General features: G+C 39.5%; 18 protein-coding genes and 1 long non-coding RNA gene across 33 annotated transcripts; 9 read left to right on the top strand and 10 right to left on the bottom strand.

Annotated features, from left to right (window-relative positions):
• Positions 1–2015: 2015 nt before the first annotated feature.
• On the top strand, positions 2016–3536 carry LOC135937495 (uncharacterized; the record flags this gene model as incomplete). Its single annotated transcript, XM_065480647.1, is given in 3 exon segments — positions 2016–2191; positions 2193–2214; positions 2638–3536. Coding segments are annotated over 3 exon segments (711 nt in total), but the record flags the coding sequence as incomplete, so codon positions are not given.
• Positions 3537–5458: 1922 nt separating this feature from the next.
• Positions 5459–27803, bottom strand: Chsy (Chondroitin sulfate synthase). The gene is made up of 11 exons (XM_065480992.1): positions 27647–27803; positions 23430–23825; positions 20671–21255; positions 9550–9690; positions 8772–8898; positions 8487–8644; positions 8180–8431; positions 7033–7221; positions 6783–6971; positions 6142–6483; positions 5459–6063 (listed from the first exon to the last, which is right to left on the bottom strand). The coding sequence occupies exons 2-11, from the start codon at positions 23697–23699 to the stop codon at positions 5854–5856; spliced, it is 2463 nt and encodes an 820-aa protein (XP_065337064.1). The 5' UTR covers positions 23700–23825; positions 27647–27803; the 3' UTR covers positions 5459–5853.
• A 298-nt stretch (positions 27804–28101) lies between these two features.
• Positions 28102–37622, top strand: LOC135937769 (heterogeneous nuclear ribonucleoprotein 27C-like). Of its 5 annotated transcripts, none has more exons than XM_065481000.1 (12): positions 28102–28282; positions 28856–28921; positions 29440–29480; positions 29550–29716; positions 31017–31203; positions 31611–31693; positions 32362–32463; positions 33975–34113; positions 34325–34366; positions 34464–34598; positions 36072–36214; positions 36328–37622. In XM_065481000.1, exons 1-12 carry the CDS (start codon positions 28245–28247, stop codon positions 36451–36453), a joined length of 1269 nt encoding a protein of 422 aa, XP_065337072.1. In that variant the 5' UTR covers positions 28102–28244; the 3' UTR covers positions 36454–37622. The 5 variants fall into 5 exon arrangements, with proteins under 5 accessions (XP_065337072.1, XP_065337071.1, XP_065337075.1 ...); XM_065480999.1 differs by having other exon boundaries at positions 28104–28282; positions 36072–36223; XM_065481003.1 differs by lacking the exon at positions 28856–28921 and having other exon boundaries at positions 28105–28282; positions 36072–36223.
• Positions 37623–41136: 3514 nt separating this feature from the next.
• On the bottom strand, positions 41137–105314 carry LOC135937768 (ankyrin repeat and death domain-containing protein 1A-like). 5 transcript variants are annotated; one of them, XM_065480996.1, is made up of 13 exons: positions 105162–105314; positions 69052–69278; positions 61190–61293; positions 56388–56585; positions 50113–50316; positions 49203–49403; positions 49034–49132; positions 48364–48462; positions 47102–47200; positions 46779–46871; positions 45387–45521; positions 44116–44344; positions 41137–43448 (listed from the first exon to the last, which is right to left on the bottom strand). In XM_065480996.1, the coding sequence occupies exons 2-13, from the start codon at positions 69170–69172 to the stop codon at positions 43351–43353; spliced, it is 1680 nt and encodes a 559-aa protein (XP_065337068.1). In that variant the 5' UTR covers positions 69173–69278; positions 105162–105314; the 3' UTR covers positions 41137–43350. The 5 variants fall into 5 exon arrangements, with proteins under 5 accessions (XP_065337068.1, XP_065337065.1, XP_065337066.1 ...); XM_065480993.1 differs by having other exon boundaries at positions 46644–46871; XM_065480994.1 differs by lacking the exon at positions 105162–105314 and adding an exon at positions 74853–74951 and having other exon boundaries at positions 46644–46871.
• A 1958-nt stretch (positions 105315–107272) lies between these two features.
• LOC135937770 (neuroendocrine convertase 1-like) lies at positions 107273–130896 on the bottom strand. The gene is made up of 13 exons (XM_065481005.1): positions 130637–130896; positions 119334–119438; positions 118748–118885; positions 118539–118685; positions 115494–115659; positions 115249–115430; positions 114392–114601; positions 112965–113065; positions 112310–112522; positions 111727–111869; positions 110385–110518; positions 109225–109400; positions 107273–108692 (listed from the first exon to the last, which is right to left on the bottom strand). Exons 1-13 carry the CDS (start codon positions 130781–130783, stop codon positions 108623–108625), a joined length of 1932 nt encoding a protein of 643 aa, XP_065337077.1. The 5' UTR covers positions 130784–130896; the 3' UTR covers positions 107273–108622.
• Positions 130897–131558: 662 nt separating this feature from the next.
• Atg2 (Autophagy-related 2) lies at positions 131559–145159 on the bottom strand. Its single transcript, XM_065477438.1, has 30 exons — positions 144916–145159; positions 143962–144130; positions 143772–143909; positions 143615–143717; positions 143498–143564; positions 142035–142488; positions 141682–141841; positions 141377–141512; positions 141129–141328; positions 140658–140906; positions 140382–140603; positions 139856–140039; positions 139510–139795; positions 139294–139453; positions 139112–139239; positions 138734–138900; positions 138535–138685; positions 138317–138483; positions 137384–137812; positions 136762–136911; positions 136467–136709; positions 136174–136409; positions 135785–135968; positions 135564–135731; positions 134410–134723; positions 133445–133597; positions 133273–133394; positions 133056–133210; positions 132832–132990; positions 131559–131980 (listed from the first exon to the last, which is right to left on the bottom strand). The coding sequence occupies exons 1-30, from the start codon at positions 145081–145083 to the stop codon at positions 131750–131752; spliced, it is 5853 nt and encodes a 1950-aa protein (XP_065333510.1). The 5' UTR covers positions 145084–145159; the 3' UTR covers positions 131559–131749.
• A 1619-nt stretch (positions 145160–146778) lies between these two features.
• On the bottom strand, positions 146779–151368 carry LOC135937153 (WD repeat-containing protein 76-like). Its single transcript, XM_065480240.1, has 4 exons — positions 151183–151368; positions 149746–150514; positions 148535–148929; positions 146779–147703 (listed from the first exon to the last, which is right to left on the bottom strand). The coding sequence occupies exons 2-4, from the start codon at positions 150481–150483 to the stop codon at positions 147190–147192; spliced, it is 1647 nt and encodes a 548-aa protein (XP_065336312.1). The 5' UTR covers positions 150484–150514; positions 151183–151368; the 3' UTR covers positions 146779–147189.
• Positions 151369–153210: 1842 nt separating this feature from the next.
• LOC135937233 (vitamin K-dependent protein C-like) lies at positions 153211–154864 on the top strand. Its single transcript, XM_065480341.1, has 6 exons — positions 153211–153327; positions 153399–153571; positions 153848–154029; positions 154084–154179; positions 154238–154362; positions 154415–154864. Exons 1-6 carry the CDS (start codon positions 153289–153291, stop codon positions 154730–154732), a joined length of 933 nt encoding a protein of 310 aa, XP_065336413.1. The 5' UTR covers positions 153211–153288; the 3' UTR covers positions 154733–154864.
• Positions 154865–155464: 600 nt separating this feature from the next.
• LOC135936351 (uncharacterized) lies at positions 155465–159282 on the top strand. Its single transcript, XM_065479127.1, has 8 exons — positions 155465–155692; positions 155747–155894; positions 155948–156066; positions 156120–156309; positions 156363–156462; positions 157491–157592; positions 157653–157832; positions 157898–159282. Exons 1-8 carry the CDS (start codon positions 155530–155532, stop codon positions 157946–157948), a joined length of 1053 nt encoding a protein of 350 aa, XP_065335199.1. The 5' UTR covers positions 155465–155529; the 3' UTR covers positions 157949–159282.
• Positions 159283–159455: 173 nt separating this feature from the next.
• LOC135937496 (uncharacterized) lies at positions 159456–167038 on the bottom strand. The gene is made up of 16 exons (XM_065480648.1): positions 166845–167038; positions 166643–166788; positions 165020–165441; positions 164435–164555; positions 163934–164114; positions 163756–163882; positions 163554–163695; positions 163312–163499; positions 162915–163186; positions 162707–162858; positions 161721–162139; positions 161180–161294; positions 160950–161130; positions 160553–160679; positions 160355–160496; positions 159456–160298 (listed from the first exon to the last, which is right to left on the bottom strand). Exons 1-16 carry the CDS (start codon positions 167021–167023, stop codon positions 160108–160110), a joined length of 3105 nt encoding a protein of 1034 aa, XP_065336720.1. The 5' UTR covers positions 167024–167038; the 3' UTR covers positions 159456–160107.
• Positions 167039–167176: 138 nt separating this feature from the next.
• Hacd1 (3-hydroxyacyl-CoA dehydratase 1) lies at positions 167177–168707 on the bottom strand. 2 transcript variants are annotated; one of them, XM_065479128.1, is made up of 5 exons: positions 168508–168707; positions 168320–168440; positions 168028–168257; positions 167571–167749; positions 167177–167515 (listed from the first exon to the last, which is right to left on the bottom strand). In XM_065479128.1, exons 1-5 carry the CDS (start codon positions 168597–168599, stop codon positions 167436–167438), a joined length of 702 nt encoding a protein of 233 aa, XP_065335200.1. In that variant the 5' UTR covers positions 168600–168707; the 3' UTR covers positions 167177–167435. The 2 variants fall into 2 exon arrangements, with proteins under 2 accessions (XP_065335200.1, XP_065335202.1); XM_065479130.1 differs by having other exon boundaries at positions 168320–168457; positions 168508–168659.
• Positions 168708–171367: 2660 nt separating this feature from the next.
• Positions 171368–178386, bottom strand: Ythdf (YTH domain-containing family protein). 2 transcript variants are annotated; one of them, XM_065481402.1, is made up of 8 exons: positions 178041–178386; positions 177836–177909; positions 177533–177776; positions 176807–177075; positions 175177–175528; positions 174394–174598; positions 173039–173516; positions 171368–171509 (listed from the first exon to the last, which is right to left on the bottom strand). In XM_065481402.1, the coding sequence occupies exons 1-8, from the start codon at positions 178075–178077 to the stop codon at positions 171453–171455; spliced, it is 1716 nt and encodes a 571-aa protein (XP_065337474.1). In that variant the 5' UTR covers positions 178078–178386; the 3' UTR covers positions 171368–171452. The 2 variants fall into 2 exon arrangements, with proteins under 2 accessions (XP_065337474.1, XP_065337473.1); XM_065481401.1 differs by having other exon boundaries at positions 177533–177779.
• Positions 178387–178555: 169 nt separating this feature from the next.
• Positions 178556–179592, top strand: RpL30 (ribosomal protein L30). The gene is made up of 3 exons (XM_065481405.1): positions 178556–178716; positions 178908–179053; positions 179373–179592. Exons 1-3 carry the CDS (start codon positions 178696–178698, stop codon positions 179554–179556), a joined length of 351 nt encoding a protein of 116 aa, XP_065337477.1. The 5' UTR covers positions 178556–178695; the 3' UTR covers positions 179557–179592.
• A 588-nt stretch (positions 179593–180180) lies between these two features.
• On the bottom strand, positions 180181–181807 carry Rbm13 (RNA-binding motif protein 13). 2 transcript variants are annotated; one of them, XM_065481404.1, is made up of 9 exons: positions 181660–181807; positions 181557–181603; positions 181277–181420; positions 181031–181213; positions 180848–180977; positions 180672–180794; positions 180529–180606; positions 180410–180472; positions 180181–180356 (listed from the first exon to the last, which is right to left on the bottom strand). In XM_065481404.1, the coding sequence occupies exons 1-9, from the start codon at positions 181675–181677 to the stop codon at positions 180249–180251; spliced, it is 894 nt and encodes a 297-aa protein (XP_065337476.1). In that variant the 5' UTR covers positions 181678–181807; the 3' UTR covers positions 180181–180248. The 2 variants fall into 2 exon arrangements, with proteins under 2 accessions (XP_065337476.1, XP_065337475.1); XM_065481403.1 differs by having other exon boundaries at positions 180529–180609; positions 180669–180794.
• An 88-nt stretch (positions 181808–181895) lies between these two features.
• IntS4 (integrator complex subunit 4) lies at positions 181896–188625 on the top strand. The gene is made up of 14 exons (XM_065481399.1): positions 181896–182059; positions 182535–183008; positions 183066–183239; positions 183747–183886; positions 183944–184145; positions 184203–184377; positions 184980–185185; positions 185240–185362; positions 185420–185555; positions 186055–186434; positions 186550–186650; positions 186813–186977; positions 187035–187191; positions 187492–188625. Exons 1-14 carry the CDS (start codon positions 182003–182005, stop codon positions 187945–187947), a joined length of 2946 nt encoding a protein of 981 aa, XP_065337471.1. The 5' UTR covers positions 181896–182002; the 3' UTR covers positions 187948–188625.
• An 8079-nt stretch (positions 188626–196704) lies between these two features.
• Positions 196705–212543, bottom strand: LOC135937658 (DNA-dependent protein kinase catalytic subunit-like). The gene is made up of 48 exons (XM_065480839.1): positions 212376–212543; positions 212002–212277; positions 211770–211942; positions 211540–211717; positions 211377–211489; positions 211117–211327; positions 210632–210843; positions 210401–210582; positions 210094–210350; positions 209873–210037; positions 209695–209810; positions 209371–209643; positions 209129–209314; positions 208923–209073; positions 208575–208871; positions 208411–208521; positions 208144–208352; positions 207901–208087; positions 207642–207850; positions 207408–207561; positions 206571–207352; positions 206352–206522; positions 206005–206294; positions 205688–205951; positions 205401–205631; positions 204910–205347; positions 202629–204853; positions 202337–202572; positions 202043–202271; positions 201837–201987; positions 201571–201781; positions 201419–201519; positions 201225–201360; positions 200985–201164; positions 200796–200932; positions 200568–200742; positions 200382–200511; positions 200149–200329; positions 199929–200098; positions 199704–199849; positions 199453–199655; positions 198362–199091; positions 198202–198308; positions 197990–198145; positions 197658–197938; positions 197293–197487; positions 196953–197200; positions 196705–196895 (listed from the first exon to the last, which is right to left on the bottom strand). The coding sequence occupies exons 2-48, from the start codon at positions 212216–212218 to the stop codon at positions 196818–196820; spliced, it is 12183 nt and encodes a 4060-aa protein (XP_065336911.1). The 5' UTR covers positions 212219–212277; positions 212376–212543; the 3' UTR covers positions 196705–196817.
• Positions 212544–212770: 227 nt separating this feature from the next.
• On the top strand, positions 212771–222839 carry Ac13E (Adenylyl cyclase 13E). 4 transcript variants are annotated; one of them, XM_065480840.1, is made up of 9 exons: positions 212771–213927; positions 215328–215967; positions 216490–216714; positions 216776–216849; positions 216907–217059; positions 217154–217253; positions 217459–218006; positions 219228–219614; positions 220719–222839. In XM_065480840.1, exons 1-9 carry the CDS (start codon positions 213055–213057, stop codon positions 221376–221378), a joined length of 3660 nt encoding a protein of 1219 aa, XP_065336912.1. In that variant the 5' UTR covers positions 212771–213054; the 3' UTR covers positions 221379–222839. The 4 variants fall into 4 exon arrangements, with proteins under 4 accessions (XP_065336912.1, XP_065336914.1, XP_065336915.1 ...); XM_065480842.1 differs by having other exon boundaries at positions 217181–217253; XM_065480843.1 differs by having other exon boundaries at positions 217181–217253; positions 217474–218006.
• A 5458-nt stretch (positions 222840–228297) lies between these two features.
• On the top strand, positions 228298–229121 carry LOC135938194 (uncharacterized). Its single transcript, XR_010574617.1, has 3 exons — positions 228298–228377; positions 228433–228526; positions 228584–229121. It is a non-coding gene; the product is annotated as an uncharacterized LOC135938194 (long non-coding RNA).
• Positions 229122–233828: 4707 nt separating this feature from the next.
• LOC135936272 (uncharacterized) lies at positions 233829–235861 on the top strand. Its single transcript, XM_065479031.1, has 4 exons — positions 233829–233926; positions 234515–234666; positions 234740–234941; positions 234998–235861. Exons 1-4 carry the CDS (start codon positions 233864–233866, stop codon positions 235859–235861), a joined length of 1281 nt encoding a protein of 426 aa, XP_065335103.1. The 5' UTR covers positions 233829–233863.
• Positions 235862–236344: the final 483 nt, after the last annotated feature.

Below are 236344 nucleotides of genomic sequence, written 5' to 3' on the forward strand. Positions count from 1 at the left end.
CGCTAGACTATTATCAACCTCCCCTAGATAGCTGAAGCAGTCTAAGGGTGCTAACCCTTCAATCCCTTTTTTGCACTGCACTCTACAAGACGGCTTAATATTTTACATTTTTTTAGTGTTTGCACCTCACTGCGCAACGCAATTTAGTGCTTATCACTCTTAAACCCCTTCAGTTCATCATGGGACGTAAAGACGAATAAAATGGTGTGCGACTCTTCTAAATAGGACAATTAGAACCCGTGTTTTGATTTAAACACATTTTTACTACGACCGCGCCTAACGCGCCTCTGAAAAAAAAAACGTTTTCCCTAAATCTCGGTTTCAAAGCGTCATATATTTACAACACATCGTTAAACTCATGACGACCTCACCTGGATAGCCAAAGTATATACCAACCCCTTCAATACCTATTCCACCCCATCTAAAATGGTAAAAGGCATTGAAGCAATTAACGTGACTAAATGACCGTGTAAACTAGTCAAGAATCACTCAAAATCAATTTAAAAAATGATTCACACCCTTTTCTTCTCACCCTTTGAATAAAAGTGCCAGACCATATATAAACATATTAAGTTCTAATTATAAAATCAATATTTTTCAGCGTGACCAGTTGGTTTAAGATTATTTCAATACTGTTTTAAAACCCCTAAAACCATTATATATTACGGATCTGCATAAAAGTGAAAATGGGTGGCCTACACAATACAAAATATTTTAATTATCTTTTTATCTCCAGTAATTTTACAAACAATTAGTTGATGGTTTGATGCCAACGAGACATTTTTCACTTTGAATAATTACATACCACTTGATATCATAACAAGTTTCCGGCTGCTCAGTTATGAAATAAAACAAAGGAGGTGCGACTCGAATTACTTAATTTGCATCTCAGCACAAAGACTTTTGTTAACATTTTGTAAATTTGCCTAATAACGCTGAAAAGAAAATTTCCTCTTTTAATTTAAATAATACTACTTTCATTTCCTAGCAAAAAAACACGCACCTCATAATGTTACTCATTTGCTATTCAAGCACGAGAAATATAGCAAACATCGTCGCATATACGCACAAAAAGTAAACCATTCTCGCTCGAGTGCCGCGATGCATGGGAAGCGGCGGCTGATTGATGGCGCTTTTTTGTTTTAATAATTAAATTAGCCGGTTTCTCACGCGCAGCGCTTCCACTGCATTGTCTACCGGCTGACTAGATGCACAAGATTGTTCGGAAATTCTGGCACGATTATTTAAATGCATGAGTCGCGCATCTGCGGAGAGGAAAAGTAAAGTAGCATGCAGGTTGCACAAAGCGTCGAGAGTTGGCCTAAGGAAACTTTTCTTTAATTGTGTACCGACGAGTGAAGGTGTGTAGGTGCTCGCATCGCGGCAGCTGAGCAAAAAAATGCCGCGTGCACGCAATCGTGGCCTCCTGACCTCGACAAAAAAGGCCAGCAGAAGTAAACTGGAAAAATAAAATAGTCGAGGGACATTAGCCATAAAAAATTATAAAATGGAATATAATTTTTTTACGCTTCCAACTATCAAAAAGCACGAATCATGCAAATTAGGGCTATTCAAACCACGCTCAAAATAATTTATAACAGTAAAGCTCCTTCCGTAAGTGTCTTAAAACAGTTTGACTGTGCTGAGAGAAAAATTTGAAAATTTGTTTGATCTTATTTTCCAGTCAGAAAATTATTCAATTTTATTTATACAAATTTTTTCAACGTTCCTATTTGATAGAGACAAAAAAATACATTTTTTTAAAATTAAATTTAAAATCTCTAAAATTATATTTATTCCTGTCTAAAATTAACAAATTGAAAATGACATAAATACATTTAATTTGTTCAATTTTATTTTACCAGTGTCGATTGTCGATTTTAGAGACGTGTAGCGTAAAGAGATCTCCCATACAAAATAATTTGAGAGTCGTCGTTTCGTCGAGGCGCAGCACAGTTTGCAGCAACCCTTTTCCTTTCCCACAGCCCGGCGCGAAGCAGTTTAGGCGTCGCTGATCCCTTCCACCGTCGCGCCGAGAAGCGAGAAGAGAGGATGCTGCTGGATTTCGGTCTGCAGGGCTGCAAGTACTCTCTCTGCGAGTGACGTCAGACCGTGCGCCAGGTATAAAGGGCCCTGAGCGGGAGGGCAAAGACACAGTTCGACTCGTGGTGTCTTCACTGTACCATCACTCGCGACATGAAAGCCTTCACTGTGGTACGATTTGGATTACTCTTGCTTTTGTGGATACGCTTTCATTTAATTTAGTTTCGAAAAATTTACTCCTAAGCGGATATTGCACAATCAGGGGAAATTTTCAGGGTTTTTACTAGCAAGAAAGATGCACTTTCACTCATCTTCTTATTTTTTGCCATTTACGTGTTTATTTTTCAATTTTAAAACTACTTAGTGCATATATTGTTGGAGTAGGGAAAATTTTCAGGGTTTCGAATATTGCTAAAAAAAAAGGGGAAAGTTTTCAGGGTGCACAAACAGAAATGACTGCTTTTCTGCTAAAGAAACAATTTTTCTCCTTTTTGCATGTTTCTTTTATTAGCTGAAGATTATTGAATAAGGGGAAATTTATCAGGGTATTGACGAGAACTTTCAATTAATTTTTGTCCTCTTTGCCTGTTGCAGTGCCTTTTTGCTGGCCTGGCCGCTCTGGCCTGCGCCGAACCCCCTTCGGGATACAACTACCAAAGGCCTAGTGGAGGTTCTTTCAGCCATGGGGGCTCCTTCAGCTCGGGTGGCTCTTTCAGCTCGGGCGGCTCCTTCGGCGGAGGCTCCTTCGGCGGTGGCTCCCTCACCCCGGTGAGCGACTTCGGCGGCTCGACCAACGAGGGCCAGAGCATCGACCCTCAGATCCTGGAGCAGGTGCGCCAGATCATCCTGCGCTCCGAGGCTAGCGGCGGACACGGCGGCATCACCTCGTCCTACGGCGTGCCCGGCCTCAGGGTCGTCGACATCTCCCTCGAGGGCATCCGCCAGGCCATCCAGGTTGCTCAGTTCCAGCAGACCCACCAGGGCGCCCCCATCCCCATCGCCCCCGTGCCCGGATACGCCCGCGGCCCCCAGACCAGCTACAGGGCCCCCTCCAGCTCGTACGGAGCCCCCTCCGCCCCCTCCAACTCCTACGGAGCCCCCTTCTAAATTTCTACCCCCCAACCCCGATCGCCCTCCCCCCTTGAAAAGCCTTTTGTCGTTAAAGTTTTTGTTTAATATTTAGGCTTGTCATCAACCCCCCCTCTAAATTGTAATGAGTTATTAAGTTTCCCCGCCCCCCGCCCCCCAAGTAACGTCCCCCTCAAGCTTTGAAACTTTAAGAACAAGAGTAAACACCAAACGGGTCATTTTTATTTATTCACCACCAACCTCCCCTGTCAACTTGGAGGTAAAATCGAGTCAACTTAGGTTTAATTTTTGTGAAATAACGTGTAATTATTACATTCTCATGCTGTTGTGATGTATATTTGTGTGGAACCAATGCTGCTGCTGTGTATAATTGACTTTTGTAATAAAAAAATACTGTAAAATTATATATTTTCCTTTTCTTCCTCTTGAATTTCCCCACTTCCCCCTATTCAAATGCTTTGGTTATATAGATATTTTATTAAATCATATGCAATACATCACAGATTATTGTGACTCAATATTTAGTCAAATTTTCAATGACTTTTTGACATTCTATATAATGAAGGAACGACTTCACTTGTTGCTCATATACATTAAAAAAACTAGAACACGTTTAAAAAATAGTAATAAAAATATAATTGCACAACTTAAATAAATATTTATAGAAACATACAAATTTTAGCTTTTTAAATCTTTGTTTATCCAAAACATATATCAAATTAAAGTATTTAAAAGTTTTGTTAATTTCAATGTATTTTAGTTTATATTATGAAAAAAATTTGTTGAATTTCCATTTTTTGTTTAATTAAATTTAAATTATTTAATAATATATAAACCTGTGCTTGTCACATTGTATTTAAGAGCCACAACCGCATTAAGTAGCTGTCAGTAATTTACTGTCCTTGTTAAATTGAATCATTATAATTTTAATCTTACATACTATGATTTATAGAGAAAAGTAAATAAATATGTTATAATATTGCTAATATGCGCCGTCATTTTGCAGCATGCTTTACAACACCCAACTCTTTTCGATTCTCCTGATATGTATTAAAAAAAGGAAATAAGGAAATCGGATAAATAAATCAGATTCTTACAATTTTGATTAAAAACACCAAGTAATTCTATTTAAAAATTCGCAATGTGGAAAACTTAATAAACTCTTTTGTTCATGAACTCATCTGTGCGATACTTTCTAAAAAAATTAATTATAACATCGCACTTTATTGACTTTTGGCGAGGTCATACACATTAGACATGATTACATTCCAATAATATGCCCCAATTGCAATGCACACAAAAAACATGCAGAATTCATATTTTTTTTTAATAAAAAAATTGGGAAGAATCGTAAGACTTTTTGAGGTAGAAATTATTTCAAAGCACTATAAACGAATATCTCATATCGCGGCTCAAACCGCAACGAAACTGGCAAAGTTGCAATGTTGCTCATCACTTGAAATCGGGTTCTGCCGAGATATCATCAATTTCTGGGGCGCAAAATGTATCGCAATAAGGCGTGCAACGCGTGCTGTGCCCATGCACGTCCCTGGTTTTTTTTAAGTAGGCGGGGTATTTTTTTAACAATTAAATAACAATTTTTCGACATTTAGACAAAAAGCCGAAGAAAATTCAAAAATATTTATTCCTTTTACTTGAAAACCCCGTCCAAATTGGCTAGGAATCAGTTTAAAACCGAAAATATTGCACTAAAATAGCCTAAAATGTTTTGCAGTGAGAGCAACCATTTATGCCTACAGCACGCGCACCGACCTTTACAACCAATTTTCTCGAAAATGAAGAAAGGTACGACGTGTTTTATTCCAAAATTTTCAGGCTGGTTAAACATGCCAGTTAATGAGCACCATTTTTTGTACAAGACCAAATATGGTACGAGGGGGCCCAAGTTTGGTACATATTATTTAATTGAAAATTTGACCTTCGGAAATACTTTATCCAGGTAAATTGTTATGCGTAAAATGATATGAAGAATGGCGCAAATTTCATTCCGATATCTTAGCTGCCGACCTAGATTTCCTGCTTTTCGAGTTTTTCAAAAACCCTCTATTAATAAGACCCCGGAAAAACTCTACAATTTTTGACACCTCCTAGGCTTTAAATCAAAGCCTTATTAGCAATAATTATAAAATGTTAAAAAATGTAAAAACCTCTGAAGTATCACCAGTTATAAATACAGTGTTAATAATTATACCACAATATATTTATTAATTATAAGGAATAAATAAAAATATGCCACATTCTATGAAAGAATTGTAGAGGTGAAATATTATGGGGAAATTTTGAGAAAATAAAAGTCATTGAAAAATTGATAGGAATTAGCAAAGTGAACTTATATTTATTTTAGGAAGGCACAGCAGATTAGAATATCTCGGTGTCACACATTTCTCCTTCTCTCGCCTCTGCTTCAACAAATGGCAAGGATGCGTTTTTCTTGTATGTTTTTTTTTTTTTATTTTTTACTCTGATTGCAAGTTCCAATTATTCAATACCTATACGTCTTCTCATCCCTGGTCACAGCCATATAGATAAATAACAAGATATATAGATTCTCACAATTTCGACGCGCAAAATAAATTAAAACCTTCCTTTTCTACGTAAAATGCACTCATCAGTCTTAATTCATGTACACATAGTAAAAATGAATCCCGAAAAATTACTCTGATAAGTACTTTTGCAAGTTTCCAAAATTTAAAACACGATTCACGAAGCTGTTGGCTCTCTGGATTTGCTGGCCATTTGAAGAATCTCCGGGTGTGCGTCCAGTATTCTTGAGAGTTGGAAGTTGCCACCGTAGGTATTGGCCCGTGTGCCCTGGCACATGGCAAACTGCGGCGGATCGAGACTCGTGTCACACTCGACCATGTGGAACACGTGCACCAATCCAGGGTCGGCCGCCCTGAACACAGATATCTACAAAAATATGGGACAAATTTAATTGGAAATAAATTTACAGTGGAAATTAAAAAACTGTTTGACCCATTCTCTCACTTTGCTTTTGACGAATTTGTCGAAGAGGTCGACGTCCTCCTTTCCCCAGCCTTTGATGGCCGTGTTGAAGCCGCCGACCAGGTTCAGGTCGGAAGGGTAGGCGCTGGCGATGCCGAAGCCGTAGTTGCGCCAGTAGCCAGTGTTTTCGTTGATCAAAAAGTGGTTCCTCGACCGGCTTTCGGTGGTGTTTCCGTGCACGATGTTCGGATCAAATTCACTGAACACGATGGGGAAGTAGACGCTCTTGCCCTTAATCGTATTCAGACGAATCCTCTGCAGGGATGCTGCCGTGAAGACGATGTCCACGTCCACGAAGAATAAAATTGTGTCTTCGTTGTGCGTCTGAATTAAACACAAAATTAAATTCAGCGAATAACAGCCCAATAAAATTTAAATTATCAAAAACGTGGAAGCATGTTTGTCATAATTTCCTGAACCTTCATAATTCAGCTTAGGAAACTAATTAATATTTAATTGAATATTATTTTTTAAATTATTTTTAAATAATTTTCCACAAAAAAACTAAGATAATTTTCTAACAGTTAAACAGAAAAAATATTTGTTAATCTTTTTAAAAAGCCATAAGTGTTATAATTGAATAGGTTACCAGTTTTTCTTTTTTAATTTTCAAAATAATATACCTGAACGTGTGCTGCTCCAAGTTGGAGTGCCATTCCTCTAGCGAACGGCACAAAAACGGGCAGGATGGAAATAGCTGCGCTTGGATGTCTCCTCTGGATCGACCTGACCAAGGCGACAGTCTCTTTGACCTCGTCACTCGGGAAGAGCACCAGCACCAAGGCAGTGGCCTGTCTGCCCAAGATACAAATCTACACAAAGTTGAATTAATCAGAGGGTGAAAATAATAAAAATAAAAGCAAGCTGGCTCACCTCCTCGTACAACGAAATAAATCTGTGGAACGTTTTTAGTCGACCAGACAAAGGAACCAAAAATGTGATCAGCTTGTCTCGAGCTGGGTTCGGGGTCATGTGCTGCTCCGGCTGATGCATCAGTGCGTATGCCGGGCCCAAAACGCCGCCAGCAATTGAATTGAAGTCACCACTGTTTGTCTCAACTTCCTAAAATTGAATTTTAAATATTTATTTAGAATTTTAGTCAATAAACCAAAGGTTTGCGATTTATTTTTTTCTTAAAAATAAATAGCAATATAAAATAATTATCATTTGAAAACAAAATGCTAAATTATGGGGAGAAAACCACCCTGAGAGGTGGATAATGATTTTAAACCCCCAAAACAGCCATTAGTAATAATTTGAAATCGTTACAGAGTCATGTCTGCGCTCTAAATCAGGTCGTTAAGTCGTAAATTCAAAATTTGGAAATTACACATTCAAAAATGTTAAAATAATCATGCGTAACTACCCTCTAACTGTGGTTAAAACAAGAGTGCCAAAATTTTAAATTATATATATACATAATAAAAGAACAAAATATCGAGGAAGGTTTAAATATTTACTTTTCGACTCGGGGGATGAAATATTTACCAATAGGGATTAGGGGTGAGCACCTAAAAACTATTTAGCTCACCAGGGGAGGTCAATCCAAGTCAATCGGTGTGCTGTTTTTGCATTTCTGACCCTTAGAACCCGAGATTTGGCGCTCGCAACTTTTGCAAAGATTGATAAATACGTGTTTTCCAAATTCAAAGTTGAGAATTTCACGAAACCTACCTTGAAATTTCCTCGCAAGTTAACACGCACCCTGAGACCAAATTTGAGAGGCGTTTTAGATTTTTAGAGTATGACGCTACTTTTCAAAATTCCCAAAAAACCATGAAATTTTCGAAAATGACCCTTGGTTGGCTTGGTGACCTTTGGCCTTGATTGATGACCCCAAAAATTGTGTCCATTCGATCGGGCTTGTTGGAAAGAGTTGAACGCACACCTTAACTTTAAACATGAGATATGCATTCTCAAAATTTGCCAGATATGTCCGTAAAACCCGCTAAATTTAAAATTTTGGTTGCTCTTTGAATTAAGACTGATCGATGGTGTTTGGTGACCCGTGAAATCTTACTTTAACGACCGGCGGGTCTTTTCCGTCGACCGTCTCTCGGACAGCAATGCCAGTGAAGGCCCTTTGGAGGTACGTGTGTCTCCTCACTGGAATCGTCATTTTTCTTCCTCTGTATTTACGGTAGACAAGCTGCATGTCCAGCACCAGCTCCTGTCCAGCGATGGGATTCACGTGGTGGTAGCCGTACAACACCTCTTTAAAGTCGAGGATTCGGCCCCGCTGTCTGGAGAACGCGTTGGTCATCTCCATCACCTGAATTAAAAATTTTAGCAATTACATAAGTAATATAAACTTTGTATAAACGCACCTCTCTGACGACGTCGTCCAAGCCTTCTCGCAGCGGCAGCTCCATCCTCCTCCTGGGATTTGAATTTTTGTCGGAATATAGAGCGTTAGTGAAAAACTCCCATGGAATGACGTCAGTCACATTTTTAGGCTTGTACTTCATCAAGCTTGGAGCCAGGCCTGCGAAAAAAAATAAACAGGCATAAAGATAACCAGCTAATTAATTGTTGGCGTGCGTTTTGGGGCCAATTAAGCAGGTATTAAAAGGCCCCGTGGCGACACACGCAGGTAAATAAAAAGAACTCACTCATGACGTTCGCAGGGCTGAACTTTTCGCTTTCGCTTGGCGCAGTTTCCCCCAGCAATGCCGACATGTGACCTATGTCGCGCAGCAGGCTCAAAGACCGCTGCTGCAGATCGCCAATTTTTAAGGACTGAAACATCGGAAATCGGAATAAATTCAAATTGAAATAGTTGATCAAATTTTTGAGAAACAATAAGTTATATTCCAGAATGCACCATTTGCAGCAGCCCTTAGTATTCGATGCCGCCGATTTTAGATTCAAATCCGCTGCTGCTGTGCATTTAGCCCTTAAAATTATTAATTGCTGAAATTGATGTGCTGCAAACCAAATTGGTTCAGCCAATTGCCGTCAACAAAGATGTTTATGATAAAAATTTCAAAAAATGTTTTTACGTTTCTCCGGCGATTAGCTGAGCCTATTTTGGTTTTGAGAAAGTCAACAGAAATTATTTTAATGGTTTAATGTACACCTTAAATCGCAGCGGAACAAAATTTCGCAAATGGGGAATTTTACAAATTTCTCGGAAAGTTTGTTTCTGGCTTGATTTTAATTCCTTTCCTCGCGATCTATCTATCCAACATTGTGCGAATTATGAGCTAATTTTTCCTCGTCGCTTGATTAGCATGTTAACTTTGAGCCGATTTTCTCATAATTTTAAGGAAAACTCTAGCTCGTTCCCAATTTCGAAGAGAGTATTTAAGGTGAAGGTAACCATTGTTTTGCAGGTCATATCTACTTTAATAATTAACTAGCAGAATTATTTGTTCTGCTTGGGCGTACCCTCATGTAGTTGTGTACTCTGTAAAGATGTTTGTGCTGCTTGACAGGGTGTAAAGTTATGGCCCGGTGCACCTCCTTGTACTTGAGGCGGCCGGTGAACGCCTGGCTTCCACTCGAGTTGTGGTACAGAATCGTCTGCATCTGAAATTAAAATGAGAACAGTACGTGAATTTCAAACAATGATCATATGATTCAAAGCAGAGGCGTGACAAAATTATTCTTTGCCACAGAGCTAGCATAACTTATATCTTTTGATTAGAAATTCAAATTAAGGTATCGATGAGGCCTGGCCAATTGCATTATTTTAGCATAAATATACTGCAAATTATTTCTTTTTTGTGAAAGTCCGTTGCACATTTTGACCTTAAATAAATTACCCATTCATCATCAGTTTTCCGCATAAATTGTCTTGTGAATACCGAGAAGCTAAAGAGAGTGTGACACTTTGTAAGAAATTCGCAGAAGAGACTAACTAAGCCGACTTCCTTTCTGCTTCGACCCTGGCGTCGAGAAGAAAAATCTCGTTATTCACCTCTCGAGATTATCTGTGGGTTCAAGGAATTGAAACGAATTTGTATGCATCTGGCAGGATGTCACAAACACACATGCCTCCATTCAGCACAGGCCATCGGGATGCGACACTACTCAATTGGAATGCAATCATTCAAAGCGGAACGGAAGTTGGATTAGACACTGCTCGGCGTTCATTATAATTATGGAAATTATTTTTATTGCGCCGATTTGCAAGCTTCGTAAGTGTTCGCGCGGCCAGGCCAGATGCCGCGCGCTTTCGCGCTTTTTGCCCGCCCAGCTGCCAGTAAAAACGCATTCGTATGGCCCGATTCCCAGCAGCAGACGCCAAATCGCGAGCATGGACGTGCGACACGAATCGAATTTATTGCGTGTGATCAGAGAGTACTTGTTAATTGTTTCCGTGCTGAACACTCCACTCAGTTAATAGCAGCTAGTGCCGCCCTATTGTGGGAGAGACGCAAACGATTCTTCAAAGAATACCAATCTCTCATTTAGAATTGAATTAAGTTTGCACATTTTTGCAATTAAATTGATAATAATAATCTAAACTATGTAGGCACTTCGATGGCAATTGGGACTCGGATTTTGATTAAATTTGTTGCTCATACCTGAAAATTTCAGGTCAAAATTCCAAAATTTGCCTAATTTTTAATTTTATCTTTGGGTGGCATGAAAACTATTGCTTAGATAGAGGGAAATTTAAAAATTTGGTAGTTAAATAATCACACCCGAAAAGGTAGTTAAATTGTCACTAAAATATAGTCAAAATTATCGAAAAATCCGCGCGTGTTGAAATTTGAGATGGACAATTTAATGGAGAGCAACATTATCCAAAAATTGGTGACACGGGTTTTCCTTGGTTTCTAGCAAACTCCCCCCGAACACGAAGAAAGGTGGATTTTGCACCCTATTATTAATCACACCGAATTTGTGAAGTCTCCAGCCAGATTTGGTGTTAAATGTGATTGCCGTTTAAATAGGACTGATACTGATAAATTTCGGTCGTTGCCCATTATCAATCCACTTTTACTAATTCTGAGCTTGAAAATACGCCTCCCCTCGGGGGTGAAAAAAAATATAAAAAATTTCACCGTTTTTATAGGTATCCATTCCCGAGTTTTTGACCCCGCTGAACTCAAATTTGAAGTCAATTTTGCATTTAAATCTTCTAAATATAAAGGTTGAATTCAAATTTTAACCTTCTGAAGCTCGTTCAACATAAATAAAAAAATTTGCATTCGTGACTAGTTTTAAATTTTAAATAATTAAATATTTTGTTTTACACGCCCTTTATTTCCCTACCTTTTGATATAGTGTTGGACAATTTGCAAAAGGATTTTTTAATGGTTCGCTGGATTCAAGTCTCTCATCCGTGTATAATTTAATATCAATTTTCCATCTCGACGGGCTGCAGCATTCCTTCCTTGCCATTATTTCCATTCGAGGCGGAGAGGCAGCCATGAAAATATGCATGCGGGAGCGCGTACACATGTGTGCGCGTCCGTTTATATAATCCGCGCTCGCGAGAGAGAGAGAGAGAGAGAGAGAGAGAGAGAGAGAGAGAGAGAGAGAGAGAGAGAGAGAGAGAGAGAGCGTAGATGCAGTGGTCATTACAATTACAATCTGATTGTCTGATTGCCTGGCCGGGGGCATCGGACTTATATACACAAATATATATTGTATATGCCTTCAACACTTGCACTCGTGTGCTAAATTACATTATGCCGATGCGTGTAACAATCAACAGGCATTATTTGCGCTGAGTGCATGACCCAATATATTCAATGGCTTAATGGCTGCAGTAAATAAGCCCCAATGACCTTGTCATCTTCTGCAACAAGCTGCCAATCGAAATTAAAGCATAAACAAAGGATTGTGTGTCGCAGTCGGCACAGATGGACTGGAGAGACGGGAAAGAAAAATGCAGCTCGTCTGAACAGTGTTGGTTCATTTGCAATAGAACACTTTCAATAAGTGACTGATTTGCTCATTTTACAAAGCAGGTTATTATTTTTGTGCAATTTGAAAGCATATTATCTTGATTTATTTAATAATTCAATTGAAAGAATTCGCTAAAAATCTTTATCGTCCTATATTTATATTGCCAATAAGTGCCATCAGTTAAATGACCGCTTATAACGATAAGACAACAAATAATGTCTGTTTGAAATAAAACACTTCCACCGAATTCTCTATGAAAAAGCGATCACTGGAATAGGGCATGACTCGCGGGAATTTTGAAAATAGGGCGAGATTTCCCTGAATATTAAAAAAAGGTGTCGTTTTAAGTATTGCAGAGCGCTGGAAATTTGTAAAATCTAACAACGTTGTTACTGAGAAAATACGAAAATTTCAAAATGAGTGCGTTTTGCTTTTCGGAAAATTAAAAGGGTGCAAAAGTGTCTTAATAAGCGCGGGAAAATCGTAAAATAGGACTTTTTCTTAGATTTTGTGTAAAAAATCTTGATTAAATGCTCCATTTTTTGGTTTTGCAGAAAAAATACTTTTTTTAGCCTCTATATTTTTTGTGTGTGTTTATATGGCCCTCGTTTCTCATGATTACTTGCAACTCTATAGAGCAAGGAGTGCCGCTACTTGGAAATAATCTGCTTTACGCTCTCGCAGTTTCAAATGGGCCTACACACTACACACCGCACTCACTTATCTATCTCCACTTTGAGCGGGGTGTCTGATTCCCATCAGAGCACCCGGCGGCGGACATTAATTACCCAAGCAGAGCATAAGCAGAATTTCGCCGCTGGTTTGATATTGTTTCACGAGTTCGGACGCACGCGGGCCTCCAAAGAGCGGTGTGGGTGGAGCTGAGCCGAATTTTAAATTTATGACGCGCTGAGACGCACATTATTTATAAATTCGAGATGCATATGTGTTCCGTGCTCACGGCTGTAGGGGAGTTCATGCCGTCAGAATTATTATTGAAACCAGAAGATGCGGTGAGATGTTTTAAAAATAAAAAAGGAGTACAACAAATTGAAAAGAATAAGCAATAAATAAAATGGTACAGGTGGACATGACATATAAACTTAAATTAAAATGCAAAACCAGTAAATCGATAGTTTCCATCGGTAAAAACGTCAAATTCCGCGCTTTGTAATACGTGTCACGCGTCCTTTTTATGAAATCCCTCGAGTGTTCTAACTGTAGATACATAACTTTTTTCCAAAAATTCAGCATTTTTTCAACGGTTAACTAGCGGAAATATTTTATTATTCATTTTAAAGTGGTTCGATACAAGTTGACAGTTGAAAATTATTTGAATTTTTGGATGCAATAAGCAATTGATCGATAAACAATTTGTTCTACAAGTTGCGCTAGTCAAAACAGGACCTTGATATACAGTAACATTTTTTAAATTGTCTCCAAAATTTCCAGCGCTTGACCACATTTTCTTGGCACATTTCGAATCCTCTCGTCGAGATCTGTACAACAGTGTATGAATCCTTTTAATGAAAATCTTTGTTCTGAAATAAAATAAGACATCAAGTAGGGAGATAGTCCTTAACGTTTGAAAAGCATGATAACTTTGCAGCCACTTTTCACATAAATTTACTCTGCTAATTTTGGCCAATTTTGGCTTCAGCTGAATCCTAAGGGAACTGTTCATGCATTGGCAGACAGCATTTTCCAAAAATTTTCAGCATCAATCCTATTTAAGTGAAAATGAAACAAGCGGTGTTTTCACTTTAAGGCTTACTTGCCTTACTCTGGGATTAAAAGGAATCGAAATAAAAATTTACCGAATAAATGCTATCACTTCACTGGAAGGAAAAGAAAAATGAGATAAATTGACAAAAGATAAAAAATTATCTAATTTTTCTAAGCTGTAAAAACTGTCTCGTTCTATCATAACCTAGGATAAGGAAATACAAATAACCGGGGGTAAATGAGTCAACAAGAGGGTATCCTTGTATCGCACCATTCCACGAATGATCATCATTTCCTCTTTTTTGTCTCTGAGTTTTTTCTCAAAGCCCCAAAGTGATATGAAACTGGATCTGCCTCGGTTGGACGACAAAAAGCGCTCTTCTATGGTGTTCAGCAGCGACCACAAAAACTACCTCGCTCCATTCACGAAAGTTATGCCTTTTATAGTGGAAGTTATCGTACACAAAAAAGAGCAGCATTAGCGCGCGGGCGTCGCCGAAAAGGTCTATTCAGCCCCAACCCGTCCGCAGGCTCACTTTGTTGTCATAACCCGTTTGCATGGAGTGAAACGGAGCCGCACTTGGTAATAAATAATCACACACATCCTTTGAAAATTTATATCTGCTATAGCTGCATTTTGATGCCGTGCAGGAGGAAATCGGATCCATCCAGCTTTAGTTCAGGTTAGACTTTCAGCTTGAAAATATACTCCATGTCATCAGGTAGCATTACAACCTGCTTCTCGTCTGACGTGAAAAATGTGTAGTTTAAGCGTTCCGGTTGCTTGCAAACGAATTTCAGAAAGAATTTATCTGTGGGAAAACAGCACGGAAATCTGATTCAATTTAATTTGTTTGGAATACAAAAATGGTTCTAGCAAAAAAATATTTAAAATTATAAAAGGAGAAGGTATTTAACAATATTTTCCAGTTAATGAAAAAAAATGAAGCTAATTTAGATTCGCTCATTCTTATTTTTAACACAAAAATACATCAATTATCTTGAGCTATTCGTGACTTCCTAGATAAAATCTTCTATTTACGGGCTTGTCTGGGAAGTTGAAAATTAAAAAAGATGGAGGCTCTAATGTTTTTATTGCAGAGTTAAAATTAAAAAAATCAAGTTTTTCTGAAATTTTTCCAATAAATTAGAATAATTTTCTTAAATTACTTCCACCAATAATTTGTTGGAATTCTATTCAAGGTTCCGAGAATTTCAAATTTCAGAAAGAAAATCCTAAGCCAATATTTACGTCATTTTAGTGCGTAAGCTCTGAGAGTGAAGTGTGTAATTCACAGCAAAATTTACATTCAGGCGCAGCATAAATTTTTATGATTTCCCAGGAGTCGTAAAGGCTGTACGCAATCCAATCAGCGGCAGTAAAAAAGCGATTTCAGGCCGAAAAACGCGTGCGCAATAAAACCATTTGGACAAAGAAAAAAGTAGTGTAGCAGCTAGACGCGGGAAGGACCGAAAATAGCGGCGTAAACAAAGTGCTGATGGCTGACACGGTGCACTCACTCTCACTTTTCACTCATCATCGGCTGGCTACACGCGCGCACCGGCTACAAAGAGAGAGTAATTATTATTAAGCAAGCGTGGCCTAAAGATAGAGAGGCTGCTCCAGGATAAATCGATCCGGTCGTCTGCCAGCGATTTAGCACGTGGGATCAGAAAAAAATAACAAGACGTGTCGTGTCAGCTTGCCAACAAATTTAATTTGTTTGTAAAAACGCATGGTGGACAACTAACAGATGTTGCAGCTTTGCTATATTTCCATATACAACATCAATAAAATTACCAAAATTTCCATATTTAACACAAAAAAAATTTAAAGCTATATAAGGCAAAAAGTTAATATAAAAAATGTAAGAGATTGTGATTTTTAATCATGAAAATTTAAAATCTAAGCTGATACACCTATACTTTAAGTAGTAAATGAAAAATTCAAGGGACGGGGAAATGGCTATAGGGATGAGAAAAACCAACTGTAGGCTATTTTTCCTGCAGCCGCTATGATGTTTGGACCATCAAAAAAACACGGATAATGAATTGTTCAGCATTTTGACTTTGCGCCAACGCATTACACATAACATAAATTTATTGTTTCAGCAATAGATAATTTAATCATTACTTTAGCTGAAAATCTGATCAACGCGTGAAATTTCAAAATTTTCCTGCAATTTGCGGTATTTCTCTTTTCATTTTCTGGGAAACCGCACATCCATTTAAAATGTTTGCGAGTTACGCCCTCGTCTAATGGTCGCTGTTCTCGAAGAATCCGGTAGACGTGGTTTCGAGTTCAAAAATTGCAAAAATGATCAAAAATTCAGTAATTTTCCAATGGTTAGCTCGTGGAAATCGATTTTTGTTCGTGTTAATTGCAAAATTATGGTATGTATACTTATTGGCAAAATAAGTGAAATTAAACATCAAAATCCACATTTTTTCACTTCCCTACCGATTTTCTGTCCTTTAACAAAACGCGTAGATAATTAAAACGGAAACACTGCATCTCCATTTGCGCGGAATTAAGTGGAATGAATGAATAAATTAGCCTTCTGCGAGTGAAGTAGCGATTATGTTTTATTATGAAGTAGAAGGCGCGCGCATCCTGCCGCTACTATGCGTTTTACGCGTACAACTTGGCCGGACGACTTGCAATAGAGAAGAGGACCCTCGATTAATTTAAAGAGGACGACCCTTCTTCTCTGTGTGTCGCTAACAAATAAATTCGTTTTAATTTTCGGTGCCACCAAATTACTGTTGGTCTGATTTCCAGACAAAGCAGAGGATCGTAATTAAATGAAACGTGCGTCTGCTGCATGTTTAATGCTCAAAGATTTTCCAGGAACAAAGCGAGTTGGTTAGTCGGGAAAAGAGGCTCTTTAAGAATATGGGCTACCGAGAGTGAACCTTTTTCAGAAAATTGGGGCTATAAAAGCGTAAGCGGGTCGGAGAGACCACTGAGCTACACCTAATTGTGTTTAGAAAAAGGGCACTAAACCAACAGCAGGTACACACAAACATTTTATGGCACTGATTTGGGTCGTAAAAAGAAACCCTCCCGGTACAGATCGTGACAACGAGGAATATATCTCATTTTCCACCGTCTTAAAACGCGTTTTTCCACTTTTAAGAGGAGGAATACCGTGTCGCAATTAAAGCAGAACGAGATGAACAGGTATTTGTTACATTCACGTTTTGTTTCCAAGCTGCTCTCGAGGAACAATGCCTTGGAAATCCAAGCCAAACAGCGCATCAGGCTTCTTTATCAGCACTCAAGAAGAGTTTATCTTCTCGTAGCAGACAAAACCGCAAAGGATGCGAGTAAAAATGCGAAAATCCAATCTCAGGGCCACTTTTTGCAGTGCACATGCTGAGGATTGTGTTTGTGAATGTGCGATTTTCTTAATGCCGCGCGGCAGCTGGTATCCTTGAGCTCGTGCAAACATGCAAACAAAGATTGGGAAGGCCCAAATGCATGCACGCCATAATTCTGGTGTCACGGAGTATTATGCCTCGGAAAAAATAAAAAACGTTTAAATAAATTCAAATGTGTAAAATGACTATATCAGCCAACAGGAAAAATACCTTCATATTTTCAACGATTTTACAAGATTGTTATGGTAACATACTAAAAAAAATAAATTAAAAATGATCTCATATGCGCCAGTGGAATGAGAAAAATATTAAAAATGCATCACTTCAAATTGTAACACGTGTGTGTGACAAATTCAGAAGGCGCGGTGAATAATGGAGCGTGTTGAATCATCCCAGACGGGACAGACTGCGAATAAAAAAGGGGAGTAGGTTTTTCGTGCGAATTGATCGTTCTTGCACGCCAGACATTCGATAAAACCGCTTTGCATCGTCGGTTGGGGCTGCGGCTGACTCGAAATGCATGAGCAGGCGACGTATAAATGTTTGTGTTTAATGGAGAGAGAGGCGGCTGACGTAACTAAACCAAATAATCGGCGCACATCACACGCACGGCATTATAATGGCATAAACAGAGACAGGCACCAAATTATATTTGGCGGACAAATGCGCACACCACTCGAAAATTGGCTCTGATGGGTGGATCGCATTATTTTATTGTTCTCTTTGAGACCATGACGGGATTAAGAGAAAGGAAAATTGTGCAGCGGCGGGCGAGGTCGTAAATTCAGCCGAATCTTTCAATCACCACGTAATTTATCTCCGGCGAGAGAAGCTTTTTCTGGAACGGTCTCCGCGGCTGCAGTCTGTGCTGCTGATCTAAAAGTGGTAATTACAGAGCCTTTTCAAGCCTAGCGTGCCGAGATAAATCATCCGTAGGCTTCCCCCACTAAGAAGAAATTCAATGAATTTTCTTTTCTAACCTTTCCCAGAAGAATTTTCACACTAACATTAAAAAAAGGATATTCGATTTTTAAATCGTTGTACCAAGACTGGAAGCAGAAAACTGAAAAATAATAAATGCCTTCTCTACCTTGATTTTTGCAACACTATTTTCAGGGTTTAGCATGTTCGAGCATCAATAATTAGAAAAACTCTAAGCTAATTATCAGCAGCACATGCACTCCTGGCCGGCTGACCGTGTTTAAACGAGAGTCAAGTGGATTCTCCACAATAATTGATGGGCTGATTGACGTGCGTGCTAATGAAATACAAAGGGCAGCCTTTGTGCAGCTCCAGTTTTCTCCGCAAACTCGTTTTCGCTTGGGAAAATTCTCCATAGTGCGGCAAGACCCCCGTGAGAGAGTTGCGTCTGCTCAGTCTCAGCTTGGCGATCCGGGAATAAATTCGCTAATTTCGTGTTAATAAATAAATCTCTCGTCCCTGCGCTGCTCGGAAGGGAAGCAGGCACTCATCTGTTTAGATTATGTTGGCTCGGCTGCTGCCACGACGCTTCCAACAACTTTCCTACTGTCCTGCTAGGAAAAAGGCGCGTTCCTCAAATTCGAGTCGCATTTCATACAAAGAGCTATAATTCAGCGGATATAAAGACCACGTGGCAGCAAGACCGAGCTCATATGCATAAAAAAATCGTGAATGGCACTTTATTGTATTTGTTTTCAGTTTTAAACGTGTCAAAAAAGCCCCCACACAGACAGCCAAAATCAATTTGCATTTAAATGGGCGTTTTGATTCGTCATATTACGGAGGAGAGCGAGAAATGAGACCATAAATACTTATCCATATGTGTGTGTGGTCGGGTGTTTCGGGATCAGCCGAAATTGCATGTCAGTGTGAGGCACCACCTTCTATTTTTGAACCAAAGCTTTTTGAATATGAAAAAACGGGGGGAAAGGCCGATATGGAGCAGACAATAATGTGCAGAGAGAGCAAGGGAGTGTGAACAAATTTATTCTTTCACCCACTACAAAAGCTTAAGTGCTCTTCGTTCCACTTCCATAGACAATAGCAGGGTCCCCATGCAGTGCATTTTTACGTCTCCAATAACAATCGAAACGTTGGAGATTGACTGCAAACGTTGAAGCATTTTAAAAGCGTTAATAGCGCAAATAGCAATAATTGCCGAATTCATGAGGGTCGAATTGGGACAGACAACCTGATAACCCTCGGCTAAAAGTCAAAACGACACGCCGAAAATCGGTGGAAACATAGAAGATCATTACTTAAACGATTTAGAGAACCAATCGCTTTTTCTTCTGCCACTTTTCGCTGGGTTCAGACGCCAAAGTCCATAACTGTTTTTATGTTCCCACTGGCAAATCTCAAACCTAATTCGACTGGCGCAGATTAACTCGATTTGCAATGTCAAAAAATGAAATTCCAGCCTGAAAAAACTACTCTGGGTTTCAGTGAAATTTCACATTAACGGTAAATTTAAACAACTTATCTTGAAAAAAATTACTGCATTTATTTGCGTTCTAGAAGCTTTTAGCCGTCTCGATTTACCACTTTGCTGATGCTCTTCAATGCCGCAGCTGCCCCGGCAGTCCCGTCACAAAGCACATTACAGCAATTAGCCTTAATTTCAGGCAGTTCAATTGTGATGCCAAGTCACAGTCGTTGAAGTTTATATTTAGAAAATCTCGGTCGATATAATAAAGGAAGAATCTAACACCGGGCTACGGCCTAATGGGGCTTACGGTAAGCTGACCAAAATAATGCAGAAACAAAAAAGGCGGCATCTCTCGCGACGAGCCGCCGAGAATTTTACGTAACCGAACCGTTATATTTATCCGCACATAAGATGAAACGAAACGAACGGCGCTCTCTTCTTCTTCTCTCGCACCCGCTCGTTCGTTTTTATTCGAGGAATTTTTTAACTGCCGCGCTGACTCCGCGCACACGTGAGTTCGTTTGACGAAATAATGAACAAGTGCATTTCCTCTCAGACTGCGCCTCCTCGCGATCGCACTTTCGGGATTTGAAGCAGCTGTTTTGGTAACAATCGCTCAGCGCAGACGGACGGGCAAGATGCCACACAGAGTTAATTCCGACAATAGCCGCTCAAAAGCAAAAGAAGGAATCGCGTTTGAAAACGAGCCGTGAGAGATGTGTACCAAATTGAGCACGCGAAGACAAATATAAGAGAGGGGCCATAAAACACACGCACACATTGACTGATCCGTATTATATATTTTTTTACCCCGACTTGTGAGCAACTGACGCCCATAAATTAAAGCCGCGCCGGCTCTCTCAAGTGGAAAAGCAGCGTGCATCATAAGAATGCCGGTCGGCGGTCGACCTTCGCGTGAGAAAATCAATTAATCGCGGGGTGGAGAAATTTCATTCCACGCTACTAAGTGAAATTTAATTCATTCTACGACAGCCCCCGGCATTTTAATCGCTCCGAGTTGTTTGTGTTTCTTATCACGAGAAGGTCAGAGCCCGGTCATTAACTCTGTTCATTATTTAGCAAAGCACCAATTCTATTAAAATAATAATAAAAAAAATTGTGCTCACCTCGTAGGACCAGGTGCAGGGGATGCCGGCGAACTTCTGCACGCAGCGGCCCAACTCGACGTCCTCATGGGTGGTGTAGAGGTTTCTGAGGCAGTAGGAGACGTGCGGCGCCACCTTTGCCAGGGTGGCCCTGCTCATGAGCACGCCGGGGCCGCCCATGCAGAAGTTCTCGTCGAACTCGAGGCTGAGCAGGCCGAACTCCTCTTGCGAGCCGCGGCCCGCCTGCCCGATGAACTGCGGTTTGCGGCTGTCGATCGACCTGAGGAAGGTCTCGAGCCGATCGGGCCGCACGTAGACGTCGTCGTCGGCCCGCAGGAACCACTCGAAATGCTCGCCGAAGTGCTCGTGCATATACTTGAGCATGAGGAAGGACTTCTTCTGCGGAGGGTAGCTGTCGTCCACGCCCGGCAGCGCCACCAACGGGATGCTCAGGTTCGTCTCCGAGGTGCCTGACGAGAAGAAGGCCATCCGACCTGGCAGCTCGCGGCCCCACGTATCGTAAACGGCCTTGGCACGCGTGTCTAGGTACTTCTGCGCCGTCATCACGCCCACGAACAGCAGGCTTTTGCTCGAGTTGTGCAGACCCTGTGACAGTGCAAGTTGGAAAACATCAACACGCTGTCCTCTCCAAAATTCTCGAAAGCTATACTAAAATGAGTGATATTTTGTCGCAAATTAAATTAACACCAGTGTAAATTCAGGACATGATTAGGTGTATACAAAATGTCATCATAAATAAGAGAGTGATAATTTATTAAAATACCCGCAAGCTATTAATCCGATAATTAAATTTTAAAAAAAATCACTAGTCGTCTGAACACAACTTTTTATTTTTGAAGCTGCATTAAAATTTATTGAGTGCATCTGCCTTCATTGGCATCTATCAAAAATGATTTATTTTTGTAAAATGTATGACGAAGTATCAACAACAAATTTTCATTTTTAAAAATTGCAATTTTCGATTAAATCTTCGATTAATAATTTCCTGCGATTCTCATCTTGCTTTAAATTTTGGTCAGAAATTTAAAAATCGCAAGCATCTTTGGCTATCCTGACGCACTGAAGTATTTCAAACGAGCCTAACTTACTCTTTCTAACTTAATTCCAACAATAATTCAGTTCAGGGATGAATCCTAAGGGGAATCGAGATGGTTTTACAAACAGTAAACAATTAAACACAAACGCAGGATAATTGTAGTATTATTTATTTTCAAATTTCTATCCTGGTTTAATTTACGCAGAGATGAGAGAGCCAGCATTCTAGAAATTTTAATTGTAAACGATTTTCAATTTTTAAAAAGGGGCTTTACACTTCAGTTTTCAGGAGTTGGTTTATCCAAAATTGCCTTGAAATTTATATTGCTGACACACTTCGGCCATTCCGACTTTATATCAAAGTTTTATAATTTGGAAATCGCTAAGAAAATTTCCTAAAACTCGTTAATGCCCATTTTTATACTTATATCACGCCATTTTTTCATTTATTTATGAATAAAATATTAGCTCGTTTTTCGAGTTTCAGCCAAAATAAAATAGCGCAAAATACGCCTGAAGTTCCTTCTTTTCTGCTTTTAATGACCCCTCTCATCTTTTATATATAGACTTAATAGTCTTAATACCTGCTTAGGGTTGCCAGGGTCCGGGTGTTTTAGATAAAGCCCAACCCACTGGGTTTTAATGAGTGTTTTTTTTAGGGATTGTTCTATATTCGCATATTTCCACAATATTCATCAAGGTTAAGCCGGATTATTCTGACGGGGTCTGGTATTTTTTCTATAAAACAATCCGTGATGTGGTGTAATGTTGATATCCAATATGTTCAAGTTTTCTCTTTTGCTCTTTTCGAAATATTATATTTTAGAAAATCAGTGATAACTTCAGTTCTAAAATGTTTAGCAGAGTTTGACACAAGGACGGATTGACACATACAGTTTCTGTCTAATGTTTTTTCTTTTGAAAGCAACCGCGTCCTACAGTTATTTTTAACACGCATGAAAACTTATTTTAAATAGTTGAAAATTTTTCCGTCAAGAAAAAACTAGCGAAATAAACCCTTTCAATTAGCATCATCCCGTGATGCCGTCACACGAAAACGACGAAAATTTAATATGAGGCAAATTTTATAAAATCCGTTCCATATACACGCTATATAAAACTGATGTTTCGTTTTACTTTGCAGTTAATTTTTTTTATAACCGATTCAACGTTGGTACATAGTAGCGTGCTGCATATAAATTGTTTTTTAGCTTTCCGGCTCAAGATTTTATTTTTTTCTTCTTATTGGTGCGCAAATTAAAATTTCTTTTACAAGGGTCATTGTCATTACACATTTTTATTGGCATTTAAGAGTAATTTTCATGTCTGCAGAAAAGGGATCAAAACTTTACAATACACTTTTGAGAGAGTTGTCATGGATTTCAGCAAAAATTACAAACCGGACATTTGTTGCAGTTTTTGTTTCTTTCTTTTATCGGATAAAGACGGCATTGGAATAAACCGAGTTGCGCAAATATTATGTGATAAAATTATAGGAAAAATAGCAATTTTCAAATGCATCCTGGATTTTTGAGATTTTTGCATCTTTGCAAAAATATTTGGAGCAAACTTGAATAATATATCCGCGGATCGTGCGCCTTGCGGACTTGCGCCCAACGTGCCATGCACAATATAATTTTTGGGCAGCCTTCAATGCTATTTTTAAGAACAACCTGGAGTCCAAACAAGCTAATCACAATTTTTAAGGGAACCAAGGAAAATACCTGAAGGTTTGCGTGGATGAGTTCTTCAGGCGGCAGGGTAGCGTTGTCCGCGCGAAGGGCGTCGGCGTGGGGGCAGAGCTGTTGCTGCGATGTGGAGGTGGTGATTAGCGCGGCCACGAAGTAGCCGGTCACGGTTCCGAGCAGCAGGGAGGCGGCCGCCCTGAGGCAGCGCCTCTCTCCGGCTGACGGCCTGCGCGAAGCCATCCGCAGGGCGCCCCTCGGCTTCAGGTCGGCAGCGTGGTTGTAGAGCATCGGCTCAGGATCCTCCATCTCCGGCCGGCACTGTCCTCGCCGTGACTGATGAGCCCCTGAGCGCCCTCATCGCTCCCCCTGCTCACCCTCCGAGGGACTGCTCTTCAGCCCGGCGACGCACACACTCGCTCAAGCGCCGCCCACCTGTTGAAAAGTCAATTCGACACTTGTTTATACACATACACGCTGCCAGCCGCGGAGGATGCGGCGCTGAGAAGCGAGTGGAAGTGGTGCAAGTTTATTTTTTGTTGTTTTACGTGCGTGGGAGACGCAGATGATAAAGCGGGCAGTGGTAAAATTTCGCCATGATAAATAATAGAGCTTGTTTTTCCGCAAAATAGTCAAATAATTAAAGATCGTTTTGTTGTTTAGTAGCCTGGCGCAAATGTTAGCCAAATTTACACTTTTTTCCATTTAAAATGGCACTTTACTGGAAAATCTTTATTCGTTATTGTCACAATTGAACCGAATTATTGAAATAAATAAGGCTTTCCAAAATAAAAATGTGACATTTGATTTTTTTTATTCCAAACTGCAAAAGTGAAAAATCGTTTGAGAGGCATAAAATTTAATATTTTAATTTCCAGATTTTTTCATAGTAAAAATTGAAAAAAAAACTTTCGCATGTAACTTAAATTAATTTTACTTGATAAATAATAAAAAAGAATCGAGGGCTAAAATCAAAATCGTAGTAGATTTACAAGTAGAGCTTTACAACAATTAAGAACATTTTGCCAGTAGTTCATTGTTTGTGAAATTTATCAACAGTTGATATCTACCATATGAAATAATGAAATCAGGACCGAGGAACAGAACAGTTATATTTCAGATTTTGACCAAATTTCTCGAAAACAATTAATGATTTTTCGCTTAATTTCGATTCATCTCGTCGCGATCTATCCATTGGGTGGGCGATTTTAGAGGAATAATTACACCGCAGGGAGACAGTGCTTGGTTATAGTATGCTAAATTTTCAGCAGATTTTCTCAAAAACGGCGACCCGGAATATTTATAGCTTTTGTTATCATTTTTAAATAGTATTTCAAGTAAAGATATAGAGCATTTTTTTCACAAATGTACCGTAAAAATTTAGTTTAAATTGCTTAAAACTGCATCATCCTTAAACAATTGGGAGGCCAGAAAAAAGTCTCCCGTCCAAAATTCTTATTTAAAATTATATTGAAATCGAATTTTAGCCCAAAGCTGGGTTGAATAATTTTGGAAGGAAATACTGAAAAAAAGAAAACCGTTGCGGAACATTAATTATTAATTAAATTAATAATACGTATTAAAGGTCGAGTTAAACATTATTGATCCCCTAATTGTAGAAATAAATAAATGCACAACTTTCGTTGAATAAAGTGAAGTTCCAGAAACAGTTTTCACTATTTCAGAAAAATCTCGTGTTTTGATCCAAGTAAAAAGCGTAGCCTTAGCCTTCTATCCAAATGGGAAAGTTCTCAGTTTTCAGTTCATTTCCTTCCTTGTTAAAATGTCCTTTTTATGGTATTAGATTTTTTTTAGATATATGTGCATGAGCATTTAAAAAAAATATATTTCACGTACGAAGAAGCATTTTTCACAGAGAAGTGAGAACTTGATATTTTGTAAAACTAACTGATTTCGAGACATTATCAAGTTTGCTTTAAAGGTTATATTAGAAATGTTGTACTCAAAATAAAAAAAACGACGTTTGAGAGGCAATTGACGCAAATAAGAATGCGTTTAAAAGGAGGCTATTCCATTGAGTTACACACATTGCATTCGTGTGTTTAGTCACGACGTAAAGTTGTATCAACACACACCACCATAAAAATTAAACTACGGTTCTGTAAGCGAGATATGAGGAGCATTAAAAAAAAAATTAGGATTTAAGAGGAAACTGCATTTCAAAAACATGCACTCGAGTAACTATTAAATTTCGATATTGGCCAAATATCTCGAAAAATCGCTTCGATTTGGAGCTAAGTAAATGGCTCGCCACTTAATTAGCACGCCGATTTTCTTTTAAATTTAAATGGGTATCCTGTGGAAATTTTTGTCTTCTCATCCCAATTTTCAGAGCAATAAAAATAATTTCAGGATTTTGCAGAACATATATATCCACTTTAAATTTTGATGTGCTTTGTGCACTTGACTTGTTTCATCCCCCTAGAAGTTTTTTTTGGTGTTTATGAGACCAAAAGATGATTTGTGTGTGCGAAGCTGTCACATAGATTCCTGCCTCCTATTGAATTGTTGCGAGGGGGGAAAGAAAGCTGGCCTGCTGACGGCGATGAGTATCTTTTGTTGCATGCCCGAAAAGGGCAGGTAGATAAATATTAGTTTGTTGCCTCAGATGGGGGGCGAACAGCAATTTTTTCCATTAGCCGCACGCATCTGACAATGCGTTAAATCTAGCGTGATTGCATCAATGCGATGTGGGATTATTATTTAGCCTCTCTATGGATTCGACGTGACGACGCTGCTTTGACTTTCGAGGAGAGAAATTTAGTGATACCGATGATAACTCTTGCTTTGAAGTTATTTTATATTGATCAAATGACTCCAATTTTTATAGAGAAAAAAAAACAAATTTTTGTTTTGTTTTAGTGGAAAGCAGTTTTACTATATATAGTAAAAATATTTTATGATTCTTGCAATGAATTATTTACTAAAATTTAATTATTGAAATTTCAGCATATATTCAGAGTGACCTTTCTCTGGCTCAGCTTCAATTTTTCCTCAAAGGATATGCTGAGTGAGCAGAGGTGTGTCGAGCAAAAGGGCAGCGATTGGAAGAAAAAATTTCAAAGACACGCTGATTTGGCCCCTTTTGCAATTTGTCGAGTTTGCTAATAATAAAAAAAATCAGCAGCCGTTTTACTGTTTCACGCAGTCAGCAATTCAGTAAAAATGCGTGAACTTGTCATTTGAGCTGGATTAATACCTGGAAAATCCTGGTTGCCTAAATGCATATGAACTAGGATTCAGTTGAAGCCAAAATTGACCAAAGTAGCAATGTAAATTTTTGAGAAAAGTGACTGCAAAGTTCGCAAGCTTTTCTAATGGTATGGACTGTCTCCTTATTTGAAATCTTATTTTATTTCACAACAATGAGTTTCCCTAAAAGGCTTCATACGCTGTTAGAGAGATCTCGACGAGACGAATCGAAATCTGCCAAGAAAACGTGGTCAAACGCTGTAAATTATGGAGAAAATTTGAAAAATTTAATTATTACTGTAGCAAGGTCCTATTTTGAATGTTGCAAATTGTAGAACAAATTGTTATATCGACCAACTGCTTATTGCAATTCAAAAAATTTCAATTGTCGCCCTTTTAAAGAGGAATGATACTGGAAAAGCCTGGAAAACGCTTGTTGCCATTGCATAAACTCGTCCCTTAGGATTCAGTTAAAGCAATAATTGACCTAAGGAGCGCTGTAATTTTTTGAGAAAATTGGCTGGAAAGTTACCGTGCTTTTCAAATGGCAATGGCTGTCTCCTTACTTGAAATCCGTTTTAATTTCAAAAGCAAGAGTTTCCCCAATAAGTGGTATACACTGTTGAACAGATCTCGACGAGAGGAATCGGAATATGCCAAGAAAATATGTTCGAGCACTGTAAATTTTGGAGAAAATTGGCAAAATTTGAATTTTTATTGTAGGAAGGTCATTTTTTTATTATTGCAAATTTTTGAACAAATTGTTTATCGGTCAATTGTTCAAGGCATTCAACAATTTAAATAATTTTCAATTGTTGCCCAGTATCATTCCACTTTAACTCAATTTAATTTAGATTCATTGAAACATGCCGTGGCTCAAGTATCCACAGCTGAGGCACCGCACCACCTGATCTGACCGATCGCGACCTTCAATATTAATACCTGAATGGCTAGCTTTAAAAATTGTGACGAAACGCATAATCTTGACGCACGACACTAGCCCAGCAAATAAAATAAAGAATGTTGGTGCAAATATAATTTACCTGAAAAAATATTTGCGCGTCTTCGTGCGCGTGTCGCTAACTCGCTGTTGGATTAGGGCAAGCTAACTATTAAGTCCGTCCCTGCACCACACATACAGTGTGCGCCAGCGGAATTCTCCTCTCACACTGCTAACTGCTAACAACTGCTTGCTCCTTGCTCTCGCTTCTTCGGTACCTCGGCGCTCGCGGCTCTCGCGGCGCAGGCATGCACGCAGCCGGACAGCCGGTTAGCAAGTTTGCTTTTTCGCGCAGCAGAGGTCACTGTTGCGCAACGACACCGGCTACTACGCGAAACAAAATTTCACGAATTATTTTGTTTTCGATTTAACAGTCGCATCTGTTTGAATTGAAGTGATTAATATTGAGAAAACGGAGATTTTGGATTTTTCGGATGGATTTCGGCTGGTTTCTCGGCTATGATTTGAGGCCAGCTGCACGTGCAGTTGACTGACTTACCGCGTTCATCGCGTGATTTCCGCTTGGGGTCGCTGCTTTGGAAGCCGCCATTTCATCTCGTAGTCTGCAACGTGGGGTGTGATTTTGTTCAAATTTTCCGGCACAGACTCGAGTGCTTCAGCTTAAGGTGTCTCTTTCACAGATGAGGATGAAAGTGGAGCAAGATGGCGAAGAGAAAGGGTGAGTCGGCGGTGCGAGCGGCCGAGAAAAGGCGGCCATCGGCGTCGCTGCGTGCTTGCCGCCGTTTTCGCCCCCCATGCCTGACCACAACAAGCCCCCGCTGCCGTCCATCGGCCGCCTCCGCAGCCTCCCGGTGGCGTCGGGGGCCCGTCTCCCGCGGCCCCCGTCGCCGGCCGGGCCGCCGAGCGGTCGTTGGGGACGGCAGGCGGCCGCCGGGCCCCGTACGAGCGGCCACGCTGCCGTGGCCATGCTTAAGCGAGCGCGCAAGCGGCGGCGTGCTAGCGTGCGTGTGCCGCCTTTTCTCGCGGTTCGCCGACAGTCGGGGGGCCGGCCCCCCCGCCCCCCGGCCGTCGGCGGGGCTGCCGCGGCCCGGCACCCTGCGGCGGCCGCTTTGTTTGTATTTTGCGCTGAAAACACGAACGATACAAATGGAGCGTCCGTCCACGTGGTAGTCGGTGGACGGCGGTCGGTCTGCGGGGCCCCAAAGCCGCGGCCAAGAGAGTGCGAGCGCCCTTTTTGACTTTGCTTTTTGACTCTTTCTTGTATTTTTGTTTGTTTTCGATGCGCGCTCAGGCCAATTGGCAGCCTTGGTGGTGACAACTCACGGAGAAACAACCCCGCACTCAGTTTGCCTCACGAGTTAGTACAACCTGATCATGAATTTATTTTTTCTCTTCACAATCACTAATTATCTACTTTCGAAGATTAATCCTCAGTAAAATTCAGTGTCGGCATTGCCCGAGAACCTTTGTGCAGGGTTGAAATTAAAATTCGGCTCTTGTGCTGGAAGAAAAGAGTTGCATCATGCTCTTGATATCTATTAAAAAAGTGCAAGAAATAACAAGAAAAATTGGCTGTTTGGCTTTATATTTTGCTTTAGTTGTTTGCATGGTCGATGTATTGCCATCAACAAACGGGGCTAACATAATATATACATTACATGTTCTATGAAAACTAGGAAGTGGGATCAAACTTTGCCTATTAGTTAGCGTTTCTCTGTGTTTTGAGCTCCACTCACTACTCAAGGCAAAAATTAAAATATATCCTCGTCAATCTTCAAAATGGCAAAATAATATTTTGCAATGTCATCGGCAAGCATGCTTTTACCAAGCAACAAAGCGCTCCGTATTTCATGCTTTCCCGGTTTCTGTTGGCAGGAAGCTGTTTGTGGGCGGCCTCAGTTGGGAGACCACGCAAGGTAAATTTCCGACAAATTTTCCATAGAGTCGAAGCGTCATCAGGCAATGTTCCCTCTCTTTTTTTCCAGAATCTCTGCACCGGTATTTCAGCCGCTTTGGCGAGGTCGTCGACTGTGTTGTTATGAAAAACAGTGAATCTGGCCGCTCAAGAGGGTTTGGTTTCGTTACTTTCTCTGACCCAAACAACGTCGGACTCGTTTTGGACAACGGACCCCACATGCTGGACGGACGCACTGTAAGGAGTTAAATATAATCACCAGCCATCGAAAAAAATTAATTAGAGCTACTAGTTCTGGTCTCTAATATAATTCATTTGAACTGAATTTTTTTCAATGACAAATTAGCGTTATATTTTAGATCCATTTTAGAGCAGCTATCACGATTTTCTTTGATACAATTTTGACTTTGATAAACAAGAATTCAACTTTTTGTTTTTATTGTTTGGAAGATAACAGTTAAAAATATCAAATCTAGGATTGTTTCCAAGTTAATGACTGTACAAATTTGTGATATGAACCTTTAAATTAATTTAAAATTCTATTTTTGTTCAATCATGATGTATTTTGTATTTGATTTCCTTCGAAAGAGTCAAACCAATCAACGGGTCATTTCTATGCTTTCTGAAACACTTGAGAGAGAAATTTTTACCATTGTTGTAGTAATTTGAAAAAAGCTAGCTACTAATTATTTTAAGATTTTTAAGTTAACCATATTTATTTATTCATTTATTATATCAAAAATTTGTTACTATATAGAAATATAATATATTAGTAAAATATTAAAAAAATAAACAAATGATACTATTTTATTGAAATTTTAATATTGATGAGCTATTAGACGTAAAACTCCCATGCGCAAAATATCATAAAAATTAGGAATTTATTTTGAAGAATTAACTTTTCGTATTTAATTTTGTAATTCATTTTATATAAAGTAAAAAAATTCATCGTAACCTATGTTCTTATATTATATCATTTTTTCTAATGAAAAATGGTGCATAAATAAAAAGAAAACTAGCCCAAATATTTATTTATTATGAAACTATTGGCCATAAAAATGTTCCATGTGCGTTAAATTTCGTATAAGTTTGGTATGTAAAATTAAAAAAATTATACTATCATAAATTGCTAACATTTTTATTAAGAATTTCTCGTTAATCATTTTATTAAAATTAAATACAATATATTTACATCTAAACTTAATTTACAAGATTGACACTTGACCAATGTATTGCTAAATTAAAATAATTTTGAAAAAATACCCAATTTTTTGTATTTTTTTAATAATAGGAATTTGTTTATAATTATAGAAATCAAAATATTTTGGAACATATTTTTACGATCTTGAAACATTGCCGTAATACAACTTCTATTAAAAATACCTCTAGTATCTATTTTTCAATTTTATTTTTAAGAGCTAATAGCTATTCATTTGTCTCACGCGAACAAAATCGTATATATTGGGGAATATTTTAAAATAAAGAAAAACATGAATCCTTAGATGTATAATTTGAATTATTTCTGGCGTGTCTTCAGATTGACCCTAAGCCTTGCAACCCGAGAAGCATGCAAAAGCCAAAGAGGAATGTTAACTGGCCAAAGGTGTTCCTCGGCGGCTTGCCCTCGAACGTAACAGAGACAGACCTGCGGAACCACTTCACATCATTCGGCAAAGTGATGGAGGTGGTCATCATGTACGACCAGGAGAAAAAGAAGTCGAGAGGTACTTCGGCCTTGCCCCTGCTGCACCCTCCCCTCAATCTCGATCTATATATATTATTTTTACTGTGCATGTCACTTGCTGTTTCTTAGTGTTTAAAAAACATATTATATCTCACACGCAAGCAAAATGCCGAGATTGAGTTCGTGTCCGATGGCAATTCACGGAGTGGCGGCTCAACCTTTGGCTTTCTAATTTTAAGACTTCTCATTATTATTATTATCACTATATATATATTTATTATATTGACGTTTCCTAGAAGTTAAGTCTTAGAATTAAAGCATTCAAATGAAAGAATTTCAATACGGGGCAGCAGTGCCATGTTATGCAAAAATAAACACGTCTCCTCCCTCCAATTGCCCCTTCTCAAAACTGGAGACTAAAAGAACTATTTCTTCGCTGACCACTAGGATTTGGATTTTTGTCTTTTGAGACCGATGATGCAGTGGAACGTTGTGTGGCTGAACATTTCGTCAACCTAAATGGCAAACAGGTATAATTTTAAGAGCTGCCCTACCTTGACCACCACCCCTTCTCCACCCCACTTTGTAGCTTGGAGCAGACAGACAAAAACAGACCCCCGGGGCAAACAATAATATAATATCGGAGTCGTTTGACAATTGTGTCCAGATCATGGCTTTGACGTTGATCCTTGTGTTTGGTGTCCCAAGTGTTTGGCTGGCCAGGTATTATTGTGAGCCCACGTGCTGTGTCACTCGGGACGCTTCCAAACGCGCGGCTGATGTCGCAAAGCTCGCTTCTCGGACACAAGCGTCAAATGCGTTGCTATTTTAATTAAAATGCCTTACTCAAAAGTCCAAAGATGTAACTTTCTGTTATATATACATAAAAGTCTTTGTTGCCTGTATGTTGGTTGTTACTATCTCGTTTTCACATCCATCTTCATGTTTTATTAATTTTTCATTGTCTACCCCTTTTGACACACTCGACATTCTATATATTTTTCGATCAGTCTCTTGAACCCGGCGCATTTTGGTAGTTAAAAATTTTGCTGTTCGCTAGTCTGTAAGGCTAATCGTTAGAGTTAAGCCTATCGAATAAGATTTTATAAATTAATCAAAAGTAGCTGATAAGGTGCGCCCCCAATCTCCTCCAGCAGGCCGCACTACCAATGCGCTAACCGCCCTCACTGCTCCGCAGGTTGAAATAAAAAAAGCTGAGCCCAGAGATATGAAGATGGGCGACGGACCCCAGGGCCAGTGGGGACCACCGCAGGGCGGACCACCAATGAGTATGGGAGGCGTAAGTATCCCTCAAAAGGAAATTACTTGCTTCTGGATAAAGTGTAGTGCGTAATTATTAAATCCTTGCAGCCTTTCCTGATGCGAACCACGTACAGTGGTGGAAATTGTTAAATTTTTTGACGCATTATTACAGAAAATAACCAAATAAATGAAATCATTTCGCCATAACATAAATTTTAAAATTAAATCGATAGAATTTTCGAATAATATTTGTGAGAAGTTTCCAATGAAATTATAATTTAGTTAACCTATTCTATTTTGGCTTGCCTGGTAGATTTAATTTTATTTTTAAATAGTTCTGAGATTCCATAGGTGGGTCCAAATCAAATTAAATTTGCTTGCCTGCCCCTTTAAATGGCTGTTTGTATTTACTAAACACGCGTATTAGATGCTCATTGGAAAGAGTCAAAATTGTAGTGCCCTCAAGGCTAACTCACGGAAACTTTACTCGCTTAAATCAAAAGACTTTGTCAGTCGAAAAGTTGAAGTAAAGTTGTACGAAAATTTTTGGGAAAATCTTAATTTACCTTTATTTTGAAAAACTATTTAAAAATGAGGACAAAGATAAATATTTCCGAATTTCCCAGGTTGCCGATTTTTATTGTTAGCCTGTAAAGCTCTACTTTTTTCAAACAAATTGATTGCGCAAATGTTCACCATTTTTTTAATTAACACATTTGGTTGCTAAATGCCAGAATTTAAGGTTAAAGAAGAAACAAATAAACAGTGCAGTGTATTTAAAACTAGACATTTTAAAATCACAAATCAATATCACCAATATCCTTTCAAATTCACTACAGTTGAAAACCAATCCCCACTTATTTTGCCACGCATTTGGGGCCATTTCCAGGTCGACAAATGTGCCATTGATGGGGTACAGAAACGCTTTCGATAGGAAACCTTAGCTTCTTTGTGGAGCTTGGGTGCCCAAACGTTTGCTACACACGAAATGGAATTTAAATTAAGGCTTTAATTTTCAGATAAAATTAAAAAAAATTGCCATCAACAATTAATAATTATATGTTCCATTTTTAAACCAAATACTTTTTTGTAGCGTAGTCTCATATAGATAAGAAATATTTGCTATCCCTCTATTTTTAAATTGTTAAAGAAAACAAACGTTAATTTCTGTTCATCACAATATTGTTTCTAAAGCTGGCTTACAAAGCTGATATGAAAAAATATTATACGATACTCTCACAATTGTGTGGTTGATAGATAACTCAGCGCAAAATGATCTTATGAAATATCGATTTTGATTGGTTTTTAAATGTTCAAAATTTGAAGGCGATAAATATTCTATTTGCACTTCTTAAACGGTTAAAAAATAACCAAGGATATCGAATATGTTGCAATTTTTACATCAAAAAACACATCTACCAGATTTACTGTGAAAAGTGACTGCCAAAATACAAACACAATATAAGAGCTTCACCAATTTTAATCGAATCTACGTCTCTTTTTTCTCTAGATACATAAAAACTAAAGTGAAATTTTGGTGTGTTTCAGGGTATGGGACACATGGGCGCCCACAACGGCCAAATGACCGGTCCGATGGGTGGCCACATGGGTCACATGGGCCCGCACGGCAGCATGATGCAGAGCTACCAGGGCTGGGGCACGCCGCCGCAGCAGCAGAGCTACCCAGGTAGGAGATCGAGCACGCAATTTATTACTCTTTTCTGGGAAAAAAGTATTCTCTTAACAACCGACCCCCGTCCGATTCTTCAACTAAAAAAATCTCTTCTGTGCCAAAATTAAATTTGAGAGTGGCATGAGCTGACTTGTTATCTGTGAAAAAGAAAAGGCAGCTACCGAGAAGAGACTGGCATGTGACTCTTGTCTGGTGTGTGTTTCAGGCCATTGGGGGCCCCCTCCCTCGAGCCAGCCACCAGTCAATGGTAGGTTGACTTGGCCACACTCGCTTGCTTTCTCTTTACTCTCGTAGGCACCCTGCTCCCCTTAACCTTTGCTCATGCCCAAATTGTCTTTGCGAAGGTTACGGCAACCCCGCGCAGCCGGGCAGTTACCAGGGCTGGGGCGCGCCCGCCGCTCATCAGGGACAGCAGCTGCCACCGCAGTGGAGCGCAAACTTCGGTGGACCGCCCGCCCAGCAAGGATATGGAGGTTACGGTGAGATATTTTATTACGTTCGTTTAACATCCATTTTTGGAGGGAATGACGAAAAATATTGGGGTTATACAGGCCAGATTTGTCATTTCATGCAATTTTTCTTTTGGTATTTACTTCATATTGATTTTTTTATTTATTACTGTAGTCATAAATAACCAGGTTCTGCGAAAAATATTGGGGCACCTTTCCCAAAATCTGGAAAGATTTACCTGTCAGATTTGAAAAAAAAAATAGAACGACAAATGATGCGTAATTAGACGGCCAACAACTTAAATATTACAAATTCGGGTAATTATGTTGCCTTAAGCGTGTGGTTTTTTTAAATAGAGAAACCCGCAGCTTCCGAGAAATGCAGGCCAAAGATTTGAATATGGTTATTTGTAACCTCTGAACTGAATATACAAAATCTAAAAAAATTGCAGGCGCAGATCATTTCCTATCTCTCAAGGAAACCGTATTTTTAACTCCCGTATTTATGATTTTTCTACAACATTTTTCATTATTTTTTCCCTTTATATTTATCGAACAAAATCGTCTGTTCAATTGAAATTGTATTTTAAAAAAATAGCGTTCTAAATTCATTCTACTTGACGTTAAAAAAAATTTAAAAATTATTATTTATACTGACTGACCGAATTTTAAATACAATTACAATTTTTGAAGACAAAATGTTCTGTTATTTGAGTTACGGACATGCAAATCTGACTGTCTACAGCTGTTATATTCACTATAGGGAAGTTATTTTTTTTATTTTGTGTAATATAGATTTTCAGTCTTCCTGATCAGAATTTAAGTTAAGAATAAAAGTCGCCTAAAGCTGATGATTGTATTTGCAATTTTTACTTAAAAATAATGATTCGTGAAAGGGGGTGTTTGGTCGTCATTCCCAAAGAACTTAATTTAATCTCAAAAACAAGTAAAACGCATCGTTGACAAGTTCAAGGTCCTGAAAAGTAAAAACAATTTTTTGTGATTAGCTTATTGAATCGAAGAAAAAGTCGCCCATAGGAAAGATCTTGGCAATTTCGGATTTTTAAACGTATTTTGGAAAAAATCAATCGCTGATTTCCGGGGTTATCTGTTTTATAAATTGACTTGTATTTACCAGCAAATAATTTTGAAATTGCCCTAATAAAGCTTAATGCTGTGAAAACATATCCAAGAAAAAATAAAACTCTTCTACAAGCCTTATCCTTTGCCACGCGATTGTCTCGCTGAGCAGATTCCACAAAGGACAAGTCATTAATAATGAAGTGAAAACCAATCCCCACTTATTTCGCCACGCATTTGGGGCCATATCCAGGCCGACAAATGTGCCATTGATGGGGTACAGAAACGCTTTCAATAGGAAACCTTGGCTTCTTCGTGGAGCTTGGGTGCCCAAACGTTTGCTACACGCAGAAAAATTAAGAACTGATTTTTGCCAATTACCCTTAACACTCGAGCTAATTCCGATTTGCTATGTTGTTTCAGGTGAAATGTATCAGAGACAGTCGGGACCCGGCAACCCTAATGCTCAGCACGGCCAGGCTTCTGGAGGCAGCACATCTGGCCAGAAAGGAAGCAATGACTACAATTCCTACGCCAGCACGTACAACATGGGCAACTATGCCCAAGTGAGTCAAGTACGCTGACCATTTTCTAATCTCCAATTAAAAAAAACTGCTTGTGGCGCGTGGCTTGACGAGGAAGAGCGAAACTAATGTCTCGCAACTATGTGGTGTTGCAGGAAGCGTCAAATTACGGTCCTGCACGCAGTTACAGCCAAGACGCGGCAAGTCAGGGCGGCGGCGGCTACGGCCACCCCCCACCCCCAGGTGGGAATAGTTTCGAGTTTTCGGATTGGTCGTCGTGACAGGGGCGAGGCTCATGGGCGCGGGTCCAGCAGCAGCATAGCCCCTCGGCCCCCTCGTACTGGATGCAAAGTTTTTAGTGTATGACAGAATAAAAATAAGCAAAAAATGAAGAGTTCTACGGATGAAAGAAAGAAAGAAAGAATAATTCAACAAAAAGAGATCATGCTACTAAAACTAATAATTAAATTAAAATCTAACGATTACAAGTAATGAGAAATTATCATCGTAAGAAAAATGAAGGCCTGGCTTTTTGACTGATGTAAATAGATAAAATGGTCGTTTTATTAATTCAGTTACTCAGACTTGTCCCGTACATTAGGAGAGAAAGAAAAGAAGGAAAACAGTGAGCACCATTGAACCACCTGCGCGCTTTTTAATTAAGATTTCATTTGTCTGGTTTTTAATTTGTTTTTTTGTGTTTCGATCGAGATTCTGTTCCGCATTGTAAAATACTATCTTAAGTGTTAAGAGAAAAACTGACAGTCATTCATTATAAGGGGTGAGATGGCAATGCTAGACAACTCGTTGAAAATCGTTTGTTTATCACGTAGGAACAATCACACACCCACACGCCACGCCACACGCTAATGTGTTAAAATGGATCATCTCTTAAGGGTTAATTTCTCCGCTGTTATATTTTTGTGTAAATGCTTTGACAGCTTATTGTTTTTTCTTCTTTTTTACGATTATAATGTATATCATTCATTGTCTACATGAGTATGAATTTATAAAAATATTATACAAATTTCGAAATTGACACACGAGTGGACAACGCGATGATGATAATTTTTTGCTGTGTAGAAAGCTGGATTTTTCGTTGTTTGTTCGTCCCGAGGCTCGCTCGCATGGACTCTTTCTTTTGTTTCACGAATAAGTTGCTACGCAGTGAACATAAACATTACACACACACACAAACACACACTCACTCCTCGACTCAAGCAACTCTAGGCATAGGGAAACGTGAAATACTACTGAGAACCTTCTGAAGATAAGTAAATTAAAAATGAGAATACAATGGACCCACGCGCTATCAGCGTCGTACAGTTTTGATTAATGCTAGCTTCATTGCGCACATTGTTTTATGATTTCATTATTTGTATTGACCTCAGATTTTATTCTGTAGAAATGCGTAGTGAGTATTAAAAGATAAGAAGCTGAAATAAACAAACGTGCTTTTTTTCCATCTGCGTTGTCACCCTCACATCGGAGCTGCATGCATTCATTGTTCTCCTGGAGGGCAACACCACGCCAATTTTGGTACTGCTAGATATTTCCATCCGTACGACTTCAGTTTGTTTATGTGTAGATAATAGTCAAATTTGGTTTGTACTATAATTGGGCTGCTAAAAAAAAGTTATGATGAAGCTGAATATGTACATATTTAAAAGGAAGTAAATAATCATGTAAATGCTTGCCGGGCTGCGCGTTTAATTATTTTCGAAATTGTTCTCATTATTTGAGTATTATCTTGGCCCCAGGGTTTATTAAAACCCATTTTTTGCTGTTCTATTTCGGAGCTAGTATTTTTCCCAAAACATTTGCATAGAAGACCGACCATAGATAATAAATTTTTCGTACATTCATGTTATAACATGGTAACAAAATTTGACGTACTCTCGGTCTAAATACAAAAATATCAATTTCGGGAATTGCAGAGAAAGTTTCCTCTGGTTTTTTACGCAAATAAAATACGTGGTGCATTTTTGCGCAATTTCAACGTTGAGAAAAATTGTTATAATGGTTTTTACCACAGCAACAAAACTGGCTTTGGAAAGAAAAAGATAATTTTGATTTCTGGGCTGTAATTTTTCATTCAAAAGACAAATAATATTAGTTTAGACGAACACACTTGTTAACGTTCTAAAGTCATCAATTATTGATGTCTGCGATCTGACAAATAATCAAGTAGTGTTGCCGTCAGTTTCACGATTTTCCGTGTTCTAGCTAACAGTTCATTTTTTATGTTTTTGAGGATTCAGTAGAAATTCACAGTTGCATGGTAAGGTTAAGATTTGTTTTTTTAAAAAATGTTAAATTGTTTTGTTGGTCCGTCGTGTACTTCTGCAGCGCTTCAGACACTGCCCGAAAATTAGCAAATTTATTTTTATTCAAGTATAATCTAGAGGAAATTTTACTGAAATCATAATTAAGTTATGAAAGAAATCCTAGATTTAAAGGTGAACGCTAGACGGTACCGGGTCGTGAGGGTAATAAAAGAGTCATCTTGTGCCGGTGGCACAAAAAAGCAATGAAGGGCTTTCGGGTTTTATTAAACGCACGAAGAATCTGCATTGCATACGCTTTGCGTCGTGATTAATTCAGTTGTTGTTGTTCCTTTGCTCGGTTCATCTCTTTCGAGATGGGCGAAGAATTCGAGATTTGGTGCTCATCAAGCATTTTATTGCATCTGTCTCGATAAAAAAAACTTTGTGCACGCGAATCTCAGGTTGTGGTGGTCCTATTTACAAAAAAGGGTACCGTTTGACTCGCTTTAAAGTGAACTAAGTAACTGAATTGTTTTGAAGAAGACAATTATTACTCCGTCAACGTCGTGCTAAGGTGTTGAAACGGACGAAAAAAATGCTAAATTTCCCGTTATTGAGGGGGTTAAAAGGGGGTTGGTGGGTCTTATACCCCTTTAGTGCACTTAGGGACGTCGAGAGGAGTCTAACGGTATGCGGTTTTTGAAATTCGGATGACTAGAAGTCGAGATTGGGTCAATCATCGTTTTTTAAATTACCAACCTCAAAAAACAAGAGGGTTTTCAAAGTTTTCATTTTTTATTAAAAAAATGAGGCAAAACGCCATTCCAAATTTTAACGTTTTTAGCTTAATTTTTTGTGCTCTACAAAATGGCTATAAAAAAATAAAAAGTTCAATATATTCATTTTCAAATTTGGGTATTAAATAAAAAATTAATTTTATGACCTTTAACCTACCACTTTGAGATCAATGTAAAAGTTGTTTGCCTTGTTGAGACGAGTTTACGGGTTTTTAATTTTCGTTCTAGGACTATACCCTGAGCAAAGTTATGAAGTACTCAAAATTCCCAGATTTTGACATTTGAACGCCCGCAAAACCCGCAAAAATTGGTAAGGCCGAGTTTTCTCAACTGTTTTGTCGGTCAATTAGGGCAAAATTAAAATCCATCGACCCCTGGACAGAAATTTGTTGCTTTGACAGATTGTGGCTCAGTAAATGAATATTGGCAAATTAAACTGGAATTCATATATTACAAAATTTGTTATTATTTAATAGTGCATTATTGAATAAGTGAACTGAATGCTGGTACAAAGGAAACAAAATTATTTTTTTTTACACGTACACGTCTAAAAATGCGCTCCTGTTGCATTTTTTCATTTAATTTAACAGATTTAAAAACGAAAGTTTTTGGAAAAAAATTAACATTAAATCACCTCAGTTGCTCTAAACAAGACAAAGAGTATGAATGTTCTGTAATTTATTTATTCTCCATGCAAGACACTATATATTACATTTACAAGAAAGTCAATATTTTGTTATGTCGAGGCGTAAGAATAAATTTTTAATTTTTTTTCATTCATATTTTAGTCATTTAAAGCTGAAATATTTATTGTGATTTGCATTCTTTCATAAAAAAGCGCAAACGACATTTTTTAGATAGCTCAAACGTCTCTAGTGTTCACCTGAAATATAATTTAAAAATAAATGCGCAGCCCTACTCATGCTGTTATTTAGCTTCAATCTCTCCCCATCATGTGCTGTGATTTATTTGCTGCTGGTAGATAGTTGCGGTGTAGTCCATCATCAAGGCTGATTTGCATGCTAAGCAGGTGACAAGTTTCAGTAACTACATTTTATAAGAGTCATAGTGTAATTCAAAATTAAATCCAACAGTTGTTGTTGTTATGCTTCTTGAGTCAAACCTGGATAGTAGAGATTAGGGGGTAACAGAATTTTGGCCTATCGTCGGATTCTAGCCTTTTCAATCCTTAGTCAAACCTATCCTAAATTAAAGTGGATTGATACAGAGCGAGAAAATTTCTTTAATTGTTGGTTATTTCATTATAAGCAATTGTTAGTTATAATAATAATAATAATTGCTAATTGCTATATAGTTAAAATAAAAATTTGGTCGATAATCTCCCTTAGCCCGTATATTTTTCTCGGCAGATTAAATTTCGACTCCTTTCCTGTCGAGATCTGTCCAACGGCGTATATGAAACCTTTTAGGGAAACTCTTTGATGTGAAAAAAAATCAGATTTCAAGAAGCAGGGAGACTATAATCCTTCCCACTTTGAAAAGCATTCCAACTTTGCAGCCAATTTCCTAAAAAAAGGTTAATTTTAGCTTTAACTGAATCCTAAAGAGATACATCATCGGCAACTAGGATTTTCCGGGTTTTGCAGTATCAATCCTCTTTACAAGTTCTAATGTTACAAGAGTGTACACGCGCCATTTTTTGACAGTTTCTTAGGAAAGCTTGTGTGTTTGTCCGTTGGTATGCAGGGACGAGCAGCTCGGAGGATCAGTCTGCAATGAGGAATCTCGTGAGCCAAGGTCAATTCCATCCCTATCGCAGAAACTGAGTGAGCCATCAAGCACCACGTGTCCAAGAGTATGATTTTGGAATTATTTTGTAATTTTCTATGTGCACGTATATATATTTGATTTTGTTCTGTATTTTTGAAACTCGTCCAACTTGGTTGATATACCTCAATTTTTTATTTTTTTATACATATCTTCACATTAATAAAATCCAACCTCAACTGTGGCTTATATTTCATTGATTAACCTAATTAACGCTATATAATTAATGTTAGTGCATAAAATCGAATCTCGCCTTTTCAACGCAAAATATAATGTTTTGCAGCAGTTATATAGTTATCCTATTCTTAAAATTAAAATCACACTTTTTTGTTGCAAGTCCTCATTATAATTTTGATACTTTACGACCTTAACTTTATCCACTACGGAGAGAACATTTGCAAACTGCAGCTTCATCTTTTATCAACAGATATATATTTATATATCTAAACATTTCAATAGACAAGTAAGAACACTAACTATTAAAACCCCTCGGCCAGAGAGTAAGAGAGAAGGAAAATACAAGTTTGGTTCCCAGCAAGAAATTGGATATCCGGGATATCCGCCCTATGACATCGGGCTGTACAGATGTATATCCTCCGGATATCCATGGATATCCCGGATACCTTTTGGATATCCTTCGAATATCCATTTTTGCTGGGTTAGGTCAAATATTAGTTAAAGAATGAAAGATGAGGAGATGACAAAGATACAGGATTTCCAATAAACACAATATAGACGAGCTATGAGAGTCTCGGATGCAGCGCATCTACTCCAGTGTATACGAGTTTTTTTAAATGGATTATTTACCTGCCTGGTTCTCTCAGCGATTTGCCATTAATTGCCATCAATTTCCATCAATTGCCATCAATTTCCAATAATTTCCGTTAATTGATCATTTGTTCACTATGAGAGGTGAGACAGCGTCGCATTACTTAAGGACAGCGCGCCCGTCTCTCCAGCTAAAGTGGTTACAATTGAACTGTTGTAGGTTATTTTCTTCTTTTTTCACACTCCCACACACACACACACTTGTTTTCAAGGACAAATTAAAAATGCAATTTTTTAATGTGAGCAGCAGTGTAAAATTCAGAAAATCTGCCGCAAGCTGTCAAGGAGCTCGAAAAATATAGGAAAAATAGCGTCCATGTTGTGACGTCATCATTGTCATGGCCGCCGAAATTCAGTTGCCGATTTCGCTGTGTCAACGGCGATTTGCCACAATAAAACACATATTCGATCGTCTTCAATTCACCAATTGCGACGGCTCAGAAGTGTTTGAAGCCGGCAATAGATGTCACCAGCGAATCGATTTTAATAATGCACTATTTCCACTGCAATTGGACACTCAATCGCGATGCTGTGCATTCTGCTCTTAAATAAATTATTTCTTGGTGGGCTGAAAACAAAAATCAGTCCAGCCAATCGTGGGTAGACACAACGAAAGCGCCTTGAATTCGAAAGTATTCGGTGGTGCCACCCATGGTGATGACTACGAACATTAAATCGCATTTGGAGAATTCGACTTTTTGTCGAGAGTTATTGGCCATAATCGCCGCTAGCACAGTGATTATAATTGATTTAAAAAGCGAATCATTTTCCCTTAACAAATTGACGCACCCTGAGCAGTGATGACGTCGCAATATAACAATACTCGTTAGTTTGCTAAAGCGAGATGGTTGATTCCAAAAATTGAAACCCTACCCATGCTTTCTATAATTATTAGCTATAGCCATAAAAGATTATATATTTCTTCGACATATAATAAATATCTATCTATATAATGTAAGTTTCAGGGCTGATTGAGAATATATAGTACTATTAACTATTATGTTATATTTGATGTTAATATCCTTTGGTTGATGTTGTGTGCGGAGTAAAAAGGAACTTTTTCAACCCCGATAGTTTCCGTTATTCTCGTCTAGGTAAATTAGAGCCACCGTCCGTTAATTATCTACTTTTGTGAGCAAGTTTGGCGAATTACTTTAAACAATTATGACCACAACATTAAGGCACTGACGCCTTTTACACACGTACAGCTGAGAAATGATTAAATATAATGAATATATATAGAGCGGGCCCCTCAGTGCTTAATCCGCGGTCCGTTTCGTCTCTAATTGACGCCAAAGTTTCTAAAATTTTAAATATTTTCAAATGCCTAAATAGATTTGCCTGCTCTATCTCTGCTGTACGATAACTTTATAAATCTGGTGTCTGTTTTTGTTTCGCTCTGTTTTCCCCGTCAGTTACATTGAATTACATTTAACATTGGTCTACAGTTTTGCTTGCTTGCTTGCTTGCTTGCCGTTTAAACAGAGAATTAGACATCTTATGAAATCGTGCATGATTTGCACCTTTTCTTCTCTTCATTCGATTTTTTCTTCAATCGCTCGGCGTTATCCTCATCCACCTTTTTCCGCATCGCGTCTGAAAATTAAAAAAGTTATATTTTTTTAAGCTCGATCAAAAAAACATTTATAAAGATCCTGGTCAGTAGGGCTGTTATTTTTTTATTATTTTTTTGCAAAGCAGTCAGTTTCAGAAGTTTTTTATTAAGTGCGTCACATAATTAAAATTGGCTAGCGAGAAAAATTTTATAAACTGTCATTTAAGAAATGCTGTGAAAAATTCTCTTTGTGGATGTGTGGTGACTTAATCGTTTAGTAAAAACTATTATTGGAAAAAATATAGACATATTTACAGTAAAACTGAGTCTTTTTGTGTTAAAGACACGATTGAAGCATCGCGGCTGTCATTTAACCAGCTCAGAAAAATTGGTTTAATCACCGTCGAGATAAATTTGAAATTTAAAAAGGATCTGGCCTCAAATTGAAGAAAAATTAACGATTTTTTTCCGTCATTGAAGTGTCTACCATTTAAAATTCTTCTCGACCCAACAATAATTTACTTCCAAATTTCATTTTAGAGAATCTCTCGTGTTAAATCCCACAACAATTCTTTACTATCGTCAAATACTTCGCTAAACTAACAATGAAGGGTGCGAAAAAGTCAAAAGTTTTCTTTCAAGTTAATAAATTAATTGGAGTGTCAGTCGTTTTTAACATTTTTTTTTTGTAAAAAAATTGAAATTCACCTGCAACGTTCCTTTTATCGATGGCTACGAGTGCCTCGTACAGCTCCTTGAGCGGATTCGCCTCTGGGGCGAGTCCGTGAGCCCAGATGAGCATCATTCGGAACGCGTGTTCTTTGTGGCCGGCGGGGCCGGTACACTGGTGCTCAATTGCCGCGATCTGCTCATCCGTGAAGCTCCAGTGGTGCGCCAGTAGCTTCCACTCACCCGACTTCAAGTGCTTATAAGCTAACTGAAACACGCACGAGAAGCAAAAGAACTTAATTTTTGCGATGCTTGGAAGCACTCCAAATAACTTTATCAGCAGGAGCGATGGCGAAAACTGTTTCTCTTGGCCGCGATTTTTACAGGCAAATAAAAATAAATACATTTTATTAGAAATTTGATTTATGGTCAGTTGTAAAGATATAAAATACTTAAATGCAATGAAAAAATGTTCACAATTTTTGAGAATTGAAGTAGCCAGAGGTAGATATTCAAAGTTCAAATATATTACGTCGTGCTATAAGAATATTTTTTGTTTATTTTAATATTAAAAAAATATCAAAGCTGAAATTTAACCGATAGATCCTCTTCGTGAGTATTGGCTCCACGGTTTGTTTGCTTTTTAAAAGTGAAGCAAGCCTTATTTAGCGAAAATTAGTACATATTCCCCTCGCAAACTACACGCATCGTTGGGCAGTGGATCGTTACAGGGCAACAATAGAAAATTATTTTAATTTTTGGATGCAATAAGCAGTTGATCGATACACAATTTGTTCTCCAATTAGCAATAATAAAAAAGGAACCTTGCTACTGAAAAAATTCAAAATTTTCTCCAAAATTTCCAGCGCTGTGACCACGTTTTCTTGGCAGATTTCGATTTGTCTCGTCGAGATCTGTCCAACAGCGTATGAAACCTTTTAGGGAAACTCTTTGTTGTGAAATAAAATAACATTTCAAATAACGAGACAGTCGCCTAATAAGGAGACAGTCCTCATCATTTGTTAAGCATGTGAACTTTGCAGCCACTTTTTACAAAAATTTACAGCGCTACTTAGGTCAATTTTGGCCTGAATTGAATCCTAAGGGATGAGTTCATGCTTTGGCAACAAGCATTTTCCAGTATTAATTAATTTATAGTAATCGAAAAGAATGAAACTTTTCGTCCAACTGTTTAATTTATTTAGTATATTTCCAGAGGAAAAATAACATGTATTCTTATTTTTGTTAGCGAAACAAAAGATAAGTCGAGGGAATTAAATACAATATATGTATGTGAAAGATGCTCTCACCTTCCTGAGAAGTTGTCTCAGCTGTTCATTAGCACTGATCTTGCTGTCCTCCCTGCTCAGCCTCCACTTGCGTCTCGACGCCGTGTTGAACGAGTTGAGCTCGTTTTCGTCCACGTCGGGCTGCTGTTCGTCACGCTGTGAACAAGCGCCCGCACACATTGTACAATGCAACAAGTTGAGCATCCGTGTCGAACCGGTTGCATACTTCAACGCCTTTGCCTCTCTGTCAACAACTCTCACTATGTAAAGTCTGTGCGTGAATCAAAGAGGAAAATAACATGAAATTTAAGTTTTGATATCGTTTGCAATTTTGCAACTTTTTGTTCATCACCATTGTTATTTTATAGTGTGTTGTTAAGGTGCTATAAACGTATAAAGGTGCCGAAATAGCGAAGTGTATGTGTAACTGCACGCATAGAAATTTTCAGGACGGATGATTTTTTTAGATACAGAGGCTCAAAGGTTGAAAAACGGGCATTCTTTTAGTTCTAGTGAATGGTAAGTAAATAAAAATTGCTCGATTGATTTTTACGATTAGATCATGCTGCGGGCCACCCTTGATGTTAGATAAGACCATCAGAACAATTAAGAAATCGAAACCTGGCATCAGGGTAGCCCTCAAGCGATTGATACAGGGCTGGGTATCTCCTGGGCAGTTTCCCAAACTTGCAGTGCAGTGATTTTTGCGGTATTTACCAGATTCGTGCGGTTTTTGCAACTCATGGATATATAATGAACGAATGTCCTATATATGGAGAGGGAACGGGTTTTTGGTTTTTGTTGACTCGTGGGTTTTTGAGTTTTTAAACATTTGAAATGTTTTTTTTCATGAGCACCAAAAATGCGGGAGAAACTTGCTGCAAGAAAACGCAAAATAACCGCTTAATACCCATGCCCAGCCCTTGCATTGATATCAATAAAATCCCAATTTTAGAAATTTTATCGACGCCTGATGGGCCCAGCATTGGTTCAATACTCAAGATCAGCACACCGTTGGAACGGCCAAGTGGAGAGTTTTCAGAATATGTGCAATATGTGACCCTTTGGAAGCCTTCAGGGTGATCATGAAACACCCTGGTGAATTTTGCTGTACAAATACATTTTTACATTTTAGTCTTCATTAAATTGTTGGAGAGAATTAAAATGTATGAGTGTATGATGTTGTAAAAAATAAAATCTGTGCAAGTTAGTTTGCCCTGCCTGAGCGTGGGGGGAGAGAGAGAGAGAGCAGAAAAGTCGAAAGCGTGTGATACTGACATGAATGGCACAAGAAGTTGTGCTGGTGAGGAGGATTTGTGGTGCAGGTTGTGCTTTGGAGTGTGAGCACTTGTGCGTCAGCTGGCCAGCAGAAGAAGAAGTAGAAACAAGGTCAGGGCGAGATGTGGTACGTACGGTCGGGTAATCTAGCCTGGCAGTCTTGATGATCATGTCTACAATTGTTGTGAAACTACCCCGAGCTGCTATGTACAATGGAGTTCGCCCTCCCTGCGAAATCAAACACATGTTCATGTTTAGTTTCTCTATATGCGTGTATGTATATTTGTTAGTGTCATTTAACCAAGGCCCTCTCGGATTTAATGAAAACTGTGTCTTATTTGCTTGTCTTATCTATGGGGGTAGCTTCATGATCACTTTTGTTTATCTTTTGGCTGTTTACTTTAGTTGTATTATGTGAGTGCGGTGTGTTATTTGTAAGACAATTTGGTTTCATTCACCTCTTCCTTTTGTTCAATATTGGCTCCGCTGTTGAGCAGTTGCTTGCACAAATCTTGAAAGCCTTTTTCGGCTGCGATATGGATGGCAGACTGACGGACCTATTAACATATTCATCAAAATGAGTTGATGCAATTACTTTAAAAACTAGAAATAGCCAAAATCAAGCTAGATTTTATGAAAACTACTATTACAAAAAAATTAAAACGCTCTACTACAAAAGCTGTGTTACATTTCTGCTCACGATTTTCCTAGAACACTTTTTCATGAAATGTTTCTCAGTTTTCCCTGCTGTAAACTCAATGTCGCGTGTTTTTTTATTGTACGATCTGAATGGATTTCATTTTTTCCATAAAATAGGGCTGCAACTGGTATAAATAAAACAATGACTTTTTCAATCCTTGAATGCGACCTGCAATGGATTAATTCACCAGTGGGGTAAGCCCATGTGTTAGAAGCCGCCAACAGATGGCGCCACCATCTACTTAAACTATACTTTCGAAGGCACTTCCGCTATGATTTAAGACTCAATCTTGCTGCTTATTGAATTATTTCTTTTGACGTGCCTTAAACAAAAATCAGTCCAGCCATTCGCCGTAGAAACGTCGAAAAAGATTTTTATTCTAAATATAGTTTTTCACGATTGGCTTTGTTGATTTTGGTTTTCAGCACGTCAAAAGAAAACATCTTAAGTGAAGAATGCGCAGTGGCAGGGTTGAGTCTGTGCCTTAATAATCCAAAGTACACGGTGGTGCTATCGCTGTTGGCGGCTTCGAACACTAAGGGCTTACCCAACAGGTGAATTCAGTATATATTCTCATTTTGCGAATCCCGGTCGAGATGATTTGGTCAAAATTAATATTTTTTGCGCCTTTAAATAAATCAGTCGCACACCTCTGAAATTTCCAACCCTGGAGCTCCTAATTAAATTAGATAATTTTTTCAGTTTAGAACATATGAAATTATCTACTTTCTCTGCGGTGAAAACAAGAAAGTCTAATTCTCATAAAATTCCGCGGGAATGAGAAGAAAACAAGGATGCGGCCCATAAAAAACTTTGCCAGTTAAACTTTTACGTCGCGGGCCTTGGAAGTCGATGGCAGGCACTCAATTCATATCTCTCTCTCCGAAATTTATTCCGATAAAAAGTTTCAGAGATGAAATCCACCGCCTTTATCGGCTGTGTATACATTCTTTGCAGCGCGTGTCAAAAGAGCGATCCTGCGAACAACATCAATCATGCAGCAGCTTTAGCGAGACTCACGTCGTTGAGGGCGTTGACGTCGGCACCCTTGTTGATCAAAAGCTCCGTGGTCTCGATCTCATTGGCCAGGCAGGCGACATGCAGAGGCGAGTTGCCTTCCTGCCAAAAGCAAACACAAGAAGATACGGTGTCAGTTCAGTTCGGCTGTTCTGCGAAAGGGCACACAATCGCCTGTGCTGGGTATAGGCACACCCTCCAAAGTCCAATCCACCGAGGATTAAAAATTGAAATGAGTTTCATCAAACATTGATAGCAACTGCCAAATAATAAATAATAAAATTACATGAAAGAAAAAATCGGACAATTTTTGTTGAATGGTCGTCTTTATATGCCTACTGGTTTTTACCGTCAACTGCAGCCCGATTTCATGGAACTAGTTCCAACCGTAAAATTTACACAACTTGCACAATTGAATTTTTACATTGAATTCATTAATTTTCCTATTGTTGCAAATTGAGCAAATTTTACTGTGTGAACTAATTCCATTGAAAAGACGACGAAGGTCTCGATTTTCCTCTTTCAAGAATTAATCATTCAAAGATAAAAAAAACTTTTCAACGAATGATCGCACACGGTACAATTTCCCTTTGAAAATGATAGAAGCAGCAAATTCATTTAGTCCGACTCAACACACTCTGATCGGATTATTTCCGTCCATTACTGCACTCACCTTGCACCTGTGCTCGATGTTGGCTCCGTGTTGCAGCAGCGAGTCGATGATGCAACGGCAACCCTTGCTGCTGGCCAAGTGCAGCGCCGTGTAGCCTTTCTGCAAAACGCAGCGCACAAAGAAATGCTTTTAGTAACGAATCCCTCGTGGGAGGGGATTTTTTTCCTACCTTGTTTTCCTTGTCCGGAGGATATCCCACTTCCAAAAGGGCCTCGACGGCCAGTGTCTGCTGGTTCTCGGCGGCGACGTGAAGGGCCGTGTTTCCGTCCTCGTCTTGCACGTCGCGCTCCAGGTTCTCTTGCAAGAGCAACAGCTGCAACACCTCCACGTGCCCGTTCTCGCTCGCGGCATGCAGTGGTGTTCTTCCAGTCTGACATAAAATTAAAAAGACAAAATTAGAGAAATATACAGTTGACATTACATTGGAATATAGAAGGACTCCACATCCAATACAATTCTGTTTATTTCTCCATAACAGGTCAAAACATTTAAACATGATATCCAAAAAAAAATCACATTCATGGAGAAATTTAGGCATTTGTAGTATTAGCGAGTAACCCGCTGAAACTCGAGATCGAAATAATAGCAGTAGACACTACTACCCCAACCACTCGCCACACTACAGCCTATATGCTATAAACAACATTTAAACGGCTATATTGAAAATTTTCTAAAATTTGAATGTTTTTATACGAGACAATTTTGGAAAACTTTCAGAGAAATCCAAAGCAAACCTTATTTTGGAAATTGCACCACAAGGTGAAGAGATACCGAGGTGTTAAAGTTTTCGTAATCTGCAAAAATGAATATTTTTTAGAGGTCTCAGCCGCTAGATTTAAGGTGGCGCGGCTGGCGGGACCGACTTAGCCGAAATTTTTGCCCGGCGGCAGCGGCTGGCGCGGCTGACAATATTTTAATCGTGAAGTGCTTAACGGAAGATATTTTCTCCCCGCACTTTTTAATTTGTGACCCATTTTCACCGGCGGCTGGCGGCTGCCCACGTGACCCAAAATTTTCCATGGCGCGGCTGGCTGAGACCTCCAATATTATTTTATTTTTTATTATAAGTAGTTGCCTACCTTATTTCTTAGGTTGTATCTGGCACCAGCTTCTATGAGCCTCTTAACTACGTCATGGTGTCCGTTGTGAGCTGCGTGGAACAGGGCCGTCTGCCGCTCCATGTCCTCCACGTCTATTTCTATGTCCTCTACAGTCTCGAGTAAAAAATTCACTACGTCCAGGCGGTTATTGTGCACGGCGCACATCAACAGGGTGTACAGCTTCTGCAACACGCGCACAGACACATTTTTCGTTAGCACGTGCGCAAAATTGGGCCCGCATAACGGCATCATTTATCATTTGCGGAGTCGGGACACGGATGCCAACGACACACGAGAGCCTTTTTAGGGGACGTATTATACGGAAAAAAGATTCATTCACTGCTACTTTTGCATTTATTCCAGTCTCGAACAACCCCAAATCTTTAGTCTAGCTCAGGATATTTTAGACTTCATCTTGAGCAGTCATCTTTCTAGTCTAAAAAAGAAGATTTACCAGCAAAATGAAAAAGGTTTAAAATTAAATGGTGTTTAACTTTAAAAGATTTAAACAGGATTGATACAGGGTGAAAAGTAAAAATTGTTTTGAATAAGCACTAGTTGATTGATAAACAATTTGCTCTACAATTTGCAACAATCAAAATAGGACCTTGCTATAGTAAAAATTCAAATTTTTCAAATTTTCTCCAAAGTTTCCAGCACTTGAACACATTTTCTTCGCAGATTTCAATTCCCCTCGTCGAGATCTGTCCAACAGCGTTTTAGGATTTCAAGTAAGGAGACAGTGCTAACTTTGCAGCCAAAATTTACTCTGCTACTTGGGTTAATTTTGGCTTCACATGAATTCTAATGGATGAGTCCATGCATTTGGAACAAGCATTTTCCACGATTTAGCAGTATATTGTATGTGTTTATTACAAATGAATGTATTGTATTGAGTGAATATACTTAGTATTGGTCCTTGATGTAGTGCAGGTCATAAAGTAATAAAGATTAATAATAATAATAGTACTTTTAATTTTTACGTTTTCAACCAAAAACCTGATCAAACTATTTGTAGCGGTGAAGGAAGAATTTTAATGCAGTTGCAATCCAACTACATTTTTGTAGAAAAAATCTAAAATAAACCATTTTCAAAAATCATCTGAAGGATTCGTGCTCATTTGATGGTCCGAACATCAAAGGGGCCACAGAATTTCAAAAATAGTTGTAGTTGGATTGCAACTGCATTAAAATTTTAAACTAGGTCAAATAAGTTAAAGGACTTGGGGACAAGACAATTTGAAGTCTTTCATGAAGGAATTAAATGTAAAAGCGTCTTTGTGAATGCCGAGGAGCGACAAATGAATCTGATGGAGTTGGCATGGCGAAAGGGCGTCGCGCAAAGTTCTTTCATGCAGACCAGTTTGCTCGAATGAGAGGCCAGGCTCATTTGGAATTAATTCGGCCGCACTAGCTCCGCGGCGATCCTTTGAAAACTATTTCCTGCGCTATTTGTACTTCAAGGGGAATAATATTGTATGAGGACCCGGGGAAACGCTCAGTTGGTGACATCAACGGGCAAACTTTAATCTTGGAGATGGATATCTCGTTTTGGCTTTGTGCTGGTCGCCGTTTTTGTGCACGCACGAGGCACAAAGACGAAAGAAAGAAATCTTTTGTTTTTAAGCAACACGTGTTTTGTTCTGCTCGGCCTGAGGGCTCACCTTTTGAGAATGAGCAGGAAAAGCGATATATGACGAGAAAAACCATGTTTGTGAGGATTATGCAGTGAACGTCTTTGACGCTGACACCCGGTTGGGATTTTGGCACCAACTGTTCTTGTTAAGTAAGCTGCTTATTTCCTCCTTTTCTTTCCTACTTAATTCGAGTGTTGGCACAGCTCTGGCAATTAATCGGTCGACTTTGAGATACCGTAAAGATTGGAACAACTTATACCAGAAAGTAGGCATGTTTTGGCGGAATATTTTACAATAATCATGAACTCTGTGCAGATAAGCACGTATTAGCTAAAATTAACGGTAAAATTAATGGAGAAAATCCGCTGTTATATATAAATAAGATTTTAAAGTAATTTCAAAAGGCATGTATCCACTGCATGTAGAAATCTAGATTTATTTCGCGATCTCAATTACAAACTTTGAGCCGTGCAAACGTTCAAGAAAATTAACAATATTGCTGCTCTATTCTATGCTATCTCCGTTTTATTCCAATTACTGCTCACTGAAGAAATAAATCTATACATGATTTTAGATTTTAACATGCAACAAGTTTTTCAAAACTAAAAAACACTGCAGCGAAACATTCTAGTGCCAGAATTTCTGAAAGCAACAAAGTTCAAGTCTGTTGTTTGGAAATTATTTGTTTAGATGAAACTTGATCCTGTTTGACCGGCAATTTCGTTGAAATAACAAAAAAAACATTTTTTGCTGCTTTTACGGACGTCCAAATATAAAAAGTATGACGCAATTTTGTAAAAGTTGGTCGTTAAATATTTTTGCTTTTGGTTGTCAAAATAATGATCACACGCTCAAATCTCAGGGTGTAAAGGTTAAATTTTAAAAAACCGCACACTGCTAGATTAGTCTATAGGTCCCCTAAATAGCTCAAGGGTGCCAACCCTTTAACCCCCTTAAACCTACTACTTCGCACCTCTCACTGCGAAATTCAATTCAGTGCGTTTATCACCGTGAAAATACTTCGGTACATCATGGGACGTGAAGACGACTTGAACGTTATACAAATTTTGTAAATTCGACTCTTAGAACTCGAGATATATTTGAAAAACTATATTTGCTTATGGCTCCTCCGAAAAAAATATTACTTTTCATTCAATCTGGGCTTGTAAGCGTCAGATTTACAAAAACTGCACACCGTTCAACTCGTCATAACCTCCTCTAATATGCTAAAGCAGGCGGAGAGAAGAGACAGCCACTTCAACCCCTTTTCAACCCTATAAGTGGAAAAATGCTTGTTTCGCAGGTTGAAAGCGACTGCTGGGCGTATAAAAAATTAAAAATCGCCTGAATTTGTATGAATTCTAAAAATTGAAAAAAAAAATCAGAAAGTGTAATTGTGTGTATTTTCTTGTCTTATTTAAATTAGTCATATGAGGCCGGTATACAAAAAATAATAAATTAAATTGAATCTAAATCTTATGCCGAGGAAAATTTCAAGATTTCTTGGGAATTTTGTGCAATGAAGCTCTTCTTCTTTAGCAACAAAATCTGTTGCCTGAGGTAACACTTGTTGCCTACTTATTTTTCGCCTACTCAACGCAACAGGATAAAATGATCAGAATCTATATTTGGATCAGAAAAACTTGGCTTATTTAAATTTATGTAAGCTTCTAATCTATTTCATAACCTGAAAGCCAGGAATAAAAGTTTCTTTTTCCTCATTCGTCCGCGCGGCAAAGTCGTCTCGGCACAGAAGGGAGCACTCACACGGATCAAGTCGGTCTAGGTGACGAGTGACGGCTGAAAGCAGTCCTTTTTGCTTCTTTTTTTGCTCGGGACAGCTCCAACTTTGCGAACGACAAACGCGTTAAGTGCCTGCTGGTAGAGAGCACGTACGAATTATTCCGCGTTAGGCCGAGAGCAGGCGCGAGAGCACTTCAACTCGCCGATTATCTCCTTCCTTCATCTTTCCGCAGTTGTAAAGACAGATGTATGCCGAAAAATGTCTACCGGCTGCAAAAGCCGCAGTGCACCGGCTGCAAGAAATGCGCGTTTGAGAATCTGATGGCGCTCCGCCGCGTTTGCCGCAACCTCATTATGCCAGAGACAAAATAAATTTCTTCTATAAGAATGGCAGCTGCCCCTAAAAGGTGCAATAATTTTGTAACCAGAAAATTGCATTTTAGAAGAAAACACATTTAAAAAAAAAATCTTGGAACTTATCACTTCTCTGACACTTGTTTTCTATTATTACTGTTCTGTAGGACCATCAAAAAGTATTTTCAATATTTCACAAACAATAATTTTCTGAATGACAAATCAAAATAATTTCTAAATTGGCTCATTTTGAAATGAGAATTCAGGGCAGCTCTGTATAGCTCATCTCCATCAAAGAAATAAAGCCAAATTAAAGCAGCAATTTCTGAAATCAATCAACCCCCGGCCGCGAGATATTTAAAATTCAAATTCGCGGACAATATCGCATGGCGTTTGCGTATAGGATTACAATAAATTACGGCACGCTCTGCTGGATCCGCGGCAAAAATCGATATGAAAATGTTTATTATGGATATTTGGTCGGTGTGCAAAAAGCCCCCATAGCCGTTGCGTTGTGTTAGGGTCGCGTCGGGACGGGAGCACGGCGGCTTTGCAATAACACGCGGCGCAGACGTCGGCCGCTCCGCTCACTCATCTTTGAGCCGACGAGCAGCACGCAATCCTCTTACATGAATATTTGTGCGCGACTTTCAATCCGCACACGTTCGATAGTGTATATATGCATATATTTGCGCAGCAGCTTTTGTTCGCGTCGAGGAACACGTGAGCTGACGGATGAAATGCTGGAAATCAAATTTCAGCAGGTTCGGATCGTTGCTAGGGTTTGCTTCAAGAAATTCCCCTTCTCGGAAAACGGTTGCTAATTTGAATTTTAATTACAAGTGTAACAAAAAATGACAAGGGTTGGTATTTTATCTCCTATATTTGAATTAAATATAAATTTTAACTTTGAAATTAGGGCTGAAATAAAAAATTCCGCGTTAACCTCTCAGTGTTTTATTTTAAGGATTGCGTTGGAATAATTTCTCGCTTCATCTTGAGATTGAGGTTTCTTACAACTTTAAAAATTATATTCCGACCACAGGTTTAGATTCTGAAATTCCCTGGCGGTAAAAATGGACTTTTAACATGAATTCAAAATTTTTATGAACAAATGAACCTAAAAAGTATTATTATATATTTTAAAAAGAAACTCCTTAAATATATATTAAATTTAGCATTAGAATTCAAATACCGCATTCCTGGGTCAAAATTTTTCTCAAGATCACCTTCAAAATATTCAACAGCCTCCTTTTCAGTGAAGCGAAAATAATTGAGCAACTTTTCGCGAAAATGCTATAAGCTTGTCAAATGATGTAAATCGGCCTCTCCTCCCCTGGAGCTATTTTGACTCTCTCGAGCTGCAGGGTGTGCTTCGCGGAATTCGCGGTCGATTCACCACCGCAGGAGATAAATTTCACGGGGAAGAGGGTAGTTTACTGTCGTATGAATTATGAACATTATCATATATCAGCTGCCGATTGATTTTCGCACAAACAAGTGGTTTTCTACCAGCACGAAACACGGAAATCGGAACTCGAAATATATAGCCCATGGCATGGGGAGGGGGAAAATTCAGCTCAATTATGTTTAGAACTTCAGTTTTGACAGTAGAACTTTAAATCACGTTTTTAGAGGACATGTACGTCGAAAAAAAGTCAAATAAAGATTATTATTATTATTACTATATTATTTATCGAAGTGAGAAGGGTAAAATTCTGATATTCAGAAAGCAGTTGGAATTTTTGGAATCGGCCGTTGCGTTAGCGCAGACAAAGAGACGTCATCAGTGTCAGGAGCGATGATGTTTAGTTGTTCTGCCTTGCCGATTAGGTGGTTTAAAAAGCGAAGCTAAAAATCGCTTTAATTAATATGACGAATCCTTATCTTTGCCACTCTGAGAGCAATGATTACGTCACAATATGGCCGCTCTCTCTTTCAACGTTATTTTTAGACGGTTCATTATGTCCTTAAATTCTAATAAAGTTAATTAAATTTCACTTAGCGTGAGATTCCGTCAGAGACTATCCTGATCTGAATGGGGTGTAGACTCAATTAAATTCTAACTTTAGCCAATTTCTGGCGTTCATAGTGATCAATTGTGTTCATATTCTGTTTGCACCAACAAGCAAGTCAAGTGCAAAACTAATATCCGTTAATATCAGCCGTGCTGAAATTAATCAGAACCCGGTCGAAAGCACGAGAGGCGAGTTAGTCAGCGATGCATTGTTTGGCATTAACAAACAGATTTTGGTCGAGTGCCGACACGTAAACTAAACCTTCCGCATGTCAATCAAACATGGCTCCCCAGTTTTCGAAATTCAAAACCACGTTCCAATCATTCAAACGTGTATTGATACAGGGCAATCATTGAAATTTATTTTAAAATGTGCAATAGTCAAAAGACATTTAAAATTTTGCTAATTTTCTTAAAAATGTACAGCACACTGTACCCGTTGTATTCGTTGTTAAAGTGTAATTTCAAGTATAATTATTTATTTACAAGTGCAGTACGTTTACCTTGTTGTTGACTTGAGTGTTGGCACCGGATTTGACAAGAAGTTGGACGGCATCCTTGTGGCCATGCCACGCGGCCATCAGGATGGGGCTCATGCCGTATTTGTCTTTGGCTTCTATGTCGCACCTCGCCTCGATCAGCAGCTGCATGATGTCCGTGCTACCCCTGGAGGAGGCCCAGTGGATCGGCGCTCTTCCGTACTGCAACCAACACCCCAAATATAGACATTAAATCGGAAAAATCGGAAAAATACACTAAAATCAATTCAAATATTCTGAAATAATTTGTAGAATTTGGCAAAATTAAATTTTCCTATTCATACAAATTTCAAGTCTCAAAGTTTGTATTAATTTTTCGAGTTGTTCAATTTAAAATTTGGAAAGTGCAGAAACTTGAGCTGGATTAAAATCAAATAGCGATTTTTTTAACCAAGTTGATCGATTTCTTAAAATATGGCAGGAAAACATACAGTTCCCTTTTTAAACTGTTTGGATTTATATTTTCAAACAAAATTTTTATAGCATTACAGCAGTCCGAAAAATTATTTCCAAATTTCCAGACTCAATAATTCACACGACAAGAAAATTTTAATTCTTTCATTTCAAAGAGTGTTGATAGCAATCTGTCTTGGAACAGGAGTATGAAGAGATGAATAATAAAATAATGAAGAGCGACAAGTCACTTTGCCCGCGCCGTCTTCTAATCAGGTGCTCGTCAGTCTGGCGAAATCATCGAAGTAGATCACACAAAAACCGGTGCCGATAGCTAGGCAGTAATGAGGAGAATTGCGTGCTCGATGCAGCGTTCGCGATTGGAAAAGCGAGCTCCGCAGAACCGAGTTTAATCAAACTCAAGTGGATCGGAAATGTAATTTGCGAAATCATCTGCCTGATAACAAATAATACGTTCCGACGAATTAGGGCGCACACACAAACGGTGAAAAAGAGCAGAGAAACCGAGAGAATAAAGCAGCCGGATCGCTGCTGGGGATGTGAAAAACGGTATTTGTTTGAAAAGACTGGAATAATATATTAAATTTCCGCGTGCAAAATGTATTTTTCTTTTATTTTTATTCTGGTAATGAAATGCTTTTACCATTTTAAATAAATCTAGAATATTTCCCAGCAGTAAAATGGGAATAAAATGATCTTGACCTCTTAATCAAGCTTAAGATGAGCTGATTTTGCTGATTTTTTTGTTAAGGGTGCTAAACATTCAGTTCCGTTGCTCAGTGAGATGCCAACAATATTTTTGATTAGTGCAAAAAAGATTAAAGGGTTGGCACCCTTAGCCTGCTTCGTCTAATCTATTTTGACGGGTGGATTTTGAAAATCTGAGCAATGGAAGCTGAGATTTGGTGTGTAAACATGTTTTTGATAAATCTTAAATGCACTGTTTTTTGTTATATCTATTTATATATATATATATATACAGCGCTTCAGATTTTAACTTGCCTTACTTAACTTTGGCACTCTTCAAGATGGCAATATCAAAATTAAAAAATTCCATAATTTATATTGAAATTTAAGTTCTCTTTCGAAAATTCGAGTTTAGTGACTTCGACTTTGAGGTCAAGAGAAAAGATATTTGGTTTGATAAGACAGGTTCGACGGTGTCCAAATTTAGTTCTACGGCCAACCTGAACAAAGTTAAGGATTATTAAAAATTCCCGGGATTTGATCTTTGAAATTGGCGCCCGTAAAACCACAAAATGGAATTTTGAAGGTTTCTCGACGGATTCGCGAGTCAAATTAGCCCAATTTCCGTTTGTTGCCCGTAAGAAAAAAAATCAGTTTTTCACATCCCCTGTCGCGTGTTCTCATTCCGTTAGGCTCACACGCGGATGTCGCGGATGTCGGGGCCGCTGGCACACAAACAGACTGGCTGGACCATATATAGTTGTTTGCTCGCGATCGACTGGATTGTGTTGGACGGCAACAAACAGAAATACACCTACAGAGTGTGATTAAAATGCTCGGCCGACGAGGCGGAGAGCAGCGAAAAATCGGGCATCCTGGCAAACCGAAATTAATGGCGGGTTTCGCCTGCACCTACCGGTGTGGTGCGAAGGAGGCTCGAAACGAATGGGCCCCCGAGGACCCGGCTTCTGTGCAGGAATGGAAATGGCCTTTTTTACGTGCACTGCCAAGGTGTTGTATTTATGGCTCCGCAGGTTTTGCGGATCAAAACAAAATGGTGCGCACTTTGCTGCCCGAACAGGTGCACCGCCCGCCGCCTTTTATCCAAAGAGCAAACTCAATATCCGGCTCGCGCGATTGACGTCTCCGTGTCTGCCGGGATTTCACTTTAATGATGAATGATGCGAGTTAAAGCAGCACACGCACATTCGACTTGATTATTAACAGTAAACTTTTTATCTCCTCCCAGGTGTATTCCGCAACAGTTGCTCAATATTTCAGCACTCAATTAATGACCGGACTTTTTATGGAATGCTCGATTCCAGGAATTTGCTGATAATTTTAAATTTATCAAATTTTTTTTTAAATAATGATCAAATTAATAAATAAACTTTATCAAAAACAAAACGGTTTTGTTGATAACTTTTTGCTTGATTCCGATTCCTCTCGTTGCAAACTGTCCAATTTAAAACCAAATTTCCCTCCTGGTGAAAAAATCCTGATTTTTCAATAATGAGACGCAGTACTTGTCAGAAATTTAAATGACAAAAAAGGCGGTATAATTGAAACTCTCTATTTGAGAGAATATAAATTTAAATTGTAATCCATAACGAACTCCAATCTCTCTTGTATGAATAACAATTGCAACAAACATGTGAAGGATTGCAAAGAGAACAAAAAGTCAACCTGCTCCAACACCGCAAAGTGCTTGCGGTTGAGCGAAAACCGCTTTCGCTCGAGTGCGTGCAACTTTTGAGACAAATTGAATCCGCTTTCATGATGGTAAAAGCCAGTAAGCGGCATAATTAAAAGCAAAATTGGCAAGCGCAAGGAGTTAAATCCGCATGCTAGACGAGAGCGCACACATTACGGTCCTGATCTCGCTCTCTAGTCGTCGTTTGCAGCAACGCGAAAAGAGAGCAGCGCGCCACAATGAAACACAAATATACGTATACGTAAATATACAACATATTGTTATCCTGTTGAGCTGCACGTGAATAATAAATGCTCGGCGGCGCACAATGTAAGCACGATTAGTATGGCCGATAAGCTTTTCCGCGAGCGCCTGCTTCAAAGAAGCTTGGCAACCGGCACCACACCGCTGCTTGACAATAAGCCTAGCTAGACCATTCTCCACTCGACCGACCCACATACTTGGACAGCGCCGCGCCTCATATGACTCGAGAGCAAACCCGTCTCCGCAGACACATTTTAATTCAACACCTTCATACCGACAGTGAAGAAATAAACGGACTTGTCCTCGCTATAGCTTTATTTATTAAGGAAACTTGATATTACGCCAAAAATAAAACGTTTTAAGACAATGTTTATTAATAGAAATGGAAAAAATCAGTTGGAGCATAAACAAGACGAGAACAATACAAGTCTCAATTAAAACCAACGAGGACAAGTTCGTTTATTTCTTTATCGTCAGAAATGCCTTCCTTCCTAGAGTGAAAATTTCAAGTAACCTTCATAGACATCGTTTTTTTTTAATTTTTAAAGAGGATTATGTATTACAAAACTCCGAAAAATAATTAATCACCTTACTCTTAAATTGGGAAAGAGCTGACATTTTGCCGTTTAAATTTCTGAGAAATTCGGAAAGTTTGCATGCTAATAAAGGGATGAGCACTGTGTCCTTTTTGAAAATCAAAAATTATTTCGCCAGGAGGAAAATTTAGATCATATTTCGCACACCGTTGGATAAAACGCGACAAAAGAAACCGTAATCAAGCGGAAAATCGCTTACAAAAAACTGTTAAATTATTTGAGAAATTGGAACTCCCACTTCCCAGGGTGTTTCACAGAAATGCTTTGAATAGGTAAGTTCGTGGTTGATGAAAATAGGTGTGTGAAAACATTTTTAAGGTCATTCCAAACATTCGGGGCCAGTTACGATGAAAAGAGCACCGTTAAGACTTTAAGACGAGAGGTGGTTGTTACCGCCCTGAAACCTTTACGGCTCGTCAGAGGGCATCAAGACGAGGTCGTAAACGGTATGCAGTTTTTGCATTTCTGACCAGCACAAGCCAAGATCTCGCGTTCACTTGATATTTTGACCTGAAATATCTCTAAAACTGAAAATACTACATACTGTCGCAAAATTTTCAGGGTAGATTTATATGACAATATTAAACATTTTTTTTAATTCAATTAAAAAGATATAAATATTTTCTTTATTTTAGAAACTCAAAATTGAAAATTGTTAACTTCGACTTTCTCTTCACAAAAGTTGTTTGGCATAAAAATTTAACTAAAATGAAGCTTGTTTTTGCTAAAGATTGCTTTTGTATTGTTCAAGAAGCCCTTAAATCTGAGAGTCTTCAAAAGTTTGGTTCGAAAATTTAAAAAGACAGCTGACTCCGAACCTTTGTGAATAGTGTCATGAATTGTCAACAGGCTCTCAAGCCAAATGGAAGCATTGGGGTGTTATTGTGAAGCAATGGCGCTGCATTCCAACAGCACCCTAGCTCTCTAATTCCGAACGAGGCTGAGCGTTATCTCAATTTAGCACCTTTTCAGCACACAAAAGTAACAGCGCTCGAGACACACACCGGGAAGTAGTAATTGTTGCAAACTAATGATCTTTCAGCTCTGGCGTGTCTCGTTCGACTCGTTAAAGCCGGTCGGGTAGGTCTGGGGGTGGGGGGGGGGGTACTCACATTATTCCTCGAGTTGACATCAAGAGGTTCTTTCAGGATGGCTTCGACGGCTTCGGCGTCGTTCTTAATTACGGCCTCGTGTAGCAGTAGGTCGTTCTTCAGGACTGCAAAACACAAAAGATTCGCAATGAACGTCTGATTTGCACCACTCGAGACGAGAAGCCAACTGCTTTTCTTTCCACCGCGCGCGCAATGAATAATTTGGCGCAATTTTCGTCTTTGTGCGCGCGCCAGAAGGTTGCTCTCTCGGAAAAGTTCTGCCCTGAATTAGTAATGCTGTGCACGCTCGCCTCCGAGAAAAAGCGCAGGCTATTTAACACGGCCGCCCACTTGACCGCGCCGAGCAAAAAGGCCCAAGCGGAAATTGACGCGATTCTGTGCGTGTGCGTGTGAGTTCGTCCTAAATTAGACGGTTTATCCCTCCTCCGCGGGCTTGCAACTTCCAGTTGAAGGGTTGGTTTTAACTCAGTCTTAAGCACTGAAAAGAAATGGCGTCAGCAACTCTGAACACATCTTTTGAAGATTCATTTTTTTAGTAAATTCAGAACAAGAAAATACTAATGAAGTAAATCTGCGCGTTTAGTTTTGTCGACTTTTTTCTCTGGTATTATATACAAATAATTTATGAAAACTGCGGACAAATGTGCCAGTTTAATTCGGTAGATATATGAGCAAAACCGATTTTCAAATATTGTTTTTTTATTCAGTGATTGTTATCATGTTCAGGCCATGAAATGGACATAAATCATTTTGGCAAAATAAATTAAATGCTTGTTGAACTGATTTTTCCCTGAGTTTTCTATTCAAAATCGAATATTAAGCAGAAGAAACTGGTTAAAATAATAGACTATTCTGAGCATAAATCGATTATTTCTGCTTATTCCTAAACTGAAATCTTCCATCTGGTTTTCTAAACTTCGAACTTGGCCTTGAATGAGAGTTTCGCATCAATCAACGCTGTCTCACATGCAGCTATATAGTGAATGGCAGAGAGCGAACGAGAACAGGGAGAACAGCAGGGTGCACGTTCGTTATCCATCCACCCTCTCTTCTGAAGTAAATCGATTTGACCTAGCCGGCGTCTAATACTCTAGTTCACGTTTCCGTCTAACACGTTTGTTGACATTTATTTTACCACAGTTGATTTGAGAGTTTCGCTAAACAAAATATAGTGTCGCGAAAATATGATTTCTATGATGCTCTACAACTTAAAATTTAAAATCCTTGTCAGGATCGAAAAACTATATGAAATGACAACAAACTCAATTATTTTGAAAATTATTTCATCTTTTTGCCCTTTGGGTCACATCAGGGTTGGATCCTGAAGGTTAGAATTGATCTCAATTCGTCTGAATTCGTAAATTTGACTCGAAATTTTAATTTAATATCTTCGTTTCGCTAATTTCCAATTAAAGGGCAGAGTGGCATCAAGCCGGTTTTCAAACTTCAAACTAAGATTTTACCACTTAAAGAGGATTGATTCTGCAAAATTCTGGAAAATCCTCGTTAACAATACACGAACTCATCCCTTTTTAACGAGTGTTTGGATACTCGTTGAATTTGTTTGTTATCGAAATTGTTTCTGCCATGTATCTGAGTGTTTGAGAAAGATTTGTATTTGTGAATTCGTGAAATATTGTAAGCCGACAGGGGCTTTTTGCTCAGCTCGGCATAATATGGAGAGCGTGGCTGGCCGAGAGCAGCACGTGTCTCGTGCGCCAAAGGTGGCTTGGCCACGATGGGCTAAGACCACGTGAAGGGCTTCGCATTGAATCGCGGATCTAAACCATTGTGTTGATAGTCAATCAAGTTAAAAATTTTGCAAGTATTAATTGTGATACTTCAGAAATAATTTATGTTGTGCCACCGTTCTTTGAATTGTATGTGATGTTCGATTGAATGTTTGTTAAAAAGGGAACCTGGCCAACTGGCTGTTTAGTACGGCCGAATAGGACGACTATTCTGATTTACACGGTTTATGATGACGGTGAAGGATTGGAAAGCGGATGTTTTGTACTGACGGATATGCAACGTTTTGTACAAGACTGTCGAATATATTCTCTTTGTTAAGTATGAATGTGAATTATATTGACTAACCCCTAAAGTTATTGTAGCATATTGGATACACCGGCTCTCGTTAGATCACCGAAGTTAAGCAATATGCGTTAAGTCAATAGTCGGTAGATGATGGATGGGTGACTGTCTGGAAAGCCTCCCAGCCGGCTATATTAAAGCGAACAATAAACCATTTAAATTGGATTGATTGGAACTGCGCTGATTGGAAGCTGACACTCGCTATGTAACCAAAGAAGCAAACAATACGAGGCAACACATCTCTATATTATTATTTTACTTTTCCATTAAGGCTATAAATATATCAAGTGTGCAACTAACAAATCTCTGTTATTTTGTTTACGGTGTAGTTTGTTGGATACGCACCTGTTCTCGTAAGATCACCGAAGTTTAGCAACATATATGCATATAAGCAATATAAAACCGTAAAACGCAAAAACATGATAGACGCAGCCAAAATAAATAAAACGCGTGGGTAGTGTGTGTTTTACCGTCTCGTGTAGCAATTTGGTGAACTTGTGCAATATTTGATGGGCCATTTTAATATGATATCTCGACCCTCGAAGTTTTGGTATAGGGTGTAGCCTATTGGATACACCGATTCTCATTAGATCACCCAAGTTAAGCAATATGCGTATAAATGGTCACGGAAAATGAATGGGTGACCGCCTGGAAAGCCTCCCTATACCGACTATATTAAGGCAAACCATTTAAATTGGATTGATTGGAACTGCGCTGATTGGAAGCTGACTCTCGCTATGTAACCAAAGAAGCAAACAATACGAGGCAACACATCTCTATTATTATTTTACTTTTCCATTAAGGTTATAAATATATCAAGTGTGCAACTAACAAATCTCTGTTATTTTGTCTACGGTGTAGTTTGTTGGATACACCTGTTCTCGTAAGATCACCGAAGTTAAGCAATATGCGTATAGTCAACAGTCGGGAGGTGGATGGGTGACCACCTGGAAAGCCTCCCTGCCGACTATATTATAGCTCTAGGCCGACTCGCTACTTGCTGGTTTGCACCTTTCCAGCATGCGTTATTGGCATCACGAGACGAAGTCTAGCGTTTCAAAATCAAGTGGCTCTTCAGTGGGCTGGGTCCCTGTGCGGTCTGGTGCGCCGATGTTATCCGTTCGCGGTGTTATTGCGGGACCCGGGGTTCAGCATTCATGCTAGTACAGTGCGCACCCTTCCCGTTAGTTCCTCGGACAGGGATAAAAAGAGCAAAAAAAGTTTAAGGGGTTGAGATTTTACCCTCTCCTCTAAAAAATCAAATTATAAAAGTCCATAGCTATTTTCGCTTCATTCAGCGGGTAGCGTTTGCAGTAAAAACACGGAGGCCGGGCAAAGCCTCGGAATTACGTGGCTAGCATGCAGCGCGAGACAGAAGAAAAGGCGCTATCTTGGCGGCGAGGCAGACGTAAAGTGAAATTTATCGAGGTGGTCATAGGCGAGGCTTAATTCGGCTGGCCACCTGCGACCCTCGACGTTTTTGGCGCTGCTCCATATTTGCTAACGAGCCCGCATATATCCGAGATCTTCTAATGACTCTCGGCGCAAACGACAGCGTAATTGCGGCGAAAGTCGAAGCAACAAGCAGGCCGGCAATCAACCCGAAGTCGCTCGTGGACACGGCCGTTAAGCCTTCGGCAAGAGAGGTGGAGGAGGAAAATGCTGGGCAGTAAATCACAACTTTAGTCAAACTTTCCTCTCCGACGGTGCGCGAGCCAAGCTAGTTATTTAAGTTGGCACTGGAGGAAAGGCAAACGCTCCACGCCAACGAGTGATTTACCTGCCTTTTCTTACGGTTTCCTTGTGCGTCAAGTGAGCTTGCCTGCTTGGTTTTAGTCTCAAAGTTGTTTTACGTTGTTGTTGCTGCAGTTTGTAGAGTAGAGGTGTTAATATGGGTTTTCCAGGAGCACAAATCTTCATTTTATTAAATTAACAGAGTCTTATTGATAATTTTTGTCTTTCAAACATTAAAGGACTCAGAATACGGATTTTCAATTAAATAAACCTTATCGCCATTTTGACTGATGTACCCGTTTTGGTCTGACCCAATAAAAACATATTTTTATGAGTTTCATAGAGTGAAATTCTACAAAAGTAGGAAAAATTGTCCTGGAGACTATGATAATTTTTTTATAAATAATATGTCTCGACCTTATTTGATCCAAAATCCAGATTTTTTTATTTTTGCGCGTTCTACGGGCGCCCAAAGGTCACAACCCGGTAATCTTGAGTAATCCTATTAGCTTTTTTCAGGTCGGTTGTAGAGCAAAAGTACGGAAAGTTAAATAAAAATAATAAAATAATGAATTGAATTGAATATATAATTGAATTAAAAATACAAAAAATTGCGATTTTCAGGTTTACGGGCTCAAATTTCAGCTTCTAACAGTCGAATTTTCAAAAACCGCACACCGCTAGACTCATCTCAACATCTCCTAGATAGCCAAAGCAGTCAAATAGTTTCAACCCTTCAACCTTTTTTTGCACCCTAATTTAAATTTAAATTTATTTATTTGTCTTTCAGCATGCAGGTGATGATCTTCTCACGCAACATACTCCATCTTATTGCAAATAACGAGCATAAAAATACAAAAGAAAAAATATACATAATATTCGATATAGTTTTTTCCCAAAAGAGAAATGCTCTTGCGTTGAGTTAAATTTTTGTTTATGCTAAAATGCTTTCAAAGGCGTCGAAAATTGTTTGACCCGGGGCTCTAGGAGCAGTGACACAGGCAAGGCATTGTACACATATATGACACACAAACGGAATATTTCCACTTTATCGTTTGCATCTCACTGCGCAAAGGAGTTGAGTGTTAATCACCCTGAAACCACTTCAGTTCAACGAGTCGAGTGGTATGCAGTTTTCAGTAAATGGGACTATTAGAACACATTGTTCGTTTTATTTTTAAGGCCTTCTTAACAAAAAAAATGCTTATCCCCAAATCTCGGCTTGTAAGAGCCAGATTTGAAAAAATTCTTCATTTTTCGACTCACCATGTCCTTCCCTAGAGAGCTATAATGCATTTTAACGGTGCAAACCCCTTCAGCCGTTTTCCAGCCCATCTAAAATGGTAAAGAGTGCATTTTCCGAAGGTGAAAATTCCAATCAGACACAAAATTTCTCATAAATTAATATCTAGTTTAAGTAATTTTTATGTTTGGGTTAGTAAAAATGAAAAGTTACAGTTTCGTTCAATTTTTTTCTCTCCAACTCATTGATTAAAAAATAAAACTGTTTTTGGGCAGATTTTTTTTATCAAAGGGAAAAACATTTTAAATTGTATTTTTCTTGCTTAAAAGTAAGCTTCCAAGGAGGCGAGCTCATTCCTCCCAAAACATACCACGACGAGAATTGAAATCAGAAACAAAATACCTCTAACTTTTGACAAATCTGAAAAAAATCAGATTTTTGCAGTCTCTAATTGCACATATAGCTCAGTTTTCTCTTCATTTCACAAGCAGTAAATTCGACCGAATGAAATCTGCTGAACGTATTAACAAAGTTCATAATGCAGTGGAACAAACTGGCTTGTCGTTTGTGCACGCGACGGCCGCATTAATTTTACACATTCTGCTGCGTTGAAAGCATTTTTGCTGTCCAAATCTCCCTTAAACAACCGCAACGGAGAGAATTAAAAGCTGAATATTTTTAGTAAAACAAATTTTCCAGGAGCACTCCATTTAAGCCAAATGTTTTTTTTCCTGAATATTTCAAGCGTGAAAATGTTCCAGGCTCTCGTGCGAATTGAAAAGTTATTCCATTAAGGGAACCTTGGCCGCCCTGCAAATATCCCGTTCATTGACAACGTTGCCAGGGTGCAATCCGCGTTCTAATTTGATGTTCCGCTTAGCGTGGTGGAAAGCTTTTCAATTATCAACGCTGTCAACTTATACACCCCCGCGAGAAAAACCCGACACTGAGCGAGTGATGTTTTTTTTTCAGAGCAAAAACCTTTCAATTTTGACACGCCGCGACGCGACCCCTTCTGCAGGTGAAGTGTGTTCGAGAGCTTAAAATGAGGAAAAACACAACATCGATTTTCTCCGCTCCAGAAGAGGGAGACAGCTGGAACGAATTAATTGCTACGCCTTGTTCTCGCTTACTAAGAAAGGGTGGAAATTTTTACTGACCCCTTTTTACATCGCTCGACGCCAAGATAAGTCACGTTTTTAATTCATTCGGGAAAATTGAGCTCTTTGTGCCTCCACCTCCATCTAGACACGCATGTCAGCCAGCGATTCCTCTCCCGCTCGTGCCATTTACTCGCCGAAATAAACGACACTCTTGGCAGCAATGGAAAAAGCCGTAAAAAGGGTTCTTTCCAACATCGGCTGCATTGTAGGTGTTACTTTCTTTTCCTTTGACCCCTTTCGCTTCAATCCATTAATCTGAAGACGACATGATGGAAAGGTAGCCGAATATCTCCATTTTGCAGCATAATGGATTATCCAGTGAGAATAAAAATTGTGCTAATACATTTCAGAGGGGAAAAACTAATAGTCTTTCCATAAAATTTGGAGAATTATTCTGAGAAGGCAACTATGATGAGACATTTCTTTACAAATCACTGGATTTTGACTAAAATAATGATTATTTTCAGTTTCATTGGAATGAAACTTTCAAAATTTGACCATTATTGGGGTTCTGCCTGCAGGGCCACTCTGCCCCATATACATTGCCTCCTCCAGACAAAATTAACACAAATGAAAAGTGAAAGACGGGTATGCGACTATATATGTTTCATACATCTTGAAGAATATAGTTCTTTGAGTTTCTCATGTTCTCATTAAAACTGATATTCAACTGCAAAATGTTCCACAAGCGGTAGCACTTAAGTTTAAAACAATTCTTTGGCACTTAAACGTTCACAAAAGTAGCTAATACAAATTTCTCTGCACTCTGTATATAAAATAACATGTCGCAGAATTTTTTATATGCGCCGGGCTTTTAAAAGTAATTTCCTACGATATTAAGAATTTATTGACTGTAATTGTACAAAATTGAAAGACACGGTGTCCTCGTCTTACATTGTTGTAAACGTAACGAATGACATCATAATGTTTGGAGTTTAAATATTTGAGTTGCGCGAAGGTTACAAAAACTAAATCACCGCCAAAAAATACGGCAAAATATGGCTCTTAACTAACGACTGGATTCTAATTTCCTCTGGTGTTACATTTCTGAAGTTGAGCAAATTATTAAGCGAGCCGTAAACTTTTTTAAATATACGCGAGACTTGTCCATCCCAGCACAGAGTTTTGTCGAACATATTACCTAGAGTTTTTACCTTATCGCTAAACTAGAAAAGAAATTTAGTCTAATTCAATGGGCCATTTTTACCATTTTTGAGTGATAAAATCACGAGTTATAATTTTTTTAGACTTTTCTATTATTTTTTGCGATTTCTCTTCAGGAAAGCAGTCAGAAGAGAGCTTGCCGTTGCAAAAAATAATTTAACAAATCCTCAATCTGGTAAAATTTTAAATTAGCGAATAAAATAAATTTAGACGATTTAAACCCGCCACGAGGAATTTGCCATATAATTTCCTAGTATCCGTGAGTTTAAAAGCATTTTTATTTGCTGAAAATTTTATAGCTTGGCAATAAATTTCAATTTAATGGATGATTGGACGTTAAAACCAACGCATTAGATCCGCATCCCATAAAAAAGCCGAAATTTTCCTCTACAACGACATACGAAGCGATTTTAATTACGATAAAAGCGCACGTTCTCGATCTTTTCAGTATATAAGGTACTCACATCTGGGGCTGCGGGGTCTGGCAGGCTCGTCGAGCCCCTCGAGCGGCGGTAGGCCGGACGGTGAGGGCCGTCGACTGCGCGAGATGGCCGCGAAGTCCCCGGGGTCCAGTTCGTCAGTCATAGCGCCGAGTGCGCGAACACCAACAGGTTAAGTCGGCTGCATGCTGCTCGCTATCCCTGCGCCTCGTCCGGCGCCGCCTTAACGCCTCGCTGTGCTCAACAGGAAACTGTAATCAAGAGACGACCACCACTTCCTTAGAAACAAACGGCAAGAAAACGCAAGCCGCCGCCGCCGCCGGCAAGTGATGACCGAAGCCATTGCGGAGTTTGGTTTCACCCTCGATTTTTTACGTGATTGGGGTTGCATGCGGTTTTTGCCTAGGGTGTTTTGTCGGTCGAGCAACAGGATTGCCAGATTACAGTTTGATCGGATGTGTTTTTTTAGTAGTAAAAGGAAAGATGATTTGGAATCAAAGACCGTGCCATTTTCTATCAGCCCTACTGAGAGATCATGTTAGGTTATTTTTGGAACTGGCGACTATAGAAATAATAGCTCTACATCTCACATTAATTTTGCATCTCCTCAGTGATCTCGATTATACGAATCCCCTTTGCAACTTTTTGCATTAGCAAAAGCCCGTCGGTAATTTAAACCCCTGTGCTCGACATGAAAAGCATTTTCTATTTATAATATGATCAAATTTAGGGATGAGGAATGAGCCTATCTCAGTGGAGCAGGGCAAACAATGGGAACGAAGCCAGCGAAACGTCCTTTTTGATTAAAATTACATTTCACTGCGCGCTCCTCTTGGGCATTAAACAATACATCACGCTGGCGAAAACTTTCACAGCCAGATTTTCATTCATTTAACCGCCTTGTTTGAATTTCATGATTTTTTTCCCTTCTGACAAGATTAAGGGCAGATTTAGTCACGAGGAAATTTTCTTCCGCTCGGTCGCCGCACCACAATGCATGCATTATCATTTTTTTGCCAGATCGATGTATCAAAGAAAAGCTTATCTGTGTGTGCGATATTTTACTAGACATCAGTGTCATTTTTCTCTCAACTTTAAAATTTTCGTAATAATTAATTGCTCTTGGGGCACTTTGTGCCGAAAAGTTTTGAGGCGCTGCTATTTTGGGCCAGCTAAACCTGTTATTGTTTGCCTCAGGCAATTTGTTTGATCCTCAGACTCAATTTTCCTTCTCCACAACGCCAACTTTCTCAAATCCTTTTCCTCAGAGTTTTTTCCATTGAAAGGAGACTCTCCTAATTGGTAGTCGAAAAAGTGAAAAGTTTCACTTTCTTCGGAGCCACAAAGGCTTGGAAATTTTACATGAGCTGGGGTAAAATTTTTCTATATAATGTGAAATTTAAATATAAAAATAGATTGAATATTTCTTACTTTCGATGATTACAAATTACTCAATTTTAAGACTAGAAGCCACACTTAAAATCGTCTAAATCACCTTTAAACGCACCACAGTACTAGTGCGTTCGCCGGGACGGGAATGTCTCAGGACTCCCGGAATCTCCCGGGAATTCCCGGCGCCAGGAGCCAAATTTTTAGAAGGGAGTCACGGTCGGGACGGGAGCGGGAAAGTTTTGCCGGGAGCGGAAATTCCCGGGAACCTAGTCAAAATTCAAATTCACAACTCGCTTTTAATTTTCATAGAATGATTAAAAAAATTGTTAGGAATGTTTTTTATATTAGATATTTTTCACGGTTTGATAACTTTATTAACTGTCCTAATTTCAATTTGCGGAGTTCAAGCAGTAATATTTCTTTTTTGTCATTCACTATTACTAAAAATGTTACATAATTTTCTTTCATTGACATGTGATGATTCTCGCAATTAAAAAAAGTCGGGAGAATAGTTTTTGATCTAAATAAAATGCATTTTTTAGGGTTTGTTTTAGTAATCTATGCATTTCTATAAAAATTGAATTTTATTTGGAACGTAGTATTTATTTAACGTGGCCCAGTAAAAATTGCCTCCTTGAGTTTTTATACTTTCAACCCAAAGTATTATTTATAACTTCAACAAGGAAAATTAAAAGAGCATAATATAGTGAGTTTGTATTTGTAAATATGCGAGCTAAGAATAAAGTTATCAACGCACATGGTGTCTACTTTCAATTTTAAAATTTTTGGCGGGAAATCGGGAGCGGGAAGAATCGGGAAATAAGAGTCGGGAGCGGGAATTCCCGGGAAAAATATTTGGTAAGGGCACCAGGAAATTCCGGTAACAGGAAACATTTTTTCGGGAGCGGGACTCCCAGGGAGAAAAATTTGCTCCCGAAGAACGCACTACACAGTACACATGTACGCTTATTTCAATTTTTGGTGGTGAAAATACCCTCTTGCAACATCCACCCCCTTTACCTCACTTCTTTATACAAAAATAACGATAATTTTTATAGGGTCAATTCTATTAAAATAATTTCCAAATAGTCTAAATCTTGACCAATAATGATATTGTTTTAACTATATGGGGACGAGTTTTGAGCGAATAGCGCGACCCTACTGAAGTCAATCTTGTTTTAATTAACTGTGATAAAAAGGTAAATATCTATTTTTCATGAGCCATACCCCGCAGTTGGTTGGTTAAATATGTATATATAATCAATTGAACAATTTGCGCCTTCAATCTCTTGACTACCCTCTAATTCCACCCCTAAATGAATATTTGGTTCCTATGGCTATATATAATTTAGAGTTAAAAAACTTATATTCATAATTTCCTCCTCCAAAACGAGTCGATTAAATTAAATACTTTATAATCATTTAACACTAATTCACCCCCTTCAAAGCACACCTGTGACAAAATTTCGTGTAAATTTACTGGAAAAACTAATAAATGCATGATATAGTCAATAAGGTCTCAAAAATGATTTTGGATTCTCCTAAGAAGTAGTTTTGGGGTTGAAGCATCAAATAGTTAATCAAACTAGTCCAGGCTATACCGAGGCAATGTTTTGTTTGAAGAAAAGTGGTTAAAATCATGATGGAAATATCGAAATTCATTGGGCAAACACCTGAAATTGAATTACAACCTTGTTTGAGGACAACAAACGCAACAGGCAATATCACTCAAAATTTCATGTTTTTTTCTGAAAAATGGAAATTAAACAATAAAGCTGTGTCAATTGGCTCCATAAAAGCCTAAACATAAATTTTTGTGTACAAACTGCATCTTAATGGGTTTAAAACAGAGATGTTTCTTGAATAAAAAGTGGTTTTTTAATTTTAAAGACTCGAAAAATTAAAAGAGAAATAGGGTGACGAATTTTTATTCACAAAGAAGAAAGTCTGTTGAGGAAATTTTAAACTTTTACAATCGAGAGGTGCCTGTCATGCACATTTTGAAATAATGAGAAATTTATTTCCCTCTCATTATCAACTACACGAAATGAAGTTTATTTACTTTGGCAGTGAAAGATTCTGTTCCATTAATAAACAATTTTCAATTCTCATTACTAAAGAATATACAATTTTGTCCTGTTGGCAAAAAATTGCTGCTCTCCGTGATCAATTTTTGTAATTATCCCACGTGCACCCTTGGGGATAGCAATGGCAATTAATTAATTAGGCCTCGAGTAGCGTACATCAACTGCGTGCCCTCTGTCCGCAACGTCAGCTTTCTCTTTTTATTTCCCGGAACAAAGGGGTGTCGCACCATAATAATACGGCTGGCGTCAGCATTTTGGGCCGGCCGGCCGGACGCACAGACAGACGGTCGAGCCTCGCGTCTATTCATAACGTGTAATTTATGCGTGTTTTGAAAGGACGGCGTCGCCAAAGCGGAGATGTAAGTGCATGCTTATTAATTATTTTAGCTCGACAGAGGAATTAATTAATCGCACGGCGTCACGTCAAAACACACTGATCTCGGCTCTTACCCAGAAGCAGCCCTCGCTCGATCTCTCTCTCTCTCTCTCTACGCCCATGCACACTTTGCAGAGGAGGCGTGTGATACATATACTATTTACACATGTCGTGTGCATGTAATGCCATCAGCGCAATGCAAACCGCAACCTAATGACGACCACCGCAAATTCGGCCTTGCGATAGTTCTCATTCATGTTGTTTGGGATCCTTTTTTCGAAAACGTTTGTAAGGATAATTCCAGATTTTTCTGATGTTCAAATTTTAATGCAAAATTATTTAAAAAAAAAATTATGCCTTATTCGCTGACTTCTGGAGAAAAGCAAGTTTCAACAGAAAAAGATCAAGCTATTTTTACTGTTTTTAAGATTAAATTTTTATCTTTATTTTTTAGACGAAAAATAACAAGTCAAGAATTGATCTCCATTTCCCTTTTATCTCAGTCTTATTTCAGTCGACAAGCAAACTGCAAAACTCCACACGAATTGAAATTTATTTATTTTTAATTTATCCAAATTTCATCAAGTTTTGATAAATGTCACATTTTTTCAAAAATATTTATGTAAAAAAAAACTCAAAATCATTTTATCACAGCGATTTAACTTCTAACTTTGTGGAAATTATATTTCATTGGAAACTAAAACAAAATATAATTTTATCGAATATTAGGCTGGAAAATCAACATTGAAAACGACACAGTCTGCGATTAAAAAGGATCCAAAGTCCAAATAGAAAAATAAGACAGTTTAAACTGAGGCAGCGAATGAGTATTTGTGCTCATTCGGTGTCTTATAGTGTCAGATGGTATATACAAAAAATAGTCCGGCCAATTCAGGTAAAAGGTGATGTAAAAAATAATCACAGAGGAAAAGCCCCCACTTTATAACTTTCTTTTTGCATCTGCGTCCACGCACTCAACATAAAACATTTTTCAGCAAAATATGTAAATTATAGACAATTTTACATAACATATTTATGTAACAAAGCGAAGCAAACACACGTACGATACGTTGGTTGTCGAGTTTCCACAGGGGTTAACTCACTCGTCTTTTATCTGTCGCTTATTATGTCAGCATTATTCAAAATAGGCGAAAATCTCTAATTAATCTCGCGCTTGAAGCAAGTAATAAACTTGCTTTCATCGCACGATACACCCTTTAAATATTCGAGAGCAGGCAGTTAACGGCGGAGGAAGCGTGCTCGTGCTGCCTCTATAATCTCAGCGCAACTAATTTATAAACACAAACAGGCGAAAAAGCAAATTATGGGCGCTAAGTGAGCAAGACCGCACACGCGGCTTTCCACCCTTGAGAGTTTAAAATGTTTGCAAACAGGATTAAACTATATCGAGTTTTTTTTTTAATTAATACAACTAATTTATAAAAAGATCGCCTTTTCATTTAAAATGCAATTATTTTCCACCGTTGATTTCAGAGTTATTTAATTCAACTTGACTAGTTCAGTGAATCCGCAGTCCTCCTTATTTCATGATAAAAAAATGAATATCTTACACCGATACAAAAGTTTAACAAGCCATGGCATGAGTGAAATTTGTTCTTCAAAGGAATTTTTTTCAAAGAATGGAAAAATACCCTTCAGAATTTTCAAATTAAATCAAAAATAATGAAGCTAGTAGCTTAAGTCTATATAAACAATTGTATCCGTCTGAAAACCTTAGGAAACTTCATCTAAATTTGGAAAAACTTCAGATTTTACAATGTAAACTACTAAATTCCTTAGAATTGATCGCAAGTGCATGAACATTGGAACAAGATTGTATTAAAAACTTGTTGCAATTTATCGGAATATTCGTGTCAGCAGCACCGTCCTCTTACGAGTTCTCTTAGCCATGCTAACAGATAGTGGTTGACGGCGTAATTAGCTCGTCCGCAAAAGAAAGAGATTCATACCTATTAGTTAATTGCCGTGGAAAGCGATGGAGGTACAATACAGCGGCTCCCCAAGGGTTGAGCCGCGAGAGAGAGAGAGGAGCACGTCTTGCTCCGGCTGCAGTCGGCGGGAGAATCAGGTTCCTCTCCGTGCGGGGTGGTTTTATGCCTGATGCTCCTCCCTTAACTCTCCCCTTTGGGCGCCCCAAAAATATCGTCGTGGTGAGCCAGAGACGGCGAAATAGGCGAGGCACTTATGTCTCCCTTTCCACGCGTGCCGCCTGTGACGTCACCCACGGAGACTCTCGACCAATGAGCCAATAGTGTCAAATCCCCTATAATTGGTCGTCTGGCTGTCGGAAATTACATGTATTTGTCCGCAATCAAAAGCTACACTCTTTCTCGACCAAATAAAACAAAAATGAACACTCTACGACTTTCCGTTCTCGTTTGGGAGCCGCGAACAGAGAGCAAAATGACGTGTCGCGCGCGCTCTTGATTTTTACTTTCGTGATTTACGGCGGAATTTGATCTGAAACCCCGCTTGTTATGTGTATGATTTTCATGCAAAATAAACGAGCTCTTCAGTGATGTGCTTAAAAATTTGTTTTGGCCTCAAACTTTCTAAATAATAGCGGCCACGCTCAGATAAAATACGAAATTTTCAGTTGTCGTTATTTTTGCAACTCGAAAATCGAATTAAATTATCTGCAAAAACAATGCGCTGCTCCATTGGATTTAATATTGGCGGGCCGAAATATACGAGGACACTGATTGTGAGCTAGCTTTTTCTTCTCTGCTGTGCGTCTAGAGGGCCAATAAGCATTTGCCGTTGCCACCGCGAGAAGTTAGTTGACGTCAAAGGGAAAAACTCGCGCAGAAACATATACACGCATTTATTTGCCTGTATATAAGCTGCGTGCGTGTGCTGCGCTGTGCTGGCGGTTTGTTTAGAGTGAGATCTTTTATGTGCGCGCGCGGCATTATTTGCGTTTGCCAACAGGGAAGGCAAAGGAGCCGCACGCCCCGTTGACAGCTTCCTCGAAACACAATATATATAGTACGTGCACGAACAAATTCACCACAGATCCGCGCTCTCTCATCTATTTTCCAGGGTGTAGGTGCGTTATTTTTAAACCCAGCACTTTCTTTGACCTGGGAAATAAGAAATACACGGACGGCTCGATCGCCGGATCAAAATTTAACAAATTGGAGAACTTATGTCTGTGTTTGCGTGCGGTTGGGGAGATTCATACCGTTCAAATTAACTTTGTTTTTTTCAAATTTCGACTAAACGCGTTTTTTTAATCAGGAAGTATAATCAATGAAATGTCGTAGCCCGCGTTGGAGACCGAAATTGGCATGATGTCAAGCAAACTCCAGGAGATTTACACCAGAAATCTGTCTTTACTAGTAAATAGGGGTGGAAGATAATCACCCCCTAAGCCATTCAGCTAGTCAGGGCTGGTCAAGATGAATCTGACGATGGTTAGTTTTTCTAATTCTGATAGTTAGAACCCGAGATTCAAAGTTTACAATATTGGCAAAACATGAAAAAGTGGAATTTCTCGAAAATAAAAACCTCCCTGATAATTTCACACAAATTTATATTTTTCATGGAAAAACTTTAAGAACATTATCAATATTAAAAAATTCTGCGTTCATTTCCAAAGTATTTAAATTTACCACGGGGAGATGAAACACTTGAGGTTAATAGTTACGTGATTTTTTTTAATTGATAAATTTGGATACACTTTCCAAATACATGGAATTTAATTTTGTGAAATACCAGACAAAATTCGGCATAATTTCTTATACAAAAATCTAAAAAAAGGTGGGGAATAACTGTCTTTTCGGAATTTTCCGCACTTCATCCAGCATTTCAAAAGGCAATTTAACGAGATAACTATATAAACCGAAGCAAGGGTGCAATTCGATTCCTGATGCGTCCGCACATCAAAGGAAGCAATAATTGCGGCAAATCGGTGATCCGCGGCGGTCCAATTTGGCAGAGAACGCGAGTGGATGGTGCACTGTCCTCTCGACTGCGTCGGATGGGTGCGTGCGCGCGCGCGCGCGCCTGTCTGTATTAATTATTTCGTAAACAACCTCGCAACAAATCGGCTTTTGTGACATTTGCGTCACTCGCGTGGTAAATAAATCACATATCACACATTACTGCCTCCCCGCACTCTCGCCCGCCTACGCCGAACCAATTTTCGGATGAGCTGGCGAATTAGCAGAGGGATTAGCTGCAGCTCGTTAAAACAGCTCTCCCACCTGAAAGGTGCCACCGAAGAAAATTGACAATTTGTGCAAGCGCGGCGTCTAGCCCTCGCTCTCGGCGGTGATCCTCGGATTAACGGAATTAATGCTATTTCCTGCATCGATTTTCGCCGCCGAATTGATTTTTAAGAGCAATATTCTCTCTTATCGCACTATGGCAGCAGCTCCAGCTTTGCGGGAGCTTAATTCTGTTTCAAATAATTGCATTTTCCCTCTAAATGCTAATTTTTAGCCTCTGTCAGGACTTATCTCTAAAAGCAACAAATTTCTACTCTGGTGTAAAGAAATTTTGCTACTTTTTTCTTTTGATATAAATTGGCTCTACTCGATCGGCAAACTCGTTGAAAAAACTCTGAAATTCCCATTTTGGCGCATCCGAAGCTCAAAGCCATGAAATCTTCACTAATCCACAGCTTCGATCAGGTCGGTTATAGAGCAAGAGTGCAGAAAATTAATAAATTAAATAATAGAAATAAATAAATGAAAAATAAAACATTGTGCTCTTCAGGTTTTTACGCCCAAATCTCAGCTTCTAATGGTCGGATATTTAAAAACTGATCACTCGTCTCAACCTCATCCACTATAGATAGCCGAATCAGTCTAAAGGTGCCACCCCTTAAACCTTCTTTTTGCACCCTAAAAAGGAATATTTTGAAAATATGATCGTTTTGCGCCTCAATTCAAAATGGAGTAAAGTGTTTAACACCCTGAAATCCCTTCAGTTCATCGAAAGATGCGAAAACAAGTCAATTGGTATATTTTTTGTTGTAAATTTTGACTCTTATGAATATAAGAACCTGATATTTATTTGACACTGTTTTTTGCCGGCCTCCGAAATGATTTTTGCGCGTGGCAAGCCGGACCTGTATGTCCCTGTTCAAACGTCGATGATTTCAAAACAAAATCCTCTGATTTGTATAATGCCTTACCAGTTTTATTGCGGTGTGAGCCGCGATACAAACAGTTTGTTAGTGCTTTGAAAGACTTTTTGTATTTGCGGAAATTTTACTCGAAGAGAGAGTATCTGTCGTATGTCAAAGAGCTTTAATTTATTGTTTAATATGTAACTTGTAACACAACTTGTTATTTATATAGTTTGTATTTTTTTTGTAATTTTGTGATCAGATGGGGTGCATGTGAGAACATCTTCACCTGAGTGTACTGCCATGCTGAACGTCAAAATAAATTTGAATTTGAAAAAGACATTTTTCACCGAGTCTTGGCTTCTATTAAGATTCAGATTTACAAAAACTGCACACCGTTCGACTCTTCAATGACCTCCCCTAGATAGCTGAAGCAACCCCTTTCCCACCCCAATATATTGTCACATAGTCAAAATACATACATTACAGTATCACAGGACAATTACAGAAAGGAAACATGTGAGAATAGGCGACACTTCTGTAAAACAAGTAAAATGGTAAATAAGACTCTGTCAGGATAACACAGCCGAAGTGAGCCCAGACTAGGAAATAAATAATAATTGGAAAAAAGCGTTTTTCGCAGGCAAGAAGCATCTAATTGAACGTGCGAATAACTCAAAATCGCTCAAATTAAATTTAATCAATCAGTCATCGCAACATGTCTAATTAAATTTTGTTAATTTTTAACTAAACAAAAAATATATAAAAATCAATTTTAGCTATTGAAACAGTTCGTGTTTTCCAGTTTGAGTCAAACGATCTCTAAAAAAATATTTTATTAATATAGGATATTTCTCAAAAAGATACGAAATATATATTAATGGAAAATAAATCGGTTAACAGAAAAAAATCCATAATTGTTTCTGTTCCTGTTTACATTAGGAAATTGTCGCTTTGAGGTGCTTTGAGACCCTTTTTGCTTCTGTTACCAATGTAGGCTCTTTTTGACCTTTACAAGTGTAGAACCTTTGCCATTTATAACTTGTCGAAACAGTTGCGCATTAAAAAAGGAAGCACCATTTTAATAATTCCTTAGAAATTCACGAAATCAACTGAGGAACATCAAACGCGCAAGGCTATAATTGTTTACTTTGTCGGTGGGTGTGTGGGCAAACAAGTCGAATATAACGCCCGGCCGCAGAGCTTATCAAGAGCGAATTCACGGCGCTCGCTCCGGAGGCGCACATTAAAATTTATATCGCAGCACACCGGCCGCGCACAATGTTGCGTAAATACAACTTATCAGGCCGTTGGGCGCCGTTCGCCAGACCCACTTTTCTTCCCCTAATCCCGCACCCAGCGCACAAAATCGAAATTGAAACTGGCCTGGTCAATTCTAGCACCCGCCTTTAATTAGCGAAAATTTTGCCGGCGCTTTGTTATTTTTTGCAGTCTTTTCATAACTCTGCGGCGTGCGGTTCGTTGGAAGTGTTTTTAACTGCCGAAATTTAATTACGCGCGCGCCCATGGACAAAAAATTAATTCAGAGCGAGTATTTCTGCTCTGCTGGGCGCGCATGTGTGTTTGTTTGCTGTGGGTTTAAGCCTCTTAAAAAGGCCTCGGCAGAGCTCTAAATCGATTACAAGAAGTTAAGTGTGTCTTAAAAGAACTTTTGACCTTTTTAAATGGCTTCAAAGTGAAAGACGCAGCAGGAAAGAGGCTTTTGAATTTTGCTGACAATAAAGGTTTTAAATAAATTAGAATGAAACTCATCAAAGTCGTTTACGAGGAGGCGTTTTTAATTAAAGTAATGGCAAGCATTAAATTCGTTGAGAAAGTTAAGAAAATATTTTTCACTCTCGTGAATTTGCATTTTTTTCCGTTTAAACGTTGATATGGCGTTGGGAAGTTGTGATTACCAAATATTTTTGTGCTTATTTCCACTCAAATTTAAGCACAAAATCTGGGATGGAAGGGGGATGAGGGTTGATCAGCCACAAAACCCATTGGCTATCTAGGGGAAGTTAAGATGAGTCGAACGGTGGACAAATTTCAAAATTCTGACAGTTAGGACCCGAGATTAGGTGCTCACAATATTAGCAAAAATTGAACAATTTGTGTCACCCAATTTTGATTTTGATTGATGAGAAAGATTTTCCTTTATACTTTTCTTAGATACTAAACATGCAGATTAATTGTAACAAAGAATTCAAATGAAAAAGAATGCAAATTTTTCTATCGACATATATGTTCTGAAATTATTAGAGATGCACCCACCATTCTCATTTTGTCAAAAGAAAACGAACCCCAGGGCCCTTTCTAAACTGCTTTATTTCCTCAAAGGAACTTTTATCTCGTGGCCACACATAAGCGTCTATACGGATTACGCTGGAAAATGTCAAACACATATAGTCTTTTTGACGTGACCCACGGAAAAGAGCGTCTTTTAATCACTCAAGTGGCTTCTCTCTGCAGACTAAATAATGAGTGATGCCAAAGCAGCAGAAATAAACGTCAAAGGGAAGGAAGCCACTCACTCCTCCTGGCAGGGTTCGCGAACAGAGACACCTGCTTATGGCCATGCCATATTGCTATGGTTACCTGTCAATGCGCCAGCTGAGTGGGAGAGATCGCAATTTGACTCGAATTTCGCTTTACTTGTCGTCGTCCCGCACGCGCCATCGCGGTGGAATGCACGCCGGAGTGGCGCAGAATTCAATTAGAGGCCTTCTGGCACACGGCACACCACATAAGAGCAGATAGGAGCCAATAAATTGAGATTGTTCTCTGCGGCTTCGACTGCGCGCCGCTCCTTTAGGCCAGAGCATAGTTTATCCTGCCAAACTATATACTGTTCGCGTTTTTCTACATGTTAATCCAAGCTGATTTTTCCTTGTCTCGAACATTTTGAACTGAAAGGTTTTTTTACAATACGTGAATTTAATAATGCACTTTGTAGACTTCAAGGACACATTTTAAGAGGCTTGATACCCCCAAAATAAACATATACTGCTAATGCTAATGGAGATAAAGCTAATATTGACCTAAAATTTTGAGAAAAGTGGCTGCAAAATTTGCATGCTTCTCAAATGGCCTGGACTGTCTCCTTACTTGAAATCTGATTTTATTTCACAACAAAGAGTTTCCCTAAAAGGTTTCATAAGCTGCTGGACAGATCTCGACGAGAGGAGTCGATATCTGCCAAGAAAATGTGCTCAAGCGCTGGAAATTTTAGAGAAAATTTGAACTGCAAATTGTAGAACAAATTGTTCATCGTTCCAATTATTTAAATATTTTTCAATTGTTGTCCCGTATCGATCTACTTTAAACTGTTAGCTAACAATGAGCGCGTGTTGAATGCATCACCACGAGAGACGCAAGCATTCAAGCAGCATAAAATTGCACAATTTGAACCACGCAGTTGGACACAGCTTAGTTAGCTGAACAAAAAGCTTGGTCCGTCTAGTTTGCTGGAATTGCCGGAAGAGTGTGCGCATTCGTGCGTGTGGTGCGGCCAGTTGTGCTATTAATTAGAAACAAAAGAGTCTCTCCTCGTCTCGCCGTAGTTGAATAATTAATATTTTAATATTGCACAGGCCGCACCTGGCCTGGCGGCTGCTTCCGAGAGAATGATTGTTCACGCGGCCAGATACAAATCCGGAGAACGCAGCAGTTGAGTTTGCGTGCCGATCGATAGTAATTGGAGCGGCGGTGTGCGTTCAACTATGCCAAAGGTCGGCGTTTCCACGCTTTGCGAACACTTTATTAACGGGCAGAGTTTTCGAGGCCGGACTGACACTTAGTTAAGACTCCCCAGCCGAATTTGCTTGGGCAGATTTCCAGCCCGAGGTGTATATGCTAATTAAGGGCTACGCTCCCATTGTTATGGTTAGCGAAATTATTTAATTATGCGCGCAGGTTAAAACTTCAGCTCTGAACAAAACACGCACGCCTCATAAAAAGGAACCAAAAAGTTGTGGATTTTTTTCACCCTTACTGCTAGACCTTTGCTTTCGCTTTCTTAGAATTAATCTAATCTGAACACATAAAGAAGTTGGCTTGCATTGTTCTCAGGCATTCTCAGGAGTGTCAAAGCAATGGAAGATAATTGAGCATTTTTAAATAAAATGCGACCACTCGAGGTTGTTTCCATGTTCAATATAATTAAAACCAGGCTTCATCCTCGTTGTCAAAAGAATCCGTCGTTTTTTGACGTATTTGATGACGTCGAAACTAGTCGAGGATTAAAAACGACGAATTCTTTTGACAACGAGGGTGTAGCCTAGTTTTAATTATATTGAACATAATTGAGCATGTCTGGCGAGACCGGCTTAGCCAAATTTTTTGCTGGCCATTTTCACCAGCGGCTGGCGGTGCTGATAATATTTTAAACGTCAAGGTCCTTTTTTCTCCTCTACTTTTTAATTTTTGACCCTTTTTCACCAACGGCTGGCGCTGCTTAGCCACATTCACGGCGGCTGGCGGCTGCCCACGAGACCCGAAATTTGCAGGCTCGTGCGCGGCGCAGCGCGGATGGCAGAGACCTCTTAAGTCTAAATCCTGCCCAAACACAGTCGTATTTAAAGAAAATAATAAACAGATTGGTCCCATTTCAACCGATCAACAAAGTAAGTAAGATGCATTTTTATTTATTTTTGCACATTTGACTTATGGTATTCACAGTTCACAGCTCGATCAAAGCAGCCATTAAAGCTATAGTAAATTTCCTATTTTTCCGCACGCAAGAGACATAAAGTTACCTGTGTTTTCATCACTTGCGCGTGTTCTAAAACGTGTGCAGCTCTCATTACAGTCATGGAGCCATCAAAGCGGTGGCTAATGGAAGGAAATGCCGTTTTCATAGCTCTCTCGTGAGCGCGCCGAGAGCTAATTTCGGCAACATTCGCGCAATTTCAAAAGTCATTCGGCGGCGCGCGGCGGAAAAAGCGTCCGATAACCGCATCTCCTATTCAGTGTGCATGGCAGCTCGTAACTCGCGCTCGCTCGCGTTTTCATCCAAACTGCCCCATTTGATCTGCAGTCGATCGCCGTAAAATACGTATGCCATTAGTCAGCGCCATTTTGCTGCGTTCCAATTGATAAAGCAAGAGGCAATTTCTCGATGAGTAATTGGCAGTTTCAATTAAACTCACTCGACTGCTCCACTTTTCTCCCACTCGGCCGGTGCGTCGACGACATCTACACCGCAAACTAATTATATTCACTTCAGCCGCGCGTCATTAAGCTAAGGAAAATTGAGTGGATATATATCGCTAATTAGTGCCGGGTTGGAGCAAAACATGCAAAGCAAAAAACAGCGAGTTACGTACGTGAAGGAAAAGACCAAAGAGGAAGAGTTTTAATAAAAGCTCTTCTGGCTCGTGGCAGAAAATTGGAAAACGCCTCTCATCTTGAAAAGCAGGCTGTTAAATCAGGCTTATGTTGTACATCATCAGGATTTGCATTCCATTAGCGTTAATAAGCTTAGCCAAATTGATTTCTGGCCGTTTTTTATTATAAAAAATAGCTTCAATTTGTGAGAGCAAAATTTCAAGGGATTGGCTTGACAGTCAATTTAAAAATGTATTTTGGGGCATTAAATCGATAAATACAAATAAAAAACACACGTTTTTCGCCCTTTTGCCTTTTATTCGGTTTTTTCCAATACGTACACGGTGAGTGACGAATTGCTCCATTTTTGCCAATATTGTCAGCACCAAAACTCGGGTTCTATCATCCAGAATTGCAAAAACCACACACCGTTAGATTCGTCTAAACCTCCTCTAGATAGCTGAAGGGTTTTAAGGGTAATAAACCCTCATCCCCCTCCCACCCTACGCATTGCAGTATCGATAAAAATCGCGTTGATTTGCTCTTTCTGAAACTTATTCACTGATCACAGCTCTGTTAAATAAATAAATATCTACCCCCAAAAACTAACAAATTTTATCCTTTTTAGAGGGTGAAAGGTTACAAATAAAAATATATAAATAGCAGAACCAGAAATTGCATTACAATATTAAATTTTTACTAGGGAAATATATAAATCAAGGGAAATTGGGGTTGGTGGGGGATCAGGTCCCCTCAAAACCCATCAGCTATCTAGGGGAGGTTAAGCCGAGTCAAATGGTGTTCAGGTTTTGTAATTCTGCGATGGCTCAAAGATTTGGCGATGACTAAGTTGGCAAAAATTGAAAGGTTTGAATTTTGGTATGTAATAGTATTACCAAGGCCTTATCATTGCGCTTGTTTATTCGGTTCAATAAATCATCTTTATCTTTTCTAAACCAGCCCGTTGGCTCGCATTGTTAAGGCACTCTCAGGAGTGTCAGAGCAATGTGAGGTATTTGAGCAGTTGGGAGATCTAATACTGGCTACCCAATGTCAGAGATGGCAAAAAGTGGTTAGTTTAGTGACTCGAAATGCTCTAATTGCTCAACGGGCTGGGAGGCGCACCGGCGCCGACTCGCTACTTGCTGGTTTGCACCTTTCCAGCATGCGTGATTTGGCTTCACGGGACGAATGTCTAGCGTTTCAAAGCAGTCCTCGGTGCGGAGGCAAGTGGCCCTTGAGTGGGCGGGGTCCCTGTGCGGCCTGGTGCGCCCATGTTATCCGTTCGCGGTGTTATTGGGACCCGGGTTTCAGCATTCGTGCTAGTGCAGTGCGCGCCCTTCCCGGTCCTCGGACAGGGATAAAAAGAGCAAAAAAAACTTCAATAATTTTTATTTAAAATATACAAAGCAATCCCAATAATTAATCATTATGACTTAACTAGACGCACAGACCCTAAAAATAGCGTAGCAATTTTTTTCCACATTAAAACATTGAATTAGAGCAAAATAAAAAACCGTCTAAAACCCTATCAAACCGACCAGATTGCTCCAAAAAAGAGTAAAAAAAGAGTATTTACTGGAACTATCTTAAAAATTCATACAATTTAGATGAATTACCAATTTGAAATAAGAAATTCTGTCAGTTCTACGATTGATATTTTCTTGTCGATTCGTGACCTATTATCCTCTCTATTTAATTTTTTTTACATATATTCAACGAAGACAGAAATTAAATTTGCAGCCGGGCTGCGAGGCATGCGATAAGTGTGTTTGCGTCATTTTGCCACTAATCCGGTTAATCTAATTCTCGGTGACATCGAAGTTGGAAGATGCTGCGCGGCGCGTGACCCTAATTGGAAAAAGACTTTGTCAACAATAAAGTTTGTCTTGCACGCTCTCTCCACTGACTTTTTGACCCTAAGAGGAGAAGGAATCAGCATCGATTGTTTGGTCTGGTATTATTCTCGACAAAGATGGAGACTTTTGCAGTCTGTTGCTGAGAGGAAACATCAGTTCACCGAGAAGCACCACCGGCAACTCTTTGAAATGTTATGTTTTATTATTTTAAATACCGAACGGAAAATTGAAATTGAATGTATGCCCGAATCAATTCGCGAAACTCGATTTCATTTCTAAACATTTTCCGCTCGCTCCACTCACTGACAAACAAACGAAGAAAGGAACTGTGGCGCCGCGGGCCCTTTGGACATCTTTCGCAGGCTCTGCAGGTGCTTTTTTACGAGGCACGTGCATATTTTGATAAAAGGTGAGATCAATGCAAAGCGAGTCTCCGCCGCCGGCTGCCGAGCGTGTACGAGCAGCCGTTTGGGACCAATAATTTCACTGTGCCATTCCATTCGCAGAAAATAAGATATTCTATGAATCCGCTTCGATTGTTTGATATATATACTCGACAAAAATTGAGACTTTTGCAGTCTGTTGCTGAGAGGAAACATTAGTTCACGGCAACTCTTTGATACGTTGTGTTTTATTATCTTAAATACCGAACGGTAAATTGAAATTGAATGTTTGCCCGAATCTATTCACCTGCGAGCTGGTGCGAAACTAGATTTCATTTCCAAACATTTTCCGCTCGCTCCGCGCACTGACCGCACCGACAAACAAACGAAGAAAGGAACTGTTGCGCCGCGGGCCTTTGGACATCTTTCGCAGGCTCGGCAGGTGCTTTTTTTCGAGGCACGCGAATATTTTGATAAAAGGTGAGATCAATGCAAAGCGAGTCTCCGCCGCCGGTTGTCAAACGTATATGAGCAGCCGTTTGTGGCCGTGATCCCCTTGTTGTTCCCGCCCACCTAAGTCAAAAGTTCAGTTAGGATCGAGCACCACAGGTCAGCGGTGTACTCGGCCAATCAGAGCGCAGCGTGGGGACGTCGTTTGTCTGATTCTGATTCTGGACTGGAGTTGAGCGGCCACGCGAGTTTGGTGTACACGTACTACACGTGGCGAGGCGTCACTCCAGACTTTGTAAGCGATCAGGGCGGTCCTGGCGACCTGTGGAGGTCCAGGCATCCCTGCGTGACGAGGCGAGGAATAATTAAGGTGAGCGACTGTGTGAGTTTTTGGCGGACGAGCGAAGGATTAGCGCGGGCGAGCGTACGCGAGTCGAGCGGCGACGCGGCGTGGGCCCGCGGATATTGGCGAATTAGAGTTTTCCTTTGTAGTTTTGGTTTCTTGGGCTGTTCGGCGAGCAGGACGTGCGTCGCTCGCCGACAGAAGGTACGATTTAATTTAACATAAAGTACTATTGATTTTGTTTCTTGTCTGATTGCATCACATTGCGTCAGATTGCGAGGCTGGGAATGTACGCGGCATTCTGGATGCGACTCAGTTGCGATTTGTGTCAGTTGTGAGCGTGAGCCCGTATCTCGCCCGCGATTAACTTTGTAAATTGGGAATTGTTGTGTAAGTCGGTTATTTGGACATCACGGGACGCGTTGTAACGAGTTCATTGCCTGGCCTCTTTGTTCGGAGGCCGCCGTCTGTCTCAAGCGCCTGTTTGACTGACCATCCGCTGTCAAGTCAATAATTCCCAAATTATAATCTCTCTCGGTAAATGTAGAGTAAATTCCAGAAAAGCCACTTTTCGTTTATGGCAGGTTTTTCACGTCCCTTCAGGAACGTTTTCCTCCTCGAGTTTACGTAAAGCTCCTTTTATCTTTTTGTAGTCAAATTTTGTTTGCCAATAAATTAGTTTTTCCTTCCTCTTTGCCAAACCAGCTTGTTTTCCTTGTAAACCCCCACCCCTCCCTCAAACCAGGTCAGGATAGAATTTTTTCTTTCCCATAGCGCTAGGAGCAGGTTACGTGAATGTGAGTAAGCGAGCGTAGAATCAAAGTGAGGTCAACCTCCCCTAGGCAACCGACCCCACCCCTGTAACCACCCTTCCCGTGAGGGTGAGAGAGCGCGCGATATCTTGCGCGCGAACCGAGCCCCTCGACGACCAGTCAGCACACATTTCACCGTGCTATTCGCAGGAAATAAGTTATTTCACCCAGCAGCATCTTGCTCCAGAGTTATTGAGAGCTGCGAGCGAGCGAGCCCGATCGAATTATTGTCCGAGTTATCTCCTCCGCATTATCAAACATCGGTTCACCGCGAAGCACCACCGGCAACTCTTTAAAACGTTTTGTTTTAGTATCTTAAATACCGAACGGTAAATTGAAATTGAATGTTTGCCCGAATCAATTCGCCTGCGAGCTGGCGCGAAACTAGATTTCATTTCCAAACATTCTCCGCTCGCTCCACGCACTGACCGCACAGACAAACAAACGAAGAAAGGAACTGTGGCGCCGCGGGCCCTTGGACATCTTTCGCAGGCTCGACAGGTGCTTTTTTTACGAGGCACGCGCACATTTTAATAAAAGGTGAGATCAATGCAAAGCGAGTCTCCGCCGCCGGCTGCCGAGCGTGTACGAGCAGCCGTTTGGGACCAATAATTTCACTGTGCCATTCGCAGAAAGTAAGATATTTCACCCAGCGTCTCGCTCCAGAGTTATTGAGAACTGCGAGCGAGCGAGCGCGCGAGCCCGATTGAATTATTGTCCAAGTTATCTCCTCCGCAGGCGATGTTTTTGCTACGTCGCCCACACAATGCACGACTCCTGTTCACCGTCGCCGATGGAATGCAGCGCAAAAAGTCGTCTCACGGCAATAATTTTCTTCACGCAGCAGACCTGAATTTCCTCCAGGAAACTGTCTTTGATATTTCGCTCAAGGGTTTTTTTTATAAAACAATTTTCATCGAGAGAGGAGGTTCAATTTATCCTTAATACTGATTGATTTATAATAAAAACGCTGAATTTATTCTGACGAGCATTTGAAATTAAAATATATGCTTGGCTAAAATTATATTGCAAGAAATTTAAAACTAAAATTAATTACGATATCATAAGATAATTGAAACAATTAATACTCACTTTGGATAATATAAAAAAACTTATTGATTAAACGAATAAGGGAAGCTTAATTTCTCCTCGGGTGAAATAAATCGTGATTTTATAATAAGGAGCAGACATTGCTCACCGCAGTAAAACTTTTGAATCAATTTTCTCAGAAATTTAAACAACCGAGGAAAATTTAGGCTCTTTCCCAATTTTCGGAGAGGTTAAGGCAAATATAATTTTTCAGTTCTGAAATCCACTTCAAAGCAAATAAACTACACGGTAGCAGAAGTGCGTCGAAAACCCAATCAAGTGACGCATTGGACGCGGCGTGTATCAAAGTGGACGCGCGGCATCATTTTCCAATAAACTCATGCTGCTGCCTCTCCCCGTCGATGAATTTATCGGAGGAAATTGCGATATTGAATCACAACTGCGCCCAGAGTGCCACGCTGAATATTAAACCGTTAAACACAAACATGACAGAAGCAGCCAAAGTAAATAAACGCGTCGGTCGGGTGTGTTTTTACCGTTTCGTCGTCCCTCGTCCCACGTTGGTTTGTTCAGCACGCAATAACTCGTGATGTGCGTGCGTGTGCGACGTTTAATTAACGTCTAAATGCGTAGGTCTCCATTTGCACAGATTGCCGCTTTCTGTCTTTCAGAGTTTTGATTCTTGCGACCCACTTTTTACGAACATGAATGTTTCAAAAACTGATGATACATTTTAAAGTAGCGCTGGAATTTGAATTTTTTGACCGCATGCCAATCAATTCCTGAGGGTAGGATTGGATTAGTCAGCCGGATCACTTGGGCAACGATTCGACAGGTGGAAACGTACAAACCAGTACTTTGGTGGTTTTTGGTAGGATATCAACTTTGATATATCAATTTTTTAGGATATTTTAAATATCATATCAAAATATCATCGTTGCTCTTTTGAATATCAGAAAATATCAGCGGGGGGCAGATTACGGCAACGCAACCTTGAGAGAAAATGGCAACGCTGGGCATAAGGCAAGCATTGTACAGTGTTTCAAGGTCGAGCTAAAAAACGGTACCGTAATCTGCCCCCGTAATTCGACCCTCAGAAATCGATGGGCACTGTCAAAAACGAAATTCCAGCAGCGCTACGTTAAGAGGAAAAACATGAAGAACCGGTTGGACTGTTAGACAGAAACAACACAACAAAACCAATTTCCTCATTTTTCATACACTCAGCTTCCAGGATGGATATTTTCTTTTTTTTTACTTTTTATCCCTGTCCGAGAACCGAGAAGGGCGCGCATTGTGCTAGCACGGATGCTGACACCTGGTTACCAATAACACCGCGAACGGATGACATGGACGCACCAGGCCGCACAGGGACCCAGCCCACTTGATTTTGAAACGCTATAGACATTCGTCCCGTGGTGCCAAATCAAGCATGCTGGAAAGGTGCAAACCAGCAAGTAGCGAGTTGGCCTAGAGCTATAATATAGTCGGCAGGGAGGATTTCCAGGCGGTCACCCATTCATTTTCCGTGACTATTTATACGCATATTGCTTAACTTGGGTGATCTAATGAGAATCGGTGTATCCAATAGGCTACACCCTATACCAAAACTTCGAGGGTCGAGATATCATATTAAAATGGCCCATCAAATATTGCACAAGTTCACCAAATTGCTACACGAGACGGTAAAACACACACTACCCACGCGTTTTTATTTATTTTGGCTGCGTCTATCACGTTTGTGCGTTTTACGGTTTTATATTGCTTATATGCATATATGTTGCTAAACTTCGGTGATCTTACGAGAACAGGTGCGTATCCAACAAACTACACCGTAAACAAAATAACAGAGATTTGTTAGTTGCACACTTGATATATTTATAGCCTTAATGGAAAAGTAAAATAATAATATAGAGATTTGTTGCCTCGTATTGTTTGCTTCTTTGGCTACATAGCGAGAGTCAGCTTCCAATCAGCGCAGTTCCAATCAATCCAATTTAAATTGTTTGTTGTTTGCGTTGTTTGCATGGGTCTCTCGTTGCAAAAAGTTGATTGTGCGCACGTCCCAGATTAATTGTCATGAGCATACACAGTGCCACTTTTGTTTGCTCCGGTTTGCCAGCTAGCGGACTTGTGATTGTTGTTGATTCAGCGCAATGATTATCAGCCGTTTCCCGTGAACTGTTGCAGTTGAGGGCTATAGGATTAATACAATTCTATAATTATTGGTTGATGATATTTAGCTTTGGATTTCATTTTTAGAAATGGTACCAAAATGGAGGATTTTAATTAAAATTCGCCATTTTTCCCAAGGCATCCTCGTGAATTATATTAATAAACGAACAAAAATTTTGCTTGTTTAAACATTAAGAATCACTTTTAGCAGTTGTATTATGAAAAGGAGTGTGGCTCACGTAAAAATCAATTAAAAAGGCGGGAAGATATAAATATTTTACATTCTTTTTGGATTGATCCTTCAAAAGTTTTCCAATTCGTTAAGGAAATTAATCAATGGATTTTATAAACTGATAAATTAGAGCTGGAGAACTTTACGACGCAAGCGTTTGAAAATATACCTCGACGTTTTGCGAGATTTAAATTACCTTCGGAGCAAATTATATAGTTATAAAATTGAATTGCCGCGCAATTGACTCCGAAAGAGATATTCACAATTTTCTGCATGGCTGCATTGGCCTCATTAAATCAGGCCACAAATAAACGTTCGTATTACGTGTCTGCTCGGATGAAAAATGGCCGGTTTTAATAAGTCGTTTAATTGCACCCACAGTGCCGGCGGCCATAATTCCGCAAACCATTACAACAATTACCCCGCCGCCACAGCCGTGTGCTCCAATTTATTTGCTACCATATATACCTATGAGGGAAAAAATCGTTTGGAAATATTCTGTGGAGAGCCTCTAGCTTCAAAGAGTGACGAGGCCGGAATTGTGCTCTTGAGCGTGAAGCTGCATCAAATAAGTGTAGGCAGCTCACCTGGATCTGCTCGTTTGAATGCCGAGTGCGCGCACAAACTATATAACCATCCGCGGGCATCTCTTCTCCGGCAGCGAGGAATCGGGTCAAGGAGGGGGTGGCGCATTATAATAATGTGCGCGGTTTCTTTTCCTCGGCGCCGCAACTTCTTATATATTTCTTCGCAGTTAGTTAGTCCGCGGATTAAGTTGCACGAGTCACGGCAGTTGCTGCTCTGTTCAATTTTCCGCTCCAGCAGTATATAGCAATCGGCGAATGCACTAAACTTGTCTTCACTCGGAGTGAATTTTGCGCTGTCACAACTTGAGCGTCGTCGATTAGTTTGCCCGGAGGAAGATGCAAATGGCACGTCTCAAATGTGTTTTTAGAGCTTGAACGGATCATTTCGAAGAGATAATAAATGTTTTAATCAAAGATCTGGAGCAGGAGAATTCGCACATCGCGTTACTAAGCTATTGTAATTTTCAATTCAACCGTTTGAAAAACCAAATTAGTTTATCATTGTCAGCGAAATTTTACAGTTTAAACTCGCAGAGTTAATTATGGTCAAACAAACTCGACGAAATTTAAAACTATTAAATTGCGTCATAGAAATTTCTACAAAATATTTATTTTAAGGGTTTTATTGCGTTTTATAGGACATCTTTGGGAAAACATTAATGCCTTGGGGTGTCACCTTCCCTTGTTGTTTAATATGAACAATAAGGTGTGCTTTGCGGATTCCTCTCGCCGAGCCCGACCGAACTGACACCAAATTTGATGTTCTAAAGTCAAGGATTTAAGTTTTGGAAATGAGCTCTGAGTTTTAGAATATCTTAAAATTTGCTTGAAAGTTGTCCCATAGCTCGCTTGTGCTTGTGAAATGTTTTTAGAGCGTTGTTCTCTTTCGTTGTTCAGGAATTACGCTTCAAAACTCAAATAAACACGAATTCTTCGACTTTTTTGTGATTTGTATTTTTTGCAACTCCAAATCTAGCCATCAGAATGGCATAAACCATTAAACTCATCTAAACCTTCCCTGACTAGCTGAAGGGTTTTTATAAGGGGTGCTTACCCTTCACCCCCAAATTTCTATTTTATTCTTCCTTAACTAAAAAAATTTACAACGAAAGATTTTTCATTCTTTATTTTCATTTAATTTGAGAATTTTGAAATGAGATATGAGGGGGTAATTTAGTGTGTCTTAAAAATGTATAATAATTAGGATTGTTTTATAAATGAAATGTAAAATAAAACAATTGAACTAGCGTGAATCGTGGGCCGCAAAAACTCAATTTCAGAGATTTTAAAGAGGTGATCTTCTAATTAATTTTAATTGTAAAACAGTCTAGAGTAAATTTTTGTTTCTTTTTTCACTAGTACGACTGTTCATTATTTGTAAAATCATATCCAGAAGAATGTTGACCCCGAAGCAAAGCACGAGAGCGTAAACCGATTGGAATTATGTAGAGTCTTCATAGAAGTCTAGAGTACTTTTTTTTTGCTTTTTACCATATTTTATGTGCAGTGCACACGCTCTTTTACCTCTAAAAGCTTGCCAGATCGTGTAAAGAATTGCAGTTGGAATGCACCTTTCGATTTAAAGACAATCAGCACTATCGTTTACTTTTATTAGAGAGTGAAGCGCGGTATCGATTTGACGCCAACGCTCGTTCTTTCATCTCTCTGCTGCTTCTTTTGCACGCCCTCAACAACAGCTACTATGTCTTTGTATTTGACTTAATTTGAATATTTCCGAGTGAAAACTTTCTCATTTGAGCAAAAAGCTGTGCGAGAACGTGCGAGAACAAAAACCCCGGCCATCATTCTGTTTGGGAAATTAATTTCCTCCGCCGAGCGGGAAATTTCACTGTTCCAAAAGTTTTATTCATTACACAGAAATATTCACAAAACACGAGTATTGCACAAGCGATTTTTACAATATGAAGAGAAAAACGATTTCAGTCTCCCAGAGCTGCTTTTATCCACCGGCCGCGTGGAAAGTGGAGAGTGCTCGACGCTGAAAATAACGAACCGGCTCGGATGAAAATGAGCTCTCTACGAGGCAATCCAATTGTGCGATCCGCCTTTTGCGAGTGGGTCCAAAAAGCGGCACGGACTTTTGCTCAATTGATGTGTAATTATGAGCAGAAAATAAATACCGCCGCCTCCGTCTCTCGCGAGAGCAGGCCATTGTTGCACGACGCGACACAATGCAATGCGACAACGCGTGCTGCACGCTCCCTTTTAAGTAGATCAACTTTACGTTTTCACTTTTCATTCCAGAGATGAAATAATGCAACATGAGTTTTGTTTTGATACATTTTGTAAATTGCATCAATACAAAATCTGTCGTGTCACTCGATTTGCTAAATTAAAATGAAGTAGAGGCAAATTTAAGGTCACGCGGGCAGCCGTCAGCCGCCGTGAATCTGGCTAAGCTCCGCCAGCCGCCGGTGAAAAAGGGTCAAAAATTAAATCGTTCAGGAGAAAAAAATGTCTTTTAGTCCTTCGGGCTGTTAAACACTATCAAACTTCACGTTTAAAATATTGTCAGCCACGCCAGCCGTTAGCCGCCGGTGAAAATGGCCAGCTGCCGCCGCACCGGGCAAAACGTTTGGGACATTTGGCTAATTGTAAGCCGGTCCCACCAGCCGCCGCCTTAAATCTCGCGGCTCAGACCACTAGTTTCAAGTCAAATCTGGAAAAAACATTAATCTTATAAAAATTCCCATTTTTTGGCTTCTTTAATCAATTCACCAAAACTATAGCTTGTCCCATTATTTAATATAAAATTAATATTTCGCAAAAGTTCCTCTAGAGTGTTCTGAGTGCTATTATCAAGACAAAAAACAGCGAGCGCGGCAGCTGCCAGAGCGTCCACTGGATCAGTTATTTCTTGATTAAACAGCATGCACGTCGTGCCCTTTTTGCAGGCGAAACAGAATAATTCAGAAGACGGCAGGCAGGTCTGGCTCTGCGGGTCGCCTACAGTGTCAAACCGCAAGGCACGGCAGTGCCAGATGAGACACAAAGTCCTGCTATCTCGCGCTCGCTTGTGCTTTATAATTCAATTTTCAACCTGCTTCTTAAACGAGATCATGTGCGGCGCCTCGCAGCGATCAACTTGCAATTCAATTAGCGCGCATAATGCGAATTTTACAAGCTCACATATAGATATTGGCACTTTGCCAAAAGTTGAGAGAAATGAAGCGGAGAAAATGTGCATGATGTCATCTTTTTACCTGTTACTCTGCATGCAACAAGGAAAAAGAAGTTAGAGCCTTTTCTGAACGCGGAGAGGGTGGAAAGTGGAAAAAGACATAGCTTACAATTTAAGAATATTTTTTGCACGGTCACGTTTAACTTGCTGTAGTTAATTAAGTAAACAATTAATTTTTCAGCCGTGTAGGAACGAAAAACGCGTTTAATTAACATTTGCGTCAGAGTCGCAGCAGTGTGCCCTTTGAGCCCGCATTCCGGTGAATCACTGTGAAAATGTGGAACACTGCGTCGTAAATAATTTGACCTGTGGAGTGGCGGTGGCGGCAGTAGTTTTGCAATCCGGAGGTTGCCACTGATGCTGGTGGCATTCGGTTTGCACCTCCTCAACAATGCATGCACTCTCCTACAGCTCTTTCCCGCTCTGATGGAATTTCTGATGCTGTGTTTCATTTCAATTCCGGCCCCAGGACACGTGTCGTAAAAGTTGAGCATAATAATAATAATAATGCACAGGGTATGCTCTCTCTCTCTCTCTCTCTCTCTCTCTCTTTCTCACTCCCCGTGAGCCTGACGGGCTTAGCTATTTAATTTTGATGACATGCACCACAACGATGCATCTCAAAACAGCAACCCAAATGAGATTTCATTTCAGGGGCGGCTCAAGCAGGATTTTACGTTTCTTTCGGAGATCTAGTGTCAAGCGTGACGCTTAGATTGTATTTACTCGCATTTCGGGACTTTAGAATTAATATTAAATGATTATAAAAGACTGTTAAAGTTGACAATATGTCATACACCTTTTTGCAGAAAAAATGATATAATTAAAAACAAGCTTAACCCCAAAGTCTTCCACTTGGAAGAAACAAAATCTGTTCCCTTTATTCATAGCTCTTGCAAAGCCATTAGTGCACAGAGGGAATGCTAAACAATTTAATTCAAAGACCTGAAAACAACCCAACGCTTTTTGCGCCCTCGGGGAGTGGAGCGGCAGAGAGGAGCGCGTTCGATGCCGCTTTTCAGCTCTCGGTGCCACGCGGCGACAATATTTTCGCGCTCTCCACTCGCAGGGGTTGATTTTACACGCCCAACAACAATCGCTCTGCCGGCAGCTTTTATTATTTTATAAATTCGCGCATTGTGAGGCCTATTGTGCGAGCTCGCTTTTGCTCTGTGCTCGTCTCATGCATCGCGTCTCAATTTCTGGCACGATCTATTTTTGGTGTTTAGGCAGATGATTTTTGTTTATTTCTTTATGGCATTTAATAAATTGAACATTTTTGTCTAGGTGCGGTTTTTTTGTGGTTGCTGATAAGGAAAATTACTCACTGCAATCCACAAAGTAAATGTGAGCGAAAATTGTTCTGTCAGACGTTTCCATTGTCAACCGCAAGTAGGAATGCAAAATTATTCCATTGCTCACGCCGCATTTAATTTGGCAACGGAAAGACTCTCCAGTGTGGCAGTCAGTCGGTTATCTCCTAAGAAATGTTTGTCACACGAACCCTCTCGTCGTGGCTTCATGTTTTCGCTCGTACAGCGTCGACGGGCGGCGCGCTTCGGTTTTCGCAGCGTGGGATTAAGTGACAATTTCAACGAAATCCAAAACGTCAACTCGCTCAAGAGACTGCGCCGAGGTTTAATTAACGCTTCTTATTTCGATCGAGAGAGAGAGAAAGAGAGAGAAGAGTCTTTTATGTTGCGCTTGACATAAAAGTCGAGTGTTGATGTTAAAAAAAACACCACTGGACTGGTTGCTTCGGTTTCTCAACTTACTTGCCCCTGACAACAGCGCAACTTTGGAGTAAAAAATAAACAAATTGAGTTCTTTATGCGCGACGTGGGTGTCGTTAACACCGTTCTGCTGCAGCAAATAATAATAATGAATATATGCCCATTAATGAAGTTGTGCCGCTCGCGAGTCTTCTTTCGCCCGACTGACTCTGGAGAGCGAGAGAGAGAGAGAGAGAGAGAGAGAGAGAGAGAGAGAGAGAGAGACCGGATCGATCATGAGGTGAAAATTTTCGCACGCTGCGCTGCCAGTCTCATTTGCAATAATGGCACACCGACCACGCCTTTGTTTATTCGACTTCTATCAGATGATTGGACGTAATGTCAAGGGTGGGTGACGGTGAGAATTTTAATTGCTTCGTTATTTTAATGAGTCTCTCGCATTTCTTAAATAATCGATGAGTGGAGCTTGGTATCTCGTCGTATTTATGATTCAATTCAAAATAAATACACCCACTCGTGTGGTGAATTTTTGGAGAGTGTATTAAAACGCAGTATAAATTTTGCATGAGCTGCGGGGCACTTTGGTCAATCGATGTCAATTTTTATTAAGCCTCCTCAGTAATGACGTAAATTATAAAATGGCGGTAGCATCCAAGCACGTCAATGAATAATTTTTCACTTTTTCGCAGATGAATAATCAGGCTTTACCAAATTATCCCGGCTGGTGTTTTTCTTAATTGATTTTTACCAGTTAACTATTTTCTACAATCCATTATACAAACTACCATAACATTGCAGGTCAAAGAGGCTCAGAGGAGAACAAAAAATCTTTCCACACGAAATTATTTTTCATTCCATTCCTATAAATTAAAACGACTCGTTTAGGCCGTTTAAAAATGTATACTGAGAATACATTTTAAAGTATTAAGAACGAATTTGAATATCCTATAAATTTTGTAATTGCAACTATAAATTGAAATTGAAAGGTGTGCTTTTTCCAATTATTATTACTTTAGGACTTTTTCTCTAAATTTTTATTTTTAATTTTTTGTAATTCTATCCGTTGCAAATTGAAATATTTTCGTGGTAAAACGGTCAACAAGAGTGAAATGAAATCCCAATTGAAAACTTAATACCTACATTAAACCAAACAAATCTCACGAAGAACTAGAGCGCGCGGTGTATATCTCCTTGAGAGCGGCGTAAGTTATAACGCAAATATCTTTCTTACACTCTGTTTGCTCTGGGTAATTCGTTATCTCCGCCGTCAGCCGCTTGTTTAAATGCCCAGCCGACAGGCGAACGGCGGTAGCAAATCACGCAGCTACGCAATAAAGACTGCTTTTTTAGCGCGCAGGTTGGCAGTTACGTGACTGACTGCAATTCAAGAACGTGATTTATTGCTTTTCGAGTGCAACAAGGAAAATCGAACACAGGCTTGGCATGTTGATTCAGTTTCTGAAATGTTTTGAAACTCTTTGAGAGGAAATTGTTTTTAGAAGCACAATAAATGAATTAATTTGCCATTTTCAATGTATTGCTGATGGTTGAATTAGGTTAGGCAGTCAGATCAATTGGTTGAAAATTCGAAAAGACGTGCCGAAAATCGACGGAAACGTAAAAAACTGTTACTCTAGCTATTTTTTAATGAGTAAAAAGAGATACAAGAATGCAGTCGACCAATCTGAGAAGGGATATCGGAGCTCTAATTGGCTTTTTGGCGCTGCTGTCTTAATATTAAGCCAGTGCCAATCAGGAAACCTCTCCCTTTTGGTAGCCAGCGTTCTATTCAATGTGCAAACCGAAAAACCACTTAAGTAAAACGGTTCCGTTTCGACGATTTTAAGCAGCTCAGCTGCGAACCTAATTAGACCCTCTGAAATCGATTATCACTGTAAAACCATGAATTTCGAATGCCAAACTTTACTAATAATAAATAAAATATATTCAAAGCGTAAATAGCAAATTAATCCGCTCGAAAACAAATCCGCAGACTGCTAACAAGTCAGACTACTCGCCTGTTCGCTACGAGTTACGACCATACCTAGCGATGCGAAAAATGAAGTACCGATAATGCCTCGTGAGCACAATCTCTCTTTCTCTCTCTCTCCCTGCCGTTCCAAGTACTCCAGCCAACTCCTCGAGTTTGCATCCGTGGCCGGGGCGTATACGTGTGTATAACAGCAGCGCTCGGGGGCAAGTGCATACTCTATATATGTTTGTAGTTTTCGAGAGTTCTCTCCTCCTTTTAGCTGATCGAGCAACCAGCACGACCTGAGTGCTCGGCGAATTGCCTGGATCGCCTGCTGCCATTGTGGCAACGCAACCCAGCAGCTAACAAACAATACGTGTGAGAGCAGCCAAAGCCAATGAATGCTGTAATTGCCTTATTGTTAACCGGAGCAGTTTTTGAGCTCTAAAGTAGGTCAAAGGTCTCGGGATAAAATACAGAATAAAACTCTGAGAATTGTGTTTAACAAAAAGGAAATAAATTCTAATTTTTATTATTTAACAATAATAATTAATACATTTAAATTGAGTTTTGAAGGTTTATTTGAATTGTGCAAATATATTTTAATGATTGAAATTTTGATAATTTCCGATTAACCAGTAAATTAATAAATTGATCAGGATTTCAGCTGAATTATTTAACAGTTGAACATAAAATATTTCGATTTTCCTCGCTTCGCGACACGTGCCACGCCTTCTTTATAAATTTTCGTGGGAACCACGCCCCCATTTCAAAATTCCCACGAGTTACGACCTCTTCCAGTGCTCGCTGTTCACAGAGAATCCGGTGGACCGGTGGACGTTTTTCTCAGCATCAAAAATTGTAAAATTTACAAAAAAATCATGTATCTCGCACCAAATACTCATCGTTCTTGTAAGTGGAAAAGAAACAAGCACCTTTTCACTGATTGCAGTTGGCAAAATAAATAGAAATTAACCGATTATTTATCCACAAATTAATTGGCGCCGAGACACCAATTCAAATAATTGACTCGATTATAATGAATTTTACCCAGATAAATTTTAAAGGAGAAACAAATAAATTCCCTTCAAAGTTCAGATGATCTCTTACAAAAGCCTCAATTGACAGGGAAACTTTCGTATCGGCATTGAGAAAAAGAGAAATTGCGTAGTTTGATATGCAAATGTGCTCTAGTTGCGGAGTGATTGGGTCACCTGAGGACACTAATCACGAATTGATGATGTAATTGAATTCCTAGAACGGCATCGTTTGCAGCGGCAGACGAGCACAACAGATAGAGGAAAAATAAATAAATAAATAGTGCAACGTGATCTTCATCACTAAACAAAAATCGCCAGAGCAAATCAAAAGGAGTGCTCGCCACGCCAAAAATAGCCTTTGAAACGTGAAGTTACAGTTGGTGTCAAGGGTGCATTGATTCTCTCTCTCTCTCTCTCTCTCTCTCTCTCTCTCTCGCACTCTCTAACAGCAGCAGCGCAACAAAGATGAGTTTGGAGCGCGCTTGCTGACGTCACGGAGCAAAACAGGCGCACGCGATAAAATATGCATGAAAAAGCCGAAAGAGCAGCGAGTAAGCGAGTATGTTGCGCTCTTTTTGATTTTTCACCTGCCGGCTGGCCAGTCGGGCGCGCAATTTACTGACCGTTGCCTCAGTGAACCGGCTCTTCAGATATTCAAATTTATGCTCGCCGGCAGAGGCCTAGGACGGTAATTGCATAATAAATATTGTGCAAATATAGATTGTCCGACCTCGCTTCTCGACGCAGCAGCATCGCTGAATTACTCAAAATTGCGGTGCAGGGTGGAATTTCAATCTTTTATCGCGTTCACTCACACAAGACAGTGACACGTGTCTTCGGAAGTTACAATTTGCATGATTGGAATTGTAGAAGAGGCTGCGTGGGAACGAACGTGTTATTCTCTTATTCGATCACCGCCAGGAAACAATATTAAATCATATTGCTGTCTGGAAATTGGTTTCTGGCTCTCCATCCTGTTAGCTCTAGTTTTAATTGAATTGCTCTGTTGCCTCGGAGAAGAAAAATTTAGCTAGAGCAATTTGGCTGAGTGAGCTTTCAGTCTGTTCATTTCCTTCAAACCTTAAGACCATTTTCATATCATTCAATTAGGGGTGGAAATAGGAGTGTAAGGGGGTGAGACGAGTTACTGTAGTGGTGGATATGGTGAATTTTGTGTTTACGACCCAAACACACAAAAAATTGAATTTCTACCTAGTTTGACTTTTGACTGTGTTTAGGGATTGCAAAAGGGTTTTTTTGCCCGAAAAAGGAAAAAACTCTTGATTAAATTTTAACGGAAAATCAATTTTGATGCAAATGAACTCTTTTGATATTTCTCATGAAGGAGCAATGTCGAAAATTCGAATTTGAGGGGTGTGAAAAAAATCGTAAGGGGTGCGTCAGGGGTTAGGGTAGTATTTCACTTTAATTAGCATTAAGTTTTACTAGCACATACACTGACAATTTCATAACGATATGACATCTATCAAGGCTGCGGTGAGAGAGCAAGCAAAAAATTAATGCGAGGTTGTTTACTGACCCCACACTCTATTCCGCTGCAATTCTGATAGCAATCACTCTTAAGGGTGAATCATAGAGTTATGAACGTTGCATAAGTTCATAGTTTTAATATTTATTTTGATATTCTTCGATCATAAATTCCGCATAAAAATTAAACCGTGATATTAATCAAAATTTTACCGAAGGAAAAACAGTGCTCCTCTATGCAATAATTCATTTTTCCTCTCAGCGACATTATTTGATCACGCAACCAAAATTATGTGTTGGTTTCATTACAAAATCGATTTTCTTGTGCCTGCCAGAATCGCTATATATCTAGACTCTTCTATAAAAATGATTTCGATATTCCCTGCCTTGGAAAATGAATTTCTCATCAAAGAAGCTCGCCACTCGAGATTCAACCGGTGCAGTGTGGTTCAATAAAAGTAAATTAATCCGTACTTCAGAGTATACATACACAGTAGTTGTTTACCTCCGTGCACAATGTTGTGAAATAAACTCTTTTGCGGTTTCCCTTCTCTTTTGCGTGAGGGAAAAGTAATAAATTTTCCGCGCGCATCTTCCTATTCATTATTCACAGCGGCCCTTTTCTCCTGGATGAAAAAGCAATCGGCTCTAACTACTCGCTCAGCTGCCAGAATGTGGGCCACTCGCCGCGACGAACGAAAAACATCCGCGCGCACTAATGGTCTTTTGAATGTTGATAAAAATCAGCTTGTTGCTGCTCTCGTGACCGCATTTGCATTTTTTTTTTGTAATTCGCGCGAATGTTGCTAACTTCGCAAACATCAGCTGACCTTTGAGACCGTTTCCAAAAATAAAAGCACAAATTGAAACAGCAGAGCAGTTGATGTACTTTTCAACGACCAGCTGGTATTTTTTTGGAACTGTTCCAAATTTTTGGGTGTGTTTTTCTGTAAAGCAGCTTTATCCAGGACAACCACTGAAAATGATTAGACATTAATATTGCCATCGTCTTGCACAGCAGGAGAAAGTTGTCCCGAATTTTTCATTTTTCGGATTTTACAGACAATAAAAAATTCACAATTTCAGGTTTTTAATTGTGACGTAAATTTGTTCAGATTGGTGTTTAACAAAATTCGGACACTGTTGAACTAGTCTCGTCAATTCAAACAACTTTTCTCTTGACCTCAAAGTGTTACGACAAAGGGCAAGTTCACAAAATCCCTTTTTTATTTTGAAATCAAAATTGAAAATCAAGATCGTGTTCTTATTTTTTGCTCTGACTTTGCCATTTTGTAGAGCGCAAAAAAATTGATAAAACCACCAAAACGTGGAATGAGAGCACCTGAGTGTCTTCCTCCACTCTTCCCTTTTGGGTGCTAGAACAGTTTTGATCGTCACATATCGTAAAATCGTCAGTAGAAACTCATACACAACCCCCTTTATGTATTCTAAAACCATACAATTTTTCATTATTTGCACCTCACTGTGCGGCAAAGTTTAGTGATTGAAACCCTAAAGCCACATTAGTTCATCATGGGACGTGAAGACGAGTTGAACGGTATACAATTTTTGACTTCTTTAGTACCCGAGATTCAGTTGACAAACCTTTTTATTTTAACGGTCTTCAAACGAACACGAGGCTTTTCTCCAAATCTAGACTTCTAAGCGCTTTAGATTTACAAAAACTGCACACCAATCACTCAACATAGCCTCTTCTCGATAGCTGAAGCAATCAAATCATTTTTCAACCCATCTAATTTAGAGGTCTCAGCCGCGAGATTAAGGGCGGCGGCTGGCCATTTTCACCGGTGGCTGGCACGGCTGACTTTATTTTAAACCTGGAGTTTGATAGAGCTTGACGGCCCCAAGGGCCTGAACACATTTTTTTCTCCGGCATTTTTAATTTTTGACCCTTTTTTACCGGTGGCAGGCGTTGCGCACCGCGGCTGGCTGATACTTCTAGTAAAATTGTATTTTTGGCAGGTTGGAAACAATTGAGGTGACTTAACAAGTCAAAATCACTGCTAGTTTTATTTTATCAATCATTCTCTTTCTCATCCATCGAATAATAAGGAAAATAAAACCTACAAATCAGATTTTTATTATTCTTTTCAAGTGTGGCGTTCTTTTGACGATTTAACTCTCTGCGAGCCAGTTGCTTTTTTACTTTATTAATCCTGACCAGCATGTTTGCGCTTTCCTGGATAAGGGTGCAGGCAGACAATAAAGGCATTATATGAGTCTCGCATCCTCAAGACGGAAAACAAAAAGCTTGTTTGTCTCTTCTCGGGCAATAAAAACGGCGGCGCCTGACAACTTTTTGACAAGACGTCCTCTCTTTGCGGCCCCTTTTCCGCCTAAATTGATTTGTTACTCTCCCTCTAGCTGCATTCGCGCGTGGCAGACAACTTTTTTAATCCACGCGTTCGTTCATTCTCGCCCGGAATTTTCATAAAGACGCAGGATTTGGATTTAACGAGCTCCTTTTATCCTCGAATTCGGCTGCAAGACACGTTTCTCCGGGGAAACAAATAAAACTGTGGAATTCAGCACCGAAGACAAATATTTCCACGAGTGTGAGCGCTCGTAAATCAGATGAATAAGCTCTCTAATTAATTCGAGTCGGAAGGAATGCCAGCGAATCGTGTAGTGAGCCTGCAGTCTAGAAGATCTTCCCACCCGCAAAGAAATCTCGAATTCAAACGAGAATAACCTCTAGTAGTACCTCTGCTTCTGCTCCCATTTTTCTTTGCATTATGCTGAAAAAATGTTTGGCGGAAAGGTAGAAACTTTGGTGAGTTTTCTTGTTTTATCTTCAATTACAAGTTAGCTCTCGTCAGTTCAATTTTCCTGTAGGTATTGTGCGTTTCTGATTTTTCAATGAAATCATTTGACTTTTAAATTTAGGTACGAAAAACATTCAAATTTAAAATTTTCTCCCAATGAATTTGCCCTTTGATGATATTTTTAATTTTTGCAGGATAGTTTGTTTTCGATGAGATTTAATTCTCTGCTGAACTGAAAAACCCCGTTGCAAATGCACAAATCAATCTCTAAGGATTCAATCAAAGCTATAATGGACCTATGCACCAACGAAGTTGCTTTTGAAACAGTTAAGATTGTCTCCGTACTTGAAATACTTAGTCTTTAGTTCTCAACAAAGAGTATTTCCCATAATACCGTAGGATATAAATCTGGACACGAGATGAATCAAATTCTGCCTAGAAAATATGGTCAACTAAGTGATGTAAATTTCGGAGAAAATTTGTAAAAATTGAATTTATACTTTTAATTATTCCACAGTGCAAATCAAAACTTCAATTGCAAAATTCACAATAATTAACTTAAATTTTCTTCTCTATTGTGAATAATTTTCCTACATTTGTTTCCTTGACAAGCGAGCCTCTAATCCGGCAAAATATTTGTTAAATTGATTTTAGTGAAATAAAAACTTTAATTATGAATGCCAACGATAGTAATTATATTTATGATATGTCATACGAAGGGTTTTATCAGTGCTCATTAAAGCAACTTACCCTTTTTTCTTTTAGAAAAAGGAATAAAATTGTTGAAATTCTTCCCCTTTTTCAATTTTCAATTTAACCATCAGCGAGAAGTGCGCATGCGTCAGAGCTGGCACACGCCAACCGCCGGCGGCTGACGTGACGCCTCTCCTCGGCCACACCAGCTCTGACGCATGCGCACTTCTCGCATATAGGTTCATATTGTTTTGGCGGTAAAAAGGTTCTACTTGTGCTACGCACGTCGCGCTAAACGTTTTGGTCGGAAAAATATCGACTCTACCCAACTCGACCCTCATGAATCGATTGGTGTGCCCTAAAACTTCGTCAAAGACGTTCTTTAATGACTTTTTTCAAAATAATTCTTGCAGGAACAAAAAATGACTTGAAATAAAGTGAAAAATATATATTTTCTTTAATTTGTTGCATTTTCAAACTCTAAGAGCGTCCAAATTAATTTTTATTTAATTGTAAATAATATCACGAATTCAAGAGGATTCTATACATTAAATTAACTCTCAAAATTAGCCCAATTGATGCTTTTTTATTAGTTTTTGCAGGTTTTATCAGTGGAAATACTGTCTACATCTATAATACAATCATTGCAAACATTTTAAATATAGATCTCGATGCAATTTTCTGAATTTTACCAAAAATATTTCATAATTTGTGCTAAAATCGTCAAGAATGTTATCATTTGTTAAAAATTACTTGAAATGGATTAAATTTAAATTCCCACAATTTATTCGACCATTTTTAAGGGTATTTCTTGTCATCAAAATTTCACCTATTAATTTTCGCCACAATCAATTTTTCCAGATGGTTAACAGAAATAAACTTTCAAAAGAAATAACCAAAATATATAATTACAAAGCGCAGCTTTCAAATTTTCAGTGAAAATATGTCAGTCGATTGCTCATTATATATACGTCACTAAATCAAGGTGGTCGAAACCAAATCGACGGAAATGTGCTATATTTAAAATAAACGGGAGCACACTCACCGACCACTTGCTAGATTGGATTCGCGATCGGGCCGTCAGCGGGCCCTTGGTGTCGGTGTTGTGAGCGGCGAGTGCGGAGTGGAGGGTGGTCGCGCTCTGACGGAGGCCCGCGTGCTCTCGCAGCAAGAGCGCCGGCTCGAGTGATCACGCTGAAGAAGGGTTGGAGAACACGCAGGTTGAAGAGTGAGGGTGGTCGATACCGCGCGCCTGGTGGACGGCCGAGCCACCCCCTCAAACGCACGCGCCGACCGCCGCCGAAGACCAACCCGCTGCGTGCACTGCACACGCGATTCTGCTGACGAGGAAACACATATACGGCGTTCCTCATTATTCTGATTAATTGACCGGCAAATTCGAGACCGAAATGGCCGGGACCAAATTTCTTGGAGTGAGATTGTTATGTTCAAAAAGGTGACCAAGTTTTGTTTTAAATAATCTTGTTAGGAAATTTTCTACGAGAGTTTCATGACCTTTTACTCTCTTTAAAATTCAATTATGTCGGTATTTAAAAAAAAATCTGAACCATTAAAAATTTTCCAACGATTTTCCTTAAGTTCTATATTTTTTCATACTGCTTTTCTATTTTTTTAATCTCTTATTGTTCCTTATAGATGCATGGTTCGTGCTCTTTTGATAGTTCTTGTCTTGCGGTGATTTGAAGCTTAAAAAGAGTTGAAAGGTCTAAAATTCATAAAATTCGTAGTTGTTTAAAGGGTCTGATTGTACTCAATTATTTTCATTTTAAACATGCACGTCATAATACTATTTCAAAGCCTCAAAAATCCAAATTTCGATACATTTTTGAATTTTTCTTTTAATTTAATGTCACTGAAGTTATAGCTTCTGATCTATAATAACCTCAGTCAAAGTTTGACAATAGTTGAAATTAATTTGTTGGCTTAGAGAAATAATCAGTGTGCATAAGAATCTTCCTTTCTTCCTTCCCTCCTTTATTTGCGGCCGACACGTCGCTTGTAATTGAAACAAAACGGCCCGACTTTTCCCCCTGCAAATATGTGTGTGACGAGAAAGCGAGAGTGCATTTTTCTTTGTTTGCGGATGGCAGTTCACGCGCACCCTCCTCAAGATTCATAGCAGTCCTTACGCGGCTGCGGTTGAAGTGCGGAATTAGTAAAAAGTGCGATATTTCCGGATCAGCACGATAGGAAAATGAAATAAAATAGAACCTTTAATACTCTTTCGGTAAATTAATTAAAATGCTTAAAATGAAAATTCTGTTAAATTCCAATATCCTTTACAAAGAAATTTATGGAATATGAACAAGCCAGAGGTAGAATAATGTTCCTAGTGACATCTTAAAAAATCTATTGTTTTTTTTTTCAAATACACCCCACTTTTTGTGTTAAATAAAGACATACAATTAATTTTCAAAATGTTTTTCCAGTGTCTGAAATATTTTTTGTGCAGTGATGAAGACTTGACAGGCTATATTCATGTTATTTTACTGCAACGTCAGAATGTGTCATTTTGACATCAAGATATAAACTGAGCGGTGTATAATTCCATGCGTCACACACACTTTCGTACTAGGTCGACATCCGTTTTGCGTTGCCACCCACGAGCCATATCCCTCGGTAACCGCAAAACATGATATATTTTCATTTGTTTTCGTGTCTATTAGCAGTCAGGACAGTTTTTGGGCTGCCTGTTATCCGTCTGTCCGTCCTCCGTCCGTCCATCAGTCACTCATTTCCGTTGAACGTACCCCTTTGCTTTTAAAAAACAGCGACGAGAGAGTCCTATTAATGACACGTTCAATTTTCTTGAAAGCTTCTCCCTCTCTATCAAAGGATTTAGTGACGTGATCCGATATTAATTGATCTCTGCTGCAATTGCTTGCAATTAGCGTTAATGCATGTCTCATGACGTCATTTTATGTAGAGAGAAATACAAGAAAAGGTGATCTAATTATGCCTTCCATTAATTTTCTCCAGAATAAAATTAGCAGATCTAAATTCATTTCATTCTTACGTCGCTTACGTCAGAGCACAAGATTTCTCTCTCTTTGCGAGAAAATAATTATTTCCTAGGTTTGCATGAAATTTTTGAAAGAGGTGGCAGATGATGGAAAAGAGTAGATTTGCGTGGGTATATATAGACATCAATTTATTCCATCAGCTTTTTCCTTTGTAACCAACATCAATTTTTTAACATGCTTCCTTTGAATGAGATCAGGCAGAATGAGTCTTCTCAATCACCAATGAGTAACGTCTTACCATGTTGTATGTTAGGAGTGGTGCCCTTTCTCACATTTGTCCAACTCCTTGACAATAAGCCATATTATACATATATGTGACATTTAATAATTGAGACTAAACATCAAATAATTTTCGCCATCCTCCCCGTTGTCTGGCTTGTGTAAAAAAAAATAAAACAATTATTTGTTTATCTGGTAAGGATCTAGTGTCGTGTCGTGACCGTTTTAGGGAGTTAACATTATGGCGGTTTATTCTTTGTACATCCTTGAATTTCTCAAAAAGTACCCTGTTGATTTTCAAAAATGTAGCACTACATTTAGGAAAATCAACAGGGTATACTTTTTGAAAAATTCAAGGATATACAAGGAATAAACATCATCACAGACAAAAAATTCGTCCAGGTCATAGAATTTGTGGTGCAAAACTAGCTGCTTGACTTTAAAGATGAACTCTTTACAATCTGGATTTTTTTGCACAGCCTGCTTAAAATTACAAGGTTTAACGTACAGGTCATTATCACATGCGTTATTTTCTTTCCAACTACGAGTGGGTATACCACCTTCATTGGGAACATCAATTGATGATGTCCTTTCTAGGGAAATTAACATTATGACGGTTTATTCCTTGTGCATCCTTGAATGTATGAAATTTCTTAAATAGTACCCTGTTGACTATCCCAAATGTAGCACTACATTTTAGAAAATCAACAGGGTAATTTTCGAGAAATCTCATACATTCAAGGATGTGCAAGGAATAAACCGTCATAATGTTAATTTCCCTAAAAAGGTCATCATCAATTGATGTTCCCAATGAAGGTGGTACACCCACTCGTAGGAAAGAAAAGAACGTATGTGATAATGACCTATACGTTAAACCTTGTCATTTTAAACAGGCTGTGCAAAATCCAGCGAGCATCATACCGAGGCTGTTTAACGCGCTTCCAAGTTAAATCAAGCTAATTGATGATAGTAAAGAGTTCATCTTTACAGTCAAGCAGCTATATAGTCTTGCACCACAAATTCTATGACCTGGACGAATTTTTTGTCTGCTTTGATTATGTTAAATAGCTTAAATAGGCATTTCTTGAAGTTTTTTAGAGCCATTGTAAATAATTTCGGCTTTACAAAATATAATCTTTCTGGATCTGGATCTGATCTATTTTCGTATAGCTATCAACGGAAATAATTTTTTAAGACTACGAAGAGGAATAGGGTTCGGCGGAGCATCCAACGCGTCTCATAATCAGTTGTTTTCGATGTAACCTTTAGACATCATGTGACGGAACCAGTTCTTCCAGAGGTCCTGCCAGTTACTGAAACAAAAAGGTGGGCGAATTTGGAGACTGCCACAATTCAATTCATTTTACAGGTCTCCCGCGTTAGCCGTCAAGCGCTGGACAAAGAAAAGAGAGCGGCCATAAATTATGACGTAAGGATGCGTTAATTATAAAAGCGATTTTCATTCTTTTAAAATCGGCAAGGAACAACAATCAGGGCGTGTCCTGAACATCAGCAGCCGCGACACTGATGATGTCACATTATGGCCGCTCTCTTTGTTCAGCGCTTGACGGCTAATGCGGCGGCCGTTTCCCAAAATTCCAACGGTGCGCACTCTGATTTTCACAATATTAAATTATATTTTTCCCGTATTTGGTTATCTTATTTATATTTAAAACCAATTTAATTTCCAAAATCAAATCGGTGGAGAAGAATTTTAGGCTTCTTTTTTTAGAATTAAAATAAAAAAAAACTGAATGAATAATTTTTTCTCTAGGGAAACATAGTTATAATGTTCAATCTGCGAATGGAAAAGTCGCATTGCAAAATAAACAACCTGCTGGCTACCTGTTTGCTTTGTGCTCTTTGCCGACTGGCAGTTCATCGTCGATCTCGTTCCCGAGAGCATACTCCTGCTTCAAAGTGGTCCGCATCCCTGGTGTGTCCATGTTGTCCATGTGGCGCGGGCGCTCCTCGGTGCCGTGCAACACCAGTCGGCACTCGCTCAAAACTGCGCCACCAGCCTGCCATAGGAAATGGAATTGAGTTTCTCAGACGATCGACATTATTTTCTGCACAGTGTTGATCACTGTCTGTCTGAGTGCCTCATTTTTTGTATTAAAAAATAAATATGTATAAAAATTGTGTTTTTTTCGAGGGGTTTGAAATATTTTAACACGCTCTAATCTCATCAGCTTCTAACGGTCGGATTTTCAAAATGCATACACCATCATGCACTAGAATCGTCTTGACCTCTCTTAGGTACCAAAGAAGCTTCAACCCCCTTTTTGTACCATAAAACAGATTTTTTTCATTGTTTGCAACTCACTGACAATGAGCAGAGCAAAGGAGTTGAGAGATTTTAATCTTGAAACCACTTTGAAAAGATTGCAGTTTTTATAAATTGGACTAGAATCCGATATTTAGTTGACACGGTGTTTCCTCCGAACGAAAAAAAAACGTTGTTTTCTATATGTCGTCTTCTAAGCGTCAGATTTACAAAAACCATGCACTGTTTGACTCGTTATGGCCTTGCTTTGGTTGCTGAAGCAGTGGAAGAATGCCAAACCCTTCAAATCCCTTTACCACCTATCTTCACTAAACGGGAGAAATTATTTTTATGCAAGTTGGAAGCAAGTGATGCGACTAATTAAGCGTGAAAACAAGTAAAAATGGCTAAAATTCAATCTTACAAAACAACCCCGGAATGTGAGTGCTAAGACCTGCCCAAGATTGGTTGTAGTTAGAAAATTACCATTTTTCAGCACAGTTTAGCATTTTCCATTCGTGGGTGGGATTGAAAATGAAGTTGGTTTTCTAAAACGTCCACTTTCAGGGCTTTTCTGACATGTATGATTTCTGAGCAAATGAAAGGAAATAAAGTACTGGCACACACGCAAATATGTGAGATGTGAGATCCGCGCAGTGAATGAGAACTTTTTTAATTTTCCGCGCTACCGCCGCGGCCGCACACTACTTGTTAAGCCGGCAGGCTGTTTGCATTTTACCCAGTCGATGATTTGCACAGTCCACTCTCCTGCAGGATTCTCGGCCCAAGTGTGCACCGACATGAAGCTCCAGTTGTGAAATCCGAGGTTCGAAGTGTCCTCGGGACGCCGGCCGAGTAGCTGCACGCGCGTTCCTGCGAAAAGTTTGCGCGCCATTTAAACTCTCGCTCTTCTAGCACTAGTGCAGCAGCGCGATTCTTGAGAAACTGGGACACGAGGGAAAAGCCGGGACAGCCGGCGTGTAATTTGTGCAGAGTGCGTTTAAATATAGAACAGTAGCGAAGTCGCGCGCTCTCAAAGTTACTTTACCGTAAATTTGCAACTTCCGTATTAAGCCTTTTTTCCCGAGAACATAAAAATGCAGGTCTGATGCGTCCTAATGAGATTGTTCAGGAAGCACCTAGACGTACAAAACAGCAAAAAGCATTCAAGAATGGAATTTTGTGATACCTGCTGGTAGTGCTGGAAGCGGAGCAAAAATATATTGCCTCCAAGAATTGGAAAATACATTTATACTTTATACAGGGACGGGCAATATTGAACTTTCAATGAGATCGAGTGATTGGGTTAGAGTGAAAATTCCAACGGAAGGGTGTGAAGAAATATAGTCCTTGAAGAAATATAGTTTTGACTAACGCGCGTTCGTCCATGTCCCTATCTTTTCCAATATTAAATGAGTTTGGTCGCACGTTAATCCGCTAATCCGCGCGACTCTGAATATAATGAGTACTCTAGTAGAAACTATCCGAGTTTTTGTGGTGAATTTTTGAGTGGTCACTTCGCTGTTTTCACGAGAGTGAAGTTAAAGAAATTTTCTTCTGGCATTCTCATATTAAATGCCGTTGGAATAAAGTTTCAGCAATTGATCCTCGACCAAAGTTTTGCACTGATTTCGAACCTGAGGTCCTTTTTATGATAATTCGACCGAAAGGTGCGTGTCATATTGAAAAAAGTCTTTCTGGGGGCGGATCACGGCAACGCAACCTTGAGAAAAAATGGCAACGCTGGGCATAAGGTAAGCATTGTACAGCGTTTCAAGGTCGAGCTAAAAAACGGTGCCGTGATCCGCCCCCTGGTGGGAAATTTCCCGCACAGAACAGTGGTGAGAGCAAAAAATCGATTTTTTTAGGGGGGGGGGTGGTGGAAATTGGTGAAAACTACAACTTGTTCGATCTAGGAGAAAGCCACAGGCCGAAGGTAGACCAAACCAAAAATCTCTATGGTTATATTTCTCTCTTCGTTTTAAGTCGTTTTTTTATCAGGTGAGGTCAAGGCATGCCGCATGTGTGCCCGCGACGTGCCTCTTTCAGTATTTGAACACCGTTTTCCTGCTTTAACCTACCTGCCGGTGACGTGAGGAAAATCTCGAGTTGTCCCCTAACAGGATGCTCGATCGTCGCTTTCAACTCGACGTGCTCCAAAAAGTTGACTGTCTGCTTGCAGCTTGCCGTCGAAAAGGAGAGCAGATCGCCCATCGTAATTTCCCTGCGGACCAACGGAATTGACATCGTGCTCAAATTTCTTTAACTTTCATATTTTGTATATCGGTGCGCGAAATGTGTTTATTTTGTGAATGCGGCGGTGAGACGCGCGGGAGGAAATGGAAAGGGAAGTGCGTTATTCGTGCGCCTCCCAGCTCGATCGAAATAGCATAGGAAATGGCGAGCGGCCACAATGGAAAATGCTCGTATATACCTTGTTGAGTTGATGAAAATAATTTTTTTGCAGTTTTATCGCTGAGAATCCTAACAACAAATAGGACTCATCGAAAAAGAGGTTACTTGATGTGTTTGTAATATTTAAATTACAAATTTAAAAAAAAAGTTGGAAATAATCAAATTCGGGCTGATTTAAATATCACATTTTGCCACATTTATTTGTCTTAGTTAAATTGCCCGCAGTAGAGGATTAAATTTTGATCTAACTTGAGTGTAATGGTGCAGTGCTTCCACGGCGGCACGGTGGTCCAATTAGCGGCCGCTTTGGTGAGGGCAAGTGCATCCATGAGACCGAATCCGAATCGACGATTGACGTGCAAGCCAGCGGCGTTCACTTTCCAACCCTCGTTGTACGCAAGAGGAGTCATGTCAGCTGTCCAGACCACCAGGTGCTGCACGTCACGCCACGTGAGCTTCGGGCTGCCAAATGTCGATGACAGTATTAAAATTAATGATTTCGATTAAAATAAGGCTAAAATTTCTTCTTAATTTTTAAGATGTAAATAACATGACAAATAAATCTCGAAATGGAATTAAAAAATTGTTCCGAAATTTTCTGGCTAGAATGATTAAATAATTAAACAATAAAAAACTCGTGCAAAGAAAACAATCCTACAAAATTTAATTATGTCTTTTTATTAATTTTTTCGTGACTTAGGAAACTGTTCTTTTTAACACATTAAAAGTATTTTGTATCAATTGGGCAAGCCATAAATTTATGTAAAATACTGTCAATCGATTTTGCTGATTTAAAAAAAATACTTTTTTCAATAGATTTTTCGGTTACAATTAGAATTTTTGTTGCAAAACGTTTGTTTTCTTTCTAAGAGAAATTTAAAGAAATTGAGAACATGTGTATTACTTCACTTCAAGAACGAGCGCGATGATTCCTGCTGCAATTGGCGCTGCTGCTGAAGTTCCGGTGTGTTTGACAGTGCACGAGTTGTGGAGATCGGTCGTGGCCTGCGGCAAATTTTGCTCAATTACGCGTCTCCCTCGATTTAACTTAGCGAGCGGGGCTGTGTTATTATTACAAAGTTGACGAGCATCTCAGAACAAAGAGCTCAAGCGCAGCTTGCAAATTACTCAAGTGAGAAGTGAGACGCATGGGTATAAGAGGTGTAAGAGGTGTGTGACTGTCTGCTAAAAGGAAAAATCATTTGGCAACTCGCAATGCATTTCAAAAATAAATTTTACGAATTGGTTGGATGACAAAATTTAAAACTTCAGGATCTCATCTCCCCGTGGTGCAATTTCAAATTCAAGGTGTGATTAGGATTTTCCCGAATCAAACTGACACCAAATTTGTTGTCCAAGATCAAGGTCAAAGGTCTAATAATACATTAATTTTGGTTTATAATAAAAATTTGTGGAAATGAATCAAGAAAATGTGTTAAAAAGCCATGGACATAGGAGAACATGAGTAAAAATTTAAGAGTCGTTTTCTGTTTTGCTTTCGAGAAATTACGCATCATACACTGCAAGTCAGGGGTTAGAAAATGTCACTGCGCTGCAGTAAGCAAATCTCACCCCGCCGTATGTCACCTGGGGTGTCAAAGGTGAGTTTTTCGCACCGCGCAGCACTGACATGCGGCGCAGTGACATTTTCTCACCCCTGACTTGCAGTGTATCTTGTAACAACACGAATTTTTCTACTTTTCCGTGCTTTTCAAATATTCTCGATGCCAAATCTCGGGTTTTAACCATCGGAATTGCAAAAACTGCATACCGTTAGTAACGTTTCCACCTCCTCTGACCAGCTGAAGGGTTTAGGGGCTGCTTTACAAGTGCACGTGTTGAGGAATAATGCGAAAAATAGCGTGAAACCCGAAAAAACAGGGTTTTTTTGCAATGCAGTGTATACCAGATAATCCAGACGGCTTTGCAAATAATCCTTACTCTAAATTGATATTTTGATTTAGAAGTCAATACAAAAATTAAAAAATATTCAGTTGAATTTGGCAAAAATGAGAATATGCCAACGAAATAAGAGACACAAATTTACATTAGTTGGTTTCGACTGGGTCGTAATAATATGCTTGAAAAATCCCAACTACTAATTAGCGCTGTAATTTTTTTCACATAAATGCGTGTTTAAATTAGTGAGTAAAAAATTAGCTTTATACAATTATCATCGTAAACAAAATGACGCGTCTGTGAAATAATGACACAAACATGTTGAGCACGCAGCAGGAAAGGCCTTTGAAGTCGCTTGAAAGCGAATTATAATCAGGGCCTTTGAGAGATGATTATTCCAGAGGGTACATTTATAATAAAAAAGTCACTTGCGATCATTTGGTCGGAGTAGGCGCCGCTCGAGTAGGTGGAGGCCAGGGTGGACGGGCAGAGCTCGCCGTACCACGGAAACTGGCCTTGCTCGGAGGCGCTGCCCACCGACAGGGTGAACACGCTCGAAGTGTAGCCGTCGCAACTGCAGTCGTCCTTGTTGCCGCCGTTGCCCGACGCCCAAACGTATATCACGCCTTTGCCTTTTCTACCCTGAAAACACAATTAAAAAATCGGCTAGATTTCAATAGGACCTCCCATTAAATACACATATCCTTTTTACATATTTCTCATTTGCTCTTTTTATCCCTGTCCGAGGACCGGGAAGGCCGCGCACTGTACTGAAACCCGGGTCCCAATAACACCGCGAACGGAAAACATGGGCGCACCAGGCCGCACAGGGACCCAGCCCACTCAAGGGCCACTTGCCTCCGCACCGAGGACTGCATTTTGAAACGATAGACATTCGTCCCGTGAAGCCAAATCACGCATGCTGGAAAGGTGCAAAGCAGCAAGTAGCGAGTCTAACCAGTCCGTTGAGCAATTTGAGCATTTCATCAACTGTGTCACTAAACTAACCACTTTTTGCCATCTCTGACATCGGGTAGCCAGTATTAGATCGCCGAACTGCTCAAATGCCTCCCATTGCATTGACACTCCTGAGAGTGCCTTAACGATGCGAGCCAACGGGCTGGTTTAAATTAATTTTATGTAATTTTAATTTATGTCAGAGAAATTTGGCTCTTTCATTTAGCTTATCACCTTTTCCGGATAATCAAAAAATATATATACGTATTTTTTAAAATATATTTTTCATTCAATTAACTTAATTGTCCCTGAGTGTTCCTGCTGTCCCTTACCTTCCTAACACCCCTCTCCAACGCTTCCTGAGCAAGACGTCCCGGTCCTTCAACGGTGACACCGTCATCAGTCGGTCCCCAAGAAGCACTGTAAATGTCCACTTTGTCCAGAGCGAAATTAAGCGCCTCTCCCTCGATACGGTCCATGGCACTCCCGCCTTGACCGTCCAGCATCCTGATTCCTGTCAAATTTTACACAACTTAGAATTAAGAAAAAAATCAATAAATAAAAAACTCTCCATTACCTCCGATCTTGGCGTTAAATGCAATTCCAACTCCGCACTTCTTATTATTGGCGACCATTGCGATCTCGCCAGCACACCGCGTCCCGTGGTTGTTTGGCGTTAAGCTCGAGTACCTGGGAGTGGGATCAGTGTCCCCATCGTTCAGGTCGTGGCTTATTTCAGGGTCCTGCGATTTTACAAATAAAAATAAATAAATTAAAAGGGTGAATTATGTATTTGCAACAAAATCTCTATTTTTCTTAATATGACTCACAATCAATAGTTTTCCAATTTTTCGAACTAATTACCTGGCCATGTAGCTACATTTTCCAAGTTCCATTTGAATAATTTTTCCAAAATAAAAAAACACACTAAATTCATAGTGAATCGAATGAACACCAAATTTGAGATCATCAAATCAAAGGTCAGCAATGGTCATTTTTTAAAATTAAGGGTATTTTAAAAATCCAAAACGCTTCTAAAAAGCGGCCTCAGCGTACGTGTATACGTGATTGAAAATTTCAAGGTGATGTTGAGATGTTCGGCTTCGTTTTCGAGAAATTCAATTTTGAATTTTGAAAAACGAAATTTATCAATTTTAACAAAATTTGTGAGCGCCAAATCTTGGGTTCCAACTGTCTGAAATGCCAAAAGTGCACACCGTTCGACTTGGCTTTTCCTGGTGAGCTGAATGGTTTTTGAGGTGCTCAACCCTCACCCCTCCAACCCTGTTGGCCATAATTTCATTCCCCCAGTCGTAATGTGAATAATTCTAACTGTCGCGATATTTTTGTTCTGTTATGTCTAGAATTTGAAAAGCTGGAGGGTATTTATGCAGGATGATTAAATAAATTTTGAATGGGTAAGACGCATTAGGCGTTTCAACAGCAAACGGTACAAAGGAAGATTCTTGATAAGTCCAGCCCAGCAATAAAACAAAATTAAGTAATCTAAGCTATAAACCATGCATTGCAATAAAAATGTTCTGATTAAAAAGTTTAAAAAATGTTATTTTTTAACATCATAATTGAAAATCACTTTTTCCGGACACAGATTTCGGTTGTTTCACTCTAAATTGGTTTATAATTTTGCTAATTTTATCGAAATTAATTAACCGATGATTTAAGATAAATTAATGTCTTTCGAAGCCAATGCATAGTTAATAACTGTAACTGATTGACTAATAATTCAAAAATAGTCTATAAACGAGTTAAAATTAAAAAAAACATTAAACATTTTGTTCTTGTGAGAAAAAATATAGTTTTCCATTAAGAGTGTGGCATAAAGATTCTTTTGCTCTGGAGTTTCAGAAATTATTGCCACGTACCCATATTTTCAATCAGGCCATATACATTTCGTTTGGACACATAGATGCTTTTTGCTCTCGACGCGTGAGCTGCCCTTATTAAATTAATGCGCACGGAGTCGTGGAGAGCGGCAAAAAAACAGCAGGGGCTCTCGTGTTACACAAACAGCAGTCTCGCCCTCGTCTCATTTCTGATTCAATATGGACGGGCACGCAGGCAGGTGGCGTAAGGAGAGGCAAAGCTCGTGAATATTTCAGCACAGCGCATCTCGCGGAAATCCTCTTGGCGCACGCGAGCCTCGACTTCCTACTCTGCGCGCGCGAGATTTACGCACGGTAATTCGCGGCGAGCGCTTTTTGCAAATTATCGCGGCAAAGCCTTCTTTCTTTCTTCTTTTGAACACGCTGCCCCTTTTTCAGCCTTGAATTAAAATTTAAATATTTACGAGCTCGTGAGAGCCGTCTCCTGAGAATGACGACTATGCTAAAATGTGAGTGATCGCGCCCCAACAACAGGAGGTAAATAATTAATTGGGAATGATACGGATGCACAATGTTTTTTTAACGTGGGCTGTAGAAAATGTTTAAGTTCTTTTAGAAAAATGTACTTACAAATTGAAAAATAAAAATTTATGAATAGCTAAACATTCAAGAAAGGTACATTGTTCTGGCAGAGGCCTGAGCATCTCAATGGGAATTTGTTACTGAAACTTAATTTTTAAATTTTGATATTGACGTCTTGTAGAGCGTTAAATGTCAGATTAGAATCGTCAAAATATGAAATGGTGTTTTGCCTGATTTGAAAAGTAAAATAAAAAACATAAAAAATTGGTGCTTTTTGGGTTTTAAAAAAATGTTTACATGCCCAAATCTCAGCTTCTAATGGTCATATTTTCAAAAACCATTAGACTTTTCTCACCTTTCCCTGTAAAGCCAAAGTAGTCTAAGGGTGTCAACCCTTAAAACCCTTTTTTGCAACATAAAACATCTAAAATAAAAAAAAAACTTTCTTGTTTGCACCTCACTGCGTGACGGAATTTAATGTTTATTATTACCCTGAAACTATTTCATACGAGTATAGCGGTATACAATTCTCGCAAATGTGACTCTTGGTAACTGAGATTTAGATATGACACAAATGTATTTTCATTATGCTGGTCTTCCGAAAGAAAACACGTTTTTCACCAAGTCTTAGCTTCTAGCCCTCAGGTTTGCGAAAACTAAACACTGTTCGACTCATCATAATCTCACCTTGAGACCTTGATAGCTGAAATAGTCAAATGGTATATGTCAACCCCTTTTCAACCCCATGAAGGTTAACCCCGGAGAGGTTAACAACAAAAAATTGTACATAATTATTTACTTTTTTAGGGTGCAAGAAGAGGTTATAAGGGTTAGCACCCTTTAACAACTTTGGCTATCTAGGGGAGGTTGATGTGAGTTTAGCGGTGAGTGGTGTTTGAAAATCTGACGTTAAGAAGCTGAGATTTAGGCGTGTAAACATGGTTTTTTTAAGTCAAGAAAGCCCCAAGATTTTTCGAGATTTCATTTTTATAAATAATTCATGAAAAAACCCAATTCAAATTTTCATTTGTCTACATAGCCGACATAGCCTAAAAATAGCAATATCGAAAATTTGATATTAGTGACCTTGGCCTTTGACCTCACACTTTGTCTCAATTTGAAATCAGTATCTGGTTTTACAAGTGTTAAAATCCTTGAAAGAGAAAAGATAACTATTAATAAGGTAAATGTCGCACATAATTTGGATAAAGGTCGGTGTGTTGGAACTCCAGGCCATCGTCAAGAACCACCACCCTGATGTTTCGGCCTGTGATGCCTTTCTGGTACACAGGAATCACCTTCAGGTCGAGTCGTGGCAAACCGGGCTCGGTCCTCGTGTCTTGCTGCAGCGAAAATGCAGTCCATAAACACTGTATCATCGGGAAAAGGGCAAGGGAATAATCACCATGTACCACTGGTGCTCCCAAAGCTCGTCGTTGAAAAAGCCGACGGAGCCGAAGTAGTGGCGCCGGCTCTGGATTTTGTTGTCCAGCATACCGCGTTTATCTCTGCGCCGCCAAGCTTGCTGCTCTGCCCACTCGACCTGAAGCATATAAAGGGTTTATTCAGCGAAGCACCATTAAATGTCAATAATGTGGCTTGGAGGAGGAAAGGAAAGAAGATAAAAACACGCGTGGACCGGGGGATGGATTCTCGTGGTGTAGTGTAGGACTATTTTCGTTAAGTGGCTTACAAATCCGATTTTCTGCCAGCATAGCAATTTTATTTATGTCAGTTGATGGATACAGAATGGAGAAAGTTCATAATTTTTCACATTGGTTTGTGCTGCCTGAGAATGCAGCACAAACCAATTAATTTCAAAGTTCAAGATTATATTCTTTTAAGGAGACGACCTTAAGCAAATTTTGACCATAGAATAAAATAACAAGCCTGAGTTGGAAATAAGATTTTAGGAGTCGAAAACTGAAGGACAAGTATATGATTTGAATTTTAAAATATTATCAATGAATATGATCAGGTGGACAACTCACCCTGAAGTCGTCGGAGAGTCGAAGGGTCAAGTTGGTGTTGCTGCGTTTTCCAATCGACGGTTGGCTTGAGTGGCTGAATATGTATGTATCATCGAAGCCAAGGACCTGAAATTATTTTCATTAAAAAATTACAAAAATTTAAAAAAAAACTTCGAAAACTATGTAGTAGCACCCTCTGAACCCTTCAGCTGATTATGAAATGCTTAGACGAGTCTAACAGTGTGCAGGTTTTGCAATTCTGATAGCTAGAACTCGAGATTTGGAGTTGAAAATTTAAAAAAAGTGGAAAATTTTAGTTTTTAAGTGGGATTTATCGAAAACTAAAAAGAACTCCAATCCGAAGTTTTCCCAAAAGTTCCAACATGTCATGGGACAGCTTTAAAAATATTTTAAAAATTTAAATATCGTTAACTCCGTTTCCAAAATTTTAATTACAATCCATAATAAACAGTATAGTGATCTTTCACTTTTAACCTTGAGAAGTAGGTTAAAAGGGATGGAGTGTAAACACCCCCTATAAACCCTTCAGCTGGTCAGGGGAGGTTGAGACGAGTATAACGGTGGGTAGTTTTTAAAATAATGATAGTTAGAATCCGAGATAGGTAGTTTCAAATATTTGTACCACACGAAAAAGTTTAAAATCGTGTTTATTCGAGTTTTTAAGCATACAATTTCTCGGAAAAAAAATAAATAACACCACACTGAAATTTTACTTAAGTTCACTCATGTCATGGGACAACTTTTAAGCACATTTTAAAAATACCAAAATCCTAATATAATTTCCAAAATATAAATTATGAACAAAAATTAACAAAGTTAACCTTTAACCTTGATCTAGAACATAAAATTTGATGTCTGTTCGATCCAAAGCACACCTTATTTTTAAAAATTTTCCACGGGGAGATGAGTTTTCAAAATTTCCATTGTTTTATTTTTCAAATAAATAATGTTTTTTGATTAACCGGTGTACACAATTTTTGTAGCTGCTCCAACTCAATTAAGTAAAGCTAAAATTCATTATCTTCTTGTGACGAGTCTTTAGTTTGTCATTCTAGAACTCAAGTGTCATTTCACAAACGACTTTTTTTTCATTTTACTTTCACGAACTCAGCTGTTCGTAACCCGAGCCTTTTTTATTAAATCCAGCACAGCCACTGTCGAGTTCGCACCTGGACGCGCTCTAAACGCCGCGATACCGCAGAGAAATATAAACGCGGCCCACGTGCGCCTGTTTGAGAGTGAATAGAGAGGCGAATTGTATAAGGTACCCACTATTCAATTTGAATGCGCACGTGTGTAGGCAGACAGGGCTCTCGACGGACGGCACGCTCGAGTGAGCAGCTATTGCAAAGGTGCCGGAAAGAAACAAAGGAGCATATGGTCGGCACGCGGCTGCCCGCCGCCCGTGGAGCGGAACAAAAGGGGTCGATCGCACCCTGTGTGGTGCAAGTTCCGCCCACGAGCAGAGCGCAGGGGACGCAAGGAGCAGGAGTTCAGCGCCGGCCAGGAGGTCCTTTCGCCACTGCATTCTGCATAGACCAGCCACCCCCGTAAACACCCACCCACCCACCATCGACCCTTTCTCTCCACCACCGGCGGCTCGGCAAACAGAATATATCGCTCTCCTACCAACCACTTGTGGATAGAAAACGACACCGACTGCTTATCGCTCTCGCTGCTTTTTCGCTGTTTGCGCTTCCGCGGCGTTTCCTGCTGACGGAGCCACGCGGTTTATTCAAAGTGGCCACTTGCTATGTGGTATCACTTGCAAACAGAAGGGTTGGTTCCCTGAAAATGTGGCATCGTAAAATTTTAAACTTCTTCGTGTCGTAATTACATGCAAACTAGTCGTAAACTTTATCAATCTAGATAAAACCTTTGATGAAATTTAATATAATGTTATATATTATTCATTTATTATTGGACACCATCGGTGTACGACCTATGGATTAATTAAAATTTCGATTCTTGTAACAGGATGCTTGGGAAATCGTTCAAGGTGTTTGACACAGTCAAGTAAATGTTACATGATAGTAAGCGAATAATCACAATAGATACAGTATTTACAATTTACAGTCACGTCCAGATGAAAGATTTATGAGAGCAGATGAGAAAGTGATAGCCATATGACAGGAGTGTCTTGTTAACATAGCCCAAATAAATTTAGTCATAGCGGTAATTACATCAAATTTTTGGTTGTCGTTTAATAGTCATATTGTTTAAAAACTTTTCCTATGCAGTTGTAAAAGGAATGGAATATTAGGACTTCAGGTCATTTCCAAAAAATTATGTTTGAACTAATTCATATACGAATCTAGATTTCATTCGTTTGTCTACACAAAGAGTTTTTTTGAAGAATCCTAGACTTATTCCAATTTATTGAGATCATTCAGCGAGAGGTGCTTCCAGATTGCTTCAATACTATAATATATGAAGCTACATGAGAAATGGCCAGATTAAAAAGCGTATTAGCAGTATACTAATGGAAAGATTTTGAAAGGTTTTTAATTTTAGAAGTAGCAAAGATAGAAGCTTTGTCTCTCTTATCAATATGATTGGTAAAACAAGTTCCATAGACGTTTGAAAGGTAACACCAAGATAATTAACAGAAGTTAAAAATTAATAGTAAAATGTATATATCTTTTTAGATGTATGTGTTATTAAAAAGAAAAATCGATTCAATTCAATCCAGTTTTCTCCTTCCGACTTAAAAAATTATTTTCAGTTTTGTTTTCCATATTCATTTCAAATATTGGGATGATTCCCGTAATTGTAATAGGTGGCAGTGTAAAGGCCGGTGAAGCGCACCTTTGCTGCACCTTCACCCACACAGCGCACAATCAGACTCGCACCGAAGCAGTCACACCAAAATGTTTTGTCTCTCTGACCTGAATCGAGAGTCTGTGCGAGATTAACCCAAACTTAGTTTGTATTAAATGACTGAACCCAAAACGGGGTAAGAAACAATTGTTGTTGATTTTTCGTTAGTTAATGTGAAAGTCTGAATTGCTAATTTATTATTGTGATAAATGTATAAATAATTGTGATTTTTGTCTGTTAATTATAGTTCAACTTTCTACGATCCTTGCCACAAGTCCAAATAATATGATGAGCAATTAGGACGTAAAGCTGCCCTTGTATTAATTACGGCTCCTCGATATCCCACACCTCATTGATTGTTGATTGTTGAGGTTGTTGCTTTTTGACCAACAATCAAACCGAGGTAATATATAGAAGTAAATATCAGGAAACAATACGAACACTGCGAACTCCTACACAACAAAGCACAACTCTCCAGCCCAGAACGCCAAGATGAAAACCACAACCACCCTGACGATGCTGCTGCTCTGCACCCTCTACGAGATCGACGCCCAACGGATGCCCGACGGCCAGGACACTAGGATCAACGCCCGATGGACCCCCAAGGACCGAAGAAACGGTGAGTCTCTGACCTCGGACACTAATAGACGCCTGCCAAACCCCCAACGCCGCACTTGGCGCAATTCCCCACCAGCAAAAACCTACGACTCCCACCCCTGGAACAACCTCCGAAAACTCTACGAAAAGGTCGAACTCCCCCTGCCCCCGACCAACTACCTAAAAACTCATAATCAGACCCAACAAGGCCGGCAGCGACGGCCCCAAAACGAGACAAACCGCGGATGCCCATGCCACCTCCCGTGCAGGGAAATAAACCAACCCCCACGGCCCCTAAAAAATCCCCAACGCACCCAAAAGCGACAGACGATGACAATCACTCGCCCAAAGACCTGGAACAATACCCGACAGCCCCAAAAAATCGGCAAAGGCCCCGAGCCCCCAATAAACAACCGCGGCCACCAGCCCCAAACAGGCCGGCAACGAAACCAGCCCTCACAAAAACCGATCACGCGCCCAAAGACCTGGAAGCCAAAATGTCGCCACCAACCTCAGGGCACGACCAAGCCCCTAAAGCCACAGCCCCTCACCAAAAATCCCGAATCCAAACTGGAACTCCGAAAACTCCCCACCACCGAGCTTCCCCAAACCCAACAACAAGCACCCCCGAAAACCCACCGATGCCGCTGCTACCTGAGGAAGGCTCGCCTCCAAAAGTTACTGGCCAAGATTTTCCACACTGAACTTTAACACTGAATAAACACTTCTTCTTCAAATGAAAAAAAAATATTTCAATCAGCCCACTCCCCAGAAAAAGAAAAAGAAATATAAAAGAAAATAAAAATTACGGTTTGGCAATAACATCAATACATCGTTAAAAAATTAATTTGTGTTCATCTCTCCGATCAAAGAAGTTTTTATTAATAAACTGCAGACAATGCTAATCAATTGCAGAGTAATTTTCGTAATTTTCATTGTTCTGAAAGGAATTATTGGGTGAACATTATGAAAACAATATGCCACATACATTGTTGCTGGTTGTTGCATTGCCGTCAACAATCAAACCGCGCGAGGTTGTATGTATGTATGTATATTGAGGTTAAAATCAGGAAACAATTCAAACACTGCCAACTCCAACACAACAACGCACAACTCTCCAGCCCAGAGCAAAGATGAAAACCACAACCACCCTGACGATGCTGCTGCTCTGCACCCTCTACGAAATCGACGCCCGATGGACCCCCGAGGACCGAAGAAGCGGTGAGTATCTGACCTCGGACACTAGACTTTTCCAAACCTTTACAAACCCCCGACGCCGCACCCCACCAGCAAAGACCTACAACTCTCACCCCTGGAACAACCCCCGAAAACTGTACGAAAATATCGAATTCCCCCTGCCCCCTACCAACTATACCTAAGAACTCATAATCAGACCCAACAAGGCCGGCAGCAACGGCCCCAAGCCGAGACAAACCTCGCCGCCTCCCTTGCAGGGAAATAAACCAACCCCCACGGCCCCTAAACAATCCCCGACGCACCCAAAAGCGACACGCGATACAATCACTCGCCCAAAGACCTGGAACAATACCCGACAGTCCCAAAGAATCCGCAAACGTCCCCTGCCCCAAACAAACCCCTGCCCCCAGCCACAAACCCTGAACAACCCCCAGCGCCGGCGACAAAAACTAATCACGCGCCCAAAGACCTAGAAGCCCCGAGGTGTGCACTAACCTCACGGGGCGACCAAGCCCCCACAGCCCCTCACCGAAAAGCCCGAAACCACACCCAAAAGGCCCCTGCGAACCCTCCCCCTCTCCACCACCGAGACTCTCCAAACCCAACAACCAGCACCCCCAACAACACCCCGACGCCGCCAAAACCTGAGGAAGCCTCGCCTCCACAACCTGACCAGGAAAAACCGAACTGAACTTTAACCCTAAATAAACACTTCTTCTTGAACTACAAAAAAATGCTTTCCTTTAGCACACTCCCCAGAAAAATACCAAAAATAATAAAAGAAAAATTGTGGTTTGGCACAAATTAAATTGGTATATACATACATGAAAAAAACAAAAGTTGTTCATCTCCTATTAAATAATTTTCATTTAAAAAAATGCAAATTTTTATTGTTTTGAAAGGGAATTATTGGGTTATAATATGTATTATGCAAAATCAATGCCTTATTCATTGTTGGTGTTAAGCAGTGGTGTTGCACTGTCGCCAACAATCAATCCGACGTGAAAATCGGAAGCAATTCAAACAGAGCGATTGTTACCCACCTTCAATGAACATGGTTGTTGTTTGCGTAATGTTATCGCACAGTTCTCCTCTATGTAACAAATGGAATAAAAATACGTCGATTCCACAGAATTTCCTCAACTTATAGCAAAATATCATTATCTTCTCTTGGGAGCGAGAGTGGCGGCACGTGTTGCACGGTAAAAACGCAAAAGCCGAACTGAATCTATTTCTGTCTTTTGCGCTGCTCTCTGTGGTTAGGCTTTCCGCTCATTATGCATGTGGCTCCGGTTGCCTAACTTGCGCCGTCAACCCCCTGTGTGTGTATGTGACGAGTGAGCGCGTGCAACACACACTCTGCCACGCCACCCACCCTATTATCCATATTCAGCGCCAGCTCATGTCAGCAAATAAAATATTTAGCAGGTTGGCCCCGTCGCTTTTGCAGCGAAAAGCAAACACGCCGCCCACAACGGCCAGAGAGGAAACCAGTTTTCTGCATTAAACACAACATTAAATTATGTAGTTATTTCTGTATGATTCTCGTGATTTCATTTAGCGAAATGTTTACGACTTTCGTTGAAATTGCTGCTTTTATAAACTAACATGGGTTTACGTGTGGTTTGAAAAGCGAAAGGCTCCGAATTTTGCCTCCGTTTAATATTAATTAGTTAAGACGTTAAAATTCTGTTCCTTTCCAGAGACTGGAGCAAAACTACAAAAACGAGACCGTGGTGAAAAGTTGGAGGTGGAGGAGAATGACAAATTATTGCCATGTCCAAAAGGCTTAATGTGGGTGAGGCGGCACGCATTAATTTTCTCGCCGCCCCCCGTCGCGGGGAGCAGGGAATCTCTGCACCTGCGTAATTTGCTTGATTGATGTTCATCAGGGGCAAACATTTTAGCGTATTTGCCGCCTGTTATCGCAGACCAACTGCCTCTCGGCGTTTATCTCGCTGCTCGCACACGCAGCACACGCGTAATCACACACCTCTTTCTCGGTGCCGCATGCATTCAATTAGGCCCGCCACTCCATTCATGACGGCATTAATTAATATAGTGTGAGCAGTAATGATTGCGGAAACTTGCCGATCATCTGAAGAGTTTGCCCGATATTTTTGTGTGCTGGGCCGAAGCCATCCATCAACACGAACCTGCTTCTTGTCAACTGGCAAACTTTAGAAGGGTGCCTTTTGAAAACGATTTGCCTATAGAAGTTTGCAAATCAGGTTTCTGTCTACTCAATCGCTCTCTCTCTCTCTCTCTCTCTCTCTCTCTCTCTCTCTCTCTCTCTCTCTCTCTCTCTCTCTCTCTCTCTCTCTCTCTCTGGTAATTTTTTTTTAGAATCTTATTTATTTGAAAAAACATTACAAGTCCAGCCAATTCTTGTTGGGTAATTTAAAATCTCTGAAATGGATTGTCTTTTTTCTTTTTTCTGTCGAAAATAATTTTTCGCCTCCAGAATTCAATGAAAATCAGCAGAAGACTTTTGTTTTAAATTATTTTAAACAATTTAAAAACTTCCCCAAAAAAAATTTAGCGAAAGTTATTTGTAATTTTCAACGGTCAGAATTGACAAATATTTGGTTTAAAGCAATGCTTCCCACCTTGAGAATCTAAAGAAAATTGGCAGCCTATTTTGCTTTCATTTTTTTAATTGATTTCAAAGTGAAATTTATCCTCAAAGTCAAAATTCTAACTTGCTAAATTAGTTTAGCCATCAAGAAATGTTTTCCCCTATCATAAATCAACGAAAATTGGCTTGGGGTTTTTTAATAATTTTAAAATGATTTTCAAGTCAAAAATATCCCTAACAAAAAATGTGATTAATTCACCAGTAAGCCCTTAGTGTTTGAAAGCTGCCAACAGGTGGCACCAGCGTAAACTTGTGATTTTAATAAGGCACTTGCGCTGCGATTTCAGACACAATCCTGCCACTGTGCACTCTTCACATGATATATTTTCTTTTAACGTGCTTAAAACCAAAATCGGTTTAGCCAATAAAATCGTAAAAACCACTATTTTATGAATAAAAACTCTTTTCCGACGTTTCTGCGGTGGATGGTCGGACTGATTTTTGTTTTCAGCACGTCTAAAGAAATAATTCTAGAAGCAGAATGCTCAGCAGCAGGACGAAGCCTGAAATCACAGCGCAGAGCTCTCTAAAATCGAAAGAAACCGCACTGGCACCATCTATTGGTCGATTCAAACACTTGGGTTTACGCAGCGGTGAAATTCACCAGACAATTAGAAATAGTCGAAATTGACCAAATTTGGTTTAAATAAAATTGGCTGATCGGTTCGTTGTGAATTTCTATTAATGAAAGCAAAAATTTTCAAAATAAAAAAAAAATATTGGGCAAACACGTGAAAATAATTTGGATATGATGCGACCCACCCTCAAATTTTTAACAAATAAACATAAAAACTCTTTATTTTGTTAAATTTGATTTGTTAATGTTTTAGAATGGCAACATTCTAAACGGCCTACAAAAAGAAAAAAACTCTTAATCAAGTTTACCGCTATAAATAATGGCGATGTGTATCAACTGTCAAAATTGGAGGTAAGAATAACTCGCTTCTCACCACGAATCGTTATTAGTTTTTTTCTTTAAAAAATTAAAAGTTAAAAAATTGGAAATTTATTTTGTCAAAAACTATGAAAATAATTTTGTCCCAATTTTATAAAGAGTTAAGAAGGCCATTTATTTCATTAATGACCGATAAGCAAATAAATCGAGTTTTTCAAGAATGCTCTGAGCATGGAAGATCTGTACTCAGAAATAGTCTGTGTTGTTGTTATTATTACTTTCCTGTTGAAAAATTTGGTGCGTGCTAATGAAGTGCGTTGGCTGGCTTGTTTGTGTTCAAGCAGCTGAAAATAAATTTCCGGCTGCATTACCGGCAGCGAGTAACATATTGGCGGAGACATGTGACACCGGGGATTAAAAGCCGCTTCTGTGTCCCACTCATTAAATCTGATCCGATCACACTACGGTTCACGTCACACACACATTTTCACCCACACAACCCAATCGCCTCCCTCTCTACGCTCGCACACTCACGGCCCTGAACGAAATAAAATTTTTGCCTCGTGTTGACTTAATTAGGGATGTGTTAGCTAATTAGTGCATATGTTATCGCAGACACATAAAACTCTAAACAAAAACATCCAAACCTTATTTTAGCCCTCTAACAACCACAATGTGCGACGTTAACCTGTTTGGTAGGACACGTGCACATCGAATGAAACTGCTGGCCCCGTTTCGAAGACGTTCGTGCGGTAGCGGGAAATTTGCGCATCGCTCAACAAACACAGGAGTTTTAATTGTTGCCCTTTTCTTGCGACAAGGATATTCGCGTTTGGTTATTGAGCTATGCGCAATTTTTCCGCTACCACGAAAACTGTTTTCAAATTCTAAAAGCTACCGCCTGCGTGGAACGATTTCCCCATCGCGTAAAAGAATTCTTAAAAGAACAGTTCCTCAAGAAATATTGAAGCAAAGTTTCATCTCTCTTTTATCAATTATGTTCAAATACATTTTTTGCATTTATTTGTCTGGATATGGCAATGTATGGGGCAAAATAGGCCTACAGAACCATAATATAGATCATTTGAAACTAGTGATGGGTGTGCAAATGATCTATTGCGTTCAAAATAAAAGATAAATCTAAAAAAGCAGAGTTCAGCATTTATCAGTAGAGTGGAGGAGATTTCCCCGCTGATAATGATAAGGAGTATCAAAAAATATTTACAAGGGGAGCGTACCTTCTAATCTAAAATTTATGGTGTTTTTCGCAACCATTCGATAGTGTGTGTGATAAAAGATGACAATTTGCCTGAAGAATGATTCCCGTTTTATTTTTAACAAATTTCAAACCATGTTTTTGGATTTCAACAAATATTTTTTTGTATCTGCTCAGCGAAGACAAATCAAATAATACTTTTGCAAAAGTTCGTGATTTTTCCAAAATTTTTCAACTGAAAATCTCGTTCACAAATGTACTAGTATTCAAAATTTAGTTTTTGTACTGTACAAAAGAATTTTTATGTTTTTGTCGAAACGATATGTTATTCGATTTGTACTTTTTTAATCGCTGGAGCGTTCTCTGCGATGTCTTGAAATAATTTCTTAGAATTTTTGAAAATGATTAACAATGGCCTAGCTCCATTTAGACATTTGAAAGACTTTTTAAAAATTAATTAGTTTTAGTATTTTAATAATTTAAACCAACAAAAACCGCAAAACAAATTAATTGGAAATTTTATCGCCTCTCAGAAATTTTTGAGTGTTTGCCCTACGGAAATGAAAATAAATCAGCCGACGCAAAATATTTTGAACATTTTTTGCGCTATGCAGCTTATGATTTTTTTTTAAATTTAACCAACCAAAGCGACTGATAGCACTGCAGCAAAGCTATCAGTTGCGTTAATCACATGTGATTAACGTTTATTTGATTCAAGAAGAGAATTTTCGTCAACACGAGAGAAAAAGGGGAGGTTTTAATTAGTTTTATGCTTGCAGAGTTTTATCTCTTTTTAATGTTTGATTAAAACTTTTGTAATCGTTACCAGAAGAAGTGAGAGAGATATTGATCACTAGAAACAGTTTATAATTATAAAGAAAGTGTGAAAACGACATTCAATACGCACATTTATTGTGAATGCTTACCATTATTTAGTGTGTGATTTAAAATAATACAAAATAAATAAATTGTGTGCTAGTTTCTTATATCTAATGAAATACAAGCTAAATCAAATAAAAAATATTGTTGTCAGTGTTACATGACGTAAAGAATTAAAGACAAATTCCGGCTTTTGTCCGGTCTAACATGTTTTTTTACCTCAAGCATCAAACTTTGTGTGATGTTATATACAAAATAGAGCAAAAATATTTTATATATGTAAGCATTGATATCGGTTTGGACAAAATTTGAAGGAAAAACTTACAAATTAATTGAAAAATCGTTTTTTGTTCAATAATTATATTATGTTTAATGATGCTATTAATGTTAATAATGATTTTTGGAATGTCGATTCCCTTCGACAAGAAGATTCGATTGATGGGTTATTTTTACTTACCAAAACTCTTGGAGATTATACCATAAAGGTAACTACAGGCGATTATCTTACGTTTCTTAACGCATGGTACAATTTTCATTTTAATTCAGTATTGTATAAATTTAAAAACCACTTTCGACTAAAACATATATCCAGTAATAAATAAATAAATGCCTGTGATTGTAAATGTTGTGCAGCACAGGCTGTAGCATGGCGAGTGGTTGGGGTAGAAGAAACTTTTGCTTTTATTTCGGTCGCGAGTTTCAGCGGGTTGCTCGCTGATACTACAATGGCACATTAATGCTGCTACAAATAAATGCCTAAATTTCTCCAATAATGAGATTATTGTGATATCATGCATATTATGTTTTTAAATGTTCGACCTATTATGGAGAAATACACGGAATTCAATTGAATTGAGTAAACCTCAGTGAATAAAGTGTATTGTTTATTCAATTCAATGTGTTCAAACACATTCAAAATCAATCAACTGTTAATTCATGTCTGGACAGGAGCAAATTAATACCGTCCACACTTCATTTAGCACGTGGGCGAGTGAATTGAAGTGCTACCTAGACGAAAATAACAGACACGCGGACACAATCCAAAATAAGCCCATTATTACCTGTCTGACGAGGTCGTAATGGAGTTCGTCGGCGAGTTGTCTGGCAATTTGCACACCTCCGAGGACCCTTACGACCCACTCATTTGCATAGAGCGCTCCAACCAATCGGTAAATTGCAATCAGTACCAGGACTGATTGAACACGCATTTCGCTGCAGACCTATTGTGGCCGGGCAAGTGCAATTAAAACTAACTGGACGGAATGGCAACCAGCAGTCAACTGCCACCACTTCTCCATCCGATCCACCGCCGCCGCGAGATCGGGGCGCGAATTAAGCGTGAGACACTAATCACTCCGCAAGGGCGCCGCGTTAACCTATTATTATATGTTCCTCCCTCCCTATCTCGTGTGTGTCGAGGCTACAGATTTTGTCTGGGTAAACAACTGACAATGAGACCACATTCAGCAGAGGGGTTTTTCGTTTTTCTCTGTCTCAAATGGGTAATTCGAAATCGTCTGAAAATTTCAGCAATGGATGGTATTTTATTAATTTACCCCAGACTTAAGAAATCGCTCTTCAGCAGCAGGTCAGTCGAAAAGTTGCTCTAACAGGATTAAAAAAAATCGAATCTACAAATTATACATTTCATCAGATATTAGAATGTTTGTCTAGTTATTGCTCTTCGATGATCCATTAAAACTTTCAAAGCCTGGGAAATATTTCTCTCGACGTGTCTAAAATGAGCCGCCGATCGATTTGTCTCAGCAAACACTCTATGAACCAAAATTCATTAAATTGATCAAAAGCTGTATTTTTAGTATTTTAGTATTTTTAGTGAGTTCCCTTATTAGAACTCTGCACTGTCAGAAAAATTTGGTTTCGGTAGCAATAGTAATGTCTAAAGAAACTAGAATTGAGAAAACATCCAGTCTTGTCCTGCTGGAATTTTAGTTTTCATTTCCGGTCTTGACAAAAAAGCAGTTGTTTCATTCAGATTGCGGAGAGTGGAACATTTTTTATTGAGATAAAAACATCGAAAATGCATAGTCCAACACAACATCGCATAGTGAAACTATACCAAGGATAGTAAAAGAAAATATATATATTATATATTGCTATTTGCGAATGGAGAAAACACCTTCAGCTATATAATCGATCTGAGTATCTAGTTATCACTTTTCGCCCTTTCTCCACTTGTCTTGCGCTTCCCGCCTCGCATCCGGCGCAAGTTGGCTCTTTATGCCACCCAGCACAGAGGCGGTCGCTTCAGACGCGATGATCACGGGCGTCATCACCGTTGGTGGGATTTGGCGCAGGACACCACCGACGGCACCGTACACGCCCTTCTCCTCATGCTCTGCGCTTGCCACGGCGACAAAGTTGCGTGCGGTGTCACCCAAACCCTGATGAAAAAAAAAACACGAAAAATTTGCTATATGAGACGGATTCGTCAAAAAGTGGAAATTCTTTTCAAATAATTAATAAATAAAATCAGGATGAAAAAACATGTCCTAAACTAGGTGAACCAAATCAAAAATCTCAAAATTGCCTTGAGATTTTTTTTTCAGAGTCGCGTAGATCCACGTCCCTATGTTTCCAATATTAAATGAGTGTTCGTTATGGGCTCTGTGTCCGCATTACTGGAAGCCTTACGAGTCTCAATTGGTGTCAAATGAGTTGATGTACAACATAAGTCGAAACCAGGACCGCGGGAAATAAAATAATCGAGAAATTCGCGTTCGAAAAGGCCCCTTTCGTCTGGAAAGAAAGCTACAGCTTGTGCAGGGGACAGTAGACACATCTGCTCATACTCAGAAAGAACAGCTCGAGCAGTCTCAAGACTCCATCCCGCCATCTCATTGGCCAAGAGCAGGCACGCGCATAGCCGAGAGGCTTCTCTTGTTTCTCCCTTCCACTAACTCCAAGCAGTGCGGTTATCAGCAGATGTCTCTACTGTCGCATGCACAAGCTGTAGCTTTCTTCCCAAACAAAAGGGGCTTTTTTGTTCTATTGCCCGCTGCCATGGTTTCGACTTATGTTGTAGATCGACTCGTGCGCTTTCGATTGACACCAACTGAGACGCGGATGGCTTCAGTAATGTTGACACAAAGCCGCTAGCTAGAACTCATTTAACATTTAACACGGGAAAAGATAAGGACGTTGATCTGCGCAGGGCGAATGCGCGTCACTCTGCTAATCTGCGCGACTCTGAATAAAAGAACTCTAATTTTACAGGGGAGTTATTTTCGCCTACCTCTTGGACGAGCATGATCGCATTCGAGACGCCCTCCCTGATGTCCGCAGGTGGTGCGTGTCGGTCCCTCCTCCTCATCCTGTCCGTTCCGTACAGCATCCTCCTCTGTCTCATGCTGGGGCCCGGAGACAGCATGTCGTAGGCAGTCTCGGCAGTGATCTGTCGATTTCACCCAGTGCAGGTTGATTAATATCCAAGCATTAAATTTTAGGATCATGAATTACCTGGACAGCATTGACAAGTCTATTTGTGAGCTCCAACGCGGCAATGGCGGTACTCGAAGTGAAACTGTGGGCCCCACGCTGTAGGCCTCTCACAATCCTGCCGTCTCTTTGATACTGCTCCATCGGTAGTAGAACCAGGTCTCTGATTCCCTGGACTGAACAAATATGAAAAATTTTAAACTCACTTTTATTTAATTTAACTAAAGCAGACACTTACAAAGTTGCATTATCGAATGCATTGGTCCGACGCCCCCAAGGACGCTCGGCAGTTGGTTTTTCTTGATGTCGGTCAGCCACTCGTTCATCATGTGAGAAAGCAGTTTATCCACGCCAAGCAGTCTGAAGAGATTTTGTTATGAAATGCATTTTAGTACAAGTATTCAACTTACCCGTATCTGTAGCTGATTCGTTTCAACGTCACTTCAGAGCAGTTGAGTTGAGCCAGGCCCATCAAAATTCCTGCAAGCGGTCCATGGCTCATATCCACTCGTTTTCCCTGGTAGTCAATCCTGATTGGCACATCAGGAGAGAAAAGCAGAGTCCTGTTCACAAGGGGAAAAATAATTACATGATATTTTTGTAGAATGATGAAGGGATACAGACTTCAAGTTTTCAATTTAAAATAAAATCATGAAGTTAAATTAATTTGACACTATAAGAACTTTCAGGGTGCTCGGGTACGAGATTTTTGGCACATCAGGGCGTTTCCTGGGCATCCTGATGACTTCCAAAGGGTACAGTTACAGTTGCACAATTTCTGAACTTGGCCGTTCTTGCAATTCAAACCATTAGAGCCCACAATGCGCAAAAAAATGGAAATTTAATAAAAGCGTTTGCTCTAGGTTAACCCTGACGCCAGGGTTCAATTACTTGACTGTTCTGATGGACCTTACTGACCCCCAGCTTGTTCCAAAGTTCAAAATCAACCGATTGTCCAATTTTTATTTCCTGACTTTTCACCTGAACTAAAAATGTACCCTTTTTCAACCTTTGTCCCTGCATATCTAACAAACTAAAAATACTTAAAATTTCTAGGCATGTTACATACACACACACACTTTGGGCAGTATTTCTTCTAAGAAAACGGTAATTTTAGAAATACATCAAAAATTACGGTTTTATTAATTTTTAGGTTGTTTAATTGGGCATCTTTTGGTTCTAGCTTCATTAAAAAACGAGATAATCTATTTTTTGTGAACATCAAAAGGCCTGTTTCTCCAGATTTCACCTAGACTTTCTGGAAATTTGTATTTCAACAAACCAAATACTAATTTTAAAATGCCCTGATTTTTCTTCCAAAACGAAATGCTAGATAAAAATAACAATTCCCGACATAAAAAATAACTGTACAAACCTGAAGAAGATGGTTTGTGAGCCTTTAGAGTCATCGTTCTCCATTTCTGGGACAAGAGGCAATTCCTCTGTGACCACCTTGGTGGGTGAGGCGGGACAGTTGACCAGCATCACCGGTGCCTGCGGAATCGAACTGATGTCCTCGCTGCTCTGCGAGGGTGTCACCGTGGCCAGGTCGTTGAAGTACGAACACAGAAACAGCAGCGAATCTTGGTCAATGTTGAAGCGCAGAGGCTGCAGAGACACTTTCAGGCAGCACTCCTGCTGATACGGCAGACTGACGTCTGGCCGTAAGTTGACAGCCTTCACCACGACCTTCATCAGGGGATATATTTTTAGTTTTGAATATTTCAATGAACAAGAGTAGAAAAACAATAATTAAAGAGAGCTGGATTTTTCTATAACCCTCTGGAAGCCATCAGAAGACGCCCTAATATTCCTAAAATCTCGATCGTGAGTGCCTGTAATGTGCTCTAAGGCCAAATTGCACATTTTCTGAATTATCTCAACTTTGCCATTCCAAAGATCGCACCAATATAGAGCCCGTCAGGCGTCGGTTAAGTGGTTACCGATCGCTCGAGGGCTACCCTGACGCCAGGGTTCAATTTCTTACCTGTTATGATGGTCGTTAATGACCTGAGGGCATGTTTTTAGGGTCAAGATAAACCAATCGTGCAATGATGATTTTCTCAAAATACCCTTGAATTAAAAAATACCCGTTTACCTACTTTTGACCCTCAGTGTCTCATAAATGCAAGTTTCACCATCCTGAAAGGTTCTCGGCATGTTACATATACTTAGGGTAACATTTCATTCCATAGTAAGAAAATAACTAAACAGGCCATTTTTGAGATATTCAAAACGTAATAATAAACTCAAATTTTAAACGTATTAATAAATGTTTTCGAACATAAAAGTTATTGACCGTTTAAAAAGGCATCTTTTGGCACAAAATTTGATGTTCCATCCTCATTAGAATTAGAGATAATCTCAATTTTTTAGCTTCCAGGAAAATGGCCAAACATTTTTCCATTAAACTTGGTTATTTCGAAACCCTGAGATCATACCAAAAAATGAAAATGGTGCGCTTAACAAAAAGTTATCAATTTTATCGCAGAAACACTCTTTAGCGGAAATTTTTCTTTTGATTCATACCATGTTAGCGTGTGCCTGTTTGGGTTGTGACTCGCTACTGTACAGGTACATAAACTTGTTGATGGCAGATGACGCCAGACGGTCACGCGCCTCCAGGCTTTGAACTAGGAAGACTTGCCTGGACGCAACAGACTCGTTTTCAGGGTAGACTTCGTGCCTGAAGCGGACCTATATTTCGTTTTAAATTAGCTTTAAAATGATTTCATCGTTGGAGATGTTACTTTGTTGAATTGGAATTCCATTAAGACGTTGTGGTCTCGGCCGGGTCCCCCACGTTCTTGCCAGTCTGTGCGAGCTAGATTTGGCTTTGGCTTCGTGGTATTGAACATCACCTCGCTTGGAGATGATTTCGAGAAGCTTATTGAGGTTGATACTCCAGAACTTCTGATTGGCGAACTTGTAGCTCTGAATGTTTGATTGGTTTTTCATGTATTCCTTATTAATATTTTAAAATTTTAAAAGTAAAAGAAAATCTTTTATTTCTGGTTGTAAAATCTTAGAACCAATTCTCTTTCATCTAGAGATCAATTTTCCTTTTAATTTTAAATTATACTATCTTCCCAGTCTTTATTCCCTAGCGAGTTGAATTGGAGTTTCAAAATTTACTTACGTAGAGGTTTCTCCTTTCACGCGTACAGACTTCTTCTCGGTAGGTTGGAAGTCGCAGCCGCCGTACAAGTGCCAGACTAAAGATAAGTCACAAATTGTATAGCGGAGTTCAGGACTGGGGAAATTCTTTGGTGTCTCCAGCAGGTCCATTCTACGCAGGGGTACTCCGAAATGGTTCTCCACTATTTTAATCGGACCGACGCAGAGCTTCCTGATTTCCGGTTCGCCGTGCTGAGGCTGAAGATTCGCATTGTGAAAAGCAGGAACAAAAATTTCAAGGGACAACTGACTTACAATGATTCCAGTGCCTGGGTCTTCTCCTAAAATGCAGAAATCTTCTTCGTCACTAGGCAGTCGGCTGTATTCCACGTTATATTCCTCAGTCGCTCCAAAATTGTCCCAAGCTGCATTTTCTGATTTCGCTTCATCCTCCTTCAACTGGAGCTCGTCAGCGTGATTGTCCTGCATCGCCTCCTCCATCAGGGTGTTCACTTGGTCCGCTTGCGTCGACAGAGAGGTTTGAGAGCCTCTGTCACTCTAAAAATCCAAGTTAACCAATCATATCACCTAGTGTCTCAAGCAATCCTACCTGAAGTGGAGTAGTGGATCTACTTGACGCGTTCGTGGGCTGAATTAGATCGCCGTCACTGGCAAAATACGAAAGCACCTCAGCCAGGGCCCGACACGAGTCAGCGCAGGTCCGCAAATGAACCGATTTGCTTGAGGCCCTCAAATCAACCTTTACAAAATTTTAAATTACTAGTTTCTAGCTGAAAAACATTTATTTGCAGATAGACGCTGTTCTCGCTACAAAGAATATATGTTTAGTTTTTTAAACAAATCATCAGCTCAAAAATATTTTTTTAAGTATTAAAATAGATTAAAAATTATTTTGGGACGATAACATTGCCTGATATTTATAATTTATTTTCTTAAAATTTTATCTGTAATCTTTACTGAGGTTATATAGTAATTTTAAGCGAAGAAAAAATAAATAAATAAAAAAGCAGACGAAGACGTTTCTGTTGACTCCATTTTTTATCAGGAAGAATATGACTTCAACAGAAAATTTATATAAAAATCTTAGGCTTTCATATTGGTTTTTAATTTCAAGCACAAGATAAACAGCACTGTCCAAATCATGCATTTTACGCACCAGCTGGCAGAACGAAATGATAAAACTTTAGACCTTCAATTGAGAAATATTTTACCTTTGGTGCTCGTGAGTCATCGCTGAGTCGCAGTGACAACTCAAAACAGCCGAGAGTAAGGACTGACACATAGTCCTTGGCCAATTCTGGAATTCTCGTTGATGGCACCTTGTCGCTGATGAAGAGAGACCCTTTTTCGGCCACAAATCTCAACGACGAAGACCTCGTTTTGGCAGCCAGGTTGCTCGACACAGAGAAGCTGTCCATCGTGACCATGCAACGCATGGGCAAGTAAAGTGGCCGGTAGTCGACGGCGCAGTTCCACAGGTGCAGGTGCAGCTCTGTGATGACCCTGGGAGGCAGGTAGCCAGGCACAGGGTAGTCGATTACGTCCAGCATGTCAATCATTTGGGACAACCAGCTCTGGGGGCCCGGCACAACCCTGTGGTGCAAGGTGGCGCCACGAACACCAGTGGCTACTTTGATCATCTAAAAATTAAGTAGAAATGAAAATTAATCATGATTTGAACTGACTACCAGGTCACTTATCATTTAGCTCCATTTTTCAATGAAAAAAAATAGAAAATGTTCAAATTTACTTAATTTTTTCTTACTTAAAAACAGCATGACAAATAGGATATTTAACTTGATTTTTGAGTACGTTTTGTTTCTTGCTCTTTTATAAACTATTAAAAACTTAAGAGAGCTTGTAACTAACCCTTGGTGGAAATTTATAATGTTTCCCAGAACGTTAAAAATGACCCACCGGTCGATTTTGATTTGTCTTGTTAAAACAATATTTACATACAAAAATAAAGCAAAAACTGTATTTTTAAAAAGTTTTTAAAAAGGTCATTTTCTTAAAATATAAAAAATCTCTTAAATCGGAAAGTTTCCAAAACTGTCTCATCAGGGCATTCAGTGGAGATTTCGCAAAATGGTAAATTCACGTTTAATATCTAAGGTAGGGAATAATTGTTTCATGTTTGGTACCTTCAGGGCACCAGGCTGCTTCATGTGAATTTTGATAGCGACGCAAAGCATGTCGAGACTTTCTCCGCCACATCCGACCTTTTCTAGCGGCTTCATATTCACTCCAGGAACGGTTTGAATGATTGTTGGTAAAAGAGAGGCGCATCCAATATCCACCGAAACTAAGCCTGCATGAACACTTTTTAGAGGAAGCAACACATAGAAATAAAATATCAAACCGGCATGATGCAGGGCAGCTTGGTTTGCCTGGATACAGATGTAGCTCAGGTCGGGGTCGCCTCGGCACTCGGACGCTACAAAAAGGGAGCCCTCGCCAATCACCAGCTTCAGCTCACCTTTTTGATTTGGTATTACGCAATTTGCTGCATCCTGAGAGGAATTTCTTATTGGAGTGGTGAAATTTGGTTGCGAACTTACTCTGGCAGGTGCACTCAATGAGATGGTTCCTTCGTTGATTTTAAGGCTGATTGTGACCTTGCTCTGGCCGAGAGGCACTCTCGGTTTTTTCAGATTTAGTGCCCTCTGCCGGTTCTCGTGCACAGAACAGTAATAATCTTCTGAATCTGAAGATTCTGAATCAGGCTCTGGATAACAAAATGTAAGTTAGCAATAATCTTAACTGTTTTAAAAATGAGATTTTCTTCTGTTGAAATAGTTAATAAAAGGTAAATAAATTCTACAGTTCAACTTCAAGGAATTGGAACATAATACTTTAGAAATTAAATCAAATTATTTTTCATTTTCCACTTTTAAAGAAATACAAATTTAAATTAAAGGTCGATTTAAAATTATTACCCAAGTGAAGTCCTGATTTGCACATGCTGAACGCTGTCATGTAGATGGACGTATTGGACATCAAATCAGGTGAGGGCGCAGCATTTGACGGTCGTGATGGCTCCCATAGCATGAAGTCGGTTGTGATTCTGCAAAAGTCAATAAGTTTAAAGTAAAATTTCATGAACATTCTCTAAATTCACCTGTTGTAGAGCAGTTCATAAAAGTGTTTTGACGGAATTGTAAGAGCTGCATTTGGCAGAATCAAATCTATGTGAAGCTTGCTCTGTTTTGTCGCGTACTCTATGAAGTCGTTGATTTCCTTTTTGTCTCCTGGTTTCACCACTTCGTAAGTTTCATCAACTATGAAAAAAAAACATTTTCAATTTTTCAAATCGTAATAATAAAAACCAACGGACCATCAACATGGCGTGTGTCACTTTCATAAACGACTTTGACTGAGCTGAATGGGCTGGGATCCTTTCTCCGGGTTTGTTTTTCAAATGAAAATGAGCCCAACGGATCCATACTCTCCTCAGAGGATTCGTCATTGGTCTGATTTATTTCAGAGAGTTGGCTGTTGGTTGGCGTTACGATAACTACCAGTCTGATCAACCCGAAGCCCCTGCCATTGTTTGGCAGCGACTGTGCCGCTTCTTCCTTATCACAAACCAAAACAGGTATATCGTTTTCAGCAGTTCCATCCTGAGACAAAAGGCATTATTTTTTAGTCTAAATATTTGTAACAAATTATTATTGAAATACCTGGAATATGACTTGCAGGTCAGTGCAAAGAACTTCGTATTTCGAAATCGGATCTCGGCTGTTGATGGTCGATTTAAATTCAGCATCGTTGAGGCAGATCAGCAGCCACTCGTCCCGAACGTTTCGCTGCCACCAAGGCACTCTCTCCATGTCACTTAACGGACGCAAATCAGGACACGGAAATCTGCGGAACGTATTAATTAATTAGGTGAAAAATGGTAGAGTATTTTGAAAAATTTTCAGGTTTATTTAATTCTTGTTAAAAAAAATTAGCAATATTATATCATGATTCCGTTCCTGGATATGAAAATGACTTGTTCGGGACACTGAAAATATTTTTAATTTGTTTCAATAAAAATAACAATTTACATCTGAGGACACCTTTTCGGATATTAAAAATTGTACAAAATAAAATCAAGAGGGACTTTAAAATGTTTTGGTGCGTTTCTTTCAAGCTTCTCAAGTAGGACACCATCAGATTTTCAAAGAAATTTTGTTAAAACAATGTCAGCCCTGTAAAACATACCTTAATTTGATCGACACTTCCTTGGGGAACTTGATACTGATGTCGAGTCTGCTATCTGGAGAAATACCGGACTGAACAGCCTCATAGACTTTGATTGGGTTGTTTAAAGGCGACTGCCGCTTCTTGCTGTAGTGGCAAATCGTGTGCATAGGGTTTGTAATGCTTGAAATTCTATCAACCAGACTGAGGTCGACTTCAATTACACAGGACTGCAGTTCAAATCTGTTGAGAATGGAGCCTTAGATTTAATTCCTACAAGTTTTAAAATGCACATACTTGATCTCTGTTCTTGGGCAGGAAGTTCCTCTGTTGGTTTTGATTCTGTGGTTGAACGAGATTTGGACGTCCGGATAGGAGCTGAAGGCCTTGCTGTCTTGGAACACCAACAGGTCAGAGTCTTGTCCTGGCTGGTCGTTGAGCAATTCAACGATTTCAAATCTCGCTGCTGTGAGACGGCCTTCAGTTTGCGATCCGCCAACCATTAATTTGTCCGTCCCCTCGATTGTTATTGGCGCAGCCAAGAGCCTATATTTACAATGTCATGAAAATTAAAAATTAACTGTGATGAACGGCTGTATTTGTTTCAACAGTGATAAAAATATTGTAACTTTACATGGAGATGTCAGTGTGAAACTTTCAACGGTTCTGTTTTTATCATAATTTTTTAGTCTTTTGTACCCTTTTTTTAAATAAATTTATTTGTTAAATAAATTAATAAGTCATTCAAATAATATACGTGCGTCGCACCTCAGGTGATTTGGTTTAGTTGCTTCTCGTAGGACCTTTTGGGCAGCTTGGAAGTCTTTCACGCCAAAACCATCGCTCATGGCGGCATCGATGCGCTTGAAAAATGCGTTCGCAAGATCGATCATCTGCTGCTTTGAGGAAGCAGTTATCTGTCTCAAGCTCTGTGAAGTTGGCAAGGACGATGCCACCAAAATGTCCTCCTGATATTTATAAGTGTTACAAATAGTAAACAAAGTTTAAATGAATACCTGAAGGACAATTAGAGACACAGAACTGATCCTGATGGAAAATGAGGTTAGATCAGCACTTCCTGGTTCCTCTTCCATCACGTAATGGTGGGACTTCTTTTTGCCCAGTTCCGGAAGGCCAGATGCAGCCAAACACCTTAAATATGGTACCAATTAATTTTCCAAGAGAGAGAGAGAGAATACTTTTTTAATAAATTAAAATAGAGGGTCGTACCCATATCGTAAAGTCAATGAAATGAAACTAGAAAATTTTTGACGCCTCCTAAGAAATCAAATTATCATCTTCTGAATAGCTTTAGACTCACTTGTGTGTGAAGGGGCTCACACTCGAGGAAGAGGCTGTCATGGAAGAGCTGACCATGCTGTCTCCAAACTCGCTGGAGGTGCCACAACTGCTCGCTCCCATGCTCGCCTTCATCTTCGACTTGGCCATTGCGTAGAACTCTTCTTCCTCATCGCTGTCTTCTACATTTAAAACAATTTTGAAGTTAAAACCAATTTCTTAAAATCTCCAAAAATCGTCAAAATTGTAAATCGAGAAATTTCCACCAGTATACATCAATGGTTTCGCCAAAAACGAAAACGCCCAAACCCAAGCATTTTTATGAAAGGACTTTCCCAATTAGTGAATTCAGATTTAATTTTTATAATGATTTACCTGCCATAGACCAGCCTTGCTTAGCTTGTAACTTTCCTGAAGGGCCCGCCTGCGTTTCGTTAGACAGGATTTCCTGGAGACGCTGCTCCACAAGTTGGAAGTCCTGAGCAACCATGGGCTTCTGACGGGTCATTGCCGGCTTGTCCTGGTCGTCGCCGGGACTGAGGAGGCCGCTGATCAGCTCCTGCATTGCTTGAAACTGCCTTGGCGACAGAAAGCAATTTAGGGAACCCAGCAGCACTTCCAGAGACACTTTGGCGCCAGAAATGTTTTCCGACGACTTCACTTTCAGTCGGATGTCCTGACGAGCGGACAGTGTGGCGGCGAGAATTAGGTTGTGCTCGACTCCGTCTTGGTACTGCCACACAGAGGTTTCCATGCTTGGTAAGTAAAATTCGTCTGTGTACAGCGAAATTCCCTCCAGGGAGAACTTTTTAATGCTGTAGGCCGAGTTCTGGAAAAGAGAATTGAGAATAATTAAGATAGTCAACCACTAAATATTTAGAATAAACAAGGGGAGCGCAATTTTTGGGATTTTTCGCTATCATTCGATGAAGTTTGTTAAATGGTATTATACATAGTTGCCTCACTTATTTAAAAGTTAAAATTATAACAAATTTCAAAATAGAACGTCCATCTGGATCGGGAAATTTTCGGTTACCAGGGAACCCCAGGAAATTCGGATGCTGAGCAGAAGTACGTAAAAGCGGTTATATGAGAATCGGGGTGGGATCGGGTATTTTTTTCGGGACAGGAACCCCGATGAGCAGTTCCAGGCGAATTCGACCTCCAATATTTGGACGTCGATTGGATTGGAATTTCTGAAGTTGAAATTTTTAGTTGACACTTATTGTTTGCTTAAAAGTACTTGTGTGAAATTCCAGGTTTGAAGCTCAGGAATGGGGGACGCGGTCAATAGTTACAGTCCACCTTTGATTCACAGAACTTGAGTTTTGGATATTTTTGAGATAAGGAAAAAATTCCCAAGCTTCGGTCCTGGAATTTCACCATCTGTATAAACAGGAACAAGCAGTAATTTGTTAAGAAAATATAAGTGGCACATACAAAATTTCAACGTCCGATGTCCAATCGACCTCCATGTCCAAATCGCCTGAAACTGCTCCAATGGTAAAATTTGATAACATGCTCCATGGACGGGAAACAAGATAACGATTATTATTTTTAGTTTTAAATTAAAATTTGACACATTTTTCTCCAAATTAAATAATTTGTTACATTTTTGCATGGATTGACCAGCAAGCTGGGATTTCCCAGGAAGTTGTTTTCAGGTTTCTGGTTTTCCCGAAAATAATTAGAACACTGTCCCGGGACTGGGCCAAACCCGGGAAATCAATTTTGGTAAAAGATAAACTCTCAGGATAAAAAATATCCCGATGGACGCTCGATTTCAAACTGCCATAATTTCTTGAAAAGTGAAACAGAAAAGTATAATTAAAATTTACCTGCTGTTTGTCACATTCATCAGGGCTCACCGGTGCGTCAAGGCCCGCCTCGTCCAAGTACGTCAGTCTGAGGGAAAATAAATTAAAAAGAGACTTGAGAAAAGTAAATTATCTCACTCTTTAATATGCACTTCAGCAGCCACTCCAGTTCTACTGTCCTTTGGCACGTGTTCAAGACGAAGCGTCAAGTCCTGAAACTTCACTTTTATCCTGCTCAAAACTATAAAATTTGGTTGTAACGACTGATATCCTCAGCTCTAAATCAAAATCATACTGCTCTCGATCATTTGTGCGAATTTCTCGAGTCCTTCCATAGGAGTGGCGTCCTGCTCCATATCCTGCTTGAGGCAGTCCTCGGCCAGTTGCATGCTGCTGCTAAAGCTGTTCCACATCGACTCCAGCATTGAAGCACCTGAATAATTCCTCCCTGAATGCGACTCAAATAAAAATATTTATCCAATTACCTGTATCAACTCTGTGCTTTGGCCGAACGGTGATGCTGAGCCCACAAATTTCCACATAGCTTGAGTCGGAGAGGAGCGATGTCCACGGCACGGAGACACAAACTTGCGCCAAGCTACCCTCGACAAACCAGAAGGGCAGTTTTTGTTGTGTTGACAGCTCATTTAATGCCTGTAAACGAGATAAAGGCATTAAATTTGAGGTTCATCGCCAGCGAGAAAAGTTATTCCACCTATGACGTCAAATCACACCGTCAATGTCGACTTATTCAGCACACTCAGTTTTTTAAACATATTTATATGCGTATTGAATTATTTCAAAGTAAAAACAGCAAATTTATTCCGTATTTTATTAAAAGGAACTTGTTTAATCTGTATTTAAATTCAATGTATTTTGTTCCAACTTTATTTAAGCATCCAAATTAAACGAGACAGTTTAACGATGTAATTGTTTAAAAACTACTAAGAGAATTATTGTACTTAAATTTCATTACTCTAAATTGTCCGAATATTTTTCCTGCGAATAATAAATTTTATTTTATTTAAATGAGTCGCCCTTCATATTGGCTCAAGAAAAATAAACCAATTGTCGACCGTGAAGATCGCTTGCTGCATCATATCATTGAGATTATGTAATTTTTGTTTGTTTTTCACGCAATCGAGGAACAATATAAGATTAAAATTTATTACGACTTTAGATAACGCTAATTCAATAAAGAAATTACAAAATAATTTCCCATGCATGCATGGCAACAGAACATACATAATATATCCATATTGTAATAAATAGACAGCTGACCTTGGTAAGCTGTGGCAAAGCCACAAAATGCGCACTAAAGGGGCATGAAATAAATTCTCTTTTCGATTGGCAAGTGTTCGGACGGTGAGGAGGCACTAGATGCAATGAAGGTGATGGTGCTTCGTGGACTAGCAAAGCATGTGGACGTATTTACGCACCTGGACATCAAGGCTGACGTCATTGACAATGCACTTGCCATTGTAGAGATCAATCGTGAGCTGGTCGAGGGTCAGTTTTTCCTCGAGGAACTGGCCGAGATATCGCTGCAGCAGGTAACGACACAGTCGCTTTTTTATATTCTCGTTCCAGATACGCAGCCACGACATTTTCCAGAGAATCCCGTCCTGTTAACCATGCAAAATGTCTGGGAGACCTTCTATTATTCGCAGCGCACGAAAGCAGAGGTTGAATGCGACGAGTTGTGTGTGTGTGCCCCTCAGTATTTGTATACAAACAGGTGCAAGAGCAGCTGATCTCAAGGTTGGCCAATCAGCGGCCGCTGCTGCTCACATTCGCAGCCAATCAATGAGTGAATCAGCTCTACTTGCATACAGCCACTCGTGACGGCGCGAAACTGTTTGAGAAACACTGGTGCAACAATGACTCGGCTTTTCGTTTTATTTAAAGATATAATTATGTAGTGTGTTTTGTTATTTTTGGTTTATGAAGTTTTTAACAGAAAATGCTGATAGGAAAAAAATAAATAGTGATGTAATCATACACGAGCATTGCAAGATAATAGAAGTAGTTATAAAATTCGCAGACAACTATAGTAATCGGTAAAGGAGAAAAAAGGGATTTCGAACTGAAAACAACGAAAACAATATATTTTTTATTTTCAGCCACGCGTTAGACGCACGCACGGACCTGCACTGACCGCGCTGACGAGAAACCATATCATCGTGATAGCTCGAGTGCAAAACACATCATCGCTGTCTCCCTTGCTTCAAAAGATGATTTTTTAATTATAAATAATGACTAAAAAGACAGACGATAAATGTTAGTCATATTTTTTAACGTATGTTATTGTTTTGTTCTAGCGGAAATAATAATCCTAAATAACTGTGGCATACACATTCGAAAATAAAAGTTGATTAAAATCAGCCGTAAAAATGAAAACTAAAAATGAATTGTTAGAATTGTAAAATTATTGCTCAACTTTTTTGTGTTTGGCTTTTTTAAGATTCTAACTTGTTTTTTACCAAAACGGCTTTTACCCAAAATAAAAACTGACGAAATATTATGTTGTTGGAATGTGAATTTTACACCGCCTTTGACAAAAGGGATAAGCGTGAAATGATGAAATTAAGTTCATAATTGAGTTTGTCGTGTTAAGAGGGCCAAAATTCGGCTAAAGCCGATTCAGTCAGAAGCCAAAAAATTTTACAGCTGAGATCACTAGATCGAAATAAAATTTCAAAATATGATTCTTCTTCATAGATCTTATCAAATATGTTATGAAACTACATCTAACCATTTTGATTTTAACTCAAAAAATCAGTTCTCAGGACAATGACCTCAAACAAAATTAAATATTTTCCACAAAATGTGTAAAAGTCGCTGCAAAAAAAATTGCAAATGTATTTTTATAAATTATCGCCTTTCAGGGTGCAAAAAACTTTATCCAACTTTGACTTTTATTTTCCTCAACAAAGGAGCAATAAGAAAACGTAACCAATTATTTTTGTAATTGTGTTGCTAACAAGTGCATGGTCTAACAAAAGTTTTGTCAATTGAAGATTATTTTCAAAATTTTATTTTAGAGGGTATGCCAGATTTTTGCGACACTTGCCGTTGACCTACGAAATTGGTCGCCAGAGCAACTTCCGTTTGGAGTCGAATGTAGAACATTTTATGTATATTTTTTGCCTCATCTAGGCACAAGATATCATTCTAAATAAATCAGTTTGCCCAAGGAACTAATTTTTAAAAATTGTATGTTGAAAATTTGAAATGAAATTTCACAAAAATTCGTTATTGTTGTAGAAAGAGTGTTGTGGATTAATAAACATTAATTGAATTTTCAAATAATTTATTCAAAAGATATTTAATTAGAAATAGATTCGTGTACGTAGAAAGCAAACAAGCAACAGCGTACGAGTTCAAGATCTTCTAGGCCTTTAGATTCAATGTTTGTCCCATTGTTTAAAACAAGATTTTGTCTTCAATCGACAAGTTTCAAGCAATCAAAACAATTTCTTGTAAATCAATGCAAATCCTTCACTCGCTGAGTGCAACACTTTAAATAAGAGATATTATTTAGCTTCAATACATAAATTCAGAATTTTAGCATAAGAAGGGAAATGGAATATCCATTCATTTTATCATTAACCATCAATGGAAAAGTGGAATAACTTGAATCACGCCACTTGCTTTCAACATCAACATAAAAAAAACATTCTTGCAACTCAGCATGAAACACAAAAATCACGTTACATCAGGACAGACACCTTTCCATTGGCATTTCCGACTGCGACAGCAGGCATGCTGGGATGGAAGGCAAAGACAACCTCACTGGCGCGCGTGGATCTTATGTCGCACTTGTGGCTCAGGCTGGTCAGAGGTTCAACCGCGTGGCCTACCTGAAACAGATCCAACTTTTCCAGCGAGCCAGTGAGAAAGACATCTTCTCTCTGAGGGTGCCAAATAGCGACTTTTCTGTCACTGTTGCTTGAGGGATATGTCAGATGCAGTTTGGGCCTGTCCAGATCACGAGTGTCGACGATATTTAAAAACTTGTTGGTGGTCACCAGAGCCAGGTTGCCAGTCACAGGCGAGAAGAAACAAGACCTGCCACGCTCGTTAGAAAACCTTCCAAGAGACACTGATGACAGCTCCTCTTTTGTTTGTCGCACATCCCAAATGGCCAGCTTCGTGCTCATGGACAGCGTGGCAAAGTACATGTCAACAGGGTGCGCGCTGGCACAGATGACTTCATCTTTGCACCTGAAAAGGTAAATATTACTGAGATACTGATGACAAACTTTAGTCATAAGTTTAGAATTTTAATTCCATAGTAAAAAATTGATTTTGATTTTTTCAAAAATATAAATAATGCAAGAGAATTTTTGTCAACTTGAACAAATTACAGGAAATTTAATCAGCTTTCAGATTTTTTTTTTAAGTTTTTACATCTTAAATTAACCATTAAAAACTAAAAAACAAGCAATATTTTTTATTTCTCATTTTTCCCATCAAAAATCAAGGTTGCAAAAAACCCCGCGTTTAGAAAAATGAAGTGCAGTGTGATAAGTCGTTCTTTGTTCAATTTTTACCAGTTTCTTGCGGCGAAGTTCACCCTTATTGTTGGTTTTCAATATAATTTTCTAATAACTTAGCTCGACTTAAAATTTATTCAGAGAAAATGATGCAGAAAATAGCAATTTTAAAGAAAATTTCTGCACATTTCAGGAAATTAAGACCACTCTGACTGCAAATTTTAGACTTTCAAAGGGGAAAAATAGAAAAGATTCATTTCTTGCGCAAGAAATAGGAAAAAAGTGAATGGTAAACCCAGTGGTGAGCAAATGCAACCGTCAACCCACAAATCGATGTGCCTCATTTAACAGTGTCTACAACCTGGATTTCTATAAAATTGACCAAATTTGTTTAGTGTGAATTGATTTTTAAATTTTAAGCATTTTAGTTAACTCTCAAAATTCACAAAATTAAAATACAACCACTGTGCGTGATTCATATTAGGAAAGGCTACAAAAATTCAACAATTTTCGCCAGAAACTGAGGAAGTTAAAAATATTTTCCACCAAACCAACAAACCTGTAGGTAGTAAACCGAGTAGACTCTTGCCGAAGATCAACAATGGCGACGCCTCTACATCCCTGGCTGAGCAGAAAGACCTTTGGCTTCACCTGGGAATGCCAGCTCTTCCCGCGCATCCCACTCTCGCAGACAAGCGAGAAGCTCTGCTTGTTCAGGTCGCTCTCGTAGAAAGAGCCGTTAGAGCTGCTCGAGTACATGAGATGATGGTTGCTGGCGTCGAAAGAGATGCAATCTACGGAGCTAGAGTGAAAACCGAATAGCATCGAAGTTGCACTCTCGTCCTCCGAGGCAAGCTTCCACAGGCTGACCTTTCCCGAATGACTGCCGGCTGCAACCACAATGCTCGACGTCATGGGGTTGAATGCCAAAGACGTTATTATTTGAGACACAAACTGCAAAAAGACATGAGTTTATTTATTAAAATAAGCACAGAGATAGGAGCAATAAAATAAAGAAATTCAGAGATGGCGTGATTTATGGATTAAAACATAAAAATGTGAAATCAAATAAATTTAATATAATTTGATTTTATATTCTTACAGAGGAGTGATAGTGCGCTTCCCCGAAAAACCCCTTTTATAATTCTATTGAATAGATCATGACGACCTCGTAGAAGATATTGATTGACAGAAAATTCTCGAGAAAATTTCCACCTAAGTTTCCAATCTTTAGTTATTAACTGAATTTCAGCATATCCTCAAAAATAGGCTTTTAAATCCCATAACAAAACATGGTCTTGCAATGAAATGTTTTGAGAATATCAGCAAAAATCGAAGCGCGCCGATTTTGGCTTACTTCATAAAAATATATTATGCTGATGGTTAACACGGAGTGACGATCGCAGAGTTTCAGTTCTCGGCCAGCATGTCGTTTCCAGTTGAATATACAAAACTTTTTAATTAATAATCTCGCTAATCTCTAAATTATATGAAAAACAGGACGAAGATCCGCGAGATTTAAGGTGGCTATACCAGGACCAGCTTATTACAATTAGCCAAATTTTTAGCCCGACGGAGGCGGCTGGCCATTTTCATCTGTGGCTGGCGGCTGATAATATTTTAAACGTTTTGATATTGCTTTTTACTCCTGACAACCATTTCTCTCCTGCAATTTTAAATTTTTGACCATTTTTCACTGAGGGCTGACAGCTGCCCACGGGACCCAAAATTTGCTGGCTTGCACAGACCTCTAATTTAAATATGTTTTACCTTTGAAGAATTCTGCTCAGTGAAGGTGAGAGAGCCAATCTTCTTCTGAAAGTTCTCCAAAGATTCCATATTATTTTGTTTTGGAATCAATTCCATTTCCCCCTGGTCCTCCGCAGCTATTTCAGCCCTCTCCTCAGATTCGACGGGGGTTGGAAACAAGTTCAGAAGGATCTTCCGAGCATCACGCACCTTCAAACTACAATTTGCATCCTCCAAGCTCAACACTTGAGTAGAGGGGCTGATGCAAGAGAAGTCCTCCTTTTCTTTTTCAGTCGTGTCAAAATTAATACCACCTCTGCGCGTTTCCGGCGTGAAAACGTAAGTCACAGGCTGCTGGCTTTTGATACGGTCAGACCTTCGAGGCTCCATTAGATCCACTTCTAATTTGGTGCACTTCCGAGTCTCCTTGACTTGCTGAACATTCTCTTCCATTTCCTGCTTCAGCTCGAAGAGCTTTAGTTGTTCCAACATTTTCTGTCTCGCCTCAATGTTTTTCCTGCGCAGTTTCTCCAACTCTGACTCGAATTTATTGTTCTTGCTGGAGCGCTGATTCTCATTGTTAGCCCTGTTGGCTTTGCTGGCTTCATTTTCCTTAGGATCATCCTCACTCTCCCAGTCCGATGAAGAAAAGATCTTCTTACTACGCTTTGCTTTGGGCTGTTCTTGCTTAGCCTCGCCGTCTTCTTTCATTCTCACTGGCACAGCCCGTCTCTCTCCTTGAACCACAGAGTGACTCATCTTCAGGGGGCTGAAATTCTTCCAATATAACCTGAAAATGAAATTAATACATTACATAGACGGTTTTTGTCTTCAATATGTATGCACAATTATTTAGTATTTATATTCATATGTACTATTTTGCATACATAAATTATGAAAATCTGCCGTATATCATAGAGGAACTGTAGATATTGCACTACATAATTATATTATGTACAATGTATGTAACTACATACATAATATGTAATGTAATGCGCTATGCACACTTAATCAGGCAAAATAATCCTGAAAAATATAGAGCAGTATGTATGTATTCCTTTCTATCAATTTGCCTAGTTGATCGTTTGAATCTTTTTCTCCTTTTCGTGGATTTTAGGCAAAATGAGCTTCATGGGATGGCCCTAATACATACATAGCTGCATGCACGCATCATTTTGGACGGATTATTTGTTATTACGGTTATAACGATTTCAACAAGATCAATGATCTGAGGGTTAAAGCATACATACGTACATGACCCAAAAATTACCTCTTCTTATAAATTACGTACATATCATAACATATGTACATAATATATTTATGTTGAAAGTTGAGATGTTCATTAATTGTGCCAGAGACAAGAGAACAGAGAACAATAAACGAATTATGTATTATGTAATAAATAATATGTAATACATAATATGTATGAATTATGAATACATATGAATGTAAACAAACCTGCCACAAATCAAGGAGAGCGTCGAGGCTGTGAAGTGGGAATTTTGCGAATGTTGCTGGTGCTGGTCGGAATCGGTGCTCAACAGTACACTCCCTTACTCAACAGACTGCAGTGACTGCAGTAAAGATAGATAGAAATTAGAAAATTCAAACGAAAAAAACGCGGAGCCAGCAAGCAGCGCGCCTGCTGGCGAGACAGCAAGCTGAATTCAATTCCGATTGCGGCTATTGGTGTGGGTTTTAGGTTGTAGGTCATTTTTTGTTAAGTGTCATTTACCTGATTTTATTACGAAAAATTGCTTCAAAATTCTTGCATCAAACCAAAATTCGAAAGTTCTTTCAAATGACCCGGACACCATGCAACCTCTCGCCTCTCGCGGACACCTGCGGTCAGCGCAGTTTTAATATGCATGAATTCTTTCCTCAAGTTTTTCGTCTGAGTAAATTTAAAAAATCATATTAATTAATTGACTGATTTTAGAGCAGAAAAGCTAATAGGCTTAAAAAATTGCAATCTTTGTTCATCGCTGACAGGTCAGAATTTTCTGACAATGAGAGCCATATATTATTTGGAATTATTTTTGTCCGTGCAGACTGTACCGCTGTACAGCACAGAGCAGCAGGTTGCATACTTGCGAGATCGGAAAGTTGCATTTTTTGTAGAGGTCTCATTGTCAGCTCAGCAGCGAGATTTAATGCGGCGTTTGGCGGGACCGGCCTACAATTAGCCGAAATTTTTGCCCGCGGCGGCGATGGCTGGCCATTTTCACCGGCGACAATATTTTAAACGTCAAGTTTGAAAGTGCTTAACGAAAGACATTTAATTTTGTAACCTTTTTCACCGGCGGCTGGCGGCTGCCCACGTGACCCAAAATTATTGGCTGGCGCGGCGCAACGCGGCTAGCTCAAACCTCTAATTTTACTGATAGTTGGATGTCTCAAATAAAGTGAATCAAAATCAAATATGTATTTAACTGCCATCAGAGAAAGTATGCCGCCTAACAAAACAAGAGGACGGTTTTTTTTGGAATCAGTTTCGATTGACGGTAGCAAAACTAGCAAATCCTGCACAAGTTCAAAGTCCGACTCTAAGGAGTGCCACTCTCATTTAAAAACATTGTAATTTCAATTACCATATTTTTGCACTCGTCATGATTTGCAGGAAAAGGCCAAAACACTGTTGGAAGCTTTTCAGGTCAAATATATATAGTTATACAATAGTGTGCTGAAAGTACTGTATCCATCCTTGGGATTATTTAATCAATCTCGTTTGCGCAGGGATTTCAGTTATCTGTAAATTATGACAATGAGTTAATCTTTTGAGGTTTAATTTTCGTTTAATAAATGATTGATGAAGGCAGGAAAAAATAGCGATTAAGATAAAGCATGTCGGCAGTTTTCGTACGTCATGAAAAAATTTGCCAATTGTTCATTGGAATCAGCAAATATTGTTATGTAATTGACCTGTTGTTTCATTTATGAAATACGAAATGCACACGAGATAAGCATCAAGCAAGCGGCAGTCTTTCGCTAAGAATTTATGGGTCAGATTTAATGCTAATAAGATTCAGAATAATAGATCCCTTGATCCAAACCAACGTGAAATGCGTTGGATGGGTATTACCTGTCTCAATTATATTGGGAACCAGAGAAATATCCTTTTATTAAATTTGAATTTGATTTAAAATGCCACTTAAATCAGCAAGTATTTACAATTAGTAATTTTGATTGTAACGTTGGGAAACGAACCAAATATAAGACATATACATTTTTTCAAATTATTTGCTATTTTTGCGGCTATTATGTAGGGAAGAAGTATATTTTTTTAAATTATATTATCACATTATAATTTGTATTGTTTTAAAAATTATAATATTATTAAATTTTCAAGAAAAATTGACATGCTCGTGCCTATATAGAAGCAATTGCTCGTAAGATTGCAATTCGTCACCGCAAAGTCCACAAGTTTGACACTTCTTAAATCATTATTTACGATGTTTTTAAGATAAGATAAAATGTGCATAAGAACAATTATCGGGAATTATTATAAAAACTAGAAAATCCCTCCTGCGTTCGCATTTTTTGTTTGGAAATCTGTGGATTAAGATGAAGATTGCCATCGTCCTCCTCAGTGCCTTCGCTCTAGTAAGGCTTATATATATATATATATATATATCAATTTTCTTTCCTACTGTTTCACTTGTGTTTCTGCACAGGCCCAAAGTGCGGCCATCGACGATGTCAGCCCCTATTTGGACGGCGGCCCAGTCGCAACTGCTGGTCAATTTCCGTGGCACGTTCAAATTGTCCCCGTCAATGTTAATGCGAACTTTTCTGGAATCCTCATCGCTCCTAATTGGGTGCTGACCTGTGCTGCCTGTATCAACAAGTAAGTTAATCAAGAGGATATAATTAGTCTCAGCCAACCGTGCCAACTGGCAATTTTGGGTCACGTGGGCAGCCGCCGGTGAAAAAGGATCAAAAATTAAAAAGAATAGCAAAGAATGTATTATCCCGCCTTTCAGGCCATTAAGAACTACCAAAAATACCGTCAGCCGCAAGCCGCCGGTGAAAATGGCCAGCCGCCGCCTTAAATTTCACGGCTGAGACCTCTCTAGATATATGTATAACTAAATTATGCCTTTTGATTGATCTTATTGCTCAGATCTCCCATTGGGCACGATTTGATCTTCGGAGCTCTCGACTTGGACAACGATGCTGAGCCAAACAGAATTACGAGAAGCATCGGCCCTGACGATGTCATCACTTTCCCTGATTACGACCCAAGTCAATTCAACGTCAACAACATCGCGCTTATTAAACTGCCCGAGCCAATTGTGTCTAGCTGTGATGCATCACTTTTGTTAATACTTCATCGTTATACTAAATTTTAAATTTTAGTTTACGTTGGATATATTGGCGGGCTAGGTGAGGCATCCAGCACATACGAAGGTGATATTGCAAGGATATCTGGCTTTGGATTCGAGTCCACAAGTGGTATTTTTTCATGTCACACATTAGATTAACAGGGTCACAAATAATTTAAATATTTCAGTTACCTCCGGGCAGCAACTTCTCAGATACACTGATTTGAACATTTCTCCAGACTCAGAGTGCAGGAACTTGGAAACAGGACAGATGTGCGCTACGCTTGTTACTCCTGAAACTGGACCTTGCAGGGTTTGTCCCCATTATTTTGTGTATTATTAGTGATTAATTTAAAATCGTGCAGGACGAAGGCTCCGCTCTTTACGTGTCTGGAACTGCTGGAACTGGAGTCGCCATTGGAATCTTCTCCTACGGTTATGCAGAAGGCGGTTGCCCTGGATCCACTACCCTGTTCACCAGGGTATCCAATTACCGTGAATGGATCGACAGCACCATTAATGGTGCTTCATCAACAACACCAGCAGTTTCTGATACTACTCCGGCAGTATCTGATACTACGGCAGCTACTGATACTACAGCAGTAACTGATACTACGGTAGTAGTCACAGATACTACACCAGTTGAGACAACTCCTGCATTGACAGTGCGAAATTTGCATTAAACTACAGCATCTAATTTTTAAATTGTCTATAAAATTGCAGCATTAAATCATAAAACTGGCAAGCACTGTGAAAAAATAAACCGTTCTCTTTGAATTAAAATAAATTTCATTTGGGCAAATTACCGTATGAAATATTTTGTTTTATATTTTCACCCGCCTTAGCGTTTCGAGGGTAGTTTAACGAGTCATAATTATCATATTTTTCGTTGATCTATAGGCCATCGTTTCTTAGGGTTGTAGGGGGATACTTCTGTAGGAATAAGGGAGGTAATGAGGAAAACAAAGGAAAAATTTGTGCACACGTGAGTGCTCGCCTATCAAGAGAGAGGTTGCCCATCTTGAAAGAGATCGATTGATACAAATCCCTTCGATGCTTGCGAAGTCTACTTATTGAAATTATAAGCAAAACAAATCAAACAGAAGTTTTTGCTTACTAAAATATTGATTTCTCTATTGAGGCAGTTGAAAACTGATACCACACGACACACAAGAAGTTTCCAGAATCGATTTTACGGACTTTCCTTGTTGTAAACTTTTGTCAAACGAAAGCAGGCTGATCAAACTTTAGTCCATTGTTTTACTTTGAGTTAGAAGGACGGCACTCTCCAGAAATGAAAACAACCGAATTTGACTTTAACTTGCAGCTTTTGCGCTGGGCAGGTATTTTAATCAGCTGCAGTAATTATTATTATAATAATAAGCGTTTTCTTTTTTGAGGTCTTGCAAGTCCTGATGACGAGCGCATCTCTAATTTAAACCTGCTCTACATATTTTTCTTTGCTGCGCCTTACTTAACCATGTCACTTTTAGCGATAGCTAATTTCCTCCTGTCCCCCTTTTCGCTGATTAACGCAACGATTTACGGCTACATTTTGGTGAACCTGCTCATAACCATATTCCGCATCAATTTCTTTCTGCGTAAACAGACGAAACTGGAACATTTGATGGGCATATTTTCAGGTAAATTTTGAACTAAACAAACTCATATCCTCGTTTTAAAATATATTTTACTAGAAAATTTTGGGCCAATCGACGAGCTAGACAAGGAGAGCAGGCACATGCGATCCGCGTCCAAAATGCGCATCCTGAAACTCTCAGTGACGGCGGTGGTTTACAATATTATTTCAGTTTTGATAACAGCAATCATTCCTGCTTCAAACAGGTTTTCTAATAATTGCATTAATCAATTTTATTAGATATCAATCTCATTTGCAGAATATCGCGTGCACTCGAGTGCCAGGAGGCGCAGTGTACGCGAGAAATGAGCTACGAAATATGGTTCCCGACCGACAGCCACCTTAAACCAACGTATTACTTTTTAATTTTGTGGCAAAGTAATTGTATAATAGCTATATTTGAATGATGTTAATTTTAGTCGCAAATCTAGTGTTGTCGGCATTGGTGTTCACGGCAATTTCCTGCTCGTGCGACGCATTTTGCTTCTCCTTGGTCGTTGCTGCGTCGGAAAGAGCTGATTTTTTGGCACAGACTGCGCCTATGGCTTTGGTCCCTGGCACAAGGGGGCAAATCACCCCCATTTTTAAAACCTGGATTAAGCACCATCAGTGCTACTTGAAGTAAATTTTACGATTAGGTAAAATCTACAGAGTTTGAAATTATTTCCATGCAGGGCTGTTGCAGAAATCAACGAAACTTTAGGATCTTTGATTTTCCTGACGCACGGATTTACAGGCGTCAGCATTCTTGCGTATTGCTACTTTTTCATGAGCGTAAGAACTAATTTATACAAAATATCACGGGTCGGAGGACAAAATTGGCATGAGCCCAATCGAATAAACTCAAAATTGGATTTCGTTAGTCAAATATTAATATTTATTTACTAAAATTTAAGAAATTGAGTAAAGCATTTTAGAATGTTGACAATGCACCCATAAGTTTTCCCATAACGTGTGTGATATTGTGGTGTTTTTTTAAGAAATTCCATTTCAAAACTCGAAAAACGCAATTTTTCAGAATTTTTCATAATTTACGCATGTTGTCTACTACAAATCTCGGGTTCTAACCATCAGAATTGCAAAAACTACCCACCGTTCTTGACCTCCCATTAATAGCTGAAGGGTTTAGGGGATGATAGACACCACCCCTTTCAAACCCCAGTAACAATTTTAATAGCAAATATTTACTAATAAAAGCACGCTTCCACGGCTCAAATTTTTTTTTAAATTATTCATTACTCACCTTTAATTACCACCACCACCCCATACTTGATTTAAAAATTAAAACTTTATGTATGTATATCAAAATTAAATGCAAAGTATGTTCGTTATAAGCTTTTTTAATTTTTTTTCAGTGGGGGTGTAGCTAAATCAGCTCTTTATCATTCAGCTGGTTAGAGGAGGTCGAGATGAGTCTAACAGAAGTGTGCATTTTTTGCAATTTTGATGGTTAGAACCCGAGAAGTGGAGTTTACAATGTTTGCAAAATATGAAAAAGCTGAAAAATTGTTTTTGAAGTAAAATGAACAGGATAATGACCTTTGACCTTAACTTAGAACATCAAATTTAGTGTCTATTCGATCGGGCCGGGTGAGAGCAATTCATAGCACACCATATTTTTCGAAACTGCACCACGGAAAGATGAGATTCGTCCCAGGTTTTCGAAATTTTCCCTTAAAACCCGTAAAAAAAATTGACGAATGATATCAATGCCAATTTCGTCTTTCAGAAACCATCTTTATCTTTTTATAACGTCACCTTTTAGTATTTTTCTAAAATAACTCTCATTGTCAATAACAAAGTACCCAGACAACCCGATCAACTCAGTGACCGTGATGACTATGGCTGGCTTTCTCGTCCAGATATTTGTTTACTCATCGTGCGGCCAGCGGCTTATAGACAAAGTAAGCGAACCGTCTCTTTTATCTCACGGGAAACTGACATCATCTAATTAATCCACGCAGAGCGAGAATTTGGCGAATCGCGTGCTGAATGCAACGCAGGTGGCACGAGGCGGGCTTCAGGGCTCTGGCGGCGCGCGTGCAAGCCTGCTCGTCGTGATAACGCGCCTCTCGGCCGGGGCGCCGCCCGAGCACGTCGAGCCGCTAGGCTTTTTCACCTCCTCCATGGAGCTGTTCGTCAGGGTGAATATATACGTTTAAAATGTATTAGAGAATTCATATTTCATGAGAGTCTTATTAAATTTCAGTTAATCACGACGTCCGGCCTGTACATCATGATTTTGTTGCAACTCCAATGAAACGTGGCGTCACTTTCGTTTTTTATGGTTTTGGTCTGAGCGTGAATAAGCACCAACCACCACTTTGTTATAGAACACAGAGCATTTCTGGCGTACAACAGCAGGAATAGTTATTTAAGGGGGTGTTAATCTCTCAAGCACTGGTTTTAAAATAACAAAACATGAGACATAATATAGAGGAAAAGTTTTTATTTATTTCAACCAAAGATAAGTTCTTAATTGGTGATTTAACCTTTTAAAAATAAATATAGTATAAACCGAGCTTAAAATTCAATTTTATCAATGTAGATGAAACGTTGTGGTAACGCATTTTTTAAGTTCATATATTTATATACTCGTGTGAGAGAAGAAAAATCACGCATGGCGTTGGGTCTTATGAAGAACAGGGAGGATATTGTTTTTGTAAGTTATCTGTGGCTGACATTTTAGTCTTTAAAAGTTTAATTTTAGATTTAGCAAAATGATTGATGCGGATGGAATATTTGCTGAACTATTTTCGTAGATTTTCTTATCTGTAGAGCACAAAAAGCGTAAATTTTACTTTGTAGGTTTTATAACCGATTAAAAGTGACATAAAACTGACAAGCAAAACAACTATCTCGTTTCTTCAACAATGTTAAATCCATTTATAAGAAACATTTGTTCGGTATCACAAAAAGTGTCGACTTATGAGAAGAACCAAGGATAAAGTAGTTGATAAAATAGAGGGCACGATAGTCTAAATTGTGAACTAAATCTTCACCATAAAAATCACCACTCTTTTTCGATCATCACTTATGCTGTAAACCTTTTATTGCATTTTACTTGCTTTTACGTTACAGACAGAGAATAAGGCGCCCCCACTAAAAAAACGTAGACAGTGCGCGTTATTTAAGCTTTGATCATTTTGATAACCACCTTGTTTTGAGGAAAAGTTCGAGCTACTCTGAAAAAAGCCCCTAAATTAAAATTGAAATTAATTCTTTCATTATGAATTGTGTTTGATCAAAACACAGTTAATTAAAATACCCCTTTAATCTTGCTACAACAAAGTACAGAGCGAAAACAGAGTTGAAAGGAAATTACAGACAAAATATGGAGTTAATTTTTTGAGTGAGTCTCTTTTACATTTTCAATGATCGCATAACCATTCATTTGTAATTTCAGTGAAACGCATTGACGTCAAACGATGAAACGTGGCGTCACATTTTGGCTTTGTATGGTTTTGGTCCGGGCGCGCAAGCACCAACCACCCCTTTGCTGTTGGGGGGAGCACACCCTTCTGGCACTTCTAGCTTATTGTAACGCTGCATTAGCGAGCGCGGAGAACAGCAGGAAAAAACTGTTTTTGGCTGCTCTGGATCCACAACCCTGTTCACCAGGGTATCCAATTACGTTGAATGGATCGACAGCAACATTAATGGTGCTTCATGAACAACACCAGCAGTTTCTGATACTACTCCTGCAGTATCTGATACAATGGCAGCTACTGATACTACGGCAGTAACTGATACTACGGTAGTAGTCACAGAGATACTAACACCAGTGGAGGAGACAACTACTGCATTGCCAGTGTGGGATTTGGATTAAACTACAGCATCTACTTTTTAAATTGTCTATAAAAAATTGCAGCATTAAGTCATAACTGGCAAGCACTGTGAAAAAATAAACCGTTCTCTTTCAAATAAAATTAATCTCATTTGGACAAATGACCGTCAGAAATATTTTGTTTTAGTTACACCCGCCTATTTCTAATCTAGAGGAGAAATAATATACACTCTGTGTGTTGGAGTGTGCAATTTTTTCAAGTAATTAGGCAAGGACGTCCCGCAAGGACATTTTCACACTACAAAAGGAAGACACGCTCGTCTCATTGCATTAAACTGAGTCATTGGAGTAAGTTATTCTAACGGCACACTGCATTTCAAAGATAGTTTTTTGGTCGTCCTTGGCTTTCTTGTGATCTTCCTCAACATTAAAATTCCAATATTTGAAAAATTCGACCTTCGGAGGTTGTTTTCGTGTTGAATATAATTCCACTATTTGATGCTTACGGAAAGCATATAAGAATATATTCTAATGAAAAGCAAAAGCAAATGAAATGAATTTTAACCAACAAGCTCAAATGGCAATATGATCACATAACCATTCATTTGTAATTTCCGTGAAACGCATTGACGTCAAACGATGAAACGTGGCGTCACTTTGGCTTTGTATGGTTTTGGTCCGAGCGTGAAAGCACCAACCACCTCTTTGCTGTTGGGGGGAGCACACCCTTCTGGCACTTCTAGCTTGTAACGCTGCATCAGCGCGGAGAACAGCAGGAATAAATTGTTTTTGGCTAGCGTTTCTCCCAAGCACTGCCTTTTGCCTAAAAATAAACTTAATTTATAAATTCGATAAATTCAGTAATTTTTTTTAACTAACCAGATCCAAATGGCAATAAATAATCGGGTTTGAGCAGTTTGTTGTCTTCGGAGATGAAGCGTTCCGGCCTGAAATTTTCTGGATCACCCCAGATTTTCGGATCCATATGCACGTGTGCAAGATTTAACAATATTCGCGAGTCCTGGGCCGTAATTTTTTGTGTGTTACTAGATTTTTGCCTCAAGTTTTGCGGAATACCTTGGGGAAAATGTAGTTGCCGAACGGAACGTCCTGCTTTGCGTAGAGTGGAGCGTGTGGTACAGCCAGCGGTGCGACTGTACTCATTCTCAACGACTCTTGAATTGTAGCTTCTACGTAGGGCATTCTGAAAATTAAATCATTGATTGGAAATAAAAATTGCCTCGCTTGATCACTTGACTAAACAGGGAAAGCGCCTATTTTTGCCCGGCCTGTTTTTGATGCGTATTTGGCTTTTTTAAATTCCAAAAACTTTCAAAAAATTTCAAAAAATTTCTTCTTCCAAGCAAATTATGCAAATATGCTCAATACTACTTAAATAATCAATTAAAACTTCGATCTACGGATTAATGGAGGCACCGAACCTAAAATATACATTTTATTTCAATTTTTGTACTTTGGCCGATCGTTGAGGCTCGGAAGTCGGTCGCTTCCAACCACAGCGTCAATTTCCTCTTGCACTCTCCTCTGCACCTCTGGATTGCACACCATGTAGACTAAAATAAACGCCATTGCGTTGAAAGTCGTGTCAACTCCCGCGAGGAATAGGTCACCCATCACGAAAACAAGCTGCTCCTCTATCACAAAAATATATGTATTTTCGATTTATTTCTATAATCAGCTCACCATGAAATGAGGTATCCTTGTTTGCTTTATTTTTCTCAATCTCTATTAAATACATGTCCAAGAAGTCCCTGGGATTGTCTGGATCGAGACTTTCTTTGTGCTTGTTTGCGTCATCCTTTGGAGAAAATTTCGGTTTTACATTTACTAATTTAAAATCAAATTAAGGTAAATTGACACAGGGCAACAATTTATAAGTTTTATCAATTTGTTCTAAAATTAATGTGCAGCAATCAAAAGAGCTTTGCTACAGTTAAAATTTTATCCAAAACTTCCAGCGCTTGATCATATTTTCTAGGCAGATTTCGATTTCTCTCATCTATCCAACGCACACACATTTTAGGGTAACTCTTCTATTTTAAATTAAATAAGATTTCAAATTGAGAACATTCCTCGTAGTGCTTCCTCTGTTCAATTTTGACTTTAAATGTTTCTCAAGGATTTTATTTTATGCGTATAGGCAGTAAGGATTTTCCGGGATTAGCAATAATCTTTAAATGTGTCCCATTTTTTAAAACTGTTCGTATCAAGTTATTCTGGTCACCATGATAAAATCCCTGACTCTCTGTCGCACGTCCTTGAACTTCTCGAGTTCCGTGAGCCAAGGCGCGACGTCGATGACGATTGGGAAGCAGACGGCCAGTCCACCGGCCGCGTTGAACTGGCTCGAGATGTCTTTGACGATGCTGATGAGCTGCTGGAGGCGGATGTCGTCGTGCGCGTACCTCTGCCCGGCCGTGATGTACCACAAAACGTTGATGCTGGCCGTGCCCAAAATGTTGTACAGCTCGACCGGCTGCGAAAAATTTGATCCCGCCTTTTTGGCCACCTCGGTAACCAAGCATTCTGCTTCTTCGTGAATTATGCACTCCATGCTCTTCTTGCCGAATCCCAAATCCTTGAGGTGACGCAATGTGAACCGTCGCTGCTCCTTCCATTCCTCGCCGTGGTTAAAAATTAGTCCTAGAGAATTATAGGAATTAAAATATATTTATTTGCGAGCTTAATATCTCAGCGAAGAATATCATTCTTGGAAAACGACTTAGTGTTCGGAATCACCAACAGATATAGCGCCACCGTTTATATACAGTTCTCGGGTCCTTGAACTGAAATTCCATAGATTCAATCCTGCTGCTGAAAACCATATCATCTGTTCTGCAAGTCCCGAAAGAAACTACAGAATTCTTTAAACTAGAAAATGGTAAATTAACTGTGGCGCCATCTGTTGGCAGCTCCGGACATATTAGGTTCGTTCCAAATTGGCAACTTTTCCCAATATTTAAATTTTGTAATTTTTAAATTTTGCTTTAAGCTCCTTGAATAAGGAAATTAATCAATAATATATGTTATAAATTAAAAAACCTTCCAAATTTTAATAACAATATCTAACTCTTTTTGGTAAAATATTTTTATGCTAACAGTAAAACGTCAAAGAAATTTTAAATTAATTTTCAATACTTCCAATTCTATTTCACTCGTCAAACCTAGTACAAATAGTAAAAAAATGTATCTTCTCGTCAATGACCTTACCATATTTCCTCCCTTTTTGCATTATTTGACCAATTTTATTAACAGTGCGGCCGCAAAGGTCTTCTCTCATGCCAATTGATCTGATTGCCTTGTAATCGGAGATAATTATCGTTGGTTGTGCTCCCATGTACATGCCCATAACAGGACCGTACCTTTAAAATAATAAATATATATAATTCAAATTAAATATAATTTAAAAAATGCACACTTATTTGAGAGGCCGGTAAAAAGTTCGTGAATGACCCCGCCTTTCGCTCCTCTCATAACCTCTAGCAGGTTCCCGACGATTGGCCATCGCGGTGGTCCTGGTGGAAATTTATCCGGCTTCGAACTGAGCCACCGCAGCAAAAGGAAAATCGACGCTAAAAAGAGAATCACTGGCACAAATCCGGCCATGGTCACCGGTTTAAACTGACTGGCAATGATTGTGGGGGCCAGGCTGATAACTAATTTGAACCCATAATATCTTATCTCAAGTGACTATAAATTTGACTCTGTTTACCCTAGCGCTTCGGAAATCCCGTGTTACCAATTATTTGAAGGATTAATTTGTTTGTAAATTGCTATTTTATTTATTCAGGCAGAGACGTATATAAACCGAATTAGTACGAGATCCGCGGTGTGAATTTGGCCTTGTACGGTTTGGGGCTGAGCGTGAGAGCTCCGTGGAAGTCTTGGCTGTCGGGCGGATTGCTTCCCTTGGGCACCGACAACTCGAAGCGCTGAATAATTGAAGTGAAAAAGAGAAACATGTTGCTGCGGGCCAGGGTCTCGCCCGGACACTGCCGCTTCCCTGAAACGATCAATTAAACAAGTGCGCCCCGCGACGGAATTAATAAAAACGAACCGACGCCGAAGGGCATTAGGAATTCCGGCCGCTTCACTTTGTTGTCTTCCGTGAGAAAGCGCTCGGGACGAAAGTTCCTCGAGTCACCCCAAAGTTTGTCGTCGCCGTGGATGTGCGCCAAGTTGATCAGAATTCGAGACGCCTTTATTGGCAAAATAATTATAATCTTTAGATAAATTATTCTTATTTAAACGCCAAAAACCTTTGGAATATTATAGCCATGGAAATTCACATCTTTTTCCGCGTGCAAAACAGCGTGCGGCACCGCAAGTGGCAGGACAGAGCTCATCCTGAAGATTTCTTCAATTGTTGCTTCAACATACGGCAAACTAAATACAAAAAAAATGATTAATTTGTTAAAAATCCTAATTTTAATCAACCTTTTCCTATCTTCAAGACTCGGTAATCTGCTCCTGCCGACCGTGTGAATGATTTCCTCATAAACCCTTTGTTGCACTTCAGGGTAGCACACCATGTAGAGGAGAGCGAACGCCATTGAGTTAAAGGTTGTGTCAAGGCCGGCCATAAACATGTCGCCGATTACAGCAATCAGCTGAGCACCTTTTATAATCGCACCAAGAGGTTCAAAATTATGGATGGTTTCTTTAATTATGAAATTTCTTTTCCGGTTAAATATTTACTCTCTATAAATTAAAATTTCATCGAAACTGTGGAAGTTTTCGTTTTTTTTATTATACGCAGTTGATTTTATCTGATCGAGTCCATTATTTGGGTATGCAACTTGCATGACTCAACTGTGGTGCGTGCTGCTTGACATAAAACTCTGCAGGGGACTAAAATCTGCGATATTTGTAAAGTTTAAATGCAACATCTACCCAGCTAGCAAATTGTGTTCTTTTAATGTTGTTGTATTCACTCACTCGAAAATGAGTCATGGATTTTATCCTCTTCGCTCTGCTCTCGTAGTTTTAACAAGTAAATATCGATGAAGTCTCTGGGATTCTCCTTGTCTAATGTTAAAATGTGATCGTGTATCCTCTCCTGCGAAAAATGTATTTTCAACTAAATCCAAGAACTAATAGTCTAAAAAATCTGCTTAAAAATGTGGACTTGATTAAATAATCACAATTTTTAAATCAAAATCCTGTTCTCAGGCTTGTTAATTTTACAATTTTAATATTTTGAGTACTTTCCCGGATTTTCAGGTTTTTTAAACACGAAGAATCGACAATATCTCGGAATCTATTGAAGATGACATCCAGTTGAATTAAATTTTATTTTAAATACCTTTTTGGTGTTTCGTCACCAAAACTTTCAAAGTCGGCGAGTTTCGAAATAAAATTTCAAGCACACACATTATGTTTTTTTAATTTCAAGTGAACACAAATAAATATTGTAAATTTCGTAAATTTCAAATTCAATGTACCTTGAAATATTTATGATATATTATGTTTTGGCTGAGACCTCTAATAATGTATTATTTTGTCTCGATATAATTAACATACCTGGATGAACTTTTCCAACCTCTTCCTGACGTCGATGGCGTCTCGCAGTTTGGACGCCGAGCCGGGCAGCAGCGACATGAGCCAGGGGAAGGTGCTGTGCGCGGTGCCGGCGGCATCAAGGTTGTTGGCCAGCTTCCTGATCAGCCCGGCCAGCAGGTTGACCCTGGGGTCATCGTGCGAGTACCTCTCGCGGGCGATCACGAACCACAGCACGTTGACGCTTGCCACGCCGAGGATGTCGCTTAGCTCGACGCCGTGCGAAAAGTCGGCGCCGGCCTTGGTCGCCACCTGCCGAAGGAGGTCTTCCACCTCGGCGTGGATCACTCCTTCCAGGCTCATTTTGCCGAAGCCCAGCTCGCGCATGTGACGCAGCGTGAATCGCCGCTGCTCGCGCCAGTCATCGCCGTCATTGAAAATTAAGCCTGGGACAAAATAGCGTACAGTTGGAATTATAATACTATATTATATAGAGTCAAGTGATTTTTTTCCCCCGGAAATTTCAGGAAATAACTATTTTCTTCCGATGGTTTTTAAAACCTACTATTTTCACAATCAGCAATGACTTCCACCAAACATCCTAAGGAAACGTCTCGTTACCCTTAATAATCTCCCAATTCAATTTAAACCTTTTTTCAGGTGTTTTCCCAATAGAGGAGGACCTTTCTGTCTATTAAGTAATAAATAGTGTCATCCCTCGTAGGTTGAAATTTTAGATTTGATTTTTCTGCAGACATGTCTTGACTACAACTTTTGCTCTATAAATGGGAATTTAAATTTTAGTGTTTAAATTTTTATTAAATATTTTGCTTTTTTCAACAGAAGATTTATATTTTATAGACATAAAAGAATTTTTCTCTCAACTTTCAAACATCGAGAAAAACGATTTTTAATTAATTTAAATGTTTGAAGAGAAAACCAAAAATTCCCCTCCAGAATATTTTTGAACTTGACGTTACAGTTTATTTAAAATAATCAGAAACGGCGTACCCACCGTTGGAACGGCGAATTCATGTGCAATTTGACCCTTAGAGCAAATTGTACTCAGGGATATAATCAGGGTGTTTCCTGAGAACCCTAAAGAGTTAAATTACACACGTTTTCTGAAAGCTCTTGACTTGGCTGTTCCAACGGTGTGCAGATCTTGCAGCTAGAATTTACAGAGCCCGTCTAGCGTCGTTAAAGAGGCTACACATACAAATGAGAATTCAATAATATAGCGATCGCTCCAAGACTACCCTGACGCCAGGCTTCGATTTTTTAATTGTTCTGATGGGCCTGTCTGACCCCAGAAATTGCCCAGAGAGGGTAAAAATTACTCAATCGAAGCAAAACATGATTTTAATTTTCACCATCCTGAAAATTTCTTTTTTGGACAACTTTTTGACCCAATACTTAAAACAATATAAATAATACTCTGTTTAAGATTTTAAAAAATGAAAAAAATTGGAAAATTCCATAAAACATGGGTTACATAATTTAAAAGTTTTAAATGACTCAATGAGCATCTTTCAACCTCTTTAGCCAATCAGGAGCCAAATACTTAATCTTATATTTTAATTTTAATGTTTGTAAATAAACCAACTCTATATATTTAATTAGAAAACGTATTTTATCCATTTATACCAAACTTTTTCTCGTCTTTGTTATGAATGCGCCTTCTTGGTCTTCCACACAATTCACCCATAGAGCTGAGTTCCCTTGCCATTTTAAAATCGCTAACCACAATCGTCGGTTGGCTGCCCAAGTGGATTCCCATGATGCCGCCATAGCTAGAAAAAAAATCAATCAAACAATAGAAAGAAATTAAAATCCAGAGTCAACACACATTCTCGAGAGCGTTGCAAAGACCTCTTGCTTCCCTTTGTCGCTGGACAGAACAAAAATCTCGAGATAATTCCCGATGACTGGCCATCTGGGCGGGCCAGGAGGAAAGTTCCTGGGCTTCCTGCTTGCCCAGAAAATAAAAAGTAGAATTACTGCCGCAAGCAACACAAAATGAAGCATCCTTTGCGAGTGACTTGCACAATGAGCTGTCAGACGCACTTGTCAGTTCGTTTCTATTCCGCTGATACCACATTATCTCGTGTTTGCTAGCTAAATATACTATTTCTCCCTTATCTGCTTGCACGGTTAATTAGAGAAATGAAACGAAAGTGCTTAAAAACACAACTTTTATTATCCCATTGGCAAAAATAATCTCCAACTAGAAAGTTCGAGGCGCGCAAAAATAAAAGATTAAAATCTATTTTGAGCAAAAGAAGAGGAGTCTCATTTCCCCAAAAATTCACTGTCTGGTCACGCAATTAAAATAAATCAACATTGGTCCAAAACTATTCTGTCGCATGAACCTTAGAGGCAAGAGTATTACAAAAGACTGAACATTTTTATACAAAATAATCAACAAACACCAGTCACTTTAATTCTTCTTCTTGCTGGCGCCACCACCGAGCACCTTCTTTCGCTGTCCAAACATGTGCAGGTACATTTGAGGGAACACTGCAAATACATTAATTAGATATTAATTGAATTTGCTTCAAGAATTGCTTCTTACGTGGAACATAGAGAGCCATGACGATGACCAAGAAGTACTGATAGTTGAAGGTGGCGTTCCAGCTGTTGGGAAAGGTCAAAGTCCACTGTTTGCTCGCGCCCACAAGCTGAGAGGCCGCCCACAGGCACAGCAACTCGCCAGTAACTCCAATTGGGTAGAGAGCAATGAAGAAAGTGTACCTGAAATTGAAAGAGATTGATTTTTATCAGGCATATCCATGAGATTTAGATTTTGAAAAAATAGCAGAATTAAGTTGGTTATTTTGGGTAAATTGTTGATTTTAGCATGGAATCAAATTGCTTGAAACTTGTATTTTTATGTACATTTCCTTTGGAACTAATCTGATCTATTTAAAATAAAATTTTGCTAACGATAATGCAACATAATTATGAACAAATTTTCAAATCACTGGACTTTTCTATTTTTATTATTTTTGGCGTCAGGGTATAGCTTTTACCTGCACCAGACGATGGGGTAGATGGAAACACCGAGGATTCCCATGGCGTAGAAGCTGTAGCGAATGATCTCAGTGACGGTCCAGGCGAAGAGCAAAAAGTGCAGACCCTGACTGTCGGAGGCGCCCTCGACGCCGATCAGCACGCCGCACACGACCATCACCCTGGAGGCTACTTGGAACAAGGTGACCATGGCGTTGGAGGAGACCAGGCCGAAAATGGCATGGAACACCTGCAGTTGGAATTTTCAGTAAGATTATTTTTTGTTTAAAAAAATATCGTAAAAAAGCAAACCTCAAGGACGGCGGCGTTCTGGAAAATAATCAGGGCGGTCCGGACGATCTCCCAGAGGGACTGCTGGGGCTTCGGGTCGGCCGTGTAATACTGGCCCATCAAATACAGAATGTAACTCCATCTGCAAGGTGTCCAATTCTTATTTCAAATCATTTGTTTACATTTGAAAGGTGCCTCTTTTGACTCACCCTGCAACCTGAGCCCCGTTGTACGCGAGCAGGTAGGTTTTGCCGAGGAAGCCGACTTCTTTCTTGGACTTACTGGCCGTCTTGTTCGCCATCCTGTCGATGGAACTAAATTTTTCTTCGCTCGAGATTGTGCAAATTCACCGCTAGCTTATCCAGTGGTCGGTCAGTGTGACCTAGCAGATTTTAAGTGCCTGGTCACTACGTCATCGAGGTCACGTGACCTCGTAGATGACACGCCCCCTTTTGGCGCCAAGGATTATTTCTCGTCAGCTCAAACTTGAGTATTGAGATTGCTGAATGAACAATAATAATTATATGTAGATTCGAGCGACAAAATGAGAACCTCTTTTTTGTGTGTAACAAAAGTTATAGCCGATTTGAGTAATAGATGATGTTAGCTCACTCGTAAAATCAGTAAATAATATGAATTTTTTCATTATTTTTTTATGATTTTGTTTGTAAATAAATATTTGTGTAAATTGTACGCTAGTGGAATGACGATGATCGTCATCCTGCGCAACGGCAACGTAGCAAAACAAAAAGATTCCCACGGAAAGTCAAATTATCGCCCTTCTCGCGCCTGCCCGTCCTCACAGAATCCGTCCCTGATTTTAATTGCTGTGTGATTTTACTCAGCCTATTTCGTATCGTGTCCACTCGTATCTTATTTTTATATGTCTAATCCAGTCTGTTCTGTCGCGATCATCAATTCCACTAGCGTACAATTTATACAAATATTTACAAATGGAAAATCATAAAAAAATAATGAAATTCATTTCATATTATTTTCTGATTTTACGTGTGAGCTAACATATATATATATATATATATATATATATTACTCAAATCGACTATAACTTGTTACATGTATGAATCAAATAATATAATTTTTCATCCAACCTTAAAAAGGTTTAATTCAGGGGTTCACTCTGTCCATCCGATTTTTTTTTCTGAAATATCAAACAACTTGCAGGCTTTATTATATTTAATAGAAAGTAATATTTTCCTACTTTTCTTGATATTTCTAATCTTTGTATATATCTTTATGTGTCAATTTAGGTTTCGAACCTGAAACAAGCTGGTAAAACTTAGGGATCGTGTACCTGTCTGCTCTGGTTATAAAAGTTAAGAAAACTGCAAGGTCGAGAGCTTACGTTAATTCATTCTACTGTGTTGTCGATTTCTTTTACCTTATTTTAAAAGCTTGTAACCTCCGGTTTTCAACCACGGATTTTAATTCAGAGGTTCGTCCGATTGTCTGTCTGGTTTTTCCAAATAGAAATAATAAAAATAGCACGACGAGCCTCAAAGAAAAACGTTTTTCTGCTGTTCATGTTTATTTTTAAATCTTTGGCGTCCTCGATTTTTTCTTTTTTGAAAAAAACGACTGCTTGATGAGAGCTTGCTGGACAGCCTCTTAAGAAAAAATGAATGTGTACAAGGTGAGAATTGAAAAAATAAAACTTTGCAGGTTCGATTTAGTGTAGCCAATAGAGGTGCTTTTTTCCTTTTATGTTATTGGCGACCGTAATTTTACAACACACATAAGTATGAACAGTTTTCCATTTTCCTTTTGCTCAGATAATCATTGCTATCATTTGACCATTCAAAAAGAAATCAACATGTGGTTGAGGAAATACAATTCTTCTCTTGTTATTATCATCGTGATTAGAATTGGTAGGAATTGTTGTGGAATTGCCAATGAAAGGACAGAACAATAAGGCTTCCTACAAAATGAGTCGATTTGTAACTTTTTGTCTCAGCCGATCGATCGTTCCTTCTTTCGTCGAGCATCGTTGAAGTTCTTTTTTTATAATTATTCTCGTTTACTTGTCCTTGAAGTAGACACTTGTTCACTTTTCACAGCTTCACTGAAGTCCATTCAAGTTCGGATTTTATCAAGAAATTGCAACAGTTCAAATTCAATCGATAACACTTTTTGTCTTTTCCTCTCGAAATTGAATAAAATAAATCAAATTTGAAACATAAGCAGGATAGGGTTCGTATTTACTCTCTTTTTGTAGTTTAGAAAAAGTCAATCAGTTCGTCTGCGGTTAGTGTTTGCACAGAAACGGGATTTGATAAATATATTTAAAGTTCTTCAACCGTCGCACTAAATGTCCAATAAAGAGGGTCTTCTTTCGTTTGATTATTCACTGCGGCAGGGAGAATTCATTCATTGTAATTTAAGAAGTTCAACAAACCAGTAACCATGATTTTCAATATGTTATACGAGTCACAAACCACCACAAAAACCAACCACTTTTTAATTTTCAGCAACGTTAATTCAAAAGCACTTCTTGTCGAAGAAACTACGGGTCCGGACAGAAACTAGGCCGCTTCCCTGCATCGTCTTCCAACCGTGTTTAGCCTTCTTCGCGGCAGCAGCGCTTCAGTCAATTAGGGGTGCTTCTTTTTTGTTTGCCTCTAATACACGTTGATTCAACAGCTCAATTAATCAAAGAGTGAGGTTTGTGAGAGAATTGTGGAAAAAATGTATTTTAGGCCAGCCCTTTTCCAAAAAGAGAAAGAACGAAAAAACTAGTTCCCAAAAATTTAGTTTTGATATTCTGGCTGGTAAAAAAAAAAAATGAATGCAATTCGCGCCCCTCGAAAGTTGTCCTCTCCTTCAGTATGCTCGGAAAAAATAATCAAGATAAAATCAAAGGCACTTTCGACAACAATACATATGAAAATAATATCCGATTAAAAATAATGCAGATTCCCAGCCAATGTGGAAAGTAAGAATTAATTAAATGTAAAAAAAGAATAGCCGGCCATTTTTTCGCTTTTCCCATTCAAATACACAAGCTATTCGAGTAACAATGGACAAGCATTATAAGGTGTATGTGAGTGTTTGTGTGTATGTGTCCGTATGTGTGTTATGCAAAAGGGTTCAAGGATAATGGCAGAAAATTGGCTGATGCTATTTTTTCCTCTTTTTCTCAGTTCCTGGAAGGGCCGCCACGACCGCGCCCACGCCCGCCACCGTCACCTCGCTCCTGAAACAAGAATATTTTTTGTTAATTTATGTCACAGACAAGAGGATTTTGTTGATGGATGACTTCGAGATAAAAGGAAACTTAACAAGGCAATCTAATCCTAGATAATAGCTGCCGTTAAAAGTCTCTGTAAAATTATTTTATTTTACACGGCTCTCACACCAAACACATTTTTTGAAATACTCCAGGCTAAAATTATTATAGCAAGAATTGTAACTGTGAGTCACTCATGACTAGTTTGGTGAATTTTGACGGGCTGTGTTGCACGGAGATATAAAACATGCTATTTTAACCACACATTAGCCGTCTAACTAGACTTCATGTCTGAGAAAAAGTGAATTATTATGTTTAATGTCATGTAGTTTTAATTTATAAGTGGATTTTTTGTTTGGAACAATTTTAAAATTCCAGCATAGAAAGTGTTGCTACTCTGGAACACTTTAAATAACTTCAATTTATGGTTCATGTAATTTCATATATTACGTGTGAACAATAAACAACGATTTATTTCAAATTCATGCATTTGTTGCGACACGAAACCTAAGTAAGAATATGTTATTTTCATTGAAATCTCGACAAAATATTAAGATTATTTTTTGGAATTGTTTTGTGCAATTTCAATAAAAAAACCATTTAAAACGGCGCGTAAGAAACCCATATGATTCGCAACAAAGAAAGTTAACAAATATAGGGATAATATCTCAATTTAAAAATCACAACCCTACTCATTACGTATTTTTTTCTATAGCTTTCCTCTAAATGCAAATTAAAAATTGAAATAAGCCTGTGCTAATTGCTTCACGATTTGTTTGATCGCTTGGACAGAGTTTACTGTTTTTAAAATATTGCTGCTGGCAGGTTCAAAGGAATAATCTTGTCTTTAAGGAGGAATTGGAAGGCCGCAACAATTAATAACTGCTAAAAGTGAATTTGTATCCAAAAAATGGCTGATGGAGTGATGGATGACAATTTTTAGTAAATAATATAGCATACAATTTAGTATATAATGTAAATAATTTTTCTGGTTGCAGACTTTGTTCTTCATAAACGTGGCGACGCAAAATTTCAAATCATCCGCGTTTTGATATCACCAACAGATAGTGTCAATGAACAATTTCAATTTTTTATCCGCTTCAATTTAGGACTTAAGCATGATATTTTTACTTAACCACTATAGTGAACAAATTTTTTAAAACAAACTATACGGCAATTGGCTAGACTAATTTTTGTTTTCATCATATACATATATATATATATATATATATATATATATATATATATATATATATACTGTTCCTTATTATCATATATATTCGGTGGAGCCATCTGTTGGCGGCTTACGCAAATGGGGAATTGCGTGAATTTCCCCTGGTTTAATTTCGAATTTAAATAAATTATTTCCAAGCAAATATGGGTCTTGAAATCGGCAAAAAATATAACCTTTTGAAAAACCTTGATAAAATTCCAATCCCACGTGAAATTGTTCTTTTGCTTTTAATTTTATTTCGGTGGAAAATAATGCCATTCACCTTTGACGGCGGCTGCGGTTGGTGTTGCTGCTGGTTCTTGCGGAAGTCCTCCTCCTCCTGCCGTTTCTCGTAGTGCGAAAAGTCGTCGAAGATGGAGGTGGAGTGGCGGTACTGGTGCATGATCTTGAGCACCTGGCGTCCCTTCTCGAAGGGCACTTCCTGCGTGTCGCGCGAGTTGGTCACCGGCTTGCCTTCGTTGTTCTCGAGCCTGATGTGGCGCAGCTGCACGTTTGGCACGTCCTTGACGTACACCCAGCGCACCCTGAACTGGCCCTTCCACTTGTCCTGCGACCACACACTAGATGACGCGTGATAGTCCACCGGCGAGGTCATCAACGCCATGCCACAGAAGTGACCCGAACCGTTCACAGAGAAGAAGAGCAGCACGCTGCCCTTGGCTGCCTCGCGCTCCCGGTACGCTGCGTCCAGCCGCTTGTTGCCGTGCTCCGTGCTGCACCAAATTTCGTATTTTATCGACCTGTAATTGAATAAATGCAAAAATAAGAACACAATTCCATGGGTTTCTTTGTTAAAAAACCCGTTGCAAAAAATCGGAATAATTAAAAAAAAATGCAGTGCAGTGGTCAAAACTAGAGGTCTCAGCCAGTCGCGCTGCGCCGCGCCAGCCGGCAAATTTTGGGTCACATGGGCAGCCGCCGGCCGCCGTGATTCTGGCTAAGCTGCTCCAGCCACACCAGTGAAAAGGGGTCAAAAATTAAAAAGTGCAGGAGAAAAAAATGTCTTCCGGTCCTTCGGGCCATTAAGCACTATCGAACATCACGTTTACAATATTTTCAGCCGTTCCAGCTGCCGCCTTAAATCTCGCGGCTGAGACCTCTAGTAAAAACCAGTTTTCCTTTTTCAATGTTCACCAGTTCCTTGCAGGCAATTTTTACAACTTGGTTTTCAATGATTTTCAAATTATTTGTTCATGACCTCCACTTGAAAAATTGAGGCAGAAAATAGCAACGTCAAAGAAAAATTCTGCATGGTAGAGGAAATTTTGACCAATCTGACCGCTACATTTAGATTTTTAAGTGGGAAAAATTCATTTTGAGCATTTCTTGCGCAGTAAATAGATAAAAATTGAGTGGTAAAACCCAGTAAAATCCAGTGGTGAAAAAACCGGATGGTAAGCAAATTTAATGCAACCCTGAAAGAAAATCAATAGATAAAACCATGTGTTCCCAAAGGAAACATTCAGATTAATTCCAGTCACTCAGCAAATATAAATAAACAATAATTTGGTATACAGATATAATTTACCCATTCCATAATTCGAAAAATACGCTGCATGATTTTAAGATGTTCCGAAAAATTTCGATTTCGTTAAATTGATGAAAATTTGCGCTTGCCTGTGAATATCATCCTCCGAATACGACTTGATGACAAAAAACCTGGCGCCTTTTGCCGAGAGGTCGTAGTCGGTGGGGTTGTAATTGTTCTTTTCCCTCAGCTCGTCTAGGATGGGATGCGAAGGTGCGGGAACTGACGGAGCCAGAGGGGATGGGATTTGGCTTTGCAGTTGAGGCAACGGTGGCGGCGGCTGAGCCATAGAACCTGCAAGAATATTCACCAATTGAAAGAGTTTCGGACAATTCCAGACTTTAGACTTAACATCCTGCAAGAGCATCTTGTGCATTTTGCAGACTTGAAAAATAAATCAAATTAAGTGCAGCACAATCTTTTTTCTAATTATTTTTTGAGTTTATATTTAGACTAATTTGTTATATTATGATCATGAAACTTTGTATCTAATTTTCGGAGGTTTTTTACATGAAAATATCCTGATTAGAATAAAAATACGTTTTAATCATATGTATAAATGTTCCTTCACCTTAAAGCCACAATTTCAGCAGTGAAAATTGTGGTAGTTATGGCAAGGTTTTCACTTTTGCATTGTCTCGTGACGAGATTGAGGTTTCGAGAGCCTCTACCCCGTTTTGTGGAAACATGCTGTTGAAACCAGAGTCAAAATTCGGCAAGTTGAGCATTATTTTTTGTTGCTAGTCGCCAATGAAGGCTGATTCAATCTTAAAATCGTGATTAGGGTTGGGCAGGAATAATTTTTATGAGACGCCATTCTCAGCGTAAATAACATGTTGACAATCAGGTAAATTAGGTGGCGCGCAACTTACAAAAATCAGGTTGAGGTGGGTGCATGGGGTGGTGGAGAACAGGTGGTGCGACGGTCATGCCCGGGGCGACAGGGGGGTACTGCTGTTGCTGCGGGGGCCCCAGCTGGGGCGCCCGGCCGCGCATGTTGACTGGCTGCGTGGCCCACGAGGCCCTGGGCTGCGCTGACGGCGGGGCCACGGGCTTGAGGGACGCGCCGCCGTTCTTCGCCTCCCACGTGCCGATGTCCATGTTGTGCTTGGTCTGAAGCATCGGCGGCGGCAGCAGACCCCCGGCCTTCTTTTTTACCTGCGGCGTCGGCTTAGCGGGCGTGCTCGCCACCGAGGCCCACGTCAGCTTCTTGTTTGTGCCGCCCTGTGCAGAAGATTTTGTTAGATGGGCAGGACGTTAATTAGTTAATTGAGGTGGATTGGCGTCCATGGTGTAATGGAAGATGAGATAAGGCTGATAAGTGCACACATGAATGGATCTGACTTTGTTCTAACTGAATTTCTTGTTTTTTGATTCGGATTTATTTTGTAAGTTGAAAAATAACAAAATAACGTTTATTATGTATTGTACATATTAGACAATTTCAATTTTTATTTTCTTACAAGTAAATTCAGGAGAATTGATGATTTAATTTCTGGTGAAATACTCAATATTCGTTTTGGTTGATATGATTTTAGAAAATGGACTTAGAATGTAAAATTATTAAAGTTTTTGGAAACCCTGCATACCGTCCACGTTAGCTTCCTGTCATAATTCAACAAATGGAGTTGGAGTTGTTGGAGCTTTTCTCTATACTGAAAGCTTATTAAATTTCCAATATCTTAAGTAAATGGCACAAATTTTACTATAGCTTATTTTTCAGGAAAAATGATTGAAATTCACTCATTGAAACAAGATAAAGGGATTTCTGTCAAGATCCACTGTGATAGCTAATGGAAGAGCTAAAAAGTTAACAATCGGAAAGCTGATTAAAGTTCCTTTTCTTTACAACTTATTTTTTATAACCTTTTTTTATTTCAAAAAGGTAATTTAATTGAAAATCTAATTTTTAGGATCCAGGCCAAGCAAAGGTATTTGGAATTTGATGACAATTGGTGCAGGTGTTACCCTAGTGGACCTAAGGCTCACCATGAATGTGTCAATGTGATTAGCCTTTAATAATTCATTACGAGTTTACAAAATTCTTGAATGGAACATGATATCAATATATTCGCCAACAACTAAAACGTCAAGTGTGTAGAGTTTTCTGGTTAATGTTAACATTAATTTAGGTGCCTGAAACCTAGATAACAGGCACAATAATTGAAGAAATAATTTATTTTTAACATTTTCTAATTTACGAAGTTCTGGCTGAAAAGCAATTTAGCTAATTACCAGACTAACAGTCATTAAAAAGAAACCAGGCTTGAGTTTCGACACTCCTTTAGTGCCAAAAATAAAAGAATTGGTTTTGCTTGCAGCCAAAATTTTTTCAAGACACTCCTGTCACGATTAAAAAAAAAATGTTTCTCATAAATATCAGGAAACACCGTAACAATTTGTGATTTCAACTGTCATAAAAACATAAATTAAAAATCAGGGGAGCCAGGATTTCCATTCATTCCACTCACACAAGATTAAATATAAAACCATTAAATTTACCGGGAGGGGCTGCCCGTCCTTGAGGTCTTTGTCCTTGTCCTTGTCAGAGAGGCCGAGACCCTGCATGCCCTGCTCAACAGCCTTGACCCTGTCATCGCCCTGCTGCTGCGCCTGCTGCTGGGGAATGTAGCCGCCGCCAGAGGCGTCGGAGGCGGCACGGTAGTAGTCCTCGTAGTGCTTATTGCGTCCCAAGCCGGCGCCGCCAGCCCCTCCGCCCCATGTCGAGTAATCGGTCGCTCCACTGCCCGGAAAGTAGTTAAACGCGCCCGCTGAGAATGTTCATGATATTATAAACCAAGTGGAAAAAATCAATCAATTGCAGGGAGGAATTGTCACCTGGCCAAATCAGTCCATTCCAGCACATGACAGTTGTTTTCAAATACTAAGGAGATACTTTCAAGCCGCACTTACTTCAAGCAATACCCACTAATTTTCTTAGCAGGTGTTTTTTAAAAAAAGGAAATTCTTGGAAGAACACACGGGTCTGGGTGTCGTTGGGAAAGAGATAACCTATTTTGCAACCGACGGTCAGTTACAATAATTTTTCCTTCCGAACACGACATTCATGTTCAATCTGATTGATTAGCTAATATTTATGTTTTAATCACAATCAGCTCAGACCACAAACAGTGTAATAATCTCCATTTTTGATGGGGGACTTTGGTCTTTAGTGGAAAAAACAAGACGTCATGTGACCACATTGGATTGGAATAACAATGGACGAACCTGCTTGTTGGTTGAACGTGCCGAATCCTCCAGTGCCGAACATCCCGTCGATGCTGTACGGCTCGTGGGCGGCGGCTGCAGCCATTTGTCCACCGTAGCCGCCGAGGAAGGTCATCTGGTCGCCGCCGTTGGACCAAGTGCCGTCGTTGACTCCAAAGGTCTGGTAGGGGAAGGACGTAGTGCTGTAGTAGTACGGGTCCGAGGTGCCCATCGACGTCGAAATCGGCGTGCTGTAGCCTTGCTGCTGCTAACAGGCAGAGTTTGTAACAAATTTTAGACAAAGCATCAGGGTCAGGTGCTAACCGGGTGATGCGGCTGGGTACGCCATGATTCAAAGTCCTCGTGGTCGTTCACGTGCTCCTTGGGGCCGTTAGTCGCTGCAATACAATCAGAAAATATGACCGTGGATGCAATCAATGGGCCTGGCAAGCGGCGAAAACGCCCCCGCCGGCCGCCGACGGCGAGGTCACGCGCCCAGGAGCGCGCCCTGAGGAGTGCGAGTGCTCACCTTGACTGCCTTGGCCTTTCATCCGCTGAATGGACATTCGCCGGGTGCCCAGGAATCGTCGGTCGGGGCCTCGAGAGGAAAGACGGTGTGTCTGCACTTAACCAGCACTCGGCACAGTCGGCGAATGGTGCGGACCGCGCACTTTTGCCGCTCTAACGGGTGCCGACAAACTCGTCTCTTGTCCGCGAGCCTAGTCCTCGGCCGTAGGCACTACACTGCACCGTCGGCCAAGCGAGCCGCCTGCCGAACAACACTGGGAAAAACAGCGAAAAAGATTTCGCCGACTTCGTAGCACCGATATCAATGATGATAATGGCTGGCTACTATGAGAGTATGAGACGTGATTCACGCCTGCGCACCTGATCCTGACTCAAGAGATTCAACTTTTTCTTGCGGATAATAAAAATAGGTTAATTAATCATAAAATAGGTTCTGTCTCATTTGTAAAATAAAAAAAATTATTTACACAGCAATAGATAGAGATAAAAATTGATTTTAGGGAGGAATAGTGAATATGGTCAAGCGCAGGAGTCGCCCCGCGCTTGACGACGCCCCCTTTCTTCCGCTTCCCTCCTGTGCTCCTCCACTCCTCCATTGAATCGCACACCGTGAGCGTGTAACTTGCCCGGCTGTCGGATCTCCTGCAATTTTCACCATGGTTGCCCAAAAGAAACAGGTAAATTACCAACTAATACTTTTAGGATTAATTCTAAAATTATATTAAACAAATCTGCGCAAAGATCTTCCTCTAAGCTTGAATTTTCACGCCGATATTACATAAACATTATCTTTTTCGGCGCCCCAAAAGCCACGTGGAAAGCAATGCCTCATGGATGCTAAACCCCGACTTTCTGCTTCTGTCCACAGAAAAAGGCTCTTGAGAGCATCAACTCCCGCCTTGCCCTGGTCATGAAGTCCGGCAAGTGCGTGCTTGGCTACAAGCAGACCCTGAGGACGCTGAGACAGGGAAAAGCAAAGCTTGTCATCATTGCCAACAACACACCACCTCTGAGGTGAGGCTGAGAAGTAGGATCTCGCACTTTGAGACCTATGGAGTAGCCTCAAATTAATTTCGTTTCCCATCGCGGAAACAAAAACTTATAGAAAATCCCAATTCATCTTATTCAGTTAGTCGGAATTGGGATTTTCCAGAGAACTGAGAAGTAGACCAAATGATACCTGGTCTATGGATTTCTAAATTTTAAATAATAATAATAAAAAGGTGGTTCAGACAACAATTTCCTGCTTGAGTGAGTATGGATAGTTGTGGACCAGTCTTAGTTTTTCTTAGCTAAGGATGTGTTAACGTGTGGTAATTATGTGTTGAAACAGGAAATCTGAGATTGAGTACTACGCCATGTTGGCCAAGACTGGTGTCCACCACTACACTGGCAACAACAACGAGCTGGGAACTGCCTGCGGAAAGTACTTCAGAGTGTGCACACTGTCCATCACAGACCCTGGCGACTCTGAAATCATCAGGTCTATGCCCGCTGCTGAGGGCGGCCAGCAGTAATTTTTTCATTGAATAAAAAACAAATTAAAATCTCAATTGAACTATTTCATTTATCAAACCGCAGCTACAACAATCATCGACTAAACTTTAAAAAGTAAAATGAGATACTAGCTCAGAGTTTGCATTAGTGGAAAAGATTAGTGCTTGTGAACTGTCACAATAAGTCTAGCTCTTTTAATTTTAATGAAGAATTCTGATCATATTTTATCAGTAAATTTCTGTCATCAAATCAGACTTGAAAAAGAAATTTAAGATGGGCTCGCAATCAATCTCGCGTTTTAATCCACACCTGCTCTGAACAAATCTTGGCTGACCAGTTTTCCGCATTATGGCGCACTTCTCGGATTCTTATATATAGGACGAAATTATATTTGCGTTGAATAAAGCTTGTAGAATGACTGAAAATCAATTTCCAGCTTCTGGATTCACAAAATAAGATTATTCAAAAATTCATAATGTACTTCCTATTAATTTAATCACAAAATTCAAAGAGAAAGAATGAAGAAATCTGATTTTTTTAGGGAAAATGGTGTTCTTGCGCATTGGTATTTTTTTAGGCTACTATTCACATCTCTTGTAGCAACAAAATAATAGGGAATGCAATGATAAAGAAAATTTCGCAAATTTACAACAAAGCAAGTTTGATCATCCACACGATTCATACATGAAAATCATATTCGTATCCACACAATCTATACTCGGTTCTTAACCTTTGTCTTCTCAGGGAGAGCCTCTTCCAATTCGTATTCGACAGATACCTTGCTCTTCTTTCCCTTGCTTGTGGACGGGCGGGCCATATCCTTTAAAAACAAATTTTAAAATTTTGTAAGTGCAGATAATTAAATAGAAGTACCTCAATATCTTCAACTTCACTCTCTTCTGGCCCTTCATCAGTGAATTCGTGCTCCTCGTCAGACTAAAAGTTAAAAACATTATTAATTTCTGGACGAAAACATTGAATTTATTTCCAACCTCCATATCTTCATCATCACTTTCAGCCTCCACATATTCAGTCGCGTCCTCCAAAGCAGCTCTGGTTTCTTCCTCCATTTCCTGTGTCAAATATTACAATTTTAAAATTCACAGTTCAAATAAAGCAGATTATTATTTGCCTCTTCCTCTTCTCTTCCTCCTTCATTGTATTCCTCCTCTCTTTCATCATCACTCTCCTCCTGCACTTCTTCACTCGCCAGAGCTTTGGTGAAGGCAACTTGAGGGAAGTTGTAAATATCTCCATACTATTAAAACAAACTTAGGGACTTCTCCTTTCATTTAAAAATTTCAATCTAACCACTCCTTTTTTTAGTCTCTCGACAAGTTGCTTCTCGATGGCTGTGTCAATTCTGGCAGCAATGAGAGCTTTCTCTTCTCTCCTGTTTTCACGGCGCTCGATTTTTCTTTGAAGAGGCACCAGCTTTTTCCTGATTTAAGATTTTGAGCAAATTAGTCCTCTAAGTTACAAAAATATCCATACTGTCTTCTCAGCGTGAGTTTCCTCATGCGAATGAGGTACTGAGTGATCTTGAGCATCCTCTGCTTGCACTTCTGTTTCAAATAGTTGGGCCAGTACAGTAAATTCTCATTGATTTGTTGGAGAGCTTTTTCAAAATTCCTAGAGAGCTTCACCTTTTCCCATGATTTGTTAGGGAAGGCCGTCCTGAAATTTAATTAAAAATGAATTAGATACCTCAGCTTATTTTCGCTTGTATTAAATTTATACCTCTCAGCTGTCCTCATGTAGAGATAAATTATGCCCTTTTCTTCTCTAATAGTAGCATACTGGCTATTGGCTAGTGGACAGGAGTACCGGCCGCACAGACCTGTCAAGTTGTACTCATGGCGGCAGAATTTTTGGGTTTTTGTGCTGCAATTTAATCAGATTATCAATAAATATGTTACTACATAATATATTCGCACAATATGCCATAAAATGATTTTATTTGAATAAACAACTAAATACAAATAACAGAATTGGTTAATTTATAGAAAAGGAAACTTACTTGACTTTAAATGAACAAAATGATTTGTTTATGATGCTCCACACGATCTGCAAAACATTAGTAAGATTTAAAATTTTATAGCAGACCATGTATAAAAACTTACATCATCGTTATTTTGCATCTTGGATTGGATTTATCCGTCTGAATTGCAGAAAAATCAAAATTAAGCCAAAATTGTAATATCCAAACAGAGATTCCACACGTGTGTTAAAAACGAAAGCTCTGGATATAAACACCCTTACAGATGGCGCGTGAGTCGACGAGACCGCCTGTTTGGTGTTTGGGAGGAAACGCCCCATTCACACTCCGTCTTTGTTGTCATGCGGATAAATTTTGTTTTGTTTTCTGCTCTTGATCAGTTTAAGTTCTAATCCAGACCACTAAGTAAGATACATACATATAATTAAAATCTTCGTACTAAAAGTAAATCGACGAAGTTCTCCAAGATGGCTGCTGTTCTAAAGAAGCGTGCCCTGGCAGAGTACAGTAACATAATTGTCAAGGTACGATATGTACACATATCATACATTGTGAAGTACATATTATTGCTGCAGCTATTACATCCAATAGAATAGATATCATGTACATGACACTTAAAACCTTAAAAGTAAAGCCTTACGGAAAATTTGTGAAAAATCCTTTTTACCTCTTCTTGAAATACTATCTTAAAAGTAGGGAAAAGATACAAAGTTCCCAGATTGCCGTTTAAATTTTAGATAAAATCGGCTTCAAAATTTGCATGCTAGTCGAGCTGTGAGAACTACCTCTTTATTGGAAATCATGATTTATTTTACAATTTAGGGAATTTTCCTCATAATTCGCACATTATTGGATTTATTATAATTATACATATGATATTATGACGATAGGGATCAAAATCAAGCGAAAAATCGTTGACAAACCCGACAAACCGTTCGATATTTCGATTTTTTTTTTAGCAAAATGTGAAATTTAAATTAAATTTTATTCTTCTTGCAGGAAGAGCCAGGTATAAAGCCTCAGAAGAGGATTCGCTTCCTGAAAAGATCGCAGAGTGGATGTTCCAGCGCCTCCATCAATGGATACGCAAACCTTCTGGACAAGAGCCGTGCTAGCAATGACTCATATCACGTCATGACGCTGTTGCTGCGGATTTCTGACGCCCTAGCTGATCAGGACGAGAACACGGTTCACCAACAAGATGACCTCAATGAAAGCGTTCGTCGACTGGCCGAACATTTCACCACTGAAAACGAATCTACCATTCGAGCGAAAATCCTAAGCATCATGGGATCGATAGGCTGCCTGCCTGGTCAAGAGCCGCAGAACGTAATGGATGAAATCGTGGGTCTCCTGAAGCAAGAGGAGTCTCACAAGGTCATTACGCAAGGGCTGGATTCTCTTCTCAAGTTAGGATGCATGCTTCCGTCTAACTCGGTCGGACACCAGAGACTAGTTGCGCTTGCCAAGCAGGTTATTTGCTTGAAACAATATTTTTTGGTGATTTGGTTCTAATTTTCTCTGTTTCAGTATTTGTGTGATACCAGTCATACAGTTAAATGCAAATGTTTGGAGGTTATTGGTATTTTGCTGCCCATCGATGGTCCGAATTTCAAGGAATCTTCACTGGCGATGCTGAAGTTCATTTCTTCCTATACCAATTACCAGGAGCCCAGGGTCAGAAGTTCTGCCTTCAATTCAATGGTACGAAACGTTACACAAAAATTTGGAATGAAATTATTTAATTGGGTGGCAATTTCCAGGGCTCGCCCAATTATCAATAAGGATTTTTGAGCAGCCATTTTTTCAAAATTAAATTTTAAACGGCGATGACCTATACTTTTAAATGACCAAACATTAATTGCAAGTCTTGAGATAAGAGGTGATTCAAATTAAAATTATTTATTTTGACTCTTAGCATGGTAGTACACAAGGTGCTCTGAAACTATGCAAATTTAATATTTTTAATACTATTGATTTTTTAAATTATGTCTGGACAAGAAAATACTGTTTTAAATCCTGAAATACGTAATTCTTAACATGTATGATCTAGAATTTAAATTTGTTCGCATGTGGAAGAAATCGTAAGATGTTAATTAAATCTTCAAGATAAATTAGGATATTTACGTTGGTTACAAAGCTTGTAAATTGAAATTTAATTAAACAAACTAGTCAATTGTCTGGCTTTTCACCGAACCCTGGATTTTCTAGATCATTCTGCACGAGAGAGGTTTGAAAATCGATCCCAGTTTGTACGAGGAGCTTTGCAACGCTTTAAAGGACGACTACGAAATTGTGCGAAAAAACGCTATGAACCTGATCTGGATACTGGCCTCCACTTACCCTGACAAGTAAGGAAAATAACCACGAAATTTTAGCGTGAGCAGAGATTAAATTTTTAAATTCAGCATTCTGAATCTGGCCGGCACAAGCGACCAGGAAATCCGACTGGCTGACGATGCCTTTGGAAGGCTCAGCAGTTGCATGAATGACTTGTCCATGAATGTCAGGGTGATGGCAGCCAACCTCCTTGGCAAGTTCAGCGGCAATTTAGTCAGGTCCAAGTTTTTGATGCAGACTTTGGACAAAAAGCTCATGTCAAACATGAGAGTGAGTATAAAAAAGGATAATTGTGTAAAGGCGTCTTTATTTTCTTTTATTCTCCAGAAAAAGCGATCTGCCCACGAAAGACAATGGGAATCTGTGACTTCAGGAGAGTGGGCCTCTGGAAAGAAATGGGCCGATGATGCCCCCAGGGAAGTAGTTGACGCTGACACAGTCAGTCTGATCAATATCGGCGCCTGCGGGGCTTTTGTGCATGGATTGGAGGATGAATTCATGGGTAAATATATATTTTGAAAATTTGGTTAAATCATCAAAATTTTGTAGCATAAGAAAAATCACCTTTCCTTTTACAGTCCGACAAAATCGACCCACTGATCGAGTTTTCTCATTTAGCGGTGTCTTCAAACCTAATTTCAGCCAATACTGTATTTTTAAATACATTTTGAAGTTTTCGGCCATTTTAAATATAAAAATTTTGCCAAAGTCGTCAAATCAAAACGTGGTTCACACAAACCCAGTGATAAAACATGATAAATTTGTTGAATTTTACCTTTTTTTATTTATTTTTCTTTTAAAATTGGATTATATTGATATGGTATTATAATTTCGATTTTATTTTGCTTTAATGAACCTGTTCCCCTTAAAAGAATACAACACCCGACTGTGTTTGTTTCACTGAAGAAAATCACCGTTTGGCTAATAGATTCATGAATATTTTAATCGTTTTCCAGTTGAATATCAATGCAGCTGTTTTTTTCTATATTTCTAATTAATAATCCGTAGATTTTCAATTAGATTCTTTTCCCATCTTGCAGGATATGTTTCACAATTTTTAGTCTCTTTTGTTTTTGATTGCCATGTTGGAGTTTTATGTTACAGAGGTCAGAAGCGCCTCCGTCGATGCAATCTGCTCGCTCTCCATGAACAACTACAGCTTTTCAATGATGGCGCTGGACTTCTTGGTCGATATGTTCAACGACGAGATTGAGGAAGTTCGTCTGAAGGCAATCGACAGTCTCACCAGAATCAGCAGCGTTATTGTTTTGAGGGAAGATCAGCTTGAGACAATTCTTGGAGCTTTGGAGGTTCTTTTTTTAATGAGCAATTCTGAAAATGGTTTCTAAACATTATTTGGGCAGGACTTTTCCATTGACGTCAGAGAAGGACTGCACAAAATGTTGGCCACATGCAAACTTTCGACTAAAGGTTGCTTGCAGATGTGCGTCGACAATTTGCTTGTAAACCTGAATAAATATCCAGAGGTAAAATTCGAATCCTTTGCCCGGAGAGAAGCTAATTATAATTTTTGTAATTTGCAGGATAAAAGATCCACATGGCAGTGTCTTCAAAAACTTGGTTCATCTCATCCATACTTGACCCTTCAGCTTGTACCATCCCTGCTTTCAATTCATCCTTTCATGGACCTTCCGGAGCCTGATGTTGAAAAAGCAGAATGTATCTATCCTTTATTGATTTTGTGATTTTTTTTAAGATCGGAAAAGAAAATCTTGTTCCAACTATAGATATATTTTGCTTGTTCTAATATCTTAAAAATTGTGCTGGCTGCCTAGTAGTAAAACGCCAGATTAAAGTAAAATTTGAGATAAATCCTCTATACCTATGTTTGAAATACCATCTAAAAATGAGGGATTAGCTAAGAATTTCCAAGGATTCCGTTTGAATTTTTCAAGAAAACCGACTCCAAAGTTTGCTTGCTGATGAAGCACTTTCTCCCTACTGTAAAATCACGATTTATTGCAAAATTTGGCAAAATCTGAAATTAAACTGTTCTTTGATACTTATTATTTCCCACTGTAGAGATTTCTTCTTTGCTACAGTCATCAATGCAAAATTTGAATTGTTTACCTGTAAAGCTCTTTACATTTTGTGTTTTCTTCAGTATTTTTTTACCCAAATAAATATCGAATAATGATTTACTCAATGTACAATTTAGACGCGTGCATCTTAATCCTGGTTTTCAACGCCGCACAGAAGTGTCCCAACATGCTGCAGCTGTTCGAGGAGCACACTCTGCGGCACTACAGTTACTTGCGTGACACAATGCCGAACCTGGTTCCCCACCTGAAACTGCAGATGGAGGCCAGCATCGGACGACACAGCAACCAGGAGCTATCCGCCGCGGTGACGCACACCACCAACTTCATGGACGCTCTGCTTGAGCGGCTCGAGTGCGCTCACAACGTGAAAATGAGGGCCGAGCTGTTGCAGACTGCGCACGAGACTCTAGCGCGCATTGCTGAAATGGATGAAGGCTTGAGCGGGGCTTTTCATTTCATGTCCATGCTCATCAAGGCTCACCAACTGCTTAATAAGGTAGTAATAAAATATTGACAGTTTAAAATCGTTGTGACAGAATCCAAAAATTAAAACAAAAAATAGTAATAATTCTAACATTTTTTAAATATAATATTGTTTCAAATTTTTCCAGATTTTAGCCAACAAGTTGTGGGCCCATCCTCATGCTTTGGGATCTGAAGATGGTAAAATTGTCAAAGTGCAAATATCCGAGCTTCTTCAAACTTGTTTAAGGTAAATCTTGAGTCAGAGCTGATTGCAAAAGTGCAGGAGAAAAAATGTATCAAATTTGACGTTTAAAATATTGCCGCCGCCAGGCAAAAAATTGGGTTAAGCCAGTCCCGCCAGCCGCCGCCTTAAACTTCTACAATATTTAAGTAACGACCTTTGTTTCAGGTTGCAGCATGTCTTTGTGGGTCACAGTGGCGCCACATTGAGCTCCGTGAGGCAAATCAAACTGCGAGCGTTGGCGCTGCAATTGGTCTTCACCGTCAGGGGTTCGAACGCCTCTGCTCTGGCCCAGTGCGAACATTTCCTCGCTGAAGTGGAAGACGTACAGATGTATGTTTTTATTTTTCATCAAAATCAGACGATTGTTTTCATGCTTTTGATTTGTAGTTTCCTTGGAAAGAAGATGCAGCCAATGGAGCCATTCATGGCCGCCCTGATCCGCGACCTTGCCATCATGGAAGACCCAAAGCCTGGTGCGGTGGCGAGAGTCTTGTTGCCGCTGACGCCGGTTCAAACTGGACCACTGCCAAGACCTGAAAAAATGGTGAGCTATCAACTTCAAACCTGATGGTTCCTCTTTGTAATTTTCTTTCTGGGGAAAAGGGTTATTTTTCTTCTCTGTAAATTTTATTTAACAAGAGGTACTCTCAAATTTCTATCAAATTTTATGTTGAATATTTAAATTTTACCTGCAAAGGAATTATTGGATTTAAGTCTGAACTAGAAGCGTAACTTTGTAAGACGTTGATTAGAAAAATCAAATCTCTAGACAAAATGGTACATTTCATTTTCCCATTTAACACCTTAAAAAACGTTCAATTCTTATATTTTCTCGTTGTTCCAGTTGCAAATGTGCTCAGCCCTGATTTTGGAGCCCAAAGGTGAGACAGAAACAGCTTTGTCCTTCACGGCCAACCTGGTGTTGGGCGTGTCTCTGGACGCTGAACTGTACAATTTGGCCAACGTGTCAGCCCTGAGGGTGATGGTCAAGTACCCTGATCAGTCTAGCCAGCTGATGATGCCATGCAGGTCCGACCTGCGGCTGAGTGACGTGGTCAAGCCGCTCGAAAGCAACTACAATGGCGAGGAGGTCGGCCAAAACTACAGGCTGCGCACGACCGTTTTGCTCTCGCACGGAATTTGGACGGACTCCTGCCCGGTCAACCTATCTCTGGTGCTGGATTTTTCAGCCCCAGAAGCGAGTTTAGGACGTCGAGGGGATGATTCTCTGTGCGTGCTTGAGCTCTGCAAGCCTGTCACAATCAGAATATCTCCTAAACAAGTCAAAAAGGGATTTTAATTCAACATTTTGTGAAAGACTTGAGAGTATACTTCCTACTTTAAAGCACTTCCGTTGCGATTTTATACTTAATCCTTCTGCTGTGCATTATTTGATGTTTATTCTTTCAGCATTTATCAGCCCTTTATCATGTGATGTGCTGAAAACCAAAATCGGTTCGGCCAAACGCTGCAGAAATGTAAAAACATTTTTGTGGAACTTAAAATTTTTTCCGTCGTTTCTACAGCGATTTCTGCTTTTGGCAGAATTCACAGCAGCAGGATTGAGTCTTAAATCGTAGCGGATGTCCATTAAAATCTGATGTAACTGCTGGCGCCATCTAATGACCGTTGCAGACACTAGGGGTAGTCGCAACTGGTGAATTGAGTATAAATAATTTGGTTAAAATAAAGCTATAGTAAACAATGTCTAGCGTTTCAAACAGCAGTCCTCGGTGCGGAGGCAAGTGGCCCTTGAGTAGGCTGGGTCCCTGTGCGGCCTGGTGCGCCCATGTTATCCGTTCGCGGTGTTATCGGGACCCGGGTTTCAGCATTCGTGCTAGTGCAGTGCGCGCCCTTCCCGGTCCTCGGACGGGGATAAAAGAGCAAAAAAAAAAGGAAAGCTGTTTTTCTCTTAATTAGATTATTCAAGTGTATGTATATTATGTAATCTAGAGAAATAAATCGTATTATGAATCAAAAAAACTATTTTTAAGTATATTTTGTTATCTCGCAAATTGAAACTTGAATAGCTTTACAGAAAAATTTCGCTTACGATTATAGTACTTATAATAACCTTCAATAAAAATTAGGAAAGAGTTAACAGCAAATTGCTGATTAAATTCGCTAGAAGATATTAGTTTTAAATCATATAGGAATGCCAGAGGGTCTATGTTAACACCTGGAGATTTTCCACTACCATATTTACAAGTAGATTAAGCTCCAGGCTGAATTCTGGTACTAAAAAACCTGTAAATCCCTCTGCCTGTAAAATTTTCAAAAACAGTCCCATGCAGAGACAATCCCAAACACCCTGAGATCTTGTTGGTAGCTCTATTAAATCTAGCAAAATGCACTCTGATCTATATCATCGCTATTAAACAAATCAGGATTTAATATGCTTAAAGGGCTAAAAATTTCTATAAATACGAAAGATAAAATATAAAAACTTGAGCTGATAAAATTGTATCAGCTTCAATTTTGTGCTCTAAAACATTATTTTCCAATTATTATTACACGTGTATATTTCTCCCAAAAACCCACAGTAGCCTACCGATCTTTCAATAGTGCGACTGCTCACTGCTCGATCAATGTCAGTTTTTATACAATGAAAATGTCCTTCCTCTTTTCAGTGACCTCAAAGGAAGAGGGCCGTCCTTTTGTCTGCCTTCAGGAGAAAAATTCACAGCACATTGAATCCACCTGACAAAAGAGGGAATTCCTTCCCTGAAATACATTCAAAAACAGACGTTTGTGTTGTGCTTTTATCTGTGTAGCTCATTGTGTTCAGCTTCCGCACTTGTGCGTGCTCAACCCTCTTTCACGCGTATTTGACCATTATATATATTATGGTCAATATGGTCGATTTCGATGCAACAATGGAATCACAGTGTTGGAAGCTGCTTCAAAGCTGTTTACCACCTATATGAGAATGCACTACACCTGCTCAAATATTTTATGGGGCCGGGAGTACATCAATCCATGTGGAATTCCTGCTCTTGTTTTGAAACTTCGCATACCTCCCAGCATGCGTGAAAAATCTTGTCCCCTCTATATAAAAACTTGGACGCGTCCTTTTTCCTGGCTCTCAATAATTTAAGGGTAAAATTCCTTACCAGCAGTTTTCGTTGATTTCCTTGCACTTATTTATGCTTTTCAGTTTTATCTGATGTTGTACACAACAAATAATTAATTATCTTTCTTTCTTTTTATTCATCATGAATGTTGTGAATTATTGTTATTCTTGTTTATTCTCATCATGTCATAATTTCAATATTCACAAAATGTTAAATGGGAAAATTAGAAAACGGAAGAGCTAAAAACTACTGATGTTATTAAATCGGTTTATGAACAAATACCTCGCAATAATTTTATCACTTCGTCATCATACTTTCCAAAATTTCTGACTCGTTAGGCGCAAAATGTGACACCTTCAGGGTTAAATTCGGAAAAACCCAAAACTGGTGTTTTTTCAAGCTGTTTTTTGGGCATACAACCGCAGTGGTGCATTTTTGCTCATTGCAAAATTAGCGAATCCTGCTGACGACGAATCGAAATAGCTGCTGTTTTGCGAGTTATTTTTTGTTCTTTTTTGTCAATAAAACTTTAATATTTAAGGTATGGAATAAAGAAATCTGATCCGATTTTTGCATATTATGGTGTGTCCCACGTCCCACATGATTATTTATTTTAATTTTTTTCATCTCATATATATAGAATTCAAAAATAAAATTCAGTTATGATTTATGAGAAATTAATTGACTAAAACCCGAATTTTATCGCATCTTTTTTATAAGGTTCATTCCATAAAATGTTCTTATATTCGAATATAATTAAAAAATAAAACAGAACACGGCGCGTTTTGCAATTGAAAATATTTAAAATAAATTTAATCGATTGCATTTCCTCTCATGTAAAAATTTATGTGAAAAAAACATTTCAACTACCCTGTCTCCCACCAGGGGATGCAACCTTTGTCAAGTTGCTCTTTTTTCTCTCCTCTCACCGTGCTATAAATAGAATATGCCTTTTCGGTTCTCTTTATTATTGCTTTACACCCTTGTGAGTGAAAATCGTCTCCCTCGCGGACGTTCCTCCAAAAGCACGTGTTGATTCTATCCAATCTCCTCTCTACACAGCTCCAGCAAAAATTCAGGTTAGCTCAAATTTTGCGATTTCTGCGTACTAGAACAATTTCTTTCGCATTTGAACAATTAAATACCGGATCATTTGTTTTTCTGCATCGCATTTTTAACAGCTAGCTTCAACTCTAATTTCCTGATATTGAATTATTTATTCACGCTAGTATAGTTTGCTTGTATTCAAACAAACAAATTTTAAAAAGAAAGGGTAATTTTGTTAATTTTATAAATAAATTGGTGGTTCTTGGGGCTAGTGCGTTCGCCGGGCCGGGTATTTTTTGCGGTACCCGAAAATGTTATGGTAAACCCGGTACCGGGTAATTTATTTTCTCATCGGGCCGGGTTGGGCGGGCATCGGATTTAGTCTACCCGGTGCGGGTATTTTAAAAAAACCCGATCGTGCTTCAGCTTCAACCAGAAAAGAACTCAAGCCTCATTCTCATAAAGCTCTCAGAACAGAAATTCCAATGCATTGCCAGCTTATTACACATTTTGTTCAATCAGAGAGCGAAAAGGGCTACCCAGTCACACGGGCGCATTGGGGAAAAACAGGGTTGCGAAAAACCCGCATTTTGAAAAAATGCAGCGCAGTTGTAAAAAGCGTGTTATTTCTATTTTAACCATTTTCTTGCAGCTAATGTTTGAACCTCAGTTTTCAATAAGTTTTCTCATATTATAGCTAACGACCTCGACTCAAAAAATTGTGAAAGAGATTTTAAAAAAAAAAATTGATGCAGCAAATGACAATTTAAAAGAAAAAAATCTGCACTATAGAGGTAATTTACGGTTGGAGTGGTCAATTTTCCTCTACAGTGCGGATTTTTTCTTTTTTGCAGATAGTATAATATGTTCATTTTAAAATACAATTTAAATACAGCCGATATTAAAATGCATTGAATTTTTTTGACACCTCGGACGGGCGCGCTCAAGCAATGAGACGAGTTAAAAAAAAAATCGGGTGCTAGTGGGTCCAGTTTGTGTCACTATATATAGGGTACGGTCCTGCCCGGCAGTAAGAATTGGGCCCGATGTAGTATATGGCGGCTGTGTCCGCGCGCCGCGCGCCGCACGTCGCGCCTCGGATCTGCAGGCAGTTCAGGCCGAGAGTATAGTTTCATAACCCACTGCATGTGTGACCTTTTTTTCTCTCCGCTCTCACCATGCACAAAACAGTTTGCAAGGGACGATGGAATTCCTCACAGTGAGATTTTGTTCGTTGTGAGGCAAATCAACAATAAAAGCGATTATTTCACAACAAGCTTTTCACAAGTGAGAAGGCAAATTCCAAAAATTATACGACTCATCCATAAATAGAAAACGACAGCACTGCAATAAAAAATCGAGTGAAACTTTTTATACTTTGTTGTTTCCCTGTTGGAAGTTTTCAGGTTTCCGAATAGCTTTTTATTTCCAATCAGCACTAACCGGCGAATATTACGCTTTCAGAAATAATCGGAAATTTGAATATTTCGGGATATTTAATTTAAATATTTCAGTGATTATTACGGTAAAAATGCGTACTGTTAAGGAAAAGAAATTAACAATTTATATGACTTTTTCTCTCTCGTGTCACACTGACCCGTGATTGCGCGAACAAGTTAATCATTTCCTGTACGGAAATTGGTGCACAACAATACATCATAGTCATCCCTTGAATGTATTGTCAAAAGCCGACAGAAAAAATCCAGGTCGCTCAGGAGAAATCGCCTGTTTATTTACAAAGGAGCTTGACCGTGAAAAATTGAGGCATTGAGGCAGAGCACGCACAACATGTTATTGTGTTCGGCCAGGGTTGATTGCGACGGGGAGGAAGCGAGGTGTCTCTTCATAGGTTTTCACTGGCGTACAGCTCAAATAGGTTTTTTTTACAAAGTAAAAATTTATTTAGAGCAATATTAAGTAAACCAAAAGCTACTTTTAAAAACTAAAAAAAATTGTTTCCTTACTTTTTTAAGTAAAATTTTTAAACATTTGGTTTACATATTATTGCTCTAAATAAATTTTTACTTTGTAAAAAAACCTATTTGAGCTGTACGCCAGTGAAAACCTATGAAGAGACACCTCGCTTCCTCCCCTTGGCAATCAACCCTGGCCGAACACAATAACATGTTGTGCGTGCTCTGCCTCAATGCCTCAATTTTTCACGGTCAAGCGCCTTTGTAAATAAACAGGCGATTTCTCCTGAGCGACCTGGATTTTTTCTGTCGGCTTTTGACAATACATTCAAGGGATGACTATGATATATTGTTGTGCACTAATTTCCGTACAGAAAATGATTAACTTGTTCGCGCAATCACGGGTCAGTGTGACACGAGAGAGAAAAAGTCATATAAATTATTAATTTCTTTTCCTTAACAGTACGCATTTTTACCGTAATAATTACTGAAATATTTAAAGTAAATATTCCGAAATATTCAAAGTTCCGATTATTTCTGAAAGCGTAATATTCGCCGGTTAGTGCTGAATGGAAATAAAAAGCTATTCGGAAACCTGAAAACTTCAACAGGGAAACAACAAAGTATAAAAAGTTTCACTCGATTTGTTATTGCAGTGCTGTCGTTTTCTATTTATGGATGAGTCGTATAATTTTTGGATTTTGCCTTCTCACTTGTAAAAAGCTTGTTGTGAAATAATCGCTTTTATTGTTGATTTGCCTCACAACGAACAAAATCTCACTGTGAGAAATTTTTATTTATTTCGTAATTTTATTTTCTGTGCTCTTATTTTTGAAAGTGTGACTAATTTTTATAAAACTTAATTAAATTAAAAATAAAAATATCGGCGCTTGATTACTATTATTAATGAATATATTTTGATTTTTCAGATTTAAAAAATGGCAAAAGGCAGTGATGAATGCACTTTCCTCGTTGGTCCCACCCGAATTCCGGTATGGAACTCTAATTTATTATTTCTTAAACAATACCGCCATCTCAGCACATATAAATTCTTTATTTCCATTAACTTTTTAATTCCTAAAAAATGTTATCAATTTCAGTTCTTCGTGTCACAATGCAGTTTGCTTCGTCAACATTGTGGCTTAATCAATGTAGCGATCGATTTTAAATCCAAACAGAATACGACAGATCGCCGGTCCACACGTGAGATTCATATTAAATATCTCAATGCGGATACTTTCAGCCATTTTTTAAGGTAAAGTGCTTGAATATTTCTTAACTATAATTTGATTACATTTCGTCCTACAACATTTAATCAAATTTTGTGAGAAACCCCTAATAATTCTTCTCAGCAGAAAAGAATTAAGAGTTATTTTGCTACACTTCTTTCCAATGAGAATTAAAAATAAAACATTGAACTTTTTTGTTTTTCACAGCTACACTTTAAATCCCAAAACGGGCTTAGCAAAAGCAAAGCTTGATCTGCAAAAGCTGATAGACATGGCGCTCGATGCAGACTACGCGCTAATGGAGAATTTTCTGGATTTTTTGCTAAAAAGAATCCAAAGACTAGTGAGAGTTTCAAACGTCTGGTCCATTTTAAATGATACCAACCAAGCACCTAGAGTAGCTAGCGTTTGTAACAAGGTGAGAGAAAAATATTTAAGTTAAAATTCAACCCTTAAAAATAATGAATATTTTTATCTTCGCAGGTTCTTAGCAAGTTCACTCGTGATTGCTTGAGAGTCAATCAATTGAGAAAGGCCACAAAGGCAAGCTTCGTTTACTTTTTGCAGCTGCCCAACTTGACCATCACGAGCGAGGATGCCCTAGTCGATGCGACTCTGAAGCTTTCAAAGTTCAACAGTTTAGACAAGTATATATAACTAGATTATTTATTTTTCACTCTCCTTTTCGGGCGTTAAAGTCTCTGAGAACCTTCAATATAATTTTTTTGTCTTCATTTTTTAATGTACGTGGTTTAAAATATTCATGGGGTACACTTTACTGAAAAATTGAGCACATATACATATCAATCTCATTAAAGAATGACAACAAAGTATTTCAGTATATAAACTCATCTTTGATTAAATATTAAAAAAGGGACTTTGTAAAAAAAGTATTTTAGTGATTTAACGGTATATTATTGACATGTAACCTCAACAGGGAGTGGCTCGGAGCTGCCCTGCCCCACCTTCGCGTCCTCACCCTGTGCAAGCCAGAGGTCATGAGCCAATTCGTCATGATCTTGAAATCGCAAGGGATAAGGGCATTCAATAAACTCGTCACCAATGGCAACACCGATGAGGCGAGTCGCCGATTCGTGCGCGAGTGTTTCCCGTGGCAGTGCCCCATCGCTCAGAGGCGAATTCCTCCAAGTGGGCAACTGTATTTTGAGTGGAGAAACAATAAGAGGCCCGTGTCCACTGATCCCTTACTGGAACCTCTCGAGCTGAACTTTAACAGCGACGCCCCGTTGACCATTACAGGCCTCTTCGTGCAGCTCCCCGAATCCTTCTCCTGCAGCTGCAAGCCATACAACATCCACAAAAGATCGTGGTAAATATAAAATATATAAAAAATTAAATTTAACTGGTAAATTGCCAACAAATAAGGTCCAAGATAACTTAGGTTTTATTTATTATCAGATAAGCGAAATTACTGACAAATTTAATTAGTATTCGCGAATCAAATCCATTCTTAGGAAATCTTGTCTCTATTGATTATGCGACCTTATTTGATTCCAAAAACTTTCAACGGCTGCTTACTGCAACAGAAATATGTTGAAAAAATAATTAAAATTCGACTCCTTCTGTTTTTTAGTGACGTGCGGAAGGTTGTGAGGCCAAGAGTGATAATAAAGACCACTAACTGCAACTCGGGTCACGAAGAATCGACGCTCCTGGTTAGAGATTCTCAGTTTGTGATTCGCAAGACTTCTGACACGGAAGCGTTTATTGACCTGAGTGAAAAAGCCAGTCCGATTGTGGTCAGCCCCACAGACGGCTTAAAAGTGATCATGCAAAGAAAGATTGTTAGCACCCCGAGGTCCTATCAACCACAGCTCCTGAGGCACAAATTTTTTCCTCTGTTGTCTTCGTCAGGGAAGCGGGTTGAAAAAATTACTACGCTGTTCCCATTTTTAACAGAAAAATCTGATGCCTTTTTGAAGGGATTTTATTACAGTGCTCAAGGTGCTCAGAGATAGTCGTGGTAGTTTATAAAGATAGTACATTTTTTAATTAATTTATTCTTTTCGTTTTCTGCGATTTTCTTGATGCCGCCTGCAGCATTTAAATTCATATTATATCACAAGCATACGACAGGTGCGTGGAGCCGGTTTCCTCGTTTGAATTTAAGGAAAACTATTGTTTTTCGAAATTTTGTTTTTTCTCATGCATAGAGCTTTTCTCTCAAGTGATATCTTTCAGCTTGTATATTTTTTAGTTCCGTGAAAAGAAAAAAAAATCAGGTTTTCGTTGTCAGAACATATTGCTATTTTTTATTTATGCTGTGAACATTGTTATAACCAAACGTACAAAATGTCCTGAAGTGAATTAATAAACTTTTTGTGAAATTATTTGTCTTCTTAAAATCTCTCTTACAATTTGCATTAAAATCGTAAAAGCTAAAACAACGAGCTATTTATATTATTTGAAAAAATACAAATAATGATTTTGATTTAAAAAAAAAATGTTTTCCATGCCATAATTTCTACAATATGTGACATAATGATGAAATAAAAATAGCGCTCGCGGAAGGGCAGGATCTACGCGACGATTTTACTAAAATAAAAGCGAAAACCTCTCTCTAGCTCTTCCCCAGCAATCAGAGACCTTATTCGAGGAAAAACTGCGACACAAATGTTCTTTTTTGTCTGTGTAAATTGAAAATGTGCACGGATGCACACCTTTCCAAGCTACGCAGTTTTGCAAAATAAAGTGCAACAAATATTGTTCCTCTGACTTAGTAGTAATTCGAGCTCCTCCCTTGTTAGGAATGTAATTTTGATAAAAAGGAAAGTTTTAAAAACAAATATATTCAATTTAATGGTACTTAATTAATTCAAATAATTTTGTCTTACAAGATAACTGTAACATAGAACAGAATGAAATTTGTAATTGTTAAATTGTGCATTAGTACCACGGCTCCCAGCCCCAAAAAGTTTTTCCAAGAATGTGCTCGTCTGTGGCTTGCTCAATCAAACAGTCAATCTGAAAGAGTAAAAGCACATACATGATCCACCTGAGGAAAGCTACAATTTAAATTACCTGTTGTTCAGGAGTGAAACTGATTTTCAGAGTCTCAAGATGCGCTTCTTGTTCTGCTTCTTCTCTTAATTTCCGTCGCAATGAATTCTCGCCGCCTCTAACAAGACGAATCAGAGCTTGTTTGACCTCACTGCTAACCACACTGGATTTCAGCTCCTCCTCAGTCAACAGTGATGGCAGGGACCCAGTCAGCTTGTATGTAGCTAACTCAATTTTTTGCTCAGCAAAAGCGACTGCCATATTTTCCTCTGCGGAAGAGGTTAACAAAATTACTGTTTATCCACACTTGAAACATATATAAGATGCATTTTAAATAAAAATAAAATAAAAGTATGTTTACCTTCGTCAGTTTCCATCGCATCATCATACGAAACTGAATCAGGCTTTCTTGATCCCTGAGACTTTGCCAAACTTTTCGCGTGCTCTTTCCAGTCCAATGAGGGTTCTTGGATGAAAACCTGCATGGCATTCAGGAAAATCAAGTGGTCTTCCCTCAAAGCTCGCAAGGCATGAGTCATGCAAGCACGAAGGCTACCTATAAATAATTAAACATTGCGGTTTAAATTTATTAAAGCTACATTGTGAATATTCAAATATCCCATATTCTAACGTTTAATTGCATTGAGTCATCTATTCAAACAGCTAATTATGGAGTAGAATAATTTAGGCTTATATTTTAAAATAATGCTGAAAAGGGCATCATACCGTTTGTGCCTAGAGGACCTAGCGTGTCAACAATATGTCTTGTCAGTCGGAACGGAACCAGCTCAGGCACATGCAGGAATTGCGTTGCTGATCCGAAAGCATGCCCAAAATCGATTCCGATGGGAACGCCTGATTTCTGGCAAATTAGTGTGTTTGATCGGTGCCTGTCACCAATGCCTAAAAGCCAGTGGCAGATGGACATCACAGCATAGCTGCATGTGAAGTTTTGGCGCAACCAAAAGAAACCTTCACTTGAACTGCTGAGCTCCATGAAAGAGCGCCTGCAAATTTCTTATTAGAATCGCATCTGCGTGTTAAGGTTTTAAACTCACAGTAGAGGCTGAGAAGGTGAAGATTCGGTCATCTCATTGAAAGCGGTTACCGTTTTTCCTCGGCTCCAGCGAGTGAAAATGTACTTGAATTTCTCCTTGATTGAAAGTTTGTCATCTATGCCATTTCGTCTTTCAAATTCTGCTCTCGTGGATATTCTGCAAAGATAATTAATATTATTAAAGAACATTACATTTTAATAGATGTCGCTCACAGCTGGTTCTTTTCGGTTTTGGAGAGTGCTGCCTCTGAAAATTCCTTCAAACTGAGGCAGTTGGGAACAAATTCAATTAGCCCACACCTCGTGTTCAAAGGTACAACCTGAGCTCCAAAATTATATAGAGTATTTTATAATCAACCTGTGTTTTATATACCTGGTAAGTCACGATCTTGAACTGCCTTTCTCTGCATATTTGGTTTTCTGAGAAGACACCATTCATCATTTTGAAAAGTTGCTGCAATCTCTCGTCCTGCCTGAGATCCTCGCCAGCTTTGACGATGTAAGAATAATTCTGGCCATTACTGCCGACAAAGGAGAGCTTGATCGGCTGCCTCATCGATCGGAGAACCACAACAGAAGGGCTGAAGGAGCTGATTTTGACATGTTGTTTTGGATTGGGCAACTTGTCTCCTGTGTACTGCCCCGGGATCTCAACTTCAGTTGCGTATTTGCAAGCTTGGAATTTGGCGAGCCATGGACAGAAATCTTCGACCGAACTCCTTGTCAACGATAACGCCAGGCCAGGTACAGAGCGATTCAGTGTCGCCAAGACTCTCTTCAAAGCTTCTCGAGCCGAGTCACAATTGCTCTTGGCGAACTGAGACAGTTTCAGTAACGGCTGCATGGCATTTTCCAGCTCCAAGACCAACTCAGACACTCTTTCGTACACAATACCGTGCATTGTGTCGTCTTTCTTCTCGCCCTGGAAAAGTTCCAACTGCATTTTGCGGAAGTGGACTTTCAAGCCTTCACAGTCCTTCCTGGAAACATCTTCTGCCAGTTGCATAATGTGAGGGCGCATTGCAATTTCAGGCTGTTTGACACATGAGAACGCGCTGATCATTTTCCCAGTCAAACTGTCCACTGTCAGCAAAGATTCCAACCTGTAGTTTTCATAAGTAATTATTATAATATTGTGTATTATTCATTTCTAGAGGTCTCAGCCAGCCGGCCGCGCCAGCTAGCAAATTTTGGGTCCCGTGGGCAGCTGCCAGCCGCAGTGAATCTGGCTATGCTGTGCCAGCCATGCCCGTCGCCAGTGAAAAATGGTAAAAAAATAAGAATTGCAGGATACAAAAATTCTTGCGGCCCTTCAGGCCGTTAGGCACTATCAAGCTTGACCTTTAAAATATTTTCAGCCGCGCCAAAAAAAAATTCGGCTAAGCGGGTGCCTTAAATCTCGCGGCTGAGACCTCTATTCATTTCACATAAAAGATATAATTATGTTTTTAAAATTGCTCTTACTTTTTTACCAGCGCCTTGGTTTTTTTAGTGGAATCTACAGAAACCCGTTCAAGGACAAACTGGAATGGAAGTATCAATGCATTTGCGTATGTTTTGCCAATCCTCAGCAAGATGTCTTCAATCGCATCAACTTTGTCAGTTTCAATGTATGACAAAATCTGAGTTAGCCACCCAAGGAACATCCATTCCGGAACTGCTCTAGTCTATAATCGGGATTTAAAACCGAATTTCCAAAATGAAATAGATAGTACCTTTTCAACAAACAACTCTTTTAAACTCTTTGCCACTTCATCCATCTGCAGCAAGCCAGGGAAGAGCATGCGAGCTTCTTTTGAGCCATGTTTCATGGCATCCAAGAGTGAGGTCACCAAACTGTGTTTCATCTCTTCTTGTGCAGCTGGAAATTTAAGGTTGATCATTGGTGGATTCATGGGTCATAATTCTTTTCAACAAATACCATGAAAATTGTTACATACCTGCAGAGAGATTTGGATCTGAGAGAAAATTCCTAGAATGGTGCACGATTCTCATGAGAGCCTCAATCACACACACGGTGCTTTGGTCGGTTTCGCATGTGAGCAAATCTACGCATTCCTGAGCTTTAACTCGCCCAAACATTTCCAGGCTTTCATTGAGGGCTGACATACTGCAAAAAGTAATAATAATATAACATGTACGACATAAAATTGGATTTACTTCTCAGTGTTGGCTCCAATAGTTTGCAACACAGCTTGAGTTTCAGTTGGAACAATGAGATCAGGATTTTCTCTGTATATTTTGGCAACTGACCACACCATTTCTGCCAATTCACCATTCACGATGGCCCTTTGATTGCTATTCAGGGTCATTGATGTTGAATTCAGTTGGAGCGATTGGACTGCAAAAGTCAAGAATAAATTAATGTAACTCGTTTATAGACTTTCTCCTACACAAATCAGAAAAGGCAATGCAGGTGTCTCTCACGCAGGCAACGGAATCTTTTTTTGTTTGAGCTGCAAGCCATTTGACTCTTCCAAGGGCCACTTTCCACTGCAAACCAAGCTCACTGTCGTTCTTCAACTTAAAAGAAAAATCCTTTTTAGTTCTTCAACTTCAATAAATCGCACAAAAATTACTCTCTGAGTAGTTTTGATGAATTTTGAGGCTAGGCTGATGTTCTTTTGTTGAAGGGCCAGGCCAACCAAGGCCAGTTCATTTTTTGGTTTCGCCTGCCGCAGCATTTGGTACAGACGGACATTTTCACAATCTGTTTTATCCAGGGTGGAGAGAGCTAACTTGGCGAACAGGGTCCTGATTGCAAAACTTTAAGGAAAGCTGCAATTTTACTCAAGCAGAAAACATGCCTGTACTCCATTCGAGCTTCCCACATCAATAACGAGTCGACTGCTGCAGGCTGACTAACATGCCATTTGTCGCACAACTTTTCTAGGACACTTTCATACGTTGCATGACTTTCTTGGACGGCCACTTCAGAGAATCCCTAAGAATGAGAGACATTTTAATTTAATTAAATATTTATGAGAAGCACTTACAATAATTTCAGCAATAGTTTGCAGATATTGAAGCTTCTTGACTCTTGACCTGGGGAGGAAACTGCTGAGAACTGACCACTGTTCCAAAAGAATCTGAAGACTCAGCCTCAAGTAAAATTCACTTTTCTCAGCATCGTTGTTCATTAGACTAATCAGCGATAATTCTTCACTGAATCGGTTCTGTCAATATTACCACTATATTTGAATGCTTGTTTCAATTTAAAAAAATATTGTGAGTACCTTCAAAATATTCAGGTATGCAGGAACATTGAGCCAATTAGTGACCAAGCTCGACAAGTATGAATGGTCTCGAGAACCCTCCAATATGTTGAAAATTTGCGATTTCAAAAACCAGGGTAGCAATTTTTCTTGATTCCTGAAAATATTTAAGATTATTTAAGATTCATACAACACTTCCAAACAGAGCTCCATACCATGGGTCTTGCCACAATGATGAAACGTCAGACTCTTCAACATTAGCCACCTCCAAAACCTTTTCCCCTATTTCTTCCCATTTTGAAAGTTTCTCCAAGCACTAAATAAACTCGTATGATAATTTTGAAAAATATATCGACTCGTTTAGAACCTTGCAGTAAGAATCAAGACTGAAATCATATTCTGGAGGGTAATTGACGTCGTCAACTAGGTCAAGGAAAACGCTGTAATGACGTCTGGCTTGCAGCCAATCACCTGTTGATTCTGCCGTGACAGCTGCAACTAGAGCATTGTTTGATCCATCCTGGGCTGCTCTGATGATCGCTAGGACAACATCTCTGTCTTCAAGCTGTTGGTAGAGTCTACAAATTGAAAAAAGTGAGCACTGAGAATTGTCCAAGTGAATAAATAATGTACTCTGCGAGTTTTAGCCATTTCATCTTGGCATCGCTGGTCTGCATGGCGTCTCTTCTGGACCTTTTTGGCTCTACAGGATCCGTCAATGGAGACGTGGTGTACTTCTCAAGCAAAAGACATCCCAAAGAAGCGCAGCTATTCACAGAGCACACTAAAACAATGGTATATGAGACTTGATCTCGTTTTTAAAAAGAGCTTGGACCAACCATCCACAATGAGATTGGGATTGAGCTCAAACTCGACTTTCAACGAAATCTCCATGACGGCACCTAGAAGCATGGGAACGCATCCTGTTGTGTTTTCAAAAATACCCTGAAGTTCTTGTTTGAGATCTTGAAGGAAGCGTTCATATTGGATCACGTCAACTTCCTTCAATTTTGAGCAGAATGATTGGAAAAATGACACTAGTAGGGTTTTTGAAAGGTGCTGATCTTGCTGAAATTAAATATAAGGCAGGCAATTTAATACTATAATTTTGAACATTGAATAAATAGAAAAACCTTTGCTAAGGCTTGAAGTGGTCGCAGGATGGCACTGAATGGAATGACAATGTCGGGAAAATCACCAAGTCTGTATCTACGAAACAATTGAACTTGTCCCTCTCTCTTTTTCTTATGCTCTTTGACAATATCAGATCTACGGCTTTTCAACACTTGCTCCTTCTTAGCAAAAAACGCTCTCTTCTTTCGTTCATCTGATATGAATCGGAAATTCGATTTTGTCTCAGTTTCCATTCCTAGAGAGATTAAATAACAATTCAGTCGTGTTAAAAACGGTTTCATGTTTAAGTACCTGGTAGTGGAAGTTTCTCTTGTTTCTTCTTCTTTGTAGATACCAAATCAAAGAGCAAACTTGACTGCGTAACCGCAAATTGCCCCAATGACTCTTCTTCTTGTCCTGTTGTATCTTCGTAGGTAGGGTCAAAAGCAAATATTTGCTGAGTGGCTCTGAGGAATCCAATTCCAGGGACAGATCCAGAGTATGACTGGGACATTAACTGGCTCGCTTGAGACTGAACAAAGAGTGGGAGCTGCACAGTAGCATGTTGTGTTCGCCAGGAAACCAGGGGTTGCATCTCTTCGTACACACAGTCACTGAGGTTATGCTCAAAGATTTTACTTTCAAAGTCAGGCGACGTAGTGAGCTCTTCCAGAAGCAACTCGGCCAAACTGCCAAGGAACAGGTTTGCAGTGTCGTTGGTGAACAGTGCCTTGAATAATTGGATTAAGCGCTGTGCTAAGGTCAGGCCTGACCCTCCAACCCCTTTTTCTCTCCAGAACGTAAGGACCTTTTTCTTGAGTGATGCATCAGAGTCGCTTAGTCCTCCAACAAGACCAGCTGTGGCCAGGTTTTTCACTTCTAGCTCATCTCCACCTTCAGCTGAATTGAACTTCAGGTATGCAATCATCAAGAGTTGGTAGGAATGGTCTCGGATTTCTACCCGAGATTCTTTGAGCACCTTTGGAATTTTTTTGACAAAAATCAAGGCTTCGGAAGCACTCAGGTCTGGGATCATTTTGGCCACCATCCGCAGAGCAATTTCTTGTTCCACACTTTCTCTACTCAGTACTAACCGGTCCAGACCCAAAATGCTAGTTTCTCTGAATGCATCCTCCAGTCTATCCAGACGGCTTGATATCATGCTAAGGGATTGTGTTTTGAAAACACCTATTTGCTGAGGATAATTGTGGAGAATTCTGTGCATGAATGAATCCACTATTGGTGGATAATGTCTGTGCACAATATGCAGGCTCACGTAGAAAATACTTTTCTGCTCTTTCACCTTATTCAGGTTATTAGCTACTCGATCATGAAGGACGTCCCTATCGATTGAGGCTGCCTGTTTCAATTGTTCTGCAGGTCCGAAAAGCCATTTCAACAGGAGACCTACATTTTCAGCAGCCAATTTGAGCGTTGATTTGTTCTCAACGCAATTGAAATGCTTGTCCAGCAAAACATCCAAAAACTCAATTTCTGAAATACTGTTCCACGGTAGAAGTCGATTAGCCAGAAGAACGGCGACCAGTTGTAGACCACCTTGCACCTGCTTACTGTCGGCTGACTTGCACACAAGGTTGAAAAGCAGCTGGAAGTCGACGGTGAGACACGGCTTCCACACCTCCAACATGGTCTTGATCAGCTCCAAGTAGTACTTCGCGATGTCTCTTCGGACGTAGACACTCAGACGCATGAGGAAGGACAGAAGGTTGCTCGCTTCCATTTTCTGGAGTGCGTTAGAAGGACTGGGGGTGGCAACGTCATGCCAACCTAGCATCATGGACACAGTGTCCGTCAAAATGTAATTGGCGTGTTTCCCGAGAGCTTTCTCGTTTGCAACGGTGCAAATCACCTCAATCCACTTGGCAGCGTATGGGCGAAACACATCCTCTGTGTTTAACATCACCTTCACAAGGAACAGTTTGACATTTGGCTTGGTTGAAGGATCTTCTAATGTCTTTTTGATGTTGCTCATCCAAGCAGGAAGCTCATCTGGCTGCAGTGTAATCTTGGCCCCGAGTTTCTTGATGACTCCGCATATGATGGGCATGCAAGGGTGTTTGTTGATCGAGTCTAGCTCCAAAAAAACTTCCTCTTGTATCTCAGTCTCTTCGTCCGTGGACACGCTTCGCGTCTCTTGACTGACGACGTCAACATTGCTCAGGTCAAACCTGGTCACGTCTTCAGAAAGAGAGCTGTCAAACAGCTGTTGGGATGCCAAGTATTGAATTGTTTGTGACCGCAGACTAGAACTCCCCATGCGCAAATTTGATCTTCTTCGCAAGCCTCTTGCATCAGCCCTAATACTAATGAGCATGCTTCGTTTTTCAGGGATTTGGTCAAAATCCATGCCTAGGCTGATGCTCTGAGAGCAGTCAATGATCTTTTCCCAGTGGGACTCGTCTGGATTGTGTGGAAACAGTAACTGAGCGTACTTCCTGTGCTCTGAGGGTTGCACGTCAGGGCAGACGCAACAAATCAGTGCGATCAGGGTGTTCAGGGCACAGCACTGATACTCCCTAAAATTTGAGTTAAATTCATAGATGCGTGTCTAGGGACAAATAAAACGACATACCTGTAGAGTTCTTCCTCCTCTTTGCGAATGACCATTTTCTCACTTCTGGCAGAGTACGCAATTTTGGTTATTGAGGCGTTTAAACTGGGAGAAGCACACACTTCTTTAAACGACAGAGCGATTGGCTTCTCTGGTTGGAAGTCAGCTTGTTCCAATCGGCCATATAAAATTTCAAGCATTCGGTAACTGCCTGATTTGGTAACAATTTGCAGCTTGAATGCCAACATGTTTCTGACTGGGTCGAATTTAGTTTGGAGGTTGGTCCACAGGTCCTTGATCGCCGTGACAAAGAATTCTTGCAGCACACTTAAACTGCAATTCTGCAGGAAAGGCACAAGGTACTGCACAACGTAGCCACTTTTGTCCTCGACTTCTTGTTGAACTTTGAATGCGTCATACAGGCTTCTGAGTGCTTCTAGCTGCCTTTCAGGGGGTAACCTGACATATTTTTTTATAAATGCACGATCTTAAAGTCAAATTAATTAGCATACCGCTTTGCCAACAACCTCAAGGCATCATGAATATCTGCTCCGCAAACGTGATTGCGGTCTCTGCTTGAAATAGATGCAAGAAAGAGCAAAAGTTTGGTGCTTTGTGAAATCAGCATCAGCTTGAGCAGTCTGATGAAAATGGAACGATATGCAATCAAATCAGCACTTTCAGGCAGTAAGTGGTTTGAATACAGGGGGAAGAATTGCTCTTGCATTTTGTAAAGAGCGGACCTGCAATGATTTAAATTGATTTAACCTGAATAAGGTTGATTGCAACAAATACATACATAAGCTGGTTTTGATGATCAACATGCCAGTTGAAGATGGGAGTTGCAACATCGAGGCAGCGCCTTTTTACACTGAGAGTGGTATTGCTAGCTTTGAGTTTTTCATCCACCCACTCTACAATGTATTTACAGTGCTCAGAGTCTACAGGCGTCATTGAGGCAACATAGGCAACCACCTCCAACACCTCAAGAAAGGCTTGGCTTTCAAAGGTGACGATGGAATTGAAGTGATTCATTGCGTTCGCGGCTATGTCTGAACCATACCTGAAAACAGAGGTTTACAATTTGATGGCAAAAATATCTTAAAATTTAGCAACCTTTCCCTTAAGATTTCGTTTTTGCAAATGCTGGCCAAAAGGGTGCGTAGAAGATTCAAGGTTTCCAAGCAACCTTCAATCAAGCCAACATAAATCATTTCATCAGAGCTCTCGTCGAAAACCTCAGAAGAGAGCAAGCAGGATATGCTCTCTACCGGATTTTGCAGAAGGAATTCAAAAATAACATCCTGCATCTTGTTTTGCAGATATTTGCCTATCGAAGTGGTGACATTTTTCTCAATATCTTCCACTAATGTATTATCCATGAGTCGGTGGAGCAACATAGTTTTCTATAGGATGGCACGCTGATAAAATGTTATTCCTTAATGATGCAGAAAAAAATTCACCTGAACTCCCAATGTGAAAGCCAGCTTGAGGGAAGTTTTAAGGAACTCTTCAGCGCTTGATGAGATATTTACTTGGAAATACAATCCATTTTGTTCACTTGTTAAACAATCGAACGCCTTCCCCATCAAAATGTTGCCAACAAAATCACTCGAAGATTCCCACGGCGCTATCTACAACCAAAGAATTAGGATTGCATCAACACATATATTTCCTCTCACCTCTTCCAAATACTGCAGCATGTTGCTCCTGGCAAGAATGAGCCACCCTTCAACAAAGCATTGCTGTTCAAATACTCGTTCTTCGTTTAAATTTAGCTGAGTTTCATCATTGACATTCAGTGAGAAGATCGGGCGTTCACTCAAGAAGTGTCTGAATGCCGCAGTCATTTTCACCTGACTTTTAGTGTCAAGTTTCGCTGGGATGAGTTGAAAACAGTTGGATAGTGCAGTCCGCATGTTGTTAAACAGAGAGTGATTTTTTAAGGAGAATGACAAAGCACTAGGTTCAAAAACAAGCCAGCAGAGCATTTGCCAGAATTCATCAGAGAACAAGTGGCGGATTCTCGACTTTGCATTTGGTTCCAGAGATGCCAATTCGCATTTTTTGTACACAGTACAGGCAAAATCCAATATTGTTATGGTGGTTCGGCAAACTTCGTTTTCCAAATCGTCAGCTTCTCTCACAGACAAAATGACACTGTTGTCTGTTTCCATAGCAGACAGCTTAGCAATCTGCCAACTGCAGAATTGGGCTGCAGACAAGAAAACTTGAGCGTGCGCATCAAACAGGGGGGTTAGTGCTGCTAGATTGTTTGTCATCATGAAGATGTAGCACTCTAATGAGCCTTGAAGAGTCGAAAGCCACTGAATGGGTAAGTTCTGACAAGGGGAAGGCAGCTTCTGAAGCTTATTTTCACCACTTCCTTCGCAGATTTCAAGGTATACTGTTGAACTTTTCTCTTCTAGCATGTCATGAATTGCATGCGCTGTGTCCTGTGCACCTGATCAGATGGTTAGGAAATATCCAGTTTGATTTTTTTATAAAAAAAAGTTTACCTGGGACACAGGACACGGCTAATTTGACGACTAGATCTCTGCAGACGTTTCTGCACGCTCTAAAGCGAGAGCTGCAGTTCTTGAGCAACCAAAACACTGCATCCTTTAACAGGTTTCCTTCAAATTCAGGTGGAATTCTCCTTGAAGCGGAATTCTGTAAAATAATTTTTTTGTCACAGGATTGTGATGAAGAATTTGGTTTCATTAAATTATAAATATTCTATAAAAGCTTACTTTGTTGAAAACTGAGGATTTTTCTCTTAGCACGCGCTCAACATGCCCCAGTGCTTTCACAGTTTGCTTGAGCGTGCCTGTTAAATCATCCTCAGACGAGCTCATCAAAAGACTGCTAACCAACGAGTACAGGAGTTCAAACCACCACTCGTCCATGGTCCTCTGCTCCCTGATTATGAAATACAAGCAGTTGACCGCAAGTGCAGCACCTGGAAATTATTGATTGAGTGATATGTAATCCCAGAATGGCATAAAGTACCTAGTCTTTTGAAATGATTTGGGTGCAGACAGAAGAGTGTGATTTTTTTCAAAATACCACCAAGGCTGACTGAGGAATCAGGATTTACCATGGATCCACACTGTTTGTAAGTCCACTGGACAAACTCTTTCAAACAGACACAGCTGAAATCTCGAAGGGCAACATTTTCCTCCTCTGCTAATCCATCCTTTAACCAAGAATCACTTATAGAAAAGGCAGAATGCTGAAAAGCTAGTGTGTTACCAGAATAGTGGTGATTAAAATGGCAGATTCGTTTGATGAAATTTTCTGCTTGCTTGTTTGAAAATGAATGATTTGCATCACCAGTGGCTGAAACAATTGCTTCACAAGGACATCAGAGTCACAACCCAGCAATATTATGGTTGGTAAGACACGCTTGGTGAGTTTTGGAAGCTCAGAGTACTCTGCTGTTGAAGAACTAATTTGCACAGCTAGAAAATTAAATTTCCATGATTGAATGAATCAAATTAAAAATGGTTCGCATGATACATTTGCCAAGAATGAAGAGTGCGCACGAGTGGAGCATTTCGCAAGCTGCAATTCTTGTGTGTCTGTCACCACTTCCAAGGGCAAGTGAGCAAATTCGAGGCAAGAAATCATCTGTTGGTGAGAAAGCAAATGAAAGATTTGAACAGCAAAATCCAGTCGAGTACCTAAAAAGATAGGAGGCTTCATTTCAGAAAACGGTAAATCAAGCTTCAACAGTTTTAGAGTGGTCCACGACACTGCCTCTTCTGCAATTTGGGAATCTTCAACTCTGATCAAGGACAAACAAGTTTGAGTGTCCAGCTGAGCCAAGAACAAGAGAATTTTTCTCTGTAAATTGGCCAAAGCTGAATCTCTCTCGCCCGCCTCTGTTTGTGTGTTGCGACGTGCGACTCTGTTCATTGTGTGCTTCCTTGACTGCAGCTCAACCAGTTCAACAGGCGCATCTGAGCTATCACTTTGGTCTGAAAAGTTTACAAAGGTTTAAGAAGATCTGCACTGCTATCAAGCCCTACCTTTGCTGTGCAAGTACTTGTCCAACAGTGGCACAATTGAAAATAGTAGTGGCTCCAAGGTGTTCTTTGGTAGTTTTTGATTCCACACAGACAAAGTATCGATCACTTCAGAGGTTATTTCCATGTAGCTTAAGCCCAATTTCAAAGCCATCTAGAATTTGTTTAGCAATTTACAAAATTACTTGCAAATAACCCGCAGCGATTACTCTCAAAGGCTGGTGCAAGGATGGCAGCAAATTTTTCACATGACCAACAGGAGCAGCCATTAATAGCCTAATGCATGACAGCAGAAGATCTCCTTTGAATTGGCTTGTTGAGTTGGCAACATCAGTGAGGAATCCCCCAAGCAGTTGAAAAATCTGCTTCTTCTTGCTTTTATCCTCTCCTGAATCCTAAAGTGAAGAGAAGATCGTTTGCGGTAAATTTAAAATTTAATGGTTATTCTTACATTGAAGTATTCAGACTTTTGACAAATTTTAAGGAGGAGAGTGAGGAGCTTGTAGAATCCACTGACAAGTGGTTGTCTGGCAGATTGTAAGACAACGGTTTCAATCAAACGGTCTAGCCAAATGATTAAAGTTTCTGTTTTGACCATAGGTAGGAGATCATGGCACAGGTCCACCAAATTGACAAAAACTTGAAAGTCTTTGGGTTTGCAAGCTTCAAGGCACGTTTCTGGATCAGTGCCAAACACCTCTGGGACAGCCGCATCTGCCAAGGGCTTAAAAATGATCAATTTTAGAGAACAAAATGAACTTCATAAAGTGTCAACCTGCTGCTTCAGCTCTTGGGTGTTAAGGTTTAGCTTCTGGACAAGTTTCATGACACATTTCACAAATGCTGACAGCACAGAATCCCCAAGAATGGCTTTTCGCTCTGCAGAAATTCCTGCAGAAAACATGTTTTTTCAAGGCACATGCAAACATGAGGTTGTTTGAACAAAACCATACCTTTGAACTGTTGCTCCCGAGATATATTGAGAATCCCGTTCCACATGGAATGAAATCGATTGTACGTCAACAGCATGTGAGAAGCATAGGGTGTCAGTGATTCTTTGAGAATTTCTGCGTCAGCACAAATCATGTGGGAGCACGATCTGATCACCATCTGGTACACTGATTTTTACTCGTTAATTACAGACTAAAATAAATATAAAGCTGCAGCAACTTACCTACATCATCTATGAACTGCTCTGCAATGTCACTTTTCTTGACTGAGAGGGTGTTGAAAGTGACCAACAAAGCTTCAATGCATCCCTCTTGTGCGAACACAGGAATTGTTGGGTATCTCTCAAAGAGGACAACGCACAAACAAGCCAGGGTGGTCTGGTAATGTGGACCAATTCTTGGAATGGAGCCGATGATGGAACCCAGCGCCAGAACATACTTGGGTAGATACACCAAGTTCAGATTTCGTTGTTCATCAGGCCTAAAAATAGATAACTTATGCGGCAGATTTCACAAAATGATGCTGTCCACCTCAAGTATTCTTCAGCTTTTTGCAAAATGACCGCCAAAATGTCGCTGATTTGTTTAGGCTGCATGAAAGTTGCGCATGGGCTGGAAAAATCCCCAAATCCTTGGATTGCCAGGCTCACTTCATACATTTTGCAATTGTTTTCTATAGACAGCACTTTTTCCTCGAAATATTTGATGAAATACTAAAAGTCATTTTAATTATCTAGAGAGTCATACAAAGGTGTAACTAACTTTGAACACAGCCCTGTCTTCAGCACTAGTGCAATCTTGCATGTGCTGACCAATTAGATGGTAGAAAGTGCTGGTACCCTGGTACCCGATTTGGTGCAACTTGGAATTTTTGTGGGCCGCCCAAAACAGGAATATTTCATGCCAGAATTTGTAGTCTTCATAAATGAGGGGAGAGAGCTGAGAGCCATTTTCAACTAGGATCTTAAGGCAGGCTAAAACGCACAGAGCATATACAATATAATGGAATTTAGTCAATTAATCATGAGCACAAACTGTATTAAGTATTTTTTTTTCAATAATATCCTTGACGAAGATACCGATTGAGACTGTAGAGAGAACAATTTTACTCTATTTTATGCTCTTGTTAATATTTTTCTGTCTTGGGTAATTTACTTTGAGTGGATATTTTAAATTTAATGCCACAATTTTTTTTTTTTGCAAGTGACTAAGGAATTAAGCACTTCTTGATGTTTCTTGGAACTTACCAAGTTGAGGCCCTTTGAAAAGCTCCCTTCCTCCAGAGCTCACTTCCAATGCAAACTTTTTGTCCAGGAAATTTTTAAGTATGGAGTATATTCTTTGCTGCGCTACCAGCTTTTCCTCTGACGTGTAAGGGTTTGCCGACATAATGTGGTTCACTCCCTCCAAACAACCCTCAACAATCATGCTGTGCAGCTGACTGGGTTCAACTAGAGTCTGAATCGCGCATTTAATAATTTGTTTTTCTACAACTTGTCTAGATAACCTGAGATTCCAGACAACTAAGCAGGGTCTCCTCAACTTTGGCCACCTGTTGATTTACTTGATCCTTGTTGTTGCGGCAGATTAACCCCATGAGTTGATGCAGTTTTCTAAAAGCTATAGAAAATAAATAGTAAAACTATATGTGCATAACATTAAAAATTTACTTCTTTGGGGAGGTTTTTTGAAAGTTACAGCAAATCTGTGGAGGGTATCAAGTGTCTGAACTACGTCAGCAGAAGAGATGTTCCTTTTCAGATGGAAAATAGCAATCAAAATGTCCAAAGCCAACTCCTTTTCCCTTGAAGTTGTATCAATCGAAATTGCAACCTCAAGCATTAGATCCTGAACAATAGAAATTAACTACGAGAAAAAACATACTTCATCAATGATCTACCCTAATGCTTGCGATTTGTTTCAACAGCAGGCAATTCTTCAGGGTTTCAATCGAATCCTTTACATACTCAAGCGTTTTATTTACTATGGCCTCCAGCTCCTTGCATAGCATGATTTTCTGGATGAATGTTAACACTCCCCATTTTTCATCAAATAACACTCGGAGGTTCACACCTGGTAAAAAGGATACATACAAATGTTCAAAAAGGCTACCATATCAATATTATCGCTACCAAAATCTGCTTCCAGTAAATTTTCATTGATTTTCTGCAGCTGTTCGATTGTTTTCAGAATTTTGTCGGTTGAGTCCCTGTCAAATTGGGAATATTTTATATCAAACGCTCCTGTTGAACAGCCGGGGTCTCCTTGGTGAGGTCCATACGAATTTTGAGCTTTTGCATTCACTAACGAGTGAAGCAACCGCAAACTTGACTCTGCCTCTGTGGCCATTGTCAAATGATCGCTTATTGTTAATTCACTTCATCGGAGATTACATATCTGGCATCTGTCTGGAAGAAAGAATAAAAAGTTCAACATATATTTAACGAACATAATAATCCTATGTGAAGTTCGTAAAATTAATCATAGATAATTAACAAAACTAGACCTGAAAGGCTCCGCACTTAGAAAGTCGATCTTTTTTAATTTTTAACCTTGTCTGAAATTTTATTGCTTCTTTAAAATGGTGTTTTTGACTGTTATTTAATCAAGCACAGGGAGAGAGATTATTTTATTTCGCTATGTATGCTGTTACGTATGGTGTGTTTATTCACTACAGCTCTTTATCGTCTTATGCGGTCTTATGTAAACAAGGGACAACCTGACAAAATTAATTAAAATTCGTTTGCAATCGTATCAATGATCGTTCTAATAAAATTTGGTACCCAAATACTTAAAATTATTGTTTTATAACATCTCAAATGACTTCTTTAACATTTATGGCCTAAAATTCTTGAATGTAATGCCCGAATTTTCCTGGTCATGTTGGCAACAAGGGATTCAGCTGTTGCTCCCCACCCGTGTATGCGAACATCCCATGAAGAAACAAATTTTCAATTTTTATACACATCGCCTCGTAGATAGTTGGGAAATAATCTGTTTTTGCCAAATTCGCCTTGCACCGAGTGTCGCTGTGTCGCACTGACCCTTTTCGACACTGCTCGTCCGCCGATCGATCGCATCGAACCCGTATTAATCGTCCGTCCGCACGAGCCGCGATCGAGAGCACCGACCGAGCATCGCGGCCGCTGCCGTCGTCGGACGGTAATTAACGATGTGACCGTCCGATGCGAAACAAGAACGAGATGAAGAGGGCCAGAGTGGAGGTGCCGGGGGCCCCCGCCGAGGACGAGGATGGCGTGCAGATCAGCCTGGCGCCCTACCTGCAGACGTACCTGGCGAACGGAGGCCGCGGCTCGGACGGCTCCCAGCGCCGCCTCTCCAGCTGCCTGCCGACCCTGTTCGAGAGGGCCTCGGACACGTGGTGGGACCCTCGTTTCGACTCGGAGGTGCTCGAGGGCCAGTTCTGGCGCAGCTCCTTCCCGCAGATCCGCGAGCGCTTCCAGTTGTGCCTGGCCTACCTCTTCCTCGGCTCCCTCCTGTGGATGGGCTACTTCGGGGTGGTTCGCACGCCCCACTGGCTCGTCATCCTACCCGTGCTGGGCCTCGTGCTGCTCATGCTGGCAGCCGCGTTCGCCCTGTCGCGCAACCAGCACTTTCAAGGCCACTACCAGCTCGTCTCGGCCGTCGTCATCCTCTCCTCGTGCCTCTTCTCGCTGCTCTTCATCGTACCCGAGGCTCGAGAGCTGGCCGTCGACCTCACCCCCGTCGGCCTCTTCTCCCTCTGCGTCGAACTGCTGCTCATCCTCTACACGATGGTGCCGCTGCGGCTGCACGCCTGCGTCCTCATCGGCGTTGGATACTCACTGGCCTTCGAGGCCCTCACTGTCTACTTCATCCGGCCCGACGCCGCTACCGTCGTCTCGCACGTCATCCTCCACGTCTGCATCCACATCATCGGCATCCACATCCTCGTGATGACCACGGTCCGCATGCGAGGCACCTTCGTCAAGGTGGGACAGTCGCTGCTCGTGCGCCAGCAGCTCGAAAACGAGAAGCAGCTCAAGGAGAAAATGATCCTCTCCCTCATGCCTTCAAAGGTCAGTATTGGCTTGTCTTACCACCGGGTTTTTGTACCAATGTTTAAAAAAATGTGGACAATTGATAAAGAGACTTCGCTGTTTTTTTTTTTGCTAAATAAAAACCTGAGGACCCTGGTAGCTTCCAAAGAGTAAAATCGCACTTATCTTCAAGGCTCTCAACTTCATCGTTCCAAAGGTGCGCATATCTTGCAAATCGCACCGATATACAGTGCCCGTCAGGCGTCGGTAAAGTGGCTACACATGGGAATTAAATGAGATTATCGCTCAAAAGCTACCCCGACGCTAGGATTCAATTTCTTGACTGTTCATCTGATTCACTTTTCTGACCCCCAGCATATTCTGAAGATAAAAATCAACCAATCGTGCAATTAAATCATTCCCGTTTTTTAACCATTGACCGTCTGTTTCTAAATTTTTAAGGCGTGTTGCTTGCGCTTGCGGCAACATTGCATCCCATATATTTAGTGAAAAATTAATGTGGCGTTTTTTGAGCCATTCCAAATTTAATAAGAATAACAAAAAGCAAAATATTTTGACTTCGAAAAAGATTTTTCGGATTCATAAATTGGACCATCTGAATTAAAAATCTGCAACTATCGGCCTTGTGCAGGAACAAATTCGATCTTTTGTCAATTAAAAAATATCTTTACAAAATAAAACTTATGAATCTGAATCTGAATATATTCCCAATGAATCACTGAAATTTTTAAAATCGATTTGCTCTAAAAATCGCAGGGTTTTTTATAATTTGTCGTGTAGTCCATTTTTTGCAATTATTTTAAAGAATTTGTGAATGTCCTTGACTTGAGTTAAGGGTAGTTCAAAAATTAAGGTGAAGTAGAGGGCAGAAACAACAATTTTGAAGAATTTTTCTACCAGAAGTATAATTTAAAATTTTGTATTCCACAATTTTTTCCTTTCCTTTCTCACTGATTGTGAGCTCAAAACACGTGTTTTAAATTTGAAACCATTCAACCCACTTTTAAAACTGTCTAAATTGGTTTCATAAGTCTGATAAAAAAGTGTAAAAATCTGTTTAGCAACTGAAATAGCGACCGTAAATATGAATTAAATATATAGAGGTCTCGGCCAGCCGCGCCGCGCCAGCCGGCAAATTTTGGGTCACGTGGGCAGCCGCCGTGAATCTGGCTAATAAGCTGCGCCAGAAACGCCAGCCGCCAGTAAAAAAGGGTTAGAAATGGAATAGTGCAGGAGAAAAAAATTAAAAAAAGCACAGTCAAACTTCACGTTTAAAATATTGCCAGCCACGCCAGCCGCCACCACTGGACAAAAAATCGGCTAAGCCGGTCCCACCAGCCGCCGCCTTAAATCTCGCGGCTGAGACCTCTCGTTAAAAAAAAACTAAATACATTTTAGTAAATAAATAATGGTTCTAGGTGGCCGAGTGGCTGCTCAAGGAGGGGCACAGCGAGGAGGACGAGACCCTGGAGGACGAGGGCGGCTCGATCCTGCGCAAGGTATCGACGCCGCGGACCTCCAACCCCGGCGACATCCGCTCCCTCTTCAGGCCGTTCAACATGCACTGCATGGACAACGTGTCCATCCTGTTCGCGGACATCGTTGGCTTCACGCGGATGAGCTCAAACAAGACGGCCGAGCAGCTGGTCAGCCTTCTGAACGACCTCTTCGAGCGGTTTGACGACCTGTGCGCGCGGCACGGCTGCGAGAAGATCTCGACGCTGGGCGACTGCTACTACTGCGTGTCCGGCTGTCCGCTGCCCCGACCCGACCATGCTGCCTGCTGCGTCGAGATGGGCCTTTCGATGATCGTGGCCATCCAGGCCTTCGACCGAGACCGCAACGAGGAGGTCAACATGCGCGTTGGCGTGCACACGGGCACCGTCCTCTGCGGCATCGTCGGTACCCGTCGCTTCAAGTTCGACGTCTGGTCCAATGACGTCACCCTGGCGAACCGCATGGAGTCCACCGGACAGCCGGGAAAGGTGCACATTTCCGAGGCCACTAGCAAGTACCTCAACGATATGTACGTCTTGAAGGAAGGGGACCAGGTCCAAGGTGTGTCTTTTACGTATTTATTTTTCCACTCTTGTTGAAATATGATTTTATTTTAGGTTTGAAATAAATCTTGTTGACATCCTGTTGGCGTCACATTAGCAGTCCCATGTCTCACCATAAAACTGCCTCCTTTTTAGTTGTGGCTTCTTAAAAAGGCGATTTTTTTTTCAGAGAATCATAATTTTGGCCTGGATTGAGGATATTTTAAAAATTGGCACTGAAAATTATCCACATTTGACCAAGGTCACAAAAATCGAGTCAATTTTTCAAAACAAACTGGCAAACCCAAGTTTATAAAATTTCGAAAATTTGAAATATCTGATATTTTGTTATTTTTCGTTTTTTTTTTAATTCCAACCTCATTCTGCCAATTCTCGAAATGAGGTAATGCTAAGTCAGAAAATTTCAAAACCCTGCGTTTTATATTTTAATTGCAACCTGTTTTCTCCAACTATGCCTAAAAAGTATCATTTATTTTGTCAGCCTTTAATATTAATAATGTATATCGCTTAATCGTTGCAGATATGAAGACTTATTTCATAGTAAACAGAAAAGCCGACCTCTCGCCGAGGAGACACCAAGGAATCTCGCCAGCACCACCAACAAGGTCGACCCTGAAAGCGACCTCCCTTCCGAGCATACTCGACTCGGAACAAGAGATGGACGAGGAGCCTCTTGAGGAAATCAAAGCGCTCACTCCCCAATCTCTTCCAGAAGAAAATCAAGAAGAGACAACCTTTTGGAAATGTATTCCCTCATTTTTTTATTACCGCCACTTCTGACTTCAATCCGTTATTTATTATTTCAGGGCCTGCAAAATCGAAATCTCAAGATAAGCTGACAAATGCTAAAAATCCTGTGACTATATCTCCCACAAAAAGTGTAAGATCTCGGATTTGAAATAAATTAAAACGGATTTAATAATAACTTAAACTGTAGAAACAAAGTGGGAGTGAATTTGTGTCAACAAGTCCTGTCAGACAGCTCAAAGTACCAACCACAGAGGACCAGCTCAGCACAAGTCCCTCGATAAACAGTAGGAAAGACTCGGGCATCCGAAGTAACAGCAGGAGAAGCAGCATCCAGCAGCAGGTACTTTCCCGCGTCCAAGAGTCAATGTGCTGTCTTAAATCGCTGCTTTAGTAGACGCTCTTCGGTAGTGCTAAATGGTCCTCTAATTTCTTAGATTTACATGATGAATGGTTTGGCTCAGAATGATGTGATGGGGCACCGAGTCAGCGGCTACTACACTTCCAGCCAGGATTCTATTGCAGATCCTGATGGAGGTAGGTGTTAATTTATGCTATTACAGGCTATTTTTTCTCCACCACCTTTCAAGAAATCAAGGCAATTTGTTGACATTTTTTACCATAAATAACGCTATTGAATTGTAGCGAAAAAAATGACATATTTTCAGTATTTTTTTTCCGGCCCACTCTTCGATTATATAAAATTGAGAAAGAAATAATTAAAGCTTCTCATTAAATGCAGCAATGAATCTTGCAGAAAAAATCAAAATCGAAGACACCGAGTTCCAGTGGAACAAAATCCGCAAGTTGTCGGACCTGCAGATGATCCGGTGCGTGCAGGAGCACTCGATCGACCCCAACGACGCGTGTTACTTCTCGAAGAAGCCGCTGAACCGACTGACCCTGTTTTTCAAAGACGCGCCCATGGAGCGGGACTACCGCATGCTGGCGCACTGCGCGGACACGTCCAAGATCACGGCGCCAAACACGCTGGCCTCGGCCAGGCTCAACACATATCTCGACCTGATGGTGGCGCTTCTCGTCTTTTCGCTCATGGCAATCGGCCTGAGCGCCCTCTTCGGCTTCCAGCACACCGCATTCGTCATCACGCTCGCCCTGGCCGCCGCCATCTGCTTCTCGGTGCTCACCTGGGGCGCCTTCCGGCTCATCTGTCCCAAGCGACCGGCGCTCTGTTGGTATCCATGGCATGTTTTCGGCGCCGTGGTGCTCAGCCTGCCGGCGCTGGCTGTGCTCACCAACTTCCATTGCAACTCGCTCTTCTCGGCCCAGGTGAAGTGTTACTCCTTCTTGATGTACTATCCGGTTTTTATTTTTCAAGTGAATTTATTTTTTTCTTTTGGTCATGGAAAGTGATTTTTACAGCTTTATTTTACGAGTCTCAGCACGACAGTGAAATAAAGAAATTTAAAAGTTGCGTTGAACATTGAATGGACATGAAGGGTCATTTTTAAAAAATATCCGGATGTTTTACGGGATTTTGAAAATCAGCACCATAATTTTAAATATCTGAAACGCCCCTCAGAAGTGGTCTCAATGTGAGTGTGAACTTAAGTGAAAATTCCAAGGTAGTGCTCAGCTTCTTTTTCGAAAAATTCAATTTTTAATTTTAAAAAAAAATCGCAAATGTTGTGAACGCCAAATCTTGGGTTCTAAGGGTCAGAAATGCAAAAACTGTGCACCGTTCGACTTGCCTTGACTTCCCCTGGTGAGCTGATAGGTTTTTGGGTGCTCAACACCTATTTTTCGCCTTTCATCCCTTGAGTCGGAAAGTCAATATTGTAACTCGTCGCAATATTTTCTTCTTTTATATATGCCTTGAATATGAAGTATTTGACACTCCTGCCATTTCAAGGCTCAAAGCACGATCCAGTGATGCACGAAAATTGTTTAAAAACTCTTTGATTTTGACTCAAATAACCATTTAAAACCGACCTTTTTCAAAGAACGATCTTAAATTAAACTCCTATTAAAAATAAAGTGTAAAATTCACAGTCTAGTTTTTGCTAACTTTATTTCAAATCATCATCTTGTGTTGATAAAGTTTTCAACCAAAAATGCTTTATAAATCATTATTCAAATGCTCAAAAAGGGATAAATTCAAACTGGTTCAGATTATTAGTTTTGTTGTGTTGGATTAATTGACTTATAACGAAAAAGGACACGTAAATTATTCATACAGACTAGATTCATTTATTTTAATTTTGTAATTTCCAAAGTTTATTTCGTTGAAAATTACGCGTAAAGTTTTCCTAATTTGAACAAATTTGGTTCAGGAAAACATGCAAGCAGCCAATAGGAAAAATGCGCATCATTAAAATTTAAGACATACACCATGCGAATTTTGGATTGGTGATTTCGTTTCAAAAAGGGATTTCGCTTGTCTGAATAATTTACGTGTCCTATTTCGTAATAAGCCAATAAATAATCCAATGCAACGTTACAGTCTCTTTGTTTTATATAATATTCATTATTTTGTTGAACTCTGCTCAGGTGGTGCAGCCGTACTGCCTGCTCATGCTGGTCGCCTTGGTCCACTTCTGCAACTTCACGCAGCTCAACTGCTGGATGAAGAGCGCGATTGCCGCCGTCATGGCCGCCACTTTTCTCGCCCTGGTGGCGCACAGTCCTGGCTGCGACCTGAACGCTGCCGCCTTCAACTCGACGGCTGGTGCCAACTTCACTGACGTGGAGGATGGGCAGAGGGTCCTCGGCTCGGCCGAGCAGCTCTTCAGGCAGGAGGTGTACGTAGACGTCTTCCTGCTGCTGCTGCTGATCGTTCTGCTCAACCGCGAGTTCGAGATAAGCTTCCGGCTGAGCTTCCACGGCAACGCGTTGGCCGCCACCGACCGCGCCAGAGTGCAGGCGACCAAAAACCAGGTTAGTCATGTTTTAAGCAATCTGCTTTCTTTTGAATTAAATTAAAGCACGTGAAATTCAGGTCTGACAATGAGGCAGTATATTGATCCATTTTTTGTCAATTCAGCGATTTCAGACGTCTGAATATCTAAAAATAATTAACGTCCGCGTTAGAAGCTGTTTTCAAATTCAATTAGAGTAAAAACTATTAAAATGAAATAACCAACATTGTACTGACAGTTAACTAGAGAATAAATTTTCAGATATTTAGGGGATTTCTTCTCTTTTTAGGAAATATGTTAAGAAATTTTTGACAGTAAAGCTAAAAATAAAGAAGGAATGGCTATACAACTCCGGTTTTCTTGTTAAAAATTTTCCTAATTCAGAAAATCCGTAATTTTAGGGTTTATAATAATATTTATGCTATTTTTCGCAACTTGGCTTTTTTATTTCGAAATCCTTGATTTTGTCTTTTCTTAAAATTAAATCAATTTCTCCCCACCTTTTAAAATTAGTTCCAGGACTAGTAGCTTTTAAATTCCATCTTGAAGCGCATTTATTACGGGAATTTGGAAAAAAATAGGTAAAAATGACAGACTGACAAATCTTCAAACCTCTGTTTGAGCGTGGCTATTTTAAGTCCTAAAATTGCGTCATTCGTGCTCATTTGATAACTAGAAGTAAATCAGAGACACAGAAAAATACTCTTTTAAATTTCAAACTAAAGTTATCAAAGGATTAATGATTATTCTCTTGAAAAACATTGAAAGATCTTCATCTCTATTGATAATCTTTCACGTGCCATGTTCGTTTCCGGGAAAACACTGGAAAAATAGGGGTTTCGCAGTTTTTCTACCACGTGTTATTTATCACCACTTTTTTTACCAATTTCTCGCGAAAGAATTGCAAGAAATTAATTTTTTAATTTTTTTTCTAACCAAAATTATAAATTTGTAGGTGTGAAAATTAAGTTAATAAATGCTCTTTGGCAGAGTTTTTGTGTAAACCTATAGCCCAAGTCAAATGACTAACAAATTCTTCTAATGATGCTCGCAAGAACCAGTTTTTGTCACCCTAATTGTTCTTTCTGCATATATTAACTCCCTTCTGATGCTTTCGCTTCAGGTGGACTGGCTGCTGCACAACATCATTCCGCGGCACGTGGCCGAACAGATCAAGAGCAAAGCCATGTATTCAGAAAACCACCGGCAGGTGGGCATCCTGTTCGCGTCGATCGTGAACTTCAACGAGATGTACGACGAGTCGTACCTGGGCGGGCGCGAGTATTTGCGCGTTCTCAACGAGCTGATCAGCGACTTCGACGAGCTGCTGCACAAGAGCGAGTTCAAGAACGTGGAGAAGATCAAGACGATCGGCAGCACGTACATGGCGGCCTCCGGGCTGAACCCGAAACTGCGGGCGGCCAACGGCCACCAGCACCACCACCTGTTCGAGCTGGTCGAGTTCGCTCGGGCCATGCAACGCGTCGTGGCCGACTTCAACAAGGACCTGCTCGAGTTCAAGTTGGTGCTGCGCATCGGCTACAATCACGGCGACGTCACGGCCGGCGTCATCGGCACCACCAAGCTCTATTACGACATCTGGGGCGACGCCGTCAACATCGCCAGCCGCATGGATTCGACCGGCGTGCGCGAACGGATCCAGGTCGGCGAGTCGTGCCTGCCCGAGCTCGCCGAGCGCTATCAATTTGAACCCAGAGGATCCATCTACGTCAAGGGCAAGGACAACATGCGCGTCTTCCTGCTCAAGGACGAGGACAGCTGACTGCCGAAACATTCCCCCAAATAATATTCGTTTCGAAACGCGGTTGATCTTTTTTACATTACTCGGCAATGTCTCGCGGTGTGTCTAGTATTAATCGAGGATGCTGAGCTTTGGTCCAATGGGATTGTCCGGAATTTTAGATCCGGAATTTGTCCAATGTTAATGACACAATTTTATTATTATACCAGAAAATCATTCTAGACATTCTGCTGGTTTTTGTGATGATATTCACTCTGTAAACTCTACTTGGCGTTGTTTTATTTCATTATTTTCCAGAAAAGTCCTTGAATATTATATTTTGGCTCTAAAATGCAAATATAGCCCAGATTTCTTTTCGAGGGAAAATTCTAAAAATATATCTTATGGGTTAACCAAAAGCCCTTCCGTGAAAATTCAAGTTTTTCTCTGAATGTAAAAAATGACTCACCAATCGATCTGTCGTACCAATCTTTGCTGTGGACCAAATTTCATTAAAATTTATCTACAATTGAATTTTTAAATAAATTTTTAAATTTGAATCATTTTTTTCAGAGCCACGTAAATCACAAAAAAATTTGAATCTTGAGCCTTCAAAGAAATAGCGAATTCCGCAATTTTGGACAAACTCCATTTGGACTGGACAAGGTGACCCACATTCGTAGCAAATCGCTCTGGGAATAAGGTTCCTCAAAATGTGTGACAATATGAACCCAAAAAATAAAGATGTATTAGTTTGATTTCAAAGTGCCATTGTCGTTTGTCAAGAAATTGTGATCTATTCGGGGCCTTTTTTACTCATGGCCTGTCTTATGTGCATCGTATTGCCGGCTGCAGTGTGTGCCACTCTGATTAATTTTCACGCTCTCTGCAGCCAATTTGAGACGTGCTTGAGATTTTCCAAATTTTTCGTTTCACGTCGGAAAAAGATCTAATGCGCACGCACGCGTTTTCAACATTCCTCTTTATTCTTTGTTGATATTTAGTTTGCTTAATTAAAGACGATACATTTGCCCTCTCCCATACAATCTCTTGCCATGTAATTATGCGACTCTGAATTCTAATTGGAATTTTGTGATTATAAAATTAAGATCACCAAGCAAAAACGTAATTATTATTACTATTATGATAATACTATACATAATCTTTTTAATGATATTCCAGAATTTACCTGATATTGACAAAAACGTACTTGTGATTGGAATTAATGGATAAATGTTTGTTGCCTTATTATTACATATATATTATGTATATGTCATTGTTGTCGAAAATATGGTTATAATTATACAAATGGCAACTGCATCTGTTTATGGCGGTGCCCTTTAATTTGCAGCTGTCATTTTTTATTCACCTGTTTTATTACTGAGCGAAGTTATTGAAAACACTTTACGTGTGTGCTGTACTGAGCTGATTACAAAATTATTAAATTGCTGACTTTTTAACATTACACGAGGAAATATATATTTAACTTTTTGTGAGGAAGAATGCTACTTTTTTATTGAAAGAATTAAAATATCCTAATTATACACAACGTTAATATTTTCATGCAATAGCGAGCGCGCATTTTGATTTGAACGACGTTTTTGTTTCCGGTGATTTGCGCGCGTGAGTTTGGCAGATTTTTTTCAATTCGTTTGAAATATGGCAAAATATCTGGCAGTATATGAACTCAAAGCGAGCTGACGGCGTGGGAATGAATATTTATTTTCATTTTTAATGTTAAAACAAACAAGCTAAGCACACACGGGCATTGGATTTGTTTCCGTGTGCGCTGATCCCCTTTGGCAGATTTGAGGGGCTGCCAATTTTCTATTAATTTGAAAAGGTTGAAAATATCTGTTTTAAACGAGTTAAAGGAAATTAAAATAAAGCTTGCCACCGATGGACTCGCTTTTTGATCAACTAAAACTATAAGAGCGGACTAGTGATAAAAATGATAAAATTCATGACGTCCAAATAATGCACTCATTACCAGAAAGATCAACATACGCTTGAAGAAATCTTGCCAGCTTCGCCACTTTACTCTCCGAGATTTACCTCTCTCCCACAAAATTTCACATGCGTAAAATTCAATCTTCAATTCTACTCTATAGTATCACAAACACTAATAGGAAAAATTCCGTGTATCTTTTTGATGACCCTATTTTAAAATGGTCGCATAAATAAAAAAAAAACACTCGGAAGGTCCAAGTCAGAGCCAATTGTCCAGGCAAATGGTTTGCGGCAAGGCCATTGCATTTTTCCTTTTCTTTTTATCTTTTCATTAGCAGACATATAAACTCACTTCTAGAAAAGGTGACATATGTTAAACTCATCCTCTATGCTGATGACATGGCTTTCAATTTCCAATCATTTGGAGGATCTTTACACTTTTACTAATATGCTATTTAATGGAGAGGAAATTAGAACTAAATTTTCAAAAATATAAAATCGATAAGTTCAGAAATGGAGGGCGTGGTAGGCTTGGGAAGTCTGACTCTTTTGTGCTAAATGATGAGAAAATTGAGTAAGTCTCCGAGTTCAATTATTTAGGAGTCACGCTCCAATCCTCTGGCCGCTCATTTTCGAAACATATTTTGAAAAAAGCTAGAGCAGCAATTTTCGCCACGGCTAAAATGACCTGCTTCCTCTCAAAGTCATCTGTTAACACGGCCGTAAAGCTTTTTGGTCTTGCAATCGCGCCTATCGCGAGCTATGGTGTTCAGGTATATTATTATTATATTGAAATTGCACCTGCGATACAATTCTGCTGGACAAAAAGTAAAAAATTGCCACGCGTTTGCCTGTTTCACAACTTCAATTATTATATTGCATAGAGAGGAAATTAAACGGCGCTCTCCCACATTTTTCTATTAAATGACGCACACCTTTTGTTTTCATTTCAAATGCAATTTAAATAAGAGAATTGAGAAATATTAGAAAAAGATCAGTCTGAACATCCTGGAAAATTACGAAAAGGAAATTAAATTAACAGACGGGGTTTAAAAGGAATAAAATCGTGAATCTGATAATTTTCAATTATACTGAAGCAAATGCGTGCTAGTGATTTGGAACCTGATTGTTTTGGCAAGGAGAAATGATCTGCTTTGCAATATTCTTTTGGGCTCTACACAGCCTCTCAGTCGTCACTGGGGTGAGAATAAGTCGCACTTTCTTGATTTTGAATTATGAGATAAACGAGCTCTTCTTTACTTTTATTTCCCTAATAAAGATAGAAACCAAAGCAGCAACATGCACTGCGAATTGCTCACAATACAGGAGAACTCAAAAGGTTCGCTAACAATACATGATTTAAACTTGAATTTAATTTACAAAAAAAAAAAATACAAAACAGAACTTCATCGAAACCAGCAATCCAGAGGGTATGTATATGTTCAAATACGTTTCGGTTTTATTTTCTTACTGTTGCAATGTTTTCCAGATTTCATATCAATCACAGATAGTTTTGTTATATATATTTTTAATTGGAAACAGAGACTAAACTTTATGACCGTAAGGCTTGATGTCGGAGTTTTTAAAAGAAAATAAATTCATGATGGCCATCAAAAAAGAATTCAAATGTGGCCACTTGCTTTACTCAGGAACTACAAAAGTCAGCTAAATATTTGAAATATATTAATTTTGATTGGTTGGAATAACACAAGCATGATTAATTTAGGTTACTTTCGAGGAAGCTGTGATTGCTTGCACGAAACGCAAAATGCATCTTGTCTCGATAAATGACGGAGAAAAACACAGAAAATGCTTTATAGAAAGATCTAAGACAGTTTGGACTCCCATGTTATTAAACATGCAAGGTGAGTGTCGAGCCGTAAATATTTGAAAAAAATTATTTTTCTTGTGGGGTAAAACAGATGTATCCAAAACTATTTTGTTTTGGACAAGTGGAATGGCAGAGGGCAGATCATCGACCTGCAAAAATGCTGCATACTCCTGGTGCGCCGTTAACAGGAGCGTAATCCAGCCAACGGCATTTGCACTTCCGAAGGAAAGATCAAGTAAAAAATGCTTGGCATTTGATGTCACTACCGGATTTTTGGACAGACGCAGTTGCACCGATAAAGTTGGGTTTATTTGCGAGGTATAGTTTTAATATGCTAATTTGAAACACACTCACTAACTTTACGCACTTTTTGTAGTATCAATGCATTAATCCGGTGTGTCCTCAAGAAAGCTTCTGCCTTAGAGACGTAAAATGTTTTTATTTTTAATGCTTTTTTTGAGCACAACGAACATCCCTATTGCAGTCCAAATTGTTTACAAAAAACAACAAGCTCTTAAGTACGTTATATTTAATTAATTGATTTGTTTAAAATAAATTGGAGATGATGCTTGAAGATGGTAATATCTACGGGAGTTGGCTTCAATTGACGTTGGGTGGGGAAAAGTTCGCATATCTCTTTGGAAATGAAAAGGTGTATAAAATTTACTTACATGAGATTTTAATTTTAAACATTTCTCTTCAGATGACCTGGTCAGAGAATTTTAGGTTCTGCTGCAAGATAGGAATGAAACCTATTAGACTCAGTGACGAATTTTTAGACACAATGAATAGCAATAAATATCCCCTGAGTATGAGCAGCAATTTTTTCAAAATACACCCAAGTCCAATTCAGGCTATATGCCATTTTTCAGCTGCGTCCTTTTATTGGACAGCGGCGACTCGACAAGGGTGCATAGGACACTACAAATTCTGCTCCCATGACAATTTAGGTCCGTGGGATTCACATGACACACTTTGGCAGCAAGTTAATCCAGAAGAAACGGGTTCTTGCCTGGTGCTTAAACAAACAGGATTTGATGTACCACCCTTTGAACTTTTTCAAATATCATGCCAATCTCGTCTAATTAATTCTGCGTGCGAAATGAGAAATAGCAGCGTCACCGACGTTATTTCAAAAACCACTCGAGATCAAGCAGTATATTTTTGTAGAGTCAATTCTTAATTAATCAATCATACAAATTCCAGCTTAAGCCTGAAGAGTGCTCAAAGATTCCTTCATGCGAGAAGATAATATGTGTTCCTGATGTAGTTAAATCAAGTGTAACTTGATATAAAAAGTCTTATACTATTTTATATTTGAAAGGAAAAAAGACTCGTGTTTGAAGCCAATGGAAATCCCATCATGCCACGTATAATAAAATTGCACTGATTAAAAACGCAATGGCACCTGCTCTTTCATCCAACAGAACCAACGTTGCTCGGTGACTGGGTTAAATCATGCCATAATTATTACGTAATACCCAAAGTAAAGGTGAGTTTTCCTCCAAGATTTTAGCAAGTCTATTTTGGAATCAATTTTCAGCTCTCGTGGAATGATGCTATTGCGTATTGTTGCGGGCTTGGATTAAAATTGGTGTCGGTGTACTCACACGAAAAGCAACTCTGTCTATTAGACGTTTTACAAAAGAGTATTAAATTGACTAAAACTAATGACCTTTATATCAACTTCTCTACACAGAACTAGATATTCCGTTTTGGACATCAGGCACTGATAACTCTTGTCCAGGCGTTTTTAGGCATGTTTCTAAAACTATATATAGAGCTCATCTTGAGGAAAATTTCCAATTGTCTGCTCTCTTTGTTAACCTGCGCAGATGGTGTTCTGGAGAAGTGTTGGATTTTTTAAAACCGAGTTTGGAATGGCTAAAAAACGAGCCAAAATCGAATAACTCCTGCGTGTTTGTGAAAAATAGCGATGTTAATGGTATTTTCATGGCAAAATGCAATACAATAATGTTCTTCATACATTTACAAGGGCCTCTACTTGGTGCAACAAACTGCAAAAACAAGTTACAATTTATTTGTGAGGTATTATTAGTTGGTCACTTTATATATATGGCAATAAAATTATTGATTTCTCGTAAGACACGACCTCCAAGTTATGGGAATATTTTATCTTCAATTACCGATGAATGCAAGGCAGTGAACAAGCTGAGCAACAGTATATTTCAATATTTAATATTTATTTTGCCATTTTAAAATGTTTTATTATTTCACATTTTCAGGAGAAATCAATTTATTTAATATCGACAACATCAATAGGTTTTCATTTAAAATGAAGGTAGTTTAATTATTGTTTTAATTGCTCTGCCCTGAACATATATGTATTATATCAACAGTGTCACATGTTGTGTGTTGCAGAGTTGACTACAGTGGTAAGTTTTCAAATTACTTGTAATATAATTCTTATTAATTTTCATGCACAGATATATGGCGGGGAAAATTTTTGGGTGGACAACTTGCTGAAATATTTGCGACGTGTTGCATCCTTTCAAATTAGTGTGCCTGGGCGGGGATACGATATACGTGAGTATATTGATTGTTATATGTTTTGTAAATCGCTTTTGATATAATGAATATCGAACATACTGAAATATATAGCACAGCTCACTTCAGACAATCTAAATGAAAAGGTGGCGGATCAGTTTGGTGGATTCGATAATTTGCTAGCTTTTGTTGCAAGTTCATCAAAACGGAGTACAGCACACAACTCGGAAGACAAAACAAAAATAGAGTTCTTGGAAAAGTTTGAGTCATGTGGACTAATAGGTGAATGATTGTTTATATTTATTTACAAAAACTGAATTTGCTATTATTTAGTTCAAAAAGGACAAGCCGAATGTTTGTACATCTACGATTTTGTAAAATGCTTGACAAACGGATCTGAATATTTGTCGAGCATTTCGATATCCGATATTAGGTTTCAATATCAGATGGAGGAGAGCATCCACACTGTAACAATGTTGTTGAGCAAAATTTTTTACCTTCGTAATGTGAGCCACTCTTGCAGTCCTCTCCCATTCGTTATGAGGCGCAGCTGAATTCTGCGTGCACATTATTCAATGGACCATATGATCCACAGAGTACCGTGGATTACTGCACTTCTTTATGTAGGTTATTCCTTTTATTTTTATTTACCAACTAAATGGCTTTCCGCAGTCAACAACTTTCAACTAAAAGTTATGAAATCTGATTGGACTTTCTTCACTCAAGAAAATAACAATTTAGAAATTATCAGAGTAAGCGTGCCGGCCGAGCTTTAATACATTTCACGATTAATATATTATGTCTTAGAAATATTTCAACTATGGGTGCACCTATGTCAATGGAACACTACCGATGGCTACGACATACGCTCAGTTTGAAGAATATTACTATCTGATGAATGGTTTGGGCTCTTCAAATATTTATCTTATAGTATTTCGTACAAATTCACAATTCGAAGGAACCGATTTCAACCTGCTGTGGGACGAGGCAATTGTCACTGGCGGTGGCGAGCTGCGCTGGTGCCGCGAACCCAACACGTCCATTCCGGCATCATTGCAATCCGGCCTGGAACTTGTCGGACAATTACCGTTCTTTTTGGTTTCTTTAGCTGGCCCAAAGCCCAACTTTCACGCTGTGCCTCTGGACTCGAATATGGGCATTTATTTGTATTGCGTACTCGACACTGAGTTTGTAAAGATGTGTCAAGGGATAAGTTTCTTGGCAAAATAGTGGACTACCTGTGTTAAGAAACGTAGTTGGAGCAAAAAAATGGTTTTGAGACAATTAGATTTAAATGGTTTAAGTTGGTTTAAAACATATGTTGTTTGCAGCACAAATTAAGTAATTAATTCCAGCTTTTGATTTGCGTTTTTTGCCTTTCTCGATTTTTGCTTTTACTTTGCTTGATGTTATAGTATAGATAATTTAAAAAAAACTTATTGTGAGTGGCTCCACTCTTTTTTCTTAAATTTAAATATTAAACCTGTGTGTGTATTTCTTTCTTTGTCTTAAATATAATTTATCTTGGGATAAAGGGACCATAAATAATTAAAATTGTATTTTTATTAATCTAATCATCAAATTATAAAAAAGTGAATGCCATTCTAAAAGGAAAAACTTTTTAAACAATTGAGTATCTGATATCTCTTTTAGGACTTTTTTAAGCTCATGAGTTGCGTAGTAAACTTATGCTTATTTCACAATCTATGCAATAAACCTTAACATCAGTTCGGAGGCTCGTACACGTACAGTTTCCAACTCAAAATCGAAAATTTAGTTTGTCTAGCGAGAGTGCGGCTAATGGGCAGAGCATAATTGGGCAGTTGCAAAGAATTTGGAGCCTCCAATTACATCTGTACATAATTGAATAAATAATACGGGTGGGAAAGTAATTGCATTTCATTCGTACAATATTTATTTACTCCCCAATTTCCCGTTCATGTGACTGAAAAATTCTAACTGATAAATTGTTCTATTTTATTGACAATACATGAATATCTTCTAGTGCTTTGCGCGGGTCGCGGGTATGAAGGTTGAACCCGCAAAACCCGCACCAAACCCGCGGGTGTGGGTCCAGATTTTGCAAATCCAATATGGCTTTGCGGGTGCGGGTTGGCGTAGTGCGGGTTGACTCAGCAAACCCGCAACTTTTTTGTAATTCTAATAGCACCAACAACAGACCCTCCTGCCAGCACCAAAAACAGAAAAAACGGCCCCTCCTGCTAGTACCAAAAAATGACCCCTCTGCACCAAAAAATGACCCCTATAAACCAAAAAATGACCCCTATACACCAAAAAGTGACCCCTATACACCAAAAAAATGACCCCTCTGCACCAAAAAGTGACCCCTATGCACCAAAAAGTGACCTCTATGCACCAAAAAGTGACCCCTATGCTGAAAAAAGTGACCCCTCTGCACCAAAAAGTGACCCCTATGCACCCATAGGGAGGGGGTCATTTTTTTCCATAGGGAGGGGTCATTTTTTTCCATAGGGAGGGGTCATTTTTTTCCATAGGGAGGGGTCATTTTTTTCCGAAGGGAGGGGTCATTTTTTCCCTAGGGAGGGGTCATTTTTTTCCATAGGGAGGGGGTCATTTTTTTCCCTAGTGAGGGGTCATTTTTTTCCATAGGGAGGGGTCATTTTTTTCCGAAGGGAGGGGTCATTTTTTTCCATAGGGAGGGGTCATTTTTTCCCTAGTGAGGGGTCATTTTTTCCATAGGGAGGGGTCATTTTTTTTCCATAGGGAGGGGTCATTTTTTTCCATAGGGAGGGGTCATTTTTTTCCGAAGGGAGGGGTCATTTTTTCCCTAGGGAGGGGTCATTTTTTCCATAGGGAGGGGTCATTTTTTTCCATAGGGAGGGGTCATTTTTTCCCTAGTGAGGGGTCATTTTTTTCCATAGGGAGGGGTCATTTTTTTCCGTAGGGAGGGGTCATTTTTTCCATAGGGAGGGGTCATTTTTTTCCATAGGGAGGGGTCATTTTTTCCATAGGGAGGGGTCATTTTTTTCCATAGGGAGGGGTCATTTTTTTCCATAGGGAGGGGTCATTTTTTTCCATAGGGAGGGGTCATTTTTTTCCGAAGGGAGGGGTCATTTTTTCCCTAGGGAGGGGTCATTTTTTTCCATAGGGAGGGGGTCATTTTTTTCCCTAGTGAGGGGTCATTTTTTTCCATAGGGAGGGGTCATTTTTTTCCGAAGGGAGGGGTCATTTTTTCCCTAGGGAGGGGTCATTTTTTCCATAGGGAGGGGTCATTTTTTTCCATAGGGAGGGGTCATTTTTTCCCTAGTGAGGGGTCATTTTTTTCCATAGGGAGGGGTCATTTTTTTCCGAAGGGAGGGGTCATTTTTTCCCTAGGGAGGGGTCATTTTTTCCATAGGGAGGGGTCATTTTTTTCCCTAGGGAGGGGTCATTTTTTCCATAGGGAGGGGTCATTTTTTTCCATAGGGAGGGGTCATTTTTTTCCATAGGGAGGGGTCATTTTTTTCCATAGGGAGGGGTCATTTTTTCCGAAGGGAGGGGTCATTTTTTCCCTAGGGAGGGGTCATTTTTTTCCATAGGGAGGGGTCATTTTTTCCATAGGGAGGGGTCATTTTTTTCCATAGGGAGGGGTCATTTTTTTCCATAGGGAGGGGTCATTTTTTTCCATAGGGAGGGGTCATTTTTTTCCGAAGGGAGGGGTCATTTTTTCCCTAGGGAGGGGTCATTTTTTCCATAGGGAGGGGTCATTTTTTTCCCTAGGGAGGGGTCATTTTTTCCATAGGGAGGGGTCATTTTTTTCCATAGGGAGGGGTCATTTTTTTCCATAGGGAGGGGTCATTTTTTTCCATAGGGAGGGGTCATTTTTTCCGAAGGGAGGGGTCATTTTTTCCCTAGGGAGGGGTCATTTTTTTCCATAGGGAGGGGTCATTTTTTCCATAGGGAGGGGTCATTTTTTTCCATAGGGAGGGGTCATTTTTTTCCATAGGGAGGGGTCATTTTTTTCCATAGGGAGGGGTCATTTTTTTCCGAAGGGAGGGGTCATTTTTTCCCTAGGGAGGGGTCATTTTTTTCCATAGGGAGGGGTCATTTTTTCCCTAGGGAGGGGTCATTTTTTCCATAGGGAGGGGTCATTTTGCTGAAAAAAGTGGCCCCTATGCTGAAAAAAGTGACCCTTCATCACCAAAAAGTGACCCTTATGCACCAAAAAGCGACCCCTCTGCACCAAAAAGTGACCCCTATGCTGAAAAAAGTGACCCCTCATCACCAAAAAGTGACCCCTATGCACCAAAAAGTGACCCCTATGCACCAAAAAAATGACCCCACTGCACCAAAAAATGACCCCACTGCACCAAAAAATGACCCCTATACACCAAAAAGTGACCCCTCTGCTTGAACCTAAGTGACCCCTCTGCCTGCACCAAAGTGACCCCTCTACTTGCCTTCAAGCCGTGTTTAATTTAACGTAAAATTTGGAAAATCTGAAATTTAATTTTCCGTGGTCTTGATTTCATTACTACACATTTTAAAGATAAACTGACCCGCAAAACCCGCACCAAACCCGCGGGTACGGGTCCTGATTTTGCAAATCCAATATGGCGGATTGCGGGTGCGGGTTGGCGCTAGGTTGGCGTAGTGCGGTTTGTTGCGGGTTCAAATTTTGAAAAAAGACATGGGCGTGGTTTGGGTGCGTTACGAAATAAGCGGGTTCGGTGCGGGTTTGGGTTGAAAATTTGTACCCGCGCAATGCACTAATATCTTGTCCTTTTTTCTTCTTAAGCAACATGTAACATATTTTGGTTTGTTTAGTTTCGCAACATCAAGTTTTAGTGGCCATTTTTGCCACATTTAATTTAACTCACAATCATTTGTGCCGACTTTTTGTAAGGGGTATTATTAATTCGCAAGAACGCCTGCCGATAATGCATGCAGGCAACTTGGCGAGCATCAGTGTGGCGCGCGTTGCATACAACGCAAATACACAGTTATAATTATTGCGAGACAAGTAATGGAAATGATGCTTCTGCTACTTTATCGTTTCCATAGTTAGTCAATGCTATACATCGGGGAAATGTTATTTTTTTTGCTTTTTTTATCCCTGTCCTCTTGTCATCTCGGACCGGGAAGGGCGCGCACTGCACTAGCACGAATGCTGAAACCCGCGTCCCAATAACACTGCGAACGGATAACATGGGCGCACCAGGCCGCACAAGGACCCAGTCCACTCAAGGGCCACTTGCCTCCGCACCAAGGACTGCATTGAAACGCTAGACATTCGTCCCGTGAAGCCAAATCACGCATGCTGGAAAGGCGCAAACCAGCAAGTAGCGAGTCGCCTCCCAGCCCGTTGAGCAATTTGAGCATTTCGAGTCACTAAACTAACCACTTTTTGCCATCTCTGACATTGGTTAGCCAGTATTAGATCTCTGAACTGCTCAAATACCTCCCATTGCTTTGACACTCCTGAGAAATCTGAGAATGCCTTAACAATGCGAGCCAACGGGCTGGTTTTATTTATTCTAATTGAAGAAATCCTAATGAAAATTGTTGGCAATTTTGTGCTCATTTTACTAATTCAAATTTAAATCTGTTCATTAATCTTTTCAAGGGGCAGGAAAAACGACAGCTATGACTAGTACGCACATTACACAAAGTCACATTCTTCGATCAGTAGGGAGAAAACATTCTCCTCGCGTTTGTAGCATATAATGCAACTCATACGAACAGGAAATTTTACATTGCGTATGTGGAAGCAGGCTAAGCCACAGCTCGAATATCCGCTCTCCGACTGAGAGGCATACCAGAATCCCAAATTCCTTCGATTTCTAAATAATGTTACCATTAGTGTAAGCCATTTTCATATTTTCTGTGGTAAAATGTTTATTTGTTATTTCTTTTAGCTCCGTCTCTATTAGCGTGTAGGAAGTAGGAAATCGGAGGAGTCTGTCCAAGAAATTATTTGTTGCATGCTATTCCAAAAAATCTTTATTCTCCTTATTCTGATATTTTTCTCTGGTGCTGAGAGGTAATTTTTTTTTCCATAAATGTTCCATCTTCAACAAAATCTTTAAAATTTCGAAAACCATCTCTGTTTGTCCGCAGAATTGGTTAGAGTTGTGTTTATAGTCGAGATTTTTTTGCTTAATCTAGTGAAAATCAAGGACAGAAGATGGAGAACAGACTTGATCAGGTACCATCGCAAACCTGTAATTCAAATCATTGCGAACGAACTGACGAAATTTTGAAGGACCGACTGGCAATGTATACTGGAGGTTTTTACTATGATTGCACCTTCAGCGTGGGCAAGAACGAAAATAAAAAGGTTTCACATTTTTTTATTTTCAAATGTATAGCATTTGAAATCATCATTAATTTATTTTAGCAGAATATTTTAAATCTGGCTTTATATTTGAACGAGCCAGTTGGCTCGCATTCTTTGGCATTGCTAGCATTGTCAAGGCAATGAGAGATATTTATGCATTTCTGGGCTGCCTAACGTCACACAGATGATCAATTAAATGCCTCGAAATTCTAAAATAACTCATCGGGCTCACTTGTTCCAGCGGCAATAAGGGTCAAATGCTCGGCGTTTCATTAAAATACCTCGGTGCGGGGAGGCGAAAAAATCGAAAAAATGGCCACGTTGGGCTACTCGGGACAAAATAAATTATTTGCTTGGCGGTGTAATTGGCAAGGTAGATGCTGAGCAATGGGTTAAAAATAACAGATAGAGATTTGCATTAAAAAATTAATGAGGTCCGGGGAAGCTCCACTAATATATTTTCATTTGAGAGTTATTTTCAATCGAGATAGATGAAATGATAACTCAAATTTTACGGTTCATCAATAAGCTAAAAGTATCTTTTAGCTGTTACCTTGATAAATGTTGCATTTTCATTTCGATTTCCAGCTGTTCAAGTGCCACAAAATAATTCTTGCCGAAGCTAGTGATGCCATTGCTAACATTCTTTTCAAAAACTTTGCTGAAGGGCAAAACGGAAAAGATGATCCTATTGTTATTGACAATAACCTCCTGCCTGAAACATTTGACTTGGCCATGAGGTAATACCTCGATAAACTTATTTATTCTAATTGCTTGCATTGAATTATTAAAATTGATTAATTGAATTTTCAGACATATTTACGGCAATGTTGTTGAGTTTACGACTACCACGCAGGCTTGCGAAATGTACAAATTCGCGCATAAATGGATGTTAAAGTACTTGAAGGAAGATGCTGTGAGTGCGTTGAGGAAAACCAAGGCGGACGAGATTCTATTGGTCTATGAAATGCACAAGAGTTTAGGGGACAAAGAGGAGCAAAAGTTCTATCTACAGGTTAGAACATCAATTATTCGGCACATTTGATTATCTGAAAAAAAAATGAATTACAGAGGATCATGTCGGAAACAAGTGAGGTCCTGAGCTCTCCCACCTGGATCAAAGCATCTCCGTCAACTGTGCTTGAAATCTATGAAAAACCATCGCTCGCTGTGGTTTCCGAGAAGGATCTCTTTGAACCTCTGATCAAGTGGGGTACTGCTTATTCGGAGGCTACCGGCTCAGAGTTGCGATCCACGATTGACGGCGCCTTAAAGCACATTCGTTTCTTGACAATGTTTTGCCCCGACTTTGCAGAACTATGCGCCGAAAAGGCCAATGTTTTCAGCGCTGAGGAAAAGTTCAAGATCATGTTGAGTCTTGAACTAGGAAATTCCAAGTACATGCCGCCCGGATTCTCAACAATTGATCAATGGCGTATGATTCAGAATTACTTCCAATTGCAATTTGATCGTATTTCCCGCGTTAAAGTCACCGAGACAATTGTAAACTGCAAGTCCCCAACGTCTGGCTTCGAATTTTCAGTAAAAGGGAAAGGTAAAATTTTCTTGACTCACGTCGATTTGATGTCTCTGCTCCACAAAAACAACCACGGAAAAGAAGTTGAATTTATTTGCCTTTTGAGCACTGATAGCTTTGATAAGATTTTGAATGTATTTAAATATAAGGGCATACTTAACGCATACGAACCAGATGTCAAATTCGAGTCACCTGTACTTCTTCAGACAAACACTTGGTACAAAATAACTGTTCAATATCTACATAGAAATGATTTGACAACTAAACAGTTTAACTACAAATCTAGTCCCCGTTCATGGAAATGGGATTCGGCGGGCGCGGAAGTGCGTGTGAGGCTACCCTTAAGCCACGTCGACATTGTCTGCATTCAATTGTTTCATGCACCACCCTCTTACTGATGTTTTGGGAATAATTTTTTCCACCAATGTATTAGCAAGTAAGCATTATTTAATTTTGAAAAAACGTAATATTAGATCTATATCTCTCACTTAGTTAGTTAATAGTGCCAATTGTATCAAGCCAAATAATGAGTACGATCGGCATTCATATTTTACTCTTCTATTTTAATAATTAATTTTGCTTTTTTGACAAAATATATTTTCATAATATCCATAATTTTATACATGTCTAATTCTTATAAAAAAGCACTCGATTTTTGGGTGTAAAAAATTAAAATGTATTACAAAAGCACATATACTGCGTCTTTATTAAAAATTTCAAACCTTAATAACGAGGCCAAATTATAAATTTATCCATTTTCTGTCCACTCGGCGTTGCAATCAAGACATTTAATATGTTAGAATGAAGATCTCCACACAAAAATTAATTGCGAGTCTTGGACGATATTGCAAAGACCCTGACCCTGATGGCCGCAGGCAGTC

This window comes from Cloeon dipterum, chromosome 2 (genome assembly GCF_949628265.1).
Source record: "Cloeon dipterum chromosome 2, ieCloDipt1.1, whole genome shotgun sequence".
NCBI classification, from domain to species: Eukaryota; Metazoa; Arthropoda; class Insecta; order Ephemeroptera; family Baetidae; genus Cloeon; species Cloeon dipterum.

Excerpts from the sequence above, each read along its gene's own strand:
- Chsy (XM_065480992.1), bottom strand. The coding sequence starts at position 23,699 with ATGGAGGATCCTGAGCCGATGCTCTACAACCACGCTGCCGACCTGAAG. Across the intron at positions 6,484-6,782 it reads TTGGAGCAGCACACGTTCAG|ACGCACAACGAAGACACAAT; the intron begins GTATATTATTTT and ends TGTTTAATTCAG. Across the intron at positions 6,064-6,141 it reads ACAAATTCGTCAAAAGCAAA|ATATCTGTGTTCAGGGCGGC; the intron begins GTGAGAGAATGG and ends ATATTTTTGTAG.
- LOC135937769 (XM_065480999.1), top strand. The coding sequence starts at position 28,245 with ATGAGGATGAAAGTGGAGCAAGATGGCGAAGAGAAAGG. Across the intron at positions 31,204-31,610 it reads GGAGAAAAAGAAGTCGAGAG|GATTTGGATTTTTGTCTTTT; the intron begins GTACTTCGGCCT and ends GCTGACCACTAG. Across the intron at positions 34,599-36,071 it reads GCAAGGATATGGAGGTTACG|GTGAAATGTATCAGAGACAG; the intron begins GTGAGATATTTT and ends ATGTTGTTTCAG.
- LOC135937768 (XM_065480993.1), bottom strand. The coding sequence starts at position 69,172 with ATGACTGACGAACTGGACCCCGGGGACTTCGCGGCCATCTCGCGCAGT. Across the intron at positions 49,133-49,202 it reads CTCCGGACAAGGAAAACAAG|AAAGGCTACACGGCGCTGCA; the intron begins GTAGGAAAAAAA and ends TGCGTTTTGCAG. Across the intron at positions 45,522-46,643 it reads CAACTTCTTGTGCCATTCAT|CGTGACGAACAGCAGCCCGA; the intron begins GTCAGTATCACA and ends GCTTGTTCACAG.
- LOC135937770 (XM_065481005.1), bottom strand. The coding sequence starts at position 130,783 with ATGCGTGTTCAATCAGTCCTGGTACTGATTGCAATTTACCGATTGGTT. Across the intron at positions 115,660-118,538 it reads CCGACCTTTATCCAAATTAT|GACCCTGAAATAAGCCACGA; the intron begins GTGCGACATTTA and ends GTAAAATCGCAG. Across the intron at positions 111,870-112,309 it reads CACTGCACCATTACACTCAA|GGAAATTACGATGGGCGATC; the intron begins GTTAGATCAAAA and ends GTTGGTCCGCAG.
- Atg2 (XM_065477438.1), bottom strand. The coding sequence starts at position 145,083 with ATGTCGTGGCTGCGTATCTGGAACGAGAATATAAAAAAGCGACTGTGT. Across the intron at positions 135,732-135,784 it reads TGGAATTCCAATTCAACAAA|GTCCGCTTCAGGCACGAAGT; the intron begins GTAACATCTCCA and ends AACGAAATATAG. Across the intron at positions 133,395-133,444 it reads CGAATCAGCTACAGATACGG|ACTGCTTGGCGTGGATAAAC; the intron begins GTAAGTTGAATA and ends AAATCTCTTCAG.
- LOC135937153 (XM_065480240.1), bottom strand. The coding sequence starts at position 150,483 with ATGAGTCACTCTGTGGTTCAAGGAGAGAGACGGGCTGTGCCAGTGAGA. Across the intron at positions 148,930-149,745 it reads CTGAGCAGAATTCTTCAAAG|TTTGTGTCTCAAATAATAAC; the intron begins GTAAAACATATT and ends GTCTTTTTGCAG. Across the intron at positions 147,704-148,534 it reads ACTCGGTTTACTACCTACAG|GTGCAAAGATGAAGTCATCT; the intron begins GTTTGTTGGTTT and ends TTACCTTTTCAG.
- LOC135937233 (XM_065480341.1), top strand. The coding sequence starts at position 153,289 with ATGAAGATTGCCATCGTCCTCCTCAGTGCCTTCGCTCTA. Across the intron at positions 153,572-153,847 it reads TGTGCTGCCTGTATCAACAA|ATCTCCCATTGGGCACGATT; the intron begins GTAAGTTAATCA and ends CTTATTGCTCAG. Across the intron at positions 154,363-154,414 it reads CTGAAACTGGACCTTGCAGG|GACGAAGGCTCCGCTCTTTA; the intron begins GTTTGTCCCCAT and ends AAAATCGTGCAG.
- LOC135936351 (XM_065479127.1), top strand. The coding sequence starts at position 155,530 with ATGTCACTTTTAGCGATAGCTAATTTCCTCCTGTCCCCCTTTTCGCTG. Across the intron at positions 156,067-156,119 it reads CTTTTTAATTTTGTGGCAAA|TGTTGTCGGCATTGGTGTTC; the intron begins GTAATTGTATAA and ends TCGCAAATCTAG. Across the intron at positions 156,310-156,362 it reads CACCATCAGTGCTACTTGAA|GGCTGTTGCAGAAATCAACG; the intron begins GTAAATTTTACG and ends ATTTCCATGCAG.
- LOC135937496 (XM_065480648.1), bottom strand. The coding sequence starts at position 167,023 with ATGCTTCATTTTGTGTTGCTTGCGGCAGTAATTCTACTTTTTATTTTC. Across the intron at positions 165,442-166,642 it reads CAAAGACGAGAAAAAGTTTG|GCTTAATTTTCAATGACGGC; the intron begins GTATAAATGGAT and ends ATTTTGTCCCAG. Across the intron at positions 163,696-163,755 it reads ATGGCTATAATATTCCAAAG|GCGTCTCGAATTCTGATCAA; the intron begins GTTTTTGGCGTT and ends TTGCCAATAAAG.
- Hacd1 (XM_065479128.1), bottom strand. The coding sequence starts at position 168,599 with ATGGCGAACAAGACGGCCAGTAAGTCCAAGAAAGAAGTCGGCTTCCTC. Across the intron at positions 168,258-168,319 it reads AGAACGCCGCCGTCCTTGAG|GTGTTCCATGCCATTTTCGG; the intron begins GTTTGCTTTTTT and ends TTCCAACTGCAG. Across the intron at positions 167,750-168,027 it reads TACCCCATCGTCTGGTGCAG|GTACACTTTCTTCATTGCTC; the intron begins GTAAAAGCTATA and ends TTTCAATTTCAG.
- Ythdf (XM_065481401.1), bottom strand. The coding sequence starts at position 178,077 with ATGTCCATTCAGCGGATGAAAGGCCAAGGCAGTCAAG. Across the intron at positions 175,529-176,806 it reads AGGACGGGCAGCCCCTCCCG|GGCGGCACAAACAAGAAGCT; the intron begins GTAAATTTAATG and ends TCTTCTGCACAG. Across the intron at positions 173,517-174,393 it reads TCGGAGGATGATATTCACAG|GTCGATAAAATACGAAATTT; the intron begins GCAAGCGCAAAT and ends ATTCAATTACAG.
- RpL30 (XM_065481405.1), top strand. The coding sequence starts at position 178,696 with ATGGTTGCCCAAAAGAAACAG. Across the intron at positions 178,717-178,907 it reads TGGTTGCCCAAAAGAAACAG|AAAAAGGCTCTTGAGAGCAT; the intron begins GTAAATTACCAA and ends TTCTGTCCACAG. Across the intron at positions 179,054-179,372 it reads AACAACACACCACCTCTGAG|GAAATCTGAGATTGAGTACT; the intron begins GTGAGGCTGAGA and ends GTGTTGAAACAG.
- Rbm13 (XM_065481403.1), bottom strand. Across the intron at positions 180,795-180,847 it reads AGAGACTAAAAAAAGGAGTG|TATGGAGATATTTACAACTT; the intron begins GTTAGATTGAAA and ends TTGTTTTAATAG. Across the intron at positions 180,610-180,668 it reads GAGGAAGAGAAGAGGAAGAG|GAAATGGAGGAAGAAACCAG; the intron begins GCAAATAATAAT and ends TATTTGACACAG.
- IntS4 (XM_065481399.1), top strand. The coding sequence starts at position 182,003 with ATGGCTGCTGTTCTAAAGAAGCGTGCCCTGGCAGAGTACAGTAACATA. Across the intron at positions 186,651-186,812 it reads CTTCTTCAAACTTGTTTAAG|GTTGCAGCATGTCTTTGTGG; the intron begins GTAAATCTTGAG and ends CCTTTGTTTCAG. Across the intron at positions 186,978-187,034 it reads GAAGTGGAAGACGTACAGAT|TTTCCTTGGAAAGAAGATGC; the intron begins GTATGTTTTTAT and ends TTTGATTTGTAG.
- LOC135937658 (XM_065480839.1), bottom strand. The coding sequence starts at position 212,218 with ATGGCCACAGAGGCAGAGTCAAGTTTGCGGTTGCTTCACTCGTTAGTG. Across the intron at positions 197,939-197,989 it reads TCACCTTCTCAGCCTCTACT|GCGCTCTTTCATGGAGCTCA; the intron begins GTGAGTTTAAAA and ends AGAAATTTGCAG. Across the intron at positions 197,201-197,292 it reads TGCGATGGAAACTGACGAAG|AGGAAAATATGGCAGTCGCT; the intron begins GTAAACATACTT and ends CCTCTTCCGCAG.
- Ac13E (XM_065480840.1), top strand. The coding sequence starts at position 213,055 with ATGCGAAACAAGAACGAGATGAAGAGGGCCAGAGTGGAGGTGCCGGGG. Across the intron at positions 218,007-219,227 it reads ACTCGCTCTTCTCGGCCCAG|GTGGTGCAGCCGTACTGCCT; the intron begins GTGAAGTGTTAC and ends AACTCTGCTCAG. Across the intron at positions 219,615-220,718 it reads TGCAGGCGACCAAAAACCAG|GTGGACTGGCTGCTGCACAA; the intron begins GTTAGTCATGTT and ends CTTTCGCTTCAG.
- LOC135936272 (XM_065479031.1), top strand. The coding sequence starts at position 233,864 with ATGTATACTGGAGGTTTTTACTATGATTGCACCTTCAGCGTGGGCAAG. Across the intron at positions 233,927-234,514 it reads GCAAGAACGAAAATAAAAAG|CTGTTCAAGTGCCACAAAAT; the intron begins GTTTCACATTTT and ends TTCGATTTCCAG. Across the intron at positions 234,667-234,739 it reads ACATTTGACTTGGCCATGAG|ACATATTTACGGCAATGTTG; the intron begins GTAATACCTCGA and ends TTGAATTTTCAG.